The 268,860-nt window shown below is 42.7% G+C and overlaps 11 protein-coding genes across 37 annotated transcripts in view; 6 read left to right on the top strand and 5 right to left on the bottom strand.

Annotated features, from left to right (window-relative positions):
* The first annotated feature begins 30,968 nt into the window (after positions 1-30,968).
* opn3 (opsin 3) lies at positions 30,969-37,844 on the top strand. The gene is made up of 4 exons (XM_035606944.2): positions 30,969-31,439; positions 33,313-33,632; positions 36,352-36,603; positions 37,127-37,844. The coding sequence occupies exons 1-4, from the start codon at positions 31,121-31,123 to the stop codon at positions 37,397-37,399; spliced, it is 1,164 nt and encodes a 387-aa protein (XP_035462837.2). The 5' UTR covers positions 30,969-31,120; the 3' UTR covers positions 37,400-37,844.
* Positions 37,845-39,159: 1,315 nt separating this feature from the next.
* LOC118284117 (kynurenine 3-monooxygenase) lies at positions 39,160-50,057 on the bottom strand. 3 transcript variants are annotated; one of them, XM_035606777.2, is made up of 17 exons: positions 49,922-50,052; positions 49,248-49,351; positions 49,008-49,106; positions 48,654-48,723; positions 48,393-48,490; positions 47,729-47,818; positions 47,054-47,102; positions 45,894-45,981; positions 44,655-44,820; positions 44,463-44,534; positions 43,372-43,493; positions 42,757-42,904; positions 42,624-42,681; positions 42,003-42,085; positions 41,042-41,143; positions 40,898-40,957; positions 39,160-39,656 (listed from the first exon to the last, which is right to left on the bottom strand). In XM_035606777.2, the coding sequence occupies exons 3-17, from the start codon at positions 49,068-49,070 to the stop codon at positions 39,510-39,512; spliced, it is 1,416 nt and encodes a 471-aa protein (XP_035462670.2). In that variant the 5' UTR covers positions 49,071-49,106; positions 49,248-49,351; positions 49,922-50,052; the 3' UTR covers positions 39,160-39,509. The 3 variants fall into 3 exon arrangements, with proteins under 3 accessions (XP_035462670.2, XP_035462668.2, XP_035462671.2); XM_035606775.2 differs by lacking the exon at positions 49,248-49,351 and having other exon boundaries at positions 49,922-50,057; XM_035606778.2 differs by lacking the exon at positions 49,248-49,351 and having other exon boundaries at positions 49,008-49,218; positions 49,922-50,051.
* ide (insulin-degrading enzyme) lies at positions 50,040-74,369 on the top strand. Of its 4 annotated transcripts, none has more exons than XM_047334867.1 (25): positions 50,040-50,155; positions 51,781-51,965; positions 52,480-52,687; positions 54,885-55,054; positions 56,102-56,224; positions 56,876-56,988; positions 57,106-57,268; positions 57,592-57,684; positions 57,826-57,917; positions 58,234-58,314; positions 58,877-58,980; positions 60,107-60,209; positions 60,326-60,448; positions 60,837-60,919; positions 61,915-62,059; positions 64,437-64,547; positions 64,738-64,858; positions 65,672-65,763; positions 66,381-66,492; positions 68,470-68,637; positions 69,211-69,483; positions 70,685-70,746; positions 72,700-72,772; positions 72,864-72,931; positions 73,249-74,369. In XM_047334867.1, exons 2-25 carry the CDS (start codon positions 51,806-51,808, stop codon positions 73,342-73,344), a joined length of 2,937 nt encoding a protein of 978 aa, XP_047190823.1. In that variant the 5' UTR covers positions 50,040-50,155; positions 51,781-51,805; the 3' UTR covers positions 73,345-74,369. The 4 variants fall into 4 exon arrangements, with proteins under 4 accessions (XP_047190823.1, XP_047190825.1, XP_035462659.1 ...); XM_047334869.1 differs by lacking the exons at positions 50,040-50,155; positions 61,915-62,059 and adding exons at positions 50,162-50,422; positions 62,719-62,863; XM_035606766.2 differs by lacking the exon at positions 50,040-50,155 and adding an exon at positions 50,163-50,422.
* A 1,396-nt stretch (positions 74,370-75,765) lies between these two features.
* Positions 75,766-96,949, bottom strand: march5 (membrane-associated ring finger (C3HC4) 5). 4 transcript variants are annotated; one of them, XM_035606780.2, is made up of 7 exons: positions 96,823-96,949; positions 96,346-96,453; positions 87,958-88,160; positions 79,087-79,217; positions 78,683-78,887; positions 78,334-78,500; positions 75,766-77,590 (listed from the first exon to the last, which is right to left on the bottom strand). In XM_035606780.2, the coding sequence occupies exons 2-7, from the start codon at positions 96,387-96,389 to the stop codon at positions 77,474-77,476; spliced, it is 867 nt and encodes a 288-aa protein (XP_035462673.2). In that variant the 5' UTR covers positions 96,390-96,453; positions 96,823-96,949; the 3' UTR covers positions 75,766-77,473. The 4 variants fall into 4 exon arrangements, with proteins under 4 accessions (XP_035462673.2, XP_035462675.1, XP_047190799.1 ...); XM_035606782.2 differs by having other exon boundaries at positions 96,346-96,930; XM_047334843.1 differs by having other exon boundaries at positions 78,704-78,887; positions 96,346-96,928.
* A 77-nt stretch (positions 96,950-97,026) lies between these two features.
* cpeb3 (cytoplasmic polyadenylation element binding protein 3) lies at positions 97,027-130,708 on the top strand. 7 transcript variants are annotated; one of them, XM_035606772.2, is made up of 13 exons: positions 97,027-97,134; positions 97,461-97,691; positions 99,076-99,123; positions 99,398-100,353; positions 107,246-107,399; positions 114,484-114,540; positions 117,671-117,694; positions 119,250-119,417; positions 120,725-120,814; positions 127,528-127,646; positions 127,756-127,870; positions 128,371-128,552; positions 129,941-130,708. In XM_035606772.2, exons 4-13 carry the CDS (start codon positions 99,409-99,411, stop codon positions 130,166-130,168), a joined length of 2,082 nt encoding a protein of 693 aa, XP_035462665.2. In that variant the 5' UTR covers positions 97,027-97,134; positions 97,461-97,691; positions 99,076-99,123; positions 99,398-99,408; the 3' UTR covers positions 130,169-130,708. The 7 variants fall into 7 exon arrangements, with proteins under 7 accessions (XP_035462665.2, XP_035462663.2, XP_035462661.2 ...); XM_035606770.2 differs by lacking the exon at positions 99,076-99,123; XM_035606768.2 differs by lacking the exons at positions 97,461-97,691; positions 99,076-99,123 and having other exon boundaries at positions 97,032-97,134.
* Positions 130,709-136,857: 6,149 nt separating this feature from the next.
* On the bottom strand, positions 136,858-155,455 carry btaf1 (BTAF1 RNA polymerase II, B-TFIID transcription factor-associated). The gene is made up of 38 exons (XM_035605694.2): positions 155,015-155,455; positions 153,925-154,048; positions 153,656-153,770; positions 152,967-153,110; positions 152,414-152,613; positions 151,735-151,868; positions 151,297-151,426; positions 150,647-150,715; positions 150,355-150,444; positions 150,174-150,269; positions 149,497-149,673; positions 149,159-149,299; positions 148,907-149,031; positions 148,455-148,575; positions 148,141-148,245; positions 147,862-148,011; positions 147,219-147,361; positions 146,896-147,070; positions 146,582-146,785; positions 145,706-146,126; positions 145,391-145,575; positions 145,132-145,288; positions 144,136-144,245; positions 143,812-144,013; positions 143,468-143,616; positions 143,215-143,367; positions 142,599-142,720; positions 141,825-141,992; positions 141,581-141,658; positions 141,347-141,476; positions 141,100-141,241; positions 140,836-140,966; positions 140,445-140,567; positions 139,726-139,878; positions 139,418-139,629; positions 139,148-139,307; positions 138,443-138,613; positions 136,858-138,089 (listed from the first exon to the last, which is right to left on the bottom strand). The coding sequence occupies exons 1-38, from the start codon at positions 155,026-155,028 to the stop codon at positions 137,949-137,951; spliced, it is 5,565 nt and encodes a 1,854-aa protein (XP_035461587.1). The 5' UTR covers positions 155,029-155,455; the 3' UTR covers positions 136,858-137,948.
* A 5,292-nt stretch (positions 155,456-160,747) lies between these two features.
* ccnj (cyclin J) lies at positions 160,748-164,272 on the bottom strand. Its single transcript, XM_035606014.2, has 6 exons — positions 164,072-164,272; positions 163,702-163,793; positions 162,875-163,085; positions 162,493-162,792; positions 162,024-162,183; positions 160,748-161,740 (listed from the first exon to the last, which is right to left on the bottom strand). The coding sequence occupies exons 2-6, from the start codon at positions 163,768-163,770 to the stop codon at positions 161,428-161,430; spliced, it is 1,053 nt and encodes a 350-aa protein (XP_035461907.2). The 5' UTR covers positions 163,771-163,793; positions 164,072-164,272; the 3' UTR covers positions 160,748-161,427.
* Positions 164,273-168,298: 4,026 nt separating this feature from the next.
* On the top strand, positions 168,299-174,098 carry LOC118283464 (zinc finger protein 518A). Of its 3 annotated transcripts, none has more exons than XM_035605451.2 (3): positions 168,299-168,508; positions 169,424-171,660; positions 171,824-174,098. In XM_035605451.2, the coding sequence occupies exons 1-3, from the start codon at positions 168,453-168,455 to the stop codon at positions 172,540-172,542; spliced, it is 3,012 nt and encodes a 1,003-aa protein (XP_035461344.2). In that variant the 5' UTR covers positions 168,299-168,452; the 3' UTR covers positions 172,543-174,098. The 3 variants fall into 3 exon arrangements, with proteins under 3 accessions (XP_035461344.2, XP_035461345.2, XP_035461346.2); XM_035605452.2 differs by having other exon boundaries at positions 168,448-168,570; XM_035605453.2 differs by lacking the exon at positions 168,299-168,508 and adding an exon at positions 168,596-169,114.
* blnk (B cell linker) lies at positions 173,901-192,227 on the bottom strand. 6 transcript variants are annotated; one of them, XM_035605454.2, is made up of 24 exons: positions 191,982-192,224; positions 191,675-191,737; positions 184,422-184,468; positions 180,729-180,794; positions 180,092-180,138; positions 179,084-179,112; positions 178,873-178,990; positions 178,400-178,503; positions 178,149-178,221; positions 177,897-177,980; positions 177,404-177,429; positions 177,277-177,305; positions 177,116-177,172; positions 176,890-176,917; positions 176,749-176,800; positions 176,497-176,557; positions 176,358-176,382; positions 176,201-176,231; positions 175,939-176,014; positions 175,776-175,804; positions 175,514-175,569; positions 175,330-175,413; positions 175,055-175,210; positions 173,901-174,407 (listed from the first exon to the last, which is right to left on the bottom strand). In XM_035605454.2, exons 1-24 carry the CDS (start codon positions 192,048-192,050, stop codon positions 174,291-174,293), a joined length of 1,527 nt encoding a protein of 508 aa, XP_035461347.1. In that variant the 5' UTR covers positions 192,051-192,224; the 3' UTR covers positions 173,901-174,290. The 6 variants fall into 6 exon arrangements, with proteins under 6 accessions (XP_035461347.1, XP_035461348.1, XP_035461349.1 ...); XM_035605455.2 differs by lacking the exon at positions 191,675-191,737 and having other exon boundaries at positions 191,982-192,223; XM_035605456.2 differs by lacking the exons at positions 178,873-178,990; positions 179,084-179,112 and having other exon boundaries at positions 191,982-192,227.
* Positions 192,228-195,888: 3,661 nt separating this feature from the next.
* dntt (deoxynucleotidyltransferase, terminal) lies at positions 195,889-255,490 on the top strand. Of its 6 annotated transcripts, none has more exons than XM_035606078.2 (12): positions 195,889-196,254; positions 200,102-200,276; positions 204,029-204,139; positions 211,393-211,563; positions 214,689-214,760; positions 214,961-215,084; positions 217,269-217,401; positions 224,252-224,354; positions 229,108-229,137; positions 230,635-230,883; positions 231,249-231,329; positions 253,948-255,490. In XM_035606078.2, exons 1-12 carry the CDS (start codon positions 196,067-196,069, stop codon positions 254,032-254,034), a joined length of 1,524 nt encoding a protein of 507 aa, XP_035461971.1. In that variant the 5' UTR covers positions 195,889-196,066; the 3' UTR covers positions 254,035-255,490. The 6 variants fall into 6 exon arrangements, with proteins under 6 accessions (XP_035461971.1, XP_035461970.1, XP_035461974.1 ...); XM_035606077.2 differs by having other exon boundaries at positions 195,890-196,254; positions 231,246-231,329; XM_035606081.2 differs by lacking the exon at positions 211,393-211,563 and having other exon boundaries at positions 195,890-196,254; positions 231,246-231,329.
* Positions 255,491-266,266: 10,776 nt separating this feature from the next.
* LOC118284052 (heparan sulfate glucosamine 3-O-sulfotransferase 1-like) overlaps positions 266,267-268,860 on the top strand; it is a 51,843-nt gene continuing 49,249 nt past the window's right edge. Inside the window, exons 1-2 of the mRNA XM_035606649.2 lie at positions 266,267-266,618; positions 266,721-266,824. The gene's annotated coding sequence lies outside the window, so the exon portion shown is untranslated. The remainder of the gene's footprint in view (positions 266,619-266,720; positions 266,825-268,860) is intronic.

Genomic DNA, 268,860 nt, shown 5'->3' with positions numbered 1-268,860 from the left:
GAAGTATCTGAGGCATGAGCACTGCTTTTCTCAGAAATGCGGAGAGTTATCATTCATTGTCGATACACACTGTACATGCTCCAAAATTGAGTGCCATGACTACGATAATTTGGGCCTCAGTAGTGGAAGTTTCTTTGGGATGACAAGCATTGGAGCTTGGAATCAAGTGTTCTGCATATCTGCTGATTTAGCACAGTAGAGCTGCAGCTCCCTTTCAAAAGACAACAAGAGAGGGGGCTTATTCCCGGGGGTGAACAAAATGGGCCTGAGCAAACGGGTTGATGCAGTGCAGATACGAGCGAACGCAGCTCGGTCTGGCGGCCAATGGAACGGATACCTCAGGTTCGTCGCTCTGTTGACCGTTGTTTGGCTGACGGTAACCATAGCAAGTTGAGTTTGTATCCTCAGCACGTGTGGGCTGAGCTGCAAAGAGCAATGTCACCTCGGAGGCACCAGAGCACCACCATGACAAAACACAGGCACCGTCAATTGTGGTTCCGCACTATGTAGAGCAAAACAAGAGCTACTGTGCGCTTAATTATGTGCTTCATTTATCTCAGATGTGCCGTCATCATTTTGCATTTATATGCACTCGGTAGTTACCAGCGTTACTTACGTTATTAAGGTGGCCGAGAAGGGTCAACATGAATGCAAAGCCACAACGCACCGACGTGAGCAGGGGTCCGACTATATTATTGTCCCGGGTTCCCGGGGACTTTTATTGCCCGAAAAGTGTGAAGAAGATAGGAGATCAAGGACTTTGACAAGTAGGGTAAGTGAAACTTTGATTGCTGTGATTCATCTCGCTATGTGACTGTCACAAATGAGCAATGTTGTTCAATGTTTATATATTTTCATATTTCTGCACTAACATCTGATGCTGATTATTTTTAATTTGTATATTCCAAGAATCAGTGTAATTTGACATTAACGTTAATGCACAGACCAATTTATTTTTTGGAACATTGCCCATTTAGTTCAAGTTAAATGAAAGATTTAAACATTTGAAAGTAGAAATAACTCGCTATTAAGTGAACCCTAAGTTAAAAAAAACAAACAGCCCTAAGTGATTTAAAACATCCCCTGGCTTTTCTACTAATGACTTCCTTAATCTGGTTGGACCAGTAGTTCATGGTAATGTGTTGTCAAAGTTAAGATAAGCACTGCTGTGTAAGGGACAATAATGAGTTATATGTAGACATTTTTTTGCTTCTGTAACTACATGCTTTGGCATTTCACACCATTTAGGATTGCAGCCTCAGCAGGAACTATTTGGCAATGTTGACATAGTCTTGCTTAATGTACTCATTAAACAGGCAAATAGTTAATGGTGGAATGGAAAAAATTATGTCTCATTTGATCTTTTTTACATCTTTTCTTTTAAATATTAACACTAAATTAATGAAAAAAATATTGAGAATAAATTTGTTACAGCTGTATTTTGAGTTACTTTTTTGGGTCCTGCAATTTAAAGCCCATTGCCAGGTGCCACAGTGCAGAGATGTTTTCCAGATAGACACGAGATACTGTATATCACTCAATTAGTTTCAGCCTTCAGTCAGCGACATTCACTGTCCTCCTGTCAGCTTTATGGTAAATACTGCAAGGGAGCTCTGAGACATCGGGCTTTGCACAAAGTCTGTGCTCGCTCATTTAATCGGCTTAATTTACAAAAAAAAACCTACACAGCAAACAAGCCATGAATTATTCATATTTATTCATATTCCATCCTTGGAAGAATGGGACAGTGACTGGTTCTGTAATGTATGCTGTGTGTATCCGAGCTCTCCTTCTAAGGCAGCACAAGGGAATGGAACCAAATTCAGAGATCATGTGAGTGTTTCTAAAAAACCCTTGTCTATATTTTGTCCCTTTTCAAATGGCATGCCCCCAACCCGGGGCAGCAGCTGCCCGTTCCTACGGGGTGCTCTCCTTCGTCCAGCCATCTATATTCACCCACGGGAGGTATTTATATAGTTGCTCTTTGCTGCATTTCCTCCAGACAACCCTCTGAGGATTCCTTCAATGCCACGCTGGGGGGAAGGGTGTGAAAGGGGAATGGGCTTGGGGGAGGTCTCTCCTTATAGACGTGGGTGACATCACTTACCAAGTCTTTCGTCTCGCGGGTCAACAACATCTCTGTCACCCTGGTGAGGTGACTACTGCACTCAGTCACCTTCTGGGATCCAGTCATGAGGACAGGTCACTGAGTTGCCCTCGGGTGTGGTGTTTATTGTTTGACACACACGACACCTAAGAATACTTTCAAGATTGTTCATGAGCAAATTTTATATTTTCTGCAGCGTTGTTTGATTTACAGTCTTTTAGAGTACAGACGGATTTTGTTTTGACATTAAATAGAAGGTTAACACAGATGTTTCTAATCACATAAGACTTGGTACCTAAATCGAACAGGGTCTTTGTTAATGTGATTAGTAAAACCTGTGTCTCCTATTTCATGTCAAAATGGCTGATCATGTCAAAAAGGTCTATAAATAGTGTGTTCATAAGCTCCTAATTGAATTGAACAACAATATGTTATCTATAGTTTATCACCGCCGCTTCAGATGGGATTGTGTTTACCGTGTTCATGAGGAGAGTCCCAGAATGCGCCCGCCCTCAGACCTCAGAATGGTCTGAAAGCTCTTAAGTTCATGAGTTGTGACATGTTTGCTGACTTTTCAGAAATTGTGGAGGCCACGATTGGTCAGTTTTCCTTGCAAGGTAAGTTCATCAATTGTAATTGCAGTTAGAATTTTATAATACACACTACAACCATAAAATACTGAGGAAAATCTTCATCAACATTATGCCCTTGCATTTCCTCCAACCTGCAGTGTTGTTTTCACCTCTTGAACATCAACCGTTTACTGTTGACTTCCTGTGTTGTAACCACGAGTTCATGACATCACCTCCTTTGTGTTCAGCAATTTAAACCATTTGTCAATTAGTTTTTCCTGCCAAGAGTGAGATGAGAAAATCCAAATGGGACATTTAATATTTGGCAAAAAGAGTGGCATTTATCTTCTCTGTGAAACACAGTACGCATATTTTTCAGGATGTTACACTTTAAAAGTGCAACCCTTCAGCTGCTCAGCTGACAATGGAAAGGGAACAAGTGACTGTGATGATTCGTAGACTGATGAGTATTATTTAGTGCTCTAAGCTCTCCGAAAGGCTCTGTAAGTATTACGGCTCAAAACTATTCACAATACTTGGCTCAAAAAAGGTCGCCCCCTGTTCATTTTCAGACTTCGACTGAATTCCTGACTAGGATATCTGCAAGGGGGATATGACTCAATGCTGAATTGTCCAAGGATACAGTGGTAGCTACAGTAAAATGTTACCTCCGCCAAGGAGGTTTGTGATTGGTTTGATTTGACTGTTTGTTTGTTGGCGGGATTCCTCAAAAAGTTATGGATTTGCAAGAAGATTTCATCAAAGATGTGTCCCCGCCATGGTAATAGGTTATAGAATTGGAGAGATTCGTCTCTGGATGATGGAATTTTTGAAGGATTCTTCCCCTTTGCATTGAGTCACGTCTTCACAAATACTTAACATTTCAAAAATGTCAGTCAGATGGAGATGGGAATGCAAGTTTATTTTGGTAATCAGCTCTAATTGTTAAACATAGAATGTGACTTGTACCTGTCTAGGTTGACACAGTTATAGAAAGTGCAGTCCATGAAACCAGCAAGTGTTCAGATCAGAGGACTACATTCCTGCCATTATGGCTGACAGCCTTCAGGATTCTGCCTTTTAAGGTAAGACCCCTCTCTGTTTCTCCTTATCCCCTATGCAGGCCTGATCCCTCTGTCTCCCAGGGGCTCACTGGGTGCCCCAGAGTCTCCTTTTATAAGTTGTCACCAGCTAGTCATGCGATCACATCTGCAGGAAATTTCCGAGCGAGTTCTTTTTCCTACGACCCTAAAAAGACACAGCAGCCGGCGGCCATTCATTTTACACTTTGTTTGGAGGAGCTTTTACACTTCAGGTTGCACTGTTGATTTACGGCCCGGCAGTAAAGCGGAACAACACGCAGCATGGAGAGAGAAAGAGAGCAAAACAAGGATCTCCAAACTTCCAATTTTAGGAAAAATATGGGGAGGGGGTTGTATGTTATGAAAGAGTGTTGATGACATTTTCAAAGTGCTGTGACCTCTGTCCGGATCTGAAGAGCTGCATTGTGCCTCCACCTGAAACGCACCACGCCACGTCTGCAAAATTCATTTCATTTCCATTTGACACCGTGGGGAGTAAAGCAATATAACAGCTTATACTTCAGCCTCTTTCACTGGACTGTCAATCATCTGTGAGGACCGAGGAGCCCTGGCTTTTCTTCATAACCCCATCAACATTGGGAATGTTTTGGACAGTTTGCAACAGGATCATCAGTAAATGACGAGCAAGAGTTTAAACACTGAACAATGTGAGTCTGGATGTGGATACATCAGGGAAAGTCTCAATGACTCAAATCCGAGTGTCACATATCTCTTCTCTATAGCTCTGTGATTCGGGCTTTCAGTTCTCCACTGAGCTGACTCGGAGAAAAACACTTTTGGGCAAGTTGTGCCATGACCTCAAGTTTCCGTTGCTGGTGGCATGACTTCTTCTACGTTTTTGCACAACAGCCTCATTAATCCCTCTCATCAACTCTTACATAATTGACCTTTCCCAGGTATCACAGGTCAAAGGGTCTTCTTTTTCTTGCGTGAGGGGAAAACACCAAGTCTCCCAGACGCAAGGTGGACTTTTTTGGGGGGCTGTCAGTGGGTTTGAAGAACATAAACATTTTGTTGAGAATATTCCGAAAAGATCACTCAGGGCAAAGTTAATGACCTCTTGCTCTTGGCCTTTGGCTGCTGCGCTGCTGTCTAGTTTTTGAAAAATATCCATTTGTCAAATTGATGAATTATTGACACTTAATCAGATAAGAAGCCCTCAAACATAAAATGATTATTACAATTTATTATTTATTTATTTATAATTACTGCTTAACAGTTAACACAATATTTTGAATCAGGTCGGAACAATCCGGACACTATCAACACAAAGACAATGCGATTTAATGATAGGGGTGTAATGAACTCACAATATGTAGTTTAAAGGATAATAGCTTGAGAGCCTGAGAAGGAGTGATTTAATACTTTTCTACTGTACAGCATGAACATTTTACTAATGTTTGGAAAACACCATTTTCTAATCAATTTTAATGAGTAGATTAAATCTGTTGTTTCAAAGCAGAACTTTGAAATGCTGTCATTTAGGGTGAATTCATGAACGTTATTTGAAATCGCAAAAATGATGAATGACACATGTATTTGAAAATTTGAATAGTTGATAGTGCTTTTTTCTTTTGTGTGGTTGTGTCCTTTTATTTTATTGGTTAGTATTAAATAAAGAAATAAATACAAATATGAAACCTTGATATTACCAGATATTATCTTGGAAAAAACAAATTTAGAAAATCAAGCAAATGTTTGGACTAATTTGTGTAAAAATGATATCAAACTCATGAGACCTGCAGAAAAGCTCACGCTGGTTATGGACAGTGAGCAGCGCCCTCTGCTGGTGTAGTAGACGGCGTCCGCCTGCTGCCCTGAGGCTCCAGCCCATCTACCCTGGGTCATTAACAATCTGAGGGCAGACTCATTTAACAAAAGGGCTTTAACAATCATAGATTTAATTTCATTAAGAGGATTTTTTCCTTTGTTGGCATGAAGCCGATGTCCAGACCACCCAGATTTGTCTTGACCAGAACATTCCTCGCTTGTGAGTGTCAAGCACAATTAGGGATGAATGCGTCCTCAGTTGTCCCAGGACCGAGATCTCCTTTGTGTGGAGAGATTAATAAGTCCTGCTAATTAAAATGTATTATAGAATCTGTCTATTCTATACAGGGATCGAGTTTACATGTTCTTGGGTGTTTGTTCTGTCATAACTTAACCATAGATTGACAAGCTGTTGTGACGAGTGAATGGAAGTGATGACAATGCAGATCAACATTTTTGTGCTTTTACCCCACAAATCAGAGGGGGCCTTGAGCTGAACTACCATCCTTCATTGCAGGGTCGGGTCAGAGGTGATTCTATAGGAGCCAAACAGTCAAAGCACAAATCTGTTTGGATTGCAATGTGGCTGATGAAACCGGAAGATAAGGCCGAGGTGCATCACATGGTGTAAGAAAGTAAAGAGAATAATACATTCAAATTTTTTCCAGAAATACTGTTCGTAGGCCTGTGCCGTGCAGATTGACTGACCAAATGCCCAGTCCAGCGTTACTCCAAAGCTTTTCTACAAAAGTAATGTTTTACTAATGACATTATCTGGTTGGCACTTCCCTCTCAGGGCATGCAAAGAAAGAATGAAAGTGACTCAACTATTTTGTGGGCTGGCCTGATCCCAAGATCCCAGGTCCTTAGCATGCAACCTGCTTATTCGTCCGGCTGGCTAATGACGTGTTTGCGTGCCAGTCGGTCATTAGCGACCCGTCAGAAGCGGTAGCCAAACCTGTCACATGCCCCCCGGTCACTTTATCTGGACTGGGGCTGCTGGGGGCCACGCATGTGCAAGGGGGGCCATGACACACACACACACAGCCAAGGAAAAGTAAATAAATGAGCAGTGACAAGGTGCTAATAAAAAGCAACAGACTAATGTTTACAGGGTTTCTGTATGTTTTTTACTAAAATTTGATTCTAGATTTAGAGCATCTGGTGGTGGGTTGTTTACAGAATATCTTAGATGGTCAGAATGGAGCCTATCAGAGATTAAAATAACAAATAAATTCTGAATATCTAATTTTTCCCAGAGAGAAGGTTGTGATTGAATAGATCAAAATGTGTATATCCACCGTATGATCTCATGGATCATGATCATGACAAAACAATGCATACAATTTTACAGCTAAGGAAAATAGAGCAAAAAAAATTATCTCAGACTTGTGCTGATAACCTAGTATGTTGGTAAAAATAGTTATCTTTAATACATTTAATAATTGACTAATAAAAAACAAATTTTGGTTTGCCAGGTTGTGGAAAAACCTTGTCCAGAGAAAAACATATTTTCCATATTTTGTCTTTTGTCACATTAATTCATTAATCTGAAACATGATTGTGGTCAGAAATCATTGGTTTGTGATACTGAGCTCAACGGATCCAGGACAATCAAGTGTCAGATCATCCACTGTGCTGTGTTTTCTTGTTATGTGTGGAGCCACCCGGTGTCACTCTGCCTTCACCGCCCGTCATCCGCTGATCGTTTGCCTGTTCTGACATGAAATCACTGTGGACTTTGTCACAGGACACAGAACTCCAACACACTCAAGAGTTAATAAGTGTCTCAGCACTGGACTGTATGGACTTTCTCTCTGGGCTTGTGGTTTTATTATTACCCAGATCTTCACAATTGTTGAAAAAAAATGAAGGCAACACTCCCTCACTGTTGTTATGAAGAGGTGCCAGAAAGTCTGTTTCCTATTCATGACAGAGATATAAATATGTGTTTGGTCATCAACATATGTGATGTTGTTTACTTAAAATAAATTAAAAAGTATACTAAATGACACTGCATTTTTTTCCTACTTAAAAAAGGAATTATTTTGGAATTGGTGCTAAGAGTCTCCTGTTCATTTTGTGCTTTGTGAAACTGCTATCAACTTTCAATTAGCAGAATACTGTCGTCAGTGAGCAAGATTGTGCGCAGTGCTAAAATATTGTCTCCGCAGCGCTTCTAGTGATGAAAAACTCAGTGGAGCACCCACTTGTGACCTTTCACCACAGGCGAATGAGTGTTGAGCATTTCAACAAGAGTGACTCTTTCTAATTCTTAAAATTGTTAATTATCTGAGGTATTTCACATGGCACAATAGGAAAAGTAGCTACCAGCTGCCAAAGAAAAGAAAGACCCCTCCTGAGATATTTAGATACTTTTAGAATCAAAATACTTTTACATACATACATCAGACATACCAGTCATTTAAATGTTTAAATGTAAGTGAACATATCATTTTGAACAAAACTCACCACTGAGTTATTATGACCTCCCTCCCTGTGTTATATTAAGAAGGGCCCCTAGCTGGCACTAGTACAGCAAAATTGTGAGGGAATATTCCAGCAGCTTAATCCTTGCATGCTAACTGATCCGTTAAAACCCCTGAAATGATCCGATCCAAGTCAGCTTTTCCAAATTACATAAACCTTATTAGAAGTGTTTAACAACTCAGAAAGTGGAGCAGTCACAATACCGCTGCCATATGACTGAAATCTCGGCGATGGACGCAGCGAAATTATGCTGTCTTTGAAATGTCTTTAATCTCACACGAAAATCTTTTGTTTTGCGTTTAACCAATTGCACTGACTTCACAAGCCATGCGGAAAGTTTTCGTTTGGTCTTAAGTGGTCAGAGTTCACAGTTTGGGCCTAGTGCGTTTTGTATGCCTTCCCCGTGCACGTGTACAACATTTACATGTGTCTATTTGAACATCTGTACTATTTGAGCACCGTACGTAGTGCTCAAATAGACGAGCCGAAGTGGAGTCACTGGACGAGCATTTGACGTACACTTCTAGGACGGCAATGAGCCCATAATGTGTTTCCTGTCAGACAAATTGTCTCCAAAGAACAAACAAGTCGAGCTGCTCGTTTTCAGGTGGTGAGATAAAAGCTCTTTGGCGTCGACTGAACAGTCAAACAGACGGTTCTGTGTTTAGTGTTGGTTGCCGTCAGCATTTAGATTTATACGCATTTCAAAAGGTGAGGTAATGTGTCACTGTAGGAAAAATCTTCTCGGGGAATAGTCATATTTTTAAATTCTTGACTGCAAGATGGTGTTGATTATTTAACCTCATGTGCCATCTAGTGTTCAAATCAATATGGTGCAACACCAACTGCTCAAGCCATATGAAGTATGTCCTTAATAAATACAAAAAGTTAAGCCAATTTTAACTGCACACTTTATTATGATGCCTTTATCATGCTTTTCACAAGCATACATGAGTTATAGGAAGTCATTTATTTGACATAATGTGCTTGTGGTTGGAAATACGCTCATGTAACACAATTACACATCAGTGGAAGACAACACACAACAGAGAGTTAATGCAATTTAAATTCCTTTACATTCACAAATTCTGATAATGTCACTGATATTGACATCAGTTGACAACTTTCATTCTCTTTGCCTTTGCACTGCTCTTTCCTCATCAAGGTCCTGACATCTTGGTTGCGGTTGAATCCGCTGATTGATTCGTGAATCAGCAATAAAGCCTAAACTCACTAACATGTGCAGCAGAGGAATTTTCGAGGAGTGTATGTGCTGTGCGGTACAGTTTGCCATCCTTTTTGCAACTTTTCACGACACCAGCAACTTGCCATGCTGTCACACTGATTTGGATTTAAGTCATGTGCTTACTGTCTGCGGCTGCCTTGCATACAGATAGCCATTGATCAATAATGACACAGCAAAGGTTACATGGGCAGAAAAATTGAGACACGAGGCAATGTTGGATGAAATCATGGGACTTGTTTGGACAGCAGCGCGTGTGTATAGTTACGATGATTACAGATATTACTGTATGATTATGTACCGTTGTACTAGTAGTCACATACTGCATCGTTGTTTCTGCCCCTTTAAAGATATTATAAAAACAAAAGTGTCGTAAAATATATAGTTTGAATACTTTCCATATAACATACGAGTGTATATATGCAATAGTACAACACAGGTGTTTGTGTTGTACTATTCTTTTATTCTTCTACACACATGCGCTTATCATTGTTACTGCAGCAAATGAAGTAAAGCACCATGCAAGAGCTAGTTCATCATATGCTGATACAATCGAGAGAGAGAAATGGTCAAGGACAACAGAACTGATATGAACGAAATGCTGGATTACCGCAGTATTCTTCAGTACGCTGCAGAGATGAGAAAACAGTCGATATCTAAACCATTCCAAAACTTTTTTCTCTTGATTATATTTTCCCCCTCTTGTTTCATCAGACTTTGCAATCCAACATTTATCATTCTGTGGTACTTTTGAGTTCACTGACGTTGTGCTCATTTTGTTTTTTTGTGTTATTCTGCCAAGACGCTACTGATCTTTCTTCTTCAAAGGGGAATCATTTTTTCTCAACATCTTGTAATCTCAATTCTAACATTCAGAGAGAAAAAAAAAATCAATGGACGTACAATTAAATGGAAAAAAATTGTAAAATACTCAATATTACTCAAGAAGTTGAACTTCAGTCAAGAATAGCGCTGACCATTCGTGAGCGATGGGTGATTATAAATGGCTTCACCCTATCTCCGGCAGCTGCGTCTGTAGGAGGTCATCATGAATTCCCTCTGCACTGCTTTATTAAAGGTCATTAGACTATACGATGGGAGGTAATGGGATGAACCGCACGGCTACAATTAAATGCTTTTTTAAAAAGCTGGCAGGAGCAGGAAGAGAGCATGCTGAAACCCAATCACTGCAGGGCCATCCATCACACTGTGTATCCATGGCAACGCTGAAACGGTGGTAAAAGGTTACACCCTCCATTTGGGCGACAGTAAAGGACTCCCATTTCCCACCCCTCAGCTTTCCCATGATGACTCTGCTGTCATTAATCACCGGGCTTCAGAAATCATTAATTATAATGTATCGTGACCCGTCTTGGATTCCTTGATTGATGATTTAATAAGTGAGAATTATTTCCCTTTTTAAGGGACATTCTGATATATTTAAAAGCGTTCTGAATGTGGGTCAGGCTAATTTTGCACACACCATCAATGATGTAGACATTCGGCAACCTCAATTCTAGCAAAGCATTGCGTATCGGGATGACGAGCCGCAGCCTCTTCAACCATTAATAAACTTCAATTCAACCAGAAGAAAATACCAAAACTGCCTGGACCAAACAGTTAGCTCTCCATATGGCAACAGCAATCAAAGACTTTCAGGACATGTCTGAATACCTGTTTACCTCTGCCGAAGTAGAATCCTGCTGTATTTAAACTATAGGTCATAACTGTTTGTAGTTACCAAAGATGACATGGCAGTTAGTTAGCTGGATAAACATCTAGCTGTTTTGTGAAATTCCAAAATTATATGACCCAAGCTGAAAAGTACTGGAATTTAACTTCAAGTATATGTGTAACTATTTCATATCCCTTCTGGATTTCCGCCAAAGCTGTAGAAAAAGTCGAGAATCATCCAGCTCTGCCCGCCGGCTGAGATTTTCATGGGGCGACAGGTGGGAGCGGGAATGTGGGCGGAATTACACATATTTGTCTGCACCAGAGAATATCTGCTCTTACGTATGGTCGCCAACTGCTGCCCCGGGAATAAAAGCAATCAAAGCGACTTCCACAGCGCTGGGGCACTGCCACTCTGCGGGGTTGAGCGGCTGAGATTCTGTAAAGCCGCGACAGCCAGTGAAACAGAATAAAAGGGGCAAATGAGGCGACAGCTGTTTGAAGTATGGTGTGTATGAAAAACTGTCAACCTGAGTCCTTGGGAAGCAACTGAGTATGTTGGAGAAAGAGTTTGACTGACGGCGATCAGGACCCTGTTTTTTCACACACACACATCATTCCAACTATCCCAATACGCTGAAGTGACCCGGCACCCTGAGATGACCTGAAAGTCTAGTGGAGGATTAATTCAGTCTTAAGCCTGAGACATGTAAACAGAGATTCAGCTTATCATCATGACGTCTGTTTAAGCACCTCTGGTGAACCTCTGTCTCCTGTTAGGATAATACCAATGAATGTTAATTTAGATGCTTTCATTCTTCATGTAGGGTCCCCTTGAGGAGCAAGATTTGTATGTTTTACCATTCTCGAGGCGGTTTTCATTTGACATTTCATTAGCTGTGTTTTAGCTCGCCTTTTCCACGGTGAAAAGACTGCAAACAGGTGCATCTGGAGGGTTTCCTCCTCTCTTATTCCGGTAAGATACTCGTCATGTCCTCTGTCAGAGGCAAAATATGACAACAAGCACTTTCAAAGTGTCCTCCTATCTTTGGGAGAGCGGTCGGGGATTTGAGAGAGACGTTGCTCCTGAGGGATGTGATGACAATCGTTCATCTGGACAGCTTATCAAAAAGCCACTTTTGAATGACCACAACAAATCCCCATCTGTCTACTCCAGCTTTGTGGCAGTAGGACAAATGAGACATGACAGTCTCTGTGATGGTGTACACAAGGGGAGGCAAGTGAGATAAATCCCCCTGACCAGGCTTCACCCCTCTCCCAAACGAGGGTACATCGTCGTACTGCGGCCCCAATGACACATGTAAGAGATGACCTCCTCGACAGTTTGGTCCTGGGCTGCACAACCCGAATGACTTGGGCACTTTGGGACGGCACCAGACACACCTCTGATAAATGACTGGTCAGCAACAAGTCTGTTGCCACACGCATCATCATCAGCCTGTCAACCAAGTGCTAAATAAAGCTCAGTGGACAGGAGCTTACCAAGAAGTCAGCAGGAAATTTGTATTGTCAGAACACTTCAACAGTCAGTTGTCTACTGACCTAACACCATGTCTACACATGAGGCGCAGCGCGATCCGCAGCCGCTTTCTGTCCTACATCAGAAAACAGGATGTGTTCAGGAACAAGGAAACAAAAGAACATTGACCTGAAGCGTGAATAAGCATGACTGAAACACGACGAGACAATGGTGGAGAACAGGACTGCAAAATAAAAAAGGACTGGAAAAGCACATACAGTAGGAAACATACATGCATTATGAATACATAGGCTATTTGGCCAAGACTCCAACAACGCTGATATTATTTAGCCACATGCAAATGGGCCTCTCTTTACAGTCATCAAAGTACATTACAGCCCAACAATGGAAACCTACGCAGCAACACCAACTGTGAGTATGGCATAAACTTTAGCCGAATTTCAAGAAAATCTGTAAGAGAAATTAGTAAATTTGTCTCATGTGCATCTCCGTACATCCAGCACGGTTTTGCGAATGTTAAAGCTGGTGGTGCTAAATCTTCGGTCGGGTGCCAATAAAGCGCTGCACAGGATGAGAACACCACAACATGAAAATGCAATTAAAAGACCTTCAGTCAGATTCCAATGGGGAAAAAAACTGCCTAAAACATGTTGGAGACATGGGATTTATGTTTTTTTCACGTGTAAGGAATATTGCAATCTCCTCATCAGTCCTCACAAATCAGATTTTTGTTGCTGTTCACTGTTTCCAATGCATATGACTTAGCGGGAAAAAATTACAAATAATGATTGAAAGTAAATGATATATTTCAAATTTAAATTTCTGCCGCACATCATCAGTATTTACTCTCATCATGTGACTGTCATAAAAGCCTCCAACTGTCAAGGTCAAGCACTGATGAAACACAAACACAATTCAACTCAGCAGTTCAAATTACAAACCCTCGTCGCATCACGCCTTCGGGAAAAATGAAATTTGTCCTCAAAGGAAAAAAGAAAATTCTGAATTCCTGTCCCGTCTTGACTTTGCTGTGATTGTCACACACCTTCATTTAACTGCAACACGAGCAACTGCCGAGCATGTAGCTTCCAAAAGGCGTCGGTGAAGACAGACCTCAGATATGAGGTCCCTCTGTCCCTGCTTTTATCGCACTTGGCTTTTTTAAAAAATTGTCAGGTTGTTTACGAAGCTGAGTTGAAGATGGCAATCAATCTTTTCTTTTTTTAACTCACGACTCTCACAGCAGGAATAAAAAAGAGAAAAGACTCAAAAGTGGAACACAAACAAATTAAAGTTCCGCCTCCCATGGTGACCACCACTCTAATTCTTTTGGGGGGGGGGGGGGTTATAAATGTATTCAAATGTGGTCCATTATAGTTATTGATTGAATGTTAAACTGATCTTAAAATAATAACTTTTCTCTCTAAGTTTCTTAAAGATCCCAATAGATTTCTATTTTGAACACGCCATGAGGGCAGCTCGTAATAACTCTTCAAGCTTTGCTGGGGAAACATGACACATAATATCTTTTATGCCAATAGAAATGAAATTACTTCCCTGACATACAGCTGGCTGGTCCGAGTTATCATAGCCTGTCATTTCCTTTCATTTCACCTCATTTTCTGCCAATCTCCCACTCCCACGCATCCTCTGCAGACGTCCGCTTGAGTATTAACAAGAAAGCAAATAATTGTTTTCCCAATTACATTCAAGTCAAACATCTTGTTTTTGAACTACGTCAACACTGTGAGAAATCACTCATCGACATTTATGATGGAATTGTGTTTTTGAGAATTACAGCCTTTCAAACATCAACAGGGAAATAGATTATTAAATATTGCAGCATTTGAAAGTGTTTTCTCCAGCGGAGCAGAATTTTATAGATCAATGTTTTCGACAGGCACATAACATCCTTACATTCAATGAGCTTCTTTTTATCTTTTCATATATCATCCTTGTGTCAGCGGACGTTCTGTTGTGGGGAAAAAATGGGTGAGAGTGGGTAAAGGTGCTTGAAACGAGAGGGAAATGTCCGAGTCTGCAATAAAGACTGAAACAACCGTTCTACGGTCTGTCAGGTGAAGTGCAACAGGAGATCGGATCATTTAATCACAGCCGGGCGGATTCCTCTCCACTGGGGACTCAGCTGAACGGGGGTCATTCAGGCGTGATGGGTTCGGCAGCACGGGGGTTAAAAGGTTCACAAAGAGTTTTGAGACAGTTGGTGGAAGTGATGGACAGTTCAAGGGGAAACGGAATAAGGCCTTAAAGCTGCTCTGGACCTCCCTGTGGAGCATAGATAAAGTGTCGCACACTTCCCTGAAATTAGGGAAAGATAACAACCAGGGCTTAATTTGTGCCAGAGCTGGCCGGAGCTTAGCTCTGGATTCTCTCCTGGCGGGTGCTCTGTCAACTCCAAATCCACCTACAAAACCATCTTTTTTCCAACCTTTAATTTCCCCCCACTCCATGTCCCTGCCTTGGCTCTGAGACAAAGAAAGGCGCCAAGAAGAAAAGCCCTAATGTTGTCTTCGTCATTTGAGAGAAAAAAGAGAAATAGAAAATCACAAAATGTCCAAGTCTCATTTTAAATTTAAACCTGATTCGTACAAATAAACTCCCTCTCATTTTTGTATGAATTGAATTATCAATGTCTGCAATGAGAACTCATGTCACTGTGGGGACAAAAAAGGTTTCCACAGGTAGAGACGTCTTGGTTTTCTTTAAGGGGTAGATTTCTTCCAGGGGTAGATAATTCATATTCAATGTCATTGAGTGTCCATCATAGGGATAGTGAAATTAGTTTCTGTGTGTGTGTGTGTGTGTGTGTGTGTTTGTGTGTGTGTGTCACACACACACACACACACGCAGAAACTAATTTCACACACACAGAAACTAAGATATCATAAATCTTATGTTATGTCCTATGTGCATGTACAATGGAAGAGTAGAATAAAAAAAACGCTTATGCAACACAATCTCTGAACCTGATATGTATTTATACACATCAATGAAATGAACGAACACCAGCGGTGAAAACCAGCAGGAAAACACACACAGGTGGCTCGTGGCCGAGGGGTCAGCAGTGTGAGCAACAATTTTCAAATGTGCTACAGCAGAGAGGCACAACATCCTCCGGGTTAAAAAGAAACCGAGCTGCGGCTGGTCGGCTCAACACCTCTCAAGGAAGGCTGCCGGTGGAGGGGCAGTCTGTATTGATCTGCAGGCACCGCTGGGCTTCAGCTGCCAGTGACCCGCCGTGCAAACACGCTCTGTTTACTGCCCATTTTCTGCCTCGCTCTCAGTCGCTTCCTCCCCACAAACTTACTCTCAGATCTGATTGATCATCCTGAGGTTATATTTTGTAGTCCTTCAGGCTTCAGTGCAGTTCAGAATCCCACAAAGATGTGATACGGAGCCGTGGTTTGAACGCTTCAAAAATAACTTCCACTTAACTCACCGCGGTTTCGAGATTGAGTCTGTGCAGAGCGGGCGAAGGGGGAGCACCGTAAACAATTCTCTTCACACAGGTACACCGTGTGTCTGTGCTTGTAGGACGTGCGAGGCAAATTTGTCTCAGCAGTGCCTTTCTCCGCTGGTGCCGGTTATCAGCTCCACTGGAGTGTGATGAGGGAGGAAGACGAGACGAGCGAATAGACTGCAATTCAAAGACTGAGCAAAGGAAAGCAACGAATGAATGCAGATGAAAAATCAATCCTGTCTCTGACCATAGTTACCCTCCCACACTGTCAACAAGAACAATAAAAACAGGACATTTGAGCCTACAAGACTCTGATGACTTTGACCCTAATACATTCAGATCAACTTTTCACTATATGCTACATGAAGACCCGGATTTCTTTTAAGTTCTTTTGAGTTCTGCGGAACCCAAAAGTGTTTTATCACAAGCCGCCACTGCAGCAGATACTGTATTCTGTATGTTTTATGTCTACATCTAACACTTGTCAATTTGTTTCTATACTATGCTCTCTCTCCCTCTCTTCCTGCTCTGTTTCGTGACTGGATACCATTCCTGAGGCTTTAATGTAGCACCAGCCATAACAGCACTATGGTTTATCCTCAGATTACAATAGACAGTAAATGTTTTGCAGTCAGCCATTGGGGGAAAGGACGGGCTCCAATCAATATCCTGTCTGCTGAGAACAAACCCCAAGAGAGGAGACAGAAAAAACGACTCTTGTTGATCATATTATAAAGCAATGATACGACATTACCAAAGGAATCATGCAACAAACATCCGTCATCTGAAAATCATTGATTATATTGCTTAAATGATGAGGCATGGTGGCTGATACTGACTGTTTGGTATGAAGCAATTATATGCTAAGCAAATTGGAATGTGTAGCATCACCTCACAAACAGATTATGTTTGCACTTTTTGTTCTCCCCTCAGTTAAGCGTATTTCTTAAGTCCCCCAATTGCTTAAAACCGAGCGAATCTTTTTTTTCAGTTGTGCCAAAGCCCATGGGATTGTTTTGACGTGTTAAATGAGGGTATTGATGTGTAGATGTTTTGACATTTTCAGATTTAAATATGGACCATCCCACACACAAGACACTCAGCTAGTCATCAGCAGACAGAGATGCAATCGTTCTCCCACGCATGTCATCAGAAACGAGTTTACTGACAATGATATGTGATCACATCTGGGGGGTCAGACGTGGCTTTTGTGAGAGTAATTAAAGATAACATATCCATGGATGGCCTCTGTCTGCAGCTGCAGCAGTGACTTCAAATGATATGTGGCATTTTGTAATTGCATCTCACGGTAATGATTCATGGATTTGACATATATAGAGACAGTGTACAATGACATACCAAGTACCCTTTAATTGATGAAATCATCAATATGGCACTGTTGTTTAAACCTTGAGCGATACCTTCTATGTGTGCAAGTTTGTTGGCAGGTAAGAAAATCAAAAGTCTAAGTGTGACATCCGTAACAGAAAGAGTGTCAAATAGGTCATAAATAAACAGGTTGCTGTCGAAAATTCATCATTCGCACTTGAGGTGTTGTTGGTTATTTATGCCACATGCAGCCACCACTGCTGTCTCTTCTCATTCCGCTGTGCTTTTCTGTGTGCAGGCATACTTTTGTGCATGTTATTCAAGTGAATATTTTAATATTGAAAGGGCTCCTTTCTTCTGTGTGGCTGGGTGCATGTGAGATTCAAGTTATTTCATCTTGTTGGGCTTCCTGATGCTTAAGTGGTGGTAGTCATGGTAGCCTAGTCCACCATGATGGTGCATACAGGACTGCCACCAAGCGCTGTTTAAAAGTTGAGGACTGAGGAAATGGGCTGCCGCACAGCTGACCTTGTTCTTCGCCTATGCTTTGTAGTAGGACAATGACTGACCCCCTCCTTTTGATAATTCAGGACGATATTCCCCTTTTTTTTAAGTTGAAGACTATTGCCACAAGCCATCCCCTGGTTAATGTTGTAAGCCAAACTATTGGTTAAAATAACTGAAACCTGAACCAGATGATGGTGCTAAATGAAACATCAGAGACTATTGCAATTCATCCCAAGGAGACTAAATGTCGCGATGGCCCATCTAGTGGTTAAAGAGCGATTTTACTGACGAGCAAAAATGTCAGCCACATGGTGGGGCTTGTGGATAAGTCAGTGGACCGCCGAGGCCCGTGGTGTTCATCCTCTTGGGAACATGAATGTCTGTACAGAATTCAAAAGCAAGCCACGACATATTTACTGAGATACGAAGTGGTGGACAGAAACGCAGATTGATGCCAGAGAGGCGAAAAAGTCTTCCACCAATGTTAAACCCCACATATTTTCTTTCAAAATGTAAGCCATAGAGAACGGCTGAACACCTCACACAGAGGAACATAAATCTCAGTATTTCACTCAAGCACATGTCCAGTGTTACCTTTGAAGATGACATTTACTGCACCTCTACTTGAGTATGGCACAAGAGGGGACAGAGGTGTTCAAAAGTTGGCCACTAATGGTCTCTCAGATGAAAATGAAAAGGTCAAAACTAGTATGCGAACTTGAAGGAAGGTTGTGATGTTTCAACAAGTTTATTAAGTGCTTTCACATATCCGTCGCTCCATTGCTTCTGTTTCCAGTGTCAGTGAACTCAGAGGCAGAACAAAGACTCAACACTTCAGAAGGTGTCTGACTTCACTTGTTCTGAATAGAATTTCCTATTAAAGCTGGTTTAAGTTTTGTATATTTAATCAATATGCGTATCCACTTTTGTTTTTTTCATATAAAAATCTACAGCAAGCCCACTGATACAAAATATCCCTCTCTCCTCGGTGGCAAGACTTCATAGACGTCTTGCTAATTTGTAACCCTCCAGGACACATTGCTCTCACCGCTGCAGAGGGAAATAATCTGAGGAAATGCATGTATTCTATCTGAGGAAAAGGGCGCTTTCTCGATGTAACCGTGTCGTGAAATGAATCCAGGTGGATGGATGGTGGAGTTTATGAATGGATGCATGTTAAAATGTCAGCAGTTGAGTGGAGCATTAAGGCTTCGCTTGCATCGCTTCAGAGGGCTTGAGGCCTGCAGTCAGAACATGACCGATTGATTCCGTGCCCAGATTATCAGCTCAGACGTTTCAAATTGATTCTGAATGGCAATGGAGCTCTGCAACATTTGCTGTGGTATTTAGGCTACAGTGAAGACAGTCATCCTTCCTTCAGAAACTAAGACTCAATTTGAAATGACAGTCAGGCAGTTAGTGTGAGGCGAATATGAGATGAAAAGAACTTGGAGGGATTATTGTCAGTGTCATTTTATTAATACGCAGGAACAAGGAAGCAACGCAAGAAACCGAGCAAGGACGAGCTAAAGTCAACACCATGCTGCCTTGAAGAATTGAATGCATTTCTAAGGACGAAGAAAACGCTGGCTGTCATTCGTCTTCGTCGCTCCATGATCAATTCTGTGACCCTCAACATCTCTCTAACATATAACAGCACCGCACGAGAATGCAATTTCCTGTGCAAACAGCTATTCTTTGTCTGAACACAAAGAGAATATATTATCCCTTTCAAGATTTTCCCTTGGACCGCTGAGAAGTTGACAGTAAGCAAGGGATGAATTCTATCCAGCACAGCCCTGGACCCAGCAAAATGGGTGTGTTTTTGGAGCAGTGTAAAACGCTTCTGTTTCCTTTACGGTTATTAAAAATCAGACACTTTCACGAGGCCATGGCAGGCATCTTCCTTCTACCTGCCAAGAAATTGGTTGTCAAATTGGCTGAAATGTCAGACGGCCAGCAGCAGACTTTCATAAGTTGTAATCACATGGGTCAAAAAACATCCCACCTGGAAAAAAAAATCACACAGTGGGAGTAGTGTCTGGAGAGCCACCATCAAACAAAAAGACTGTCCCTGATTTGAAGTATTATCTGTTTCACGAAAGAGTCTTTACTTCAAGATATCAAACGTAATGCGCATGTGTTTGTGTGAATGAGTGCAGGTGGAGATGGTTTCCAATCACAATGGACGCTTCTGCCGGCAAGAGGCACACATACCCTCAATGAAAACATCAAAGAAGCATCCAATCCCCTTCCTTCAGGGTCTTAGTCCTCGCAGATGTGCAGAAGACGAGACCTGATTCCCCATCAGAGAACCGATTCCTAATGAGGTTGGGAGACTTCAAACAAGGCTCTGACTCAGCCCTGCCACCACATAGACGACAGGTAATGCATTAAAGATGAGAGGAGCTAATCTTCCTATACCTCCATGCCCCCGTCTTCCACTTCTTATTTCCAGACACATTCAGCTCCAGATTCGGCCCTTTGACCCAGCTATTTGCCTCATTCATAAGATTTTTCCTGAGAGCAGGTGATTCAAATACCTCCAGCCGCCTCTGTTTGCCTGTTTTTTTTCCAGAAGTACATTAGCAGAGGGACCAGAGAGACAAACTTGGACGAAATCAACGCCGGACAGACCGAGGCTGTCGCTAAATTGATCTCTTGGTTACCTCACTGCTCATTACATGTCTAGAGCCACACGGCTAGCACGACTAAAAGTTTTGAAGGTGACGAAGGCCTGAGCGCCAGCAAAGTGTTAAAGAACTTTATCAAAATAAAAAGCATTTATCAAAATTAAACAAACAATGTTACAGTTTTCGAACTCTGATCTCCAGGTGACAAAAGAGCCAAACGCACGATAACTGGAAAGTAAGTGTTAGATTTTCCTTTTACAGATGTTAAATGACACGTGACACGTTTAGTGCGGAGGCTTCGTCCATTTACACGGTCAGGTCTGGTGACTGCTCTACTTAGCACCAATTTTCTCATTCAAGGACATTCTGACAGAACACATGTAAATCGAATTAAATAAAAACACAATTTACATCCTCAACCATTGAGTATTACGATTATGATGACACATTTTGGAAGTCCACTGATACAGAAATTGTCTGATTGGACTTTAGTGTCAGATATTACATGTAAATTGGTGTCATTTTAATATAGGGCTTCAAGCTGTGACTCATTCCCATATCCGACTAAGTAACACTGAGCCACTTATGTAAAGAGAATTGTGTCACGCTATCTGGTGTTCAAAAAGGAAACTCTATCAGATGCAAAATGGGATTCCGCATGTGGAGATCTGTTGCTGTTTCCCTCACGCTGTATGGCACACTGATCTACTGTACTGCCACCCTGCATCATCAAAACCCGCTATCGGTTACTGTAGATCTGTCGACTACTGGGCCACTCTGGGCCGTCATATTAAGAGCAGGCTTCCTTGAAAGAACTCAAATAAACACTTTGAAAACTTAATTCCATATCTGTCCCCCATGTCCCCCTGGCTCACCATGAAATAAAGTGCGCTGCTGAATTATTCACCGGCAGCTGGAGTTATTGAGTCGTGGAGGGAATATCATTTTTCTCAGGCCAATACCCAGACAGTTTGAGGAAACACAGGATTCCTTCCTGTAAAATGAATATTCATAAAGACTGGGCCATATTGGTATTTGAGTAATCTGTATTTGTCGAGTGAACCAACTGAAGTGATGGCTCACACAGTACACACACACACACACAAACACACATACAAACTCAACACACAAGGATCAAGGTTACTGGAGCAGGAGTAGTTATTCATATGTTCCAGTGAGAAAAAGGGAGAAGTACATTTCACTTAGCTTTTTCTTCTTAAAGTCAATTGTTAGTTTAACCCTCCCGTGACCTCGGCCCACCTCAAACCTGGTCAGGACAGAGCTGCGGGTCTGTTGTCACTATGAGGAGATTAGATAGACAGTGATGATGACTCGGACAGGATCAAGTGGCCTCAAAATTGTCCCCAACCTGTAAACATGTTATCTGGTTTCACCCCCCACCTGTCTATAAGTTTTCAGGCCCTGCAGGGGTCGGATGAATGGGGATGGAAGTCCGAAGCCGCAGTTCTTTTCATCATCTATCACCAGGGGTAAGACAGTCGTATCGAATGGCAGACTGGTGCCCATTCTAGCTGTTGTAGAAGACTTAGATGAATTGGGCCAGTGGCAACGGCGACCTCCCCATTCAGTCTTTTGTTTCCCAGGTAGAGATTTTGTTTGTATCGTTTTTTTACCTGCATCAAAGTTGAAGAAAATCATTGAGCAAGCTTATTGTCTTTTGCACAGTAAGTTTTAGGGCAGCCCCATAAAAGTCGAAGATTCCAATCATTGAAAATGTTGCTCCAGACATTTTGCACAACTACTCCTGCCAGCCCCCTAGTGACATTTCTGGAAAATGTCCAATTGAGCCCATGAGAGTGGGACAATCTCCTCCTGCATACATCATATGTGAAAGGCAAATTCTGCTAATTGTCCGGATACAGGTACAGCTCCAGCAATTTAATTGCATCAATCCCCAAACAGGACAATGTGTCACCATAATCAACCTCCGCTACCACATAACAACATAAAGTGTACATTTACACCACCGTCTATAGAAGTAAAGCGATATTCTATGAGCGGCATCTGCGTCAAGTAAATGTGACCCGAATCCACTTTCACTATAATTTCCCATCGCCTGCTTCATTCTCCCTCTGGATTCCCAGGTGAAAAGAAAATTCGGGGTTATTATATTGTCTCACACTCAAGCACTCTAATCCAGGATTTTGTTGTCCCAGTGCTCTGCTGTCTCCCATCTCGTCTGCCATGACATTTTGTCAATGTCGTACACTCCTTGTGAGAACAGCAGCGACTAGAAAACAAGCAGCCAAATACCATCTAGGAGCATAAGTTTATCATTAGGCCTTCCTCTAAAACAGTTGAGACAAACAGCCACCTGCAATAATAGTAAGACTCCTTAATATTGCTTATTCAGTTGAATAATTCATCACAGATATGTGTATTCTGTCTTTTTACTCTCTTTTTATAAGCAATGCTTTGTTCAGTACACATTTGTGAATGGTTAATACATGTGGTGTGAAGTATGTTTTTTTTAATATCATGCTTGGACAATGCTGGTGTTAGAGCGGTTAGGAATTACAATTTGAAAATCCGGAAATAGCCGCAGCGATGGTCTTTTATTCAAACAATTCAAGCGTCAGCTTGTTTGGAGTCTTACCAGGAGCCTGATGGAGGGCTGACATCACTTTGGTCGCTCAGGTCTCTGGTGCTCCGTGGGGGAAAAAAGCAGGAGGAATATGACCACTGGCACCTACTCGTGTGTATCGAAGACATTGTCTTATTTAAATAAATAATTGCTTGCCACAGATAAGCGCCTGGTTTTGTTCAGCAGCTTCACTGCGATATTTCCTATTCCTACATGTGTTTCATATGTACAGTACCTCTCTGTAATATATCTGCACGGAGTCACGGAGGTGACGACAAGCAATTTTGCTGTTCTGCCCATTAAATAGTAAAGGAGCGTCATCACTGTTTTGACGGAGAGCAACACACTGAAAAGCTGATGACTTAATTCAAAAAAAAAAATGGCTCAACACTGCCAACAAAAATGGGCAACCAGCAACTCCAGACATTATGCAGTTAATGCACTGCAGCTTTCAACATCATGGCAACGCTTTCCCAGAAGTAGTTGCGTTGACTTAAATTTTGAACAACAGGGAGCCGAGTGAATAACATGCATTTGGCAGCTACAGTACAGGGTAATTAAGCGTAAAAGTTGAAAAGCAAACACCCTCTCAGTTGTCCGTAAGTGAGTAGATGAAACTGCTACTGCGGGGGTGTAAATACAGGTCGTGGTTTCACGTCCTCAAGGGGAAAGTGCTCTCAAACCTCAGGACCCCACTGTGCAGAAACAGAAGCACATAACGGACCGGGAACATTGACCTTTAATAGTTTTGCGCTCGACTACGAAAAGGAATTGTCTCTGTAACGAAAGGTCATTTGTTCGTACTATACATGACCTTCATCTTTGTCTGTGACTGCAATGAGTCGTTTGAGTTGACAAAAATAGAACAAAGTACCTGACCCCTGAGGAAGATGTGAAGCCGACGTGGCATCTGTAGGAATGTGCGTGCGTGCGTGCGTGCGTGCGTGCGTGTGTGCGTGCGTGTGTGTTTGTGTGTGTGTTTGTGTGTGTGTCCTCACCCTAATGAGACTTGTCACACAACCAGCAGCAGAGGCCGACCCCTTTCTAATGGTAGAATCAAGCAACAGTTAGCTGCCAACTTATGGCAGTATTAATGCAACACAACAATTCAGTAATTTATCGAGCTTGTCTGATAAACAGCTTGAGCTGAAATTATTTCAGAACACACACTGCAAGCGAGATGTAGGACTTCTACAACTTACAACGCAAAAAGCTCAAAGGAATAATTCAATACTTTTGGAAAAAAAGATGCTGTTTTGCTCCCTGCTGCAAATTTAGTGACAACATCACACTTGAAAGCTAGTTATGGAGCGAAAGCTTAGAGGTGATTGGCTTTGCATAAAGCTTGGAAGCAGGGAAAACAGGAAGCCTGACTCAGTGTCTGGGAATTTGCCAATGACTTTTTGTAAATTGAGTCGTGAAGAGAGGCTCATTATAATAATGTGCACGCGCCTGTGTGTGGTGGGGACGCCAGCGCAGTGGATGTGACGAAGAGGACCACCAGTTGTTTTCTCACTGTGACAGCGAAGGACACTGAAGCTGACGCTGAGGCTTGCTCGCAGTGCATGTTCCAGAGTGAGGTGTGGCGACATCATCCGCAGAGCTGTTACAGTTACAAAATGATGAGCGCTGCAAAGAAGTTAGTCTGAGATCAATATAAACCCTGTAATTCTTAAGGCAGATCTAGAAAGCGACACTAGACTGGCATGAAATCATCTGCCAAAACAACTAAAATAAGACATAGAACTTAAACTGTGACACTTGCATTTTAGCAATGTGAGATGGTGGAGGAAGAGGAGGTGTGTGTTGTATTCTGTATTGACTATTCTGCAGTATCACTCTAAAGGAAAAAAAAAACAAAACCTCCTGACATGTCAGTTACATCAGAGAGAAGGGAGAGAGAAAACATTTGCGTGGAGGGAGAAATGTCAGTGCTCAAAAGAAAGTTCAACTAAAGAGACAGACAGGCACAAAAGCAAGTGCCGCGGTGACATTACAGCTTCGAATCACTGTATGTCTGTGAAGAGAGATGTAGGTCAGGAGCGGTGTAGCACTTTGAAAAACACAAAAGTATCTCAAGGCCACTGACAAGAACATGAATACTGAGAAATAAAGCTGGGTATGTGTGTGCACAGATAATGTGTCAGCTACATTTGTGAACCTTTAGCACTATAGTGACATTTGTGTGTATTGGAATATAGAACACCTCCCTGGTTGGGCTTCAACTCAGGTTATATATTTAATCCAACAAATAACTTTATAGATTCTTTTAAAGAGTATGAAGTTAACAGTACAAACCGACTGCATATGTGTGAATATACGTGTCTATGTGTATATTGTACACGACTGTGTTAACATTGAAATCTGTCATAATGCATGTGTGTGATTTCAAGTATGAGTATGTAGGTATAACATTTTGTGAATATGCCAATACGAATAAATGTTGTTGTTGTCCATAAAGCTGAGAACATATTTCGGCACATTAAGGTAATAATTCTCTGTGGGTTCTTCATTGTGAGCGGCATTTATCAAATTGCAGATTTCCGTGCAGCTCTAAATATATAGCGTTTAGGGAATTACCTCTGCGTCCCCCTGCCTGGCTGGGAAACACTGGCTGCAATACAAGACACCAGCCCGTCGATACAACCGTCATGCTTTCACGGATCCATGCGGTTCCACTGAGGAGAGAAACCTCCAGGGGTGGGGAAATGGATCCAAAGCTTCCCGGAATACCTCCACCGCTCCTCTGTAGCTCTGAGAACAACGGTCAATGATAACCTTTTTATATGACTCTCACTATAGCATGTTAACACGCACACAAACACACACCCACAAACTTGTTTCACTATCCCTTTGAGGGACACTCAATGACATTATGAACGATCTAGCCCCTAGCCTTAATCAAAGTCCAATTCTACACCGCAAACCCAAGACATCTCTACCTGTGGAAACCTTTTTTTAGTCCCCACAGTGACATGAGCTCTCACTGGTTAGTGTGCGTTCAGGAGGAAGTCCCCACAGGGCTACGAAAATAAACCTAATAGAAACTCCATAATTGGGTAATAATTGTCTGTCATTTTGATCCCATTATTCTTGAGATCAAGATATGATTTACTGTAATGAATTACTCATCAATCAATAAAGATGCACCACAAAGGTTAGTGCGCTAATCTCAAGACTGTTCCCCCTAAATCCCTTTAAAAGATTATTTCTTGAATTCGGCTGACGTCATTGCCCAACATAATGAAGTTGCTTTTTTGCGGGGGGCAGATTTGGGCCACCAGTCTGTGACTCGCTGTGATTAGAGTTTAAATCTGGCTGCCCTCATGGCTGCACATGGAATTTCAATTAGGTCTTGTGAAACATAAAAACAAAGAGATTAAACGTTCTTTCCTGGTCAATCAAGCAACCCCCATTCATTTGTTGTTGTTGTTGTTGTTGTTAGTTGGTGTGCATCTCTATTGTTGTCTTTTAAATGTGAAAGACAAAGATGCTGCATTACTGAAAGACAGAAAAGCTCATCTTTGCAGTGAGGGTGAACAGGAAGGATTAAAAGGGACTGGCCATTGAACACTACTGTAAGTGTGATGGTGACAATGACAGTCACTATCCTGAGAGAGAAATGTCCTCCTGCATTTATAGAAAAAAACTATGTCACAATCGTTCACGAATGAGTTAAAACCATGGATGTGCAAAGCTTTTTGTTAATGCGTTAGAGGCAACCCCATCCCCCGTCCTCAACTTCCAAGTCCACGTTGTCCTCTCTGTTAATCCCTCTGAGAGAGCAGGGATGATATGACACCGCCACTTAAGAGAGAAGCTGGTTTTTGGGCACATGCATTATTTCTACTTAACATTACTGAGCTGTTATAGGGATGAATGCAGGTCAGGAGGGACAGCGCTCTGTGGAGGAAATCTGTTTGGGATGTTTCAAGGACTTTATCGGGATCATCACTACTAGCAACTCTTGCCAGGGTTATTATTTGGGTTATTTGATGAGTCAAGCCAGAGCCATAGTTGTAAAATGAAACGTAGAGAAAAATAAAATTTTAAAATGATTCAATCTGAATTTAAACAATGAAGATCAGTTCAGTTCTGTTACATGTAGTCTTTTAAGCATAAAAACTTAATTAAAGCAAAATGGGGACTACATTCATTTCCTTTACTGCTAAAAGTTGTACGAGAAGACGTGAAGCTAGAACTTGAGGGCAATAAGCTAAGTTCAACAATGAAGATTCAAAGATTTAAAATTAACTAACTACACATTGTGGTCAAAACGCCTTCAGAACACTTTCAAATAAAAAAAAATTAGAAAATTATCTGGATACAAATCTGTAAAAACGTTTCTCTGTAAGAAAGTGAATAAACTAAACATTTTTTCCTCTAATGTTGATCCATTTCTGTAAACCTCACTCCGCTAGTCTGTGTATCAAAAGCTGCTCTGATCTCTTTGACAGCATGGAAATGATTTACTCCCTTGTTCTGTTGTTTTTTCCAAGTGCGGTGTGTTGACTTTTCCATCTGACATAATGATTGTGCTTTTAATTTTCGATGAAGAATAAACCTGTATGACTAGAGCTGCATTTCCAGCTAAGTATGATAGTGAAAGAGTCCCCACCTTTCTGTTTGCCTTCAGCTGTGTGGCCATGTATATTTCTGTCTGTGATGATTGGATCCGCCTCTGTTCTCGAGCTGCACACCCGCTTGTCCACAAGGGACGGAAAGATGTTCTCTCAGTGAACCACTGCAACCTGAACAGAGAGAATCGGTAACGGCAGAAAATTATTGAATGATGCGTGGACATGTGAGTGGTCATGATAGAACTTGTACGGAGCTTTGACTTGTCTGAAATGCTGATGGTTGTGATACTAAAAAATTCATTATGGAATTCTATAGTAATTGCATCTCGGGGGGGGGGGGGAATCAGGAGATCCTTTTATACTCATCGCCTCTTTTTAAAATGTGAGACCGACAAACAAGATGGGAGGAATGATGGTCTGATAGAGGACTGTGAGAAACGCTCTGATTGGAGGATTGACCTTGTTTCAGAAACTCGGGCCAGAGATTAAAAGCATACGTGGAAACTCATATGTTAGCAACAATGGCTAGACAAATTGTTTGCAGAAACATGGAAGAGCGAGGCCTACTAGACCTAGGTTTGGAGGATCCCGTGTCAATGAAGCCCGTTCAGTTTCTGGCATTTACCGCACATTATGGACGAGAGGATATTCCTGAGGATATCTGAATACCATCGAGCTATCTAGTAATTGGATTTCACCATTTATATTGGAAGTGTAGCCCAGGCCCTAAACCAAGCATGAATCTGCCATTTGGAATTCATTCTTAGTCTCTTTTTCCCTGACATTTCCACATATTATGAGGAACCTATCCAAGGGCATTCATTCAATCAACTAGCAATTTTGTCTGTCTAATTTCAAGACTTTGACTATGTTGAAAAAGGTTTTTAGTTGTACAGCGGATCCATGGCGTGTGCTTTTTGGTGAAACAGGGAATACTTTATTACTGGCCTGTGCATGGTCAAACTTCATAAGTCTGATAAGAGTCTCCGCCTGAACACTTCTACATGGAAATATTCAGTCACAGGGCAATTTGGTGGAAACAGGAAATAACTTCACGCTTTGAAGTCGTCCTCCGAGCAGGTTCACCAAATCCACTTTAAATTGTGGTCAGAATAGCCTTGAGACCTTGATGATACTTCATCAAAAATATTGGGTGTTCACCTAAAGGTGTTGCTACGACGATTTGGCAAATTTCACATCCTTCACCGTGAACATTTTAAGTATTGCAATTAAATTTCCACAGAGTCAGACCTTTCCGAAATTTCATGCTGTGTTCACACCAAACGTGAATATAATTTTCATGTTGCGTTACTCGCGTGGTTTTGGCCGCAGGATCATTTGTGCTTATTGCTGAATAATGCGAATAAACTCATCACACGCTTCTTCCACTTCTCCAAACTCTGTAAAATGACATCGCTGATCAGCATCTCCATAAGGTAACATATTAACTATACTTCAGAATCTGAACTGAACTATCCCTTTACTGCTGCTTGCTGCTTAAATTACACCGCTGTTGTTCTCAAGCAATCATTATATTGAGAGGTCAATATCTATCATCAGAAAACAATGTGATGTGTTACAACATAATTCGGGAAATGAACCATTGACCCTCAGCGCTTACAGTGCCCTTTTACAATGGCCATGTGGTATAAAGCAAAACAAATTGTATTACAGTGCCAGGCTATGGCATAAATCATGGTAACTACATCAAGTTGAGTGTAAAGCATCATCGATTAACTTGATTGAAACACCCCTAAACTGTGTAAGAGCAGCACAGGTGTTTCAGTGGAGGAGATGCAGCATATGATAAAACATTATAGACGTGTCTGTGTGTGTGTTTTTGTGTGTCGTGCGCATCCTCAATGCACACTCTCATCTCCTCTGTTATTCGAGAGAGATCCGCTGTTTGGAATCAACCTATCGGCACAGAGAAATGAGGTCAGTCAAAAAAACAGCTTCGCAGCGGGGGGTTCAACGTTTCGACGCCGTGACATTTCTCTGTGGACAAAACGGGAACAACTATTGAAAGGACAGCACCTCCAAATGTCACCGTACCAGTGGTTCTCAAAATTTATCTGGCAGGCCCCTCCCTTCCAAGTCAGAAATTGTTCATTCCTCACACACGTGGCTTAAATACAAATGTCCTCAATATTAAATTTTTATCTGAGCGAACAACAACAAAACACACACACACACATACACCTGACAGTTTTTTATCAATCTTGGTGAAATTAACTAGTAAAAGAATAAATAAAGCTCACCAAAACAGCATCATTATCTGATTGTTCTGGTCATCCATGCCCTCACAGTGGCTCCACGTCCTGCTGAGTGAGCACACGACATAGTCCACACAGTTGCCGTGTTCGTTTTCATTTGGTGCCTGGTGTTTGTGAAAGTATTATAGTCTGATAAGTGACCTGACCACTGCTGGGGCTTCACACTGACGCTCCCCATGCTAAAAATGTGTGCACTTATGACCCTTGGATCATGGATGTGCACTTTTTACTTTATTGCGGTGCCTCCCGCTCTTTTATTCACACACTCTCCTATCATTCTTTGAAAAAAAAAAAGGTTTACCACTCCAATAAAAACAGCTATAGATCACAAGTCTTTCATATAGACAGGCGCATTATTAGATTTATCTGTAAAGTTTTAGTGAGTTGCTGTGATGTAAATAAACTATGGGTTATGTCACCTGGGTTCAGGTTTGAAAACACACACACACACACACACACACACACATTCTCACATATACACACACACACACACACATTCTCACATACACACACACACACACACACACACACACACACACACATATCTGCGAAAGATTTCATTTCTGGAGCCTGGACAATTTACTTGTATTTGTAATAGAATTAGTTAATTGTCTAATGTGCGTGATAATGATGGAAAATCATAAATGCATTTAAACATTCAAAAACACTATGTGCAAACATCCTTGTAAGAGTAATATATGTATAAAAATATAAAAATATATACAAAAAAATGAAAAATAAAAAAAATCATATCAATACATGACGGTCTCGGTTGTTGAGCAGCCTAATGTATAGGGGGGAATTTTCCCTCACTGTTAAGTCATAATAAAACGAGAAATTAGTTGGAGACTGTGTTTTCAAAATAAAGTTTGGAATATTATGGTATGTGTGCATCAAGAAATACGAGTGGAAAACTGCACATGTTGTAAAGTTATTGATATTATACAGCAGAGGGTACTTTATATGCTCCCTCAAACGTAACTTTAAACGCACCGAGGTCTTTTTCGTCATCAAAGTTGTGCAGGGCAAAAACAAACAAAAAACTTTACTTTGAAAGAACAGCCGGAAGTAGGACGTCGACGATCCGTCTGTCTTGACGGCGATTCACTGACCCGGTTCCAGCGAGCAGCGGCGTCAGGGTGGTTTGAACCAGCGGCGCGGGGAGCGCGCGGAGCGGACAGTCCTCTGGTGTCCGGGACCGACGCGCAGCGCGCAGCGCAATGCTGGAAACCAAGTGGCCCTGCGCGCAATGAATCCTTCCAACGGAACCAGAGCCGAGAGGAGCGCGGAGCAGTCCGTGTTTGCCGCTGGCACCTACAAACTTCTCGCCTTCGCCATCGGGACCATCGGGGTGTTCGGCTTCTGCAACAACGTCGTCGTCATCGTGCTGTACTGCAAGTTCAAGAGGCTGCGCACGCCCACCAACCTGCTGCTGCTCAACATCAGTGTGAGCGACCTGCTGGTGTCCGTCACCGGGATAAACTTCACGTTTGTCGCGTGCGTCAAGGGCGGATGGGTCTGGAGCCAGGCGACGTGCGTCTGGGACGGCTTCAGCAACAGCCTATTCGGTGAGAGGAATAAAAACGACCGAAGTGTTTATTTACACTGGCACGTGTTTCACATAATCACCAATAAGGTTGAATCCACTTTTTATTTAAAATAGTATATGTATTTAAATTGATGCTGTCTCAAAATCTGACATAACTGAGCCTGTAATGTAATTCTATAAAAAAAAAAAACTACAGAGGAGCTCATTCCCAATACAAACTTCTACATAGGCATGAAGGATTACACTTGGAAATAATTTATATAAAAAGCATTGCACTGTAAGATGTGGTGACATATTTTCTGTTTCCCCTTGGGTGCACTTACTTATAGAATATGAATATGATTCAAATTCAGACAAAGGTCAAAAAGTAGTTTGCTGACCCTCATCGCTCCCCTGATGAGCTGCAGAAAGAAAATCTGATGACCTTGAGGTGCTTCCAATACTTCAGGCACTACAATTTATTTCTTTGATGTTAAATGTTTAATAACAGTCAGCATATTCTGCAGGTCATTGCTTCATGCAGGGGAACGTTTTTTCTCACCTCCACACTGTGTCCACCACAGCTTCCACTTGACTGTGACACTGTCCATTTATCATCAGCATAACTGTGTTGGGCGGTGAGGTGTGAATGAACGCAGGGGGGTCGCTCTGCGGGTCCCACCATGAAGGAAGTACAGCTCGGGAGGATGGATATGTGATAATAAGCTCATTAGTGCAAACCTGCAAGTCTGTCGCTGCTCCATCAGCAAAAAAGTGGACTTTTTTCTTCTTCCATCTCTCTGTCCTTTAATTGACATTCTCTTCTTTGCAACATGATCTGAAGAACACGTTTACCTGCCTCTACCGTAGTCGGCAACTCTGCAATACCGTTTATCCAAAGTGTACGAATGTCTGTTTTAATCATCCGGGTGACATTGAACGGAGAGGACGTGGTGTCCTGCAGCTTTGGCCCACACTCCGGTGGACAAAAGAAACCTGGCGAATTATGGAGATTTTGGCCACAGTGGCAACTTATGCTGAGCACTCACCTGCCTCTTTGTCATATACGGTACAGCATCACAGCAAAAAACCAAGGTCGTACAATTAGCAATGGCTTGATTTGGTACAAACATCACAATGCTGGAGCGCATTGCTCCCAGCACCTGCTGATAAAATTAGAGTTATCTTATGTATTACTAGGAGGAGATTGGTGTCAGTGCGACTGACACACACTCACTCACACACACCCACACACGGGCCACAGGGCTGCAGCAATAAACCCTGGCAGTTCTCTCAGTGCACCTCTACTGAAACCCTAGCTGTGTGGCTGTGGCCCTAGCTGTGTGACAGTGCAGTGTGCAGTGTGTTCTTTTTGTGTGTGTGTTCATTTACTGACACTGTTGCCATGCTCTCATGAATACAGGGATTAATAACTTACAGGGGTTGAAAATGGTACTGGAGTATGTAATTGGATAGATATATAGGTTGTGTGTGTGTGTGTGTGTGTGTGTGTGATGTGTATTGCTAAAAAAAAAAAAAGGTGGCGGAATCAATTTTGCACCGTGACTCTGGCTTGCAGATGTGCTCTTCTGCCTACATGCCATGTGAAAACTGAGACCAAATTGATGCACAAGATGATAACATAAGAGCTGCACAGATCTGAATATATGACCATTTGGAAAAAGCACGCTGTACTTGTGTGGTCAGAGTGTGTGGGTGTGTGTGTGGGAGTAAAGAGTCTTTTGTGAGTTTTCAAAGATTCACCTTGAATGTGATGTTTAGTACTAAGATGTTCAGAATGTCGTTTATACTCATTTAGTCTACAGAGACACTGAGTAGCCACTGATCCAGATCGTGCCAGCGAGCGGCCTGCGTTATTCAGCGTGGCTGTCTCTCTCTCCCTCCACTGCCAGGCATTGTTTCCATCATGACGTTGGCTGCCCTGGCCTATGAGCGCTACATCCGGGTGGTCCATGCCCAGGTGGTGGACTTCCGCTGGGCATGGCGGGCCATTGCCCACATCTGGCTGTACTCCCTGGCCTGGACGGGGGCCCCTCTGCTGGGTTGGAACCGCTACACTCTGGAGATCCACCAGCTGGGCTGTTCTCTGGACTGGGCATCTAAGGACCCGAATGATGCCTCCTTCATCCTCTTATTCCTCCTTGCCTGTTTCTTTGTCCCCGTGGGTATCATGATCTACTGCTATGGGAACATCCTCTATACAGTGCAAATGGTAAGACACACAGTTGTACTTTTTTCTGTTCATTGTTAGCACATTTAATATATTCAGCTGGTCAAAATCTGGGAAGGTAACCTGAATCATTACTGGAACAGAATTCATGGTTGTGCTCTTATCCCACAAAAAAAGGTATGACTTGACGGAATCTTGCCCCATTGTAGCTGCTTATTATTACAGACATAAAATAAAAAGTTATATGTTATTATTAGGGCTTCAACTAATGATTATTTTATTTAATGATTAATCTTTAGCTAGTTTTCCCATTCATCAATTAATCCTTTGGTGTTTGAAACATCAACAAAGAGAGAAAAAATATCCGTCACAGCTTCCTCATGCCCAAAGTGAGGTCATCAAATGTCTTCTTTTGTCCAACCAACTGTACGAAACCCAGAGATCATCCATTTACCGATAATCAGCTAATTCTCAAATATAAGAATCTAAAATACATCAAATACATTGATTACCAAAATAATAGCTGATTAATAATTCAACTAGTCTTTGCAGCTTTATTTTTTCTACTATATGTCGACAACTGATTTGTACTCACCATCAACCCTTCAGAAATTATACATCAGCTGACATTTCATCTCTTTATCTACTATCTATTTCGAGTATCAATCGAGCTGCTTTAGGCACATACAGTTTGAGTGTCACTTCAAACCCTTTAAGATCTAGGATCTTCACCTTTGAACAAAGACAGCCAAATTCAATTCTAATCAACACTGTTTAAACACACTCCAACTGCCTTCAGTCAGTGCTTGCACTTGAGCTGACACTCAAACTGGCAGACTGTGTTTCAGTTTGTACATGTGCTGGGACTCATTCATTTTCAGAGGTTCCACATCAACAGACTGCACTTCCAGGTCGATTTATGATTTAAACTCCTTTCAGCACTTTTTTGCTTTTTGTGCTACAACTACACTCAGGTTACACTTAAATTTCATTAATTGCTTAGACTCAAACCTAAAAAAGATAAAAGCTGTTTCATCTGCCCACCTCCTCTGGAACTATTAAATGTATGCTGGGTATTAACATTTTCAGGCTATTGTTGCATTCGGCTGTACAGATAGACTTTTTCTTGGTTTTCATTATAAGAAACTCCTTGACCTTCACTAGCTGAGTGCTGCCTTTCACTCCATTTTCATGACAGACTCCATTATGTTATATGTGTGTCCCTATAGGGCTTGTTCTGTACTATGGAAATCATTGGGAAGCCTTCTGTTTGCTGAGCCTTAGAATTGCAGCATTGATGTTGTACGTCGTAGGAGATAGCCTGGTTAATAATAGACAGGTGATCCGCCTGCGAGGATGAGAGTTAAGCATTTGTGTTCACATTAATGGTTCCTGCAAAAAATTCTGTAACACTAGACTAGATATAAATTAGTAGAGCCTGACCAATATATCAGATGGCCGATGATATTGGCCGTTATAAGCAATTCACAGACACATTGGTATCAGCTTTTATGTTTGCCGATATGAAAGGGGTTATTTAACGGAATAAACAATGCAGAAAAGAAAGAAGATGTGCATTCATATTTAGATTTTATGGTAAATAATGTCTTAATTTATTCAAGCTCTAAATATTGGCATGTTTTTGAGTTTTGTTTTAATTTACAGTTAATTATAATAAAGTTTATGGTCAAACTATAATTGCCCCATAAATCCATATTGGTCGGCCTCTAGAAATTAGATTTTTTTTTATCTGTGTCACCTTCATTTGTTTGTACTATCAAGCAGATGGCCACTGAAATGTTTAAACAGGACAGAATGTACGCACACGTTGTAAATGAGAAAAACACACTGAAATTCTATTCAAACGAGATGTCTGTCTGCGTTCGCAACCTTGTAGGAAGAGTGAGCTGCCACTCTTGCTCACAGCATCGAGGCTGAGCACCTCAGCACCTCAGCCCCTCTGCGACTCCCAGAACACTTCAGATGCCTGGGAGCTCTCGTTGCATGTCACAGCATTTAGGGAGGTGCAATGAAAATCCTCAAAGAGAAGTGCTGTGAACCCGAAAGTCTTTCGGCTTGCTAGAAAAGAGAAGCACTCGGTTGACGTCAGAAAACCTATGAAGAACAGCAAAACATTGACACGGAAATGTATCACGCCTTCATGAGATATGTAGAACAGACTTTGTGAATTCATTAATAAAATTATAAGCTTGCGGTGATCCAGTCAGCTGCCGTCGACTGTCCTCAGGGAGTCTGTAATATAGCCATATGCTTTATCATCTCATCTCTTTTGCTGAAGGGTATAATCTGTGCCGGTCACCCACTCTATTTTGAGTTATTGCAATGTTTTATCTTTTGCTAAGCTTATGGAATAACACTGTATGATAAACACACACAAATGACACTTGTTTGGTCTTGAAAGGCTATATAATCAATATTAGGTAACCTTAGAAAGAAATACTTGAGCTTTCTCCTCTTAATAACAAAAACTTAAATTCATCAGCAATAAAAAGAAACGGTCTAGAGTCTTCCTTGGTCTGGTATGACCAGTGTCTTGGTGGCAAATGTTAACAAACTGTGATTAAGGTATTTATTGAACTTTCGTCCCACCCTTCTCCCTACATATGTATTTTTTCAAAGATCAAATCTGCCAAGGGACCGCACATAAAAAACAACAAACTTTGATCCGAACCAGCAACAGCGTTGGTAGCAACGATATCTCCTTCCCGATAGCATCTTCACTCTCACCTGTTTCTTGCAGCTGCGCTCCATCCAGGACCTCCAGACGGTTCAGATCATCAGGATCTTGCGCTACGAGAAGAAGGTCGCTGCCATGTTTCTCCTGATGATTTCCTGCTTCCTGGTGTGTTGGACACCCTACGCTGCCGTGTCCATGATCGAGGCCTTTGGCAGGAAGAGCATGGTGTCTCCCACAGTGGCCATCATCCCCTCTTTCTTTGCCAAGTCCAGCACAGCCTACAACCCCCTCATCTACGTGTTCATGAACAGAAAGGTTTGCAGGCCCTATCTTTTGCAATTGTTTGTATTCGTAGGGAGGTACATTCAATTCCCGTTCAACTTTAGCGCCTATACATTCAATGTATCATCACTAAATTGTTTACCTCTTCAGCACTAACATTTTGCTTAGGGGGCTGATGAGGGTTAACTTGAAGTTGAAAATTGAATACGGACAATTAGGGAAAATCAATGTCATTTCAAAAAGGGGTGATGGTTTTTTTTTCAGAGAGACAACTATTTTTAGATACGCAGAATTAGATTTGTTTATACAGAGGTCCAATTCTGCAAAAATGTGTGATAACTATATTTCAAAATGTGCATAAAATCTGCCTCGTATTTTTCTTTCATCTTAATGTACTGGAAGCATTCATTGTGTGTAGGAGTAAAATTGTCACTTGCAGAAATCTTTACTGGCATCCTTTAGCAAAAATGAGGAAAGGGGTGCTATTTAATCTCTAGGTTAAATACCATGCTTCCATCTCCTCACTCTGCCTCTCCTCCTACTCACCCTCTCGCAGTTCCGCCGCTGTTTGCTGCAGCTCCTCTGTTCGCGGCTCTCCTGGCTGCAGCGTAGCCTCAAGGAGCGCCCCCTGGCTCCGGTCGAGCGCCCCATCCGGCCGATCGTTGTGTCCAACGCTTGCGGAAGCAGGGTCCGACCCAAAAAGAGGGTGACGTTTAGCACCTCCTCCATCGTCTTCATCATCACCAGCGATGACTTCCACCACCTGGGCGTGACCTCCAAGTCTGGAGGATCCTCAGAGGTCAATGTCATTCAAGTGAGGCCACTGTGATCCACGACGACCCCGACTCCCGACCCCACCACTCAGAATGCCTTAGGATGTCTCGTGCAAACCCAAACCAAAATTATCCGGACTGACCTCTCTACATCTACTCACTGTTACGGACTTGTTAACAGTTACTGAAAGTGTGACATCTTCATTTGGTATCATCAGCTGTACATAATGTTGTAGTTCATTTCTCTCAGAAAAAGAATCACACTTATTTGTTAGATATGCCACACGGTGTATGTGACAACTGGAAGACTGTGTTGAGCATATAGCTGCCAGCTGTGTTATGGACCTGAGTTTTGATGATCCATGTGCGATTGCAGATTGTTTTAGTTGGTACCCAACTCCAAGTGTGTAAAATGGAAAATAAGCCTTAGCTCCTGAAACCTTAGTACACAAACTGACATTACTATGTATGGATTCAATAAAGAGATCATATTTTAAGCTACCAAGCTTGTTTACCTTATCTTATTTAACCTCCTGTGTGATGAGTACAATCGCTGTGAGATGACACTTTGTAGAATACCTATGAGGAGGCCTATGATTGAGGACGAAAGTGTAAGAGAGTGTAAAAGATAAGAGGACAGGAGACTTGGACCGCCGATGCCCCAGTGAGATGCTCCATTCATAATCTCCTGGGCTGTCGGCTATGAATGAACTTGATTAATAGTTTTCCATTGCTCATATCTCGGTGAGGAAATGTGACTGAGTCAGCGAGTGGTCTTTGTTTTTATACTGTTTCATTCAAAAAAATAGCGTGGCATTCTGGGAAACAATTATTATTATTATTTGCTTATTTGCCATGAGTTATATGATAAGACTAATTCCATTTTCATATCTGCATCTGAGATATGAAGCTATGGAAGGGAGACAGTTAAACTGGATTAGCACAGACCACAAAAATGGGGAAACTGTCAGTCTGGCTCTGTCTAAATATTAAAGTATAAGCCACCCATGTTTTATCTCGCATGTTTATCCGTGCAACAACCTGAGAGTTAAACGAAAAAATTCCGGAGGTGTGTCTGTGCCATCGCAATATAATACAGCAAAAAAACCTGAGGATAAATAACTTAATTCATAAAATTCATTATAATGTGTTAATTAAATAGCTTAATAGATGGTTGCGAAAAAGATTTGATCAACTTTGGATAGTCATGCTTTCTGTTTCTTCCATGTGCCAAATTTATGCGAAACTAAGAAAGCAACAGGCTAGAAGTTTGCAGATGATTAGCATCATCTAATCTTGCCAAGGACGTTCAAAAGGACACTTCCCAAGGAAATGACAGTGCGAGAAGAGGGGTTTGCCTGATGAACCCAGATAGAAATTATCATCAGAACCTGCAGCTTCCCTCTCCCCTCAGCTTCATGGATCTCTATAGGGAGTTTTGGCTCATTGTTTAACTGTTCTGACTGCTCTCATATACTGTATGCAGCTGACAAATTTTGCAAACCCACTGTGCACATACCAGCTCAGAAGTTTAGCATTTAGCAGCTAGATAAATGGTAAACTTCCTTAAACTTTCATGAGGAGTGGATGGAGAGTGAATATTAGATTCACCAATTGCTAACCACCAAGTCCACCCCATGAAATCAGAGGTGGTCACAACTTGCTCCTGCTGACCCCATGTGGCTAAAAAATCTCTTAAAGACGCTGTTGATACAGAGTTGCTATTAGATAATAAAAATTTAAAAAACATTTTGGGTAAATTAGATGTTGTTAAGAAGAATTACGGGAACGAAGAGGAGCAAAGAAAACCCAAATGTGCCAAGGGAACATTTATTTGCATTTCTTTTCTAAACATTGATATAAACATTGATATGAACTGTTCCATTTGCACATTGAAAGTTGTCCAAGTACTGATGATTTATTCAGGTTTAAAGACTGAAAAGATCCAACGTCGGAGTCCTTCAGTCAAACACAGATAAACTCATATTAAATCAAACAATCGATCATTATGACAAGTTACACCAACCATTATTACAGGAAATGAATTTTCCTTCATTTGAAATTAGAGGACTCGATCAAACTAATTAAAATGTAGACCCCCTTGGTTCCTTCTGGAGGTAATCAGTCCAGTCTTAACACCGCTGTCAGATCAGAGTCTGTCAGTCATCAAGAGGTCCTGAGGGCCACGATCCTGTTCCACATTTTCTCAGCGGGAACGATCAGCTTGTCGATATCGGGAGGATTTTTAATGAGCAGGTAGGAGCCTCCAAAGACAGCTCCTGTAGCACTGAACAGCAGGCCACGGTTTATCATCTGTGAAATGAATTAAAATCATCTTGTCAGCTTTAAGCGTGAAGACCTATCGGTTCTACACACCCTCACATAAGGTGTTGTAAATGAATTCCCTTCCTGACGTACAAGAGTCAGTGAGAACGTCGCCCCTAAAATCATTTCCTTTGTCGTTTGTAACACTTCAATATTTGAGTCCCGTAGTTTTAAGTTATAAAATATGAAGAAAAAAAAGTTTTCAGTTAATTTAACAAAAAAATGACTTGGGTTTGACAGATCTGTGGTTATATGTTTTTAGCAGCTTTTTCAAGTAAATACTTCGGGAAATCAACAACGGCCTATTGATGCAGTACAACTGAATACTCCCAGAAGAAAACTGATATGAGAATGTATGGACAATTTTAAACTAAATTCCTATGTAGTGCATAAATTGTGCAGATGATTGACAGGTATATTTTACCATGTCCACCATATTGGGTAAGTGCGTTCGCATGCTAATCAGCAGTAAATACAAGAATGGGAGTGTTATTAGTTATTATCAATTCAAAACAATTACATGACGTGTAATAATGTGACTCTAGGGTATTTTAACATATTTAATCACATCTGTATTGTTAATAACTGTGAACTAAGCTTAATGCCTTGTACTTTTCCCCATAGAATATAGGCTTCAGTTTGATCTTTCAACTCCACTTGTTCAATTCCAGATCCTCCCTGCACTCAGCTCAGACACAGACAGTGCCCTCTCTGCAGCTGTCCTCTATGCGTCAATCTTCAGTATTGCATTATTTTGTAACCAATCATGCTTGTACAACTGTATGTGATGCTCAGGCGGTGTTTTTCCTCCCCTCGTAGAAGTCATTTGCCCTTTGCCCAGAAATCCCAACAGGGTTTAAACAATTTACAAGGAAGGCTGCGAGAAATCCCTGCTGCCAATCTGACAGTGGACCATTAGCCATCAGCACAGGTCACGCCACACTGTTCAACACAGTGCCAAGGACTGAATAAATCACAACAGCCAAGTGGGAGGACTCAGACATTTCCCTCAGTTCGTGGTACAAATCAATAAATCAAATCAAACATTTCTAAAAGGGAAAGTATTCACCCAGGGAGAGCTTCATCCACTTTTCACGCTTGCTGAGGCGATTTCAAAAGAGTCTCGAATTCCAACACTAATCTGTTTAAAGGTATTAAACACCTCCCTCAAATATAGGGTAATACGGAAGGAACTAAATTGTGTAAAGGAAGATACAAAAGTTCCTTACTTTGTCTTGCCACTTCCAACGCTCCAGAGCTTGATGGTATCTTGTCCTTGTGAAGGTGACCTGGAGAAAGTAAAGGACAGAATGAGATTCATTTTGTAGACAGAGCGATGTGACAGTTATCATTTTGTTCATTAGGATACTTACCATCGTGTAAAGTGGCACTAATGTCTTTGGCATGAGGAAGTGGAGGAAGTTATCAACATGTTTTCTGAAAAGGAACCATTTGGAGTTGACATGTGCTCGCATCTACAAAACAAAACAGTGCATGTGTTAGTGAAGTTGAACCATCTGTGATGCGATGTCGTTGAATAAATCTTACAGCTACATCAGACATGCCACATGGTCTCCTCTGCTCTCTTTAGCATGGCTGTAATAAAGGGGGATAAAGTTAACACTAAGGGCTGCGGTTAACTTTAAGCTCTGGAAGAATAATGACAGTGCTGAGACCAATTACTGGCTTTTTGGGTGCATGAATGTTAATGGGCAGATGGTTGGTAAGCTGTCCAGCTGTCGGATGGAGCGGAAAGTGAAAATATCTACTGATAATTGGAGTCGGCTCACCCAGACCCCCGAGATGACCTTCTTGTGACTGTGAATGGCCTTTCTATACATCTCATACACAAAAGGTAATTCAAAGATTAATTAAAGTGGAGATCACTGTAATGAACAGTGTTAAATTAAAAAAAAAAGTAAGGTGAGCTTTTTAGGTCTCAACCAACTCTATAGCTACTAAACTACTGTCACCAGCTAGTCGCTGACTTTGTCCGTCTGCTGTTTGTTGCTGAGCAGGAAGGTTACAGTGGGTCTTTAATTGCTCTGTTGTGGTTGAAAGCGACGCTATGACGCTGAGACAAACCGAGGTACAGAAAACGGAGAGGAGCAGGAAAGAGGAAATTGCTCAGTGGCAACATTCACACAGAGATGTGGGTTAATATCAAAAAATAATAATATGATGTCGTGATTCAATAATAATTGCAGCTGCGGGTGTTCAGCAGGAACATGGAGGCAATAGGAAGCTTAGAATTTTGTATGTCATTCAAAGCATTTTAAATTCTGATGCAACCTGGATATGAGGTTGAATTAAACATAGTAAATTATGCATTACCTCAACGTAGTTGTACATAGCCAGATCAGCAATTGCATGATCGTCTGGAACGCGCACTCTCGTATACTCAGGCAGTACAACACCTGTATGAATACATTAGGGAAAACAGAATTAAGAATTGTCAGCTCATCAAGTGTGCCTGTTAATCATTGTTCATTTAAAGTCCCCACGAACCAGATGTCAGAGCTTCTATCTGATTCCACATATGTATGTTTGTGGTAAAAACACAAAGCTATTAATGGCAATTGTCATGGATATTGATTGATGTCATAGCTGGCAGCTATGGCAATACATAACAGCAAAACATGGAAAGCCATGAGATTAGCTGTTTCTGGTGTAGAGGGCTTCTTGCCACCACCTTTGGCCTACGCCTGTAAAATTATTTTTATTATTATTATTATTTTTTATATCTATGAGCCCATATATGATTAAGCCAAGATATGAAGCCAGCAGTGCATTTTTATGGGACACAAAAAAAAATTGAGTCATTGAGTCAACATTTGGAAACATTTTATAGAAAGAGAAAAGACATGGCTTTTAAATTAAAAACACTTGGATATTTATAAATGAACAATTGGCACAGGATTAAAACAGGGAAAATGTCCTTTAAAAAGTACTTACTGAAATCATCATTGAACTGATCCAATATTTCGTCAAAGACAATGCAGTCCTCAAAGCCCTGTAAAGCACAAATGGATGGATGAGTCTCCATTTTATTCTTTCCATGCCTTTTCTTCAGGTAGCTGTTACTCACGGCGTTCATCCCCTGCCCATAGAAAGGCACCACTGCGTGGGCTGCATCGCCCATAAGGACACATGTGTCTCCAATGTGGTACGGGGAGCACTTGACCGACACCATGGCCTGCGCAGGCAAATGGAAATAGTCCCTCTTGAGAGCATCACTGCCAGGCACAAATAGAAACAACACAGTTACAAAACTCACTTTGATGGCCGCATTTTTCTAAATAACATAATTGGGGTTTTGTTTACAAAAGCATCGGTCACATTTTAAATGAACCATAACAACCATACTCTGTTAAACAGCCAAACAGAAGGAGCAAAGCATGCATTCAGTTTATGCTTGAGCGGTCCAAATAAAGTAAGCCCAGAGAGGAAGTAAATGAATGCAAGCCTGCAGCGTTTTCTGCAGCCTCTATTATCTGACAATCCCCATCAACATGCAGTTCGCCCCTAATTAAGAACTTCACTGAACAAAAAGCCATGTCACTTTGAGTCTGCAATTTCACACTTCAGCGATCATGGCCTCGGATGTGGCTGGAGACAACGCCATGATGGGAAATTAAAGTATGTTTTTGAAATAGCTTGTTGGATGAAGAGATAAAGGCGAGGTTGGGGAGGGTTCACTTACACTCCTATTAGTGGTATGGTGTCAGGGAAGTATTTCTGGAAAAACTCAATGACTTCATCTCCTGTGGTGATCTTCTCAAATTCGTCAAAGGGCATGAAGAGGGTACAGGTAAATGTCTTGTCCTAAATTGAAGAAAAAGAAAAAGTAAATAAAAGTGTTGCAGGCTCTACAAGAGTGGCTCACAGTGGCGCATAAATTAATTATGTTCATGAGAGAGGTTCATCTCGTCACAATGCCAGTCAGGCCAACATTCAGTCACAAATTCCCTGACGCATGTACAATATACTTTCAGAATTTTACATGTTGATACAGAATCCCTCTGCTTTCATGTGTCTGCAAAATCCTCCCTGCAGAATTCATTATAGATTCTTCGAGAAGTGCAAATGTAACGGCCAAACTCCACCCACTGCATGTGATGGATGGAAGTGCACTGAGTTTGTATGTTTGTCATTATCTGCCCATCTGAGCGGTTGCCATCTATCAACATCCCAAAGTCCTCCCCAAGGACCTTTTAGCACTCTCTCCGTTACCATGGTATCCACAGCAGCAAGGTGTTTTTTTGCTTCTTCGGCCCTGGGACCAGGGGCATTGAGTGACAGTGTGAATGCTCTCCAAAGTCAGTGGCTTTTACCTATCAAGGTCTGGCTGAAGAGAGCAAAAGCTGTTGTGCTGAGTCAGCCAGGCATGAAAAATCATCGTGGGATTAAGAAGGACAGGCGAGACGGAGAGAAGTCAGACAGAGACACAAGAGGAAGACACAACTGCTGTGTTAAATGTAGGTTGAACCTCAGGAGCCAAGACATTTCACAGACCATAATTTCTGATGAGCAAGCCTCTAGTGGCTATGAAGTGTCTTGTAAATAAGGCTAATTAACTCTAGGAGGACGTCCCAGAGGTCAATCATGCTTTGTGCCTTTGAACTGATTATCCTGTGGTCGGTCTGCTGCAGCTAGAGGTTGCCAAATTATGTGACGTAATACCCTCACAAACTAAAACATCTCTCGTCGATCAACTCGCTGGTTTAGTTTGGAAAACACAGCGCAGCCACAAAACATTGGAAAAAAAGAAGAAAAAGGGGAATTCACACTCACCGTGTTGGGCAGGGCAATCATCATAAATGTGTTTCGTGGCCAGATGTGCAGATAATTAGGCTTCATGGAAAACTGGGGACGACAGTGGGTCAAAGATAAAAGAAATGAAGACATGCGCGCCCACACATTGTGAGTCCAGCATCTTGCCACCTCCAGTACACAAAGTGAAGAGAGACTGAACAGGGGACTGACCTCTCCGTTAATGGGCGGGATGGTGAGCTCCATGTAGCCGTGAGGGATGTACGTCTGGCTGTAGTTGAAGCGGCTGCGGCGCAGAAACTGCTTGCGGATGGCAGAGAAAGCTCCATCGCAGCCCACAATTAGGTCTGCCTTGATCTGCTCCTCGGATCCATCTGACCTGAGGACCGTCGTAGTGAAATGTAAAATTCCTGTATACTGACATCATCTATTTGGATATATAACTTTACACGACTCTCACTTAATTCAACAAGTTCATTATTTTCTGATCTGGTGCGTCTGACAGTTGCTGGTTTCCTAATTACAGTGCTGTGAGGCTAGGCGACAATGCTTTTGTTATAGGCACATGCCTGCACCACGGGGTGCTGTTTTCACACTGTGTTTGCCCACCACTGTACTACAGCTCTCACAAACAGAATCTGATGACAATATCGAATAGTGTTCAGCGATATCCCCAGACTTCATTAACATGTTATTAGATTTACAGCGATAGGGTATATGATTATATGCCAGACGAAGAACAAAGGAGGCCACGTTCATCTCTTTCATGCTGATGGCTATCTTAGAACATGTCGTGGCTACTATGGAAGGAAACTGGCTATTGCCGTAGCATCGGGCTCTCCGTGAACATTTAATTAAACGAGCTGGAGAGAACAAATATTAGCTGGCACCTTTTTACTACAGGGGAGGAGTGGGGGATGTATCCTGGATGTGTATGGTGCACGTCCGGGTAACATTTGGATTCAAGGCACACTCCCAGAAAAACCTGCTCCAATTAAAGTACACTGAAGTGTTTGTTCACTGCATGGAAGGCTGACTTAAATTAAAAATCGTGATAAAAATGACTTGGAGTTTTTGCTCCGGCATTACTGTGCTGAAAATTCACTACACCAATTCTCATGAGTAAAGGGACCTGGGGGTGTTTCAGTGTTAATTGGGTTGTAAATTGTGTCACATTCACCTCAAGGACAACCAAACATGGCTTCAAAGGCTCCATTTATTAACAATCCCAGGCCTCTGGCAGTTCACATTCACAAGGACACGTGTGTTTACGTGCAGGAGCACAGAGGAAACATGATCAATAAAGTTAACTCAAAAAATCTAAGAATCTAAGTAAGCAGACCCTCCTCCAGGATTACTCTCCCTATAAATTATTTACACATTTGTGTGTGTTTTTGATTGTGTGTGCTGCGAGTGCATGGGTGCACAGTTGTAAGATCGGTAACTATTTACCTGACAAAGGTCATTAGCCCCGTTTCAGCACGCCAGTCCTGCAGTTTGTGGTCGAAGTTCAGCTTCGTGTTTGGATATGTCTCGGCCGCTGCGGGAGTAGAATGTTACAAAAGGAGCTTAAATCACCGATGCAGGCGTGACATAACACCAGCAGTTTAATGTGACAGGAATAAAATACAGAAGACTCGCAATTCTAATTTAACGGAGCAAGGACACAGACTGTCAAGCAAATAATTAAATCAACCATCCTCCACTAAGAAGGGATTGATCATGTGCTGATGAGCACAAATCTCCTGGACAACATAACACTGCAGTCTGCTGTCACACTTTCCAAAATCTCTTCATCTCAGTGTTCACTCCAGGAAGCTGTATCTGCCCTGATAAGAGCGACAGCTTTACAATCAGCCTCTCTGTCGGCACACTCAGACAATCTAATTAAAGACAGACCAATGCCGTCACACATTATCTCCAAGCATATAGCCTACGGAAGCCCTCCATTAAATATTAGGCAAAACGTGCTATATAGATAGCATTTTTCCAAGGAGGTCGAGCAACCGTTATGAATGAAAAATATAAATACAGGAAGGCATTTTTTGGCCCTCGTATGTAAAATAGTTTTTAGAGCCTGATCGACTTCATGATCTCTCTTCTCAGAAGCTTAAAACTGGGCTTTTTTCCATCATGGTTCTTAGCTAAGTAAACTACATTTATTTTCTCTACAAAACAGATGAAGATTGGGGTAATACATTTATCACAGTCCCGTTCGAAGGAGGTGACATCACAAGATCTCTCTCATTCTCTTTGTACGTGTTTCACCTTGTGCTGCTGCAGCCTTTCTGTTCATTTGATTGGCCTCCAAGTCATCCTTGTGCCATGTTCAGAGTGTTATAGAAATTTGACTAGGTCCAACCTAGTTAGATCACTGTTACATTCACAGAAGTTTTTATATGGCTCGGGTGCTTGGTCGTACATGAGGCCGACATCAGATTAACATACTGGGGTGCGTAACTGAGAGCGGCTACAACTCTTTATGAGTCAGATTTAGTTTTCTTGTAAGAAAATACATAATAATGCAGTACACATTCTGTTACGTAGCTACCATGGTAAATGGTCCAAGGCTAGTTGGTTTATGAATTATAATTCACTGTTAATATTCTTACCTGTGAGCAGCTCTTTGTTCAAATTGGATCGGTCTACTGACAGGATGTACTGAAAGGAGAACAATCTATTAAAGGGCAGCTAGTACTGCAGCTTCAAGCTGTTCATTTAAAATGGGAACAGGAAGCCTCTTGGATTTATTCTCTCTCTCTCTTTCTCTCTCCACACATCTCCCAATCCGTGACTTTCACTTTCTGCTTTGCATATTTTTGTTTTACTCCACCTTGAAATTCCATGTCAGGTTAAAAATATCTGACAAACTGGAGCAGTGTAATTTCAGACAAGCTAAATACAAATAAAGGGGATCAACAACACTATTCAAGTTGGACTACTGTTGTTATGTGACCATGACTAAGTTGTCACTTGTACTCATCATCAGTTGGTGCATCCCTGAGTCACTTCACATGCACAGCCCATCTCTGTGTGTGTGTGCATGCATACTGTAGCTTCTATGTGTTTCTGCTTGTGTGCTCACGAACACACCACTGCTGGTGTATGTGAAGTCTAGCAATCCGTAAAATGAATATTTCATCTGCAGACTGAATTAGTAGACATGAGGCAATTCTTACAGTTTCTTTACTAACAACCAAACAGTTGTATCACTGATGGAGTGGAATACTTTCAGCAATTTATATAGTGTTACATATATTTGTCAAATTACACCAGTAGCAGCTTACCTGGCCTTTCTTCCCATAAGTGATCGGGGACTGTTTCCCACTCAGTGAATGGATCATTCTTGCATGCATGGGAATTCCCTGGGAGACAATCTGAGGAAAAAAACGATTATTGCAGGAAATCAAAACTGACATTTATTAACAATAAGAATAAATCCCAAGTGGAAAAGAAATGATATCATGCCATGGACAGTCCGGCTAATCCATTTGGCCAGTGTATTTGAAAACCTTGTAAACCGTGAAAACTTAATTTTCTCATGCTGAGAAGTCACATAAGTGTAAAAAAAAAAAAAAGGGATCTGATGCACAGTTCTCAGGCATGCATAACACGCACAGTGCAGCAAATGTAGACCGACAAAAAAGATGGAGAAAAAAAGACATTTTGAAGTAACTGGAAAAAACCCCCAGGGTGGACAGATTCCAGGGGCATGGCCAAACGTTTAATATTCCATTCATAGAAATCCAGCAAAACAAAAAAATTAAGGGTTTCCACCTGTCTGCCTTTACTTCAGACTATTTATGTGTGGTTTAAGAGGACATGTATATGGCAGGACTAATGGATGACCTATATAATGATATGCTACCTATTTTTTTGCTCGCTTTTTGCATGCAGTCCTGAGAAACCCCTCAACTCATTTGCACTACTATATCATACTTATCCACATACCTTATCCTCCATTCCAACATGATTCAGTGCTTGTCTGCCTCTGTGAGACAAAGCCAGGTTGATGCTTCTCCCCTTCACAATTTTGGCTTGTCGAATATCTGACCAAAAAGGCACACAACATATACATTTTGAAAAGCAAATTTACCTGTGTCAAGAATGTTGTACTTTCTATATGTGTGGGTGTATTAACCAGAGAGAGGGTTGGTGTGACAATGTGATTCACTTGGAAAGTAGACAAAAAAAAAAAACTTTGAATACTACCTTCCCTAGTTTCAAATACTTTCACATCAAAGCCTCTTTTGGCAAAGAAGCAGGCGTTCAGTGCCCCAACCTGAAGGGTGAAGGGGAATACAGACAATTGTTTGAAAATGTTGCCAAAAAACACTGTGTTTTACCTCTCATACATACATAATTATCTCCCAACCCTTTTGTGCCCTTATATTCTTAACTCCACATGTCCACATGCAAATACACATTTTCAAAAGAAATAAAGTCTTACTTTAGCAAACATTTTTAGGAACGTTCCCCTTTATAAGAGGCCACTTGTCATAGTAAAGGTCATAATACAGACTAACTCTACAGTGATTTAATAATTTACTTTAATTTTTGTCTTACCAAACCACCGCCCACCACTGCTACAACTTTTTTCTTGGTTGGTCTGTCGGTTGATTCCTCCATTGTGCTCAAAGCCTCTCTGGTGGTCCGATCCTCTCACTGTCCAGTTCAATGTGATTTACAGATGTCGCATGTGTAGGGATTTTAAAGAGGAGGAGCAGAGTGAATGTCAATGTCACTCTCGAAACCAGTTCCCCTTTAAAAGCAAACACTGGAGACAAATAACACCTTCTTACATACCTGGTTTCAGGAGGCCTAAACCAGGTACCTTATGTACAACAAGCAACTTATTTGGGGGGAATAAGCTGATTCACTGTTATGTTCTCAGGATTCTGAGCCTGAAACTGCAAAACCACACATTAAACTGCAAAAACTTGTCAGGAGACATATGTCCCAAAGGTATTGGTAAAATGACTTATTATTATATATTTATATTATTATAATGAAGTGTAATTTTCCGGGGGCCACGTGTAACTGTAAAGTACTGAGGTGACTTTTGTAATGGATTGCTGCTGCAAGTGTCTCTCGTGACAGGTAACGCTCGTCATTGTGATGTACAGGTAAAGGCATCTGTCGCCATCTAGTGGTTGTAAGATGTCAGCAATTTCAGCCGCTGCACAGCTTCAGCTGATGCAGCAAGCATATTCAACTAATACTTGTAGTTTAATTCACTGCTTCCCTAATGCCAATGGAATTATCTAATCACCAGTTAAAAGTGAATCAATCTTGTGGAATTATTGAAATATAGAATTTATACCTGTATAAATAATTTACAGCTCAATAAGACAACACAAATAACTATACTCAACTCAAGGGTTAAAAAACATGTAGGGCAAAAAAACATTAAACACTTCCAGAAACATATGTGTCCGGTTCGAAATGACAGACCTCAAGCTTTAAACTTCTCACAGTACCTTAGGAACACCGCCTTGCCACAAAAAGTCGCCGCTGAAGTCACAGGTCGGTGTCTGCTGCGGCTGCCACCGGCACAGTCACAATTCCCGAAAAAAAAATTAAAAAAAGAGGCTCTGACCGGATATGACGCACTCAACGTAAGCTCTTGCCTACCCAGCCTACTTAATCAATATCAGAATCAATGACACGACGTATTTTTTTTCGACAAAGCCTTGAAAATTTGCCGCGTGCCGGTGAGTTAAACGTTAAGTCTGTAACTAATCAATAATATTTGTCGCGAATGCACGCTCCGGTCACATAATTTATTGAAGAATTGGTCCATGTTCGGTAACGCTCGGCTCCGCGTTCGATTGCTTGAGTCTATTCCAAGATGGCGCTGTGAAAGCCGAGGTTTGTTTTCCATGGGTGTAAAGTATGTTTAAGTGCATTAACCGAACGGCCCAGTGTACCAGATACCTCCAGGCAGCACGAACCGGTTTCTGTACCAACCAAGATTTTAGGTAAACGTTGTCAGGCAAATGTCGTAACATTTTGTTAGTAATGACGCAATTGTTTTTCGGCTGCTAGGTTGCTAGCTGCCGAACTAACGTTAGCGGCTCGTTAAAGCCGGTTTGTTGACCAGCTAGCCGGGCTGAAACGGTTAGCTTCGTTAGCTAGAACGGTTTGCATGCGTAGTGCCATTACAAATACTTTGAACAATGTGTAATGAAATCTTAACGCCCAACTAAAGAAGCCAGTCCGACTGTCACTTGGATGCTTGCTAACTTGGAGCTTTTGCTGCTGATAAATTTAAGCTGACGCCAGTGTCTCTTCATGTGAGTGGGATTAATTGATGTCCTCTAGCTAGCGAGGGACGATGGCTAATCTCCACGGAACTCGACGAGAAGCACTTGTATTCGAGTTTTTATCCAAATACCTGACTTTTCTGACTTTTTGTTAATTACACACATCTCTTCCGGCACAACGTTCTAAAGCCCGTGTTGCCCGACCAACTGTTTCCTACGCAGAAGTAGCGCTTCAAAGCAGATACGACAACTCGTAGTTGAAACGTGTGTGTTAGCTGCATTTCTAAACCTGTGTTTTCATCACTACGTCAGTTTTCAGATCTTAATAAACGACGTGACGTCATTCCTTCAAAGCTGGGCAACATGAAACACGAGTTCGCTCTTGTAGTGATGCTACCAGCTGCATTTCATTGTTGTCGGTAGGGTTTCGTTAAGTTCCCAAAGGTCACTGTAAACCTCAGCTCCGGCCAGGAAGTAGTGTGTGTATATATATATATATATATATATATATATATATATATATATATATATATATATATATATATATGTATGTTTCTAATTTAGAAGTCCTGTAATACTGGACAGCCAAGGAGGATGTCGTTTGTGGTGCTGTTTTGCATTTGCCACCAAGGCGTTTTTGTTTTTCAGCCTACAAACACTGATATACAGTTGCATGCAAACGTTTGCCAGCCCCTTGGATCCAGGGGGAATATTACAACAAAATCTGCTTTTATCTTTTATGGCAAGATCACAAGTTTGAGTAAATCTGTGGATGATTGACTTTTGATTTGAATATGTAAAAAGAAAAACATTGTGGGCAGCACATATTGCTTGATGAGTGACACCAGGTGTGTTTCAAGCAGTTGAGAGCAACGAAAACCATGGGATCAGCTGTCAGAGGACCCTCAAATGGTTAATATAAAAGATCCATGAGAGACGCACAGAGATCTCCTCGTCAGAGCTTATCAAAGTTACGGGCTTTCACAATTTAGCCCCGGGGCCCGTTTAACAACAACATGTACATGGCTAACTTCGCTGAACTTTGACTGTACATTTGGTTCCCTCCCCTGCAGGCTGGTGTCATCCTTGCAACTCAGAATGACCGACCCGGCTGTGAAGAGGGTTGTTGGTGACATAATTCGCTCTCCCGAGGACAAGCGGGTTTACAGGGCCCTGGAGTTTACCAATGGCCTGAAGGCCATGCTCGTCAGTGACCCAACAACAGACAAATCCTCAGCTGCTTTGGATGTCCACATAGGTACGGGTCTTTCATCACTATTGTCCTGCCAGGCAGTCATGTTTCTTTTCTTTTTTTTGTGTGTTGCTTTCTTCCTCTTTGGGACACTTATTACAAACTTTTAGAACACAACAGGCAAATACAGTGTAGTCACTGTATTCTTGCCTGTATATTTTTGCCCCAAAGACTTTTGTAATAGTCCACATTATAAATAAATATGCAGGAAAAAAATGTAATATGCAGATTTCCATATTCACATCCATAAAGTATCCTCAATGTTGGCCACATTCTTGTCATGTGCTTAGGATAAGCATCTTTGTTGTCTGCTAGCCATTATTCCTGTTGTCATCAAGGAACCTGTAAAAATAACATGGCTGTCTCGACGTAGACTGTGTCATTTAGAGTTAGTCAACTCTGACTAGGCAACTTGTCAAACTCCGAAAATGTTGTAACTGTATCAGTGAATGTTAATAAGCGAAGAGATACTTTGATAGACTGAATTTTTATGGCCTTTTTCTTTTTCTTTAATTCACAGGTTCATTATCGGACCCAGGGAATATCGCGGGCATTGCACACTTTTGTGAGCACATGCTCTTCCTGGGAACGAAGAAGTATCCCAAGGAAAACGAGTACAGCCAGTTCCTCAGTGAGCATGCAGGCAGCTCCAATGCCTTTACCAGTGGAGAGCACACCAACTATTACTTTGATGTGTCCCATGAGCACTTGGAAGGAGCACTAGATAGGTACTTTCCTGTTCATTTAATGCCCTATACTTCCTGCAAATATCAGTTATAATCAGCAAACCTGAAAGTAACTACTAGACAGCTAATAGGTCTCAACTTGTCTCCAATATTTTGTCTGCTACATATACAGCATGTAGAGGACGCCTTTGTCCATTTAAGGTAGATTGCAACATTTTGCCCAAGTCAAAGTGGGTTACCTGTCAAGGGCCATTTCAGTTTTTACAACATCTTACGAGGGACATACTAAATTATTACACATATCAAACTAACGATGCGATGGGTGGAACTGCTTCTCTTTGTCGAGTTGTCTGATGTCAAATGGTAGTGGTTATGATGCTATTTGCAGGTGGTTTTCCGGGTTTGGGTCAGTTGGTTCCTCCCTCACATCAAACTCAGGGAGTGATCCCGTGCACAAAATGGGGAGTTTAATGGTATTTGTTGTCTGTTTTTTCTTCGCAGACCAGACAGAAAATATTTTTATTTGTAAGTCACTGTATGGTTAGGTCTAGGCAACAAAACTACTTGGTAATGTTTCCATAAAAGCTTTCAGAATAGTTCATGTCTGAAATTGTTTTTTATCTGGGTTGCTTTTTTATTTGTTTTTATGTATTTCAGCGTGGGCTGGAAGAAAACAGTCATGGACCACATAAGGCCTGGATGTCATGCACCTTTGGCCTGTGGTTGTTTATTTATCAGTATACAATTCCTCCTGTGGGAGCGCAGGTGTTAATCCAAGAGAGCTGCCAGGTCATTGTCTGTCCGTCTTTGGTTACCAGACACAGTTTCATTATGCCCTATTTTGTGACCACCAGCATAGTTCCAACCCCCCTCAAGCTAGAAACCCCAGGCACAGGGTGAAACGGATGTTGTCCACCTTGCAGGGGGCCCTGCTCACGTGTCAGGTGTGGTGTTTTGGAGAGGACAGTCAGGTGCTGTCAGAATTCAACCCATATGGATAAACTTACCTACTTATAAATTAATGATAGTCTAGCAAGCACCTGTTTCTGCAGCACAGACTAATTGTTCCCCTGTGCCAGTGAATTGTGAAGGCCATCTGGTGTTTTGGTGGTAATGAACAGTGCTGAAATATTTATGATGTTGCCTCTTTGAAAATAGAACAGCATTATGTCTGAAAGGATCATATGTGTGATTAGCTGGACCAATTATTTTAACCATTACCCTACGATAATAATTAGTCAATGTTGACATTGTGTGTAATTATTTTCTCGATGCACCATTTTATGGTAGGCCAATGGCTGTGAGTTTGTGAGTGCCTCCATCGTTTCACTTCTAAGAACAAGGGTCGTGGTTTGATTTTCTTGCAAGGACTGTTGAAGGGGCAATTAGCGATTTTGGAGAAAGCTTGCCCCTCTCTTTGTTGTTGTTGATAATTTAAGTGCACTGACCAGGCCGCGAACCCGCAGCCTCAGGTATGGGAGGTTTAGGCGACCTGCAAACCACGAGGCCAAAACCCCTGAGTCGTGGCGTCTGCTAGCACGTCTCTTGAGGTGTCAGGGAGAAATGTTTACAAACGCATTTCGCACCATATTTTAAAATGAATTTACAGAGCCAGGGCTGTGACGATTTTTATTTCAGCACACAGAGCCAACAGCTCACGGACTGTGGGCAAATATTCACAGATTTTTACAAAACGTGTATCGGTTCAAAATCACTTACTGCCGCTTTAATTGATTTAAGCAACCAGCAGTTACATCCAACAAGGATTTTAGACATGACTTTGTAAAATATGCCTCCTGTTCCTTAAACCTTCAAATCCACTGCACCAGACCTGTGGCCTGCTTTTAAAACATTCAAATGTGGTGTTCTTATCAGTTCCTCATTTGCATGGCAGTTGCCCACACTATACTCATGCAAATGTTTTTTTCTCATCACTGCGGATTTAAACTGAAACGGATCTAAAACGCTCATCTAGACGGAGATTGTTTGTGTTTTAGAACGCCATTTTAAAATGAAAACATAATAGTATACACACAGGCAACTGTCAATTAACCCTGAACAACAAATTACTTCCTCTCAGAAATATTTAATTGATCTACGAGGGTAGAAGTTCATCTTAAGATGTTTGAAATTACAAAGCACCAAGTGTCATTATTTTAAATCTAAAAGGTGCCTCTACTCTACATACTTAGCTATAACGTGCAATGTCAAATTGATCGACCTTTTGCAATCTCTGTAGGTTTGCCCAGTTCTTCCTGTGCCCGCTGTTTGATGAGAGCTGCAAGGACCGAGAGGTGAACGCTGTGGACTCGGAGCACGAGAAGAACCTCATGAATGATGCATGGAGGCTGTTTCAGTTGGAGAAGGCCACTGGCAACCCTAACCATCCCTTCAGTAAATTTGGAACAGGTAGAAGAAACCCTCCAGAGTTACCACCAATGTACACTTGAACTACATGATTATATTGTTTATATTGACTTCCTGCCTATTATATCTTATCAATATTATGTTATGTTGGATAATCATGTCTGTCTGTAAAATTCAATAGCTGTGTAACATCATGCATATATGGAATTTCTATTAATACACTTATGTATTGTTTGAAGACAGGTATTTTGATGCAGAGAGATTTATGATTTTGGCTATTGATTAATTATGATGAATATTGAACATATTGGGCACCATTAATACCTTGAATTTGTGAAGGACATGATTTTGTAAATCAATATGGGCAATAAATATTTTTTTCTTCACGATATCTATTCAGACTCTCATAGCCTGCTATGAGCTTACTTCATATAAGTAACAAGGAGTAGCTCTGTGCTTAAAATAGCCACCCGATGGCAGTCTTGAATTATATAGTCTTTATTCCAGTTAAAAATAGAAAAGGATCAGACAGGCCTGATAGTCACGTGCTCCTGCAGACCAACATAATCTTCTCCAGATTGATCTGTACTCTGTATCAGAAAGAGGTCTGAGGTCCTGCATATCAGCTGCAGCTGTATTTGAAATTAGGTTAATTCACAGATGAGGAAGCAGCTTTTCCTTGTGCTTGACAGACTCATTTCACTATGACGTTATGAAGTCTGGTCATAAAAATGTTCCTCAGCCTGTCGGGTTCTCTGATCGAAAGACTCACAAGTGTGTTGATGTTTTTATGTGGCTGATTCCTTCGTTTTCTAAAAGGAGGATCAGTCATTGTTTCGCCCTGCGATCATACGCTGTCTAATGATCTGTCAATATATACTTTTTTAATTTATGTAATAAAACTACATTAATAATTGCCATTGAACAATGAAGAGGAAGCCAAATGAATTGGATTTAAAAAAACAAAAAAATATTTTAAAGATTGATTATTACATTTGTTCCACGAAGTCATGGAATGTTTTAAACCAAACAACAAAAAAATATTGACACATCGATGTATCCGTTGGACTGATTTTATGTCTCCTACAGGTAACAAGTTGACCCTTGAGACCAGACCATCCAAGGATGGAATTGACATCCGTCAAGAGCTCCTGCAGTTTCACTCCACATATTACTCCTCTAACCTCATGGGGCTGTGTGTGTTGGGGAGAGGTAAGATTGCATATCTCACAGATGTTTCAATGTTCAAAAACCTCCCCATCAAACCAAGTTTTAGCTTGGTCTCATAACCAAAGCTTTCGACCTAATGGCTTCTACCTAATGCTGGTTATAGCGTTTCGTAAACCTTTGTCCATGAACAGTGTGCCCCTCACCTCCTCTCTTTCATACTGTATCTGCCTGTTTATACTGTTTGCCTCCTGTTAAGCTTTGCTGAATATGGTGGGAATGATCTCTTCCGACTGGCCTTTCACCCCTTCTTACCCTTTTTATCATTTGTCATTTAGAGAAAACCTTGAGAAACTCTGAAAATACAAAGTACAACACCCTCTTCCTGTTATGCAATCTAAACTACTACTGATATTACACAGCCTTGAATGAAAGAAAGATGGTCTCAATTGTATATGATAATTACACGCATCTCAGAATGATTGGTTATGATATGCTAATGTGTGGATAGATGCCATCTTAAATAGTTTTTCCTCAGCCCACTTGTGTACGGCGCTGAATTTTTAAAAATGTTTCTAATTCTTCAAATTCATAGCTGGATCTCCTTTGCACTAATATGACCTACCTGTTGTATTTTAACTTTAATGTAAATCTTAGCTAAATAACAAATGAGTCCAAACATTTTTACACCTACAGAATCATTAGATGATTTGACCTCCATGGTGGTTAAGCTGTTTGGAGAAGTGGAGAACAAGAGCGTCCCTCTGCCTGAATTCCCAGAGCATCCCTTCCAGGAGGAGCACCTCAGAGTGAGCTGCACACGTATCTGTCTTATGTAGTTTGCAATACATTCTAGAGCAGTTAACATAATGTTTAAGATGACATATGCTGATGATATATGTAATGCTCTTTGTTGTCTGTAACAGCAATTCTACAAAGTGGTGCCAATCAAGGACATCAGGAACCTCTATGTGACTTTCCCGATCTCGGACCTCCAGAAGTACTACAAGTCTAACCCAGGACATTATCTAGGGCATCTGATTGGACACGAAGGACCTGGAAGTTTGCTGTCCGAGCTGAAATCTAAAGGTAAGACATAAAGTAGGGCTGCGGGAGAGTGACAAACATATTTATAGCATCTGGGGTATGTAATATGTAGATTTTTTTTTATAGAACAGTAGATGATTACAAATAATAGAAACAAAAATAAAATGTGTAAAATGTTCTCAACCCAAAGGTTTAAGTAATTTCCCACCACAGCAGACTTTCCTAATTCAGTATTTACCAGTACGCCGAGTATACTTTTAAGGTTTTGTAGAGGTTTTAATTTTCAATCATAAAAAAAGGAAAAAAATCAATTCACAACTAAACAACAATAAAAATGTTGTAAATCGTTACCAAATTGTTTTCAGGCTGGGTGAACACACTTGTTGGAGGGCAAAAAGAAGGAGCCAGAGGATTCATGTTCTTCATCATCAATGTGGACTTGACTGAAGAGGGCCTTTGTAAGTGTTTACCCTACATGTTGTTCACTGACTTTTTGCAAATGTTTTATTTTTGCATGTGGCTATGCATTATTTGAGTATAGTTACATGCATGTCTGGGTGAAGATCATTAATTCAGGCGTGATCTGTGTGTCATTGCAGTACACGTTGAGGACATCATCTTCCACATGTTCCAATACATCCAGAAACTGCGTACTGAGGGACCTCAGGAGTGGGTGTTCGAGGAGTGCAAGGTAATTAATGTTGTCTATCGAGCGACAGTATTTTAGGCGGAGGGGCAGGACAAACTTGACCTCTTCATTTCTGGTTAGTGGAGACATTGACAGCAGAGGCTGAAGACCTGTCAGCTACATTCTGCATCTTCTCTGCTATGTCACGCTATGCCATGTCAAATAAGGCTGGATAGTATTAAAAACAAATTTATACAGCAGTGTAAAAAGTTTATCTTTCTGTGTAATTCTCCCTTTCTAGAATCGGTTTCAAAATTTCACTTTTCTTTGTGTCGTGACTTCACCTGTTACAGCCTCAATCTCCATCTTCTCTCCGTAGGATTTAAACAAAGTGGCCTTCAGGTTCAAGGACAAGGAGCGACCCCGTGGCTACACCTCTAAAGTGGCTGGTTTACTACATGTAGGTCCCCTCTCCATCTACAAAATGTTGTTTCCATGGAGACCCGATGCAGCTCATAACGTCAGTACCTGCTGTCTTCATCGGGTTGCGTGGTGCTCCTGTTGGCTCTGCATTGAGAAAATGGAGATTTTGCAGAGTCACAGTCAGAATTAGTCTGGGCTTTTATTTATTTCTGTCTTTTATTTCAATTTCTCTTTGATTGTCATGACAAGGCTCATTGACTTAAGTATCTAGAGGTCACATATGCACAGTACAAGTACAGGAATTTTCTTTCAGCAGGTTTGACTATACAAACGTTTGTTTTTTCTTTCACACACACACACACACACACACACACACACACAGTGAAGTGTCACAAGTATTTCTTCTAACCTTCATTGTCTAGACAGTTAGCAGGCTTCTTTTCAGTTATTCCATTTTTATTTTGTAAAAGCTACAACAGCCTAAATTTTCAGTAAATAAATGAAGGACTTGATTTCTCTGTCTTTTCCACAAATGTTTGACTGTAAACCGCCACACCTCGAGCTGCACAACGGTAACGACTCTCTGCTCTGTGTTTCAGTACTACCCTCTTGAAGAGGTGCTAGCAGCAGAGTACCTTCTGGAGGACTTCAGACCAGATCTGATTGAGATGGTGCTGGACAAGCTTAGACCAGAACACGTCAGGTCAGTTAGATGTATAATGTGTATATAATGAATACAGAAATGTGGACATGGCTAATATCACAGCAGACTTATACCAGCTAAGTTGTTTTATCAGGAGTTTTGCATAGTTTGGTTTTGAATTAGTTATTCAATGCAATGAAAAGTGGTTTAGACATCATGATTGACAGCTGACATTAACTCTCAATTGAATGGTGGGTGTATTGGTGGGACCTCGACACCCTAACACCACTCCCTGATCACAACTGCACAGAAACCCAACTCTAAATGACGTCACCAGCAAAAGATAACAGTATAGCTGTATCTGGGATATCTTGACTTTACTTTTTGTGCAGTGGGAGGAAGTGAAGACGTGCCATACATCTTTTATACAGTCATTGCTCAGATCACAACTCACACAAAGGGAGTGCGACTTCATTCTCTTCTACTCCACTGTAACTTTACATAGAAAATATTCACTGGCCCCTATATTTATATCTAATTTCTCGTATATGTAACCTTTGACAGTTAATAATGTTATGGGATGCTGTTGACCGTTGAGTCAAGCGAAGTTGCAGATGTGTGATGATGCTATTCCTAAATGCTTACCTTGGAGGAGATTGCGTGCGCTCACTGGCTGACCCTGATAGTTTTCATGCCAGTCTCTTCCTTTACCAATGTGGCTGTTTTTAACCTTGGGCTTTCACCAGCGTTGCTTTGAATTCAGAACAGTGTTCCCTTATGTGTCTCATTTAGGCAGCTGTAAGTGAAGTCACAGCACGTCGTCACGCTTGGTGATAATATACACTTTGCTTTTGCTTTGTTTTGAGCCCTCCTTGTTTTGTTGTTTAACAATTGAGGATCTACTACTGCTATTTTTGATGGCATTAATGCTTTTTTGGTTCCAGTGAAGCACAACCACATAATTGCAGCACACAGAGGGCTGCTGCAGCTCTACTGGCATATATTCTTAACTTGCCTCATCAGTTAGAGGCAAAACATGTTGGTGGATCTCCACTACCTCAAATAGAATACTAATACTAAGTATCTCATATTGTGGAGTGGTTATATAAAGACAGTATGTAATCATCTCTGACAGAGATGTATTTGTATCCATACAATGTGACCCAGTTTTTTCTAATTTTTCCAGAGTTGCAGTTGTGTCAAAGTCATTTGAAGGTCAAACTGACAAGACAGAAGAATGGTATGGCACACAGTACAAACAGGAGGCCATCTCCGAAGAGACCATCAAGGTAAATGACTGAAGTCACAGTGCCTTAATCAAACCAGAGAGTCATACTGGGAGTCACATTTTCTGCTTTGTTGTGAGGGTGAGACGCTGTTTGCTGAATGTTTTCCTGTCTTTCAGAAATGGGGAAATGCAGACCTCAACGGGAAGTTCAAGTTGCCCATGAAAAACGAGTTCATCCCAACCAACTTCGAGATCTACCCTCTTGAGAAAGATTCTCCGTCAGTCCCCACTTTGATCAAGGCAAGAATTTTTGCTGTGCTGGTCATGAAAGTCCTGTCACTCTTCATTATCTAAGTCCCTGCTTAACTGCATATTGTAACATATCTCCTACGCTTTCATATGGTAATAAAAGATTGTTGTCTTGTGAGACGTTAAACGCAGTACTGTTGTTTCCATCACGAGAGATCACGGTACATCTTCCATTCTCTGTAGGAAAGAGAAGATGAGAACCACTGTTTTCTTTTTTTCTTTTAATGCTAACGTACAATATATTTAATCTTTCATCAAAGTAACTTAATGTCCACTGTCTGATTATGATGTGTAGCTGAAGTGAGCTTTGTTGGCCCAGAGGGAATGTTGAATGAATATGAAAATCATAACTGCCTTTGCGTTTTTTTATTTCTTCCAGGACACTGCCATGAGCAAAGTGTGGTTCAAGCAGGACGACAAGTTCTTCCTGCCCAAGGCATGCCTGAACTTTGAGTTCTTCAGGTGTGTAAATAACCGTGCACCCTGGCACCAGGTACTACCTAGTAAATCAACCTCTTACTCCGGTAGAACTTTACTCATTTCCAAACTTGTTTAGACAAGGAGCTCTTATTCCTTTCCAATAACTAAAAGTACCGTTACAAACACAGTACCAAACCATCCATATTAAATAATATTTAAACATAATTAGTCCACAAAAAGTGCAGTTTTCAGAAAAGTATCAAGATATAGATGTTTTTTGTTGTAATCAATTGTAAGAGGTTGGGTCAACAACTCCTGTAGCCTTTCAAAAAACAAATATAGGTTTGATTGCCTTAAAGAAGCTGATAGGAAGTATTCATTTTGTATTAATAGTAGCTTAACTTTACAACTCCAGTTGCATATTAAATGAGACCAGATCAGAAAGGATAGATGCTCTCACAAATTAAGACAGGAACAGGAAAGTAGCAGCAAAGCAAATCTACAACCTGTAGCTCCTCAGTTGGGTTTAATTAAGGCAGGTTAATGCCAATACTCTACAGGATTCACTGTATAAAAGGAATAGTTGCACCTGCTTCCTTGTCCAGTTTTGCTATAATTCACTAATGTTGCCATAATGCTTCCAAACACATTATTCTAACTTATAGGTTTCTTCCAGTGTTGGCACGTTACTGCTGGGATTGGCTGGATTAGCTTGGTTTAGCCGTAGCCGACAACTGAAATACGGCAAAACCCTTCTGGGTGTGACTGTAATTAGACAGTGTTAGTCTATTAGACTGTAATTATTGGTTTTATACCAATCTGTAATAAGTTGGTTCCAAACTAGACGTCCTTCCATGGTGAATGCTGTACAGGATGGTTACATACTGTAATTATTACACCCTAAATAAGTGCAGTTAATAACAGCACTCGTGTGCTGTGCTTGTTGTGTCTTCATCCCCTACCATGAGTAAAATATATAGGCTTATGTCTACGCTTTGTGTCTATGCTTTGTTTAACCGCTGCCATTTCCTCTACAGCCCGTTTGCATATGTGGACCCATTGCATTGTAACATGGCATATTTATACCTGGAGCTCCTCAAGGACTCCCTCAACGAGTATGCATATGCAGCCGAGCTAGCTGGTTTGAACTATGACCTCCAAAATACCGTCTATGGGATGTATGTAAGTATTCTTTCCCATTGCCCACACGCAGCATCCCAGACCTGATTCAAGGTTTTATCACATTATGAATAATGAAAAATACCTGCATATCTATTACAGAAATACTTTGTTCTAATACAAATCATTATTTGTATCATCAAAGTAATTGAAAATTTGAGACTTAACCTATGTGACTTGAGAACATTTTTACTTTCTCTTCCCAAAAATGTTGTGACCTCGACCTAGTTGGTCTCAGCTCAGGCTGTTTTCAGTCTGCATCCTGCTTTTCATTCTCCATCGATCCTTATTCTCATCTCACCCATCTTCCATGAAACCCTTGACCACTGTGGAGGTGTTACTTTATTGTCTCACATTTTTCGACAAACCAAATTGTTGTCCGTGTCAGATGTATTGGGCGTGATTGCACACCTGTAGTGAACACCAGGCAATGTTCAACCAGTGAAATTGGATTGAATTGCGGGTTGATCTGAATTGGTGGTTGTATTGGTAGAAAGAGTTTTTGCCAGTCTTGCTGGACAAAGAGCTGGTCACCAGGCTGCATATACATACTCTCACTATCATTCTTCTCATACTTTTATTGTACTGGATTTTGGGTTTTTTGAGAACCCCTCTTGCAAACATTTAATTTTTTTGTTGTTGTTCTTTTTCCCTCCCATTAGTCGCTACCTATACACTGATCCCCTGCACTGCAACATGACCTACTTGTTACTCAGGTTACTGAAGGATGATTTGAAAGAGTATACATATGCAGCCAGCCTGGCCGGGCTGGTGTATGGCGTAGCCTCAGGGATGAATGCCATCCTCGTAAGTAAGCTGTGTGAATTGTGGAGGGAGGTGAGGCGCCAGTGAGTGGTCCACTCTGAGGCTTTGACGGTGTGGAAATGTCTTGGTGTTCTGCACTCGGTGTGATGGTGTGAAGTCGTTTGTGTGACCCACAAATACCAACTTTTAGATTAATCGATATAATGGCTTTTTGTTTTTTATTGGACACTGAGAATTTTCAACGATATCTGTACAAGTGGCTACTATTACAGATCCACTTCCAAAATTCATTCAGGGTGATATATTCAGTCTGTGAACATCAATGCAGAAGAAAGGAGAAATAATTAATGGCACAATTTGACCTACTCTGTATTATTATTATTATTTTTTGCCTGCCATTCTCTCACTTCTACCAGTGTCATACAGGTAGTAGAGGCACAAAGAGAAAAGAAGCTGGAAGTGAATCTGTAACCAGGAGGTTTGAGGGACGTAGTTATGAGTGCTGCTTTATGAATACAGTTGTGTGTCAGGGATTTAATGTTGCACAGCAAAGTAACAACCTGCCCATGAGTGACAATTAATTGAGGTGGTGTTTTGTTTTTAACTTTTCTAAATTCCCAACTAACCCTCTGCACCTTTTTGTCATCTGACCCAGTAACCTGCATTTATTATAAGTCTCCCAGTAGATTTATGATTATGGTGCGTCCTTTTACACTACTGTCCAACACACTGGCTGTGTGGCTGTGTGATGGACTGCATGATTTCGAGTCAGCAGTATTGGTGTTGCTGGCTGGGGTTTTTGTCAAGGTTAATGATGTTAGGAGAGATTACTTTTAACAGGTGTCAGCGCAGGGACTTAGCGACGCAGAGGCGAGCGATGAGATGAGTCTGAGGGCGTAGCCATGTAGCAGGAGCTTTTTGCTGAATCATGAAGGGCCACAAGGTGTGGATCACATCGCAAAGTAGAGGCTTTAAATAACCACAACTGTTTCCTTCCATTTTTATGATACCAATTTGCATCGGAAAACCTCATCATCATCTAATTAAGTCTATTCCGTCTTCCTGCGAGACGACAATGAAATATGTTTGCGCTGATGGAGGAGAAGTGATGCTTCCTTATGAAGATCAATCTACTCAACAGACCCATATCTGATGAGGATTTTCTACCTTTTTATCGTTTCTGTCCAAATACATTAAATTGTCTTTTTTTGTTTTATATTATAAAGTGTTTTACATATGTAGATTTACATTTATACATTTACACATTGTATTGAACTGGAATATCAGCATTTATCAACACTTTTTGTATGTATGTACACTCCTACACATTTTTAGTCAAAGTTTATTGGAATATTTTTGGCAACTAACTGCAGTGACATTTTGTGAAATGAATTGTTGTGAGGGTGACACATCATAAGATGGGCAGTGATGGGATTTTCTTCACAATCATTTGGTCAGCCAGAAATTATTAGCACATTACAGATAAATCCTTCAAAACTGTAACTTTATAAATAAGACTACATTATGGTCTCTCAGACACTGACCCCCGTATCTGTGCTAAGCTGGTGTTTCTGTTGATAATATACCACATGTCCTCTGTCACTATCTGCTGCAGCTGTCTGTCAAAGGTTACAATGACAAACAGCACATCCTGCTGAAGAAGATCATTGAGAAAATGGCCACATTTGAGGTCGACGAGAAGCGATTTGACATCATCAAGGAAGCGGTAAGCCCCGACTGCAACGCCGCCACCATCATACAAGATTGTGATGAAGTCATGGTCATCAAAAATAGTTTGATCATTCCATTAAACGGCTGACTTTAAACCCTTTTAGCTGGGGGGAAGTGTCATCAGAAGTATTTTTTGACTCTTTTAGTCCATGATGTTGAACTGACTTCTCTCTCTCCCCCCGCAGTACATGAGGTCTTTGATTAACTTCAGAGCCGAGCAGCCTCACCAGCACGCCATGTACTACCTCCGTCTACTAATGACTGAGGTTGCTTGGACCAAAGATGAGCTCAGAGAGGCTCTGGATGGTGAGGCGCTGCTCCTAATATCTCTCTCTCTTTGCTTTTGTCTCAACAGTCCCAGCCCTTGTTCCAACTTCTTTTCATTTTGTGCTTATTAGCTCCTTTTCTTTTGTGGGCCAAACTGGCTTTAGTGAAATCTGCAGCGTTAAAAAGTAGCCTTGAGTGAAGATAAAGTTTAAGGTGTTTGGCATACAGTCAGATTATTTTGCCACTCCTCTGTTCTCCAGGCTGTTGTCTCCTTCAGTCTTCCTCCCTAAATCCTCATTTGAATGCCGAGTATGTTCTCCAGCAGATGCCTCCCTCGCTGCAGTCTTTCTTCTTTGCAGTGGCAGTCTGGATCCTGAAGGGGATGTTATGTTTTTACCACAGAGCTTAATAAAGACTCCTTGGATTCACACGAAACTCAATTAACCTGCCGGGTCGAGGCCTGTAACCCAGACACCAGGGCCTCCAATTACCACTGCTTTTTCCCTTATCAGTGTCCTTACACTCTACATTCTTTGAGATCTTCTTTTCTTTTTTGTGTGTTGTTGCTGTTTGTTCCCAACAAACGATAATGTCCATGTGTGTGTCCCTGTTGGTACCCATACTTCAATGTGGGTCAGATGTTGCTTGAATTCAGATTGGCCTGCCCATATTGAGACAGACTTTTGTGTATTTGTCTTGCATGATAATAAGGTTAAGGTTTTTCTTTTCTGTGACGGAAGTGCTGTACAGTGAACTGTAAATTGCCACTCGCAGCAGTTATTCTGTTTTTACTGATTCAGCATGTGAAATTGCTCTTTGATTGATTGCTCCTGTCTGTGATCTGTTTTCCAGATGTAACTCTTCTGCGCCTCAAGGCCTTCCTACCTCAGCTATTGTCACGGTTACATATTGAAACCCTTCTCCATGGAAACATCACCAAGGAGGTTTGTTTGGAGTCATTGTATTTTTATTAGCAGCTCAGGTAATTTTTCCTCTTTTCCTTCGAATATCTGAATTCGAAACTTTCTCTTCATATCAAGGCTCTGGTGTTTGTAACATACCAAGAAAATAGGGAGTTAACCCTTTTTGGAATTACCTGCGCCAATGTATAAAATTGTCTTAAAATATGCTCACATCTTTATCTAAGTTACAGCTATGAAGAATAGAAATAATCCTACAGGTTCAGGGTGGCTATCTCAATTTGGGTGATGCAGCATGACTCTACACATAAAAGTAAATCTACCACAGAATGACATCAAACATGGAAAATTCCACTTTTTGGAGTGGAGTCCAGTCAGAGCCAAGACCTGCATTCAAAGATGCTTTGGAATGAGCCATTAACACATATATATATTCGAAGGATATAACTGAGCTGAAGCAGTTATGTAGAAAAAACAGTTCAAAGTTCCACCTGAACACTGTGCAGGGTCTGATCCACAGCTACAGAAAACACTTGATTAAGGTTATTGGCGCTATTACTTCTTATTTTTCTTAAAAATACTGTTACTCAAGTTTTTTGTGGACTAAAATGCATTTTGTCCATCGCTCTAATCAATCGCAGTCGGCTCTTGGCATGATGCAAATGGTGGAGGACACGCTCATTGAGCACGCTCACACGAAGCCCCTCCTCCCGAGCCAACTGATTCGCTACAGAGAGGTGCAGGTTCCAGACGGTAGGTCCTTTACACACACACACACACACACACACACACACACACACACACACACACACACACACACACACACACACACACACACACACACACACACACAGGTTATGCGCTTTGATTCACCATCGGTCAGCCATGCCTGTCTCCATGGCAACCATGCAGAAGGGTTCTCACTCAGTGCTCCTACCCTCGTCATTGGTGATGCCGGCTTGCGTTTGTAAGGACTTGATTAAATTCGGTATCCGTCGTTTCCCCCAGAGGATCATAACTGAGTGGAAATGAACGTCATTGGGCAAAGTGAGTCCACACCCTCCTCTCAGCAGTTCAACGATGAACGCGGACCTGCAGAGCAAAGCACCTGTGCTGCCTGTCGGATTACATTAGGAAACTCAAGTGATGTGGAACGGAAAACCAGAGCTGCACAGGGGCCACCTGGAGACGTCCTGTGTTTCCCCGAGTGATTTTCCAGGCTCTGCTCCAGGCTGCCAGTCAGACGCAGAGCAGGGGTACAAGAGAAGGACGTGAAGGATGTAAACACAAAATTGGCTTATAAAAAGACTGACTGGCTGAAAGTTTGTCCAAGAGACACATTACTGCTCTCAGAGGTGAAAGCTTCTGAGCAGGAAGTTCATATAAATCTGTGGCCAAATGTAATCACTCTAGGACTATCGCTAGAAAACAATCTAATCTACAGCTTAACTTCTTAATGTTTTCTGTGGCATCTCTGCAATTGAAATATAAGAAAATGTTTTTTATGTTTATGCCACACTGACACCATGGTGTTTACTCTATCGTCCTTTGACGAACCAAATTTCAAAAAGATACACAAGCTCATTTCTATACTTTTTACATTTTCCAAACGTCTGAAGTTTAGTGAAACTTTTGACGTGCTCAGGAGAGTGCAAGGTGAGTGTTTGAGGACTGTGCGCGCAACGCTCCCTCCGGAGTGTGCTCAGTCAGCATGTGCATAAAGGTACCTGCATTACCCAGCCTTAACTGGTCTTCCATTCAAAGTGAGCTTGATCACACTGGACTCAAACAAACTGAAGCCGAGCGTAAAAAAAGGAGCCCGGTTCTCCCCTCGGATGAATGGACGACTCTGACAGCATATTTCAAGTACAGATAAAAGGCTAGAGGAGACCAATTTGGAGCCACTCAGCAAAAAAAGGACAATGTTGTTATTCAGCAGAATGTCTCCGCCTTTCTGGGGAGTGTCACCACTGTCCTCCATCTGAACATTTTTTTGTAGTGTATTACACTCAATCGGCGCCTCAAGCAAAGTGCCCAGGCTTAACTCCATATCTGCAAATGAAACAGCTCATCACTTATGCAAGTTAGACTTTATCATATTTTCGACACACCCAACTATGCACACACGCGAATAAGTGGATAATATACACGCATGTATCTAAGGTCCATGACCCAGCGCTTTGGGTCCATGAAAAGCGCTTTATAAATCAAATATATTATTATTATTATTATTAAGGTGGTGAAATTAATTTCCATGCTTCTCTCCGTTCATGGATCACTGTGGATTTTGGTTTTGTGAAAAAATTATTCTACCTCAAAACCACTCGTTCTCCACATATCTCAGCGAGGCACGTTTGTGATAGAATCTTTTATAACTTTTACAGGCTTTATAATCTAAATTAAATCTGCACACACTTAGCAGGAAGGAATTAAAGTGCTTATGTTATCTTATTCTGTCTTCATTACCTGTTCCATTATCTGTTTGTTTGTTTGATTTTTAAACTGGAGCATTAGAAAAAGGGGGAATTCAAATTACTACATTTAGTTGTGGATGACTTGAACCTTTTCTTTACCATCTCAGTATCTGTATCAAATACATACAGACCGCTCATTCAGTTGAATTGAGGAACCTCAACTCAATAGTTATTAATTTCCTGGTGAATACATTTGCGTTGTATGATCTACAACACTGAATAAAATAATAAAACCATATTTTGTTGTTACTCTCAGGTGGCTGGTATGTTTATCAGCAAAGGAACGAGGTGCACAACAACTGCGGCATTGAGATCTACTACCAGACGGACATGCAGACGACCCACGACAACATGCTGCTGGAGCTGTTCTGTCAGATCATCTCGGAGCCCTGCTTCAACACCCTGAGAACCAAAGAACAGCTGGGTAATCCAACATGTCCAACATGACAGCTATAGCATTTTCACACCTAGTTTGCAAGTCCTGTAAAAACAAACAAAAAATGACACTAAAGTTTGGCACTTCGAAATTTGAGCTTTTTTTTTTTCAGACTAATGCAGTTTTAATATGGATTTAGTATTTACATTTGACTCTATAACCTTATACATTCTCGTATCTTTGTAAAGTTTTTTGTTTTAGAACCTAATTTCAATTGAAGCAGATCTGAATTAATAGTACCAGTACCTAATAATATTATCTAGATGAATTATATTGTCTTTTATCTCCAGGGGGGGATTATTTTGTTTAAAAAAAAAAAAAGGTAAATGTATAAAGTACAAAATTCAACAACAGGTAAGCACCAACAACAGGTAACAGCCCTGAATTAGTTTTTTTAAAAAATGGGCAGTATAAAAACAAAGTCTGACTAAAAAAAAAATATAAAAATACGGAACAAGTTGTGTAATAGACCTATGTGCAAAGTGCCGCGTGTGTGTGAGAGATTGTGTAATTAGTAATATTAGCTCCCGCTGAACTCTTGCATATCTTCCTCCCTCGCAGGCTATATTGTGTTCAGCGGGCCCCGGCGGGCCAACGGTGTCCAGGGGCTGCGTTTCATCATCCAGTCGGAGAAGGCACCCCACTACCTGGAGAGCCGCGTGGAGGCGTTCCTCTGCACCATGGAGAAGGCTGTGGAAGAGATGAACGATGAAGCCTTCCAGAAACACATCCAGGCCCTGGCCATCCGCCGCCTGGACAAGCCCAAGAAGCTGTCTGCCGAGTGCGCCAAGTACTGGGGAGAGATCATCTCTCAGCAGTATAATTTCGACAGAGGTGAGGAGGTTTCCCAACGGTCCTCTGCGCCTCACTGCTAACTACAGAAATGCCCCATTTTTAATGAATTAAATTTAAAACTCTCATCCGATCTACCAGCTATTATGAAGAGCTTATGTTACATACAAAGTCAAATATAAGTTGTAAGAGGTTTATCAGTGTTTTGGTCCCAGGGGTGAGCAAGGATCTTGCTTAGAGCTGTGCAAATTAGGATCGATTAAAGCCCGTAATAATCTGCAGCAGTAGCACACCTCACTGTAGCAGCGCTCTCCTGAGTGCCGTAATGGATCGTAATGGGCCTGATTCACGGGTAATCTGCCTAAAGCTCTGAGTGATGGCAACATTGAAAAGGCTGCCAAGGGAGTGGTGGTGATTACTGATACTAGCAGTGGTGGAGGAGGGGGAGTGAAGGCAGCTGATGTGCAACGCCAAGGGCACAGAAAACACACAACATCATCAGTCAGGGGCAAATTGGAAAGCTCACTTGCTATTCATTCTCTGGAGAGTCTCCTGCTGTGTTCTCACACAGGCTCACTCCGTCATTCTCCAGAGATTATACCAGGGGGACCGGCAGGAAATGTCTGGAGAATGTCCGGAGCAACATTTGCGGACATTCGCGTTCTCACATGCAGCCCCACCTCTGGAGAAATTCAGGACAATGTCTGTACTTCAGTGCACGTGTGAAAGCAGCTTGGGATTAGCTGTTCGCTAAATGTGTCGCTTTGCTTGATTCAGGACACGTTTTTATTTGGTGATAAACCAAATCTTTAAAATAACAATCGAACCAGCTAAATTATTACAAAATGAAAATCAAGACGAACAATAAAACTGAATGGAATATCTTAAAAATGACATTTGGCAAACCTCAGATGTCAGCTGAGCAGAGAAACGGAATAGAATGTGAATCTCCCAGTTGTTTCAGTTTCATCATTATGCAGCAATAAAAAAGCTTTCACCTAAATGAAGTTGATTGTATTTCACTCTGAATAAGTTCTATAGAGACTAGTGATCCATCAAAGATAAAAGTACAGTTTGAACAAAAAAAATTAGTAATTTAAAGTTTGCACAAGCCATATTATCCATCCTTCCATCATCTATACCACTAATGTGGGTTCAGATGTACCTTGTGTTCGCTCTCGTCAGGGATGGATGTGCCTAAAACTGATTCTGTTAACACTTCTTTTATTTTTGTGTGTTGCAGATAACATTGAAGTGGGATATCTGAAGACTCTGACAAAAGAAAACGTGATACAGTTCTATACAGTAAGTAGCGCCAACCCTGTGTTGTATGATGAAGGTCAGCGGTGGGAGACGCGTCCTCAGGCCAGATCTCAAACAGACATTTTATTTGGTTTAAACCATTATTGGCTTTTTGTTCGACGACGACTAGTCCATTTTTTATTTTAAAAAACACCATGATATTATGGGCCATTCAGGCATTTCTGAGACTTGGGATGAAAAAAGTGTTTTGTGAGATTCAATTTTGTTAAACCTCCTCTTAACTCGGGTGGAGGGGGGGGGGGGGGGGGGGTGTCAGTCATTAATTCTAATCCTCACATTTTAACGAGTGGACATTAAAACCAGAAATCAACATTACAAATCTGAGAATGTTAGCATGTTATTTCTTATCGAAACACCAACATGATTTTACAGCAGAACAAAGATGAAATGACTATTCCCCAGACTGCCACAGATTTTTATTTGAGGAGTGATAATTTGTGACGCTCGTCGGACTTTGATTGTGTTGCTTTGTGGCTTCCGTTAACGCTGCACCGAGGGCAGAGGCAGCAACATAAATTACAATGATAACTCTGCGTTTAATGACACGGACGGGTCATGAAATGTTTCAGAGGTCTATCAATCATAATTAATTGTACCGTCCTAATGAGAAATCCACTGATAATATGTGGTGCATGAAACTAAACCTAAACTAATAAAACGTACGGAACTTTTGTTTGAGAAATTCTTCACCGAATTGGCGTTACATAGACGGACAACTTCATAATATGAACTGGAAAGAAGTCGTTTTATTTATTAAAGGTAACTGATGCAGCTTGAAGTTCAACCTGACCTTGAAAACAACACAAACATCTGTTTAAGTATCTGTGGTGGAGCTTTTGATCATTTATCTCTATCATTTAAGTTTCTTTTTTCCTCGCACATTTGCTTAAATGTCCAAACACACAAAAAAATCGGAACATGAACATAGACATTTATAACTTATTTACAATGGGGCAAATCCATCTGCTGCAGAAGACTTAGTAATATGACTGAAAGCTTCAGAATACAATCAACTAACCCTCTGAGTCTCTCTTCATCTCAGCGTACAACATATATATATATATATCTATATATCTTTATCCCTTGTTCAAGCGTTTTCATAATAAGCTTCTTGACAGATAATAGAAGAATTGGCAGTTGTACCGTCTGCACACGACTGCCTGATGCTGCTGCTGCTGCTGCTGTTGCTGTGTGTGTGTGTGTGTGTGTGTGTGTGTGTGTGTGTGTGTGTGTGTGTGTGTGTGTGTGTGTGTGTGTGTGTGTGTGTGTGTGTGTGTGTGTGTGTGTGTGTGTGTGTGTGTGTGTGTGTGTGTGTGTGTGTGTGTGTGTGTGTGTGTGGACAGACACACATGGTTTTACTGGATCCCCCCCAGTCTCCTGCTTCTATTCATAGCCGTGGAGGTGACACTGACACGGGGCGCTCACAGCATATCAGCTGCTGTAATGACAGCCAGCCCGCCTGTTTCAAGGGGGATAAAGGGCCAGAGACACACGGCGGCTCAAAGAATTGGCATTATCTCGGCCCGGCAGAAACCATTTCAGTCCCCATGCAGAATAAACCTAATGCATTTCTAATATCATATCAACTGCAATCACTTTTTCCTTTTTTCGGTCACCAACGCTGGCGCTGGCCGACTGCAGATGAGCCAAATCTTCACTCTAATATAATCCATAACCCAGAGACGGTCATGGGGCTTTCGCAACTGATCCCAGACCAATGAGAGAAAAGCACGGCCATGTGGGCCCACGCTTTACCAAAAGAGAGCTGAACACTCCAAGTCACTCCCCCAACTGATTCTGATGGATTCACTGTGTTCGGGTTTTTGTAAAACATCATGTAGGGATTTATATAATTAATTCAAAAAACTCAAAAAGGTTGGTAATAGCGATGATGTTGTCAGGCGTGCATAAACCCACTTGTCTGTGTCTCTGCAGGATCGTCTGACAGTCGGCGCCCAGAAGAGACACAAGGTGTCTGTGCACGTCCTGTCCAGAGAGATGGACTCCTGTGAGTATCTGTGGACGTGCGTCGCTCACATAGGCTTCACTCGGTGTCAGGTTTACCGTTTAAAGTGACTGTGTGTGTTTGTGTTCACCAGGTCCAATCGTGGGAGAGTTCCCCGCTCAGAACGATGTCAACCTGGCCCCTGCTCCTTCCCTGCCTCAGGTAACGGCTGGGTTTAACTTAACTTAACTTTCCCAACTTGTGTGACTAGTACATTGGCTGTTATTGAGGTCAATAAAAATGATGGAGTTCATATTCATGTATCATCAATAAGTCGATAATGTAAAACTCTTTCATTGGTTCCACAAAGCAAAGTGAAAGTACTGGAGGTGTTACCATGAAGACATTGTGCATGTACCTCTTTTAGCAATCACACAGTTTTTTTTGACAAAGCAGAATAATGTGTGGAGGTGTTTCAGTGGGAATGTCAGTCTGACCTGCGGTTGTGTGTGTTTGATTGTTTGTGTGTTTTCTTCCAGCCCACGTTGGTTCAGGACATGACGGAGTTCAAGAGGAGTCTGCCTCTGTTCCCGCTGGTCAAGCCTCACATCAACTTCATGGCTGCTAAACTGTGAGCGAAGGCCCGCAGGTGGAGGCGCAGCAGCACGGGGGCACCCCACCACCACCACTGTCCCGTCAGGAAGACTCCAATCTGACTGAACCTGCATGAGTATGAGTGTGTGTGTGTGTGTGTGTGTGTGTGTGTGTGTGTGTGTGTGTGTGTGTGTGTGTGTGTGTGTGTGTGTGTGTGTGTGTGTGTGTGTGTGTGTGTGTGTGTGTGTGTGTGTGTGTGTGTGTGTGTGTGTGTGTGTGTGTGTGTGTGTGTGTGTGTGTGTTTTAATCGCAGCGTTAGCTGTGAGGCGTCGACGTAGCTGTGACTAACAGTCGAGAGTCACGTCCGACTCGCCTCATGTTCAAGCCTCCTGACGGAAAAGCGACACTCACCTGCGTCACGGAAACCATGTAGGTTGTTGTAGAGGAAAATAGAAACAACCTTAAAAAAGAAAAAAATAAAGACGAGGGTCAGATCCCTTTTTTTTTTTTTGGAAAAGGAAGTTGTTCTGCAGAAGCTTCACATTAGGAGACGTTTTATTTGGATTATTCAGAGACGTGCTGCTGTGAGAGTGGAGAGCTGGTGTGTTGTGATTAACTGCATAGACGTTTGATGACGGTGGCTCCATGAAGGTGTTTTTCTTTTATTCGTCGGACTGCTAATGTTTATGCCACGTGGCTGTTGGAGGCGCGGCGACTCTCCCGAAAAATTCGGTCCAGCGTAACATTTTATTCAAATTTCTGCAGAGCGTTGGTGCGGATTTAATCCTTTCACTATTTGACTCTTTTTTTTTGTTTGTTTTTAGTTTTTTGGGAAACTGGTAAAATGTTGGGAGCCGTTGAGGAGCAGTTTTTAACAGAATCAGACCTGTGAGAATGGATTTTTATTGCATTTTACAGTAGTGTGTAATTCAGACATCTCAGGGGAACCTCCATGCTGTTTTGTTTTTTCCCCCATTGAATTTTATTTCGTAAAATCATTAAAATACAAAACAACTATCAGTCTGTCATCTATGTTGGTTCTATTCACTAAATGTGATCAAATCCTTATCTTTCTTCAAGTTTTCTTTTTTATTCAAGGAAAATAAATGCTGCATAGATTATTTTAATTCTTACCGACTCCCCCTTCGCGCTCTCACTCGGTCTGCATGTGAGACTTTGTGCAGCTTTTGCCTTTCCAGGGAGGCATCAGTCATGTTCTATCTGGCTGCACTGAACTGCCCCTGGTCTGATCCCGGGGGCAGAATCCTGGAGGATCTTTTTGTGCCCCTATAATCCCACCAAAAACTGCTGGATTGTGCACTGGCTCTTAACATAGATGTTAAAAAATAAAGAAAACGAAAGCAGCTGAAGAGAATCGTCACATGTTGATGTCTACATGGTGAGAGAGCATCTCTGGTGTGGATTTTCCATCTGATAAATATGCACTTCTCTCTCTATCTCTCCCAAAGCAATAAAACTGATGATGTGGACAGTGTGGGGCAGAGTGAGGTGTGGCCCAGATTAGCTACAGCAGCGTGTGTGTGTGTGTGTGTGTGTGTGTGTGTGTGTGTGTGTGTGTGTGTGTGTGTGTGTGTGTGTGTGTGTGTGTGTGTGTGTGTGTGTGTGTGTGTGTGTGTGTGTGTGTGTGTGTGTGTGTGTGTGTGTGTGTGTGTGTGTGTGTGTGTGTGTGTGTGTGTGTGTGTGTGTGTGTGTGTGTGTGTGTGTGTGTGTGTGTGTGTGTGTGCGTGCGTGCGTGCGTGTGTGTGCGTGTGTGCGTGTGTGTGTGCGCGCGTGTGTGTGTGTGTCACTGCTGCGCTCCTCAGGTGCTAACCACGTTCTCCCTGGTCTCCCTCCACCACACCTGCTCTCAGGTCCAGTTCATCGCTCGCTCACATTCAAAGAGATTTTTTTAAGATTAGAAAGTTGCAAGGTTGGAGAACCTATATACACGACTGTGATGTTATCAAAAGCTTCTGCAATGTTCTCCAGCATTTTACTATGTCCAATCAAAACGTTTCAATGATTTTAAATTTAACCATAGAGACCCCCCCCCCCATCTCTACATACTACTGTGTTTAACTGCACTATTCCTTAGTCCGAACCCAAAGACGACCAGCAGCAGCAGACTCAGACAGTCCGTCACTCACAGGCCTCTGAAGAAGAAACAAGCAACATTACATATCAGGCCTGGACGGGCCATGCACTGTTTTACCTTGTGAAGTATCTAGTAATCGTTTTATGTATAGAAAATCAGGTTGTTTTCTTTTAATTTCTGGACGTCTTTGGCAACACAGGACTGTGATTGGCCGGTTGGGTTCATGGGCCCAAGAGCGCTGACGTTTTTACTTTTTCTTTTTCTTTCATTGTCTCCTGTTTCTAATTAATAAAAATTAAATGGAACCGCGTGTGTTTCTCTTATGTAAGAGTTTCCCTTCAACACATTCACACTCACACACTTCAGCTTTATTTGGAAAAATACATTTATTCACAGAACTGATACCATTAAACTTGAGTCTGAAGCAACATCCGTACAAACACAGTTCACACTTTGTTTTGGCAGAGCGGTGACTGCACTGGGGGGTGGGGGGGGGGCTGTGATTCGCAGGTTGGGAGAGGGGGCATTTGTAAAGCAGGCACAGTTTAACGTGCAAATTAAATAATCCCAAATGGTCGGCTACACGCCAAGCCTCTTCACAGGAAGTCACATACGACAGGTTCTCGTGTCCAGAGTCCTGATAGTTGCCACGTGAAAAAAAACAACAAAAGAACTTATCTGATAGTCACATTTAGCTCCCAATGATAAAACATATGTATTTAGTATCATGTAGTGTTTCGCTAAAGGCTCATTTCACTTGAGATTACACAAAGCCCCATTGTCACTATTTCCTCATGCAGATCCAGTACGTTCTGTTAGGGTCTGTACCAAAGACACACTTCATTTAATAGTCAATTTTTCATCTCCTGTGTCTGGGTGGAAATGCAAATCAAAAACTCTGCATGTCTTTATAGCACTGGAGGAAATATGGTTTGTCATTTGGGTGGACTGGGCCTTTAAGTTCCACAAGAGCCCCGTCCAAAGTGTCAGCTGCTTCAATGACTCACTTTTAAAATTGCCACTGTCCCAAGTTTCCCTCACTGCCGGCCCCAAACCACAGTTCACACACTCGGGCAACGACAGTCCGACTGTCACACGATGAGCGAAGAGGAAATAAAAACAAAAGATTCATGCAAAATAACAACCAGGATGGGGAAAAACAGATCGTCCAAGCAGAAAATGTTCAGGGTACTTTTTAGAAAAAATCTCAAGTCCTGCAAACGAATGTCATCCGGAGCTTCCCTCGTCCCGTCACAAACGTTCACACAGCTGGCGCCGCGGAGTAGTGTCATGGCAACAGGCCGCAGGGACTCGAACGAACCCGAAATGAGAAGAATGCACATCTCTACTTTCAGGGCTGATCTGTGGTCAGTGCGTTAGGTTTTCATACCTCACTTCTCCTGGCCGTGGTGAACGCACTGCATCGTGATTCGCAACTGTTAGACACATTTTTTATTGTTTCATAATTAATACATTCCGTACACTAAACGTATTCCTCATTCATTATAAACCCTCCAAGATTGGCAAATGGGGACTTTTTTTAAATCAGCAAAATAAACATTATAAAACAAGTCATTTATTAATATTATAAAACTTTATAATTACACATGCCCCGCATTTTTTTTTGTCCTTTAAAATACAGTTAAGTTTACAATAGTTGTTAGTTATGTGACACACCCTCCCTGCAAGAGTTCTTGGGAATGTGTGTGTGTGTGTGTGTGTGTGTGTGTGTGTGTGTGTGTGTGTGTGTGTGTGTGTGTGTGTGTGTGTGTGTGTGTGTGTGTGTGTGTGTGTGTGTGTGTGTGTGTGTGTTGCAAACATCCTCTGGTCTGGGTCCACAAGTCTTTCCTGTCTTCACCTCACTTAAGCGTTGGAAGATTAAAAACAACATGTGGCGGCGGCGGTGAGGAGGCTCCATTAGCTCCAGGAGAAGGTTTCACCAGCACTTTCCTGCTCAGGGTCTGACTGACACGTTCATCGTCCTCCTCCACCCCGAACCCCTTCAGCAGAGGTGTGTGCGAGTGTGTGTGTGTTCGTTTGTGTGTACGTGTGTTTTGTCCCGTCGTCCTCCCTCCTCAGGCTTCTTCCTGCTCTGAGAAGTTGAGGATCTTGCGGTGAGCTTGCCTCAGGTACTGCTGCTGTTTGAAATAAACCTTGAACGCTCCCTTGATGGCCACAAAGGCAATTCCTCCCTGTAGAGGAAAAAAGAGAGCATTTAATGACACATTAAAATTTGTAGGAAGTAGGGAACATACATTCACCTGTATGAAAATTCCTCTTTACAGAACTCATTCTGCAGTTGATTGTTCCCTCTCTGTGTCACTTTCTAAACATTCTAAACTAAAAATATCTCAGCACTTGAAGTACTGATGGTGTCTACATGTTAGCACAATTACCCTTGAATGTTTTTCTATTTTTTAAGTTATGAGTTCAAAAGTAACAAGTTTATTAACATTTCAAGAAAAGTTCATTTTAATGTCGGTTTGCTGCAGTGGGTTGTATCGACTTCTTACCTGAGTGAATGTAGTCAAACGTGTATTTAGAAACTGTTTAAAAAAGCTGTACATCTAAAATACTCAAAATCAAATAGACTAATTTTGAAAGTTGCTCTTCAGTTCAAATATCGATCGCTTGTAGAACGCAATTCTAAGAAGAATTTGCCTTTGGTCAATGAGTCGACTCGTCTTTCTTCCTGCACATGTGACTGAGTCAGCGGCAGCCCGTCTGTCTGTCACTCAGATCTCAGTGGACGAGGACAGAGTGTTCAGTGGTGTCGGTGCAGCCTGGATCACGAGCCACTCCGGTTACCTCTGTTCTCAGCAGCAGGTGAGTGACTGTTGCTCAGTTCTCTTCGAGCAGGCTCGACTGTACTGACTGTAAATGTGAGACCCCCCCACCCCGCTGTGGGAGAGAGCTGTGTGTTGGGTTTACCCACCAGGATGGTCCTCTGCAGGTTGGAGTTGACACTGCTGAACATGAGCTTCCCCACGATGGTGGCGATGGTGGGGAAGACCAAGGCGCCGCACAGGATCCGCGTGGCCGACACGTGGTCCGCCAGGGGGCTGGCCTCCGCAGGGATCCGAGGAACTGGGCAACCGATCCCTGCAGAGATGACAGCAGAAGTGAGCCACTTTCAACAGCGTCCACAAAGAGTCTGAAGAGGATCCTTTTAAAATGTTAGTTAGATTTGGTTGAGTTTGGAAATCCCCCCCCCCCCCCAAAAAAAATTGAGAATAAACTGAGACACATTTCCTGGTTTCAGGTCATAAACGCTACACACACACCGTGTGCGTGTGCATCCCGACCTGGGAAGATGCTGTTGAGGATCTGCAGCTTGTTGGAATACTTCCTCCAAAGGCGCAGGACGTAGTCCTCCCAGCGGATCATCTTGCCGAGGATCAGCATGACGGGGATGGTGGGCAGGCCGATGAGCAGGAACAATGGGTCGGCCCGCTCCATGACGTCCAGGCCCTCCTTGTGGCCAACCACCTGGACAACAGGGAGCACAACGTCAACGGAAAAACTACAGCAAAGAAGTGAAACTGACTGACGTTTATCTAAATTTTAGAATGGAGCACAAAAAAAGGCAATTGTTACATGACCACTACATCTCATTTCATTTTCCAGCTCACAGGTAGAGACCAGAGAGAAAAGGCCTATGATGTAGCTATGACGTCACCCGTCCCACCTGCATGACGGTGACGGCTCCGTAGGTGACGGCGGTCCAGTAGATCGAGCCCACCATGATGCCTGCCGCTGCAAAGGGTCCGGCCTTCGAGATGAGCCGGTCGGCCAGGTCCAGCACGTAGACCACCGGACCTAGGAAGAGAGAAAAATAAGCACTGGGGGTAAGACCTGTTCATGTACAATTTGTTGAACATCTCGACACCCTAAGGTTGCAACCGTCATGAATAAAAACAGTTTTGTGGAGGAGAGCAAATACTTCCTATAAAAATGCAGATCCTCGTATGAGACGATATTGACAGAGTGAGGTACTGTGGGAAATACACGGACGGGAAAATCGGCCAATGAACATAAAGCGTTTGTACAGCAGGGGTCATGAGACTCCTGCTGCTAAATCTACCACTTTGAACAAGAAACAAACTAAACACATATCACTCATCCAGCTAGAAAAGGAAGGGCAACCAGCTGTCATCCTTTGTCTGACTTGCTTGTTAACTAAAACTTCTGGGTCAAGTGAGGCAGGAACTAATCCAGTACTGTGACCTGCAACCACAAACTTCCTTTTTTTGCCAACAGGCTGATAAAAACAATAATCAAAGAACAGAAGACACGAAGAAGTGCACACAGTATTTACATGGAGCGATCGGGGGGTTTTACCAAATGTTTAAAGCACGTCAGGTATGGAGCACACCTTGTGTTGCATTGACAGGCCGGGAGGAGTCTCTCTCTCTCAGACGGGTCCCACCCAGATTAAAAATAACCGGACGGATTCTCAACAGGCACGTAATGAGGATTAATCTTCTGATAGATAGATAGATAGATAGATAGATAGATAGATGGATAGATAGATAGATAGATAGATAGATAGATAGATAGATAGATAGATAGATAGATAGATAGATAGATAGATAGATAGATAGATAGATAGATAGATAGATAGATAGATAGATAGATAGATAGATAGATAGATAGATAGATAGATAGATAGATAGATAGATAGATAGATAGATAGATAGATAGATAGATAGATAGATAGATAGATAGATAGATAGATAGATAGATAGATAGATAGATAGATAGATAGATAGATAGATAGATAGATAGATAGATAGATAGATAGATAGATAGATAAATATTCTGGGCCGCATCCTCCTCTCTGGCGTTCCAGGCGGACCCCGAGGGAGATCATGCAATATTTACAGGAAGACAACCTGATTGCCTCCCTCACTCAGACAGACCTGTCCACATCCTATTAATAACTAACCCAGGAGTCAGTGGGAGGAGAGCAGGGTGGGGGATGCTACCAGAGGGACCGTGCACACAACACCTGGATGTGTTGCAGTGAGTGAGATCCACCGCCCGAAAGTCCCCGAAATCCTATTTTCTGTTCCACATTATTCCTCATCCTACATATACACAACATGTTCTGCCACAGTGGGAACAGTTTGGGGTATTTCACGTGCCCATATAGTTACCGTTTATACACGTGTCAAGCGCTCCATTACTTTCCATTCTCACATGGCAGATTTGTTGTTTACGGTGAGAACACTGGCAGGTCTGCCACTCTGAATTCGTTGCAATCTTTTAAATAATTCCGTCCTTCATTTCAGTGAAAACAAGCTGAAACTGGTCGATTTAGTCGGTTGAATTGACAACTGTCCCTAGCACGATGGATGAGCTACTCGTGAAAATGACTTATTTAGAAACTTAACAAAAAGCTGTTAGTTAATGTTAGTTAATGAAATGCTTCTTGGCCTTGGAAGGGTGGAAGTCTTTTGTGCACTGCAGGTACAGCAGGTAGCAGCAGTAAGATAAGTTTGTTTATCTGTATTTCAAATTTACAGAAAAACCCTACACACAAATTTGAAAACGGGATTTATTGTGCTCTAAAATAACTTAAAAAGATAACCAAAAAAATATAAAATAGACACTAAGTCCTTCCCAACTTCGAAGTAACTACTAGCATAGTGAAGACTTAATGTGTGTGTTACACACTGTCACAAGCTATAGTGATAGTGTATGTAAGTATTATTGTATTGATAGTTTAGAATGCGTTGTAGCTTCTGATGCAAACCTGGCTGGTGTTATTTACACATTTAGTCAAGTTTAATTAACCTTGTAAATAAGGTGTTATTCATATCACATAAACATAATTGTTAAACAGCATAAACTTTATCAGAAGTGGTTTGTGTGGTGAAACCTGTTCCATGTTATTCCCTATGCTAGAACGAGGAAGTTTGAATTTATGAGCAGCCGGTGCATGTGGATCGTAATTCAAATGTTGCCTGCGACAATAAATATAATCTGACAGTATGGGTTCACATTGTCCCTTCATGAATTTGATGGATTATTTTTTCAGAAAGGCATGTAACATTTCTCAAAGCGGTCCAAAGGTCAGCCAGCTCCCTGACAAACATGCTCGTCGTCTCTCGAGAAGGGCAAAATTTATGATCACATTTCTTTCAATGTCGTGAATTTGACACATCTTGTCGATGTTGAGTAATAAAAGCTGTGGAGTGGCATTAGAACAATGCTGAGTCACTGGTCATTGTGAAAGCAGGACTAGGTTCAGGAACACTTTCCCCTCTGGCCATGTCGGCAGTGGAGTGATAAATAATTATCCTTATTCATTTGCACTACGATCAAGTCAAACACTGATCAACATCGTAGTACAGAATGTTTTTATCACAAAAAGTTTTTAAAAAGTTTAAATCGGATGACTGGCAGAGGTGCAGACTCATTACCAAGTCATCATGTACGGCAAAATGTTTTTTGGAGTTAATGCCTCGACACCTCAACGGGTACATTTTCATAAGGAAACCAACGCAGTGAGAACAAACTGTAACAACCTATGGCTACAAAATTAACCTACACATCAAGTGTAAAAAAAGAAAAAAAGAGCAGCTTTCCAAAAAATTATTCTGAGGCTCCTTGGTAACTTTGAGGTTTGAGGTTTTTACAGCTTGAACATAAGACAGACTTTATTAAGATGTTTGTACAGTCGGCCTGTTAACCCATAAGTACCTGCCACGACTTGTGTACAATCCAGCCACTGTTAGCTGTACTCCTATTTCTACAGCTGAGTACATTCACTCTAGAAAAACTAGTGTCGTGTTCAGGGCACCGCTCTGTGTAGTATTTTAAGCAGCTCGTGCTAAAGGGGCTCTCTCTTTTTTAGACAGCAGGGCTCTGGCCCACTTGTTGAGGAAAGGAACCCAGAGCAAAGCCAGAATCATTTGGCAATTTTAAAGCTACTTGACTCACGACGGAAATATCACACTTTCATTTCTAAAGTAGTCATACACGGGGGGCGCGCTCTCTCTCGTCTCCTGCCAGCCTGTTTGAAGTCCTCCAGAGCTTCCTTCTGCTGCACCTGTGTTTACCGACCAGGTTGATCCTCGCAATGCTTGAGCGCATTAATGTGGCATATTTTGATGGCAGCGTTGGAATCTCTTCCGCTTTCTCCCTGCCCAGTCATTACGACATCGCGGCTGGAGAGAACTGGGTCGCCCTCAGTGGCCACTGGCAAAACGGAGAGCTGAGCAATTCATCGCAGCCACTGGCAGTGGATTCCATAATTAAGATAATTAAACAGGAGGGAGGGGGGGGAAGTAAAGGAAAGAGGGGAAACTGGAGTTCTTCGGCTGTCTGCACGCAGGCCGGCACAGTGCTCCAGCTGGCTTGTATATTCTCTCTAGGCAGAGAGTTGGTAAAGAAGGAGCAGAAAGGACACGCCGTCCTCGGAGGTATACTGCCGGACAAATTTGCATGATAGGCTGGCTTCAGCTCTGCAGCAGGTGCTAATGGGAATGCGTCCAGAACAACGTACAGCCACCCTGCTCTTCGTAGGCTGCGGCATATAGCCAGCCTCTCTCCTACACCATAAGTCAGTGAAAACAATCAAAGCCTGGGTTAATAGAAAGGCTGATCTGTGGCTCCAGATCAACCCCGCATCTAATCTGGTGGCAGGCAGGGGTCCCGGCCTGAGAGCAGAACCTGAGTAATGCCCGTCAAGCCTGTAGAAATGAGCCGGCCTCGGAAGCAACCCTCAGAAAATAACTAGTGTGGCAGATTCCCAACACGAGGCTCCCTGCCTCTACCTGTCCACAGCTTCGTCACTGTCACCCACATCGAGAGCTGTCATCAAAGTGCTGTCAGTAAGCTGCGAAATTGCTATTATTCTGAGGGCTGATTAAAGCTGAAGTGCAAAAATACCATGGCTTGTGAAGCCAAGTCTGGGAAATTACAGTACATATACAAAAAGGGAAATACATATTTGTGCTTCCAAATAAAAATGGTACAGCCACTGGCTGTCTGAAAAACATGCAAATAGTAAATATGAGGTATCGCTGAGTGTGTAGAGCCATAATAAATAAGGCACAGCTTGAACAAAAAAAAAAACAGGAACACTGCAGCAATGATGCAGCAATGATGCAGCAAAACAGACAAGGCTGTAATCCTTGTTCTCACTCTGAAGCACACTAATCCTGCAGCTGGAGACTAAACTCCGACGGTACAAATGTAATCTCAGCTAAAATGTGGAGAAACTTGTGCTTTTTTATTTGAAATGGTCATAATATTTATTACGTATGAAACAGGATACGGACAGTAAAAAAAAAGTGCTCATCTGTTTCCTGTGTAACCGCTGATGTGGGATAATCAGTGTCTAGATTTTTGGTCCAGCAAACAATTACAGCAAATAAATTGAAAATTTTATCAGAACCTACCAAATCAATCATGAAGGGGTAAAAGCTTAATGGCAGTCGCAAGCTCCAAGTAACAAATGCAAAACACTTTGAAATGCCTTTTGACCTCTGACATCATGCAGTGCCAAAGATGCAAAATTAGCAAATCTGCCCGTAACGTTTGCATGGAGTGCTATGCAGGAAAGGATCACTTCTCGAGGCACGTCCTGTTTATAAATCTAGAGGCGTCACTGTCACGGAGCAAGAGTTCTAACGATGTGTGAAGGTGACGTTGGAGTCGCCGGAGGAAACACTGGAGGACAGCTGTGATTTTCCGAGATTCATCAGCAGAGCAGCGGCGTCACTCATCTCCTCTCAGCCTTTGATGAGCTCGGTCGGCTCTTCCCCTGACCCACTTTCACTCCCCCTCTCCCAGACACGTTGAGCATCCCTGCCCGGCCCCCCCACCAACTCTGTCTGACACTTGCTACAGGGATTAGGGGAAAAAGACACGTTTCCCTTTGGTGGAAGTTCCTCTCAAGTAAAACCAACCAGCTCCGTGCATGACACCAACCACTGGTCCACTTCCTTCTCAGACACTTCCTCACACTCACCTAAACTTGCTTTTATAAAAGCCTAAATAAATTATGAGTGATTGGTGGCAGAAGCCTGCAGCATTATTGCCAGCACCCAGTGGCTCGAAGAGGAAAGAGGAAGTTCCCTTTCAAAATAAACCACAGGCCAATCCATCAAAATGATCTATCGCTGTTGGCCAAACCACTCGAGCATTCGCACATACGGCAGAGGAACTTTGGAGTGGGGAGCGGGAGCTGATGAGCTCTGGGCAACAAGTCATTTTTTCTTTTTTAATAAACAGCTGTTATTAAGAGCTGGCCAAGAATAACTAACCACAAAGGTATCATTGCGATGTGTCACACTGAGGCAATGTGTCTGAATCACGACTTAAAGGGCTGCTGTGTTTAATTCATAATGCGTCACGCAGCCAAAGTTTGTGCATCAGACTAACATTAGATGAGACACGTTTGTTCATCCCCTGTGAAGTCAGACGAGTTCTCCTGGGCTCAAATTTATCAAGTTAAAATCACGTTATCTTGAGTTTGAATATTATTTTGGAAAAAAATATATTTTACTAAATAATTAATACATAAATGATTACATTTATACATTCAAATTAAATTTGCGAATACACCAGACAGATTAGTTTGGTCTACTTGTAAAATCTCTTTAATTTCAGCAATATATATATATTTTTTAATAAGTAATCCATTAGGATTAATACAACCTCAAAAGCAGTAAAGAGATCATCCAGTGTAGTTTGCTCCAATTTAATCTATGGTACATATTTCATTTTATCATGTTGCTTGGCAACCAGTCAGACACGACTTCACTGCAATTTCACTAAAACCCGACACATCATCTCTGGTATTCCGAATATTTAAGCAGCAGTTATTCACAAACACTCAGGAACCAACTCATTCCTACAAAAAAAGAGTAAATGTTATTTCTCTAACATCAATTTAAGATCAAAATACATTTCTTAAACTGAAAGAAGCAGGGTGTTTCAAATGTAGCAAATCGTCAACTGGTATACCAACATTTTTGCAGACTTTCTGAGATTGTGTTCCACACTGAGATGTCGTTCACATACATTTTCTGGAACTGAATTTTTCTGATTATTGCGAGACCACGTACAAAACCTTCCCAACAATAGTTGGATGCAGATTTTTATTAATACAACTATGATATAATTTCTAATTTATTTAGCAAATAACTGATATTTTAATGACTCGTTAATTATCATTTGCCACATTTAAATGGGTCTGTTGGGCTGTTTAATTTGATGTCGTGTTTTTTCTGCCTGTAACGGTTGATATAGCATTAATTAACGGGCCTATTGGGACCGACGAGCCCATCAACCTGACCTTAAAACACAAAAAAAGGGGGGAAAAGCCAGACAGACACATTTGCAAACACCGAGAAAGCAGCCAAGTGCCACTGATCAGCTCTCAGAGGGAGATGCAGACACACACAGGGCTATTTACTGAGGAGGAGGAAGTGTCTAAAGAAGATGTGCCGCTTATAGCAGCAGAGTGAGTGACAGTGCAGCCGCGGTCACTATAAATAAACATGAAACTATTTACCAGCCAGGCCTTGCCTCCTGCACACCAACATTGTCTTAAGGCCAGCTACTGTCTCAAATTGCAACTTCTCTTTCTTTGAGGTTAAAATGCCAGTGGCCCAGTGGCTGATGGGTGACAAGTGTGAACTATTCAACTTAAATGTGTCCAAGTCTTTGTATTTAACAGTAAAAATATAACAACAGGATTAAACAAACATTATTTTGCATTTTAGCTTTATGTGCATTACATTTTTCTTTCATTGCAATATTCTGTGCAACAAAGGATGAGGGAGTCATGGGATATCTCGAGCAGTATCTGGCCAAATAAACGTGGCAGTGTATGGTGTGTTTTCATTAGATGTGTCATAGCTGGTGTTTGTGAACAACCGAAGCCCTCGTCACTCTGACGTGTTGGGATAATTGAGGCCCGGCCGCTTCTCTAAACTGCTGCAAGTCAATCAACCAAGGAGCTGGGCCGCGTAACAAGTGACTGCCCTTTTGCTCCTCGACAGGCTGAGGGGAAATATTTACGCAGATCAGCACAGAACCTGTGCTGGCTCTAGAACAAACAAACATGCACTCGGGCGAGATGAGCTGAATATCTCTCACAGCTTTGGGTACAGTTACAGCCAGCACCCATTAAGAGTGCCCTCAAATGGAGCTTCAGCTGTTTATTTACAAGAAAATTTGCTCGAAACTGCTGCGTCAGTGTTGACAGCTGGTGGAAAATGAGAGTAGTCATAACATTTTGACAGCGTAGTGAATTAAATTCACATTTGCTTGGTTTATATCTGGCATTACATGCATTACGGACCTGGCATCAGGTGTCCCCACACGAGTGACCAATCAATGGTATCCATTTGACATTGTAAAAGAAATTGAAAATCATTATGTGGCCATCAATATTAATATTGTGGCAGTGATGACGAATAAATCAATACTGAGAAGTGTAAAGTATTCTTCGTCTCATTATGAAACTATAGCGAGCCCAAGGATGTTTAGCTGAGTTGACAGTCCTTGAGGATAACATCTGCGTTAACACTGCTTAAAAAAAAGAGTGCTGTTTGAGCTCAGGTCGGGTCGTGGGGGTTAATTATATATAATCACTGCTGCGCCCAACTTGTGCATAATTGTAGAAAGTAAATGCATGTTAACTGTCCAGTGAGTGAGCCCAGACTCTGGAATACAAACACAGCATGATTTGATTTGGTCTCACAAGGTCAATCCACCAGAGGAAATATAGGTTATCTTTCACAGAAACGTTGTACAACCACGGTGTTTGTCACACCCCGACCCTTTCACTTACTATGACCCAGGCTCGGTCCTTCTAGCTGACTTTTCCAAAAATGTCTCACCTCTAAACTCTGTGTTCACATTTTGTACAAACAAAATTAGCATAAGCACCTGCAGGGGTGACACTGACACTGGAAGACACGAGCAGAGTCCATGTTCTAAACACAATGAACAGATGAGAAGTGTAACTTCTAAGCAAACAACAAGAGGAGGGTAAGTTGACACTTTGTCACTGATCCCAGGTTTGTGTAAGTTAAATTAAACACTCAACTAAAGCACACAGCAGATTGTCCCTCATTGAATTCAAACAAAATGTACATATTTTAAAAACTGAAAAGCCTTCTGGCTAACTAACCAAGGCTAAGGAAATCCAGTACATAGACGGCCCCATTAAAAACCCAATTTACTGTAACATCATTATCAGACTGCAACTATAAAGTCAAAGTGGTTTCAGAAAGGTTCAATATTATTACTAACCAAGAAACAGTTGGACGGAGCGGCACATGAACGTAGCAGCTCGTTTTTATTCTGCAGTAATTTGCCAGAATGGCCCCGCACAAGCTACCGTGGACGCCTGCCTTGGGTTTTATCTTAGAAAGTTAAGATATCTTTTAATCTGAACTGATCTCATGCTTGGCCTCTCTGGAACTTAATTGACAGAAATGTGATGTTCATCAGAGAACTTTTATTCCAGGCAACTCTACGAGGTCATCTGTTGAGATAAGATCAGTTTTATCCCTTGTGAATTGCAACCCACCCAGTTTGGGAAAGACGATGCGGTATTCTGCATTGCACTGTGGGCAGGCCACGCGCGCCGTGCTGTTGCCCCGCTGCTTTTCGTCCACCCAGCGCTGCAGGCAGGCCTGGTGAACCCACTTGGTGGAGCCGCGGCAGTGACACGGACGCACCCACTCTGCCGTGCGGTCGTCCTCGTCTGTGGCGAAGCACACCCAGCAGCTCCTGAAGACAAACACACACACACACACCCACAGGTGGGATGAAGACGGGGAAACACATATTGAACACACACACCCTGATAACTGGAGACAAAGGTTGTGAGATTAATAAATTAATATGACATTCTTTAGTTATGTTACATGAATTTCACACTTCAGGTGTGAGTGACATAAACTACAGACCAGCTGTGATACGGCAGAGGACATCAAATACTGTGATTTATGAAAACAAAAACAGATTTGACAGAGCCTCTGCACTTATGAATCAAAGTGGCATGATTAATAGCTTTGGCTGTGGTAAAAAAACATTTTTTTTTTTTTAAAACCTAAGCAAAGCGCACACTGGCTCTTACAAAAAGGCAGAAGCCAACCAGATGGCAAAAAAGCTGCCTACCACTTATGTAAAACTTGGTTCTACGAGGGTCCATGAGTGTCAAGATGAAGGTGAAATCCCTGTACATCACAAGATCTTAAAAAGTCATTGACGTATGTGTGTGAGAGCATCTTTGGGTTCGGTAGGCGAGAGGAGAGAGTGAAACAAAACAAGCAAGATTAACGCTAATCTCTGTATGCCCCCTTTGAGTTAAAAACAGGCCTGTCAGCAGCACAGAGTCACTTCAAAAATGAATACAATCTGATCTTAGTGAGAAAAGTGTTGGTGAGGCCACGTTTTCCCTTTTTGAGAACAAAGACAGAGGCGTTGATCGAAGTGTCTGAAATGACTCTGGGCTAACTGCTCTAGATGAAACACACACAGACACATACTCACAAAATATTACTCCGGGCCACTTACTGTGCATGAAATCATCAAAGATCAATACATAAACCCTATAGGCAAACAAGCTAAAATGCTGACTGCTTGTCAAGCAAATCTGACAACGCCGCAGGAAGTTTTTAACACACACACACACACTTCATCCTGCCATCTGGATACAACTAATCCAAGGTTCCGGTCCGGATCACATCACTATGACAGATTCCATTTGTTATTAAAAATCAATAATTTGCGCTGACCAATATAGAGTATGCTCAAAGTGAAAAGGATGCAGACATTTTCTTTTTGGTGACATTCAGACATGCCTTGTCCTGGCCTCATGCCAAACCACATTAACACCCTCCTCCTGCCCACAGAGAGTCCAAACATCCTCCTCCCATATTATATCTGCAAATGCCACAAAGATCTACCAATCACAGAGAGGTATGCGGCAGGAGAAGTCCACTCCCTTCAACTTTTGTCTCAACACTTGCAAGAAACAAAGTCATTTTGAATATTTGGCCCGTTTGCTGAGCTCTCTGCCAATTAATTTGGACTCCTTCCGTGAACAATACACCCCCCACTCCATCCTCCTCTGTGAATTTGGAAGGTAATTAGATATGCAAGATCCCTGACCTTACCACAGAGCATCTCCAACTGTGACATTATATTGCTTTTCCATAACTAATCAGCAGAGTTCAACTGGCTGGTGGGTTCACCCTGTGTCTCGCTGCATGTGGCCAATTCAAGAATGTAGACCAGTTACTGTCTTGTTTCAGCTGCTATCAACCTATCCCAAAAAAATTGAAATAGATTTCTAGAAAAAAATCAGCAATACCAGACTGTTAAAAACACAGCCAAGCTCTCATCCTATTAAGGAGTTTAGTTGGTTCTAATACAGTTGTGAACAAATGTATAAATAATGTAAATAATAATTTAAAAGGAAAACCAACTTAAATCAAAAAGATTTTCCCCCAACATCTACTTCACACTTCAAGATTATTCGCCCAATTTTCCACTCACGAACAAACTTTAGAGCCTCGCCCACAAAAGACCCAGATCAAAGTCAAAGCAGCATTCAATCGGCTGTCGCCAAATGTGTAAACTCTTCAAAGACACATTGCCACCTCCGACAAAATTTCTAGCAGGCTAAATATCTAGACAAATCGGGAACAACTACAGCCAATCAGAACACAGGACTACTCGGTGTAGACTTTCAGACATGCACTGAAGTCTGAACATTTTCCTGACATTCACTTAGGCCTGGGATTAGCCTATCGCTGGGAGATCTGCTGGTTCACAAGCAGACTGCTGCCTCTGACAAAGTCGAAGCCCAACATGTGTGACATTTACGTTCTCACTTTCATTATATGTACAATTGGCATTTCACTGGATAAATGAAACAATGATTTATTGCATACACCTGCCAAAAAATCTGTAAATAATTAAACAAGGAAGACAGACTGTAATAGAGCAGTTTGTTTTTTCCCCCCTCAAGCTTCAACTATGTACATTGTGTGTATTAATCCGATTAAGACATTTGTTCTAATAAAATCTGTGGCAGAACATTTTTCAGAGTCAGGGTGCAGTAAGAACCACCTTCACAAACAATACATATAGCGGAAGAAGATTATCTCTATGGTGAAATCAACATTATTAAGACTCATGTAAAGTGGTTTTAAAAGTGGAATGAGAATTACCAGACAGGGCAGTATTTCTTCTCTGTCAGAGGTAAACTAACTGCCTGTGTCTGACCTGATAGAACACATCTACAGTTTGCTGTTCTATTTCTTGTTTTTAACAAGAAACAGGTATGCCTGGAATGGAGGAAACCTGCTGCGTTTTTACTCTCACTACAAAGTGGGAAATGTTTCTAACCACCGTGTAAGGAATATTAGAAATAACTGTGGTATGAAGTACAGCTTTAATTAAAGACCTCAATGTGTCTTTGTGTCTGTTACATCAGCCTCATGTTTCTGAAGAAATGGTTGAAATCTAGTTTTACTCCTCTGTAGCTTGTTGGCAATTAATTTGAGTTAGGACAATAACCATGACTCACTGTGGCAGGGACATTTGTCATTGAGGGAGAACATGCTCCCAAATTGTCTCTTGTGGAGGCGAAAATAAATAAAAATCACCAGAATGCTTTTAGAAAGGTTGATGAGTTTTCTAGTCTTGTAGGTGCAGCTCTTCTATGTTGGCTTCAATATTTATTCAGAAGCTGACTCACCATTGTACGCCGTGTACATTTCAACCCAACTGCTCCCACAGCTGAATAATGGATATCAAATCTGTGGCCTTCTGTCATCATCGTACTGAGGTCTAGGCTGTTACTGCGACCACAGGGGAGTAGAGGGGGGTCCTCTGTGAAAGACTGTGGATGGCTAACTTGGATTATTTACTCAGGTTGCTGCCCGGCTGCAATGGAAGATTTTCCAATACTATCCTGATGCTGAATAAAACATGACGATGCAGGAGAGCGGCGCTCGGGTCGAGGCGCTCAAGTATCACAGCCGGGCAAAAGAGCCGGGGCGGGCACACATGGCGAATCAGAGTCTGACGGAAACATTTAGCCTCTATTCACACTTCTGTCTACTGTCCTCACAAAACTCACCCTGTAACTAACCCTTTTTTGCACTGCAAAGCTGGCAGAGGCTGATAAGCAAAATATATATATATATATATATATATATATATATATATACATACAAATCTTGTGGCCATTTCCAAAGTCCTACTCCCAAAAGACAGGACACAGACGGCAACTGAGGCAGAAGTGCAAAGTGCGAATGAGCAGTTGAGTTGAACACTGGGCAGATGTCTCCAGAGGAGCACGACAGCGGAGAACAAAAACCCACCGCTCCCTTAGATTCACCGGCTCCCATTCCTGTAACCCAGCCCCACAGCATGACAGCACCGAACAAAACAGCACCAACGGAACTTTAATGTCTAGCATGATGTCACTTCAACCCTGTTTAACAGAGCAGATAAGCCTGTGCTGCACATGTTCAAAATGGTTTCCTGCATAAAGATAAGGCCTGCAATTGGACATGGAAACAGGCTTGTAAACGTACAGATTTACCTAAAATATTTTCTAAAATGGAAGCTTAGCAGGTGTACTGAACGTGATTGCTGGTGATTCTGCCATGTGATTACACTTTACAAAAGTCCAAACTTACGGACACAAGACAGAGATGCTACCAAACCTGGCACAGCCAGGGACACAGCCTGTGTTTTTTTTCCTGTGTGGTACATAGGGATGGGTAGTTTCGACAAGTCAATTAAATTGTACAAAACATGGGTTAATAGCACATATAATAACAACCATTAGTCACACAAACTGAATCAATCAATCAATCAATCTGTGGACCGCTCATCAACAATGGATGATTGCTGATTGCTGTTATTGCTGATGACCATTATTGAAGGTAAACTCAGTAGCAGCACCACAGCAGACGCACTGGTAGACACACACCTGCACACACACCTGCAAGCAAGCCACACAATTAAGCGAGGTAGCCGTCACACAATGCAGGCTACCCGGGCGTAAAAAGGTCTGGAAGAGTTCCATCAAAATCTCCTCCAAGAACATGAGATCTCATGATGGCGATTTGCCTGAACTGACGCAAGGTGACATGCTGTCTCAACCGCTCTATTTACATGTTCGACAAGCAAATTCAATTGGGGCTTTGCATTTTTCACATTGAGCTTTAATCCACCTAATGCCAACCAGCGGGTTTGAAACTTCAAGGGCAGCCAAACACCAGTGTGCATTATCCTTTTTTACTTTCCCTGTTATTTTGTAAGTCTTTAAATCCTTCCAATAAAGCCAGGACAACATCATGTGCTCCATTTCAGCTCCCGAATGGGATTTTGACAATCCATAAAGTGCAGAACTGTATCATTAAAGTCACACAGAAGAGGGAGGGAGTCTGACATAGCTACTTTCTCATCCTCTCAAGGAGTTCTTTAAGAAGTGCATAAGCCACTCCACAAAGACGACTTTCACTCAGCAAAGGTCACGTGACAGTGGGAAAACTGGAGGCTCCTCAGCACAAGCACAGGAGGTCTACAAGATCTTATAGGAAGGTTAGGGCCTTGGGCGCTGCATCTGACTGCCTTCAATCACAAACTAGTCTTGTCCATTGTCTGTTGAACAACAACCCCCAGTGTTTGCCAATCTGGAACAGTATAGTAGCAAACTACACAATAATGTAAGATTAGTAACTTTCGTGAGTCAGAGTTTGCTTAAATTAGTCTTTGGTAGATACATTGTTGAGCTTCAGTTGCTATACAGACTCTGAAAAGGTCTCACAGTTATATATTGTCTTGCGCATTTTCCACAAGACAGACAAATTAACAGGGTGTCCTTACAAAAATTGTGCAACTGAATACAGCAACTTGAACACTCAAGCTTCTAAAATTACCAGATTTTAATCCAAACCTCACTGAGAGCCACGATACGACCCAAAAAACAGCATGTGAAAAGTGTGACTTATGAAAATAATTGACTTATAACGACAGGATGGTGAATATGTAAAAAATTGAACATTTGACATAACTGTTTCTACTTCATTGTGATCTTACAAAGGCTTACCTCCTTACTTGATCATATTATGAAAAGCACAAACCCCAGCTTGATAAATATATATATTATAGAGCTCTAATATTTGGGTTTTGTATTAAAAAAAGAAAATGACTGTGACTTTCTCAGGATTAAAGAGAGCCTGTAAACACTAACACCACCCTGTACCAAAATCATACCAAATCTACAGAGGTGAATCAAGGGAGGGGATTAAGAACATACACTTTTACTTCAAGCAGACAACATATTATCTGATTGATACTATACAAACCTTTTCAAAACTATCAGGTAATGCTACTAATTGGAATAAATCTGAAGCAACTTTTGTCTCCCTTCCATGGTAGAAAGGTTAATCTTTTATGTGGGTTCACAAGGGAATTAAATACTTTGTTTCAGGATACAGGGAAAAGGCACTGCTAAATTTCAGCCCTTTAGTACAAAACATAAAATTACATTTTGTAAAGAGGGACATGATTAAACTGACATTATGGGGAAAATTAGCATCATAAAAATGGCAGTGGCTCCTCAATTTATTTGTACTACAATGATGCTCCCAATCAAACCTACAGAGCTTCACCATGACCATGTACAGCACATGCCTATTTACCCATCCATGCAACAGCAACAGGGTTAGTGATCTGGACAACAGAAGCAGACAGGAACAGAATAAAACAAGGAGGTGGTGTGAGAGCCTATAAAAAAGGTCAGGCTGGATTGAAATGTGTATCCTACATCTATTTGTGAAACACTGCATTGCAGGGGCAGCTGGCTGCTTGTGGCAGACCAGATAAGAGGCTGTGGAGCCTTATGTTTGTCAGTGATAGAGGCTGGGTACACAAACGTGGGCAAGGGGACATGACATACATCTTCCTGCTATCAGCTCCTCAAACACTGTCCAGGTTATTGCCTCTGCCACACACCCACAGCACGCAGCTCAAGCACATTTCACAAGCTTCTGACGCCCTTCCTTTCTCTCTGCTCCCCTACAGTATGCTTGGGAAATGATTTAAAAGTTCAATATTGACAAAGTGCTGTGTCAAATTCCTACAAATGCCCCTTAGTACAAACTACACGAGCTATCAAATACCCGGTGACTATTTTGAGGGAAATGGCACACCAATGTGCTTGGACCTAATGCTGCAGCATTACTGCAGAAGATGTACAGAAGATGGAAAAATTCTGTGTGGCATGATGATGCGCGGAAAGCAGCCAGCGTGGTTCAACCCCACACATAAAAACTAAACCCAGTTTTACTACAACCTACGGAGTAAAAGTGGGAAGACATTAGCCTGGAAAACTTATGAGAAATTTTGGAGAATTAGTTAAAAAGAAAAGTCCTTTGCTCACTTTGGCGGGAGACAACTAGATTTTAAATGACATTTTATCTTATTCTGTAGTACTTGTGTAGCCAAGTTTGCACTAAAACAGGAAGTATAGTAAGTCAAAGCACTAAACCTATTATGCATCACTGGCCAATTCTGTGTTATTTCACTGAATTCATTGTATGAACCTCAATCACAAATTATCACAACTTGGAAGAGAGCTTTTGAATTACTTTTACTTTATTTTATTAGCAGACACTCGCTTTCAAAATAAAGGCATGATAAAAATGTAAAACTTGTGAGACTTTTGATGTCATACAACATGTTCGAGCTTCTTATGTTAGCTGTAAAACGTACCGCTTCAATACTTTCCGGTGGGTTTAAAAGGAATTCACTAACCTGTGTGTACAGGCTTTGGACAGCCATGACATTCTAGTGGTATGAAGCGAACCTAAACATGTCAGATTATGTGTCAAACCCAAAAATGGGTTGGTCCTTAAGCATACGTTTCCCCAATCACAGCCTTGTCTCGTTTCGTCCTCCTTGATGAATTTCACTTGTACATCTTCATGTACAAGTAAAATTCATTAATTCCAATGATACTCCAAAGTTTTTTTCCCCCCCAACTTAGGCTTGTGATGAAGTTTCAAACGTGGATGTTGCCCCTCAATACAAACAACTGGCATTATATTTATTTATTTTGATTCCTTGATTGATGTAAAATATCTCCACATTCCTTAATAGTGACAGATGATGGCTGCTAGTACGTCCTCTCCACTTCAACTCGTCCCTACAGGTGTCTGCAGGCACACTCGTGCTTTGTTTCTAAATGTGAGGTCAATATGACTTTGTCTCCTTTACGACGACCTTTGTTCTTGCACACGATTCAGACATCTTATCATGTGACCGGGGGGTTACTTCATCTTTGGCCAGTCCATGAATGAGTGTGTTTAAATAGTCTGTGTCCAGGGGAATGGAAGTAAACTTCGCACAGAAATGGTATTCAGTGTCTTTTCTTCTTCGCAGAAGATAAGCAGATATGTCAGACTGTATGCAATGAACGTGACAATTTCAGAAATTGAAATTTCCTCATCTCAGGGTCAATAGTTAACAGGCCTTAATGTTTTGGGAGAAGTGCAGCTCACACAACTTCTCATTTCAGTTACATTCTCAAATTAAACGCAAGAGAAGTACACACAAAACGTTAAGGTGAATACGTTCACTGTGATGTGGGACTATCAAGATCACTTCCAGTGTTCATTTGATGGACAGTCAGTGGTGGAGGACGTCCTGTACCAGCAGTGCAAATACACCCAACAGGTTAATGTTCATAATCCTCAAAACAAAGTTTTAAGTCAGAAGTTGACATGAAATCATAACCATATGTTGAAGTCCATGTGTTTCTGAGTATATCTTGACGAGGAGGGTAATGTCCTTCCCCACCCACTCCTCCTGTCAACCACGGTGACTTCACGTCAAGCTACGTAGCTGCTATTAGCATGCTAGCCCCTTAAAACTTGGAACTCACCTGTCCAAATTCTGCTGCATTACCACCGCACCCTGGTCCGCCATCGTCGTGGGGAGGCGAGGCAGCGCTCGGATGCCGTCTTCTCGGTAGAGGAGGAGGGGGGGGAAACTGTGTCACGGATAAAACATTAAAAAACGACACGAGTTAATTCGCAGCAGCAGCGGTTGGCGTTCAACCACTCGCTAGTTGGTTAGCTAGCTAGCTAGCTGAGGAGCGGACGCTAAGCTAGCTGACGAGCGGACGCTAAGCTAGCTGAGGAGCTGACGCTAAGCTAGCTGAGGATCGGACGCTAAGCTAACTGAGGATCGGACGCTAAGCTAGCTGCTTAGGCCTTTGTGTTGACACGGGCGCGTCGGCTGCGAACGAGCCGGTTGTTGAGCACAAAACAGCGGCGCCGCGGTCGTGACAGGTCTAACGTCCAGCGTGTGTCTGCGACGGGTGCAGACTTTCAAAGAGAAAAAGACTCTTCACACAGACCAGGGCCTTGTTTGTCACTAATATCGTCGCATTGGCGTGACCGCTTGTCCCGGCCGTCCCCGAGGTAACGCACGGCCCTGCGTTTGTGCGTCATCAAAACAAGGACGCTACGTCCCCCCGACCTGGGAAATGTAGTCTCGCAGCGCCTACCCTCCCTCTCATGGCTAAGAAGCATCAACTTAACTGTCCTGAGTCCACCCCCCCCCCCCCCCCCAACAGATGTGCCAAAGGGGGGTGGGGGGGACCGCGGCGTCTCGGAAATACAAGCCACCATGAAGATGCGCGTATGGCTGCAGAACACTTCCAATGGTGGTAAGACGTTTTGAATCAGGCTGCACTGTGTTTTAACAAATCATATATACTCCACATCTTCCCTGATTGGCTTTGGGTTACTTCTATAACTGCACATAAAAGTAGTTTGTACACTTCATGTGTGTTTATGTCTATATGAAACCAGAGAGAGGGGGGTAGAGATAAAGAGAGGTGTCACTGTCAATCATCGCTATTTTGAATTCTTCTTTATCCTGCAACTTCACCTCTGGGTCATCTATTTATAGCATAACTCGTCTACGTGTGTGTGTGTGTGTGTGTGTGTGTGTGTGTGTGTATATATATACTTTTACTTTACTTTGCCGCAGCAGCCAAGACGGAACATAAGGCTCACGTTTTGTCGCCCAAGCCACTGCAGCGTGAGGAACTACAACTCCCGGCAGCCTCCTCGGCATCGTCCATGCACCGCAGTCAATCAGCTGTTGAGGCAACTGCTGACTATCTCGGCACAAGGGTAGCTCCGTTTGTCACATCTGAACCCAGGCGAGGCAAACAGAAATAACTTTATTCACAGAGTCTCAAAAAGGTGAACGATAAAGGTAATTCAAACCTCCACGCCAGGCAGACAAGAGACAACGCCGTGTGTGTGTGTGCGCATGATGTTTTTGTCGTTTTTCTTCGTGTGTGGGACACATGGATTAAAGGGAGATTTCGATCGACTGACAGCTCCGTGTGATGTGTCGTTTTGCCTCGATCGCCGCGATAATTTGGCTTTCTCAAGGGGGCCAGGTTGCGGCGGTGTGTCTGTGGCGACGGGGCCGCAGAGGCGAGCCACTGTCGGCCGGTGGTGCTGCTGCTTTGATGACCTTGGAAGCGCAGCTCCGGGAGGAGAAAACGCGGATTAACCGTGCCGGCTGTGTGCAATATGCAGTCTATGGCGATTGACTTGAAAAGTCCCAATTTGTACAGCTGCCATCATCACGCTGATGGAATGATCCCGTATGTCATCTGACGGTGTCATTCTCAAAGTCTACAGACTGTGGCAGAAAGGCCTCGGGTGAGCTGCGCGTTAGCTCTACGTCCTGCAGCCAGGTTCCGACAAACTGTCCCGAGGAGCCTCGCCAATGTTGTCATGTGTATTTAATTCAGTATATTTGTAACCTTTGATGCCTGATCTGATACTGTGCCACAGCTGACACTGTGCCTTGCGTGCGCTCCTTGTAGCCTTCGAGCACATTGTGCTCTATTTACATTCATGTTAATAATCATTTGGCAACTTTGGGACTTTCTGAATACAACAGCCTGATAACATTTGGATGTGCGCTTGTTTTATTTGCCTTTGCAGAACGCTGTCTCTGCAGAGCAAAGGGTCAGTTTGCATGACAGCTTCGGTGTTTCAGTGTTCTCTTTTTTAAACAGAGGAGCTTTGAGTGATATTCCACCTTTTGCCTTTTAATGCAGAAGTATATTACTGCCCTTAAAGTGCGAGTTGCATCCTGCGTAATGTGGATGAAAACCCGTAGCTGATGTGTCAATGCGGACCTCAGGCAGTGTCCCTCTTTGCGCAATAATAAAATCTCCCACTATATTATTCCCCTATAGGGACTGTTTTGCAAACTCATTTCGCCTTTATCTTCTTTATTCAATTGTCGTCGTCTTGTCACTGTCGCTGCTGAAATATAACAGGCTGACGGGTTTTTTTTATTTTAAACGAAAATCACAGATGTTTGCGGTATAATAAAGTGGTCCAGGTGAGTCATTCTTTACTGCGTAAATATCGACGATGTGCGCCTTTTTGAAAGTCATTTTTTAATATCTTATAAAAAAAATAAGCTGACGTGCGCGGGAGTGCGGAAGAGCCATGGGTCAAGATAGAGCTGTATTTTAACCTTGTTGAAGGGCAGTTGTATTTACTGACGTATGCAAATGAATGTAGGGGAGGTCCTTGGGCAAAAAACACACTGAATCAGTTTCACGTTGCAGCTCCGGAGTTCCTGCGTGGAAGGGAAAAACGAGACGTGGCGAGATCTGGTGAATATCTGACTGCAGCCCTATGTGCTTCGTGTATAATTTGTGGGATTTCTGAAACATTCTGGTGTAGTCCTGGGAAGTGTTTGTTGGTTTCACCCTCTTCTTGTCGGCCAAATGGGTGATCACGCATTCGCCTTGCAGTTACCTGGTCCCTCTAACATCATATCCTTGTCGGAGTTGTCCCAGTTCATCAGACACTACAGCAGCGCGGCGAGCGACCTGCTGAATGACAATATTCATAATAACTCCTCGCCTCTGTTTCCCCCCGTTTCAGCTCAGCAAACCATGCAGGATGATCTACTGATGGACAAAAACAAAGCCCGGCCTCACCATCAGCAAGATCCGACGCAAGTAGACCCTCCTCCCTCCACCCCGACCCCGTCGTCGGAGCCCACTTCTTCTCCATCGGCGCTGGAGAGCCCGTCGACCGGGAGCAACCAAGCGGCTTCAGCGCTGAGCGTCAGCAGCAGCAGCAGCAGCAGCAGCAGCAGGGACAAAGTGCCGATGGAATCGCCGATCCTGCCCGGGTTGAGCTTCCACCACCAGCCGCAGGAGACCGGCGGGCCCCTGTCCTCCCCGTCCTCCTCTTTCGGGAGCACTTGGTCCACGGGAACCACAAGCGCCGTGGACGATAGCTTTTTCCAGGGAGTACCCTCGGTGAACGGGACGATGCTTTTCCAGAACTTCCCCCACCATGTCAACCCGGTCTTCGGTGGTAATTTCTCCCCGCAGATCGGCCTGGCTCCCCAGTCTCAGCAGCATCAACAGCAAGCCCCGCCGCCGCCGCAGCAGCAGCAGCAGCAGCAGCCGCAGCAGCAGCAGCAGCAGCAGCAGCAGCAGCAGCCCCAGCACAGGAGGTCCCCTGTCAGCCCCAGCCAAGGCCCCTTCCCCCAGAGAAACGCATATCAGACTATCATGAATAACAGCAAGGGGTCGTCTTCACCTGCCTCATCGTCCGCTTGGAATAATCAGCAAAACGCCGCCTGGAGCACAGCCTCCAACCCCTGGAGCGGGCTGCAGGCGGGCAGGGACCCGCGCAGAGCGGTGGGCGTCGGGGTCGGAGTCGGGATGCCGTCACCCTTGAACCCCATCTCCCCCATGAAAAAGCCCTACAGCAGCAACGTTATAGCACCCCCCAAATTCCCGAGACCTGGTCCCCTCAACCCCAAACCCTGGATGGAGGACAGCGCCTTCAGGACTGACAACAGCAACAACATACTCCCTTTCCAGGTAAATACATTCCCATGTTATAGAGCAGGCAAAGGCCTCGCTCCGTTGCCCCAGCGTGTGTTTAAAAACGCTGACAGTTTTAATGGGAAAAAAAATATTCTCGGCGTATTATATATGAATATTCATGAGTCTGAGATGATACGCACAAAGTGTCTCGACTGAGGTCACCCTGAACTCATCAGTTCATTATGGGTCCATATATTATGGGGATTCATATTAAATTGGTCTCATGTTAAAAATACAATGAATCACTGTATGGCATAAATCACACAAAATGTTAATGTTTATTCTATAACCTTATATTCTACACTGTTTTCGCCATGTTGCCATGAGCACAGGCAAATATATATATATGTTTTTAATTGACTGAGGTAAAGACCTTTATTTCAAATGTGACTTCTATGGCTTATAGTTGACTTGACAAATGATCACCGGGTTTTGTCGGTAGCTGTCAACATTTTTGTCACATGCATGACGTGTGTAGGCGTCACTTTTTGCAGGTCAACCATAGCCTGCATCGAATGAGACAGTGCGTCCTCGGTTTATTAACCACCGATCGTGGCTATTGTTGACTGAAAGAGTCGCTGTGCACAGTCTATCGCTCTAAATGGTCCAAGTTTTCTCCGCCGGGTTTACTGTCCGTGGGATTTAAAAGGACACATGACGCATTCAGGTGCTCCTCGTAACCTTCTAAAATCAAGACGGCCACGGCCTGTACTTCCATATCTCAATACCTGATCGCCCAGAATCATTATGAATGATCTAGTTTTCACTGATTCATGTCGTAACCGAGTTATAAGACAGAGTGAGCTGCTGAGAGATTAGGCTGCATTGTGAGAGAAATTATGCATCCGTCTTAAGCCTGACTCTATAGACTGAATATTGAGGCGTACATTTCGGCTCATTATTGAATTGTAGCAAAGTGGTGCTATAATAACCCTTATAGCAATGATAATAATACGAATTTGTGTAATAATAATGCATTTTTGATTATGCGTCCGTATACCCGGGCCGTATTTACAAGATTTCCGACAGACACTAAAGGCAACAACCGCTCTCACATGTTGATTGGCCGAGTGACAGGATAGTGGGCGGCGTTTGAACCCAGGAAGCAAACGGAGCGCAAGTGCAACCCGGTAGGTGATGGGTGGGTTTATGGCACATTTCAGGAACAAAAGAAACCGATATTAATCTTTTATTATGAGTTTCGACAAAGATAATCAACACAATACAAACTGTGACACAGATGTGTGTGTGTGTATTTCTGGTGTGAAGAAACCGTACGACCATTTATCAGCGTCACGGTATGCTAAGAGGTCATTAATTAGCTTAAAAGTCGTTCTTCTCTGTAAACATCGTTGTAGCACTGAGTTTCTTAGCTCTACAAAAATATATGTTTGTCTATAGGTGCATATAACCACAAGTGGCAAACGTTTCAGCAACATACGATGGAAAAGGGGCCTTGATTCACTACAGAGTTCTGTAGGACAAAGGAAATGTGCACACTGATATTCCCTGGGGACATTGTTTTCGGGATTTTTCCTGTCTAATTCCACATTTTTATTCATACATGAAACATCTATAAATTCCCCAAAGACTGATCTGTCTTGACCAGCACTGTCCATTACTTTAACACACGTATTTCAGCAGGCAGTGAAACAAACCGATACTGTATGATTTTGTCACCAGGCTTATTTAAGCCCAGAGCCCCTGAAAAAAAACAACAAAAAAAACAAGTCAACACTGACGAAAGAAAAAGAAAAATGAGACAGATGAATACAACCCCCCTTAAGTCACCGGCTTACTTTAAAAGGAGCACTTGTTCACTCGATCAAAGCAAAGCAAAGCAAAGCGAGGACCCGGGAGAGCGGAGCACAAGCCAAATGACTGCAGAGAGGACAACATGTGCAGAGGAAGCTCGGCCCGGCGCAGGCTGAAATTCCAACCGGCTTGCAATGTATAGCCTTTTGTGGAGATAGTGATTGTGTGTGTGTGTGTTCGGCCTCCCTAGGCTTTATCACTCCGTTTCCTCTGTCGAGAGCCTCTATCTGTGTTTTCTTCACTTGACCAGCTCACAGCTCCAGTTATCACCAGGACATGAGGTCAAGGGTCCACATGCTGTCATACTGTGTAGCATGTGGTCTGGTTACTGACATGAAACTCTGGAAAATAGATTTTATAATGCAGGACACGGGAGAAAACTCCAGGGTGAGATTAGGGCTGAGGCTAGCAATTATTTTCATTATTGTGTTAATCCGCTTACTACTTTTTTTGATTGACTCGTTAGCCTATGAAACATCGAAACATTTCCAGAAATGTGGCGTCTTCAGATGTATCGTTTTGTTTGGATAACTGTCCAAAAAAACACAAATGCCACCAAATGCGCTCTAATTGGCTATTCAAATTAACCTCATTAATCTAAATACGTTGTCGGGTTGTTTCTTCCTACAAAGCCAAAGAGCACGCTGTATAATGATTTTCACAAGCCGAGTAACCTGTTTAAGTGCTCCTCCAAGATCAAACGTATGGACTAAATATTTATGTAGCGTTTTTCTAGTTTTATCAACAACAAGAAGAACTTTACAGCTCAAGTCACGTTCCCCTATCAACACATTCATGCAGCACTGCTATTTACCACCATATTGCCCATACAAATACTTGTATTAGTGCTTGTAATACATTTTTAGCTAATGAACACTAGGCTAATGGGTGCCTCAGTGGTGTGATACTGGCTCTAGCTCACACTTGCTGCCTAACAGTTACACCCATAATTGGAGAGGCGTTATCACCAGGATGCAAGGTCATGGTGCCACATGTCAACTGGCCTGTTTGCTGAAGTGAAACCCGCAGGCAAATTTCTGATTCGAGGAGCAGGCGGGCCACGCACACACACACACACACACACACACACACACACACACACACACACACACACACACACACACACACACACACACACACACACACACACACACACACACAAACGGGTTCCGCGGTGTCATGTTGACAGCTGGTGACAGGTGTACTTGTTGTCATCCTGTAGATTCTCCTCAGTATATTCTTCAGACGCTGCAGAAGAGGCGCATGTGGTGAAACGTAGAGCCCCGCGTGCTCCGATATGTGCTCCTACTCGCCTGCTGCTGGCTGCTGCTTGAAGGCCGAGGAATGTGCGGAATGCAACTTAACATGTCAGTGTGGAGACTTATAACGTCACATGAGCTTCTCAGGAAGAAACCCCGATTTGAAGCGATTGGTAGTGGCGATTATTTTGCGGTCCTCTGTTTTCATAATCACTTCGTATCAGATGAAGAAGTTGGGGGTTAGGAGGCAGACAGGTTGGGTCTCGCAGTCAAATGCTGTCTGATGGCCATGCAAAGCTGCAGGCGTTGCGACAGGTTGGAGGGGGTAACCACTGTGATTTGCATGAGGAACTTTTTGTGGTTTATTATGTAGGTTTTCACTTTATTTTTCACTTAAATGTGCAGCTCTGTCTGCCAGTGTATTTCTTTTATCTGTAGCTTTCCGACAGCCTTTCTATAACCTTGTATACATTTAAATAAACTCTACAATATATTTTAGGGTTGAAACTGTGCCTTTCAGTCATCAGTTGTGCCGTGGAATTGTTCGCTACATTCTAAACATAATCCAATTAATAAAAATGAATAATATTGCCTGATTAACTGTTAATGAAAACTATAATTTGACATATCTCCATCTTGGACAGGTTGTATGTCTTTTTTTTTCAAGAGTCAGTGAATTATTTAGCAAAAATATCAGCCTTTTTCTTTGGCCTTTTCCTATTGGTTGATTGATGGTGTGGTGGTGACAGTGCACATTAATGTTTAGCATACAAATATTTTCACTGCTGCTTGCACTTTTTTTTTATAAAATCCAACATATGATAAATTCAGCAACTGTTTCTGAACCTCACAGACTTTGAGTAAAGTCGATCCTCGGCCATCTCTTAAGTGCTCAGTCTGCTTCCCATAATCAAGCTCTTATATCTTGTTCATGGGTCATGAGGAAAGCCAATCTCCAGTGTAGTCGGGACAGGTCAGCTTGAACCTGAATTCCTCACACTGGACTTTTATGTGATCTGTTTAACCGTGAAGTCTGTTTGGGACTTTGCTATCTCTTTAGGTCATTTGACTACTGTGAGCTCTGCGATCACTGTGCCCATCCACATGTGTCAGAGAGGAGGGGAGGAGGGGGGAGGAAACTGAAAGCTCAGCGTTTTAAGTGTTGACCATTTGCACCAAGTGAGCAGATTTTTATCTACGCGGTGCTGTCGAGTCCAAAGTTGGGGGAATAACACTTTTGAATGCTCAGCCGAATGGGCGACAATAGCCGTTGGCGTGCAAACAATGTGGCCCCCGGCTCCGCCGGCGGACACAGGACACAGCTGCCAAAGCTGCAGCCTCCAGTTTCCAGCTAGGCGCGCTCACAACCTTTACCTTTGGCACACATGTCATTCTAATACATTCATTCGCACCCAGTGGGTGCCGTAAGCATTTCATCAGCAGTGAGCACTTCAACCTTGAGGTGTGTGATGCAGTATTGACTCGAGAGGGTCGATCTGCTTCGTAGGATCAGGAAATGAGTTTGGAGAGCTTTTGTAAATCACCAGGGTAAAATACTAATGACGGTGTTACTGCTGCAGCGCAAGCAGAGGTTTAGGGCCCCGTCACAGCCACAGTACCCAACTTCAACATTAACTCAGAGGGCATTTTTTTAACACCAGCTCCTCTCAGATGGAGCTGAGCTATAGTTATAGTTGTTTGTTAAATACCTCAGCTGCCTGTAACTCAGATATTAACCTGTGAAAATGCATGGCAGGTGTTTCCCTCATCTGCTGAAATTTCGCAAGTTCACAAATATTCATGGTGAAACATAACCGGGGGTTTCCTACTGCAGATAACTGGGGCTACTGTGACACAAAGGGAACCCTATCGCACGCACGCAAAGTGACATCACCGTTTAGCAGTTCAACAAATGTTGTCCGGTTTGTACGCAGTATATCGCAAAACTCACTCAGGAGCGGCAGCGCACAGCAAAAAAGTCAACCTTCCTTTTTGTACTGGAAAGTTTTTTAAAGTCTTAGCTGAGTCCATAATTGAGTGACACAAAGTGAACTTTGCGGTATGTCCATGGAAAGTCTTTTAAAGCTGCACATTCTGCACACTATTGTTAAAACCGCACATTTTACATGAATTACTCAGGCTGGGTGTCTAATTTAACAGACGGTGTATTGAATCACTGAATGATGTCTGTTGGGAAAACTACCAAACCTTGTGTAAAACATTTCAACTCTGCGAGGTAGGCACCCCCCTGCAATTAAGAATGATAGTGTTTCAATTTGTTTCTGAAAAATAAATAGAAATTGTGCTCAAACACATTTTTGAGAAATGAATATCAGAATTTTAGGCGTAGGCCTCTATTATGGCAACACCTCATTAATGCCCAAATTACTCCTAAGTGTTCTAATTTGTTTGTGCACATTTGTGCAAGCAAAGCAAACATCTGTGCTTCATTATTTCTCAAGTTAACAGTTTATTTGTCTGAAGTGAAAGGCTCATAACTTGAGAATTAATGAAGGAACAATGTACGTTCTTTCGAGTCATCTGGATGTTAATGGGGTGCTGAGGTCTGTCATTAGAAATCAATAGTTCGTGAAAAAGTTTTACTATGCATGCTCATTTTTATTAATATCCTGATCATATGTGGTGCAAATGTCAAAGCGTTACAATTAAACCAGCGCAAATTTGTCCTGTGCACTCAGTTTGGTAGTTAAACTATATTTGAATTTCCTCCTTTGAGACTTTTCATTCTTCTACATTTCATACCACAGTTTTCTGGGCCCCACCTGTCAAAAGCTCCTAGTAAATGATCACACACACGACAAGGTGAACATGATTAAAACTCCATCTATAATGATTCAAAGGTTGTTTTAAGCTCTTCCTTTTCCGGTTCTCACAGCAGCTTAAAACACCATCATCATATAATATCGTAGACTAGATCTGTCATGCTTGAGAAGCTGAAACTTTCGAAAATGTTAGTTATCTTTGCACAAGAATAACTTCCACTTGTCCCTTACCTATAGAGTCTATATATAGTCTTGGTGGTTAAAAAACATCCCTGTTAAATCATATAGATCAAGACGGACCTAAGGGCAGAATCCCATCTGTTCTTTAACTGTAGCTCTTGGGGGGCCTGGGAACAGGATTCAGGCCTGAATGACACATACCATATATTTTACTTCCTTTTTACCTGTAGACTTATCATCTTTTAATTCAAATTAGCCCAAATTAGCTCGGAAAAAAAATCTCAGCCTTTCTCGCTGTTGGGACAGAAGAAGGATCTGCTTGTACATGCAAGCTCTTACTAGTTATCTGCCCTTGGGCAAGGCAACCAACAAATGACAATTTCAACTGCAAGGCTTAATGTGCAAGTTCAAGTCGATGATCATTTCAGAACATTTTTATTTTGCATTATTTAACATTTATGTACAATTTAAATCATAGTTTATTTAATTCACAGTATTTACACGACTTTGAAAGCTGTAAAATGTACACATATATGTATATAATGCTGTGTATGTTTTGCCTCCATCATGATTGTGGCACATTTGGCCTCATATATAGGCCAGAATCACAAATCATCAATTTGCCCCCAGGGGCTTTACAATCTCTGCAGCATTCCACAGCCTCAGCAATACCCCTACCCCCGTAGAGAAAAATAAATAATGGAACAAACCTCAGGAAGAGCAACTGAGGAGGGATCCCTGTCCAAGACAAACACGCGATAGATGTTGTGTGTACAGAATCCTGATTGTCCAATCGATGTCCTTCCCCGACTCTAACCCTAACCCTCTTCCTGTTTTGCTTTGTTGCAGGACCGGAATCGGCCCTTTGATGCTTTTAGCTTGCACTCTTTGGAGAATTCCTTAATGGATATGATAAGGACTGACCATGACAAAGGTAAACCACACCCTGCCGGTGGCCCACCAATGACTATCGCTGATATTATATGGAGGAATCATTTTGCAGGTTAGGAATATTCATACGTCCACGCTTACAGTATTTGGGCTGGGTTTTTTTTTGTGCTTCATGGGCATTCATATATGTCATCACTGAGTACATTCTTTTTGTTTTTCTTTTCCTCTATTTGCCAATCTGTCAACCAATCCAGCATGGGTCACCATGTTCTGTTTTAAAATTTAAATGATTAATTAACATTGGGAGCCTTACCTGCAAAATCTTTATTTCGTTATTTCTCACCCTGTGTGTGTGTATGTGTGTGTTTCTCTTTTCCTCCGCCTTTTGACTTTCTGCTGATTTGAATCAATGTGCTCAACCAAGTGATCTGTGTCACGTCTTGTGCTTTTGCTGACTGAATATATTTTGAGCAGATGTGTGAATTGTGTATTTGTGGTTCATATTGTTACTGTTATTTTGCCCAAGTGATGTGATGTGATACCATGAGGCAGAGTTTGAAGATCATACTTAGGGAGTTTTATTTTGTGTGTGATTACGGGCTTAGCCATGTCATGACTGAGTCAAAGCCTTAAGATAAGATCAGTACCAACAGTCTCTTACCAACCGGTTTACAGTACCTTTTACAGGCCATCCAATGTATGTCAGACCTTCTTCTAAGCCAATATTTTTATAGCAGAGGTCACGTGTCTATTGTAAAAACTCCCATCTCCCAGATGGGGCCCTGTCAGGTTGGGTGTTGGGTTTTCACAAATCCCCCACCCTCCTATCTTAACAATGGAACGATTGGTGGGGGGAGTATATAATGAGCAGAGCATGTCGCTTTCTCTTGCTTAGAGAAGTCTGTTTCCCCCAACCCTGTGGCTGATTGTTACAGTAAAATAGTTCTCCTGGCCCAACCTTACCGGAAAAGGTGTCGCAATGTCCGGTTAGGGCTCCCCTTGTAATTGTTCACCAAAGCTCAGCAGAGACAGCGGAGATGCAAAGAAAGGAGTGGGAGCGTGATACATAAACATGGGCGTGCATTCCTGCATCTCTCTCCACTTGTTTATCCCTCTTGTCGTCATGCAGACATTGTGGGGCTGCAGTAAGCTACTGTGCCAACCACAGAGCAGCTCCACCCTGCGAGCATATACCTACCCACTGTCTGAGAAGGGCCGCGTGCCTCAGCCGCGTCCACCGTCTGCTGAATAATCAACAGCGAAAAAAGCTGCTTGTGCCTTTTCCAGCTGAGGAGGTTGTTTGGTTAAGAACTATTGAACTCTTGAACACTGTAGTATTGATTGTGCCTGGGGCCCAGACCTTGAGGGTCAAGTTAGGTTCCGATTTAGTCAGTTGTTTAGGAAAATCTAAACTTTTTTTCTCAAACTGTACCAGTTGTCTGCATCATTGTGTGTCATTTGTGAAAATGTGGAAATGTTATGCCCGGTGGGACCAGGGAAAGCGCAGTGTGTTCACAAGCAGAATATTAGTTATTGAAAAAAGCAGTTGGGTTTAGGGTCTATAAAGGCCTGAGGCGGATTCAGGTTAGCCTGATCAGCTGACTTTATTTGTTTTGACTTGATTCAATCATCCTGTGTTCATGTCGAGTTATCTCCTGACATCTCATCAATGCTTGTCGCCATGTTATTGAATGAAATTTGGTAACAAGAATTGCTGAACAAATCAGATATGTGGCTGCAGATTCAGTGGCCTGGAGCCGGGCTAGCTTTAGGTGTTGACAACTGGGTCAGCTGGGCTCACGTGCTCCAGAGAGAATATCATTCGACTGACCAGGGCTTCATTTCATCGTCTTTGTTTTCCATCCAAGTTGCTTCTGAAGCCAACTGCTGCTGCTGTGAGTCTGGCATTCCACTTTTTAGATACTACCCCCACCAGCTGAGAACCACAAGTCAAAAGTAATTAACCCAGCAGACCCAGTGTTGCATCCCCATTTCAATGGGTCCCACCCACATCCATCCAATCACAGACATTTCTTGCGTACTTCTCATTGTGACCACAATAGTTGTTTTTCCACAAGTGTTTTATGAGTCCCTCCTCGCAAAGGGGAAGTAGTTCCACAGGGACGTCTGAACAATCTCCATTTCTTCACTTTTTGCTTCACACACACAAACACACACTGGTCTGCACGAAGTTCCTGAACTGGGTCAGCTGGGCTCACGTGTGGAAATCGCTAGGCGCCCCCATGCTAACACACACATAAGAGATTCTCCCCTCGGCCTGGAAAAACACCACCAGGTTGACAAGAGCCACCACCACTGCTGCTGCTGCCAGCCGTATAGTCACACACACACACACACACACACACACACACACACACACACACACACACACACACACACACACACACACACACACACACACACACACACACACACACACACACACACAAATGGTTTCTGACATGTAAATCAACTGTGACATTCCATGCTAAGCATTCTCACCTCACACACTGTTTTGGGCTGTCACTCATTGTTGGCCATGACAAAGACGACGCAACAGACATGACACTGTTTCTGCAGCGTGCATCCACACATACAAACACAAAAACATTGATTGATACCTTCATTTGAGATAGTCATAAGTGTTATTAAGTCCCTGTGAAAGCTGCATTGTTGACCCCACCCCTACCACCGTGTCTCTCTGAAAACACACATGCACATCAGCTGCTCTGACTCACATGATCTTGCTCATTTTCAATTTGCATTGTGTCCTTGTGTGTGAGGGATCAGCTTTTACAGGACTGACCTACAATACGTTTCTTCAAACCCTAAAGAAGAGCTGCAACTTGTGATTATTCTCTTTATCAGCCAGCATTTCGCTTAATTAAGTAAAGGAGTAGTCCAGCATTTTTAGAATCACATTATATAGCTTTCTTGCTGTGAGTTAGATGCAAGTTAGAAGCAACGGAGACACAGTACAATAAATATAAAGCTTAGCCTAGCATGAAGAAAAAGTTAGTTTGGCTTGGTCTGGAAGAAAAAGAAAATCCGTCTATCATTTCTTTATACCCTGTTTTTTTAATCCATATCAAATAAATAATTCAAAATTGCTTATACAATTGTCAACAAGAAAGCAAATAAGAATATTTCCCAAAATGTCAAGATTTACAAAAAAACTGAGGGAAACTCCCCCTGCAGAGCCTGCATCTGAAAAAAATATCCCAAATGCATTTGAGGAAATTGCGTGAAATATTTAACTCATGAACAATCAATACATTTTTTTTTTAGCACAATGCTAACCAGTTAAACTTTACACAAGCAGTTTCACATTGATTTTACAGTCTGTGTTGTGTTTTGTTGCAGCCCGTCATGTGTTGGTTCATAGTCTGTATGAAGTATGATATTGTTGTCAAAGATAGTAGCGGCCAGCTGTAACTGCGGTCAGTAGTAGAGAAAGAGAGAGAGAGCAAACACCGGTGCTGTTTGACTTTGTGTGTTTGTTGACAAGAGCATTGGTCAGTGGATAAGAGATGACACAGGTTTTTATCAGCAGGAAAACAAGAGTAGCACGCGCAGTACAGGTCAGATGAGTAACAGTGTGATTAGGCAAGGTGCCTCTATGATTATGAATTAACCCTAACCCACTTTTCTAGAAAACTCTGCAAAACTACAGCCCACACTTTGCACTGTGTCTCTCTAATTAAGGTAAAGCTGTGGTTTAAAGTTGGGGAAAAAGGTTTAAAGATTAAGGATTCAGAAAAAAAAACCTCCATATTAACTTCATCCTTTAAAGGTTTCATTGTTTCGAAAAGAGGACGTCTCCGTGAACTGTGAAGTTTAGTCTTTAGGTGCAGAGAGGGTTGAACTTGAGGTAAAAGGTCAGTATTTGGTTGAGCTGAAGTTTGTCTGACAAGCTGGACTTGACCCCTTTACTTTTCAAACTCTGTAGCTGACAACACTTGAGGTTATCTCAGCCACTGAGGGATGCCTCTGTACTTTAAACAGCTTCTAATGACTGTATAGAGTACTGTGTACACTGTGTGTGTTTGTAGGCTGTGTTCAAGGTTGAATTGCACCTTCCTTCCAATAAACTACACTGTCAGAGTGTTGTGTTTTGTTTTGGTATGGTGGAAAATTCATGACTCCTGCAAAGATTGACTGACCTAATCAAGTCCGGGCTTGTTTTGTCTATTAAAATCATGTTTTGTCCAGATCTCACAAACCATTAAAGCATTACTATCTCTGCCAAGTTGTGCATCAGACTGAATTGTGGAAATCCTCTCTTATTTCATGAAAAGGTATTTAGTAGTTTTATGATTATTACTTTTATGAAACATAAAATGACAGTGTGAGGTTGACATATCTGGGGATCTGCTTCTAGAAACGTGACTTAACCCCTACGCGTTATGACTTGATAGCTAAAGGAAACCTTGCCCCGTTGTAATCATCTTGTCAAGGGGTTGTTGGGTTCAGCTCGAACTGGTAAAAAATAATGTAGGAAGTAGGGCATTCTGGCAGAAATGCTCAAACACCGGGATTTCTCACAGAAGTCTCCATCCCCATCTTTGCAGTCATCTGCTGGAGGTGTGCAGAACACATGCATACATCATGTCTTGATTCTCATCCGTCTCTGCTGATGTTGTGTTGGTGATTAAAGGTTTCTTTGGCGTAGTCAGCAGGAGTGCAGCTTTTGGACACCCTGTTGCTGAGGTGTTTATTTCCATCACAGCAGACATTTCCACATGTTGCTGTGGGTACACCCACTCTCCTCTCATAACATTTGCAGGAGCTTTCCAGTAGCGGTGTTATTGGGGGCTTAAGTATGTGTTATAATGTGGACCAGAGGGAGCAAAACATGACCAAAGCCGTTGAGACGAGCTCCAGGTGGGATGCAGTCAGAGTTGATCAGCCACTTGGATTCAAGTGAAAATTGAACCACCTTGGAACTTGAGGCTCAGCACTCTTGTACCCTTCAGTAACCTATTTTCTTTCCCATTTTCCTCAAAAACCTGTGCACCCTAGAAGGGACCACATAGGCTACATCCACATTACTACATTTTCATTTTAAAACAGATCACTGCTGTTACGTTTACACCTGGTGGCCACACTACTCTGGAGTTTCTGAGCGCCTAAGATGGAGAACTGTGAAAAAAACTGCTCTCCCTGTTTTAGTTTGAAAACTCTGGGGCTGCGTTGTAGTTAAGACGAAAAGCCAAAACTTTTGGTTTTAAAATGAAATCATTGTACTATGGATGTAGCCATAGTGTGTGCAGCACGATGACCATGATAAATCTGAGATGATGGATAGGTTTGTTGATCAGTGCCAGTGACTCAGCAGCCACTTCCTTAGTTGATGCGATTCTTTCCAGTCTTTAGTTTCTAAGGTGAGTGAAGGGAAGATGCTGTTGGATTCTATCCTAAGAAAGATGATGATGTGCTTCCCGAGTGGCCGTGCTTCTGTGCAACCATCATGGGGAGGTTGAGAATAGCTCAGGCCCTCGATGAGGAAATGTCACCAGAACGGCAGCAGCAGCAACTCGGGGGCCCCTCAGGCCCTGCCACTCAACTCCTGGGGGAAGCAGATGGCACATGCCCAGAGCTATTTTAAGGCTTCAGGAGGACAACTGACCCCCTATGTCACCCCAAATGACTAATGTAGATGAAAAGGAAAGCGCAGACCACAGTGTTTGTTGCAACTTTTGCCCTCCTATCAACAGTCACGGCTTTGATTTTCAATGTGTTCAATGGTTTGTACTACTCCCTAGAGTCCTTTTCTATTTCCTCAACCGAATGCAATTGGACTAGGTCAAAGTGCAGAGTCTGCTTTAGAGCTGTAAGGGATCCTCTCAAGGACACTTACTGTGATATTGTTGGAGGACTAATAAATAGACAACCAACATGTCAACCAATCCATGACTCCATGCATCTGTCCCTTGGTTCTATTGACAAACTATCAAAAGTAAGACTGGTGAAATATAAAAAGCGGTGGATGATTGGAGATTAGACACAGGATTTTCCCTTCGGATCAAACCAGCAAAAGTGTGCATTGCCTCGTGATAATAAGATTTAAAGAGAATGTGACACTAGCCCACATATCCATATGTCACACAACCCACATGTTCATACAAATATGTGCACGAATGTCTGGGCTTTTTACACATCATTTGCCCCCTATTGTTGTCTAGGTTCTGATTGGCTGAGAGGAGTGTGGAAATCCACATCTGTGGCGCTGCAGTGTGGCCGCCCCCTCGTCCTCCCCCTACATTACCTCTGTGACTGCTGGTTCCACTCTTGTTTGCGAGCCAAGAAGAGGCCCTGCTGGTGTCCCCGCTATCTGTCTTCTGTGGCTAAATTTTGAAACGTTAGACATGTCCTCATCATTTGCGCCATAGCAGCTTGCAACACGCAGCCGGTTGGTCTATCAAAGTCCGTGTTGCATATGGGGAAGCCTATATTTGCCGTAGATCCCTTGTAGTTGTCTTCGCTAACCTTTACCCCCACCACCAAGTGATGCTCTGAAAAAGTGGAAGTTTAAGCACATTTAAGCTTCACCGTCGAGCTTAAATGACTTTCCGTTGGTTGTTTTTCCTGCTCTACTTGAATAAAATGCTGGTGTGGGTGGATTTTGACTGAGGGACCTAAGGGATAAAGGGTGTGCCTCTGCGGCTACCACTGCAAATTATGTTGACATTGAGTTGGCAATATTTAGACGTCAACCAGGTAGGATATTTTTGCTTCAGCTTAGGTGTATCTTTCTTGTTGTCGTCTGTGCAAGTAGAATGATGAAGACAGAGATAACCACGACTTCCATGTAGATGTCCCACATCACCCCTCTCCCCATGAAAGCACCCGCAGATGTCACAAAAGCAGAAAGCACGCTCTGTTGAATAACTGGCCTTATAGCTGCCATTGTGTGTGCGTGCGTGCAAGCTTGCGTGTGTGAAATATGTAATGATAAAGGAATGAATGTTTACCCCTCGTTTTTAACATCTGTAGTTATGCTTTCTGCCATTGTATCATGTTTTTTTATATTTATGTTGTGTTAAACATTTCAGCATGACTGGCATTTGCGCTCTGCTGATAGTAGAATGGATAGTTAAATGAATGTCTGTCAACAGGCTGGCTTTTATCTCTGATGTCCACATTTTCCCGCTTTTGTAAAATCTTTTTTTTCTTTCTTTCTTTCTCTTTTACAGGACGTATGGGCCTCAACTTCCATCATCCTGGAGCAGACCACATAATGCCGTTGAACAGTAAGTCCCATTTCAATGGAATACTATTCGTCTTCTTAGAATTCTTTGCAACCGTTTCCGTTTTGCTGATACATGTGTTGCTGCTGTTTTTGTCCTCTTTGTTTCGAAAGAATTAAGAATGGGAAGTATTTTTTGCCCCCTTACCACACGGCCTGATGTCAATATGCATGGAGTACACCTGCCTACCCTTTTCCTAAGGCCTGGATTCCCTGACACCATAAACCTAGGGCAGTCCTCTTAGTGCCGGCAGTTGACCTGTGAATAGCACTTCCAAAAATACCTCAACATGTAAGACTATATTCCCCCCGGTGTCCCACCAGCCAGCAGGTGACCAACAGTGACAGGAGAGGAGCCAGAGAGAAATCAGCTCTTTATATGCTGCTACACAGATGCCACAAAGTTTTCCAGACTCGGCTCTGCCCTTCTCAATGATCTTAATCTGTCTTTGGATGGGGTCAGGGATATAATTTCTTCGAGTCTTGATTTCGTCTAGTTATGTTAGAGGAGATCATGTTTACCACGTCCAAACCTCAGCGAAATATCAAAGATGTCTGTACCCACTGGTGATCATATCATTTCAACGAAGCCCTAGTTTCCTCGCTAGACATGTTCAGTTGGCCTACAGGGTATTCAAACGGGTGAAGGCAAAGCATGTCTAATAGGGGGAAAAAAGCTTCCTTGGTGAAGCAGTTTCCTAATGTCACATCTTGACAACACTGGTGCGCCCTTCTGGTTCTGTTCTTTTCATCGTTTGTATCCTCGGAGAATGTGTCTCGGATTGATGTTTAACTGTTGTGTCATGGCATTACGCTCAGGCAAGCACAGATCTGCCCAGATCTTCCAAGTCTGTCAGAACTCGCACGCCCTATTGTAGCCTGTGATATGTGTAGACGGGTAAGCTTTGGTTTCCACTTCAACAAAGTATTTTATTCTGTGTTTCTCCTTCATTTTCAACCCATTAGCTCTAAGGCTTCACACTCTACTGTCCTCGGAGGGTGTTATCACTTGAAGTGAAGAGTAATCAGCATAGGTCTTCTTTCCAAATTTATTGGTGGTGTTCACTTGACAGTTTAGTAGAAGTATCTGAGGCTTTGAAGCTGCGTAGAAAAGAAGACAGCAAACTCATCATGCCCAGAGGATTCGCCCAATTTCCATTAAAAACATTTTCGGTACTTATTCTTAACCCTCACTTTCCTCCTTCCTCCTCTCCCTCGTGACTTGTGTTCTCTCTCACTGAGAGATCTGACAATTTCCCAGCAAAACGTTTCCTTCATTTTGCCCCGGTTGCTAGGTGACTTTGTTTCTGCCAAGACCAGACGGCGAGAGTGCAAAGCAGCAGAGAGACTGCCCAGGTTTTTTGGATTGGAGCACCAGATCTTTTTAATGAAAACATAGCAAGGGAGAAGAGGTTCAGAGAGACAATATATTCCCAGAGAGAAGCCAGAGGGCCAAGTCACACAATGGGGGCTCTCGCAACGCAAAGGCCCATATTGGTATTTGAGGCCATGGGTCTGCGCTGTGACTTATGAGTTTAGAGCTGCAGGAGGATCTGTTTAGTACTCTGTTACCCCTCCTGCTGTTTGTTGGAATTTGCACCGTTTTAAACCACATTTTGCCTCCTCTGTGGTTTACATTCACTGCGCAGCCAGATTTAAATTGAGCTTGTTTGTGAGAACATTGCAGAGATTAGGGAAACACTCACACAATCCTGAAACAAGATGTGGTGTTTTTTGCACATACAACTTGAGCTAAAGTTAGTGTGGAAGATCAATTTTGAACTCGGATGTGTCATGTGGTTACAAGTAGTTGTGCAGGTGGAATGATCATTCGATGCAGTTTTCTTTAAGAAAAGCTACTAACTTGACATTGACTTACTGAAAAGAATGAGGAAAACTCAACTTAGCTTTAAGCTTTTTACCAGCTTTTTACAGAAGTTTTGGATCACATGACCCAAGACCGGAAAATTCTGTCACATGATAACAGGTGAGGGGATGTAGCAGGAAGACTGAGAGATGCTGCCGGAAAACTTGACCTTGACTAGATGGAAATAACACGTACCGATCAACGAAGTCTCCATCAGCTGATGCCGTTTGCTCTTATGACTTAGAAATAAGTTGTCATCAAGTGACATTAGTATGGACTTAGTATTGTCACGTATTAATAGTTGGTCTTATATGTGGCAAAGACAGTGGAATCAGTTGAAAGCTCTGGAAAAAGTTACTAACTGACCAAAGCATCAGAGGGTACACCTATTAAATAGTTGGTCATGTATGGCAGTGAAGACTATGAGATGTGAAAAACCTCAAGAAAAAAGCTAGTTAGTAACACAAACCAGGTTTTCTAGAACTGTTATCTTAAGTTTTTTTTACATTTCAAATTCGTCACGGCATTGAAATGAGCATTAAAAATCCCGAAAAGATAAGACAGAAACCTGTGACCAGCTGATTAGATATAGGTGTTGATCGCAGTGCTTTAATTTTGCCTTTGCCGTGGATTTGGATCAGTGCGGCCCAGACGTTATAGCCTGCTCTCTGCACGTTGTCTTCCCCTCTCAGAGCCCCGAGGCTGCCAGCCACCTCCAAACTCTCTCCTTATCCTGTGGGAAGTTTCCACTCGCAGCTGGCCTGCCGAACCTGACCCGAGAGCAACTTTTAATATTTCACCAAGGCCTTGATAATGACTAACCTGCTATACATGGGGTCCCGTGTGCAATCGGCTTTATGGCCTCATTTGTGAATATTCACAGAAGATTGGCACGAACGCGAACCGTTGATGGTTCATTAAGCCGAGATGACAATCTCCGGCTATGGGCCGTTGCATTATGCTGCTAAATATCTCGGCCATTTCCGTGGCTAAACTGCCCCCCCTTCCCCCATGCAGCATCTGCTTGCGTCTGTTGCCAAGGTAGGTGCTGCAGGTTTACTGTGGGGTGGCGTAATAATCACCCTCCTCCTGTTGCCGAAGCTTTGGTGCGGCCATCTGTGGTTTCACTGTTGCCTTAGAGATGTTCCTGGTTTGGGTTTATTTTCACAAAACCCATGTCTCTGTATCTCGTCCCTCCCTTATTCCTACCCCAACCCCTCTGTCTCCCCTTGTGTCTCTCTCCCTCCCCCACTATGCTGACGAGCAGCCCGGAGCTATGGCCGCAGAAGAGGTAACGTGTGGCACTTTCTCTGGGGTTCTGCTCACCGTGTCTCTAGCTCCAAAGCTTTGCGGTGTCACTATCGGCTTTTCATCTGTGCTTGTGATTGAATGAAATCATATTAATTTCGACACACTGTTTTCCACGTTGTGCATTTTAATCAAGATGGGGCAAGGGTCCATCAAATCAGTCTGTATGAATCTTGTTTTGCTTGATGGTGAGAGGAAGAAGAAAAAAATCAGTCTGCCAAATTTCTTTTCTTTCCATTCTGAGTCAGTGTTCTACCTGTAGCACTTACATGAACAATGGTGTGAATGAGGGAGGTTGTTTCTTCTCAAAATCCAAGAGATGCAAAGAGTCAAATACAGACTGATTCAGAATCTGACGCCAAATCAAACACTAAATCTACCGAAATGTTATAGCATGTTTGGTTGGAGAGCTTCAAAATTTAACTTTGAGGGTTAAGGGGTACGCTGACTCAGAAGTGAATCATCACCTGGATGGCAAAAATCGTCGCTTTCAACACGACTCATCTCTGATTTGATGTGCTGCTTAAATAATCCTGTTTCTCTTCAGCGAGGAGGAAGCCTAGAGTGTGACATTTGGAAGGTCACTGCAATATCGGGCCGGGGTTATATGTTAGTTTATGAATAATTGTGGTGTGTCAGAGCTGGCAAAGTGCAGTGAGTAATATCTGAATCAAATTGTGTGAATGAGGTGCTGACATGAACACGCAGGAGGGAAAAAAGAGCAGAAAGTTCAGCATTCCTTACTGTTTTAAATTCTAATTTCTGCAAATACCGACCCCACTAAGGAAAAAGAGGCAAACTTGGTTGTAGTGAATAGACAAGCAACACAATTGGTAAATACATTAAAATAATGCCAAGACAATGCTCCACCAGTGGAATCCTTTGACTGGGAGTGTCCGACTGAGAGAGAAAAAAAACATAACCATCGTCATTAATAGCTCATCGACTGTCTCTCCATCCTCATTAATTGCTGCATGTGCAGGTCAGGACGCCTGTTAATGTTATGATGATTAGGAGCATGAGTCACCAGCAAGTTTGCCTAGATGGCATTTAGATATCATGGTTCTAATATAATCTTATATGTGCTTTGGTCAAAAGCATGTGCACACCCAGACATCACACACAAATGTGATTCAACAATTTATTCCAAAAACATGGGCTTTGATATGCTGCTTTAACAACACCACCTGCTGTTTTGGATAGATTTCCAACAAATATGTGTACATTTAAAAAATTATAATGGATATGTCGAAAAAAAATTTTATTTCTTTAAAAGTATTAAATTGACATAACATTGTTGAGATATTTTTATGATATAATCTGGTCATAGTTGTTGGAATGGATGTGTCGACGTTGAAGAAAGGCAGACAAAAATTGTAACCTCATAATCCAAACTGATCCTGCCACAGAGAAGGATTCCAGATGTACATCTCACTCTTGCACCTCTCTGTCCTCCCCTGTTAATCCCTCTCTATCTCCTCCCCGGTGTCCCTCTCTCTCTCTCTCTCTCTCTCTCTTTCTTTTTCCACCCCAACCAGGTCGTTCCTGCCTTTTCCCCTTTGAAGACGGTTTCCTCGACGACGGCCATGGCGACCCCTCCTTGACCTCGGGCCTGAACTCACCTACTCGCTGTCAGAACGGAGAGAGGATGGAGCGCTACTCCAGGAAGGTCTTTGTTGGAGGCCTTCCGCCTGACATAGATGAAGGTAAACAAAATGATTAATGCATCGAGGAAGGATTTCGCTCTTATTTTTCTGCACACCACCATGCCGCAGATTTAAACTGAAACGTACTGTACTGTACGGTTAAGAGCCTCTCAGCACAATCTTTGTCTTCGGCTGTTTGCCCCGACAGTTACAGAGAAGTGTTTGGGGCAGGCTTAAGGGCACCTTGACACTCCTTGTAAAGGATAGCACATTTAAACACAATTTAGTCACGGTGAACATTTGTTGAAAAGCCTGGGTTTGATGAAAATTTTACAGAAGTGTCTCCGAACCAAAGAACAGCAGCTTATTTGCTTTCTTGTTGAGAGTTAGCCGAGAATAGTATCTAACAAAGACAGGAAACAAGAGGAAACGGCTCCCAGCAGCACATCAACCCCCTATAAAGCCACAACATGTTGTTTCTATGATATTGTGGTTTTTGTGTGGATTCAAACGGGACATAATGTTGCAATTTTCAAACACATTTCCCCCGGTCTCCAGTCTTTGTGCTACGCTAAGCAGCACACGGTTATTTACCATACAGACATGAGAGGTTATGTTTTAATCAAAGTCTCAGCAAGAAAGCTAATAAGCCTGTATCCGCCCCCAAAAAAGTTTAGCCACTGTACATTTGTATGAAATGTACGTTTCTATATTTGCTGTACAGTTTCAAGCTTTTACACCAATGAGTTTTTTTAATCAATAACCATATTTTTTGCAAATTTAGCCCAAGTCAAAGGTAAAACATGTCATTCGTTGACCAGACCCAGAGCCAAAGTTTCATAGTAAATTTCTTCTTTTACTTTTATAGGCCTGAGAGGAATGCCAATAAAACCCCCAAAACATATTTAAAAGGATTAATACAATCTTTAGATTTTCAAGTCGCTTGCGATGGTTTACTTTTCTGTGACCAGTGACTTTTATAGACCTGTAATGGCTTCCAGAAGCTCTGGAGCATGTCAGAGAGTTTAACACTAAAATGGGATGTTTACTTTCATGTGTGCCTACAGCTTTGAACAAACACATGTGATACTGAATGGATGCACAGCATGTACCCTGAGCCGGTTGAAGAATTCATGAGTTTCCACTGCACGAGTCAGTCCGGAAAAGAACGGATGTAATTGGCCCTTGTTCCTGTTTAATGCAGTGGCTACTACTGCGGCATAAACACGGCAAAAATAGAAACCAGTCTCCGCATTAACTGTGGCTCTGAATAGAGTCCCCCGCATGCATAATGCATGAACGGTATCTTATCGTGTCATGAAAGTAACATTCAACCCGTTTTTCTTCTACTTTCTTCATTTTTACAGATGAAATCACCAACAGTTTCCGTCGCTACGGGCACTTGGTGGTGGACTGGCCCCACAAAGCTGAGAGCAAATCCTACTTCCCACCCAAAGGTAAGAACACTTTCTCAGGGCATAATCTGTGTTTTCACATCAGATCAAAGTCTACACCAATAAATATCACCTCGGGTGTGTCGCCGGCTCAGAGTTTTATAAAGAATCATATATCCAAGAATTCGTCGCTCATGCTGGGCAAGCACGGAGGGGGGGGGGTGTTTATCGGAGTGGCCCCCTGCAGTCTTCTCGCAAAAATACGCATATCATGTACAATGACTCTATAACTAGCCTGCAAGAGTTTTGACATGAGAAGTGTTTGCTTGAATGATTACCTGAGGAGTGTGAAAGTCCTTCACTTTCTTTTTTTTTTCTTTTTTTGTGCGGCCTCTCGTGTGTCATTTTCGGGCAGGTGATCAGAGTAGCACCACACTTTTCCAAGCCCCAACATCCCTCCCTCTGGCCCAGGAGCTGCCGTGTGTCAAATTAGGGAAGCTATTAAAGACGTTCTGGAAATAACTGACATTCCATTGGCAAATGGTAATACTCTGCATCTGGAGGACCTGCGAAAAATCCCTGCCAGTTTCTCCTCCATTCTCATTTTTCAACATCCCCCTTTTTTATAGCTTGGGAGGATTATTTTGAATAGACTTGGCTCTACTAGTATCCAAAACCAGGAGGAAAAATGCAGCATCCTTTTAGGGGAATGAATGAGCTTACGGCAGCGGGAGGATGCCGCCGTGTAAGGGGTGGGAGACGTGGGACTAAAGATTTGTGTATAATTCATCTCTCATTCTTATTTAAAACTCCCCACTCAAAAACTACAAGGGGAAACTGCTAAAATATTCTGTTAATATCACACTCCATATTAATCTGCAACAAAGCGTGGGCAGATGCCCAGAAAATGTTCAGGGTTGGGAACGAGGGCACATCTGCATGTGTATGGGAACGTGTCCTCCTGTTGTGTGGACTGTGTGACGGGTGTTTCACAAAAAAGGGGATTCGCAGGTCAATGGCCTCACTTCACGTTAAACGTTCTTCCAAGCTTGACCGAATGGAAGATAGTTGTCACTTTCCGTCCTGCTTCACATTTAACTGCAGGCAATGTGCGTCTGGGCAGTTATGAATGTGCTCTGGTACAGGGATGACTCACATTGTGGCTCAGTCTAACTTCAGGGACAGGGGAAGACTCATTTGGTTTCTTGAAATGGACTCGCAGCTCGGAGAGGAAGCAGGAAATCGCTGTGTTCTTTGTCAGTGGATAGACCAATTAATCGCTCGACAGATTAATCAGGCCGATATGGCATTTTTGAGATAATAGGCATCGGCTGATGCCTGCGCTTATGAGTTCAATAGGCGAACAATTTCTGCAAACACATCTGTAGACATTTAAGTTTTTTATTTTTTTATTTAGAACAATAAGTATAGTGCAGAGCGCAGATCTACTGAAGCACACAATATGTTTCTGTGTTGTTTGTTACTAGCACTACTTTTATCAGATGCAACAAAAACAGCATAACAACAACAACATAATATAGGCATTATACAGTATGTCACTGTACGCACGGTGTGCTCTTTTTTTCTTATTTTCTTGTCACTTTAATGTCATTTTGAGAAAAATCCTTTTTTTTGTCCATTTCAGGTTGTGTTACCTATTTACCATTTTCTTGGCGCATGTCTTTGATGCAAGAGGTTAGCACTGTTTTCTTAGGGTTACAAATGTCATGATATTGCAATAATAACATTAATGCAATAAAATAAGGGGCCATATGAAATTACTTTCAACACTTTTCAGCTGTTTTCAACAACCACTGTACACTATGTACCCAAGTTAGTGAATGCATTTCTCAGAAGCAGAGAATATTGTCCTTTCATTTGTCAGATGGCCAGAGCCCCTTCTCCTAATGAATACTAGTAGATCTTGTGTAATGGTTTGCTAACACGTTCATCATATCGCCCGAAGAGATAATATGTTAAAGTTACCTAACCCACAAAATGTACATTCAAAACATTCAAAATTTTTTCTACGTTTTCCATCGAATACGAATTCAGAAGGTCACTAAGAGTGGTTGCAGAGACCTGCCGCAGTGGCAACAATAAGTTTGACGTCCCTCTGCATTTCTCAGGTCTCAATTGATCTCTTCGCCCTCTCGTCGGGATTATATCCAGTGAGTGACTTCAGAATGAGTTGATTAGCGATGCTCGGTTTCACAACCTCCCCTACTCTATCACGGTCTACTCTCCAATTGCTCCAAAGCCTCAGGGTCCTTATTTGTTTTTGGGAGAGCAGATGTTTGTGTCTCCCTCCCCAACCATCCTGCCAAGCCCTCGTCTTCTTCCCCCTCATTGTGTAAGCTGCTATCAGCAGTTGGTCTGTTCACATTTTGTGGCAGAGTTACAGCCCTCTGCAGATTGCATTCCCTCTCCTGCTCTCACGGGATAAACATGGAGGCTTGGCTTTCGCTTTTTACGGAAAACTGCCTCAATAATTTTGGAGTGGACCTATGTCTGTGCGCTTTAGTGCTTTCTCACTTCCACTGCAGCCCTGAACCCTTTGTAGACATTAGCCGTAGGAGGTGTATTTGTGAACACAAATGTCTGAATCAGTCGGACCAAACATTAACTGGACTTAAGCCTGCCAGCTCCCTAGTACACTCTGTGCAGAGCAGATCATGGTTCTGTCCAAAGAGCAAAATCTGGCTACCACCTACTAAGCTCATTAATTAACATGTTATATCTCATTTAATCTGCACAAAAAACCTGTCGTTTGAAAGAAGATTATGTCAGTACACTCAAATACTAAGATAAAGCCAGGAGACCAGTAAGGTTTGCTTAATTTGGCACTAGCCCTCAGCCAAGAAAGAGTCCAGCAAATAAAACCTCCTGGTAAAACCACAAATTTAGTTTTTTTCCATCTTTCGTTTTTCTACATGTTCAATTTACTAGTGGACTTGTAAGTGAACTTACAAGTGTTCATTCGTGATCTGCCTTCAGAGGTGCTGGTTGGCAGATTTTCAAAAAAGGCTAGCACCCAACCCTGTCTTTGTGAATGCACAGGCATGAGAATGGTCTGTAATTATTCCATTAATACCCGACGCCGTAGTAAAGCTGAACCTAATGCTATTTGTTTTGCAGTTAAGTGGTAGCAGTTAGTGAGTTAATGTCTGTTTTTACAGTAATTGTCATTAGGTTGCTTGTTGAGGTAACCACTTCACTCCTCATGAGTCAAGCCGCTGGCCTCCCGTACAGGAAAGACTCTTGTCCTGCATGAGGTCATTGGTTTGTCCAGTTTGTCTTCTGCGTTTGTCTGTTAACGCTGTACGTCATGACGGAAAATCGCGCAGCCGTACGTTTCCCCTCCATCCCAGCGGACAGTGCTGGGAGCTCGGCAGCAAGGCCCTATAAATCTCAGACACGAGCCACTGCAGGTCTGCGCTCTCCTCCCGTGGCGTAAGCCTCTGCACTGCGCAAGGCTGACGGAAAAAGAGACAGATCCCTCAGCAATATTCAGGCTAAATATCAGAGCATTAAAGTGGCATAGTGCCCTGTGAAGTCTGGCACCGTCTGCTTTAATCTGAGGTTCCTGGCACTGGACCGTTTTCATGAAGAGCCTTGCCGTGTTGCTTAGGCTATTGATCATAAGTACAAAAAAACCCCAGAAGAAGTTGAGATTCACATTAGAGCTGCAACAGTTAATCGATGAATCGATTAGCAATCGATAATGATTAATCGGTTCACGTAGTTTTTCATGAAAAAAAGTCAAAATGCTCTGATTTCAGCTTCTTAAATGTGAATATTTTTTGGGGTTCTTTGCTCCTATATGATGGTGAACGAAATGTGTTTGGTGTGTGGACGAAACAAAGCATCATCTTGGGACACACGATCGAGAAGAGAATGAAAAAACAACAACGAAAATAATCGTTAGTTGCAGCCCTAATTGCCATATTAGGTGACAGATTAAACGTAACTATTATACCTTGGATCTGTGGTGGTGCAGAATGTTTTTAAGGACATTTTAAAATGTGGAGTTCGCCAGGAAGTGTCGTGACGGCCGCGTGTCTGTGTGGAGGTTGCATGATCCCTCCCATGCCATGCGTGGAGGTTTCTCTCCGTCTTCCTCCCACAGTCCAAAGACGGGTGTGAATGTGAGTGGACGGTTGTTTGCGACCCTCCCTGGTTATACCCTGCATCTCGGCCAAAGACAAATGTCAAACCCCCCCCCCAGCCTGTTTCATCAGTTTTGCAGCTTTGTGACTTTGGTTGCGTCTGTCTCAGCCTTTATATCCCCTCCTCCTCTCTCCTCCTGCTCCCCATCCCCTTCCATGCATTTTCAAACTCTCTGTCTGTATAGCGTTCATTCACGCTCTCCTCCCCTTCCGATCTTTTCTCAAATTTTTTTTATACCTCACTTTCAATGTGTCTCTCTTTTCTCCTCCCTTCCGTATTTCTCTCTCTCTCTCTCTCTCTCTCTCTCTCCTGCCCTGGGTCATAGAACACGTTGTTCCCTTCTTCAGACTGTATGAGCTGCTGGCTAGCTCTGCCTTTTCATGCTGTGTGTGTGTGTGTGTGTGTGTGTGTGTGTGTGTGTGTGTGTGTGTGTGTGTGTGTGTGTGTGTGTGTGTGTGTGTGTGTGTGTGTGCGTGTGCGTGCGCGTTTTGTCTTAGGGGCGATGTCAGTGCTAAACCACATGATTTTCTCCCAATGACAATCCCTCTTTATGTAACCCGGCAACAGAGAGACGGGGGTTTTTTCATGTCGGTCGATGACGAGGCACACGGAGAAAGATGACGGTGGCTCTGTCGGCTCTTGTGTCAACCAATTACCAAAAAGGACAGAGATTACAATGGTCACTTAAAGCAGCAGATTGCAATTAGTGTTGTATTGTGAACATTATGTTTTCCCCACGATGGTAAAGCCCCACAGAGGTCACTCTCCTGTTACTTGACCATACAGAGCTCAAAATAAGAACCGTTAGGTGTTTTTAAATTGGTAAGAGCCTCTGTGATTACTTTGCATAACACGAGACGCGTCGAGTCACTTTGCACTGTGTCTGCGAATGTGTTAACTATGATACTGATCCAGAACCACAGACAGACAGAAGCAAATGCCTCTGTGTGTGTACTTTACAATGAAATGAGATGTTACTCATTTGACACAGTAAAAAATTGAAATGACATATTTTTCATTTCATTATGAAACTGTGGCACACATTTACGTACGCACTTGCCTAAAGGACGTAGTCGTACGCGTCCTGGACCACCTCAGACTGTGGTCTTGAGTGAACAGATCTCAAATGCATCTTATGGGTGCGTTCCTCTTGTGATCGGATCGCCGTGGATACGTTTCAACATCAGGTCTGAGCGGGGCCGTTCTGACAGACGGCGTCACACACTGTACGTGTGTGACGCCGTCTGTCAGGGCAGCAGCTGGTTGAACACTAACGTGGACGCACACGCCCGCTTACGCACCTGCTTTTTTTCCACCTTCAATGCTCGCTGCATTTTCTTTCTCGTCCTGTTTGTATTCCCTCCCTTAACAGCACCGTATGCACGCACCCTTCCTCCCTCCTTAACCTGACACACACATACACACACACACAGTCCGACGTATCCACATACCACAGTTGACTGGGTCTGCCGAGTCAGGGTTTTTTCCCCCCTTCCTTTCCCCTTCACTCAGCTCCTCTCAGGAATCTTGAAAGTGGAACATGACAGTTGAACATTCCTCTTTGCCATTTCCACTCATGCATTTATTGAAATAAGTGTGTGTGTCTGAGGTTATGTGTGTGTACTGACTGAGCGACAGTTTCTAAAAGTGGGCTTCTCAAGAAACACCGGAACACACAGCTTTTGTAGCCGTCCCAAGGGACAGTTCAGACGGCGCGATCATAAGTTAGAGCCTCGGGTAGAAACAATTCAGTCCATGTATATGAGTATATATGAATATATGTGCGTATGAATGTGATCGTGTGCACTTGCGCTGCTCAGACTGCGGCTCATATTCCCCTGACTCATGGGTGCAACAGGCGGCGTTGCAGGGCTTCTGCTAACGTAATCAGATGACTCATTCAAAAGATGACTGTGTCTACTGCGTTTTGACAGTATTAGAGATAGGTACAGTATTCACGCAGATCTCTTGGCTGTCAAAAAGGGGATTTAGGCTCTCAACCTTTTTTTTTTCCTTCAGGTCTCTTATAGACCCTCGTAGCATTGTTTGATGGATGGACCCTATTGAGTTGGTTCTCTGTCCCTCCCAGAACGCCTTAATAGCTCTGACCTTGGATAAGGTCTCTGCTCTCGATGATAAATAATGCAATAGTACAGAGTGACTGTCGGAATTTCTCCTTCTTTTCCCCCCCCCAAACTATCTCTATGTGACCCACGTTTTCTGAAAAAGAATCTGCAGTGTGTGGCGATGATCAATTTTACATGGTTTCCTTTAGGAGCGGCGGCGCTCTTAGCCATTTAATCTGTGGCAGCGCAAGCAGCAAGGGGAAGCGGGTGTAGAGCAGCTTATGGAGGCGGGCGTAGCAAAAGAGGACAGAAGAAGAACGGGCCGCAAGGTCTTACGCCTGCGTCGGGACTTAGTCGTACGAAAGTATGAATTACTTGGAAAAGAGTATGAGGCTTAGTCATCGTATTGTGAATTGTACAATGTGGACAGTGTCAATTCTTGTCCAGAGGACAGACTCATAGTCACAAGGTTATGACTATTAATACAAAGTTTTGTTTCTGTTGGTGAATATCTGCTTTTTTTCTTATAATCGGTCTCAGGCTATGCTTTCCTGCTGTTCCAAGAGGAGACCTCTGTTCAGGCCTTAATTGACGCCTGCATCGAGGAGGATGGCAAGCTCTACCTGTGTGTGTCCAGTCCTACCATCAAAGACAAACCGGTGAGTGGCAGACCTTGAAATCTGAGTAGGTTAATGATGCGACATCTGTCCTAAAATGCATTTGTTTTGTAGTAGCCAAAATCTTTTGTCCCTTGTCTCTCATGTGCAGGTCCAGATCCGTCCCTGGAACCTGAGCGACAGCGACTTTGTCATGGACGGCTCACAGCCACTGGACCCCCGTAAGACCATCTTTGTAGGAGGAGTGCCGCGGCCCCTGCGTGCAGGTAATCGACTAACGTACCCCCAAAAAGCCTCTGAATGGGATTCACAACATTGGCTGGCATGGTGCACAGAGGCCGGAGGCTGCAATGAAAAGTTCTCCCCAAGAGAGAAAGCAATCCTCTTCTTGGGTTTCCAGGACGCGGGCCAAATGGATGTCATGTTAAGAATTCATGGTGTAATGGAAGGCTCAGTCTTTCTGTTCGCAGGATAAACATCGCTGGCTTGTCTGCAATGTGACCCCCTACTAATTATACCAGCCAACTGAGACCGCTGCTCTGATGAATAGTGCAATAGGGTAGCTTTTTTTTTACATGAGTTAATAACGGCGTCAATCCCAAAAGTTTAACTTTTTCTCTAGTTTTTGCAAAGAGACACTGAAGGCTTTTAATTTGACAACAAAGGGAAGTGCGAAAAAACTGTCTTTAACTCGCAAAAAACTCCTGAGAGGTCCTGCGGACGGGCAGCAGCACTAATCCTCCCTCCCCCTCTCGTCCTTTCTCAGTGGAGCTGGCTATGATCATGGACCGGCTGTACGGGGGCGTCTGCTACGCCGGCATCGACACCGACCCTGAGCTCAAGTACCCGAAGGGAGCCGGCCGCGTCGCCTTCTCCAATCAGCAGAGCTACATCGCTGCCATCAGTGCTCGCTTCGTTCAGCTGCAGCACAATGACATCGACAAGAGGGTGAGCGAGTTTGCGCGCCTCCATTCACAACATCCTCCCCGCTGACAGAAAGCAGCATCCCCACCACAGCTGAGGTTTTCACAGTCACTCCTATGGCATGCACCAGGGCTGAACTCTGCCTGAGCCCTCTCCCATGTATCAGAGCTTTCATTATAGCAGGGGTTTTCAGCCAACTGCTCAGCACAGCCTACAATAACGGAAGGCCCGGGCCCGGCTGTGTAATCACGACGGCCTTTGGCCGCGGGAGTCCCGACAGATGTTTCAAGTCGCAGACACATAGGGTCGGTTTAATTATAGTAGTTCCCTATACATGTATAGCCACTCGGGGCTGAGCTGCAGCCCGGTTATTTTAGGCTCGCCGGGGCCAATTGCAGTGGGATAGATCGTGACCAAGAGAGACTGGTTGTCGGCCAGGAAGTCAAGCCTCTTAAGGGCGGGGCAGTCCGCCGTGCCTACCTCAGCTAATCCCCGTCCGTCTTCAATGGGGGGATCTTGGTGTGGGTGGATTTATTATGACTGGAGCTGTGTGGAATACGATTCATGTTCAAAACAAGGCGAAGAAAATATCACTTTCAAAACTGGTGTGAACAAAAGAGCATGTAAACAAGTCATCGTGGTCGGCAACAAAAATCACATCATTAAAAATCACACCGACTTTCCTTTCTAATTTTCTTTTTCTCAGCATTAACAAGTTCATTAACTGCACACAGCTCTTGATGATAGCACATACTGTAGCTATGCACATATATAAAAAAGAATTGAATACTGTAGAGACCCCCCTCCCCCGCTCAGCGTCATGCCCACTGAGTTGATGTCGGTATTAAATATCATGGCAACGTTGCCATTCCTGCCCTGTGCTTCTTCTCAGTTCCCCCCTGTAAGGTCACAGCAGTTTGCAGTGCATTTGTTGTTTCAGAGTTGAGCCGAGACGAGACGGAACCTCCTCCTACTGTAAGGATTCGATAACCTTTCATTTCGTGGCCACACTATAACAAGGTTAGCGTCCTGTCCAGCCCCGCCCACTCGTGCACAGAGACGTCGCCATGGAGACTGAGCATCTAATTTCTCGTCTCCTTCCTTGCTTAGTGGTCAAACTCATTTTCACTGGAGGACAGGAGGATACCTGACTTTGTTTTATTTTAGAGATTCCCAGGGCATGGGGGTTTGTGGGTAATTGCTTAAAAGCAGCCAACGCACCTGGGTCGGCATTACACGCTGTCCAGAGGACTCATCTGGTTGCATGGGGCAACAGAAGATGATAATAATCTGGCACATTTTTTGCAGTTGTTTAGAGAAAAGTATACCAAGATACTTAAATTGATTTTTGTTTGGATCTGTGTTTGTGGGAGACAATAAACTAAACTCTTGCCTCTCATTCTCCTTCCCAGGTGGAGGTGAAGCCATACGTCCTGGACGACCAGATGTGCGACGAGTGCCAGGGGGCACGCTGTGGGGGGAAGTTCGCCCCCTTCTTCTGTGCCAACGTCACCTGCCTGCAGTACTACTGTGAGTACTGCTGGGCCAGCATCCACTCGCGAGCCGGCCGCGAATTTCACAAGCCACTGGTGAAGGAAGGGGGCGACCGCCCTCGACACGTGTCCTTCCGCTGGAGCTGAGGGGGGGTCATGAGTTGGCCCTGCCCCCAGTGAACCCACACCTGACCCCTGCTATCCCACAGCCCAGGAGAGTACTGCAACCTCCCCCCGACACACACACACACGCGCACACACACACACACACACACACACACACACACACACACACACACACACACACACAGCCCCAAGTACTCCACCCTGCTCCGTACTAACACCTCATGAAAAAAAAGGATACCATCAAACACACCGGACTGTCTTCACGCCGCACGGCTCTGAACTCATGTGTTCGTCTAGTGTTCCCCTCTGATGAAGCATTGTGGGGAAATGAAATGCAAAAATTTATCAGCTTATCAGAATTTGCACTTTGGCTCAATTTCTCACCAAACACACACACAGACACACAAACAAACAGGATGGTATGATAGACCCCCGTCAACTCTCAGTCCCCTGTTCTGTTGCCTGGGTGGTGCGGTACGTCCTTTTGGACCCCCCCTTACCGAGACAGAGGTGGGGCCATACAAATATATTTTTTTTAAGTAAACACTTTTTGTTTTGTATCTATCTATCTATATCTATCTATATAGATATATAGAGAGAGATAATTAAAATTGGATGTGAACGGAGCATGCACTTCTATTGCCCCTAGTAAACCGTAATAATTACCAAAGGCAAGTGAAATTAATGCACAGAGAAAAGTAAAAATAAGTGGCAAAAGATGTAGCAAGATTCAACAACTATCCAGTAGTGTGGGCCCGTATCGCCCGGAGTAAAAACATAACACGGCTATATTCGCTTTCAATTTTGACTCTGAAAATATTAATACCTCATGTGCGCAGATCTGATTAGTTCGTTTTTTTTTTCAACTTCTAGGTCTTTATTTTTATAATAACATTATTTTTTAGTGTTATGCAAAATGTAATGCTGCAATAGCTTTGCTGCTAAATCCACGGTGTAAACGGATACCACAAGTACTTTATTCAGGCTGGGGATGTAACATAATAAATAACAGGTCCAGAGAAGAACCTGGCGTTTGAGGATTGCGAGCTGTCGCAGGGGGCAGGGGGGCGCCCCTTAGACAACGATGGCTACCTTTGTGGGGGTCGGGGTGGGTCGCCCCGAACTGCATGTTTATTTCAGTCAGGTTGCTGCATGCAATACACTTTTCAGTATCATGTCTACTATTCAAATTCTGTCCATTTTTGCACAATACACTATAGGCGAACATTCGACTCGCACGGAAACTGGACAGACACGGGGAGAACTGGTCAAAGGAATCATGGGGGGCTTAGTTTTAATAATCACAAATCTAAAATAAATGTAGGATTACCGTTTAAAAACTGTCTACGATAGGTGAAGTACTTTTTTGCAGTGATTGTTGATATAATTGTGCAATTTTTTTATACCGTATGTAGTTAGGTCTGAGTATGCCTAGAACTGTGATTCGCTTTAACTGTCGTTAACGTCCGACATAGAAGTCCTGTGAAACTTCATAACTAGTGTACGCACACGTGCAGTATATATGTTCTCTTGTACACACACACACACACACACACACACACACAGACACACAAGGACGGCTATCTCTTACGCACACACACACAGGCCTACAAACACCGAGTCGGATCTGAAGAGAAAACGCAACAATGTGAGCTTAAAACTGAGAACTGGGAGGGGGGGGGGGGGGTTGTTTTTTTGTTTGTTTGTTTGTTTGTTCCTCCGCACGTTTACGTCCCACAATGCAACCAAAGAGCTCACATGTTCGAATTTTTACAGACCAGCCTAACACACACGGGGCGGACGGCCGCCTGCTCGCTGACGGTGCAGTCGATTAGATATGAGGAAAATGGGCAGATGGGGTTTGGGGGGGTTAGAAAATAAAACATTGAAGCTACTGGAGACTTGAGGTTGATATACTGAGCTCTGCACATGCTCTCACTACATGACAGGGGTGGGTGGGTGGGCTCGGGGTGGGGGGTAACATCGCAAGAATGTGCAGATGTGCGAGCTGGGGTGGGGGGGGGGGCGGGTGTTACCATATTAATCCAGATTTTTTTTTTTCCTGCAAAGCTTGAAGTAATGGACCTGCTTAAAAATGATGGACATATATAAATATATATATATATATATTTTTTTGTTTTTATTAAAGGGGTTATGGTGCGCAGTTCAAAAAGGCGCGGGTGGGTCGGATGTGTAGAAACTTAAGTACTGGCTGCTGAAGACGAGGCCGCTCTGGTTTGGGGTCGCGGGGGCAAGTTACACTGGTTTTAGCAGTTTTGTGGACAATCTGAACAGGATCCTACATCATTGCAAGTTAATCTGTGTCGTCGTCCCCCTCCCCTCATTTCTTTTTTTTTTTTTTTTTTCGTGAGTTGTGATTGTCCCATGCTGGCGCCCCCGCAGTCCCTCTCCCCATTTTCTCGTTTTAGTCGCAAACTGTTTCTTTTGTTTAGGATAGATGTTTTTTTTCTGTTTGTTTCTTGTCCAAGTAAAAAAAAAATATTGAAACTTAGCAGAAGATCCTTTTTTTTTTTTTTTACCGATAGAAAAAAAAAAGAAAAGAGGCTAACCATGAATAATAATAAGTATCCCTTTGAAAGTGAATTCTGGGTGTTTTCGTGACATTTCTTTCCCCACCCAGACAGGGTTTCTATGTTTGTTCCTTCTCTATGATAGATATTTGTTATGCACTACTCTTTGTATCAGAACAGTTTTCGACAGTCAGCCGTTCTTTTTGTTAAAAGACGAAAAAAAAAAAAGAAGAAGATGATACAGCGTGCTTTCTGACTGACAAGATCTTTTGCAATACCTCAATTTTGAACTATATTAGGAGAGAAACTGATATTTTCTAAGTAAGTTTATTCAGATGAAAAAAAAATATATATTAATTTAATTCTTCGAGAGAAATGATTTAACAGATGGTTGATTTTTTTTATCATGCTTATTTGCTTTTATTTTAAGAATTTATTTTTTTGAAAAAGACAACAACTGAAGGAGCTAGAGCTTTATTACCTAATATAATGACGTAGTTAGCGAGAGTACAGTCGACTTTATGACAGCGGAGTTGACGGCGAGTGTCCCATTGGTCGAATTGGACTAAAACACCAGACGAGCTCTTTAGAGAGAAAAAAAAAAAACCAACAACAACATTATCAGGTGTCACAGAGAAAACTGAACATATATCCCACGTTTTTTGTATATTTATAATCAATCATTTACTATGCTGACCAGAGTTGTGAAAGAGATCTTCTGTTCATTATTTTTTTAAGAGAAGTTTTTTATGTTTCCTATAAGTATGTGCTCCTTTTTGTTTTGTAAAAAAAAAAGAGAAAAAAAAGCGACGTGACCCTGATTTGTTAGCCTGACAAAAAAAAAAATTGACAAAAAGAGAGAGACTTGTGAGAGTCAGTGAACAGCTGGAGGTAAAAGGAGAAGAGAATGTTATTTTTAACACAAAACAGACACGAGTCTGTTCACCTGTAACTTGACCGGAAGCCCCCGAGGTGCATCAATTGACTGGTGGCCTTCTATTCACGCAAGACTTGAATTAGTCCCAATTTTTTTAAGGCTAAGAACCTTGACTCTTTGTTGTAATGTGCAATACTGTTTGTACTGTTTGTAGAAAAGAAGAAAACAAGAAAAAAAAAAGAGGCATAAATCTTTATTGCAAAATTATTTTCATTGCAAGCATTGTGATTCACTAAAATCATTTTCTACTGTGTATTTACCTACTCTACCTGCTAGTACCTTCCAGTAGTAATGTAGCCTTTGTACTGAGAAATTTTCATTATTTTTTAGAAAGTTTTTTGCTAAAAAAGAAAAGAATTTAAACATATTTACATATTTTCATTTTTATTTCATTTTTTTTTTCTCTACAGACTTATTTCTCAACCATTGATAGTTGTTGTTTCTGGGGGAGACTTTCATATCTGGTCAATGTCATCAATATTATTTTGTATTTTTACTTGGAATAAATTAATTTTATGATGCTGATTTCTTTCAAAGTTTATTTTTCTCATTTGTTCACTTTTCTGCATTTCTTTTTTTGAAGCTGAAAAAAACAACAACAACAACAACAACTTTGTAATATTGTTACTTAAGTGTTGCAATTCTTGAAATGCTACAAGCTTTATGTGTTAACTGGCAGATGTTGCTTACATTAGTGTGAAAATGATCTATAGAGGAAAAAAACGACTCACAAGCAACAGGTTGCTGGTTGGTGATGTTTAAGTGATCCGCAATGTAAACAGATGAATGGGCACTTAAAATAAAACTGGCAGAATGGAGCCTATATGTAGTATGTTGTGATGTAATTGTAGAAGATGGAAAACACCCCTGACAATTTACATTGCTTCTGCTACTCCGATACTTATACTACTACTACTACTGCTGTTACCTACTTACTGTACAATAACTCATTGTCACTTTGGGCAGTGGAGAGCAACACTTCCTCACACGTGACATATTCAAGAACACCTCCGAAAGAAAAACCGCAGACAGACATGTCACGTGTTCCTCCTCTCTCGACTCCATTCACCAGTGTGATTGTATTCAGGTATGAATGTCAAACATAGAAATGCACCGCATCATATACAGTAGACAATGGGACGAGTTCAGTTCTTTTATTCAGAAATCCTACATTTCTTCCTTTTACATCTTTCGCCTCAAAAGGATCATTTTGGGAAATGTGCTTATTGACCGCTGCTCTCGTTGCACTTCCTCTCGTGGATCACAAACACAAGCCGGCACACAGTGGAAACAGGGGCGGGGCAGCTGGGAAGTAACAAAATCTGAAATCAAATGTGTCAATCGAATTTCACACTCGCGAATGTGGTCTCCTGGACGATATACAATTTTTGGTCAAGGGGAAGTGACTTCCGGGAGTTTTAATTGTCGCAAGAAAAATTGCAACATATAATGTGAAATGTGTTGTTTTACACAGCAAAGACGTAAAATGTTGTCTGCGGGTTTTGTAAAAATTCTAACGGAGCCTGGCTACAAGTTTTCAGTCTTAATGCTAAGCTTTACTAACCCAGCTTCAGACTCAAGCTTGAGAGAGAGGGGAGCGGGGCGTCGATATTCTCATTTAACTTCGCAAATAATCACATTTCCCAAAAATAACAAGAATTTTTCTTTAATTCCCGTCTTGAAATGTATTTTTGTTTTATTTGACGTCCCTTCCTCTGACAGTCTTTATCTAAAAGTGAGAATGTTATTTGTGGCTGACCTTTTCTAACCAGTTTTACAGCGGATGCTATAAAACTAACCACCGCTCATGTCACTCCTTTCTCTCCTAAGACTCTGTATTATTCACCACCAAGTGTTGATCCGTCTCCTGGCCTTCTTTTGTTTTTCCCTCTCGCATATCAAAATCATTTATACCTGAACTTGTAAGAAACAAAAAGTGTATGTGCAAATGGAAAAAAAAAAAAAAAGATTTGGATGATGGCAACCATTTTCTATATTCCTCTCTATAGATATACGTATGTAATTTCATGTAACTAGACTTGGGTAGTGTAACTGTATATTCACGTATGCTTCATGGGCGTTCTCTGGGTAGGTAAACACTGTAGGTCTCATCATGTTGTGACCTCAAAATAGATGAAAAAAAGACTGGTGCTTTTTCTTTCTTTTTTTTTAAACCAACATCCCACTACTTGTAATTGTAATTTTCTGTTGTTAATGAAGGCTTCTGTGCGTTTTATTTCCTCATTTTTGATTTCCTGACTTGAACATACTGGTTCTATCTTGGCGAGGCCTTTGAGACTGTTGACCTGGACGTCTGGTTGTCTGAACTTCTTGCAGTAATAACTGTGATTTGGAAACATGCGAGCTCGACGCTGCTAACGCTTACCACTGCTTCAGAGATTGTGGTTCCCATCTTAATTTTTTCCTTTTTCTGTACTAATAAGCAAATCTTATTAAACGTAGTTGTATGACGCTGTGAAACCCTGTGGTCTTTTGCATGGCTTCATTCCCCCCATCTGTCCTTTTACGAACCAGGGCGCTGACCTCTACTATTTCTGCATTATGCCTTTGGCAATTTACTGTCGTTATATTCATTCCTTAGATTCAGATAGAGGCAATAATATGACGAAACATCACCATATCCGACAACTTCATCACAAGTAGACGCTCTGTAGCTTTCGACCAAATCACGAGCTAAATGTTGAGCAATAAATTCTGACCTAAAGAACTAAGTTTCAAAATTGTTTTCAATTTATTAAAATTTTATCCAGAAAAATTCAGACGCCAACAACAAACTTGTACATATGAACCAACTAGCGCATATAGTGAAAGCAGGATTTGTTCTTCTGGTCACATGACTTGATTTAATTTTCTGGAAACTTGATTATTGATGGTTTTTGAAGCTATACATTTATCTGTATTTAAATGTCAACAATATGTAGGCGCAATTACACAATGTGGTATTTGGATTCTCTATATAATTCCACTCATCTTGACCCTGATGCAGACAAAGTAAACTCACCACAAAGTCCCCTGTTGTAGCAAGAATGAATTATGAAAACTCAAACTTCAAGGCCAACATAAATAATTAATATATATATTTTATATAATCCTGGTGACACCTGCTGCAGTGCCTGCATTTTTTTCTTAACTTAACATCTAATCAATATTAATATTTCTGGGTGTATAACCCACACCATCTACTGGCCATTACCATGAACATGCAAAGAAAAGATCTGGCGTTCAAAGGTCTGCAGAATTTATTACAATTCCACGCTCATAAACAAAGAGCAGCAATTACAGACATATGTACAAGTCTATCATTATTTTAAAACACTTGTGACAAGTTTCAGGTACCAGTTTCAGCGTCTCTATAATGCTGCTTCAAGTGCAGTGCTGTCCCAAGTTGTTGTTTTTTTTTTCTCTCCCCACACTAGAAAACATTGATTATTTCTCCACCAGAGCCTCTTGATGGCCACAGGTCGTGTGAAAGGATTCTCCCGACGAGGGTAAAAAAAAAAGAAAAAAAAAAAAAGTAGTGCAACCTGGAGGAGTCATCTTGTTGAGCACAATCGTCACTGATGTGCTATAAAAAGCCAGAACACGATGCCATTCTGTGGTTCCTCCAGCGAGCTTGGCACTCACCCCCCCGTTTCCTTTTTGTCGTACAAAAACATGTTTGTATCCCGGGGTTTTACAGAGAGGTATTGGAAGGCGTGCGTGGGTACAGCAGTGCTTCTTAAGACTTTGTGATGGCAGATGAGAGAGGGTTGGTGCGACTGGGTAACGGTGTCTGAAGCGGTTAACACTGTTTACTCTGGCAATCCGACATAAGAGGAGGGCGGCGGGCTGTGAGAGCAGCACCTGGTGCCATTTACTGTAAAGCATAATTATGACACACCGGAGGCCTCGAGAGCAGTGACATCACTGTACACAGCAGTGACACTGCCGTTAGCTAAACTAACACTGGAGACGTCTGTTACCAACAGTACGTTGTCGGCGCGCCTTATGTTCTGTTTGCAGATTTGTTGAAAACCTGCGTGGAGGTCATGATGTCTGATAATGCTCAGAAACATTAAAAGAAAATGTTTCAACGCTGGTGCGGCATACGTGTCATTTTTTGGAGCAGTAACGTGTGGATTTAGTTCTTGTTTTGGCTGTTAGTTATTGCTTAACCATTAGCCATCAGTGATTCCTTACAGTAACCTTTGAGAAAGTGACGTGGACTTCGGAATGGGGCAGATAACTGCAGCGGTGTGTGTGTGGGGGGGGGGTCCTCCTCGGGCTCTGACCAGGTCCTGCTTGGCCGGCACATGGAGGCTTGCGTGGGCTGCTACTGCAGCGAGTGCATGAAGCTGTCCAGGTTGTACTCTGTGTCGTACTGCTGCTGGTCCCATAACTCTCCCAAGCCGTCCAGCACCGACTTCATGGAGTCCTTACCCGAGGTCGACGCCGTCTGCTCACCCTTCTCATCCTGAAACACATTTACACACAATGATAAAGTTCAGCAAAGTGGTGTTTGTGTGTCAGGCATGCACAGGACTGAGCAAACAGGAATTCTATCAGATGCTTTTTTTCCTATTTAGACTGATCTGCAGAAAACTACAAACACTCTATCAAGCCCTCTTCAGACATGAACTCTGGAAAAGGTCCGGATTAAGCTGTAGTTTGCTGTTCACAAATGAATATTAATAATGAAATAGTTCTAAAGTTCCTTTAGTTGTGCGTCGACTGTGTTGACAGCAGATAAGATCCACAATGTAAAAAAAAAAAATCTTGACAAGAATTTACTGAATTGGGCTCCCTGAAACACGTGTGAGGCGTCACCTTGTCAAGACTGAAGAGGTTGAGGAGCTGGTCGGTGCCCATACTCTGCAGGCTGGCGTTGTCTTGGCTGATGACCGTGTTGGCGATGCTCATCTTGAATTTCTGCAGACCCATTATCTTCTCCTCCAGCGTGCCCCGTGTGATCAGCCTGTACACGTTCACGACCCGTTTCTGCACGAGACAAAACAAACATGTACGGCGTGAATGTGAACACGCCGTACCGAGACGTTGTTGGACAGTCTGCCTCCCGGTCATTGTCATTTGGTTCATTTTGCATCGCTGGTTTCAGACAAAGAGCAGCAATGTCACACAATCCAAGGCTGTCTAAAGGCCAAGTTTAATAATGCAACGAGGAAACGCTGATGAACAAGTCGCTTCCTACTGTGCAGCTGCAGAAGCGTCTTGGATTCGGTATCACCTTTGTGCATTTTAAATCTATGAAATAATTTCCATGTGCTGTAGAGAAACACAGCCCAAACCGTTTACGTCCAACAATAGTGGTCAATGACGTTGTTAACATGTAGCCGAGTGTGTGTGTGTGTGTGTGTGTGTGTGTGTGTGTGTGTGTGTGTGTGTGTGTGTGTGTGTGTGTGTGTGTGTGTGTGTGTGTGTGTGTGTGTGTGTGTGTGTGTGTGTGTGTGTGTGTGTGTGTGTGTCTCTCTCCTGTATTTTGTTGCATGTTAGAAGTGTATCCGTCTACAGTACCTGTCCTATCCTATGAGCACGGTCCATGGCTTGCAGGTCCCTCATGGGGTTCCAGTCATGTTCAACAAACACCACAGTGTCAGCTCCCGTCAGGTTCAGACCAAGCCCACCGACGTGGGTGGTGAGCAGCAGCACGTCGATGGAAGGGTCATTGTTAAACCTGAGTGACAGAGAGAGGAAATGAGTTCACACTCACAACAACCAGCAGCAGCAGCAGCTTGTTATCATCAACATGTACAACTGTAAAAAAAAAAAAATCAATCCACCGACCTGGAGACGATGGCGTGGCGATGGCCAGCCGGCACGCTGCCGTCCAGCCTCAGGTAGGTGACGTTGGGCAGTTTGGGTTTCAGCAGGTCGTGCTCCACAATGTCCAGCATGCTCTTCAGCTGACAGAATATGAGCACGCGATGCTGGGCCACCACGGCCTCAGGACCTCCCTCCGATCCCCCGCCACCACCAAGACCACAGTCCAGCAACAACTGGGGAACAGAGTTGATCATCAGGATACCAACAATCTGATCAGAAATGTGTCCCGATGGGTTTCACTTATGATTCTGTCATGATCCCCTCATTACTTGTTTGAGAGCGGAGAGTTTGGGCGCGTGCTGAATGTCCCGCAGGTTGGAGTTCTGACACGCCAGCTGCTCGGTGATGCGTTTGTACTCTGGATGCTGCAGGGTCAAGACCAAGCTGGGGTGGTTACAAAGCTTCCGCAGGTACTGCAGGGCCTGAAAACCAGGAGAGAGGAAGGAGTCAGAATGAAGAAAGAAAAATAACTAATTTAATTACTACACATCTACTCAATAAAACTAAAATCATATGAAAAATTAAAATAAAGGTAACCTGTGGAGTTTTTGACCTCTAACACTATAGCTGCTTTCAGGTGAGCAAATAGTCCAGTGTTCTGGATTTTCCTGAAAGTTTCCTGCCAGCCCCCCTTGTAAAATGTCTGAGTGAGCCCATGTGAGTGGAATGTTTAGTGTAAATCATCCTGCTGTTGTTAACACGTCGGACTGGAACTCTCTTGCTGTGTTCTTAATATGGGAAAGGCAAACTCCGTAAAATCCGCAGAATCAATTTTCCAGACATTTTCCGGAGCTCATGTCTGAAATTAGCTTAGGAAGCAGTTTTCCACGAGTGGCTCGGTTTTATTCATCTTGTGCACAAAGGAGGAGGGAAATAAATTCAACACATCTGTCCTCAAGGAGACACTCAGTACAAACACACGCACCTTTACTCTCAGGTTTACATTTACTTCTCCAAAGAGATAAATATTGAGAATGAAACTTAGCACCTGGAAGACGTGGCCCGTGGCCTTCAGCTTGGGCTTCTCCTCCTCTTCTGTGGAAGACACAGAGATGCTGTCCTCCACACTGGCCTTGGCTCGAGACTTGGCAAAGTCTTCGTACAGCTGAACCTGCAGGTGGTGAGGAAACATACCAGGTTGTTACACCGAGACTGTACCATCATTCAGCCGTGGTTACTGTGGAAAAATCAGTCACCTTACTTCCAAAGTAGAATTATCCACGCATTTTTTTTCCCTTTATGATGAATTAAACTTACATGGGATGCCTTTAGTCACAATAACTACAACCAAGTGCAAGAAATAAAAGCAGTAGTTTCTGTGTCGATAGTGGCGGACCAAATGTTTGCCCGTGAGCACTGTCCATTAGGACGACAAGTACCTGTAAAGAGCTCAAGTTGCAGTAATAATCCTGTATGATTTTAGGAGGAAGGTCCTGGAGGACGTCCTCCTTCATCCTCCTCAGAAGGAAGGGGAGCACCTGGCGATGTAGGGCCTCCATCGCCAGGACACCTAGAGGGAGAAACCGAGATTAACCACAGTTAATAATCCTAATTGTATTATTAGAAAAGACATTAATGAGAAAGCAAAAAAAAAACAACAACACTGTAAGCATTGTTTTGACAAGGACGGAGAGCTGACACACCTGCCTCCTGTTCCCGCGAGGAACTTTTGGCGTCGCGGCTGGCCAAGATGGGTTTACCGTAGCGCGCAGCAAACTGCCGCTCTGTTCCGAGGAACCCCGGCATGAGGAAGTCAAACAACGACCAGAGCTCGAGTACGTTGTTCTGGGAATAGAAAACGGCGGGGAAATTATTTGCCTGGACAACATGCAAGTAAAGAGCTACAGTTTCATAAGGCCAATACGCTTGAGGTGTAAGATGGCATCTCACCTGAATGGGTGTTCCTGACAAGATGACCCGGAAGTTGGCCGCCAACTGCTTAATGGCTTTGGAAAGTTTGGTTTTCCCGTTCTTGATGACATGACCCTCGTCAAGAATACAGTAATTGAATTTGATATTTCTGAAAAAAATTTAAAAGATATTTTTAACACAAAACACAAAACCAGATTTTAATCAATAATGATATGGATTGATTAATATTATCATAAGCGGGAAAGTACTCACCTAAAAAAGTCGATGTCATTACGTACAACATCATAAGAGGCTACAACTAGATTGTGTTTCTTCACAAGGTGTTGCAACCTAAAAGAAGACGACGTTAATTTGTTAGATTAGCTTTACACAAATGTCACGAAAATATTTATCATATAATCATGGACCCAATCTTTATTACACAAGCCTTGATCTGTTGCAAGAGAATATGGTTAATGTGCCCATTTAAGTTTTCTAAAAACAGAATGGTTCTTACCGCATCCGTTCTGTAGGAGGCCCTGTGTAGTGCAGTGGGTTGAGGTATTCTCTGCTGCAGAACTTGCCCACTTCATCCACCCAGTGGCCAGTGAGTGTGGGAGGACAGACCACCAGGGAGGGCAGGGGGCTGCAGTCTGCGGCCTTTGTCTTGGCATATTCTTGTGCCCTGAATAGAACATCAAACATACAGGAGACTGAGTCAAGTTCACTAACATAGGACTTCAAAACATAAAAAGGACAAAGAGGAAAACCAGACCAGACCAGTGCATTAGAACTGGGACAAATCTGTTGATTTTGAAATTGTCACACGCTGCTTTGTGAATTGGTTGAAAGCACTGGACACAACACTTTAATAGTTTTAATAGTTTAGTTAACATTTTACATTGATAAGCTTTTTCAGCAGCAGGTCACTGCACTCCAGCTCCTTCATTCTCACTGACGTCAGAATCTATAGCTAGGGATTTTTCTGTATTACCAATTGTTATGATCAAGTTAAAAATTATAAGGAAAGAAAGCAAGTCTTAATTTATATTATGATAAAGTAATCAGTAAGCTTTTACATATAAAAGCTTCTCAGATGAATAGGATATTTAAATACACATTGCACTTAAACTATGAATGTTCTTAAGATATACAGATGTGCTGTAGATTGAACGTCACACGAGTGATGGTTCAATGTGTCATCTGACAGAGGAGCTGGGTCAGTGCGCTGACACTGAACCAATGGAAGTCAAACATTACTAATGGTGATGGTGCCGCTGGGACTGTTTACCTGAGGCAGTGATCTCCTGCCAGAATGCAGATGGACTGCAGCGTCTTCCCGAGACCCATGTCATCACACAGGATCCCGTGCAGCTTGTATTTGTTCAGGAAGGAGAGCCAGTTCACGCCGTCCTGCAAGAGGAGACACATCAACACCGAGCGGACAGGAAAAAACACCCGTTCCATTTCAGAGTGACATTTTCTCCTAAGTCAGTTAAGGTTGAAATGTCAGGGACCTGGCAGCAGCAGGTTGCCCAACGGCAGTAGAATTTAAACTGGATTTCTGCTCCGCTCCATTAAAGAGATGGATGGCTGCTCTCGGCAGAGCTACCAGAAACCAACATTTATAGACACACCCCATCTCCATTTGACTGCTTTAAATTTACTCGGCCAAAAAATAAAATAAACATTTCTTGTCAGCATCTCTGTTGTCGCCAGCCTGCAGCATATAAAGCAATGCCTGAATCTGGCAGAAAATTGTTCATGCTCGAGGTGTAGAGGCAGGACAAACAACTCCAGTAACATTTAGTGTTTTGTGTCTGAGTGTGATAAAACACAGGGTGTGAATCTTTTATCGAATGCCTGAGGAGGTATCGGAGTGTGAACCCAGAAAACACAACACACACCTGCTGGTACTTCCTGAGCTCAGCCTTAATGGGCACAGGGATCTTATAGTTCTCCAACTTTCTGCTATCCAACAGTTGCTCCAGGAAGTGGCGTTCTCTGGCTTTCTGGCGGATAAGATCTGCAGACATGGCTGGAGGGTCTGGTATACCCGCCTGTAGACAATAGGAAAAAAACAAAACATTTCCTTCAGACACTTAACTATGATATCAGTCCGTTTTGTTTGTTTAAAAGCTTTGGCTCGAGTGATCTTACCTCTAGCGGAAGAAGCCGGATGAGTGTGGCAAAGCACTGCGTGGCCATAAAACGAATGCTGTCACTGGGGTCGCTCATACGGCCCAGAACTGGTACAACCAGCAGCACAATGTACGGTACGATGTCCACATCCAGCTGCTCCATGACACCTGGTTGGGACGTTGGTCAAGGAAAGTATTGTACAGAAATGACACAGCAGCAACCTCAAAATCCCGACTAACCCTCCTTCACACTCACGATTAGTTTTAAAACAGCATTACTTCTAATCTGCAATGGAGTGCATTTCTATCATACTACATCTAAAATTATGAAAATGGAATCTCAAGATTTTATGTGAAGGATACAGGCTAAAGCCTCGATGGCTCCCTCCTGTTTGGTGCAGTCTTCAATGGCAGCTAACCATGGGAGGACGCGCTCAAGGAAACTGTTCATGGTCTCCAGCATTGCCAGCTTACTGAGCACGCCCACACAGCGCGCGGCCATGTGACGCACCGCTGTGTATGGGTGCTGCAGGCAGGTGAACAGATGCGGTAGGTGCTCCAGTAACTGCAGTACACCATAAAGACACTTGATCAATCATCTAGTCGTTTTACATGCTGTTGCCATACTGAATGCTGTTCAACTACTCTTGCAAGTATGATGGAGCAGTCTTGGAGAGTCAATCATACCAACGGTTTCAGTTCAGGAGCCATGGCCCCAGCGATGACCTCCAGAACTTGCAGAGAGTTGACCAAATCCTGGGCTGCAGCGTCTCCCCTCTCCAGCTGGACCTGTCTGTCTAGAACACACAAGAGACACACAGTGATTCAATGGGACATGGTCACTCAGAGTACATCAAGTACATGGACAGTTACATATTACTGTTCTTCACAATTTGAACAGATATTTCACTCCAGTAGGTTTAAGTCAGTTTAGAAAGAAGTGTATATGAGACAGCCGTTCCGAAATTGCAGGAGTTAAAACGTAATTGGACAATTCTTTTAAGTGTTTCTTGAGCAGCTGGGTGTTGACTCAAAGTTACACAAAAGAGATTACAACAAAGCATTGATCTATCAGAAAGAAATCCAGGTAGTTTGTTTTACCAAAATCAACAGTTAAGCATATTACCAAATGTAAACGCAAAGTTTTGTGGAGGACCAGAAAATGATTGCTTCACAGCAAGTCAATAATTATATCAAGTATTGTAGGCGGTTCTTTCCTTGTCAACGATTAAGAGACGACTTCTTAACCAAAAACCCCAGAGGTTTCACCACGAGATCCAAACCTCTGGTAAACCTCAAACACAGACAGGCCAGGCTGCAGTTCACAAAAAGAAACCGCTAGGGAACTGGAACATAGCTTCACAGAATGATGAAACAAAACTTAACCTTTATCAAAATGACCTCATGTGTCAAACTTCGTATGGCTCCTGTTATAGATTTCAAATTGTATGTGCTGAAACACAGAGACTAAACAGCAAAATGTAATTGTCCAAATTACAATATTTTGAACCCAACATGCTACAGTTAGCTGCACGCAAGTCCATTAAAGGACTAAAAGTCTACAAGCCAATGATAATGCTTGCTAGAAGACTATTTGACCTCGTTAGTTTATAAGAGTTTATAAGTTTCGTCGCAGAAGTCTATCGAAGACTTAAAATCTAATAATCCATCCAATCAACACACCGATGCATTGATTTTCCGTCACCGCTGTCCTCAACGGTCCCACGGTGTTCTCCCAGAGGTAAGGAAGAGACTTGGTGAGGTCTTCACTGAAGTGCCTGGCAACAGTTGTAAGGGAGAACTCTGCCCCTCTTCTCTGAATAAGAAATGGCTTCCTGCTCTATAAGGAACAAAGCATAGAAGGAAAAAAGGGGTCAACACAAACTGCGGTCAAGATGAGCCAAGTGGGAGAAATGTTCTTGTTCCGTTAAACCCTCTGTACCTCATCATTATCGGTGCTGATGGTGCTGCCAGGAGGAAGCTCTGTTGAGGGGGGCTTCGGGGCTTTAGGAGCGGGCCCCCTCTTACTAGTGACAGCAAATGCTGCTCTTTGGTGACGATATAGTGTGATGATGCCGCGGGTTTTGTTGACCATGTGATGCATGCAGTCTTTTTCCAACCCACCACCTGAGGAACATGGTCAGCAGCAGTTTAAAGTCACTCTTAAAAAACATCAGTGAAACAGTTTCAATCACGTTGGTAGCTGATGGGTCTGGTAAAATTGCTGAAAATATGCCAAAGCTTCAACTGCTCTTACCTTTGGCATTTTCCTGTGTGGGGGGCACGGGGCAGGCGGACGATGGTGTGACTGACGAGTCCACGCAGGCCGAGGCACAGAGGTTTTTGATGATCTTGGGGTTGGGGCAAGGCGAGCGTCCAGCACACTGCTGCAACAGCTTGGATATAAAAGCAGCTGTGTAACCCTGAATCAGGGTGTTTTCCTCCCGCTTGATTGCCTCCATCAAAGGCCGGACCAGTGGGTTAAGCTTGTCAGGAAGCACTTGCAGGTTGATGACAGCGCATGCTGTGAACATGTGGACGCGCAGATGCAGCTGCTGCCATTCCGCGTTGGTCTCCACCACTGTCGCCTGAGCCTGCTGCCGCTTACTGTCCAGCGCCTGCCACGGCTTAGACGTCACGCTCAGACCTGCTGTTGACTCTGTAAAGACGGTGGTAACCTAGGAAAAAATTGAGAGGAGAAAGTGAGTGACTGGAATAAGAGCAACCTGTTAAAGAGTGCAATATCCATTAACCTTTGGAGCTGAGAATCACCTGGGTACCAAATCATTAATACCAGAGCTGTCGGTCCAGGGACTGAAAACAAATTACAGTTGGACATGATGATAGCAGCGAAATACTATGACAGCTCAATGTGATAATTACGATACAAACGTTTGCTATATTTAATGTTGCTGGTCCTCCCGTGATTCATTTTTAGTTCGCTTTCAATTTATTATTTATAAAACCAAAATAAAACATTTAACACTAAATGATAAGTCTCCCCTGTTTGATGAAGAGCTAAAGTCGTTTCACACTCTACGCACTAGACAGGTAGTTACTGACATTGGGGTGAAGTTTATGGATTCACATGCCTGTTCAAAAATCATTTATAGTTTTTGAGTTATTGCCTCACCAGTTCACTAGCTTGGTCAATGGTGAAAACGCTACAGTTGAGGCGGTCTTGAAGATCTATTTGAGAATCGGCCAGCAAAGCGGTGAGCTGCTTGCACTCATTTTGCATGCGTGTGAAGGGGATGGCGATTTCATCGTAGTACAACTGCTCAGACAGAATGGCCAGAAGACGAGGTTGCACCATGGATGACACCACCTGGCAATCCTGAGAGAGAGAAATTGGAAAGGTTGTTATTCTCACACCACATCTAAAAAAAGAGTGTTCCATTTTGTAATGATTCCTACAGTAAACAACTCAGAGCCCCAGCTTTTCACCTTCTGCAGTGCAGCCCACTCGCAAAGCACCAGAGCCACAGCTATGCGCTGCAGGGCAGACTTGGAGTTGAGGTGGAAGAGCAACAGCTGGCCCAAAGACTCGGCTGGTCGGATCTCCTGAGATGAAGCATTGAGCTGAGGGTGACAGATACACCTACACAGAGCCCCCAGCAATCTGGAGATACAAAGAGAGCAGGGAAACACCATCAGGACTATTAGCATTTTAAAGAACTATATCTGGCATTCAAACAGTTTTTTTTTTTCTTGAGAGAAAGTCAGTTTTAAGTGAATATTCTCTTTCTAGTGCAACAGTCAAAACTTACTTGGCAGCCATGAGGCGAGCTCGAACCACGACGTAGTCCCTCGTCACAGAGTCGTCCGTCACAGTCTCAGCCCCTGCGATATACTCCTGGACCGTTTCCTTCACCTGATTGGACCCCAGTCGAGCCTTTGCACCAGCCTTGTCCTGTTGCATCAGCACAACGTTCATTATTACAAGTAAATTAACTGGAACTATACATCATTTGCATGTGGCATTATGAATGTTCCTTGGAAAAACAAAAAGGCAGCTTGTTGCCATCATTGCTGACACCTTTTTAATATACAAACATGTTAAATCAATTGGGTATCAAGTTACTTGTTGGGTTGAATGTGACTTTTCTGCCGTATTTTTGTGTCCTCAAGACTGTTCACTTTTCCAAAGCTCTTTTGGCTGAAAAATCACACAAACCATAGCTGTAAGATTCTCCTGTGGCCTTCACACTGTCTGCTAGTCTGCCGCCCAGAAACCTCCCTGAGCTGCACTCATTTTGTGTGGCGTCACAAAGCCCCCTACCATCCTGAGCTGTATTATACTGACATAACCACTGTACGCCCTTACACACTGTAAACACAAAAGTCCAGCTGAAAACAGAAGAATATGAGAATTAAGTCCATGTCTGATTTAGCCGTGAAGAAATGTACAACCTTGGATCGAGCTTTCACTTCCAGCAGCATGTTCAGGTCTATAGGAATCTGTGAGGCCTGCATCATGAGACAGAGCCAGGCACCCATCCACGGACAGCTGGCTGCAACCACATACTGCTGGGGGGCCTGAGACAGCAGCTCCATCCACACCTGCACCAAGGGACACAACAAGAAAGAAGAAAAAAAATGATTAAAACTTGTAATTGGAAGAAAACACTTATGGTCATCTAGTTAGTTTTACTGCTCAGATCAAGTTATAATGTCGGGGACGCAGCAAACCTTTTGGATCAGTTCAAGGATTTCTTCATTGCTCTCCAGTATGCAGGACTGGAAGATGTGCCGGAGCATATCTTGTAGGATGGGGTTGATCCACATTGCACAGCTCTGAATAACAAAATACATAAACCACCACTTTGTCAGATAAAGAAATATTAGCTAGCATTAAAGATGAGAACCAAAAAAAACAAAACCTTTTTGTGAATATAAAAGAGCAAATAGAAAACATTATATTGTTTTAACAATATTTTGATACATCTGTTATTCTGTGAAAAAAAAGAGTCAAGAGTTTTCCTTTTGTTCTTAGTCAACTTTACCTGGTCAGCTTTATACAACAGAGTGTAAAGAGTTTCCAGTGCTGCACGTCTCACTGATGATATAGTGTGTCTCAAGAACGGCCAAACACGAGGAACCAGGACAGTTAATGACTGCTGCATGCTAGAGTGGACAAGAAGGTGCATAGAGAAAAAAAGTAAACACACATTAAGAAGATTTTATAAAAAACATTTTATAATGCATCACAAAAGCCAGTGCTAATCTATTTTTAACATGTTTACTGGGTGCCTTTATGTAAATTGAGTTTTGCAAATCTCCCAGTACCAACACATCACATAATATAGAGGACACAATTTGCCTACATTCACCATAATGACCAAAAAGATAGATTTAGATTTGCAATGTTAGTAATTTGTGTCTGTTGTGAACGCACCATTAGGGCAATACAGATATTACAACATGAATTATTGTTGCTCTCAGTTATGATACAAACCTGCACTGTCGGACTTGTGGGTAGGTGAGCAGTGAGGACAGCAATGTCATGATGCTGTTGGTGGAAGCAGTGAGGTCGTCCAGGTCTAGAAGTGCATCCCATAGTGTGTTCACTATATAGGGCACCTGAGAGACAGGATTTTACAACTGAATTAGGGCCGAAAACGAGGACAGCATGAAAAATAACTGAGCCGAGAGAGTCGACAGAGACTGACAACTCGATGGTTAAGGGCACTTGTTTTGCCTCTCTGACCTTACTGGGCAGTAGCTGTACCAAGCCTTCCACCACAGGGATGAGGGATGAAGCCGCCACAGCTCTGACATCATCGTCAAGGTCCTGTAGGCCGACAGTGATGGCAGGGAGCACCCGGGGCAGTAACACAGAGATCAAGTCCTGAATAACACACATGGGAAGAGACGGATGAAGATCATATATACCCCCCAGACCAGAGAAAAAGCTTTTTTTGTGCATACACATATCAGGCTCCCCCAGTCTGAATTCATGACCATATGGCGCTCAAATCAAATACACTGAAGAACCCTGCCGCGCTTATTTAACACCTCATCATTTACACAAAAAGCAGGTGGTACCTGCCGGACAGCCAGGGCATACTTGATGCCGAGCAGGCCTCCATGACGGACCTCCCACTGGTCTTCTTTAAGCAGCTTCAGCAGAACGTCCACCGTCATGGAAACACCAGTTTCATTCATGTGGCGAAGGGCCACACCAAGAGTCTGGGCACATGTCTCCCTGACAGGAGCCACCACCTGGAAAGGGAGACAGACATAAGATGAACAAGCCACATAAACAAAAATAATTTAGCTAGATAACTAGTTAGACTCTTTGTCAATATATTTTGGTGACATAGGTCTCAAGTCTTTATAATATTTTGTGATATTACTTTAAATCGACAAATCTTTTTTACATCCATAGGTTTTTACACCTTGAAACCAAAACTATACAAAGTCCATACACTGATTTAAGTTTTTTTTGCTGAATTAAGTATTTATTTAGAGGATTTCCCACTCTGCTAAAAATGAACATTACTACTGAAATATGGGACAAAGTCAAAACACAACATGACTACATAAAATATCAACTACAATGACGCTTAATCCGCACAACTCCAACAGATGTTCATTGTTAAAGCTATATGTTGCATTGTTGTTTACATTAGACAAATTTATATTTTGTCACAACTAACATGAAGAATGTAGTAGAGCAAATGGTACACAAATGTCAATTAGAAGATCGTAAAAACACCGACCTCATCTGATACAAAATCACCAAAGCGGTCCAGAGCGAAGACGCAGAGTAAGCGGATGACCAGGTCCTCTATCCACTCCTGATGCTGTCGCAACATCTAAAAGAAAATGTCAAGACAGTTCTTGACACGTTTGATCATCACCAAAATGTTTGAACTTCCTAAGAACAAGAATAAGAAATACCTGTTCTGCAGTGCTTCCCACCAACTTTCCACCCCCAGCGCCTTGGGACTTGAGGATTTCTCTAAGACCTGTACCAGCACCGTGACGAATCTGCAAACAACCACACAGTTCAATTTATTTATTATTTATTTATTTATCATACAAAAAAGGTGTTAAAATTTGTGTTCTGGGTCAGTGTTTTTTTATTATACATTTTGTGGGCTCAATGAAGTCAATCATATATAGAAAAACACATACATACAATGTATGTGTATACAGTTAATACTATTGTGTAAAAATGCTCTGTTTTTACCTCCCACGAAGGATTGAAGACATCATTGCAGAGCTCTTCACAGAAGCTCTCCAGAGGCCACTCATGTGTCTGAAGAAAAAAACGGTGAAACATCAGCTGCAACTCTACAAAACATGTTTTATATTGTCTTTTATACCAGTTCAGGGCTCAACGGTGAACATTTCTCTCAGGAAGCTTGTTTTTTTTGTTTTGTTTCTAATTACATGCATTCCAAAATTTAGCCAAAGCAGAGTATATTTTTTTTCTTTGTGGAAAAAAAAAGATGTACCAATGTTGAAGATTCTGTGGCATTGGGGCCAAGAACTAATACTTTATAGAGGGAATCACACTCTACAGTGCAGTATCATGCTGCATTGGCTCATGAAAATAGGCTTGTAAATGTGAAATATTGATTTGGTTGGTGACGTGAGAGTTCAGAAACTGAGGATGGAAAGATACAGAAGTTCCCCAAGCTCTAACGATAACAATCGTTAGCAAATCAGTGAGAAAACTTTCAGCAGCAGCTTCCTAAGTTTGAGCCGGTTTTGATCATCGCTGCCGTCAATTAAAACCACAACACAGACCGTTTCTTCGACATCTATATATTGTATCACCAGATAGCCACTATTAAAAAGGACTGAAATCGGGATGAAAAAAATGTATCTTGATACCTCTTCTGAAAGACTGGAGTTGTCTGGAACGTTGTCGATTAAGACTTTATTCTCTGTTGCCGGTTGATCAATAATGACATTGGTGGTTTTCCTTCGCTTTTCTTCAGGTTCACCCTCAAAACTGTCATTACTAAAAAGATAAAGAGATCACAGAGTAAAGAATTTCACCCAACTGTGGGTCTTTTAACTTTACAGATAAAAAGACCCACATCTGTCATGATCAAATGAGCCCACACCTTGCCAACTGCTGGAAAACTGATGCTAAGAAAAACATATTTGTCTGGATATGAAGAATCAAATATCCATCAGTTTGTATAATTAAACCCAGTATAAATCATTCTACGTCCAGGGTACGTCTTTTAGGAAATATACATGATATGCTGAAAACTCTCCAGCCATAGTCAAACATGTAGGTCTAATAAGAGTCTGCATAATCACCTCTTTTCATTTGGATCCACGTCTCTGGATCGTTGTTTTGCCACTAGTTTAGCCATCCTCTTAGCCTTATTCCTCTGACGATTGCTCATGCCTGGACAGAACTCTGAGTCAATCAACTCAGCAGCATGAATGGGCTGAAAACCAAAAAACAGTGGAGCTGATTATACACTTTGAATCATTTCTGAACAAACACACACAAGTTTTAGCCCATCCATATAAACGATTCCCCCCCAGTTCTCAAACTAAAATGTGGCCAACAGTGTTCATCTGTTCGCAACAGGAAAGGCACACAAGCCTCGTAGAAAATCAGACACATGACACAAAACCAACCCACCCAGGTTGACTCATGACAGGCTGAGAGAAAAAATTATCCAAAGACCCATCAGGCCATAGAGAAGATGACACAATCGGCATGATGGCCTGTTAAGACAAGCCTTGGTGCTGCAATGCAAAGTGTTAACATAACAACACATTCAGAGTCACATCTGTAACCAGGCACATCACAGCAACATTCTGTCATAGCGATAGAGGCTTATATCCTGCCCGTCTTATCTTTACTTAATTCAAATAGGTCAGAAGATGATAATCAGCAGCACCCAACTACTGACAGAGCAAAAACGGCACCAACTTCCTCCCTAAAACTTCTGATTATAAGCTCAACTGCTAAAACGGGACTTACAACGTGGTTGCGGGAGCTGGATCCAGCTGTGACTTTGCTTCCATGGGCTCTAAGTCCACTTAGTTGACAGTTATCGTCAAGGTCCTCGTCATTGAATAGCTCCTCTGTGTCCATTCCGATAGTGGCACCAATGTCCAGACCCAACTTCTTCTGAAGAAGCTTCCTCTGGCGAGCAAGTCTTTCCTTAGGGTCCATCTCTCCTGAGAACAAATGAGGTGCGGAAAAGGGATGGAGGTGTAAAATGTAGTTGTGGGGTGAATAATGGTTTATCTGAGCAACAAAGTGTCCCTCTGGAAAAATGCAGCCAAGGACAAAATGTTAAGAATCAGCTCAAAATATTAGCAGTGATGAATAATGATATTTCTCCATGTACGCCTATTTAGTGATGAGGAGTAAATCTGGTGTACAAAGTCTATTTAGTTTGTTAAGCTGTGCAGTGAGTGTACTAAAAAGAAGAGCCGATGACCAACCTACTCTTTTATTTCTCAGTAGTGCAACAGTGTGGAAGTTACTTCAGCTGAAAACGCATAAACAAAAAATAATTATTACAAACCAGCTTTGTCATCCTGCAGCTCAAACTCCGCCCCAGCAGATCCCAGCAGAGAGGCCCCATGTTTGAGTAGACGAGAGATGTCGAAGTTGTAGAAACTCAACCGGTCACAAGAGGAGTCCTCTGGAGACAAGTCTTCGCAAGACTCTACAGGAAACAAACACCAGAGTCACTGCTACACATTTGTCCCTGTAACTACTTAATGAATCTGTGCACATTTGTACTGATGTAGAAAAGCTTCAAATGGCCTCTTTTCACCCCATTGTGCCTTTCCATTTAGAGCAATCTAACTGTAAAACCTTTTTAAACCTATTAAAGAAATAATGATTTGATATTTATTTTGATAATTATGGATATCAACTGATATGAAATTTTTTACTGTGATAACGTTTTTGGCTGTATCACCCAGCCCTACAATAGTCTTTTACAGTGTTGCATCATGGGTTGTTTATTATGTTGCTATGTTAGTGTTTTCAAGTCCATTTATAGTGATTTTTTTCATGCGATCACTCAGAATAATGTCAGGACATAACGCTCACTTCATCAGTGAGGAAATTGGTTTCTTCTTCTTGCTAATGTCAGTGTGTTATGAAAAACAATCTCACCTGTGTTTTTATATTCTTATATAATGTTGTAATGATAATGGTCCAAAATGATGTGACACTGCATAATGAACATGCCTAAGAGCTCACCTTCTTTGGGTTTGGGGGACGGGTCCCACTCAGGAATATTCTTCACAATGGCCTCAACAGCTTGGCCTGCTGCTATTCGAGTGTCCCAGTTGGGACTCCTTAGGTATGTCAAGACCTTACAATTGACAGAAAAATACATCTAATTTACCATACATACAACTGAAACTGTCTGGCCTATAAAGAGAAGGAAACAGAATACAAAACAAGCAACACATAGCACAACATTCCATGGTTGATGGTGGTCTTATAGAACACATTAAAATACACACTTTTGAAAGAAGGTTGTTGAGTTCATGCGGGTGGAGTTTGACCACTTCTCCAAGCTGCTGGGCTGCCGCCTTTCTGGTTACCGGTGTTGTTCCGGTGTCGAGCAGGATGAACAAACGATCAAGTCTAATGACAGGTTGGAAAGAAAAAAGAAATGTCAACAGAAACCTTGCAGACAAGACACAATGCACAGCACTGAACCAACATCCTGGTTCCTCCAACCCAAGTTCCATTTGCTCTATTGCCAAGCTTTGAAACTAATCGGAAAAACTGAATGTAACAAACCTTTGTTTGTGCACATTAATATGACATGTATCTTTCATTTTAGCCATGCATGCATTCTGTCACTGATGATGCATGGTGTTAAACCACCATGTACTATTAATGGTTTGACTTTGCACCAAGGTAAACTGTTTAGTGATCCTGGTCTGGCACTGAGGTCATTAGCAGTCTATTAATAAAGTGGAGTAGATTAGAGGTGTACAGGGCGTGACCCCCAGGTACCACTAATACTTGAGCTTAACTGCAGATGGGTCTACTTATTTGTGCAAAACAAGACCCCCTGACACCACGTGGAATGATCACAACAATCACATCACTTGCAAAGAGCACTGCAAAAACTTAACTGGTCGAAGATGACCACTTCCAAACTTGCGACTTGCCCGGCTTTGGCACTTGCCAGATATGATGCCGCTGACTTGGAGTCTCATAACTACACAGGTAACCAATGGTGGCGTCTCGTGTTTTCACACATGCTTCTTTTGCTAGCCCATCCCAGTAGGTTGACGTTGGTTAGCAAGTCTACAACAAGGTAGAGCATTAGCGTAAAACGCTACATTTTAAGATGAATGTCGCAGCTGCAGTTGAGCACGAGTCCGAACTGAAGTGTGAGCCCCTGTCCGTCCCGGGCCTGCTAACCCGAGCCACGAGTAGTGACCAGGTTACACCACAACGCTCCGGTCGGTTAGCTTAGAAGCTATCGTTAGTCGGCCGTCGCCAAATCAAGAGATAGCGGGTATTAGCAGGTTAGCTAGCCAATTGTTAAGGGAAGCCAGACAGATAGGAAATAGTCAGTATAAGCGTCACATTTACCTCGATACAGCCATGGTCACGAGTGTTAAGGCCCTTCAAGTCCCGCATTCAAATGGCGAGCGGGCATTCGAGGATGTTCCCTCTCTGCTGTTTCACGTTTCCAATGCGACCGACAACAGTAGCCGAAGTCATTAGCCACTTAGCAGCTACCGCTAGCTAGCCGAGGGCCCAGGCTGCTGCCTGGGACCACACCGACTGTCTGCCGGAGAGAGCGCGACTTCACCACCAATTCGTGGCTTCAAAGTTGTCCCTCTTGTCTCTTCGGTATCTTCTGCACCAAAATGTCGCCAAGCACCACACGCATATCAATCTATAGCACGCGCTACCCCTCAGCACTCCTGGTAGATAAGTATTTCAACCTAACACGGTGTAAAGAGTTATTTAGTTGCCCGTTGAGAGCTACCCAGAAGACTGTTTTTATACGAGGAGCCATCTTGCATTTATTCCTTCCTCCGGAGCAGGCGGGGGCTGATTGGCTAGAAGCGTTGGGGAGAACCAATCAGAGAGGACGTTAAACGGGGAAACGGATGGAAAGGGGAAGATAGAAAAAAAAGTCGGATGCCATAGTTTACATTTCTCACATATTGTTTACATATTTTCCAAATAATTGTAAAACAAAATAAATTATTTAGGGTTCGTGTGCTTTATATATCTACCTATCTATCTATCTATTATTTGCTGTTTTTTTTATTAAAAAAACGATACGTGTGCTTCTTGTCTTTGATGCTTTTTAAATTTGTTTTAAATTGAGTTTGTGTGGAGTACTTTTTAATGGCTGATTTGAAAGGCGCTATATAAATAAAGATATAATTATATTTACATTAATCGGTAGGATTAACCAGCTGAGCAAAAACGCAGTCAGTGGATGTATTTGTAGCATACAAATATGTATTATATAAATAGATATACATAGCATTTTAACAAAGTGACTGTTTTAAACCTATCAGATACTATCATACACACACACACACACACACACACACACACCATATGACTGTATTTTAATAGTTTATGAGATTATATTTTCTTAATTTATTACCTATAACTTTTTCTGTATGGCATTCATATCCTAACAGTAACTGTCTCCATATGACTGCAGAAGGCGAATTCTACAGTACACAACTACAATGTTGGTACTTGAAAACATTTAAAAAACAATTTAAACCAACATACATCACACAACCTTCTCAACTGAGAATTAAACACTCACCAGGCATATTCATTTTTCTGACAGCTGTTATTCTAATTTTTTTTTAACCAAATGTTAACTGAGACTTCCAGACAAACGTGTCATTAAACCACTTGGATCACATCAGTATAATACAATGTGAAACTCTGCAGGGGTTTGGAGCTCAAACTTTATTGAGTAGCTGTGTATGTGAGGAGTTTTACTTATAGTGCAAGAGAGACCAGGAAATGAAGGCCTGACTTTATGGGTGACCTTTCTCATTCTGTGCTCGTAATATTTCATGGTCTTTTAAATTGGGAGACATTCATATTAAAGATTTACATTTTTTTTCTCTGAACTTTAAGTATCCCGAAGGAGGAGTCCTATTTTTCCGCCATAAATGTGACGATTAAATATCACAAGTGCAGTCTGACCTCTATCGTTTGAAGGTTTTTCCTTTTCTACCTGCAGGTGTTCGTTTTGTAGGCCATGGTTGAGAACACTATAGCTGCAGTATTTAGTTCAGCAAAATATCCAAAATACATAATGTTATTGGTAATTATTAAACACAAATAAAACCAAATAAACAATCTGAAACTGCTTTATTCATGTGAAAAATATTAATATTACATAGTGAATGAACACCAGAGGAGAATCAACTTATACAAGAGTGCAGGTTTTAGTTAATGGAGTTGCATCTAACATCTTACATCAACATGTGAAAGCGTCACCGTAGAGAACAGTTGCATAGAATTTGCATTTGATAAGATATAATCACATAATAGGCACCCTTTCTGTCTGCCGAATTTCGGTTATGAAACATTCTTATGCACTATCTAAAATAAGCACATGGGCTCTGCAGTTTTGAAGTACTCCGTGTCCTCACATTTAGATAACAGTACACTCTGATTTAGTATTTCATCTCTTTGGGACAGTACAAAGTATAGAAGCTATATGGACCATGAAAGTCACTTTGAACAACTATTATGAAATCATCAACATGCTTTTCTATATCTCAACCAATATGATTGCCATGTTTTGATGGTTTTATCTATTTATTTTTTTTATTTTGCTTATATGTAAGTAAGACTGAAATGTGAATTGTTTGTATAATTTAAAGTGGAGTTTATTAGGAGCAGGTTGCATCACAGCTGCTCAGTGAGTATAAAAATGTATCTATTTCCACCTACCACCCTCCTTTCAACATGTTGCTTCTGCTCAGTACAGCATCAGAGCACAAGAGAAAATGAGCAAAGTTGTCACATATCGGGTGCAACTGTAATGGATTGCAGCACAAGCTACAACATGTGTTACACTGAACACGTTTATTTTTAGAACCGATAATGATGTACATTCTGTTACAAAATGAACCAACACAGTTTCACCTACTGATGTCGGGGCAATTGGCCTGCAGGACCCAGACAAAGCTAAACACATGTTTGAAAAAAAAAAAAGACAAAGCATCAGAATCAAAATGTGTACAAACGAAGGCGAGGGATGTCTGTTTGACATCCCTGGCCTCTACCTTATTTGCATGTACTCCTGACATTTTCATGCTGGCTCACAAAGGCACCATCTGCCTTCTGAAGGCAAATAGATAACCAAACCTGAATGGAAAAAAAATTGACAATGTTATTGTAATGTAAAAATAGAAAATATATTTTCAAAACTTTGAATACAATATATCACCTGAATTTACGTAATTAGCTTATTAATCCTCCTTCAGCGGGTGATATGATTTTCATGAGGCACTTGGTGTGTAATGTGCTCATGAGTCTGGAGGAGGAGGATGCATCACTCCCTGCAGCATAAAAATCTGACAGAAATTGCCCCCCCCCCCCCCCTTTCCTCTATGTGCAATTTCCTGATGTGATCCCTGCTTAATCTGAGTGTCACTCGCAGACTAAGCCGCCCCATGTAACACTATTACATCAAAATCAGGCCAGTGAACTCTGCAGCATAATACTTCCTTATGGTATTACCACATGACTCTTCTGTGCCTGACCCGGAGACAATGAAGTTCATCTGAAGACACCTTGTCTGAACTTGACTTGAAGGCATCAGGAGCAACAAGTAAATGCTTGGCTTTTGAGAACTGTGAGGTGCCGCCTGTCAAATAGCGGTAGGATTAGGTTATCTTGACCTTGGCACAAACATATACACACACACACACACACACACACACACACACACACTTATACGCACACAAGAAGAGTATGCATATTATATATGTATTTTATTGTCCTAGCACCACTATAACAACGTAGACAAGCTTCAAGCTCCTATCAGTATGACAATTATTTTTACTCTTCATCTTTGACTGGATGATTCATTAGTAGTGACACACCCGTTGTGTTGTGAGCTGACCACATGGCACCAAGACATAAAGTTCTCTTCAAGGTCACTTTTCTTTATCAGGGAGTTACATCACACGTGTACACATATGTACATTTTGAATGTGGAAGATACAGTTTGCCAAATTGCGCTCGTGGTTGATTTAGTGTGGATGGACTAACAGATGGAGCGGTGGGTGGTTTGGTTTTTCACATAAAACGTTTTAGCAACTACAGAAGAGCATGAGAAAGTCGTTGAACTTATTTCTTTTACATCTTTTTCCTCAACGACTTTATATGGAAATGTAAAAAAAACCTAAAAAACAACCCATATGGTATTGACATTTGAAGTTTCCTATGTTGCCTGGTGGGATGAGTTTACTTTTGACTTTAATATATTCCTTCCTTGCTCAGTGGGGTTTGCTTGCATCACCCTGACCACACACTTGACTCTGTTGACTGACAAAAGGATTAACACAGAGCCAATATGTATTTTTGAAAGGTATGAGAATTAAAAGCTACTCTATGGGAGGACTTGGTGAATAAATAGGCGGTTGAGACCAAGCAGAGTGGTAAAGCTGCCTGGATTGCTTCATAAATCTTGGTCCACCCACTGGTTTGGCTGCTGATTTGATATCCACAGTGTTTGGGAGGGGGAGGTAGCGAATCATGACCGGCGAGAAGACTGTGGTCCTCGTCACCATGTTCATCAGCCCGCTCTCTCCTCCACAGGAAGTCCTGCAGCGAATACTCCCTGAACGGAAATGCTATTTTCGTAGGTCTGCCACTTAATGACATGTACTGTTGGGATCAGGAGTGCAATAGAGGTTTATTTGTAAGGGTCGCTTCAATCAGGTTTGACCACATCAAGTGTGGAAGTGACTTAAATTAGAATCTGTCAAGACCCTAACCCAAAGTATAACCATGATGTTTAACTAAGGAACAGCTTTGTGTACTTCATTTTGAAGTTGAATGTCCAGGAGTGTGGGGGCATATGGTTCACAATACAAGAAAATAAATATTTAGCCATAATTTAGCCTTAATGTTTAGATGTGCTACTTTTTCCACATCACTTGAGAACAAAGGCTTATTTTGATGATTTTTTTAGAGGCAATATCATTTTGCATGCTGACATGTCTTATGAAACTACTAAGTTCAATATCTGAAGGTGAAATCTCTGCTAAAGCTCATTTTGTCAGCCCACATAAGAATACCTGAGCTATGGCGCCAGAGAGATAAAAGCATAAAGAGAAATGTGCCACATACTGCCCTCTGCAGACCGCGGATTGCATGGGCACAAGCTGTTAATGACATTATACAGTATACTGCATGAATCCCACACAGCCCTGACTGACCAGTTGTTCAGATGTGGTGGTCCAGTATCCACTAAAAAATAGAGCAAAAAAGATTCCTCAAGTCACATCTGTATTACAGTCATGCATTATTTAGCCTGTTTACACTCAACTTAGAGTAAATCCCCAGCGCTCTCCACCGCGATAATTAAAAATGAGGAATTATCTTTTGTTGGAGTGGTTCTCCATCCCACCAGTAAGAGTTCCACACAACTGAAGCTATTCTGGAGCTACAGAGCACACCTTTGACTTGTCATCCCTGATGCATCACTGGTTTTCTACATTTCCTACTTATATTGGATAGCCGGCAGTAGAAGGACGACAGACAATGCGGGGGAGAGAGAAACGGGGAAGGACATGCAGTAAAGATGCGCACTGAGAATGCAGACGTTAAAGGTCACGGTCAGCACCTGGGCCTCGAGGGCATTCTTACTTATATTATTTATGTAGCATAAAACTGGTCAGGAAATTACAGTTTTTATTAACTGTCTGCTCTTGAGGCTGGATGGAGTACAACCATCACAGCCCTCCCATGTTTAAATACATGAGGACACATCTTAAAACTCTGAAAAAAAATATAGTACAACACCAAAAGCAGCTATGACCTCAATACTAAAAATATGATATGCTAACAACTATGACAGTCAAAAAGGTAATATAATTAGTCTATACAAAAGTAGACTTTGGGGAAGAAGAGTTATAATGGCTTGCATTAGATTGTACACATGTACTAAATAAAGTGGCCACTGAGTGAAGTTGGTTAGTTAAATGTCATTGGGTGACAAGTCGACCATGTCCAAGGTTTCCGATACAATAACTGTAAGATGCCATTTCAAACCAGAACCTAATACTCTGCATTATAATGTGACATATCAAAGAAACCAACAGGGACAATAATCTCAGTTCAACAAACACAGTTTTGTATTTTATTTAAAACTATCATCATAGTAGTGCACAGCACTGACTGAAATCCTCTGTGTACAGAAGAGCAACAATTTTCTCTGCAAATAAATTGTGACATCTAGAGGAGTATATTCTTTCCTACTTACACAAATGACACTCGTGAAAACAAAAACAAATTTCAAGGCACCGACGTAAATCCCTTTGGTTTCTGTCCTTTTAACTATATAGTAATGACCCTAAATACTACAGGCACAGGGAAAATACATTCAATACTTCTGAGGTACTTTGGCTTAATTAAATACAAGACTTTTGGTCTGTAGCTAAATTATACAGTAACACTAGTCAGTACAGTGGTGCAAACTCTGCCTCCAGTAACCTCGCAACGGCATTCATTCCAGATGTCTCAAATGTCTTGAAAAATAAAAGAAAAAAAAAATCCTCACGCAAGCTCTCCACAGAAAATTACAGCAGAGAATGCATATTGCACATTGCGTACACCTTATGGTTTAAAGTGCTGCATCAATCACATCAAGTCTCTTCAAATTAAAAACACGCGTTTATCCCCCCGTCGAGTGTATTCCTTTCTGTTGAAGAGAAACAGATCACCACCTCATTTCTCTTCCTCCTCAAAAAAAAAGCCTAAATCCTTGAGATCCATCATCTGTCAAAGCACGGAGCAGCGCAGGTGTAGTGCATGCTGACTTGGTAAGCCCTGTTGCCAATGTTGGACTTTGGATCCAGCGAGGCAGTGATGGCCTGGGTGTTGCCGTGCTGGGGGCCGTTCGGAGCCTGCAGGCCGGTGGTGGAGTGGCTGAGGTAGGAGGCAGGCCTGTGGTTCGCCTGCTGATACTGCATGCTTGGCCGGTGCAGGTACTGGGCCACAGTGGCTGTCTGGCCTGAACTGTGGTACACCATCTGCTGCTGCTGGCACTTCTGCTTGTTGGCCTCTCTGACGTCACTGTCATGTGCACTGAGTAAAAAAACAAAAGGGAAGAGTTTGCACTGTTGATTAGTGAAGAAGCTATTGGATATGAATTGACACGTGTCTCTTGTTGACTGTGTAGTGTGAAATGTTTAGGCGAATGTCTGTTCTTAATGCTTGTGAGAATTCTTCATCGTGTGCCAGCGAATACTGGTCAGTATCCATCTGCATCAATGTCACCAAGACACATTCCTGTATTAAATTGTCTTTGTTTACTACTTAAATCAACTGTCGAGCATGTACAGAATTTAGCGTTTTCTGAGGTACACACATGAGTAGTTTCTCGGCACATGGGACCAGGTTCTCCCATGTGTAGCCTGTGAGGCGCTGCAGTTGTGGTGGCCATGTCGGGGACAGGTGCAGGACGAGGCGGGAGGCGGCCACACACGCGGCGGCCAATAGAGAGGGGGCAAAACACAAAAACACATGATCTGAGGAGAAGAAAGAAAACAGCAATCCATCAACACATGCAGCAGGAAAACTGCACTGTGAAAAAAATTGGCAGGAACTTCTAATTTTGTCAAAATTGAGTAGCGATGTGATTTTATTACAGTAGATTAGGGAGATACTTTAGGGTGATAATTCAACCTATAGAAAACCAAAATCATTTATTTAGATTTAAACTTAAACTTTCTCCATTTTTGGGGAAAACCTTTTTAAATGACTACTATAGGTCTTTGGATCACACACACTGTGGTACACTGACAAAACCTGAAATACCTTACAAATTACAAATTTACCTTGCAAGGAAACTTCCAGGAAATAATCAGCATACTTGGCTATGTATAATCGAGACTTCTCCAGGCAGGTCAAAGGCCAGCCATCATGGAGGTCTCCCTCGTGGATGGCAATAGACAGGCAGTATTCTATGAAATGAGCGGCTGTGGGCAGGTACAGGTTCCACTGGAAGGTTTCGAGCAGGAGCAGCTCCATGTGCAGTAAACCCTGCTTGGTCAGGACCAGGTTCATGGAGCTGATGCAGCCCAGGCTGTTCAACAACTCCAGCTTTGGCACCCGGTCTTCCCTTTCCTCAAACTTACCTGAAGAGAGGAATATTTGGAGGGTAAACCAAACACAACATCACTACAGAGGCTGAGAGTGTGAGGTCGGTGACACGCTTACTGGCCAACAGGAGACACGAGAGCGAGACAACGGCAAGCTGCGGCTCCGTGACATCATAGCGGTCCATGAAGAGGTCCAGCAAGTAGACGCCCAGGTGTCTGGCCGTGGGACACAGCCTGAAGTGGTTGCTGATGACGGCTATGAGGTCCGCATAGTATCGCCTCAAATTCAGCTGAGGGGACTGGCCCTTGTAGGACGGCAACTTGAGCTCCTGTTAGAGCACATATTGAGTTTGAGATCTCAGAGCATAAAAATATTGACAGTCATTCAATTTTTTGTATGTTTCTTTTTTGTTATAATACTGTGTATACACAAAACCACACTAGAGATGGACTGATGAATGGGTCAGGGCCGATGTAGGTTCATCACAGATATACTGATATCCGATGAATGGGTCTGGGCCGATATACGATCATCGATATACTAATATTGGCATGTGTCGGCTGGTCACAAGACACTAGACTTTGACATCTTTCTCATATCCTATTGTTATATATTGTATCTAATAAAGTATTGTACAATACTACAGTGACATAGTTGGTGTAAACTGTGATTTGTGTTAAGTGGCATGTGTCCGTTTCATCATGCCAAATTAAATTAAATTCGCTGAAAAAGAGTTCCCCTATTTTTCGTCTGTCTTAAAAATATATCGTATCGATATGCCAAAAATCCAGATACACTCACAGAACCCCGATTTAACACGAAATAGTGTGTGTGTGTGTGTGTGTGTGTGTGTGTGTGTGTGTACATGAAGGCAGTTAATGCAAACAAATGAATGACACATGAAAGTTGGCAGCCATCACACGAAGTTATTGTGGCCCACTCACTTTGTACCGCAGCGCCTGGTATATGTCTGTGGCCAGTTGTCCTATCCACCATTGGTCCTCCAGCTCCATTTAATCCAGTGCTTTGGACAAACCTGCGGAAAGGCAAAAAACGGGCCGATACTCTGCTGTACAATACTTTCCAGTGAAAGATGCTGTGCACACGGAAAAACGACGCCTGCCAGACAACAGCCTCATCACTGTTCACGGTAGCGGGTCAGCAGTGGGCACCGGGATCGATCGCCTGTCGTTCATTGTGTGCGTGTGTGTGTGTGTGTGTGGGGGTGGGTGTGTGTTTGTAAACTAGAGGAACCCCCCCCCCCCCCAAAAAAAAAAAGATGAGGCTGTTGTCGTTCTGTCAGTGGGAACTCACCCAATGACTGGATGTTACGGCCAGTTTTTACACTGAAGTAAACTTCAATTCAAACCAGCCGGACGTGCCTGCGCACACTCGCTTGTTGTAGTCAGGTCCGCTCAGCACGCGTTCAGCAAACGCTGCTGCCGCCTTCAAGTGCCGCCCGGAAACTGCCCCTTCTTCACGTTGAGAGCGCACGAACGAGCAACGGAAATTAATCGTACAAAGTCGAATGTCTGCGTGAAAGTCGTCATGGAAAGAGTGGCGAAAAAAAGCACAACACCAATAAAACACATTTAAACACCACATTTTTTGATTCAAGACAAGGCTACATTATATCTCGAATTGTATATTCGATTCCACTAAAGTAGGCTAAACACACCTGCATACAGCTTGATTCATTTAAAAAAAAAATGGAAATAAGTACATTCATAAAAAATCTTTGGTAATACGTCACTTCAGCCAGAAAAAAAATGGTTAATGGGCAACTTCTGAGAGGAGTGAGAATTGTCCGATTAGCACGTGAAAGCATCACTCCATTGTTTGGGACCGAGAGTGCTACACAAGACGCAGCCAATTACGAGTAAGTATGGCAAATGCCAACATCCAATCGCTGCATGGACTGCTGGCAGCCAGACGCAGCCAATGCCCAATAAGGTAAAGTTATCATTTATATACAGTCTATGATTAAGACCCAATATTCCTGAACAACATGACGCTACAATGTGTGAACTCACTGATGTCTGGGGTTTTATTTTGCACTAGAATGCAGTATTTACTGAAAGCTTGATCAGATATACTGATATTGATCAGGTTGATTTGACCTGGCACACATATTAAGCAATTTAAGACAATTTATATAAAGACTATATGGAAAAGCGCTTGAGATGTCTCTTTAATTTAATTTCAAGTAACGTTTTTTTTATTTAACTTTCATGATAGTCATGTGCCCAAGCTATACACAAATACAAAAACCCTGCCAGTGAATCATTAGGTGTTGTGCCATGAATGTGTGAATGTATGAAATATGGTGCAGATATCATTTTTTGGGTGACATTTACTATAATCAATGTGGTGTCACCTACATCTTAGCATCTTTCTTATCTACCAGGTCAGCGTAGCACAACCTAAAAACTCCATTCGATCAATATTACAATATTTCAAATATATTCCCAAACCACCTTCCTCTCAGAGAAGCAGCCATTCATGTTGAGTTTAATGTTGACAAAATCTGCAGTCTCATTTATGTTGCGCAAAGTCAAAAAGGGGCCAGTGTGCCCCAGCAGCATAGCACAATTCAATCTGACCTGAATAGGTTAAATCAACATCAGTGTTATACAATAGCTTCCCTGTCTTTTGAGAGAGAAAAAAAGGAATTTCATCTAATGTATTGTCCCATGTTACCTGAATAACTCATAAAAAGCATTGTTTGTATGTGGCATTAAAGGGCTCGGCTGATTATAAACAATCCTTTTTACAGACATGCAATGTCCAGTAGTGAAGCAGTCTGGCAGATTTTAGTGGGAGCTATAGGAGAATATGTCTTGTTTTGATTTGTAGTATAGTTGTTTATTGTGTCTATAAGGAAACTTCACTGAAGGCCTCCATGTTGCTCCATGTTGTGCTTAAATTAAAAAAAAAAGAGCAGTCCAGGGGTGGTAGCTGCATGCAAGCGGCGAGTCGGTCTTAAGAGGATTGGTAATGCTATCCACTCTGTGGTAGAAGCTGTTGAGACGGTGGGTAGTTTCGTTCTTAATGGATTGGAAATGTCTCCCAGAGGAAACAAAGGGTGTCCCGCGTAGAGGGAGCTGGTGGCCGTCCTTTTCTGTGCTTTTCTTCCCCCTGGTGTCACGCAGCTCCTTGGTGGAGGGCAGCTGACAGCCATTGACCTACTCAGAAGTGTGAACAGCCCCACATGCTGATCTCTCTAAGGACAGACGTAGAAAAAACAGACAGAAAAATACAAAAGCGCAGGGTGTAAGTGCTCTCTCAGTTATTGACTTTTCATTGGACCAGCGAGTGTAATGATTCCATTTGCAGAAAGAACTTTACCTTTCAGGATTGTGGGGCTGGTGATTCCAAAGATCTTGAATGACTCGTCTGGTTTCTAGATTTAAACCATCCATCTTCTACTTCTTGACAATGATATATTTTCCTAATCTTAGTCAGAAATGCCTGTATGGACTTGACCTTAGTTCTGTTCCAGCTTGTTGGTGCAGCACAAAGTTTATTCTGCCCATATAGGCTCATGCATTTGATTTAATAGCAAAGCTACTTGCAGGTTAAATATACAGGATACCTTAAGGTCATAATAGCAGTATAATCGAAAAAGAAAGTTGGTCCAACACATGAACATCAGTAAATACCAGAGTACATGCTTATTTTTTTAAACTACATTTAGTTAAATATTAAAATGAATTCTAAATGTGTATAAAACAACAGTTAACTAAATCATTCACCAAAAAAGGTCACTTCTGTGAATTAGTCTCCACCACAGAAGCTGGATGCAGCGAAGTGTCTCACACTCACTGAGCTCAGGCCCAGCGGGGTTTTTTTTTTATGGCTGTTATTGAACTGTGGGTAGTAGCACTTCATTGTGCATTAATGTGATTTACGAACTACTGGACAGACCCAAAGGGCATCCTGCTTCTCTCGGTCATATAACTAAAGCTTCAGTCCACACGTGTTTCACAGGATAGTGGTTTGACATTGTGCACTTAACACATACCCAAGTGAACATAAAAAAAGACAAAATATTCGTAATATTTAAACAAAAATGATTGAAAACCCATTGAAAAATGATCTTGTGTATTTTTTATCATATTCTTATTGCTCCCTGTTGAGCCAACCAAACCAAACACACTGTCTCTTTTGGGTTTTCTGTTAATTATTGTCAGAAAGTTAGTAGATAAGAATTAAATAAACAATACAGCTTTTTACTTAAATTCCACATTAGCTGTATACTGATGAGATATTATTGAAGTTTCACAAAAATGCATGCATGTTTTTCTTTTTCTTTCAATCATCATCACATGGGTCATCAGTTTTAAGGAGCCTTTTAACCCTTTACCCACCAAAGTATTTGCATTCAGAGGCCAATGTTTCACTCCACACTTGCACAGTGCATGCTCTATGTTGAACATCTTTATGAAAATTATTATTATTATTTAATACTTCACTCGTGTGTTGAGGTAGTCCTGGCATCACTGCAGGGGGCTTTTCCTTTTTCTTTACACAGAAACAATGAATGTAGTTGACAATGACAAGTCATGAATATTACCACCCTTTGCTGGGTGATTTGAAGGCTGTAGCTCTACTGGCGGGGGGGTTTGGGGGTGTGGGGGGATACAGAGTATTTACAGTGACCACTGATCATCTGTTTTTCCAATGTCTGTACTCTTCAACATTTTGGGAGGATTTGCAGGACTGGTTGTCGACCAAGATTCTTCTGTCCACTCCTCTCACAAGAGAGAACATTGTCTTTGGTGTCAACATAACGGACATTGAGACTGACATTATATTGAACAATCTGATTCTACAAGCAAATTCTATATCCACAAATCCAAATGGATGAAAATGAAACCACTTTTCTCTGTTTTCCTTTGTTCCTTAAAGCCTCATGAGAAGGAACCGGCCAAATCGCTCCTCAGAGCTTATGATTCTTTGAAAATATTTGAAGACTGACCTCTATGACCTCTTATGCTCTCAGGGAATCTACTTTTCAGTATTATTCATGTTATTATTATTTTGCATATTATTTATTTGTTATTTGTTGACACTTGTTTAATGTATCCTTGTGTGCCTTGAATGTTTTGTAAGGGTTAATATTAACATCTTAATGCCAAATATTCTATTTACCATCTTTGTTAAATAAAAATAAATAAACAAACAGTCTACATTGGTTTTTTGTTAAAGGCTCGCCTGAAATTGGGGTGTTGCTTCATCCACATTATGAATGAATGCCTGTATTATTTTATTTTATCATTATTCTTTTTGCATATTATTTATTTGTTGTTGTTTTTTTACACTTGTGTAATGTATCCTTGTGTGCCTTGAATGTTTGGTAAGGGTTCATATTAAGATCTTTATGCCAAATATTCTGTTTATGATAAAAGAAGTTAAATAAATAAATAAATAAATAAATAAATAAATAAATAAATAAATAACAATCTTCATAGTGTTTTTTTTTTATTTTAAGGCTTGCCTGGAATCGGGGTGTTGCTCCATCCACACTATGAATGGATGCCGGTAACAACGCAGCGGGCAGCGTAACGTTTGCACAACAACGGCGGCTCGGAGGAGTCAGTGCGCGAGGGGCCGTGGGCCCGGGACGGGACGCGGCGGAGGAACCGGGCTAAAGGCTAAAGGCTAAAGAAGCTCAGAGGGCTGTAATCCCCGGATGAAGCCATCATGGCTGCCACTCGCTGAGCTGTCAAGCTCTCCACAAAGGAAAAGGTAAAAAAAAAGAGAGAGAGAGAGAGAGAGAGAGAAAACCCCCGAGACGACTGCATTAATAGGTACACTTGAATTGTTCACCCGCACCGCTCCGGTGTGTTCCGGTGGTGTTAACTCGACGCGAGGTTGAATTTAAAAAGCGGTCGCGGCGTAACTTTGTCGCCACGCTTTTTTTTTTGTGCTTTTTTTTTTTTTTAATTCTCCCAAGTTATCTGGTCTTTGTAAGCTCTCGTGCGTCACGCGCGCTATTTTCGGAAAACGTTACCGCGGTTTTGCGCCGTTACTAAACAACAACGTGTGTATTTATGTTATTTACGCGAAGGGAGGAGGAGGGAGGCTCCGGTGGGTTTATCTCAACTTCACTATTCCCCGGGGCTTCTTCTTTTTCTACAAAGCCAGACTCGTCACTTTGTTGTGGTCGCGTCAAACTGCACGATGGCCGCACGATTCGACGATTGATCTGCAGCTCAAAAAAGTCTTTTTACTCGTGCATTCGCTCGTTTCGACTCGTTTTTTTCAAAATTGCACCACCTCCTCCTCACCAAAGCGGATTCCGTTGTTGTTGTCCCCCCCCCAGTATGAAATTCATAACTTCTGTGTGAGCAGGTGAGTTTATGTGCAGTCGTCTGCTCCTGGTGGCTGATGAAGCATCAAGCTCCTCGTTTTAAATACCTGATCCCAGTGTGATGATTTAATAATGTCCATGCAGAGACACAATGACCAGCAACAGGTGGACTTATAGTTAAAAAAGAAGAAGCATGCAGAGTATGTGCACCCTCTGCTTATGGATTTATCCCGAACCTGCAGTCGAACACAGCAGGAAACATTTCATAACAACAGTGCACGAATCGAGCACTCATTCATGTGTTGCATTCATCTTGGAGTTGTTTCTTTCTTCTTCTCCTGCTCTTTCAGAAAGCTGAAGAAACCCATGGACCCGATGGACACTTCCGCAGCCACCGCCGCAGCGGTTAAAAAGCGGCGCTGCGGCAAGAGGCGCGGGAACTGGCGCAAAAGGCTCCACCTCAGGAAGAATGCTGCCGCTCAGCCCCCGACTATGCAAAGCCAAGATAAATGCGGACCAAAGGAGATAGCAGATGAGTGGGGGCAGAGCAAAGTGTGGCCCTCATCAAAGGAGACCCCCCGGGAAGCGCCACAGAGCCAGCGCAGGACAAGCGACAGTGAGAACACACTCAGGTTCACGTGCACCCAGTGTGGCGACAACTTGGAATACGTTCCCAGGGACTTGGTGAGACACTTTGAGGATAAACACAGAGGGAAGCCACCCGTTTTCCCCTGTCACGCGTGTACTTTTAATACACACGAGTTCTCCTGCCTACAGATTCATCTGTTGGGCCACAAGGACACCTTTTCTGGCTGCGGCATTTGTAATGACGACGTTCAACGCACGTGGCCGGAATTCAGCGCACACCTGACTATGTGTCACTGCGAAAGTGGCAAATATTTGTGTCAAATGTGTCAGAGATTCTCCACAGGCGACGTGAGAGTGTTTTTAGAGCACATGTACGCACATCATTCGGGCCTGGAAAGAGCTAATGACGATCTGTCGCCGCACACAAAGGACAAGAATCCGTTTGGGCCCAAACCAACCGCTTTACGTTGTCAACACTGTGACTATGTGGCATCGCAGAAATGGTTGATTACCAAGCACGTTAAAGCTGTCCACGTTTGCAAGAATGGTGACCAGAGGCGGAAGAAGAAGAAGGAGGTTCATTCCATAGCAATGAAAACAAATGACCCAATCCCAAAAGTGAAGCCTAGATTAACAAGAAGTGCAGTTAAGGAAATGTGCTGGCTGACACAGGACTGCCTGTCTCTGCCAGGGAGAGAATTCCTGGATAAATACTGCCATATGTCCGATCCACAAACAACACTAGAAGAGACGCAACAGTTTTTGATGAAATCTGTCGCCGGTGAAACTGGGGGCCAGAAATGGACCAAGGCTCTTCAGACCGTTTTGTCCAATGTCCCGCAAGATGTGAATCTTCACCCAAAGTCAGAGAACGGCATCATGTCGAACTCGTCGGACCTCACTGTCCTCACGGTCAAGAACAAGATCACCGTAGCGCAGAACGGTGCCACATATGCCAAAAGGTTGAGAAGGATGACGACGTCTGACAAAGAAGCCGTGTTCCCCGAGAGTACTGCCGATGATGCTCGGTGTATAGTCGACCAAAAGGGATGTCAGTCAAATTTGAGTGATTGTTTCCCTGGTCCGCAGACTGAAACCAAACCCCACAACGATGTCTCATCGTCAGCCCAGAGCGAGGGATCCGAGTGCAGTCAAATGCAGGAAAACAGGGAGAATCGGGAATTTAAGACTGATCAGGAAACCGAAGAACGTGGTATAAAAAACCCGGAGCCTACGCGTGAGGATGTGATCGATATCTCCAGTGAGCTAAAGTTGACGAATGAGAGCGCGGAGCAGACCCCCATTCATAAAGTTCGACGGAAATATAAGAGACGAATTCGCCGACGGAAAGGAAAGGCCACGTCTAAAAAGGGGAATAAAAATTCCCCAGAACTGCCCCTGAAAATAGTGCTGAAGAAGAATCCTGTGAAGGACGAGCAGTGGGTGTCGCAAACCTCTTCGTCTCCATCGGAAGGTGATCCCGTGGACGACCATCGTGAGCTGCAAAGTCCTCCTACAACAACGATGGTGACGGCACAGATTCTTCAAAATGTGCCGCTAGTAGACGATCACCAGAAGAAATGGGCCGGAGCTTCAAAGACTGATATGCGTGACCCCGCCGAAGCCATCAATCCATCTCATCCACAATCGAGGCCGAGGGAAGAACTCGTCCCCAGCTGCGCTGCACAGTCCGTGGGGTCTAAAAATATGGACGGAGATGATCCTGGCGCGTTCGAAGGCTCGCCGTCGACCCATCAAGAAATGCGAGATGACGCGGAGGAGTCACTGCCGTTCTCCGAAGCAGGAGTCGATGAAAGAGGTTCGGCTGCTAAGGCGGGAGCTGTAGCAGAGACTGACGTGGAGATGTGCCCCGAAAACGTACCGCTCCAAGCATCAGCCAGTGGCGTGGACGATGAGAGTTCAGCAGCTGATGGAGTGACTCCTACAAGAAGTTACACCAAGTCTTCCCCTGTTTCCCAACCTGTTATCACACCAAAGGGTAAGAAATTACAGTACACAGACACAATGGTTAAAGATTTAATAACGTAATGGCATTTTCTCAACATGCATTTTAACGTTGAGTACATATTTTACGTCCAAGTGCACAAGCAAAACCTGTTTCTCTGGTTTTAAAATAGTATTTTCCCCTTTTTCTCTTACAGGGGCGGTAAACCTGGAAGATTTGAGCCTTGCTCTTCCTTTGGAGCAGAGTAACCATGGTGTTGACAGGATGAAAGACGGAGAAGTGCCTGCAGACTCCCGCTCAGATCTCATGAGCAGCAGTCACTCGCCTGCGGTGAAAGCCATCCAACAAGAGCCCTCACCAGCCTCTTGGCACCGGTGGCAGCCGGTCCCGAAACACCAGGAGAGGGGCCTGAAGTTAGTAGCCATAAATCCATCTCAGTTGGTGAAGCGTCCGGCGGGAGACCAGCCTGTTGTGGTGCTAAATCACCCGGACGCCGACATCCCCGAGGTGGCCAGGATCATGGAGGTCGTCAACAGGTACAGAGGAGAGGTGCAGAAGGTCGTGTTGTCCCGCAGGACTCTGAGTGCTCTCTCAGCCATGAGCAGTGAGGCCCCGGAGACGTACGACCCGTCGGACGTCCAGCCGGACTCTGCGGGGCCTGTGAAGAACTCCGTACAGGAGAGGTTTATTTTGAAGTTGAAACTTCGGAGGTTGAGCAGGAAAAAGTATGAAGTAGTGGGCGCAGTCTCTCCCGGCAGGGATGTCGCGACAAAGTTCCGCTGCTGGTTCTGCGGCAGGTCCTTTGCGAGTCAGGAGACGTGGATGGACCATCGGCAGCGACACCTGATGGAGTGGAAGAGGCCAAACTGTGAAAACTCTAGAATGTCACACACACTGGATGAAAAACAAAACTAGCCTGGAAAAAATAGATGACTTTGCAATACGACAAAACAGTAATGGAAACTGTGCTAGCGTGTTTCCTCATTTTTTTTTTTTTTTTTAAGGTCTTAATGAGTGGTTGTTTTTGAATCATCGTCACGCTTCCTGGAGGGTTCATGTTCTCAGGGTAATGGAAACAACTTTTGTCTTTCTCCCAATATGAGTCGCTCGATGCAAACTCTTTGTAAATTAGTAATTATTTGTACATCCACTGGAACGTGGTGTTCACAACGTAGGTCTTTGTATTATTATTTTTTTTTTTTCATTTTTGTCTACGCAATAGCTTTATTTAAGGTGATTTAAGTACACTGTCGTATGGAATCTTTTATAGAACACTGTAAATGTATATTTGCCATACTATCTGAGTTTTATGGATCAGTTAATGTACGGGTAGGCTATACAGTGTGGTAGCTATAATATTTATGTTTTTTGGACGCAGAGACCCACAGGTTACTCAGATATACCAAAACTTTGTGTTTAAAAAAACTAAACAAAAAGACAATAAGCTGTTGTTATTCAACTTTTATTTATGACTTAGGTTTAGTCTTTATATGCTTTTCTCTATGCTTTTTGGGCCCTGGAATCAGTATATTTGTACAATTTTTGTATAAACTCCCAATCATGGTCAAATACGGTATTATGTTTTAAGAGGTATATATTTCATTCACTAATTCAGTTGGAGCAAATACTCCTTAAAACGGGATTAATTAAAAAAAGGAAACATTTTTCTTTGACACAGATGAAATACTAAGAAAATTATTTCTTTTGAAATCTAGATTTTTCAAGATTAAGAGACCTGGATGATTTGGTCATGTGTGTGTGTTTTCTCAACAGGTTTCCTCTGTTTTGACTTGAAATGATGATCTTATCTTTTAATTGCACTATGAAAGGAGGATTTATATTTCCCGTTACCTCACCTTATCAGGCCTAAGCCTTTGACAATCTCAAACCAGCGTCCTACTGTGGCTAAACATTTCCTTATGCAGCCCTGATCACTTGGAAGGAGAACTATGGCTCCTGTTTATGAGTGTGTGTGTGTGTCACTTGAGGAAAATTAGACAGAACCTTCATTGTTAAAGTACTTCATCAGTAACTCGACGCACAATTTTTTTTTCCAATTTAAAAATGTATAAATGTATATAATCCAGCTCGAGGTACTGTAAAATATTACCAGAAAAAATTTCACCAAGTGCCTTGGAGGTTTCGTTATGCAAACAACGTGCACGAGTATGACAAATTTATTTGTTTGAACAGAGAATAAATTGAACTGTTGTCAGTTCCCAGTGGTATTTTCTGATTGCCGAAGGTGTGAGGCGAGTCATGCGACACAAGAATAATAAGAATAACTTTATTAAAACAAAAATATACAACCCTGCGCTTTTTTGTAAGTACTGCTGTCATAACCCTAATTATTTGTCTGCCTGCTTCCCTCTTGCTACAGCAACACTATCTCATTCCTTGCATTCATTTTGATACACTGTTTACTGACTGAGCATTAAAAAAATATGAATAAAACATGAGTTTAAAAAGTCTTCGGAGTCTGTGCTACTTTCAACTGCATGGCCAGCAATGCAGAAATGTCCAGCGTGCAGTCCTGTTGGCAGCGCCTCGAACTATTAACGGAGGAGAAAGGCGTCACATGATCAGTTCTGTAAACAATCTGACAGTTATCATGGCAGGTGGGGATGGAGAAGCCCCGGCGGCTCGGCTGTCGGTCGGGTCGTCTACGGCTTCACTGGGTAGCTCAGCTTGGTGGCGTCCTTGCTGTTACTCTGGCTGTCAATCAGCACCAGAGGATTCCTCTGATGGCTCTCGATGATGTGGCAGACGCTACTGAAATGCTGAAAAAAACAAAAAAGGAGGATGATGAGGACGGTTAGGGGAACTAAAACTTCTTTCTTTAGACCAAATTGATCACATTAAAGGTGCATTCAGACATGCTCTGACACGTTTTCCTGGTGTCCCACTCGCACATTCTCCTTTAGCTTTTTTCCGTATGTGAACGGCGAACTGTGGAGAACATCTGGACCCAGTTTTCACATATTTTCATATCTGAAAACAGCTTAATTTAATAAGCCAAAACTTAACATTTTTCAATGATCTTAGAGGGATTGATTCATGAGATGTTCTGAGATCATATCCAGAAATAGTGGAGGTGATTAATGACTGTGTTTGATGCTATTGTTTCCCAATTTTAGATTAACTATTTTGCTCAAGTATAATTAAGTATACAACTCTTTTTTTTGGATACCGTGAGTTCTATAAATTTAGTTCCTTTTTTTAAAAAAGAATCTTCAATTTCAAACACAATCATTTCCCAAAGTCAGTGTTTCGGCATTATCCACTCTGAATAAAAGGGTCTGCAGTGACAAAAGGGCGACTGCACAATGATGCATGTGATGTCATGAAGCATAATGGGCAAACTGCATCACTTGAAGCCTTTTACAAACAAGTCGAAGTGCGAGAAAGGAAATGTTGGGCACTGTACCTCCTCTCCTTTCTTCTCTCTCCCCAGTGCGTACTGCTGAGTGTTTGCTATGAAGCGGATCGGTATGTTGTACACCCTGTCCTTGTAAAACACCACCAGTGTGTAGGGCTGCTGTGCGTCCTGACCGGAGCTCTTTCTCACCATGAACGCCCCGTCCTGAAACAGAACGCGCCCACGGTCAAACCCGCCCGGCGTGCAGGGCATCATGGGAGGAGAATCACCACGCCGCTCGGTTGGATTAACAACAGTGCTTTGCTAAAACAAGCGACTCTCACTTTATTTGAGCGAAGCAAAACATCGTCAGCAGTCTTGCGGTCACATGCGCTGGCATACCAGGGTTTCTCATAGACATCTGCATCCTGAGAATAAGTCAGTGGGAAACGGAAGAATTTGAATCTTTGTGTGTTGAAACATTTGATACATTTCTTTTTTTACAATGCCATGTTTCATGTGGATCACCTTATCTTCATCTGTCGACCTGTTATCAGCGGGAACACTTCCTCTGTCTGTTGGTTCTGACACGTCACAGGCACAAACATTAGGATTATGGTGTTTTGTTACAGTGATGCCTTCAGAGTCAAATCTTTTCTTTTTTTTTAAACAAAAGGCACCAAAACTATTAATATAGCACCATTTTGTGTCTACATTTTATGTCGCTTCATGGTGATGTAGAAACTCCTGTGCATACATGGTCATAAACATGAGGCGGAGCTGTACTTACTGGGGAAGGTCAACTGCGGAAGAGGAATTCTGCAATAGGGACCACAGATTGAGCAATAAAGTACAATGCTGTGGTTAAAGGCATTTTTTCCCAATACAACCAGCGTTAAAAAAATATTTGCACCACCGCATTATGGCGTAACACTGCACGTTGCAGTTCTTACTTTGGTCGTTTCAAGTCCAGTGTAAAAGCTTTTGGTGGAGCTTTGTGGTCAGTTTTCATCACAGGCAGCGTTTGGCCTGTGGAAATCCAGACATACAGTAATTAATCCATGTTTTATTATTTGGTAAAACGTAAAATGTGGGTTTCTGGGAAATACATTAACTACAGAAATAGACACGGGCTGATTGACAGTTAGTTCCGTCCATCTTCAGTGTTTGCTAAAAGCTCAGTTTGCAATAATACCAAAGAATGTTAATACTCACTCTCAAATGCCCTTGGCTTTAAATCCAGCCTCTGCAGCAGAAAATGATACTTAATGGTTTTCAACACCAAACAACACCACTTCATCGTATGAAAAAGTAAAATACAGAAACTGTTTTGACATGTTGCCCTTGATTTTTCATTAGAAAATATTCCTACCAGCCTTATAGGGGGTTTTGGTGACCTAAGGAAAACATGAGATGATCAGACAATCAATTATTATTTTACTAAAATGTAAACAGGTCACACTGCTTTTTTAAATATCTAATTGGAAAAATGTTAGATAAATGATCCTTACACTCTGGGCAAAGGTTTCGGTAGAAGTGGAGGAGGACGCTCTGTAGTTTTATCACAGGATCCTAGAGGAAAACATCATACAAATATACGTGATCTACCAGTTTTTATCATTATGTCATGCTACTCAACACAGGGGAATTTATTATTCCTGTTCTACTGGCATCTACATGGTGCACAATGCTGAAATGATTCACGGTAGAGTTCTTTGACACAAATCAGAGAAAAAAAATCAGTTACTTGATTTAGAACTCACTATCATCTTTGTCGCAAACTTCATATTCATCTTCACCTTCAGCCTCCTGCACCTACAAAATCACGAAACCAGCGGGTGAGCGTCCTCCTGAATATGCAGCGTGCATTTCAAATGAAATCGTGCACATTTCTTTTCACTTACAGTAGGGGGAGATCTCTGCATATTCTGTCTGGAATAATAAAGAACAAAACATTGTTAGTGTAGTAGCAGTAGGAGGAGTCTTGTAATAACAAAGCACTGTTGTAACGTTAACACTTTGACCTTTGATATTGGGACCTTTCTATCACAGACCAAAAAACAGCTATCAAATTTCTCTTTGCAATTGATGACGTATCTCTCAGGCCTTTCAATTAAATGTCAGTCGTACCTGGGGCTGTGTTTTGGCGGTAAAGCAAGTAACTGTGGTGTAGAGACTGGACACAGTCTGTAAAGTAGATTCGCAAGGAAATGATAAGTCTCAGATTCCATTTTACAATATTTCCATAGTCAATACAACTGAATGAATGAAACAGATAGTGTAAAACTGACCTCCTGGCTGGAGTTGATAGTGAGCTCTCCTGTAAAGATTCCATAAAAAATGCTCTCTTCTAAATCCACATATAAAAAGCACCTTAAAAAATGTCTGTAAAGTCTGCTACTGTCATATATATTTTACCTCTGTGTCCGGCACTTCATAAAAATCTGAAAAATAACCAAAGACAAAATTAGGCAGGTAGTAAAAATGTTGTCATTACTGTAACCAAGTCAAAGGAATTAAAAGAGGAGTTTACACAACATGACTCCACAGAATAAAAAACAGATGCATAATCATTTGTGTTGGAAATACAGAAAGGAAGGGGACACGATATGTGAATGTACGATAGTGGTACATTTCTAGGTGAAATATATGAAAGTCTAGGGTGATTGTTGCTGTTTGAAGTTTATTAGGGGACAGATGTAGAGTATCAGAAACAGAATATGAACAGTGTGCATTTACATTCTCTGATAAATAAGAACAAAATAAACCTCTTGGGACCTTTTTAGGCCTATTCAAAAATTTGGTGGAGCATCTTTTAAGAAAGTTTAGATTGTGACATGTTTTAATTTTACACCACTTTGGTTTGTTTGAATTCAAACTTTGGCGATGTTACGTTCATTGTTGTACCTACCAGGACAGGGTGGATGCTCTTGTGACGGTGTAGGCAACATGGGTCGGTCCCTTCCTGCTCTGCTCCTACAATTCACTACAGGTTCTGAGGAGAGGCATGGAGATTATTATTAGTCATTATTATTAATCATTATAATCTCCATTTTGTAGTTGTTGTCGTAGTTCTCAAAGCAGTAGTATCCTTATCACAGACCCCCCCCCCCCCCTCCCACCACATATTTTATTACCCAAGTCTTTTCCCTTTATATCTTACTGGCTGGTTGATTCTCATCAGGTTCTATGTAGTTGTCATCATCATTACTGCCGTCTGGACTGATGTAGTCTTCCTAAAAAACAACAAATTGTGAAAAAGCGGTTAAGTCAGCCGTCGACACTCAATAGAAGGTATTTACCGATACACAGAGTAGGGCAAATTTCTCCAGGAGCAATGTGTGTGGAAGCATCACTAAGACACGGGCCTGCGGTTCAAAATCTATGAGAGCCTGAGTTTAAGTTGGTTTTTACTTCATCGCTCCCCTTGTGGGTGGGTTCAGGGGGCAGTTGTTTGGAGGCTTTGCCTGGGCGGAGGGGCTTCCTGGGTTGCCGGCTGGGCTGGTTACGGCAGCTGTCTGGAAAGGAGAAGCAGAAGTATAAACAGGACATCTGCATTTGCATGAAGCCCCGAAGCATCTGAAGCCCACCAGTGCTGTGGCTTTAGATGAACGCCGTGTCCACTGAAGGGGCTCAACGAACCAAATACACTCTGCAGGAGGGGAGTGATGACCGCAAGGGAGAAACTATAAAACACATAGAGACTGTGTGTAAAAAGGCCTCGGCTAATTTTGAATAGCATCGTTAGAAGAACTAGTGCAAAAAGAAGAAAAAAAATTCCCCCCAAAATCGACGGATTCATATTGACAGAAAAAGTTTCAGTTTAAAGAAGCGGGGGAATAACGTGCAGATATCAGCAGCGCTTCGTGTGAAATGGCTGCACTGACCAAGGTAGTCCCCCCTTGGGAAGGAAGCAGAAGGAGTGGTGGGGAATGCTCTGTGGCTGGGAGGAGGCTCATAGCTGTCGTCCGGCTCCTCACGTGGATCCTCATACATGCCATTATCCTGGGAACAACATGCTTGCAAGGTTTTCAACCTGACATCTCATACAAATTTCTTTTTACATTTTTTTTTAATTACTTTTAATTTCCAACTCACATAATCAGGTTCAGACAGCTGGTCATCATCTGTACACAGACATTAAAAGGGATTTCATTACAAAGGGGAAAACACGAGCCAGAGATGGCTCCCAAATATGCAAAAGGCAAAACATCTGAATTGTGGATTTCACTGAACCCAGCTGCCTGCAAGATATCAAGTGCCAGCATTGGATTAATCCGAGCAGGTGTACATTTTTCTACTTTGAGACCAAAGCCTCATCTCCAAGTCAGCGTCTCAGTTGAGGAGGCAGCCGAGCGCGTCTCCTCACCTCTCCAGCGATGAATAATCTCTAAACAAGTGACTTCAATTTGCATGAGGCAATTTGAACTGAAGCTTCACCTAATTAAGCACGGCGTGCTTCTCAAAACAACATCTGAGGGGATATATATCGTGTGTGTATATATATATATATATATATATATACATATATGTATGTCATTACAGAGTTGAGTTGAACCGGGTCACGTAAAGCAACAGTTCCAAGTACAACCTTCCGTGTAAACTAAAACAGCAGCTAACTATTTGCTCTGATGCAGTGGAGAAGGAAAATCAAAAAAAAAAAAAGACATCAATGTTTGCAAAGAGACTGAAGAAAAAAAAAAATTCTAAGGTCACTGGAATCGTTCCACTGATGATGACGATTCCCTTCCTACGGAAACACGATTCCGTGTGAAAGACGTGGCAAAATCCACAGTCCTTGTTTGTGGGAAAAAAAGTACACTCCGGGATCGCATGAAGATGATCCGAGGCTTCACTGTAACGTTGAAAGATACACATCCAGCAAGGGCGGGTAGAATGTTCACAGTGGTCAGTAACTCTTTCAATAAGGGCATTCGAGCGTTGTTGTTGTTGCGAGACATACTCGAATACAGATGTTCTGTTTGTAGTACGATAAAAAGTAAGGTGTCACTGTGGAATCAACAGATGGTGTTATACTTGCTGCTTCATGAACAGTAGCAAAAGAGCCGAATCGTGCGGAAGCAGTGCTAAAGACACGGGCCTTACCTCTGTAATCTCGCGCCGGAACCTTTGGACTCGGTTTGTTTTTCAGTCTGCCAAGGAGAGAGATATTGACAGCGGGGATTTGAGTGAGAACGCATCCCGTCACCACAAATGCAAGATGGTAATTAGAACACCATTGTGTCAAGATTTGATATATTGAGGTGGAATTGACAAGTGATACTTTGTCTCGGTACAGGGCACATTTCCTTCACATATATCGGAGCAGGCACCTGGGCTGTAAAACCGAAAGGTCTATTTCTATTCAAGCCCACATAGCTGGCTGATGTGCATATTTTCCACCGCCAGCTTTGGAACTGCTTGCCCCTCATTAAAGCACCTATCCTTATGCGTCTATGGAGAACTCGTTTCAGGAAAGGAAAGTGAGAGAAGAGACATCTGTTGAAGTTATTTTTGGTTCGTGGGTTTTCTCTTTTTTCATTCCAACGGCTGTGAAAGAGGAATTGACATCCTCCACTGATACATGTGTGTAAACACACATGGCCATTGAGAATTTTAAGATCAGAAAACCAAGACGTCTGACTCCCACGTAACAATGAATTTGAATTTAGACTGGGACATTTCCACTGTCTTTCCCACCCCATATTATTAGCATGAAGATCTGGAAGGTTTAGACACCGACCTTCTTAGTTTATCCAGAAAGCTGTCATCTGTTTTCTTGATGTCTTGGACGATCTTTTGTAACTGCCTAGAAAACAAATAATTTGCCACTGTCATCCACAAATAGGTGTTTTTATGAGTGTTATGCGCAAATGTTTAATGTGTCTCACTGATATTTTTTTTTCAGTCTACAAAGTAAAAATCAATCAACAATCGCCATTCATTCTATAATCCTCTATAATATCACTTTTCTATTTAGGAAAGTTAGGAGTTATCGCAAAAACATCTCGGCTATGTTATACCCTAAACCAGCGGATGATCTTCAGAGCATTTCACACGGCAACAGGCAGTGAACTTTAAAGAAAGTCAGAGACTCTCTGACTTTTGAGACACATCTAACCCAATATTACCATCACCGAAATCAACGGTACGTCGTGTTCTACGTTTGTGCATCAGAAAATACGCTGTTCTAAACTGAAATCAAATATTAGAAAAAGGACTACAACTATGTTATTCTCAAAATGTTAGATAATGATATGAAATTCAATTTTCTATTAATTATTTAGTCAACTTTAGTTAACTTGTTTCGCCCTTTACTTGGTTCGTTCTTGCCAGTAAGCGGGCTGCAGCAGCAAACTCAGTACCCCTACATCCAGCGCTCTTGCTTCTCCTTCTGCGCCCTGTTTGCGAAGACAAGGTCGCAGCGATGGAAAGGGCCAATCTCCAGCGTCATTACAGCTGGAAACATGCAGCTAAACTGGATGACTCGCAAGGACAAATGCTATTGGCAAAAAAAGTGAGCCAATTGCGAAAATTATCTAATGGCTAAGAAACCGAAAGAATGTGTGAAGCAAGCCTGGTTGCTGCTGTGGAGGAAAAATTGTTCTTCAGTTCGTCTCAACGCAATGAACAACAAGAAATTTCTGGTTTCCCCTCTCTGGCTTGTGATGAAACAAAGGCAGAACTAATATGGAATATGGAAGTCATTTTTTTGTCTGTGGAGTCACGGCAGAGTTTGATACGAGGGAGGAATTACTGTCTACAAACCATGACCGACAGTCAACATCATCATCATTCTCATCTGACATCAGATTCCTCACCAAAGAGAAGCACTTCCAAGGTTATTGTGACATATTTGTTCAATAAATTCATATTATGGCTAGATAATACCCTTTCCACAGCAGCCATTTTGACATGAAGTAAGTTGGTGAACACGGATGTTACGAATGACATGAATGAATGTTGTGCTCTGTTTAAGTGCAGAGTCTTAATAAATGTGATCAGTTATACCTGTGTTTACCTGCTAATGTAACTTTGAAAATGGCTGCTGTGGAAAAAGGTCTGTGACATTTTTCTTCAACAGTTTCAATGTCGTCTCTTACACTATACCGCGAAAAAAACAACCATTTTAAGACTTAAATCCATAAACATCCATTTTTGACCAAGGCGCCAAATAGAGCAACAGTTTAGCAGATATTAGGAACGAGGACCTTGGTGCCATCGTGCACATACAGTAGATTCATGCTCAAATAAAACTGGAGCTCTTACCGAAATTTTGCCGTGGCAGGAGCAGTGAGTTTACCTAGCCTCTCCATACTCATGTTAAACCCGCCATTCGACATGTTTGGCTCTCATTCCTCTCATGTGATAAGTCTGTGCTGCCAGGTCGTGTGCCGCAGTGTAAATGAATGCGACTTGGCTACAGGTCACGTCTTTGTCACAGAGAGGAGGGAATGTGTTCATACCCGCATCTGTAAGAAAAATCACTTCTCTTTTCCGCCCCCCCCGTCACACACACACACACACACACACGCACACACACACACGCACACACACACACACACACACGCACGCACGCACACACACACACACACACACACACACACGCACACACACACACGCGCACACACACACACACACGCACACACGCACACACACACACGCACACACACACACACACAAACGCTCAAAAAACTGATTCAGTGACCACACTTTGAACAAACATCTTGCATGACGTTTCTCTAGACACTCTTCAATTCCACTTTCGCCTAGACGCTGACATTTTAACTGCTGCTTATAACTATACAGCCGGATCCAACGTCTCAGACTTTTGGACCCCACTGTTAATTCTGTACATCACCTGAGTCACATCACTAGAGTAGGCCTTTCAGTTTTTTTTTTACCAACGTCATTCATGCACTCCACACCATTGATCTCCACATCCAACTATATTTTTAGAGCTTCCTCCTCACGACACATCATCATTACTGATTGTCACTGCTGGCTGTTTTAGTTCAGGTCTGTGGAACAGGTCATGCATGATTTGGCTCGGAAAGTACCGTGTTGTCATCCTGAGAATGTTCTATATATGGAAGGGAGAATAAAAGAGAGCCTTCCTGTTGAATTGGTTAGGAGGATGATCTACTAATGCGTGCACTACCACAGCAGAAAAGGAGAAACAAAGAAGCTGCCTGTGGTGAGACATGTCCATACTGTTAAAGATTTAAAGAAATACCGCTGGATGTTTTAGGAACCAACTGTGGATGATTCACTAGAACCCCCCCCCCCCCTTCAAAAAACCCCTGAGTCAATAAGTCTGGAGATGCTCAGTGTGAAATGCATGAGAAATGACTTGGGAAACCTACGATAAGTGTTTTCCACATCATTCTTTATACTTTTGCATGAACAGAACCCTTCAATTTAAATACACTTCTGTACCATTAGATAAGATGAGCTCAAAGACAGAGTGAGAACAGGTCTGAATAAAATAAAATTGCAATGATATAACATGGAATGAAATAGAACTATATAGAACAATTAGACACAGAATATAAACAATGATGGAAATAAATCTCAGTGGACTTGAATATACAATCTTGCTCACTCATTAAATTAATTTGAATAGGAAATGCATTAAAATGTTTACACTATAAAAATTGAAAAACATCAGCGTTTGCATTTAAATACAGTGATCATTTTGATATGAATCAAACCATAAATAGACACTGACTCTTGACACTGACATTTTTTATTTTCTATTATATTTTGTAATATATAGAAGTAATTATGTATTTTTCAAACACAAGTAGCCTTACAAATTAAGCTGTATAGTAGTTATAAATATGAATTCAAAAAAAGTAAAATGGATACACCGATGACATGACTAATGTCTATTTAGTAGTCTCTGTCAGTTTGTGTGAGACACACGTACAAAACATCCAAACGAACCCTCATACACATGGGGATAAGTGAACAGGAACGTATCTCACAAACATGAACAAACACGTGCTGACAAAAAACCTGCATACGCAGCTGTGTGTGTGTGTGTGTGTGTGTGTGTGTGTGTGTACAGGCACAAACTAACAGTATGCATGTACATACACCTGCAAACATATAAATTGTAATCTAATTTCGAATTTTGAGAAATCATCTTGTTTTCAAGTAAGCATAAGGATTTTATCCATCATATTCAGGCATGTACCACATTACATTTGGTCACTTCCTGTCAGTTTTAACTGTTCACTTAAAAAAAAAGGAAAATAATAACACTAATGACAGCGACAGCAGATGATACAATACGTGGTAAGCTGGGAGACAAGCACTTGAAGATAAGAAAAAAGAAAATGATTGACGGAAGGAGACAGCGTGAGATGAAGAAGAAGAAGGGGGTATCATTGAGGTGTGTGATGACAACGGTATTTAAAGTGTTACTCACGGTTGGTGGATGAGACTAAACTTGCTCATGTCACTGTCAGACAGGTTCTATGAAAGCGCCAGAGAAATGAACAGTAAACATGCGGAATAATTGGGGGGCCACAGAGTTCACCGAAGACTGTGACCCCTCGGAACAGAGATGATACTGCAACTGGGTCGCCTTCACTAAATGCACACATTTCAACTGTACTGTTGGAAGGCGGAGCAGTGCATTACATCTTGGCCAACAGGAGATGGCAGCAACTTACAGAGGGCCATTTTTCTAATGTAAGCCTCGTTTTATTTCCCAGAGAGCTGACACTGTGTGTGCAGGGTCAGAGATCGATTCATTCTTTACATCCATGCATATATCATAATAATAACTCGCTGCACTTCAGTTTCACACTTCATTATTCATGGACTCATATTGCAGCTCCTCCACAGAGATGTTGAAGGTCGGGAGGTCGGGTGCCTTGCTCAAGGGCTTATTGATGAAATATATAAATTATATTTATAAAATCCTTCACAATAGGAATAGTATGACCGTGTGTAATAAGTCAAAGTCTTTTTATTAACGGGCTGTTTGCAGCTCATTTAATGCAACACTGAAACCAGAATATACAGACACATATACAGACATCTTCTGCTTTGTGTTCGCCACGATATTGACTCCCAGAGTCAATATCGTGGCGAACACAAAGCAGAAGATGCAACTTCTGGAAAAAGCACAGACAAAAAGATTAATGATTTATTGTTGTTGATGTTTTATTTCCTGGTTTCCCTTTGGTAAATAAAAACTGCCGACTGTCGGGTGAAGAGCTTTTTGTTCAAACCAAACAACCTCAGCACACAGAATGTTTTTTCCTGACTACTGGCTGCATTGTAAAATATTTTGTGTTGTTTTTTAATATCTGTGTTACAGTAAGACGATTGAGATCCATAAATGAAAGGAAAAATGATTACCATAAAATATGCAACAAATCCCACTAAATTATGTATTCTCCCCTTCATTCATAATTCATTGCTTCAGGTCGTCACTAGCTCCGTCGCTCCCCTGTTTTTAAATTTGTTGTAATGAAATGAAGATCCATGACAACAAATGTGTGTGAAAATTGGTGTATTGTTCTTCTGCGTCTGTGAGATATCAAATGAGCAAATGGTTAGAAGCTTGTTATAAGAGTTTAATGTTTGAGGTATGGGTCCATCATGGCTAATTAATTTACACATGAGTAATGCATGGATGACTCTTTATCTGTCTCCAGTGAAACATGTGTAGTGGTGGGCCGTTAATACGCCCTCAGTTGATTGTGTGCTAGTTTTTCAAAGCTGTGCGTGATTTATATGAGACATTCTGCAGGGAGGGGCTCCATAATGCAACTCACGATACATCAGCATGTGTGAAAATGGCCACTTTGGCGAAACAGACGCATGCAAAACCTCTTTAAGCATAGCTTGTGATTTAATCATTTGTAAATCCGAGAGGGAGATCACTTAATATGAAAGGCTTTACCTCCTTCAAAGAACTGAACCTTGGCCTCACAGATACACACTTGATCATCCCACTGGCTTACAGGTGGGGAAAAAAAACTATCTGTATAAAATCAGACTTAGCCTTTTGACACTGAATAAAATATCAAATAGTCCACCCCAGTGGATACTCAGGCATTGCTCCCACATTGAATTATTTATAGGATTGTCTGTGCTTCTTCGAAGGAGACAACAGTTTTACAAGCTGCAGCTTCTCCTTGGCACTATAGGATTCCTCACCCATAGTGTAAAACACTCATGTTTCTCTATAACTCACATGGTTCAGTCTTTTGCCTGAATTCTTGCTGGCAATAATGTGATCTGTGTAAATATTGGCGTGTGCCAAATTTGACCTGTAAATCGTTTTGTATATGCGCACGTATATTTTTTCCTGCTTCCTTTTGAAACCACCTTGTGTAGGATTTTAACATTTCTGACTGAAGCACTATATGAAATTCCTAGCAACAAGACTATTTATTGCTTTATTATTATTGGCAGATGGGGTCATCGATATATAGGCCCATTAGGACTAAGTATCACACCCACCTCAGTGTTAGTAACAGCCGTAATTAACTTGTTTTTTTGAAAACTTGCTGGTCCTCTTTTAATTCAAATCTCGCCCAGAGAAACATCTTTGTCTTTTGAACTGGATATTTGATTTGCATCCGAAGTGGAGTTTTTTTCCCGCATAAGGGTAGTGCTGCTTTCCCATTTTTTTTCCTTTTATAATTAGCTCTGTGTAAGAAAATTCTGATAGACAGAAATGTGTCTTCCTGTTCGAGAACTAGCACGATGACAGAGAAAACAGAAGCCTTCGAGAAATGAACTCGGAGTGTGTCTACTCCGATCAGACACGTTTGCCTTCGGATGTGGTGAAACAACGTGTGGTACAAACTATCTCTTACAGACCAAAAATGGTCTCTATGGCTACTGGAAATGGTTTTTGCAGAATGACTGTATTTCAAAACTAAAGTTTTGGACAAATGTGCAATTCCATAGCAATCATTCCAATGGCTTTTGCAATATCTCACTCGGGATCAAAGTTGTGGACCAACCAAGCACACTAGCAACAATACAACGATAACAATATATACAAAATTACAGCATGAGATAAATTTAGAAGATGGCATAATCATATAAAACCCCTACATTTGGCAGCTTTAAATCATAGTTTACATCATAATACACCTGTGCCCACCTGAGCAAGTGAGTGCCTCATTTTAAGAATGCGTGTGTTTTTTTTAAAAGCGCATTCACTTTGCCTCCTCTGCAGAGAAGTATTCCTCTCTTACTACGTGGCAAGTCTGCCATTGTAATGGTAATCCGTCAAGGTGCAAGCACATCTGGTTTGTAAATTGAATGGGAGATGACACGATACACTCAAAGCACACCCATGATTCATGAAGAGACCAAGTACAACCCTTTTGATCCGTCTCTAATCTCTGCTGAAAATCCCATTCCTTCTGTCTATAGCTATACCCTATACACAGTACATTTTAAACAACATTATCCTTCGTGTAAGCACTTGTCATTTGTATTTCAGTAATCCACAGCAGATGTTTGATACCTACAACAAAGCAATCATCTGATACATATCGCCGCAGATGTGTGCGCCGGCTCTCCTTTACGAGTGGCCTCTGTTTGTAGCGTTGATGTCCTACACTGAAGCTGAAAGTGACTTCCTCAACCAGCCCACGGTGAGATGGAGGCTGACTGTTCGTTTGATCTACTACGCACCTCTTCTAATCTGTCTACCTGTGTGATCGAACAGGCTTCAAAAAGATGGAGATTACCTTTATCTACGCTTAGCTGGCTGACTGACTGTCATCCCCGTCCACACCGTAGAACACTGTGCTACATTTCCACCCACTACTCAACCAGAATTAGATTGTTTCTTTTCCCCATCTCATTTTTACCAACTGACGAGGAGACAATGTAGGTGTGCGGGGAAGAAGATGTATTAGAGGCTGAGCCTGATGATGTCTTATGAAAGCAGTTTAGAGCCGTGTCTGCTACCTACTTGTATCTACTTACATCATATAATAATGCAATGTAAGACTCAGCAGTGGCACAGCGGCTGGATGACACTCAGGTCCGCTTTGCGTTTAGACACAGGCTGAACTGAGCTCCTGATGAGTCAATCACAACTCATCCTAAACAATTCTTCCACCTTTTACTGCATGTGAGCAGCCATAGGTTTAAAAAAAAATGTACATGCATGCATATTAAACTCACAGGAATGTGCAGAAAAATACAGTATTATAAACATGTGCACTGGAGATTTCAACATCAGACGTAGTGTAAATATCATACAGGGTAGTGTACACGTCTTAAACTCTGATTTAAGAAAAACAGTCACCCCCCTCAGATAATATAAAAAACAGCCTTCGAGAAGCACAGTCTGCCTCATTCGTAGTGTAAATATCTAAGACAGTTGCAAGGAAATCAGATGTTTTTGGGTGGAGGCTGACTTTCAGTTTTCGGAAAAGAACTAAACCAACCTGTGTATTGAAATGCAGACATAACGACATTTGTTTGATTTTGCCCATTTTCTTTTTCCTTTTATAATTAGCTCTGTGTGAAATCCTTTTTTTTTTGTAAGAAAACTCTGATAGACAGAAATGTGTCTTCCTGTTCGAGAAATAGCACGATCACAGAGAAAATGCAAGCCATCGAGAGATTTGTCTGCTCCAACCAAAAATGGTCTCTGTGGCTACTGGAAATAGTTTTTGCAGAATGACTGTATTTCAAAACTAAAGTTTTGGACAAATTGGCAATTCCATAGCAATCAGTCCAATGGCTTTTGCAATATCTCACTCGGGATCAAAGTCTCATAGCATGAGATCAATTTAAAAGATGATACAACCATATAAAACCCCTACATTTGGCAGCTTTAAATCGTAGTTTACATCATAATTGACTTGCAGCAGTGTGAGACATTCAACGCATCACTCTACACCGATGCTTCAACAGTCGCTCTTGTGAAATCTTGCTGCAACAGAAAGTTACATTTCAACGCCAGGGGCAACTGTAAAAAACCCCATAAAAACAACTTCTGTTTTTCTGTCAAGAGGAAGTGGATAATTACTAAGAGAAATGACACTCAATCCATCAACAGAAAAGCAGAGGTAACATTTGAAAAACTACAGCGAAAAATGTTAAAACAAAAAAACCCCAGAAAATTATGGAATATTGAAACAATTTCGTCTTATACATGAGTGAGGAAGTGGACACACAAGGACTTGACAAACCACTATTTAAGTGTTTTCTCTGTATATTCCCAGTATGGTAATCCATCAACTAACCAACTGTATGTTTCCATGTGTTAATGTTTACGTTCCCCTGATCTGTGCTGTAACAACCCATCTAATACCAGGGCATTTTCCATCTTTTTTTGTGGTTTTTATGATACTTTAATATAGAGGACCACTTCATTAATTAATAACTAATTGTGCATAAAAATAACATAAAATAGATTAATACATTAGTAGACGAAATTAATTAATAATTTGCTATTTTAATGGAGGAATAAAAAGAGGCCTATTAATCCTTTTATTAATGTTAATCAATAAAAAAAAAAGTGAAGTCACGTGGCGACACCCTGCCGAGGTGAGAGGGAGAGAGACAGGGAGAGACAAATGAAGAGAAGAGAGAGACAGGTAGACAAGCGTACTATGCGGAGGGACCACCCAGGTGCTTGAAATGGCCATTAGGCATAACCGCGGCAAATCCTGGCGTGTGAGTGTTCCAGGACTGGGCTCACGTTACCTATCGCCACCGACCCTGCCTCTGAATTGGGTGGCGTGAAGGGGGACGTGCCAGAAAAGGTTTAAGAACCACTGATCTTCTAGACAAAAGGCACGCCGACTAGGACCACGTTGGGGTTAACAAACAGATCCAAAACACAAACGTCCATACAACTACATGTGGGAATTTAAACTGACAGTGTATGACTGTGAATGTTTGCCAGACAGGTTTCGACTCTGGTTAGAGAGGTTGAAGGTGTGTGTAGCAGCCGTGTGGCCATGATGGATTATACTTGTTCGATACGAGTCTGTGTGTACCTGAGCTTAATAGAGCTCTGCTGTACTGGTTAGCTCTGTAGCTATGGGATCTATTAGTCATTACACATACTGTATGTATGCATTTTTCAGATCTGCACCGGTAACCTGCACATAAAAAGTTTCTGCTCTGATAAAATTAACAAGTTTGACTTGAAAAATCCACAGTGAGTATACTTCGGAGGGAGAATAGTCTCCGTGATGCAACATCCCCGCTGAAATGGAATAACTTCAGGGTCAGTGAATAATGAATAGAAGAGCAGATTGTTGCTCTGAAGAAGTGGCCACTTAAAAGATGCATATGAATGAATGCATGGTTAGAGAGGCTTGCCACTGCACAGGACGTACCCGGGTATTATTAGGATCCTCGAAATATGAAATATTAGGAAGTTATAAACCCATGCTTAAGTTATTTCACTGCATAAAATCCTCTTCCCCCTCATGACTGAAGCAGATTAAATGATACTTAACTTGAATAAGTAGGGATCACAGCTTTAATAGCCCTGTGACTCATTTCACAGTTCTTACTTTCTCCCAGAACGAGACAGAGACAGTTTCCCCCGGCTCTCAGTGTGTCAGTGTGCTGCTCAGAAACATCCCAGGGCCCTCGGAGATTGGCCCCCCATACACCTATGATGTGTGCACGTTTGTGCGTGGACACATTTAAAATGTGGCTCGGTACGTACATTATCTAACTACTGTTCCAATGGTGGAACGTTTAGGTACATTATATGTAACTGAACACATAATTAAACATTAGACTTTTATCACATTGAGAAATGTTCATGGCAGACAGCCCAGCATCCAGCCAAGATCATTATCAAAACCTTATTACAAAAGAAACGTAATTGAGGCTTGATATTTTACAGTTCAACCATTGACTTAACAAGAAAAAAATAGACAAAAAGAAAACAGAATACCACCCAATGAATAGAACTTGAATCAAGAAATGTTTTGAAACAAAATGAACATAATGAACATAAATAATAATAATATTTTTTGCATTGTTTATTCTGTCAAATAAAAGTTTTTTGGGTGTACACACACCCGCATGCGCGCACACACACACACACACACACACACACACACCCTCGCAGCGCTACACCGATGGTGACAGAACAATAAAGAGTGATATCAAAGCAGAAGTTGAAACTGACTCACTTGTTAGAAGGGCCCCTCATTACTGTGTGGGAAGTAATGCAAGTAAGTTTACATAGTAACGTTTCATATCCTCTAAACTCTCCTGGGAATTTTTTAGTATTGCTCAAGATTTATACCTTCATTCCTCAATTCATTCAAGAAACAGCAATTTCAAGGTTAAGGATTCAGATATTCATGTATCTAAACAAGACAGTAAAAAAGTCCAAACTCCTGCGAATTGACTTTAAAATAAGAGTGAAAAATGTTTGGCACTTTCCGTTTGATGGTATTTGTTTTCATTTTTTGCAAAACGGGCACAAATAAATTAAGTGTAATTTCCCTGCTGTTTTTAATTCCACAATCATCATCATAATAATAAGGATGATTGCTTGGAAGGATTTGCCCATTTTGATGCAATTAGAAAAACAAATTAAACGCAACCACGACCCTGATATGCTCTGGAGTGGATCAGTAGAACTGCCAGGGGGACAGAGAGTATTTTCTGGGAGAACAGGTGAAACGAGGAAAATGTGAGGGAATAACTCACCAGAAGTCTGTGTCCATTAATTCTCAGCTTTTTTACCATGGTGGCACATTCTGGCATTTTGTTCTGAGGGCAGTAAACAAAGTGATTTAACCTCTGAATTGACATTTACATGTTGAACAGTGATCAATTCCAAAATACTCGTCTTCCTGGCACCTACTGATGCAATTTCCCCACGCTGAGCCTGAGACGGGTAAGGTTTTTGTCAAACACGATATTGAACTTTTGAATGATGAGAAAACAGGTCAACAAGCCTCCTTCAGTAGCCACTGGTTTTCTGCTGTTCATGCCTCTTTTTTCGCCTACTCACCTGGCACATAAAGAGGGCTACTCGTGCCTGGTCCCAGCCCTCACATTCCTCTCTGGACGGCAGGTTCATTTCTGTCTCAACAGGGAACTTCTGTGCTGGAGTGCCTCCTTTGGAAGTACAGTAACAGACTGACCCGTCACGCTCCGCGGCACGAACACACCGGCCAGCTTCAGCAGCGCGAAGCACACAAGGAGAGGTCACCTCATTAGAGCCCGAATATATTCTCCGTCTCCGTCGTGATGTGGCAATTCGTGTTATTTTCCAAAAGAAAAATCTAACTTCTGCTAAGATTGCATTGAGGTATCCACAAAAGGGAAGATAGGACTTCCCCAAAATCATTCAATATAGCAGTGTCATGAAGTGTGACTTGATTTCACCTCCCAGCTCAGTTTCATCGTCAGTCATTGTTGTGCATTTATTATTTTTGAACTCTAATAGAAGCCATACATTTTGAGATATCATCTCATATACAAGAAATATGACTGGTCAGGTTTGTCAAAAGCCAATACACCAGGAAAATCTAAACGATGTTGAAATACTCAAGTAGAAATACTCAAGCAGTCATGGAGTATTGGACGTAAAAAAACGGCTCTAGTACAAAATGTGTGGATCATTATCATTTTTGATATTTTTGGATTCGCCAGTCAGAATTCGAAATATGAGCAAGTCGGACTGAGTCTGTCTCAAACATGTGAATTAATATGGATATCACTGGAATAGTTTTTGGGAAATGCAGTTATTAGCTTTCTTACCGAGAGTGAAATGGGAAAAAAAAAGATACCAAAAAGTTGCCCATTGACACATCCAACGGGTCTGTTGCCACTTTAGAATTAATTCATCATGGTTCTGTAAAACCATGATATTTGTAGATAGAATTTTACAATTACCATTAGTGTCTGTCCCTAAATTTCCCAGTTATTTTTTAAGTGTATTTACTCCTCTGATAAACCAACACCATTCTGAAAACTATGTTGATAATGAATACAACCATAAAAGACAGTTAATTACAAACTAATGAAGACAGATATCCAATAAAACAAAACGGAACCTTTGATCCATTTTTTTGTAAGACTTTCTTCAGTGCTGCCTTTTTACGATGTTATGAAGCATCCGCAGCCTTAAATATTGATGACTAAAAGCAATAACTCTTCAACAAGAAAACTGGATAATATGACTCACCTCCAGGCTGTGTTGTTTTCTCCTTTGATGGTCTGTTGGCTATTGATTTCAAAATGTTTAATGCAAGAAGCCTTCTGGAGCTGGCAGGTTTTGACACCATATGGGAACAGACAACCGGACTAGCTATCTATCCACCCAACGCATGTCTGAAAAGGGCTGTGGTTTCTTGATTAATCATGGGTGTGTCTTGGGCATGTAGCCTGCAATAAACCAAACCATTCCCTTTAGAAGACAGGGGCAATTGCTACCTGGTAAATCTGCCACGAGTGTAAAGATGTGGCAACAATGTGCCTGACCATACCTTACTTTAAAACAGAAATAGACAACTTTTTGGCCTTAACTTATCTTAAAATTATCGCACAGTGTAACGGTGATAGAAAATTGCAAACAATTGTTATTCTATTCACGGCACAAAGGAACTGAGTCACCCATGGTGTGACCAAGAGAGTGGTATTCTCCCAGTACCCGGTTCTCCCTTTACTCACCACTTGTCCCTTTCTACAGGTAAGTTAAGGCAAACACACAGCCATTAGTCAGTTTCAGTTGTCTTTATTATGTTGCAGGTTTGGAAACTGTTTGATTTTGCTTGTTTCTTCGATCATACTTACCATTGTTCGTTCCTTTGTTCAGAGGCACCATGCAGGAGTATTGTTTGATTTTCCCGGTTTTTATGGTGTTGCTGATGTCATCGCTGACATCATGGGTTAAACCAACTAAAGGGGGGTTTCTTTTTAGTGGGAGTGTTTAGTTTGGTGGTTTATTGTTAGTTAATATAATGTGGTGAGATACTTAACTTTGATATAGGGAATTAGTGATGTAATGAGCTTGGGAAAAGGAGTTTAATAACAAGTAATGTTTCCTGGTAATGAGGGCACTGCATGTGTCAACCCTCAGTGAATAGTGGTATGGGCTGAAGTAGTGTAGGTGTTAATTGAACACACTATATATTCAGTTTGCTTGTTGCTCCTTGAGGAGGGACAACAAGGTGAGGCCATGCTGTGTGAAAATGTTATTTTCGCTGTATTTTCTATAATTTAGGCCCGAGCTACACGTGTTATGGAGAGCATTGAGCAGCTCTCCATTACACAGGTGTCGTTGGGCGAGAAACTTAATTTTCAGCAGTGTATGAATTGGTGTGAATTAGTGAAGGTGAACCTTCGTCTTCACCGGCGTCTTTCCGACAGCGACCAGACAATAATGCCACCTGGTAGGCCCGGGGGTCAGATGAGCCAGGCTCCCACTACGTCCCAGTGGCCCAGAAATACTTTGGCTTTCAGGTGATTAAAAATCATCTTATTCCACACTACTTGACCTCACAGTATGTGTATGTCGCAGCTTGTTCCAAACTTTCATTAAAGGCATCTTGCTCTGATGCTTCATATGCTACCTAGCTAGTTGCTAACTGAATATCTGTGAAAAAAAGCATTTTAATGTCACAGCTGATTAACAGGGAGCTAATTCTAGCCACTCTTTCGTGGAGTAGAAGCTATGCTATTTGTCTCTTACTGTAAAGTAGTGGAGTGTTGGAGAACATTAAGTTGCAATATTATACAATATCTCAAAATTGCAGCCAACCACGATGTCTGTAGCATAATTTTTTTTTAAACACAAAATTCATCCTGACATTTTTAGTATCTAACATAATTTTAACAAAAAAAAAAAAATATACACTCAGTGGTTTTAACTCAAATCAAAGTTAAGCTGAGTTTGGTTCACAGATAATTATAAGGTAATTTTATCGTGCACTCAGAGCTACTGAAAGCCGGATGAGGAATTGGGTTCATTGCGACGATTTCTCCTGGCAGCGTTAGAGCCATTTGTCTCGGTGATGTTAGGATTTCATCAGTCTCTGTTTGGATGGGGGCCAGCACCCTCGTATACAGTTGAGCGATCGGAGGTTAAATCGTCAAACAATTAGTCGCGTCTGCCCGGTGACACCTCTTAACCCCCCGAACTCTGTGTTAATGAGAGCTGTGTAATATTTTTTGTGTGTAGCAGACAGAAGAAAGGTGTGCTTAGTTACCCGAAGAAATTAGATGTAGTGCAATCAAGGCCTGTAATGATGTTCTCTCTCAACAAATCATTACTTATTTGGTCTACTGGAACAAATGAATCATGTTGTACTTATATCCCTCTAAACCAAAGGAATGGCTGAGTCAAACTCCATTTACCTGACCTCTGCATATGCCGTTCTTTTCCTTTTGGTCATCAGTGGCTTACATATACAGTAAACTGTATCTGCGCAAAGGCCGTGAATGAATTCGTGGGTCCCCGGGGGAATTGCCCACATAGGCTCTCACTTTAAGGCATGCAGCTAATTAAAGTGGTGGAGCAGATGGCGCAGACTTGGTCCAGACATAATGAGACGGTGAGTGGCGAGACGAACTGGACATGGCAGGACAGCTGTGAGGGGTTTTCGCGAGGTGACCAGAATTAAGGCATCTCCCAGAAGTGAGGCTTCACTCCAGCCTAGAGAGTGGAGTTGAAACTGCATGGAAAGTTTTGAGTGTCTTTTCAAGAAGCAACTGGAGAAGGCCGTGTTTCCTTCCTCTAAATGTGTGTATGCAGCACAAATGTTACTCGAAGTGAATATTGCCGTGCCAGCAGGGTGTTTTTTTCTTCTTCTCTTCACATCTATCATTCGATCTTGGCAGGTGGTATTTGGTAAACACCAAATCCACAACACCTGTTGCCAGAAGCTTTTCCTGTCAACTCTTACCAAGCCTGCACACTCAGTCCCACTATGGGCAAACAAAGCTACAACTGTCAAATAAAAAAATGTGGCCTTATTCAAGTGGGAGTATTTCTTAGGTGGAAGTTGAGTGCCATACATTAACAAAAAAGGCTCACGACACCAGAAATCCCTGGTAGTTCAACAATACTTTGGATAGCTTACTTCAAAAGAGATGTTCCACACTCCCATTGTACCTCGGAAGAGGCCGAGGCCAGTGGAAGCCGGTGTTCCCAGGCGTGAGCAGGTGAAGTTTGAGAATGTCAGACTGTACCTTGTGGAGAGGAAAATGGGACACAGCAGGAGAAGCTTTCTGACCCAACTGGCCAGGTCAAAGGGCTTTATGGTGGAGGACGTCCTCAGGTTGGAAAAGCTTTCCATTTTGTTGTTCACTGACTGTGCAGGGCTTTGCTCCTAAACGCTTTCGAATGTGAAGCCAATGTAGAGTTTAGTGGGATGCAGGGGAAGTTGTACTATTTTTCGGACTTTGTGTTTTTTGCTACCATGCAGCCAGAATGGTTTGATCTTGACCTTTATTGTAACCCTAGTGACATGGAAGGTCACACTACCATTTGAGGCAAATGCACAATGTAGACAGCTTAAATAAACATTGTTTTTGTGTTGTGCAGAAGGAGTCAAAATAACATTGATATTGTAATGAATCAATAATTTAAGCTATGAAAGTCAAAACCTGTGCATGAGACATTTGTAGAAAAGCCGTACGGTTTTTCTGAGGAAATGGTCTGGACATTATTAAAACGACCATTTCTCCAGTCAGATATTCAGTGTTAATTTGTGACATTTTCTGAAAACCGTTTAGCTTTTTTATGAAGTTAAGGTTCAATTAGCTAATAAAAGAGCCACGTTGTCTCATGAATACTTGATTAAGAGGGGATAAGGCATCTATCCTGACTCTGCTACACCTTAGTGGATTTTCGCCCTGAGCTATAAATTCAACTCCTACATAGATACGTTTAGGTAGGCAGGAAATGGGCTGAACCATCTACAGCTTGTTGGCAGTGAGAAAACGAAAAACAGTGGAAGAAAGGCAACAGAGCCCACACAAACTTTTTAAATGACTTTGGTGAAAGTTTTCTGTTAAGTTGCACTTAAGAACAGATATTTTGGGAGGTTGTATCTTGCCATGATGAATCATCTATTGTGAAGCTAATTATGGAAGCAGCGTGTCTTTTTTTTTTGCTGTTGTCATTTTTTCTGTCTCTAATGAAAGCGTCTCTTGAAACCCAAAGTGTGAACGCAGCAGAAGTCCTCTGCTTGATGTCCACAACGCTTCAGAGGGAGGGGGGGCCCTTTGTGGCTAAACTATCGAGTCCACTGGGCAGTTTATATTCAGACTTTAAAGGTCTTCTGGCGAGCGGGATGTCTGTGTATACATTTGTATTTGTTCCTCTTTTTCGCTTTTGACAACTAATTTGACTTTCACATTTGCAGTGGGGTCAATTTTTCCAAACTGAATTTACCTTTAGATGAAATAAATGAATTAAGGGTTTTTATGTAGTCAAGAAAGGGTCCTCTTGAGTATACTATACCCAACAGGTGTGTGTGTGTGAGTCTTTAAATGCATGTCTAAGTGTTCCTGCCAGCCGTGCGCCAGCTTGGCCATGGCAGCATTCCCAGAAACACAGCTTGAGCGCTCCTATGGTTACACTTGGCTTGATACAATTGTTTGAAACCAACGACAGGAAGTAGAGCGTGCCAGCCTCAAACTGACATGAATTGTGCAAGCTGACAAAACTGATATCAGCTGCAGTTTGATAACAACACCTCCCCTATCTAGCCTTACACAAATTATAGGCACAATGCCTCGGGCATATGGTCTGATACACTGTGCATGAAGGAATGTGCTCAAGCACATGCACACGCCAGCCCCCCCCCCCGGTCCTAATTTCAAGTCTGATGCACATGAACTTGGATCCAGATATCGACATGTTTGTCCTGGCTGATTGATGAGCTGCAATAAATGCTCCCCCCCCCCCTCTCCTTCACACACACACACACACACACACACACACACACACACACACACACACACACACACACACACACACACACACACACACACACACACACACACACACACACACACACACACAGGCATTCAACATCATAGCACAGTTGTGAGGACACACATTGACATGATGCCTTCCCTAGCCCCTTACCCTAACCCCCCAAAACCAAGTCTTAAAGGGGCAGTAAGCGAATCTAAAGCAATACAATTTTTGTAAAAATCTGTGAATATTTCCTCAGGGTCCACAAGCTGTTGGTTCTGTGTGACCGCCGAAAAAATTTAATCCGGTTTTCGGCTCAGCCCAGGCACTGTAAATCAAAAAGAAATCTTTTAAAAAATGGTGATGGTGTCAGAGATGTTGTCTCATAGGAGCGGCTGTTGAAGACAAACCTTGACATGGTGTAAAAATCTGTCATGGACATACTCAGGTCTTTGATTTGATTGTTGTTTTTCACCTCTGGACAGGATGGGAGGGTAGCTGCTGACGGGAACAGGGCAGAGAGATGAGCTTCAGGGAGTTCTCCATATCAAAGCCCATTGACTTTAGCCTGCCCTTGTATCTGGGCCCAGAGCCCCACTGATTCAATCTGGTGCTGGGCTTGCATTGTAGCTCATTTGCATGTCAATCTGCCGTTTTACATTCTGTGTGGCTACGCATTAAGATAAGGATCCAAATTTTTTATATCTTGGTAAACATGGCTAGAGGAGAGTGTGCCTTTCTCCCTGTTATATCTTCAATCTTGTTCCAGAGTAGAAATTCAACCCCTCCACGGTTTAAGAGGAAAATCAAACTACGCCAAATCTCTATTACTGTTATCAGACAACTGTTAACAGAAACTGAATTTAGACTTTCCTGTCCCTTTCGATTCCTCGCATTCGTCTGTTTTAGAGGTCCATGTTTTTGTCAATTTCTTTGGACTGGGAATTTTATGTGTTTGTTTTAAAATATGGACCGTGAGTGGCCTGAGTAATAAGCTAAGCAGATAGAGGATTAGTTTTGACAGTGATTTGGTCAATTAGGCCTCAGCCTGAGCTCTGCTGGGACCTCCCTTATGAAGTCTTTCCACCGATTTACTCACGCCAGTAGAGAGATAGAGGAGGAGGGTGCTGTGGGTAATTATGCATGGCTGGGCGTTCTGATTGGGTACGGTACTTAGGCACCGTTGCAGGAAGCGGAGGGGAGGAGACCATGATAAAAAGTCTGTTGAAAGTCTCTGCGGAGCTGTTGAAGGCACTGGTTGAATGAGTTCAGCTATCAAACAGTGGAGGGAGGCACTGAGGGTCTGTGCTGATTGTTGTTCACCCAGTGTTGATCCCCAAACAGCACGAGTCAGACCATGATACTGAGATCTGAGCTGCATTTCAAAAGCGCCAATTGAACTTTTTCCCTCTTTTAAAGGCTGCTGAGGCCAAGGCAGGAAAGTCCTACTTTGATAAATCAAACAGTGAAGCCAATGTTGCAGTCAAACAATTCAAGGTATCCTGAGAATAACATAATCAGTTGATATGGTATAATTTGCTTTGTGCATTTGCTGTTTTGCATCAAGAGAAATATAATTACTCAGTGCCTTGAAAACATATTTTCTCAATCAGAAATTAGGTTTGAGTGTCTTTCAGCTCCTTGGTTTGATTTTCTGGTCCTCAACTTGTAGTTTAGGTTCACACTCACCATATCACCATATCTTTGTCTTTTTTTGCCACTACAGGCAGCTGGAATATCTCACTCAGTGTCACATAGAGTAAGATATTTTCTCTCAGTAGGTGGCGACCCAAACAGAGCTAAACGGAGATTCAATATTAGAGTTGCATTGAATGTTACAGAACCAAATAAATATTATTGTTGCTCCGTGTCTGCTCCATGTCAGTTTTCTAATAAAATATACTATGTTGCTGTCGCAGCCTTTTTCCTGCTGCTGCCAACAAGCAAACAAATCAATTATTTTAGGTTTAAAGGTGATAATCTGTATATTTCATAATTTTAATTAAAGTTTCATCGAGTGGTTTTGTGTGTTCTAAACTGAGTGGCTTAGTGAAAGAACTACACAAAAGGCACTGAACTTTAACTTGACCTTTTGTTTAAGACTAAATAATGTTCACCACTAGCCTGGAGCTTTGACAGAACTGAACAGAACCACAAACTGAACTGTGAACCTTCTGACAGACCTTGTCTCCTCTCCTCAGCGACACTGTCACTCACGTTGTGTCAGAGGACAGCCAGGCTTCGGCACTGTGGACATGGCTGAAGGGATGCGATCTGAAGAATCTACCCAGCATGCACGTGTTGGACATCAGCTGGTTCACTGACAGCATGAGAGAGGGGAGACCTGTTGCTGTGGAGACCAGACATCTTGTTCAGGTTTGTGTGCGTCACAAACTAGGCACAAGTATCCGGGCAGATATAGGGTAAACACTAGATGGCACTATGAACCATACAGGAAGTTTTTTGTAGGAAATGTTAAATAGCCATGCAATATTTCGTTATTGCAGGAAATGCACATTGTGGTAGATAGATAGATAGATAAATACTTTATTCATCCCAAGCTGGGAAATTCTGGTGTAGCAGCAGCACGTTTCACACAGCACACATCACACATTAAAAAATATATACAATATTTATGCAATAAATTTAAAATATATGAATTGCCCCCCAAAAAATAGAAATGAAGAATAATAAATTCACAGAATTTACATGAAGGCATGAAGGTGGGGATATTCTACGTCTATTAATGTAATAAGTTTGTTATCTTCACCCTGCATAACTAATATGTGATGTCAATCCCCTGACAGGGAGGACAAATCTAGGTTCCCTCTGTCTCTGTTCATTGTACTACATTTCACCTTGCTGATAGCAACGGAAACTCCCCCCACATTGCATGGGAGTGTCAAATAAGCCCATGAGCTGGATGTCAGGGCTCCGAGCAGCCAACTAACTGAAACACATAGACACACACGATTTTCCCCTGTGGATGGCGCTATGAAAGCCTTGCAGCATATGGATCCAAAATAAAGAAATATGTTGTCTCCTTTTCCTCCCACAGTGCAAAGGGAAAAACACTCTACTCCTGTAGTCGCGCTTGCCAGGTTCCATCTATGTTTTTTTTCCCAACAGCCTGTGACGGCATTAACGGTCATAACGACATTCACTGTGTGTATGCCTTCATTTGAAATAGCCCACAGATGCTTTTGTCTTGCACTGGCATTGTTTCCACACAAGCACGTGAGTGTGGCACTTCAGTGCTTCATTAAGTGACAAGGCTAATGATGCCATGCTGGCATTTTTTGACCCATCTCCCCAGGTAACAACAAGCCCGCCTATCTCTGCTTGTTTTGTGATGCCTTTTTCTTCTCCGAAGCCAACAAGGTAATGCTCGATGGCATTTATCTGCATGGCGCTTCTAAGAGATTGTTTTCTATGGGGGATAAATCCATTTAAGGAGCTACCATGTAGAGATAAAAATGTTCCCCAAACAGGCGACTTCTGGGCCTCAATTGCCTGCAGCGCCTTTTGACAGTCTGGAAATGCAATGTGTTTCACTATCATAAATATTCTACGGGAAGTCCGTGAGGAATTCTGAGCATCACATGTATTGAAATGTAGCGTGCGCCATAACTTCATGGCTTGCAGAGAGGCTGCTGAGCCTGCTTGAGTGGAGAGGTGGGCAGATGGATGAACATGCTGCTCAAAGGGAACAAAAGAAAGGGAAATGATTGCCAGGCATTTTGAGTTTGCATCTGGTTTGTGTACATGTGTCTGCCTTCACCCATTGGATAAATGACATAAAAAGGCAACTACATTAACCAAATGCCTGCCTAAATAAGTAGGGCTTCAGTGAATGAAAATAAAAATGCCAAGAGAGCTTGCATGTCTGATGTAACTGGGCAGGATGTTCCACAGTCTTAGAGCATATTTGCTAAAAATATGCGTGGGGAAATCTTAGTATCCAAAGTATACTGTAAGAATGTGCTATATCACAAAGAGCTATGTATGTGAGTAAAAGGATCTTAAATTCAATTATATTATTAAATTCAATACCAAAGAAATTGGGAGCCAGCCAGTACATGGCAGCTACTACCGCAAAGAGTAATGTGCTCTCTTTTCTTAGTCTTTGTTTCAAATCTGCGTGTTTTCTTATCAGCTGTTTTGGCAGGCTGGCGGAGAGGGTATCGCATCATTTGCAGGTGGTGAAAGAATGTTGTTGTGATCTCTCCGCTAATACGGGTCCAAAACGTCGCCCAGGCTCTGTTCAGACCTGGCATCAACATCCGTCTCGCGTGTACAGGTGAACCCAGCCACAATGCATTGAGGATGCATTTGAGGCTACTTTTCACCATTGTTGTTCCGCATTCATAGTATTTTTCTGTAAGTAAGCAACCAGCTGCAGAGAAGATGATCTGCTCCCATTTCATACACTAACACACGCATGCCCAGTGTATGTGAATGGTCACATGATGAGGTGTGTTTTCAGGTCTGTTTGTAAGGACGGGGATTACCTCTGATCCGCAGCTAAAACGCTTGTCTACATGCAGATGGTTTGAGATAAAAAGGGGTCCAATCACCCGGACCACATTGGTCTAATGTGGCCGCATTGAAGGTCCGCCTACTCAGCTGACGGCCTCTGGTCTGCTACAGTTTAATGATGAACTAAAATAATTTTTACGTTTCTCAGAGTTTTCCATGCATCGATTTAATTTGTGGCATCCCGCCAAAACATCAACAACATGTAGATTTTTCGAATTGTTTTCCTCCCATTTCAAATCAGTTAAATCTTATTCTGCTGCAGCACATTCATTTGTTCAGTCCCTCCCTGCCCTGACCTCAGGCACCCAGAGCCAATCAACAGAAAAGCAGTCTCTCTTAAAAGGTGGAGCCACTGTGACCTTTGACCTGCCCAGGAGAATTGCATCTACCCACCTGAGTGCACTCTGCGTGACAGGCATTCTCATGACGGGAAGAGCAAGCCTGGAGTGCCTCTACAGTTGAGAGGAGGGTGCTTACCGTCTCATCTCAGCAGATGGTATGTGGAGAAATGAAGCTGCGTCATGTGGATGGCAGATATTAGTTATATCTAAGTCATACAGCAGAGGTGGAGAGGACACTGGAGGTTTGGGCCAGGAGGGGATACGCTGCCTCTGAGATCTGTCTGAGAGCTTTAGCTTCCAAAGAGTTACAGGCCTGTATAATAACCGAGCCCAGATGGGAGACAGCAACTTTCCGCATGCTGATGCTCAGACGTTTGTCTCCGTGGACCCACAATCCCACATTGGATTAAACAAACTGCAGCTGAGGTGGGAAAGTGAGGGAGAACCTCCTGTTGTATTTACAAGCAGCGCACTTAGGGAGTTTCTGAGGCAGTTTTTACTTTTGATTGGCAGAAAAATTGTGGCGTGAAATATATTCAAAGTTATTCAGTTTTTTTTTTTTTTTGTGGCAAACAGGAAGGGCTCCTGGCAGAGATAAATGATGAACAATTTTTTGAATCCCTTACTGATTGATTCAGCCCAGCACTGCGAGTGGTACTCGCTCTTTTCATTATGTTTTTGAGACACCCCTGTTCTGTTCCGCAGCGCCGATGCCAGTCAACGCGATGCGGTGACAATCGCTTCATCTTCCTCTTCCTCCTCTTTTTCTATCACTCCCATCCATTCCATGGGTAATTTTATGGACACAATATTCCCTTTTGTGATGTCTAATTGTCTGCGAGAATATTAATATTACATTGGTAATCCTTTTGACACATATATTACAAATGGGGAGCCGTTTCTTCATAGAATGAAAAGGCAATTTACAGGAGGCAAATTGGATGATGGCAAGCAGATTTGTAATGCCACGGGTTAGGTAGTGTAATGGATTTGGATGCCACCAGACTGTGAGATGAGTGTCATTAGCCTGTTGCCCTGGAGACACGAAGTCATAAAAATAACTTCTCCGAGGCAAATGGCTACATTTTTATGTAATTCAATTTGAATGCTCGGCACTGTGCGAGTCAGGAATCACCTACACACATTTACACATTTCGCCTGTCAACAATTGGCAATGGCTAAGAATTTAGGACAATATGTGACTGTGTATGTTAGTATTCATGAGTCTGTGGTTATTTTTGTACTCAGGACACCGTGCCCACTTTCCCAGAAGGTGCTACACCCACTCCCGTGGCCACGGTCTCTCAGTACGCCTGCCAGAGGCGGACCAGCACAGAAAACTACAACAAGATTTTCACAGTAAGAAAACTGTTTCCTAACCTCACTCTGGACACAACTGCATTATCTGTATGTTCGCCCACCAGAGGCTGCAGCTCCAACTGCGCAATGTAAAAAGCCCCCTAATCTGTTCTGCTCTAATTGGATGGCTGGCTTGCTTGAGTCACCAGCACGCTGAAACAACCCCCCCCCCCCAAAATACATTAACCTGCAAATGAGTAGCATCTGCAGCTGTGGCCATCGGGGATGCAACAGCTGACATGCCCACGATCCCTGGCACTGGGGGGCTGGCATGGACACGCCCTGAGGCGCTGCGCGCTACGCCAAGATGGCTGACAGTCGTGACACTCCTCACAAGCAATGATGGATCTGTCCCTCTGCCATCTGGTGTTCAACATTGGGAGGGAGGGGTCGGTTGAGCTGGGCGGCTGAGGAAGAGACGCTCGGGTTCACGCTGGGGAATGGGGAAGTGGTTAATTTGCTGATTGGCTTAGATGTTGATGAGCATGAAAGAACATGGAAATGATGGCAATGTAGCCGTCTTGGGGGTTTTTTGCGCTGAAAAAAAAAAAGGCAAGCGATTTGAAGAAAGAAACATGATTTTTTTTTCCCTTTTATTTTCTGACATTTTATAAACTATACAGTTAATAAAAAAAGATTAATGCTAAAATAATTGACGGATGAATCTATAATGAAAACAGTAATTACTACTAACAGTAATCACCAGCTCTGCTGTGACCACACAGAACATTCACAATCTTGATAAGAGAAGAAATAGAGAATGTATTCATAAATACATCAATACTACTCTTTGCATTCAATTCACTTACTTTCAGGTTTTTGTGATTTACCTTGGAAAGACTGCCTCGACGTCATATCGGATTCATAATATGCATGTGTGCGAAGTACAATATTACAGGGCAATGTTTGTGTGGGAGTGTGGATACCTGCTGATGAGCTTCTGTAAGACCTATTATACACAGCTCACCACTGGTTTGTTCATAATGACATGCTACTTCCCAGTGATGGTTCAAACATACACAATAGGCACAAACACATGTATGGATATTCACCCACGTGCATGTGCATGCATGTTCTTTAATTCTCACACATGCACACACCGATGTGAGACTCACAGATGTGCAAACCCACACATTAATTATGGAACGTAAGTCAGGAGGTTATTTACCGTTAACATTTCAAATTGATTCCATTGCTTGTTTTTGTTCTCCAAACAAGGAGAACATGCAATTTTCACCACATTCAAAACCCTGTTTATGAGATCAACCAGTCCAATTTATTTTACAAAGATACATTGTGGTGAGGCTAATGACCAATGCCTATAGGGGCTTTAAATGACGTGTGTGTGTGTATTAGTGTGTGCTGCTGAGGAAACGACCTGCGATTGTTTCAGGATATAGGGGAGCAAAGGAGCATCCGGGGCCAGCAGGGCGTGCTGGAGGAGGAGGAGGAAGTAGGTGGCGTAGTGAGGTGTCAGGATCAGGAAGAGAAGATGAGCATCATCTCAGAAACAGCACCCCAGTGAGGTGTCAATCACACACTGACAGCAAACCGCCCTTCACTCCACGGCCGTGCACTATTGATTTATTCCTCCCCGCTTCCTCTTTATCCCTCATCCCTCACCACCGCTGCCTCCCACTCCTTCACTCCTTTACCACTTCTCCCTGCCATTCATACTGTGCGCTCTCTCACTTTTGTTGTCTCTTGCTCTCGCTGTGACTGGAAAATCCACACAATCTTTGCGCGAGTACACACAGAAGTCAAACTTACGCCCTCTCAATTATTTTTTTTATTTTTTTCATCCGCTTAGCCTTGAGACTTGTGCTGTCATAATTTTACCATAAGCTTGGTGCACGTCGACGCACATATTGACGTTTGTGTCTTGGCTGATTGACATGCAGCATCGAATGTCTGTTCTCTGATGGCAATACCCACGCACGCACGCACACAAACAGAGAAACATACAAGTGTGCCAGAAAGACACAACACACAGTGTGCCAGACTAATGAGGGGAGGAAAAGAACGAGTTAGTGGGGGAGAGAGGTGCAGAGAGAAGGGGCTAAACATCCTGAATTTGCTGCCCTGCAGAACTCGGCCTCCAACGCAGTGATAGCAGACATGCCACAGATGAAGGAAATGAGTGGAGGGGGATATTGGAGCACCGAACCGTAAAGGCACCAGATTGATTCCCTCCACCCCCCAGTGGCGTTAACATTCACAACTCAAAGAACCAACAACAAACAAAAAGATACAAGGATCAGACATTGGTCACACATTGCTGCTTTTTTTTTTTGTTGTTTTTGTTAGTTTGAACTATTTTTGGAAAAATGTACGGAGGTTTCAATACTTACCACATCCATATTACAATATCAATACTGTAACTTTTCTTTTAAGGCTGAAAATAAGTTAGACACCCCGTGTTTTTTTTGTCTGAGAAAAATCCTCAAATTACCAGGAGGAAAGAAAAAAACAGATTCATGTCCTCTCATTCATTAGATATACGTGACAGATAAAATCCATCTCTTAGTTGTTAATCGTGTTAAAGCTCTTCTCAGTGGGTTCTCCGACCTCCTTTCATGGTTCCGTTTTGCACGTGCAGCGAGACGGGCTGCTGTGCGAACACGACTCGAAGGCATTGGCCGTGATGTCCAATGGCGGGGGGTAAATCGGCGTGCTATATCAACGTCCCTGCGCACCAAGTCCCCCTAACAGGCTTAACTCCTCATTAATTAGATAAATGCATATATAGGGTGGGTTATCTGGGCCTGCAGCACTGAATTCCTGCAGTTGCTACGACAACATGACAAACTGGCTGCAGACTGGCTGCAGACTGGCTGCGTATGTGTGTGTGTGCGTGTGTGTTGGTTTGTTTTTAACAGATGAGATAGTTTTATTGGATGTATCGCTTATTTCCAGTAATATTTTAGCTTTTTTCTTGACAAATATCCAAAGGCAATCAAATCCCTCTCTTAATTTCAATGAAATAACACAAAGAAATTCAAATATAAAACTAAATTTTTACATGTTAAACTTTATACAGTAGGCTGATTGTATAAGCAAATGGTTGCCAACACAATTTGTAGTAAGCAAAGGCTGAAAATACATTTTGAAGTGATTTAGTTCATTTGACCCCACAGGGAACCTTGAATTGGTTGCAAAAGACATTCCTATACTACTGCATTGTGTACTACACATTATCTATTTGTGATAATCTAGATTTACCCCGTGGTTATTATTAGTGTGGCTTCCAGACATTTTTTTTTGCAACACACCCTGCACACTACACACAAGCATGCCCTATCACCTATCCAGTCATAAGCTTGCTTCTCATTTTGTCTCGTGCTGTGACGAGAAACCAGCTGTGTGCTTGTGTGTGCGTGTGGATGTAAAGGGTCGTTCTCTTTCCATGTGCTGCTGTAAACGGGTCAGTGCGTCTCCTGGGTGAGCTGGACGCGAGTCTGCTGCTCACTGACCTGAGGCTGCATGTCTGCACAGGACTGCTGCTGGTGCAGTGACCTCAGATTGTGGCTCGCCTGCAGGAGAGGAAACGAAGCCATGAATATGGCTGAGTTTGTCCTGAGCTCTGGTCACGCTGGGCTGCACCAAGTCCAGGTCATGGAGTTAGAAATTCCTCAGTTTCAGTCCCTGTGGTGGCTTTCAGTATTCGTCCTCCAGGCACTCTGCCATGGCACGCTGGTTGTCAACTGCCTGGTAATTCACTGATAGGAATTTCTATTTCTACTGTTACTGTTCTTAAACATAACTAATTCATGCACCGCATAAAGGGCAGAGTAGCCAAATGTCATGAGCGATTAGACTGTCGTAGCTCTTTGTGGTATGCACAGTTTTAGAGAGGATACTACATACTCGGCTGCCTGCAATGCAATGGTTTTGTTATTAAAGTTGAATTAAATGAACCCCTGTGATGTGAAAGGTACTCCTCTGGCGTTTACTTCAGTTCAGTTCCTTATTGTCCCACTAGTGTAAATTCAGCAGAGTTAAACGATGACTGTAAGCACATACGTTACCACAGTAACACAACAACAAGATCAATAAAAGAGATAGATTTCAGACAAAGACAGCTGCTGCCAGCCCATGATCTTGCTGGCCACATTGACAATATGATCCAGTCTTCTTTTGTTTTGGACGTCCAGGTTGCCGTACCAGGGTCCAAAGGTCAGGATTGACTCAATTGTCGTCCCCCGCTGAGAATCAAACAGAGTCTCCTTTGGCTGCCTGGCGACAACAGGGCCTCAACAGCACCTGCAGGCTTCCATTACTGCATATTATCATAGCCTTGGCCTTGAAGGGAGGAAGTCGATGTAAATATAGGAGAAAATAAAAAAAAAGGCTCAGCAGTATTGCAAAATATAAGTGATGTGATTATTGAGCGCAAGTAAAAAAACAGTAGGATGGCTGTTTTAATGTTGCTGTAGGCCATGACCTTTATGGACTATAATACTACAGTATATTATATTATTATTATAATAGTAGTTTAAGGCAAAGCCCCTAGTATACAGTTCATATATTTAACGTTGCTGCAATACTGTCAGTATTATTAGGATCATGTGCTTTTCAGACTGTGACCAGTCAAAATTTCTGCTGTGACTAAGGACTATTGTACAATGCCTCACCCGCCTGCAGACGTGGTCAGATAACGTAGGCGAAGGGCTCCAAGGGAATCGAGCATCATTGCCCTGTGTAATTTCTCATGAGTTGGTGGACCAAACTGGACCTGAAAGGTAAATCGAACTTCATCCCTTGTACACATCAAAGTCTGTTTATCAAAGTCTGTGACCTCACTTGTCCATCTCTGCTGGAGGCTGAGCATGGAATAATGGAAATTATATCTCTGACACTATCAGTAAGCCATCATTCAAGAGCAAAGATGAAACATCTCTCTCTCTCTCTAGTTGAAACTGTTTTTGTCACTTCTTGTGCACATACAAATGTGCAACACTTTCAGGAGAGACTGAAAGTGTGCACCTCAAGTGTGCATTTTCATATTTATCTCATTTATTTTATTTTATTGATGATTGTGTCTCATCTCTCTCTGATGGCCCACATTTAAACCCCCTAGGCCTAGAGGTTTGCGCGTCCGTCTACCGTACCCGAGGTCCCGGGTTTCGCGGCCCGGCCAGAGCAGTAAAATCACAACGAAAACAAAGAGATAAGCTTTCTCCAAAACCGCCCACCGCCCCTTTAATTCAGCTCTTCGTCTGACCCTTGGTCGTGGCCCTTGGTCGTGGCCCTGTTGCCTCCCCCTGAGCACGTGGAAAAGTATTTGCTACACAAAAAACGTCATTATAAAAGGAAGCAGCTTTGCACAGTTTCAGGCATTCTTCATCATTACAGTTGATGCATGGTAATGAACTTAACAGACGAAATATAACATCTATATACAGCATTTGAATAAATAAGGTAGGAAGCAGGAATAAATTTGATTCGGCATAATGCTTTTCAAAAAGACCGGTGGCAGTTAATAAGAAAACTCCCGGGTTGCGGAAGAATCTTTGGCGTTCAAGTGAAAAAACTGAATAAAAAAACCCAGCAAATTAAAACAACACGGTGTGGTAGCACACCCATTTCTAGTTTAGTTATCACATTTCTCTCATTCAGAGCAGCATGTAAAACTAAATGCTTTGGGGTTTTGGCAAGGAGAATACATTCCTTCAATTCATGCAGTGACACAAGCATTTTGTGTTATGTGCTTTTATAAATGAGGAGAATGTGATAATCATGGATTTTAGATGATTTTCTTTCTTTCTTTTTTTAAAGTCTGAGTAAATGTAACAGGTTTTTTTACGGGCCATTTTTGTTAATGCCTTTTACTGTTAATGTCGAATCCTTTTAAACTGGTGGCTGAATAGGAAAAACTATACCTGGCACTGAATTTTCGGGGAGGATTCCATCTTCTTGCTTCAATAAAAAAGTAAAGTGCTATTAGAAATGATGAAGGTTCTCATCATAATACAGGCACAATATCCACCTGCAGCTCTTCACTTCTCCCGCTCCGAGACACAACAGCAACCTCATTTGAGATGTTTTGTCATAACCCACATAAAAATATTACCTGGCTAATGAACAGCAATGCTAATGATACAACTCTCCTGCGGTGACATGTTTTCCTCCACTCGGTTCCGCAACAGTAGCTCATCACTTCAGCAGCAGCAAACCGTGAAGCGGTCGAGCTGAACCACGCAGCCACGCGTCCCGCTGCATTCCAATATCATATCGGTGTGTGAGGGTGAAGTTGAATAACAATCCACTGCTTGGAAATTGAATATAAATGATGTTGAATGGTCCTTGGTAGTGATAGAATCCAATTGTCTATTTCTCTAAATTTATATGGCGTATCCACTAAGAGCAACACCACAAAACTGGATGGTGCTTAACACCATAACTTGGCAGCACATGATAAATCATGATAAATTAAAATTTCCATGTTTCATGGACTGAGTTTTCAGCCAAATTTGGGACACAAGTAAACTATAAACACAATGTGGACATAGTATCTCCTTATTTATTTTCCTTGATCAATCTATAAATTATTTTGATTAGGTTATTCATACTTCAGATTTTTCATAATCAGCAAATTAGCACATTTTGAGATGCTGGAAGCAGAGTTCTTTTTTTAATCAAAATAATTGGCGATCAATATTCCGTCAATCAACTAAGGTAAGCGCTGCAAACTCCAAATTTCATACGGCAAACATTTTCGAAACACGTTTGTGCTTGTAAAGGGGAAGTCAGCTGCGGCTCCTCCTGGGGGGGCGGGCGGGGGCGGGGGGGGGGGGGGGGGGGGGGGGGATCCTGTTGTGAACAAGTGGAAAATTACAGGTTCCAGTTTGGTGTTCACCAGCCTCCAATGTCTCTGTCCGGTCATCCGGAAGAAAACAACATGCAGCAGGTCTGTACAGTGACAGCAACAGGGCCGGGAACAGAGATGGAGGAGGGCGATAGAGGAGGGAGGAAGGAACTGGTGGGAGCTCTGTTCATGTCTGGTTTCCTGTCCGGGTCAGTGCACCTCACATGTGAATGCACACCTGACACAATTTTTGCTTGGTCTCTCTTTAGTTGCTTGGTTTTCTCTTCCTCTCCTTTGTGTAAATACTCAAAAGAATTGGTGATTCATAAAGTAAGTCTGCCTCATATTACTTCCTTACCAATGGAAGTGTATTTTCACCATCTTAGCTATTCTCTCTTACATTATTCTCCTCCCCTTACCTGTCCTTGCCTGCCTCTGCCCATAGGATGCATTCGAAGTTTTGGCGGAGAGCTATGAATTAAGCGAGTTCGAGGGTCAGTGTCTGGCCTTCAGGAAAGCTGCATCCGTCCTGAAGTGTCTGCCCGGTGTGGTGCGGTGTCTGGGGGATATCCGGGGTCTGCCCTGCCTGGGGGAACATACTAAGTCCATCATGGAGGTAAGACCCAGCGTGCACTGAATGACGATCCATCCGAGTTATGTGTTGACAGTAATGTTGCGGTGAAACAGCAGTGTTTGGTTTGGATAGCCACACTAAATGGAGCGATCAACAAACTTTTTTCTAATGCATGAAAGTGCTAAATTCTTGTCATCCTCTCACAACATTCTACGGATGCTATTTTTTTTTTTTCATCTGTGTTTGATTTTATGTGTTTTTTTTAATGAGTCCCTGCTCGGAAACTGTAACCGATGCAGTGTTTACTGTAATGGATTAACATTCTGGTCTCTTGAACTAGACTTCATCCTGTTGTGAAATGGTCTAAAACCAGAGCCTTGGCCTTGAAGGGAGGAAGTCGATGTAAATATAGGAGAAAATAAAAAAAAAAGGCTCAGCAGTATTGCAAAATATAAGTGATGTGATTATTGAGCGCAAGTAAAAAAAGAGTAGGATGGCTGTTTTAATGTTGCTGTAGGCCATGACCTTTATGGACTATAATATTACAGTATATTATATTATTATTATAATAGTAGTTTAAGGCAAAGCCCCTAGTATACAGTTCATATATTTAACGTTGCTGCAATATGGTTGAACGTCGTGGTAACGTCGTATATCAACACACGTGATTAAATTCCGGTTGTGGTTGGTTCTAAATAGCATGCAAGACAGCTAGTCTTCACACGTTGGTTACGAGAGTATTAGAACACATCCAGCCTGTGGCTATATGTATAACACTCCACATTAATATATTTCCATACTGACATATATTTGTGACTTCAGAGTCAGAAAGTATTGAGCTCTTACTTGTTGACAGTAAAAGAAACCATGACTATGGCCTTCAGAGCCATATATCTATGTGTTACGTTCGCAGGATCTTGTTTAGGACCCAGAGACCGCTGGTGAATAAGAAGAGGGCTTTTATTAATAATTGTGGATGGGCGGTTGTAGGCAGGCGGGCCTGAGCTTGACTGGTGGTGTGGGGAATGATTAAGGTTGGAGTGAGCACAGCGGGAGGCAGGCAGATGTGGCTTGAAGTGACGAGGACTTGGTCCGTGGTTCAGGATCTCTGACAACGAGGAAACATCGATGTAATGTATCTTATCTAAGTCTTATCTGAATGTAACTCGGGCTAGCTGGGGAGATTTTTTGGGGGGGCGGGGGGTGTAATCAACATATAGGCACAGTTTTTTAATATTTTTTTCCAACTAATTTTTATGCTAGAGAAGCATGAACTATTTTTTTCCTTAAAGAAATGTTATTGGTGCAGTATTCTTTAAGTTTTAGTTTTTTTTGTTAACATCCATCAAGAAGAGTGTCGCTGAATCTTCTTCCAACATTACCAATCGGCACAGATGTGCTCTCTGGACATCGAAGTGGAATTTCATCTCGCAGAACACATTTGCCATGAGGTATTGAAGGTTTAAAAAAAATATAATAAAGAAATAACATTGAGTTCAATCTTTCAAAAAGATATCAAGAATAGTTTTGAAATTCCAAGTCCCAGGCAGACGCGCCAACAAAACTTGCCACACAGATGCTCAACCGTGAGCACACGCACTTGACAGGCATCACACAAATTTACCTCGTCTGTTGAGAGAGAAAAAGGGAGTCTTATTGGGTCGCTGGGCAATCATCCCATCACCTATGTCGAGCTCAGGGCAGAAATCGTGGCAGGTTGTCAGGGGAAGTGTCGAGAAATGTTTGCTTGGAGAGAAAGCTGAATCCCTGTCGGAGAACAAGGTGAGCCCTGCAGTCCAACTCGCTGACACATTAAGCCTAATGTGTCAGCGGACTTCAGTGCAGGCTTCAAAATCTGTCACATCTCTCACCGCTGAGGCTGAGTTATTAAACCAAATAACTTAAATGTACCAGAGAGGCCAATTTGGACTGCCTGTGAATGACCTCTCTCCCTGTTGTCGTTCCTACGTGACTCATACGTTCGCCCAGCAGCGAGGGTTGGTTTTTTTTGTGGGTGTTTTTGGGCTAGGTTGTCTCTTTGAGCGGATCGCGGCTCAAGACAAGGAGATGACACGACACGAAACACAAAATGAAACCGAACAGAGTAAAAACAAAACGCCTGATGTGCCTTTGAACATCGGAGTGACACTGTCAACGGCGACCGAGCCGCTCGCCGTTGACTGAACATCCAAAGTGAGGAGAAGATACAAACCTACTGGTGTGTGTGTGTGTGTGTGTGTGTGTGTGTGTGTGTGTGTGTGTGTGTGTGTGTGTGTGTGTGTGTGTGTGTGTGTGTGTGTGTGTGTGTGTGTGTGTGTGTGTGTGTGTGTGTGTGTGTGTGTGTGTGTGTGTGTGTGTGTGTGTGTGTGTGTGTGTGTGTGTGTGTGTGTGTGTGTGTGTGTGTGTGTGTGTGTGTGTGTGTGTGTGTGTGTGTGTGTGTGTGTGTGTGTGTGTGTGTGTGTGTGTGTGTGTCATCTTCCCCCGAGCAGGGAGTGTGTTGAAGAATTATCCTTGCGTTTGAGGTTGGCCTCAGCCTGAGGGTTGAAAAGCCGAGGTGGACGGGTGGATGCATCATTGAGCAGTGAAGGCTGCTTTAATCTGCACTGTACTGACAGTCTGGATCTTAGGTGCGCTGGTTCATTGAAACGAGATCGTCATCGCCTCATACGCTGGCCCGAGAAAATGCACACGGATACACAGTGTGAAACACAAACATGCAGGCTCATCTTCAACGCCACTTTCCCCACGGATCATGGCCTGTGTTAACACGCTAACTGCTGTCTGATTTTACGTCTTCACATAATGAGGACAGTTAAGATGTGACCGGCAAATTGCCGGTGCTCTGCTGAGAAAGGCAGACAATTAAACGTTGAACAAAGTTGTTTCAGATCAAACAATAAAGAACTGGGGGAAAACATTACCCTGGGCTTTTTTTATGAATGCCATAAAATCAGCATTAATCCCGAGCTTCACAACAACAAAGTCATTATTCCTTGAAAAGAAATGGAAATGAGGACACCTGATTTAAGTGGAAACCGTTTTAAAAGGCGCAGCAATTTGGACCATTTGTTAATGGCTGAGGGAACAGGAGCCGAGTGGGAAACACGCAGATGCTGACATCAACAGTGGGTTTTTTTGTTTAATCGTCTGCTTTTTATGTTTTGCAGGATATCCTTCAATGTGGCCGTTCGTTTGAAGTTGAGAAAATACTCTCCGATGAAAGGTATCAAACACTGAAGGTCAGTAGGAGAACAACACCTCCGTTTCTTCGCTCTCTCCATTGTGGCGCTTTGAAATGGCTGTGGGACTGATCGGCATTCGGTATCTCTTCAGCACACGAAGCTATTTTTCAAAACTTTAAACGCTAACCCCTTCGGAGAAGAGCCTGTCATTCCGGAGCATGTCTTCTTGATTATGTCCTTACCTCGTTTCCTGCCAGCTGTTCACAAGTGTGTTTGGGGTTGGACCTAAGACGGCGGAGAAGTGGTACCGCGCAGGGCTGCGCTCATTCAGCGACATTCTGACGGAGCCCAGCATTCATCTCAACCGGATGCAACAAACTGGTACATCGACACGTCGCCCTTCTCCACCCTGCCACTCCACAAATGATAGACTTAGAAATACAACTCAAGTACTCTTCCTTAAAAAAATGTCTCCGGGGAGGCCTGCGTATCATCTGAAGTTTGTTTTTTTGGTCCCAAAAGAGTTTTTTTTGGGTTTTTTTGAGGGTATAGCTGTAATGTGTTTTCTCTAAAGGGAGATGAGACGTGACCAGCAGGGAGTTTACAGCGAGAAAACTTAATGCAAAAAGGAGCAGGGGTATTTTTCAATAAGGATCAATGGATAGTGACTGTGAATGGTACCGCTCTCTGTGGAATTGGCGCTCATCAATCAGCTGGGCAGAGCGGACCATGAAAGCAAAAGGCTATGCGAGGCTGCCAACGGAATTTCAAAGGTTTTACTCATCCCGGTAAATATCTAGTTGGCGGATTTGCACAATACTTCAGACATTCACGATCACCCGAGGATGCATTCTGCTGACCTCCTGGCCTGTCCTCCAGCGTCACCATGCAGTGGACATTTATGGCTGTCAGTGAATTTTGGTCAACAGCTATTACAATCCCCCGCCCCAGGAGGGATTGTAATAAGTTTGGGGATCCCTTCAATTTTTAATCTACCATCTATCATTAGGCCAGAATTTAAATTTGTCCAGTAATTTGGTTTATGACCAAATACCATAAAAAAACTTATGACATTGCCATCAGCCTCAGTTGTACTTTGTAAAAAGTGCTGTTAGTTTGCATTTAGCTCAAAGCACTGCTGTGCTGTGCACTCCAGCCGTCCATCACCGGCAGCTCAGCTCTCATGGCTGTTGACTCTTAGTGTTACTGACATTTAAGCACATTATAATGGCACTTGCTGTCCTTTCTGTACAGTACCAACGGTTTTTGCATCATCCTTTACCACCGCTACAGGCCACATTCCGTGTTGAACAGGCTAGCGTTCCGTAACTAGCACTGAGGTGGATGACAAATGTCGTTCATTTTGGTGTTGGTTGCTTGAAATTACGACCCGTCGATGGCACTGGATGAAAAGTGGCTGGTGAGACAAATTCAGTCTGGACCACAAACTTCAAGCTGCTGCTGTCACAGGAGGGGAAGTCACCAGAGTCTCTGTGCTTCATCTTCTGTTAACCTGCGAATGTGTGTACAGAATCTTATTGTAAATCTGGAGCAAAGTGGTGGACACGCCATACGTTGCCATCCCTAGAGCCATGCCACTAGCATTGCTAAGGACAAACATGTAATGGATTTGTTAAAAAAAACCAAAAACGGATGGAAACTAAAGTTCTAGTTAAGAGTATATGTGCAGTGATTATTCTCTGCGGGGATGCAATGCTCAAACCTGAAAGGAACAGCTGAGTGAACAAAAATACAGCGACACAGGCGCAGCAAGACTTGCAGAAAAGAAATCGGCTTCAATTGTTGTCAGCGATGCGGATCCCACAGGGCGTTTAACAAACAAACGGTATGTGGTTAACACTGATGTGCAGCTTTTCATTTGTCGGCATCGTTTCTCTACCTCTTCTGCTGCTGAGGATGCTACCATATGCAAATACTGTACTGTGGCAAAACATTATATCACTCTTCTCATGGGTTCCCATTCAGTTTGAAACTCCATCGGATAATGTGTTATGCTGACAGACATCTTCATCAAACTGGTCATAATCCATCACAGGGAACGGTGCGGTCCCCGCTCCGTGCTGAGAAATAATCAGATTATTTTTTATTTTTTTTTGACATGGAAAATGTGTTTGTCCCCCGATCTCGCCACTGTATCGTGTAAATCTTAAAAGAGCAAAAACATGAATCATCCCATTTGTTTTACTGCTGCACAGACAGAAATATCATGGTTGTGTAGCTGTGTCTGTTCTAAGGGAGAGACAAGGAAATTGATGCTTTTTATATAGCACAGAAAAATGAGAAAACACAAAGTGAGATGCATGAAATCAACAAGATACCATCAATCCATAAATCAGAGTTCAGCTCTGTCGCTACAGTGGCTGCAATCCCCCTGTGTCTGCAGCAGGCGTGCACCGAGGAGCCCCCCCCCCCCGCCCCGTCCTCCAGCACATCACACGTTACCTTACTTTTAATTCACCATGACTCCTCGCTTCCCTAGAGCAAACGTGCAATGATTGATGGCTGACTGCCAGACTAATAACCACATGATCTTTTTCCCTGCAGGTTTTCTGCATTATAAAGACATCTCCAGGGCTGTCAGCAAGGCAGAGGCCCGGGCCCTTGGGAACATTATTGACGAAGCTGTCCATGCGATCACACCGGACGCCGTACTGGCACTGACGGGTGGCTTTCGAAGGTACAAAATGTGTCGCCTCCTTTCAGCGTTGACGTGGTGGTTGAAACAGAACAGCACTTCCTTTTTCCACTATTGTTAACCTCATATTGGTTATGCACAGGGGAATGCAAAGATATTAGAGGAGGCTCTGCGTGAACCCCTTTTGTGGCAATTTCTTACTAACTGCAGTCACACCGTGGATGTCACTGAGCGCGTGCGTGCATGGTTAGATGCCTGAGTATAGCTGCACCTAAATGCATCCTCCTGTTGTTAATGATTAGTAAATAAAGTGGATTCATTTGACATTTAACACTGCATGTTATCATGGGCTCTTTGCGCTCAGTCATAAAAGTTGGAAACACGAGTGCGCAGCTCGTTCACGTTTTGCATTAAGACGCTGGGATGCATTACATTGTCAATCTCGGCGCCCACGGTGAGTGCTCTTGTAAAGCTACCTACTGAGTGTGACTGTTTGTTCACAGCCGCTGCCTCTCTCCGTTGCCAGCTCTTTGTGCTGCTCGTTTTTTTTTCCTTCCAAATGTGCGGCGCTTTGAGTCTGAGTGAGTGTGGGGCACTCTGCTGTCTGGTGTCGTAGAGATCCAGCCATGACCAGTGGCGTGTGCGGTAAATAATTCAAAAGCAGCCTGGCAGTAAGGACAGGCGCTTGCCTCCCAGCAGGGGTGACGGAGCTGCCTCGGCTTAAGCTCATGGTCTTTAATAGTGCCTGAGCTCCAAGCCTTACATGTGAGTGAAATATCTATTTTTATTTTATGAAACTTTCACTTTTCTGTGTTTGTTGCGTTCTGACATATTCTAGTTTGTCCGGTACAAAATGATCATAGACAGACCTTTCACAGTAAGTAGGTTAAATAAACAGCACTGTGGATATATGAGACTTTTTTGCAATTTAAGTTCTGTCCCAATTATTTCTCTGAAGTATTGAATAGCACATGTGTCGTTAGCCACAAGGACAATTACTACAGTAATCTGTAGTGGACACTGGGGAGTGGAGTGCAGTCACCGAAGGTGGTGAGCAGCCTCACTACACACCAGCACCAGACACGCACTTGCAACCCAAACACAAAATATAAATGCTGGGAAAACCCAAAGAAGTGCCGATTAAAGGTTACCACCGAAGACACGCAGGTAGGACGGTGGCAGGCGCCAGCGAGGGGAGCTCGTCTCCGGGCGCTCCCAGAGGAGCAGGTCGCTCTCTGCTGCGCCTGTGGTGTTCAAAAGGAAAGAGGGAAAACTCATTTCAGGGAACTGAGCAGCTACACAACGTCATACAGGGATAATCCTGGAAACTTAACCCACTAACCAGTGGGTAATGTGAGCAAGAACATCTCCTCTCAACAGCTACATCATCTAACTTCAGTGTCTGGATCATGGTCTATATTTAATTCGTCCACAAAGTAATGATGGCATCAAACAAGACATGGAGAAAAAAAAACAATAAAAAAATCCAATATCTCTAATCTTTGAAAGGATACACATGACAGCTGGAATGATGGCTCATTATGTAAATAACCGCTTCTCAAGAGGAAAATGAGTTGAAAGAGACGAGGAAAGAGATTGGAGCATCGTGGATAGTTAACATCAAGAACTGAAGGGGAGGAACAGCGCGGGATTTATGGGACAGGAGTCTGCTGCAAAGTCTAAAGGGCCTGTGAGAGAATGTTTATGGCGAACTCAGACATTTACAATGGCTCGTGATTGGTGCAGACTCTGGGAATATTATGTGAGACCTAGCTGGATTCATGCAGGGCTGCAATTGAAGAAAGGATGACTTGTACATCATCATTCAGTAAGTAAGTAATTTAATAATTTTACCTTTGTCGTGTTGAGAAAGCTGATTCTCCAGACAACTGTTTCAAACACTGTGGGAGGCGATATAATGTCTATTACACATGAATAGCGCGTTTGCTCTCCGAGATGCCAGCAGCACCACTAATAACCCACTAATTCTCTTCAGTGTGACATATTTGAAAATGTTCACTTCTAAAGTCCCGTCAAAGCTCCATTTAATTACCTATAATTTCCAGCCTGATGCAGAGTCTCTCATTAGCTTCATCTTTCCAGCCGATAGCCCTTGTCAAAAACACACACTGTATATACTCTGTACCTCTTTAAATAGATGTACCGGGCTCTGGCTGATCACAAAAAAAAACCCAGAACTCGTCTCCCCAAAGTTTCATGAAATAAGCGGCGTTCTCCAGTAAAACTCGAGCCGTCATCCACTTTGGAGGGAGCAACATGGCGAGGATTTGTTGATGCCACTGACATGATCCTCATTGAAAGGACAGCTGTGGAAGGCGGGTGACGAGTCTTAAAGCGGTTTTGTCGGGGAGGGCGGGGGATTAAAAATAGATTAGTCTTTAAAAACTGCACCTTCTATCACCACCGTTTGTGAAAGGCTCACGCGGTGTCAGACGAGCGCGGTTTCTTTCATTTCGAGTGTGAAGTCCCCGCTGTGGATCTTATTTAACATCAGATTGTCTGGAACACGACTCAAAGTGACACTGATGAGGGGCCCGATGGTGTCAGCTTTCCAATCCTCAGACTGGGGCCGAGTCCCGCTGCATTGTTTCCCCCTGAACGGCAATTGAGAGAAGTAATCCCTGTCAGTTTGGTTCAGGGTGTCGTGCTTTTTAAGCCAACTCCATTATCAGCTTGCAGGCGAGAGAGAGCAAAGCATGCCGTCTGACAGTGGGCCACAGCCCGCGCGTGTAGTTTTTTTTGCGCCCATTGCTTATCCCCGAATATCACCTGCTGGTTCTGCATTGGCAGAACTTTGACGTCAACCGAGATAGACGGCGAACAGACCAGTTACTTTTATCTGCCGTTGCACTCCGTCCCTCCTGCAGATGAAGGCATACCGTGAAATTTCCACTCGCAGCAACACTCCCCTGATCTGTATTATTCATACATGTCGCACTGTCGTCCACACAAATTTGTAAATAAAATGTATATTTTAGAGGCTTTGTGCAGAAGCATTTAATAATGAAACTTTTTTTTTTCTCGCACAATGAAAGAGTCGACGGCTTCAATTCACACCAGGCATTTATAGATCTACTGCCCTGTGTTGCACTTGACGGGAAAAAAAACAACAACTTACAAACGCGGGCGGCGTTGCTGTGTGCACGCTCCATCAAAGCTAATATTTTCCGCTGAGTCTTCTCAGCCATATCACCCGCTGACAGGAGTGGGAGGCCTAATGCTAAATAAAAACAGTGTCTTGAGGGTGCACCATTAGAGGCACAGAGGAAGAAGAAAAAACACCCTCTTTGCCGGAGAGAATGTGCCTGACATGGTGTCGTCTAATTTCCGCTGAAGGGGGTTGAATCAGAGGAGGCACGGGGCCGACACGTACTCGCGCTCGGCGAGGTGCCGGGAAAAAGTGCAAATCCACGGCGTCTTCTCCTCAAAGAATCATTGATTCCCGCGTAAGCCTCTCACGCGCAACCACACTGGTTTGTTTTACTGCTGATTGAAGGTAAACTGAATTTATGCTGATGCTCTCCCCTTCTCTCTCCCGCTGTGGGTCCCCCCCCTATTCATAGCACACGCGTACATGCGGCGCACTCGAGTGGGTTTTGCCAGCGCAGCAGAGGCCAGCGGGCGAGATTCACTCAGCGGCTCGAGTGGCCCCGCAGAAGCTGGAAGTGTTGTCGGAATCTCGGGCCCTGCCAGTCAGTCGCGCTGGAGGAAAGCTGCTCGTTCAGCAGATGGGATCCTGCGATGCATTCTCAAATAGCTGTGTCAACCAGCCAACTGATTAAAGTGTAAACTTTTCACACAAAGGCCCACAAAACCCCCCCCCCCACCCCTCTGAGTATTAATGCAAGTGTAAAAAGTGAGCCCTCCTACCTATTAATTCAGAAAGAGAATAAATGACACCCAGTCAGAGCGCAAATGAAATAACTGTGACTAAAGCACCATCTGCCGAGTGAACCTGGAAGCCAGGCACAGGCCGTTAGTGCCACAGGGGTACACGCTCTTTGCCACTATCGCTAACCGTTAACATTATCATGCCTGGTGGAGCTCTAATGGCTGTTCTTTCTAATACTTCCTTGCTCCCAGAATTAGCCACGGTGACCTTTGAAGCTTTCCCACAAGCCATTCACGCCTCCCTCCGTTCCTCTAATGTTCCCCCCTCTCTCTCTCTCTCTCTCTCTCTCTCTCGCTACCGTCTCTCGTTTGTTGGAGGCGGCAAGGAAAAAGCGATCAAACACGGAGCTTCGCGGCTGCCGAGGCGTCTCCGGAGCCACATCACCCACAGCATTCGCTGTCATTTTTCGCTTTGTGGTCAGTCGCATGACTTTGCCATCGCTTATCAAATGGTGAGCGAGTGGGTGCCGGGTCAGTTTGAAATGATGCCCGACCTTTTGGCCGGTAGTGCCGGCGTAGGCCTTTCACTGTTTCTGCGTTGTGTCACCAACGAATACTAAGATATTCTAGTTTGTCAAAGTTGGGAACAAAGGGATTATAGGCCGACGCCTCAAAGTAACTCTTGTCAAGTAAGGAGCATAATGGATGTATCAGATGATGCTAAATGATGATGTCCATTTTTAAATTCAGTCTATGGTACGAGGCTAGCAGACACCACCAGGGGAGTCTCGTCTTTCTCCGACAAGAGTGGACTGCACTCGCCGCTGGACCTTTTGGAATTCGATAAGAGAAAAAACACAAATAAATTACAAACACCTATCACACACAAAGGCTTTGAGCTTCTGTCATTTGAGGGAGCGACTTCAGCTCTGGTTGTTTGTTTGCTGCAAACCTGCCATATGAGGCTGTGTTAGTGGGTTACTATCATCACAGGGACCCACTGTTACTTTTCATCATTCCATCTGACTGCTGTTTGAGTCATCCTGGAGCCTGTATGCCACGAGTGAAAGACAGGTGGCCAGTCTATCACAGGGCTCAAACACAGACGTATTCACTGTCGCATTTACTCTTTGGAAAAGTTACGTGCGTTTGTCACCGCTTATTTTTTTACGCCATCATTTTCCTGATGTCTTGCTCAAATGCCAACACGCACATAGTACCAAACCTCAAAGAAAACAGAAAAAGAAAAAGGAGCGTTTTCTTTGGTCGTCTAAATTATTGAGACTTCACAGAAAAAATTCCACAAAACTTTATGATATTTTCAAGAATGTGACCGTCAGCAGAAATGCACAGGAGCTCAGCTGTGTGGTAACGGGAGGGTGTCACCAACTGCTGTTTTGCAAGTGTGCTGACCGGAGATGCATGTGCAATCTTGGCACAGCACGGTCCGATCTGGAAGTGGCTGGATTTATCAGTAGTGGGAGGAATTCATTATCAGCAGGTGGAGTCAAAGTGGGCTTCAGTGACAGCCAATCAAATCAGCTGCTCTTATGACCTTCAAAGCACAATTTTTTTAATGGTATATATTTTGAGACCAAACATTCCTTTGTGAAAACGACTTCTGGCGTGTAGAATCTGGACATTGTGCCGTCAGAGGTTACAGATCGTGATGGAGCAATACATTGCATCCAGAGAGTCAGCATCTCCTTGCTTCCACCTTTTGAGGGATCAGCCGTATGTATAGCAGAGAACTGTCCCGAGTTTCTGCGAATGGCGTGCGATTACCATCCTGTGACTTTCTATTCTTCAAAGCTGCCTCCTGCAGTGCAGGGGATGCCAGTGTGCTGGCAAGCTGTTGCTGCTACAGTAGCTCCCAACTCCCGGTGTCTTTTAGTGTAACCGCAGATGCGGGTGTTATGGAGGTGCTCGTGCGGCCTCCTGGAACAGCTGCTCGACAAGCTGAGCTGTGTGTGCAGACATGTGCCTACATTTTGCAGTCAGCCATCATGCAGATGGGATAAACAAATTCATTTATACCGATTCGTGTGCTCAAATTTAGTGCACCGCTGTCGTAAACTAATTTATTCATGGCAAATCCGTTCTCTTGTCCTCTCAGTCGCCGGTTGTAGGAAATAGGCTGCTCACAGAGGCGATATTGATTTTGGCACTGTGTTAGTGGACAGTGCTGCGCCACAAGCTATGCTTAGCCCATCCTCTGTGGCACTACAGTGTTTTTCTTTGCAACCTCAATGATGGTGTAGTTTTCTGCTCTGATGGTTGTGAGAAAACACTTCATGACCGGACAGTCTGGCGTCAAACTTCACAACAAATCCAAATTTTCAAAAGGTGGTTTGACAGAGATGCAGCAAGTATTCATGTACACTTCAATGAATTCTATCACTGTTACAGTAAAAAAAAAAGAAATCTAACCTCAAGCCTGAAATGATGAAGCGGCTTTAACCAAGTCATATTTCTAACCCATTGTGTGTGAAGAGATTAATCCAGGAGCTGAACCTTCAGGAAGAGACAAAGTCCTGACGAACTGGAATGTTTTTGAAAAAACTGTGCGTTGTAACGGATTCAGAAGGATGAATCCAGACAAAAGCTTTGATATGCCCGTTGTGTACGACTCCTCGGCACATGCAGCAGTTCCCTGCTGAGCTTTTCATTGTATCTGTTCTTGCCTGATAATCACCTGATAACCGCTTACAGCCCCCCCCCCCCCCCCCCCCCTTGCCCGCAGTTGTGCTGACAGAGAAAAATGCACTGTAGAAGACCGGTCGGGTCCCACATTGGTCTGCTTTGTGACACTGATAAAGGTTAAAAAAAATTAAATAATCATGATTGTCATAAAAGATGCAGTGAGCTCTGACATCTGAGGCACTCAAGAACTTGTTTGAATAATGACGATGCTAGCGTCATTAGCTCATGCTTTTAATAGCTCCGTCTTCATCACTTAATGACTGTGAGTGAACAATGATTCTTTCCTTTCCCCCCCTGGACGTGTGAGTGTGTAACAGCGATATGTCTCTATCTCCAGGGGGAAGGAGTTTGGTCACGATGTCGACTTTTTGGTGACCACACCAGAGCTGGGGAGGGAGAAGAGTCTACTACCTGATATTATCGATCGACTGAAACAAGACGTAAGTGTGCTCCTTTTTTTTTTCTACTCGAAGAAAGTAATGAGGATGATCTGTAGAGTGTTTTCCATTTTATTTATGAAATGTTTATGGAAATTGGTTTATTGAATTATAGTTTGGGAAAAACAACTTGTGGATGAATCTATTGTATTGTATTGTGTGGATGAGTGAGGTGACTACAAAGTCCCAATTGGACGGAGGAAATAACAGAGTACATGTTTCATTACACTGTGTACAGTTAAATTGTTGGGCCCTTTCTGTTTTTTCATATCCCATCCTATCAGTCCCCCCAAGAAAACCTGGTCCGCCTAAGACATAATACCGGTCTTCTTTTAACAAGAAACTCAACACTACATCCAGTTTTTCTGTTCGTAAAATACATGGACAGTCAATTTATTACACTATTGATCATGAGGTTAAAGGTGGGTTTATAATGGCTTCCCCAACATTTTATTTTTTATTTTTGTTTCCATCTTTAAAGTTAATAAAAAGACACAATCTTCATTAACATTTTCCCAGAGCAGCCTTGTTCCTTTTGTAGAGCTGTTGTTCTCATGTGTCAGTGATGAGACGGACTGAGGGTGTTTATTAATCAACAACCCGTCCCCTTTTGTACTTTTCACTGCTGCACCCAGGAGATCGATTTTGACTGAGCATCTTTGCATTTGCCTAAACCCAAAACCAGTACGTAACTACTACTGAAAACCCTGAAGTGGAAGCCAGAGACATCCATGCTTTGCTGTCATTTTTTTGACATAAATGACAAAAGATGGAAACCATCCTGGAGATCATTGTGTATGATGTGATTTGGAATTGAAAGCACCATAAAAGCCTCATAAACCTGAAAGTCAATCTTCCATTCACTGTCACTGTAGGATACTGGAAGATTTTTTAGATGCAAATATGAAGAAGCTACGATACCTTTTGCCCGAAGGACATACTGTGTTACTGACTGCAGTATATTTGTCATGTTTGGCTGATCCAAGGCATCAAATGGAGTTTGACACTTTTCCGTCATTCAGAACCGAGTCCTTGGAAACTTAGAGCATTCTTTTCATAAAACTTGCGGTCGCGATTCTACTGATTTAATTGAAAGAGATTGGGAAAAGGTGAGCAAATCAAGTGAGAATGATAAAGGAAAAATGTGGGACGTTAATTAAAAAACTTTTACCTGGGCTTTCAAGGACCATGGTCAGCACTGGAGACCCCTTAATGGAAAATGGATCCTTTAATGGAACATGTGTGAAACAGACTGATGGGACAGGGGAGAGAAAAGGGAGAAGATAAATGTGGATGAGAGACAGAAGAGAGACAGATTAGCAGCTGGTCGAAGCAGAGTGAGAACCATAAGAAATGTGTGAGCGAGGGATAAAACAGGCAATGTTAATGACAGGTTTACACACAGCTAATGGTTTAATTATTTGCTGCTTATATCACAGTGATGTGACAAATGCCAATGTGCTGCAGAAGTGTCCAATTAAAACGCAGTGCTTGTAGACACGTTTATCTAATTACATCAAACTGAGGTCTTGATCACGAGGGTCCAGTGGGTTCAGATTTATACATGCTGTCGCACTTTTACCTCGCTCGGGATTTTAGTGTCACAAGTGGAAATGTCAGATCTGAAAAGAGTCTTTTCACCTCGTGTCACTCCACATTATAATGTGCTAACCGGTGCCATTTTTCACCAACACATTGTTTTCACAAGACACGCAAGAGTCGTGGGTCCCTGTAATCATTCCTCCTCTGCGCTGTACAAGATGGCCTGAATCCATAATTTTGTAAAAAAAAAAAAATGTATTGTCAAATTTGGCTAAAAATAGTATGAAGCCTGAGCAGTGTGAAGAAGCCAAATAGGGCAGCGAAACACTGACCATAGAAATACAAACCAGCAATACTGTTCTAAAAAGGCAGTCATTTTGTAAGAGACCCACTTCATAGACATAACGCAGACTGCTGAAGCCCCATTTCCACTTAAGTTGAAGCTTACTGTTCATTTAGTAAAAAAAAACAAGGGCCTATTGTGGATTCTGCATGTACTGTGAAGGTAAACCAATAAAGAGGAATATCCATGCTGTCAAAATTGAAGTTACACATTTCTGTATCAGTTTTACAGATTTCTGCCTCAAAAGCCAAATCAGATAAGACTTTGATGATGTAGCTCATTTAAACTGTGATAAATTGTCGGGTAAGAGGACAAAACTCATTTTCGTCTCTTCATTCCTAATGAAATACAGACAATGCCACATTTTTCTTTGAAATAGAGCCTGTCAGACCTACAGCCAACGAGGTCCGTGTGACAACACTGATATTTGGTTGCACAGCCTTGCAGTTCACGGTGGTCTCCTGAGAGTCTGTGCAGCGCGGGTCAGGGATTGTACACACACTTGTTTGTGCAAATGAAATATCTTGTATCATGCAGACAGCTCAGTTTCCACTGAGCATAATGACACGGCATCTTACAGCAAAACTGGATCTCCGAAGCCAAATGGAAATACATTATGGACAATATCACTTACAGAAAATGTGCTGGACAAGTGCATGTGGGAGGACACTCCTCTGTCAACACACTCTTCTCCATCAGATTAATGCCTAGCTGGAGATGGTCATGAGAGGAGACGGGGGTTTGCTGAAGAGCAGGACCACGCTGTCTCGTCTAGCTGCCGGCTTGTTTTTTTGGTTTTTTTTGTCATCGCTGGGTTTAAAAATAAAAACCTCTGTCCTCAGCCCCTCCTCCGTCTGCACCTCCACTCCCGCTTCCGCTCCTTCAGAGGTCCAAACCCTGATAATAATTACCTCCTACGATATCGCGGGAAGCTCTCACCTCTTGCAGCCACTTTCAATTCACAATGGGTAGAGGGAACGAGGTGACGGTGTGAAAGTGTGTGTGAACGTGCGGGGACGAGGGGGTGGAATGGACGTGAGACAGTGAATTAGGCGGATAGGGCAGGTGTTAAAAAGGCTTTGGGAGCCGAAGGAGGGAGAGCGTGATGCGACCGGACACTTTCCTCTCTGCCGGCTGGGTAGAATGGAGAGGGGACTGGTCTGCGGGGATGAGGACACAAGAGACGATGATTAAGTGGAGGTAGCAGAGGTTGCCTCTTAAGTCGTGTAACCTTGTCATCTGCAATCGAGGCCCTCGGGCGCCCCCCCCCCCCCCCCCCCCCCCCACGTCTTCACACAGGCCTAATATCATGGGTACCCCTGCCATCCCCCACCTACCCTTTCAGCACCCCTCTTCCGCCTGCAGGGAGTTAAAAATACATCCATCTAGAAACGTCCTTGTGAAATCGGGTTCATCATTTTTCCTCCCCCCGCCTCCCTTTCCTCCTGCTGATATACTGAAAGCATAACTCGGGGGCAAAGGCAAGGTCAGTCCCCAGCTTCTGTGGCAGACTGATGAGATTCAGCTTGGCCCTGGTAATAGCAACGGAAAGACAGAGAGAGCCACGTTTCATCCTGCACCATCCGTCATCTCCGTCTCTAAATACTGCATCCGCTCTTTCCAAAGGCCGAGTCGTGAATGCGTTGCTGCCAGCACGATGGCATTCAGCTCCGGCTTGATTGTTCTGCAATTGGTCAATGTGGTTTCCCTTTTGGTTGAATCAGTGATTCAGACGGCGCTGCCCATACAGCTCAGCTACTCTGACTGACAGTGAGAACATGCACAAACAGACGCACAAACCGCTGCACTTTAATTGCAGCGATCTCGCTCGTTTATTCCCGCGAAGCCGCGAATCAAAGCCAAAGCGCAGTTCAAATGGTCCTGGCTAACACATGCTAATCTGCGCCTCGAAGGGCAGGTTTTGAAGTCTCTCTCCCTGTGAGTCAAAGAGAATGCCAGATGAGATCGAAGTGCCTCGCGCTTATCCTCCGCCGATGCAGGTGGCTGCGTTGGCCACTGTGACCACTCGTCGCGCTCTCTCTCTCAAGAGAAGACCCCAGGTAAATATTCAAAGAGGGGGAAAAAAAAGGCCCGGCCTTCAGATCACAATTTCAAAAGTCGTGTTCACTTGACTTTTTTTTCTTCTTTTCTTTCAGCACGCAGAGGCAAAGCTTCGGGGGGAAAGATTATCTTCTCGCCGTCCTCCTCTGTAATTCCCTCTGTAAACAGTTTTGGTGGAATCAGCTTACTCTCAGATGCTTGCTGACATTACCTGCTGTGTGCGAGATGATTACAGAGCGCCATTGGGCTAAACAGCCCCGGGTGATGCTGTGACGGGGAACTTCATGACGTCCCGGTTTTTTTTATTTTCCCCCGCGTGTCAGACAGTGCGGGGGAAAGAGTAAGAGAAAGCAGCGCGATACAGCATGCATACGGGCAGGAGGGCTGCAAATCGAATCGAAAGAAGGGCATCCATATTCGGGCACTTAATGGTCTGTGCAACTGTCACCTTAGCGCATTCATACTTTTCTCTGAAGGCATCAATAAGATTCAAGGATGGAAGAAACTGCCGGGAGGGGACAAAACACGGTATCTGCTGAAATATTAGAATGTGAAGTGACCTACATCTGCAGCCTAATGCACGAGATGGGTTGCAGACCTTCTCCCACAACTTGTCTGAAGTGTGGCTCGGGGGGATTTTCATTTCAGATTAGTCAGTGTTTAAGTGCTTCTACGCTGTCATTCTGGCCTCATTATCTAAGTGGGAGCTGTCACTGCCTTTAGCTGAGCGATTACAGGATGTAAAGGGAACTTAAAGAATCCCTCTCCCTGCCCATTATTGAAAGGTTGAATGGTTATCTGTAATTGCAGACGGAGAGCGGTCCACGGGTGCAGCGGGAGGTGAGACATTTTTTCCGCCCTGCAATTGCACGACGAACGGGTCCACCCCTGAAGATAATTAGATGAGGAAAGAGTGAGGAGGTGGCGGGAGATTTCTTTGAGATCTGCTCCTTCTGTGTGTCACTCCCCCGTCCTTCCCCGTCACCAACGTGGATTTCTCTCCATCTCCTTCTGTCGGTGCCCTCTGGGAAACGCCGTCCTCGTCTGGTATCGTGCGCGGTGCGGCGGGCAGGCCGGACGGCTTGGTGGCGGCCACTCGGGCCATGCTGACAATGTGTTTGATGTTTCATGATTAACCTAAGTCATCAGCCCGGACGGGCAGAGCGGCTGCTCACTGCACTCGCTTCTCCAATTATTGCTCTTTAAGGATTGCGGGGCAGATTTATGGGCGACGAGGTGGGGGGGGGGGGGTCGTTTGCCAACAATTATGCTGGGCCCTGGGATTAGATTGACAATTTGTAATCTTAATCATTTTAACACTGCTGCAGCCGGGGAGAAGCATAATCAACCAGGGCGAGGCCTGGAGGAAATCAATTCACAAACACTGTATTTTCTCCTCCCTCCTTTTTCCGTCTTTCCCGCTGTCTACTCGTCCACCTATTTCTTACTTTCCCTTACAGGTTGAATGCTTCATTCTCTAACTCTCTTACACACACTCCATTTCACCTCTTTCCTCACTGACGGCTTTGTTTCTCATCAGTGGCCCTCTCTACCTCTCTCTCGCACACACACTGACATCTCACTTGGCAGAGATTTCCCTTATCCAAGGAGTGGACCCATTTACCAGGGAATGGGCTTCAGCCATCTACTATGGCTGACTGAAGGCTCATCTCTCTATTGGATCTAACACACGAAACTGGCTATTTTTTTTCACCACTCCAGGCTCAAATTAGACTGCTGACAAGTCTCAGCAGATGTTCACACAGTAGTCACAGTCCTTACCAAATTTCATAGCATGGTAGTCAGTCTGGGCATATGATTGTCTGATTGATTGATATTCTTCCACTCACTATTTTAAGATGGCAAGTATCCAACCTTACTTACGGAAACATAACCTGGACTGAACCATTTTCATTGCCCCCCAGGCCTGTAATTAAGACGCCTTTTTATCTCCAAGACTTTAAAGAAAGCTGCAGTGCTCGTGGAAAGCAAGAAAACTATTGCAAGACTTGCAGTTCTCCATCACAGCACTGAAACTGTGTGGGTGAATATGAATGATCGCATAATGAATCACGGAAGAGGGAGCTGCTCTGTGACAGGGCTCTTGCAGTTAAGTACAGCTTTTGGCCACAAATCATACAGGAGTTTCAACACGGTTTCAAAGAAACTGTACCAAAATGAAAATGACATCACATTTGAACAGATGCATAACACTGGATGTGAACATACTTAGTACGTCCATGTCCATGTCCAATTGTTACAGAGTATGTCTTGTAGACTGGCGTGTGTCTTGTCTTGTCTTATAATACTTTTTTTTTTTTTTGTTCCCTTTCCTAGGGCATTTTGCTGTATTGTGATTATCAGGCTTCCACTTTTGATATATCCAAGCTTCCCAGCCTCAGATTTGAGGCTATGGATCTTTTTGCAAAGTGCTTCCTGATCCTGCGGCTGAAGGGAAGCAAGGTGGAGGGAGGTCTCAACAGTGCCGCGGAAGACCACAGGGGCTGGAGGGCGGTGCGCGTGGACCTGGTGTCGCCACCTATGGATCGCTACGCTTACGCTCTACTGGGCTGGACAGGCTCCCGGGTATGAAGGATTATAGAGACTGAATGAGAGTGAGGTAGTGGCAGGTGCAGTCCATGAGTAGAAAAAAAAGAAGCTACAAGTTACTGTGGTGATTAATAATTCATTGTGTGGCCAACTGTGATAAAATGTTACATGGGCACAAGAACAACATCGAAGTCAGAGAACTATATCACCTCGACAGAAATTGGATACATATACAAAAATGTAATTGTATTACATGAAAATAATAGTTATAATAAAATTATAAAGAAAATAATGCATGCACTTTCCAAATACCTCTTTCTGGTGATATAAAAAGAGTCATGTCCAGTGACATGAAAACAGATCTTTGATTTCAGACTGTCGATCTTTCTCCTCCACAGCAGTTCGAGAGAGACCTGAGGAGGTTTGCGCGGTTTGAACGGCAGATGCGTTTGGACAACCACATCCTGTACGACAAAACCAAGGTACTCGGTGCATCATTAGATGCAGAGCAAGGAACTCTTTGCTCAGTCACTCGATAACCTGCAAAAACAGGATTTATTCTACTAGTATGAAATATGTACAATAGTGGCGTGGCTTACACAAAAATGTACCACAGTGCTGTAAGTCAATACTGGATTAATTATTTGGTCTAGAGAGAAATACCTAAACACACATTGATGAAATGTGATGCAGATATTAATACATATGACTTACCTTTTTAATCCTGGCACAGTGCTTAGTGGGAGGTGGGCAGGGTTTCGCTGGCCAAATGCACACATACACCACAAATCAAAGTTGAGTGAAAAAAACCCCACCTCTTAATGTTCCTTTATGTGAAAGCACAAGCATATAGATGTAAGGAGAATTGCAACGGCGAGTTAACTTGCACATTTCCAAATGAAATAAACCACATTTTACCTTACACAGTTGTATAAATTCACACCCTAAAGGCTGGTAAATGTATTTGCAGCATAACTTGTGCAATTTAAGAACCAATTTACACTTTGCTTGCCTACAATGCTAGAGCTAATGAGGTTTTGTCTGGGCGCACCTCACCTTTGTTGGAATCATCTACGTAATTGGCTTTAGGAGGGATGGAGCCGCGGTTAGGTGTGTCTTCATCTAGTGGATGAAAGCCTCATGCAGTGGTGGTAATAGTGCAATGTTAAATATGGGCTGTCATAAACGGTAACCTATGACAAAGTCAGGCCTTCAGTCATGGCACACAATGTATTTTTAGCCACGCGGAGAAGTCATTTTTCCGTGTGTGACAAATCTGTTTTGAAAACAGGTGTGATGAGCTCGGAGGCAGGGGTGACAGATGGCTGTGATTTTTTTTTAGTTTACATGCACAGAACAAGTAAGGGAGTCTGAGCTGAATGCGATACAACTTAATGCAAATTAACTGCAGACATTGGTTTGAGACGTTTTCCTAATCAAAATTGTCACTTACAATCGTGGAATTAGATCCCAAGTCATCTGTAGATCAGATGGAATTGAACAACCTCACTCTTCTTTTATACTCATGACTGATTGACACCTATGAGACAGTGAGACAAACATCAAACCCTTGGCCCCATTTCCTCGAAACAGGCCCTCAGACCCCAAACTCAGAAATTCAAGTCTCTTTTGGCCATTATGTGTTTGTTTCCGCAACATCTGCAGAAACATGAAAATGAGGCAAATTAGAGCGATAAAACATTAAATAGTGACAGCTTTGTTTGAGAGGCAATGTTTACTTAGACATCGTTTTTTTTGTTGTCAATTGATGTGCCATTGTGAGAGCGAAAACATTAGAATTTTGGAAAAAAAAGGATTTCTTTTCTTTTCAGTAAGCCAGTAAACATTAAACACTATGTCTATAGATCACGGAGCTAATTAGTTCATTGACAGATCATGAATTGCCAGCAATTTTGACAATCAATTAACCTTTTAAGTAATTTGCTGAGCAAAAGTCTACATTCTTACTTTTCAAATGTAATTCTCTGATTAGATTCCATCTAATTTTGTGTATTTCACAATTTTCTGGCATTTCATAGTGTAAGTGACGAATTCATATTTTTAACCATGCGGAGAAGTCGTTTCCTTGTCATCAGTTTTGACAACAGGTGTGATGAGCGAGGAGGCAGGGGTGACAGATGGCTGTGATTTTTACAGTTTCCATGCAGAGAGCAAGAAGTAAGGGGAGTTGAATCTGATGCGACATAATTGGAATATAGCGAACTGTAGACCAAACAAAATTGCAAGTTTATTTGTCATGTTTTGATCAATTAAGCCTTTGTATTGTATCTATTGTATCTTTGTATTGTTTATACATCATACATCCGCTTGAATCGCACAACCTCAGCTTTCTTTCATCCTCAAGATTCTGACAGTGAGCAGTTGTGAGATACACTCCTGAAAGTGCCTGAGTGTAAACTTAAAAAAGACTGACATGACTCTCCGCCTGAAGAACTCAATTATTCAGCAGGGGGAATTTTTTTATAGTACTGGCAAGACAACAACAAATTCCAGGGAACCATCAATCTCTGTGACAGGCATCTCCGAACCGCGTGTTCATCCCATCCCTGTGACTAGTCATTGCATCCTGTGAGGCAGCCCCATCTCATTTCCAATGCATAGGGCAGAGTGGCAAGCCGTTTGAGTTGCGAGCGGACCGGGACAAGGGAGTAAGGCGTATCATTGCACGGATCGACAGGAGAAGACACCCTGTCTCCGTGATGTCCCATCACTGGCTCCCCGGGGCCAGAGGTCAGAGTCCTTGGGATCACTGGGTGGCAGCTTCCTGACAGTTGTTATACACAAGCAGCCAACTCAGATGGTGTTTATTAAAATGCACGGGCAGAGCGAGGCTTGCTGACAGCGCACGCATCCACAAACTGAAGTGGACAGGGGGAAATCACACACAAACACAAACACACTCAACATTCTTGCAGACATGTTGCAGGTGTTTGCTGTAGTTTGACGCGGTGAGAAAGTACGTCGAGCGGTGGATTCTATCATTAGCGAAGAGATGAAATGTGAGAACAACAGGAGAGTGAAGCGGATAACCGTCAACTTTTGTCAGGATGCTGAGAGTTTCAAAGTGCAGTCAAACAGCCCAAACAGTTTATGCACGCACATCCGCTCAATTCAGCTTATCATCTCTTCCTCGGCTAGTCTCAAGGTCGGCAGACAGCTTAACATGGTGCATTCAGACAGAGTCGCACAACAGTGTGAACCGTTTTACTTTCCTCGCTCCACATCACCGCTGTACTTAACATAATGAAGATCAATTAACGGTCCCAGTGTCTGCCCTGTCACCGCCTTCACACGGAGCTGACTGTTCGCCCCCGTTTTGGCTGCACCCGTCGCCATTAAAGGGTTCGATGTATGGCTCAGTGTAGTAATCATGTGATAATTGCGCTTTTAAACTTTTTCCGTGTCCTGTCTAATTGCCCGGTGGTTTCGGAGAGATTCCGTGCGGCTTGTGTTACTGGTGTCAGAGAGAAACGGGAATGGTGAAGACTGATGTGTGCTCGAAGGGAACTCATCTCAGTTAAGGACCAAAGGCGGTCATTTAGAGGACTTTAATCTTGTGGGCTTCAGACAGGCTCTCAGCGGAAACAAGCTGCTCTCTTTCTTATTATAACATTCTTAAAAAAAGATCAGAGGGCCACACTCACACTAATGATCTCTCCTCCCAATTAAGAACAGACCCAGGAGGAATCCTTGAGTCGTTGAGGGAGGGGGCTGTCACACAACTGTCACACGGCAACAGTGACTCAAGGTTCATGCACAACAGAGATTTTTTTCCACTTAAAAGCATTTGCTGTCAGCCAGTTTAGCTACTCTGGTGAAAAATAATGTCGTTTGAACACCAAAAAAAAAAAGGAGAAAGAAAAGATAACGGTAACGAAACGGCTGAAGGTGCAGGTTCTGGTCCATAGTGGGCACATACTGTATAATACAAACCAATTACTGGGAATGGCCCCGCAACACGAGGCTTTATGGGTGTCAGGAGAAGGGTGATGGCAGCTGGAGTTCCTCGTGCTCATAAAGCCTCGCATAGCAAAATGAAGACACTATAACCTCAGTTGAGACAATGGGCTGAGGAGCACTGTCGCCAGCTCTTTGAAAGTAAACACAGCTATGATCTGATGCTCAGCTTCGAAAACCCTCTGCTTGGGATATTGAAAATATGCTACAAATGTTTCACTAGTGCCCCCCCCTTTTTTTTTTAGCCCAAACAATTATTCAAATGAACCCAAAAAATGTGAAATTATTAAATAACTTAATTTGGAATATTAATTTATTTTGGCCACTTGGGCCCAGCGGAATAAAGTTGAATGAGGCCGAACTGAACATTGGCATATCATCACCGAAACTTTTTAGCCAACGGTTGTTTGCTTCTGCTATTGCAGAACAATGGTGGATGGGGTCTCCAGTATCCAAGGTCTTTTCGTGCTCCACCATGTTCACCAGCTAGTCGCTAACTCTGTCAGAAGCGTTTTATTCAATTCAAAAATAAATAAATAAATCAAGCCAGGAGACCAGTGAGAGTGGAGGAAGTCTAGACAGCTAAACAATGAGCCAAGGGGAGACGCTGCAGATCCAGGTTATGATTATCTAATATCAGTGTGCCCTTTTATTGTAAAGATATTGATTGCAGATGCTTCTTATATATATATTTTTAATGGATAATGAAAAATGTTTTTAGTTGTGACCAGATTGTATTGACAGCTTGTGATTGCCCACCGTGTGAAGGAATGCTGTGTGCAAGTGAGACATTGATCGATGGGCCTTTTTAACAGCAGATATTTTTGCTTCTGAAAGAAGGAAAAGCTCAGGTCCGACTGAAAGCATTCACACTGGGTCTCTTCTATTCAGTTGTCCCAGTGAGGCGGTGTGGCAGTGAGCATGCACAATGACCTGAAACCCCAGCAGCTAGAAGGAAATCAGCAATGATTAACGTTTTTCTTCACACCTTTTGCTTTTCCCGCTGTGAAATGTGTCGAAATGTCTCCTGTCCAAATGGCCTTCACCTTTACAATTCAAGGCTAATGAAAAGGCACCAACCCTGAGACTTTCTTTTATAATGGCCAGATCTAGTTTAATAGTTTGCACTTTCATTTGAATTTAGAATAATGGTGTCACCATTCAATTCTTAGCGGTGAGTGGCAACTCTTGCTGAGTGCAACGATTGAAATTGTTCCGCAGCGTCATGTCGGACTGTGCAGCTGACGGCCTCCAGCTGCAGCTGGATACGTTCAGTCCTCAAGTGTTTGCTACTTGTCCTAATATTGTTACATGCATAATGGAAAATGTTTGGGGAGGCCAAAGTCGAACACAGGCACGGCTGCGGAAACCAAGGTAAATCGCGGAGACAACGGTGACATCTCCACAAGCACCGTAGACTTCATATCAAGATGGAAGAGACGTTCCTGCGTCCTTCCATTGTACAAAATTGACGCTAAAATATCCCAGATGCATTTTTCACATCATTTGGAGTGTTCATGGAGTAAATCCGTAGAATCGAGGTCCTGCTGAAAAATACGCTCGACAAATCCCAAGGTCAATCCGCTCACATAACTAAGTAAAACCAAACTGGACCTGCTTTTTGTGGCCCAGGAGCCAACCAAATTCAGATCCGTATTCCTCTGGTTTCAAGTTCTTGCTGTAGAAAAGGCTTCTTGAAAAATTCTCAGAAATGCAACGCAGGGAAGCTTTTTCTTTGCACCCTGGTGTGATTGATGACTGAACCTCCAAAGTCAAGTTTGGGTTGGGACGCCCTGCTGGCAATGGCTGACATCTAGGCGTCCTCTGAAACTCCTCTGCTGACCAGCGTCAGTATCAGTATCCGACCACCACAGTTGAATTTCAACCCATGTGCAGATCTGACGGAGTGGTGTTGGCAAGGGAGAGAGCCGGGGTGGGAGGGTCCGTGTGTCCTCTGCTGTAAGTCTGAGGGTCTGTAATAATTAATATGTGTAGAGAGCTTGATGAATGAGGACAGATGGAGAATTTCATCATGCCTAGACAGACTGACTCCCTCCCCAGGCATGAGGCATCCATGACCTGCCCAACACCTTGAAAAAACACCCCCCCTCTACTGTGGCAGTATCTACCCTTTAAACTCTCTCTCTCTCTCTCTCTCTCTCGCTCTCGCTCGCTCTCTCTCTCTCTCTCTCTCTCTCTCTCTCTCTCTCTCTCTGTGTGTACAGTGGTGCGGCTCAGGCTGCAAAACAAAGTAAACCGGTTTAAAATGTGTTCATTTAGATTCAATTCACTGTTGTTTATTTCTGCATATGTTCATATACCATGTGTATGAAATGCGTTTTATATTGCAAGTGTACGCTTCAGTGTGTGTGTGTGTGTGTGTGTCTCTCTCGGAGGGTAATTACTCTGCGTCATGTTGTAGGAGTGTGATTAATGAGGTCCTGGTCAAAAGGCTTTGAGCAGAGATGCCCTGGCTTTAGTCCTGAAGCTGATACTGATATGAGAGGACCTCTTGTATTCTCTCTCTACCTGACACCTCTCCAGCTCTACGGCACACTTCAGTGTGGCTTTCAACTAAACCCAGTGTTAACCAAAATACAGCCCTGTCTATATGTAATATAGTAATAATCCACTGCACTGTAAAGAACTGTAAAAGAATTATGGGCACTTGTAAAATCTACTGTAGGTTTCAAAAGAAATTATCTTTTTTTTTTCTTCCCGTTCTTTTATTGCAATTAAAAAATTAGAACCATTATACTATATATACTGTATATATAGAACCAAAGAAGACACAGCTGGTCTTTACCGAATAAAAAAACATTATCAAGCTTACAAAAACCGCTAGGAGCAGTGATCACATAATTAACCACATGCATGCTCACAGCAGGAATAGCTGCCAGTCAGAGACGAGGGTTTACCACACATCTGGTCCGTTATTCAAAAATATAAACAAAACAAATGCAGATATGAAAAGAAAAACAATAAATAAAACAATTGGATTAAATTCTCCTGCAGTAGTTCACCTTTGCTCTCTAGTGGCGCAATGGGCCAGAGCGTGGTACTAATAAGACAGGAAACTGTAAAGTAATTCCAAGGTTGTGAGTTTGATTCTCACGTGGCGCAGATGTTTGATAATTTATCTCATGGCATCCACACATTATATCTGTCTGAAATTTCCCAGTTTGGAATCAATAAAGCACATCTATTTTTACAATATGGTTTTAATTTTGAAAACAATTTTGATAGAAATCCTCAATATCTCCAGTTGCAATAAAATGGAAAATAACTCAAATGGCAATGAAAAAATAGGAAATCGGCTTAAAATTACAAAAATATAAAATCCAACAAACCTTCTTGCTCCCACAGGTCAAAGACATACAGGTTGAGTCGATTGGCTACTCAAATTTGCCTCTAGGTTTTTGCCTCTAAAATTTATCGAGGGATTTATTGACATTTGTATCAATTAAAGCCACTATACAGTGTATGAAGAGTATCTGACCACAAAATACACAGAATAATAATTTAAATTAAAGACGTGTTAAACTTATTCCGGGCAGCTATTTAGTTGGGACCTTTTGGAAAGCCTTCATTCTTAAAAATTCAAGTGTTTTTTTTTCTTCATCGTGCCAATTTTTGATTTCCTCTCTTCAGGCGATACGTAAAAATGAGGTTTGATCTGTGAGAGGATTTGTCCATGAATTTGAGACAAACTTTTCTAAATGATTTTCCAAAAAACTAAGCATTCTGCAAATTGTTCTCCTGATTTTCCCTGAAATATTCAACGTGCAAATTAAACATGTTTTTTTTTAATCTACAATGTTTTCCACCACTCGTTCCTCTCTCCACCTGGCCACGGGGTGAAACAGCAGAATTCAAAACGACGCTCACTGTCCAATTACAATAATTTGGATGTAGAGCGCTCACAGCTCTTTCGGCCCCCCACCCTCCTTCAGCCTCTGAGCACTGGATGAGTGGACAATAAAAGGGCAATTGCACTGGGCTTTTGGGGAGAGGCGGTCTCGAACGCTCCCCCGGCTGGCGCTCACACGGGCAGTGTTTGTACTGAAGATAGGAGCCGCCTGGAAGGAGGCCTGCTCTCAGCGAGCACAGGAAGGGGCGGAGAAGTTTAATTTAGCGGATGGTGGCACAGGGACCCTCAGGGCGTCGCATACTGTAACACACACACACCTGAGTGTACGCTGTGACAGACAAGCGAGCCAAGGAAGGTGTGGCCTCTGGCCTCCAAACATTCTGGTGGTGGGCTGGTAGGATTGAAAAATGTAGCGTTTTTTTTAGATGGAGCAATGTGAGGTGTGTGTGTGTGTGTGTGTGTGTGTGTGTGTGTGTGTGTGTGTGTGTGTGTGTGTGTGTGTGTGTGTGTGTGTGTGTGTGTGTGTGTGTGTGTGTGTGTGTGTGTGTGTGTGTGTGTGTGTGTGTGTGTGTGTGTGTGTGTGTGTGTGTGTGTGTGTGTGTGTGTGTGTGTGTGCTCAATAAGCATGCACATTTGCAAATGTTTCTTCTCGACCTTGGTGGTACGTCTGCTCTTATGGATTTTAATTAACAGAGGTAGATAAATAGACCGGGCTTGGCTGCGCATGTAGCTGCCTTTGAGAGAGGAGGGATGCATTGTGATGTTTTCCCTTTTCCAAGGTCAGAAGTTGATCCAGTTCGTTCGGAGCTCAGTGGGAGACGACTAGCTTTCAACTGGAGTTAATTAGTATTGGGTGCCACAGCGAGAATACATTTTTTTTCCACAACCACGGACTCATACGTGCATTTCTACACTTCCGCAGTTTTATTTTCTCAGCTTGTAAAGGTAACATCCCCACCTACCCCTCTGCCTGTGATTATGAAAGAGAAAATATGTTCCCATACCAATTAAAAGCATGCAACAGTCGCGTGCTATACTTCATCATCATTTCTGTTTCCATTATAGTCCTCGGCTGACAGTTTTGATCCAATGCTTCTCATAAAAAGCAATGAATTGTATTATATTATTCCAGTTCATTACCCACATTCTGAGTAACCCAATTCTGTTCTGTGTCCTCATGATATTAATATAAAATAGAAGTGAGGAAAGAGCTAGAAGCTAGAGGGAAAGTTTTTCTGTTTCCTTTGTCTTACACAGATACAAACAATATGTAACATTTGATTAAGCGCACTAAGTGGATTACAAGTTGAACCATCATCAATGTGTTACTATTCCGGACGTCGAGTATTCCGGGAACATTACCCCAGTAATTGCTGCACTGGGTTTTCTATTTTCGGGAACAGAAATTGAATTAAAGTTGTTTTTTGCTTATCTAATCTTCCTCCTCATTTGTGGATTGTCCGTTTCACTGTTGGCTCCGTTTGGTTTGTCAGTGGTTGATTTGTCAGTATTGGATTGTTCTCCCTTTTGACCCATACTCAGCCCTGACCCTGACCCGTACTGTACTCAGCATGTGGGCGCCATAGCTTCAATGTCATTTACACCCTGTGAGGAATTTAAATTACCTGGATGAGAAATAGCATGTTCAAGGTGTGAATGCACACAGTGATGGAATATGTGAATATGTTTAAGTTATTAGTGGTGATTAGTATAAAATCTTGTGTTGGCAGATTTGAGTTTTTTATTAATGCATTTGCTGTCAACTACATGTAGCTCCTGTGGGCACCCATACATGGAGGCTGTCGTAAAAACATTATAAAACGTTTTCATAGTATTGTTGAAAAACACAGTACATTAATACACACGTACAAAGTCCTTACAGTGCTGAATTCTAGAAGTTTACGTTATGTAAAGTGTTAAGAGTTTGGTACACGGACGTTCAAGCTCCCGACATCTCCCAGTCAGCATCAGTTGCATACTTTCCATTTATTCTGAAAAAAAGAATAACATCTCAATACCCACACTACCACAAAACATGATGGTTACAATCAAATGAATCATAAAGATAAATTATAAAGTGCAAAGTAATTCCTATCACATTAGCTGAATATCATTTTTGCATAATTTGGCATTAGTTAACTTTTTTTCTGTATCATATTCAAAAATCATTCAGCTCCAGGCGTTATGATTGATGAACCTAGAAGACGATTACAAGCACTTGAAAACTTGCACACATGCTGCCTGAGAAAGGCAGCATCATGAATAATATCCCAAATAGTAATGTATAGATATTTGTTTTTATAGTTTATGACCTTTCTTTGGATAGTTTTCATTAGATCATTCTTAAGAATTACTTATCAGCATACCATTACATGGTAGCATTGGGGAACAGCATCAAATCATTGCATTGCCAGGGGAATGTAATGCAGATATGTTGAAACTGCAACAGGAAACCTCCTCGCTCTGGGTAGAAAAGTTACCACTGTGGGCGCAAATGCTATGGGTATCAATGTCATCACTGCAGGTAGAAACGTCATCTAATCGTCTCAGGTGATAACATACTCATTATGTCCTCTACTACTGGTCACATATCGTAAATGGTCTATTATCATCCCCGAAGCCGACAGGAAACTAACAAAAAAACATCACCCTGTGATGTGACAGCACTGTCCAGGGAAAACTGAGCAGTTGTAAAAATAGACCCATATACTGCATGAAGACATCCGGGAGCGGAGCAGAGCTGGATGTGGAGTAGTCTCTTAAGCTGGGATCAGGCTGCAGGATTTAAAGAATCTCAACATATCTCATATTTACAGGCTGTCCGCTCTAGGTTTGTCTCGTAAAACCTTGTCTTACGTCTCAGGAGAAGCTCCCACCAAGTCGTGAGATAAGGACGGGGAATTACAGATTACAAGATTCATTTGGATTTGTAAATGGGATTTGTAAAATTGGACCATTTCAAATGTTGCAAGCATGTGCATTCGAGGAATGTGTGGTGACGAACCCAAAACAAGCAGGGAGCTTTGCCGGCAGTAAAACTCCTGCTGCAGTCATAATTTGTGGATTAGAGTAAAGTGGGGGAACATGTGGATGGACAGAAGGGCTCTGTAGGTGACAACCAGGAGGTCTTGGTTTTATAGCAAGAGCTGGAAGCATTCTTAGTTTTTACTGCTGAGACAATCAGCTTTTCGTGCTGGCTATTGTTGCTGTGATTTTTCGTCTTTGATTTGTTTTGTTGCTTCATGATGCTTGTACTTTTCTTGAGGCAATAGTGTATGTTTGAGACCAAGGCTGGTACATCCATGTATGATCTGACCTGTGAAGTTGAATTTAAAAATTGGTACGTAAAAATATTAACATTCATTCAGGTCGTGGATGCATGCATAAGTAAAAATGTGTTCAAATTGCATGGGGTTTGTGTCTGAATTGGATCAAGAATTTGTGAGTACCAGAATATGCATAAATTGTTGCAAACATTTGTAAATGTGACCCTTCACTAACACATGGAACAACGTGTGCCACTTCCACACACTAGTTAAAAAAAAACAAAAAACAGATCACTGTAGCTTAATGGGCGGATCGAGCAGATGAAGACATGTGTGTCAGAAAGGTGAGTCTGAATGTCACAAGACTGTGGAGCAGCAGCTTGGCTGTTGGAAAGTAGCAATCTCTAAATGTTGGTTATAAGGGGTTGCTGCCACTGGAAGGTGAACATGATAGAGGTCTTAAGAAGTAAGATAACATCACAGTTGTGGGATTTAACAGCCAATTTGCCTCAAACACCACAATCTCCTGAAGTCAGTCCCTACGGTGTTCACACTCCCCAACCCTCCATGGAAGTAGCATCCACCCATCAACTCTGATGTCTGCATGATATGATGGGTTTAAACAAGGGGTCACTGCAGTTCCCTCTCTAGGTTGCTACCGTTATGTATGGCAGTGTAAAGGCTACTTTATGCTCAATGGTTGGAGTGTCCTGTTTGCACCTTGCGGTTATCTCGACTGTATTTGTGCACGTCTTCAGAAAGCTTACGGATTGGGCGAAACAGAGTAGTACCAACAGATACCATGGGGGGCAGTGTTGCCAATAGCTCAAGCGAGAGGACCACAGGACACGAGGAACAGTGGCGGAACTTTTTGAGGAGAGATTTTGCAAGTCGAAAGAAACTACCAACATCTTTATGGTGTTACTTTGGTCGGGCACAGAGACAAGCAGTTGCTGCTGAACAGCTGGGAGGAGGTTGGAAGGGAACGAAATGTGAGTTGGACAGTGGCGAAGGAAAAGTGGTGGAGCGTACATGCCTCTTTGTGTGCTGTCCTCTAGTTGATGCATTGCTTAACAACTGTGCCACTGTAAAGGACCTGTAAAGGTACGTGGACAGTGGCGGTCACATCGTTTGAAACTGATGTAACCCTTTTTGTACGTGAAGGCAGAAGTTACGAGCCTTAAGTCAGGACCAAGTGTTTCTGCTCACAAATTGTCATTTGAATCTTCCACACGTGAATGAACAGATACTTTACAACAAGTCTCTGCTCAGTGTATATATCTGCTCAGGACCTCCTCCCCTTTTCACCTGCATTGCGTGTGGACCCGTGTGGTCCTAAAACACATCGGATACCTTACTGGTTCGTTCATTGATCGCTGCACTTTCTCCAGCATGCTATCTTTGATTGATGTTCACTTGCTTCCAGTCTGTGGGCAGCTGCTTTAATTGGAATCTCCTCTACACCACTGCAATGTCTCCGTCAGTTCTCTGTCCATGTTAATGCCATAGTCACGCAACAGGTCTTAGTGTCTTCTTGCATTTGTTCTGATTTAAAAACCCTGGTCTCTTCTGAGGGAGCTGCCACTCAGCATTACAAAGACAGGAGTTTGCTCATTCGCCATAACAACCTGCACATATTTGCCATCTTTTTTCTACTTCTTCTGCCAGTCAAAAAAAGCTTTAAGGAATTTTCAATTTCAGGGATTTGCTTTGATCACGCCCGTTTGGACGTTTCCTGTGCTCTGTCCCCGAGTTGGTCTTGAAAGGCTCCGACTCTAAGATGGAAGCAGTGTGGAATGCTTGCGGACAGGTAAATCAGCGTGGATGCATGATGGATTATATAGTGACAGCCCTCATTGAGTGTAAACTGTGAAGGCGTTTGCTGCAGTGACGCCTAATTTCACTCCAGAGGTTTCCTGTCCAATCCCTGTCACAACTTGTGCTCTACTGTTGCTTTGAGAAAATACCACGCTTTCATCGAGGCCAGATGCTGGCATTTATTTATCCTTGCCTATTCTTGTACATATGCACATACTGTACAGTAAAATATAGAGTATATATGAGAGTTTTCAGAATTGTACTTCTACGCTAGAACAGCTGTATCTTTAAAATGATGTCCATGTGATGCCATAGTCATTGAAAAATCAAGCTATCTATGTGCACAAATGTTTGCGAACCCTTCTTTCTCCCCCTCCCCTCCCTGGAGCAAGACGCCTGTTCGCTCCAACCACCCAAGTAATGACGACCCCCGTGACAGTTGAATGCTGCAAATATGCACATCATTTCAAAGATACAGTTGCCATATGACTGGGTCATTCCACATAGAGGTCAGAGAAGCAGTTAAGGGACTTAAATGAGAATAATTGGGGAGTGTGAAGTGGGAGGGCTGCTGCAATAATGGTGCACAGTGCTGGGGTAAGCCTCGTTTCACAGAGCCAGTCAATAAATGGTCCACTAGGTTTAGTATGGAAGTAAAAATTTCCATTTAATTGGAGATATTTCAGAAACCTTGCTTTCCATCAGACTTCTCGGCCATGCAGTTCACAACCATTGCACATGTTATGCAGCATACAGAGATTGGCTAGTAAAGGGAGAAGATGCGTCTACAGTGGTGCTGTGAGGATGAGCAGCCACAGCCGCTGCTTTGAGCTTATGTCAGAATGCTAACACGTTCACAGTGATAATGCGTTTAGCAGGCAACATGTTTAGCATGTACCAGCAGAGCTAATCTACTGTGCAAGATGGTATCAAACTGACGCTGCTTGAGTTTCACGTAAAAGCATCAGTGAACTGGTCGCATGTGGCACTTCATATACCGAATGATGGCAATGGGATGAAACAGGCAAAAGCAAAGGGCACTGACTATCACTTTCTGTGGATGGAGTGCTTCTCACTACTGTTTGTGCTTCGGTCTAATGTTTTAATTCATCACCCTCTGTAGGTGGAGAGGATTCTGTTCCTGGCTGACACCGCAGTTTCTCTGGGGCAAATGGGGCAATTCTATAGCATCACGGGGAAGGGGACACGTTTAAAAAAAATTGGCAGCAAATTGTCATTTATGTTGACGGCACAAGTTTATTTTCCCATGAAATAGCTGCCTAGTGAAGCTTTAAGAGCCTGGCATGGGTATTGGAACGTGCTAAGGGGAAGGCAATCGGTAATGACGATAAATCAAGAGAGAGACAAAGACAGACAGAGCGACACTGTAACGAGAAAGAAAGAGACAGGGGGGCTCTGTCGCCTTTCCCTCCGACTGTTATCCCCGATGAGGCTTTGTCAGCAGGATGGTCATCTAATCAGCCTTCACAGTGGGACAACTACATCAGTTAGCATCAATGATAAATCATATTGACAGCTATCCCCCGACAGAAAGGGGGTAATGCTAGAGGACAGAATGTGGAACTGCTGAAAACCTGAAATTAAAGGGGAGAGAAGAGCGGTGGACACACTGAGGGAAAGGATTTTTTTAAAAAAGAAAAGCACATTCAAAAGAATTGCATGAATGCTATCTGTTCACTTTATGTCTTCGAATTCTACTATCCTCCTTTCCCCCCCCCCCCATTACCGATTTTACCACTGCCATCACACTCACTTTGCCTTGGCCCCCACTTCTCCAGCCTCCCATCCACCCACACAGGGCCTGTAACCAGCACTTAATCGGTAGGTGGGGGGAGTATTCATAGATTCTATTGAGCCTGTGGTTTCCATGACTAAGAAAATGGAATTCAATAGCCCGCATCTCTCCTGAGTCCTTCAACCTGCAATGTATTTTTCTGGAAATACAGTGTAAAGAGAAGAAATGAGTCAACTCTGTGAACCTGTGAGATCGAAGGAGGGGCCAAAGGAGCGGTGAGGCGAGTTATGGGGTGGGGGGCTTGGGATTGGGCAGAACCGGGGTGTCGGCTCACTCGCGAGATGGATCCTGCGCCATCACTGATGAAAGTGAATAGAAGGTTTCAGGAAGGTCCAGTTTTGGGCCATGTCTGCTTGTCTTCCAACATTAATTGACACGGCCCTTGCGGTGGCACGAGCCGAGGCTCCCGTTTCAGTTTGCCCCAATGATTTATTTACGGGGACACTCGACTGAACACTCATTGGGCTGATTCAGGCTTATCTTGTGGTCTCTTTGCTGTTGTGCCCCCTGAAAGGTATGGGTGGTTTCACTACACAATACCAGTTAAGATAAGGTAAAAGGTTAGTCACATTGTAATTGGAGGTGTCTAGTACGTATTTGAACTAATCTTCATAATATAGACTTATAATAGACTTTATTTGTCCATGCTGATCCACTTACTGACCATCTATTGGCAGTGCCAAACTGGTTTGATTAGGTTCATGCTCAAGAATGACGTGTAGGTTTAGGGGAAGATTGTGGTTGGAGTTCAAATAAGTCCTTTATAAATGTTATGGGACATTTTTCATCGTGGCTACTATAATTTGTGATTCACACCTCATGGTCGATGTAGATGTGTGAATAAGAATTATACAGTCGTGTACAAAACACCTCTCATTTGACCACGACTGATTACCGGAGAGCATATGAAGGGCTGCACCAAACAACCAATATATGCTGTTGTCAGTTGATGTCTGTAGAGAGATGATTCAGCCTGTACCCAGTTCATGAAAGGTTGTACACGAGCTATTCTGAACACTGTTTACTAATCAGAGGCTCTCTGTGCAGAGGTGATATATTATCTGTTTGCAGAACCAACAACTGTTCGCTCATTTGGTCTAAATATGAGAATGCATAGGAAAGACAAGAAGCTGCAGTTCCTGCCAGGTTCTATTTTTGTAATGATGCCGGCGCGCAGGATGTGGCAACTTATTTTTTTTGTCACCTTGTGGCCACAGTGACTTGGAACGAGGGTGGGATTAGGCGGAATGCATTAATCAGCCACTGTAGGCTCTGACATGAGTCATGACAAATTGGATCACTTCTTTTTATCTGCTGCTCTGAGCCACCGCGCTCTGACTATACTGTGATGGAGAGAACAGTTCAGAGCAAAACCCCCCCACAACAAGTCCCCATGGGACTCTGAAGTGTATGTATGGTGCCTCAAATTAAATTGGTGTGGGAGGAAATATCACATTTGGCAACGTGTTCCCAGAACCATTTCGCAATGTAGGGAACTGTTCAGTGATATTGAGGAAGAGTAGCATTTCCGTCTTATAACTCACGACACGTATTGGCACTTCTGTGTTGGATGATAATCATTAAATGCACAGCCAGCCAGGATAAAGTGGTTAGAAAGAAAAATGTTGTTTATTTTTAGGAATCTCTTGATATGCTCAGTAAAGCCACGGAAATAACACAGATAATCGCTGCTTCCTTCCTTCCTACTATTACACTCTGACCGAGTCTCTCTGTTATACATTCTAGAGCCCGCGGCAAACAAAATTACCCTGCGCTGCTTGATTATTACTGGCAAACACTATATTGTACCTTCGACTCCCCACTGGTACATTCGCCAGCACAGTGAGTTACCAAAATACAAAATGAGTGCCATCAAGGAACAAAAACTACAGTATGTGCATCTCGCAAAATGCCTCTGCAAAGCCCGCTAGTGCTGTCATGGAAATGGAACCCTGAGTGCTCTTGCAGACAAATCTGCGGGTTGATGTATACGCTGTGCTCTCAGCAATACTGTGGATGCAGAATCGAAATGGAACAAATTCAGTGGACGGTGGAAGCGCAGATATATGGGTTGATCACTTCGCCCATGTAAAAGTGGAAGTTTTACCTCCAGAAGCCTGAAGTGAAAGTTTTGTGATTAAACCTTAGGTGACCCGATTAGAAACCTGCGATGCAATGAGTTCATGCATTGTAACTTTACTCTATGTATATATGTGGGTATACGAATGTGTGTATATTAATGTTTGAGCGTGTATGTATACCCATTATAGATAGATATACGGACATCTTTTTCGCTTTAGATTTCTTTTGTATTTTGGGGTTCAAAAAGATGATAGATAATCAATTTTCATCTGCAGCGCTTTAGGCTGCAAAAAGCTTAAACCACTTCACCAAGCACTTGCTGCACACTCTGCTCACTGCTCATTAAACTCATTGCTCTGAGCACAAGATAACTTGGGCAACTTTCCCACCCTTACATCCCTGTTATTCAACGTCTGTCCTTTGTTATCAGGATTTTTTGCTGCTGGACAGTAACAGACAATGTTCAAAGGGATGCAATTGTCCAGGAAATATACAAAATCTACCTCATCCCGCCCTAGCGAGCAACACCCGGGGCACACTCAGGGTCTGAAAACTTCATAAAAGTTTCTGGCCCTATAGTTTTATAAGCTTGATTTCAATCATGGAACAGGTTCTGCAAGATGTTACAGTCGTATCTATTGCCAAAAGCAGCTAAAAGGTGAAATCCTTTATTTCCGCCTCATCCCATAATTTGCTGCCTCTCCAACGATGTGACTCAAAAGGACTCTGAGGGCCCTGGCTCATGTCAGTAAGAAGTCATGATGTGAATATTCCCGAACAAAGCTCATATTTTGCAAATGTGCCTTTTTAATTGAGCGAAATGGAGGCGATGCTGAGGCAGCAGCATCCGATCACACTGTCTGGTTCAGGAAACCCATCGGTCGTGCAAAACCAGCTCCTCTTTAACAAACCAATTAATTATTTATGGGCTCCAGTGGAGCAGAGAAAGTTAATTTATTGTTATCATTAGAAGAGCGTTTTGTTTGGGTCCATATGAGGAAGAGTCAAAGTACAATTACAGGCTTTGCAGATGAGAGAGCGCTTCGCACAGCCTGCCTGTCACTTCACAAGTCCACGAGATGCCTGCGGACTTCAGTGGTGAACTTGAGGAAGATGAGGCTAAAAAATAAAGGCCCACAAACCCCACATATGCAAAATCAATATAAACCAACAATTTAAAAGCTAAGATATAAAAGAGGTCAACAACATATAACTATACTAAAGAAACCAATTAAATGAATAGGACCACCCACAGGACATATGAGGGAACATATATACTGGTTTGGTCAAACGAAATAATAAACGAGGCGCAGACAAGTTGGATGCCAACTACAACTAAATACAAAGCAAAACCAACCAGTCCCAACTTTCCTCATGATATGGCAGCATATGGTTTAGCCCAATCAGCTGGTTCCAGCATTTAATTGTCCACTGCCCGCAGCCACACCTTTTGCAGAACCAGGAAGAGGTAAGGTAACTCAGAGACAAAGAGACCAACCGATTAATATAATAGACGAAGACAAATAAAAAGTAAATAAAAATGTTAATTCATTGAGTAAGGCAGACTGCGAATGAAATCAAACCGAGTGGCAAACTGCGGACATAAGAATGGAATGAAAACAGTTTTGTGGGCAGCAAACTAGTCAGGTGAGTGTTTGAGCAACATTACCAACACACACAGACACACACACTCACACACACACACACACACACACACACACACACGTAACAGTGATGTCAGGGTGTACTCAACACACCCTGGAGCACATGTCCACATTATTGCACCAAGGTGAGATGTTCAGCCAATTGAGGTCAGCAGTAAAAAGTAACTTTCTTTGCATTTCGCGGTGGGCAAGAAACAGTAGCACCAAAACCTATTGCACTGTTCACAAATGTAACATTACTCTGATTGTCAAGTTAAACCTAGACCCTGGAAGAAATGTCAATTTTATTTGTTTAAGTTTTAGGTACCTGGAAAAAGATAGAGTTAATATTACACTTCCCTCAGACTCGTCGCTGTGCCTTAGTGGCAGACTAATCAACTAAATAACTTTGATTTGCAAATGTTTACTCCTCCACGGGAGCAAAGAGCCATAACACCGGGGACGTCAGGTGAGGAGCCCATTGCTTCTGATTAGGAATTCATTATTTTGCGACCCGATTTACCTCTCTGCCCAAAGTACGGGCTGATTAGCAAGCCGAGGAAGGATAGGTAATGAGGATAACACTAAACTCAATAGCTGTTTTATAGGCAGCGGTGCTTTATGATGCTCGCACTAATTGCTGGTGTGATTAGTGAGGTGTCTGTGCCCTCTCTGGTAACTCTGGGTGTCCTCTGAACAGAGCTCCTGCGGACCGGAGCACAGGGGAAGCGTGGGTGTGCGGGGGATCATTACAGCAGGAAGACACGCGGGCATAATCGATTTCCCACTTTTTTTTTTCTGCCCCTGTCAGCCCTTTAGTGTGCGCTGCAATAAAGACAAATTAACTTAGAGGCAATCAGATGATTTTATTCTTAATCTCCAGGCAGTAAAGTAATCTATTTCTAACTGTCAGCGAAAGAGAGTCCAAATGAAAAAAAGAAAGAAAAGGAAACTGAGAACATTAGCTGATTTGATAACCTGAAATTTATCTGCCTTTCAGTGTCCCTTCTCAGATGGAAGTGGGCTTCGGGCTCCTTATGTAAGGGTGGATGTTCTCAGACATGAAATACTTTAGTCTGAATGTGTCAGACCAGCGGGACGGGAAAAAAAACCCCATTCACTTCAGCAGCATGTTGAAACCCATGCTTTTGAGAGCTTTTTGTGCGTCTGCCATTCAGTTTGACCTCCGCACTCGAGTTCTTGATACAAGATAATTGGTTGATGTGGCTGAGCAGACAGTCGGAGCTGAAAGTGAGATGGCAGCACACTTACAGAGGTTTTTGTCCAGACACATTTTCCTACCGGTGAGTTTGTATGAGGGAATTTGCATGGATTTCAGGTTGTTTGCATACTTCCCTCTGCGTGACCTCTCCTATTGTGTGTTTCAAAATACATCTCTCGCTGCAGTGCATGATTATTAAAGTCGCAGTTTTCATTTAAGATTGTTCAATATATATATTTCCTTACCTTCATCTTAACTTAACTTTTGTTAACTGTCATGACTGTTATGAGTGAAACACTCATCTGTGTTTTTTATTTATGATCCACACTTTAACATTTTTGCAAGCATCTCATTCTGGACCACTTGTATCTAGCAAGCTTCAAAGAATATGTATGTGTGTATATATATATATATATATATATATATATATATATATATATATATATATATATATATATATATATAATTCCATAATGTATTAATATCCAATTTAACTTAAAACCGGTTCCTATGCTGCTGAACTGATCTTATTTGTTAGATGTATACAGCGTCAGTTTAAAAAAAAATGTTTTGCCTCATTGCGAATTTATAATGACAACGTGACCACTCCTGAGCTTGCCAGTCATTAAAGATCAGTCTAGAGTTGTAAGGAAGGAGAAATGATTTTGGACGTCCACGGTGCTCTCCGCCGACAATGACAAGTGACTGGCAGCGGGAGCATTTTAATGGCCTTGGATGGCTATGAGACCAACTGTTGTATTAAGGCTCATTAATGCTCCAAGTTCTATCCGTACTCTGTGTTTACCGCAGGGGGGCAGTGTAGAAATTAAATTCAGGATTTTACTAAATCGAGACTTATATCTGCTTTAGTTTCAGTCATCTACCCCACTCATGAAAAATAAAAAAAAATATGCTTATTTCGGTGAATAGTGAGCTTCCTCCACGTTTCCTTCACACGCTTGCCGGCAGGTTTCGGCCGGTGGGGGTTGCACAGCTTCCCAGGTTGTCCCTCCATCTCGTCGTCTCTCTCTCTCTCTCTCTGTTTGATGTGTCAGTTGAGTCGGGTTGGAGTCGGGCAGGCAGCCATGTCCATCAGCGCCATCCATCAAGCAGTGGGCCGGGTGGCAGGGAGAGGATGACGGGCAGCAGAGAAGGGGCAGATGTTTTGCGGGAGCTGATGTGTTCACGTCCACGAGGGATGTCATTACGCGGCGGACAGAGAAACATGCAGCTGATTAGCGGCTTATTAAGTCAAGGACACTGGCTCGCAGTAACGCACACCTACCTCCTCCATCCTGGCACCGTGGCTGCTGATGGCTTGCCAGTCACCGAGAGCGTGGGTCTCGGATAGAAAACCTCTGTTTCTAATTAACTGCCGCTCTGTTCCTACACTCTAAGCTCCTTTTGATAAACCAAAAAGCGGCAGGATAAGAGCTGCACTTGTCATTTCAACTGCGGTTTCCCCGCGAATGCCTAAAGGGGAAGAACTCAAAGGCACATTGAGAGCCCACACTGTGTTGTGCTAAGTAAATAAAGCAGCATCTCCCCGAGGGCATGTACGGGTTGTAGGAATTGAGAGAAGCGGACAGTGCGGCGGAGGGAGGGCTTTAGCCCTGATCCAGGACAATGGCTAAAATGGTAATGTTGAGAATCTCATCTGTACCCTGTGTACTCCCCTTTAGTGGGATCTCCTGAGTTTTCTCTGAGCAGTAAGCTCTGCCAAGTGTTGTTAGGAATGTGGATTTACTACAAATCGCATCAGCCTCGTCCAGCGCTCTCCTTTCTTCCCTGTTTTCTTCCGTCTTTCCTCCACCCCTGCCTCTACTTTTTAACCGAACCATAAATTGTGGCTATGTATGTCTGCGTTTCATGTGTTTTGAGTGGTAAGAGCAATAAATGGGCTCCGTGTTATGAGAACATTGAAAATAAAAAACACAGGCAGGTGGACCACTGAATGGGCCTTTGGATAGTTTCACTCGAAAACAATGTGCTTCACCAAAAATACACTGTTATACACAATGTTTCCCAAGACGGCCCTGGTAAACATTTTTACGTGCAAGAGAAAAATGAGTGATGCTAACAGATCCACAGGTGTTCAGAGGCAGAACAACTCGGGTCTTATTTTTGTAGTTTTGTCTATAATTTTTCTGACATCCCTAAGGTCTTACAACTGGAGCCGGCTGATGCCGACACCGCTGTTGGCTAGTAAATATCTCCTGATACTCATATATTGTCCAATGTGCGTAGAAAAACCCCCAGATGTCATCAAACCCTTAGGACAAAGACATTGAGGCTCCAGGTTAATCCTAAACTTTAGTGAAAATAACTCTAGATGAAAAGCAAATACAAATACAGCCAAATACATGATAGATCGTATATGTAATTCTCATATCGGCAAACAAAGGCAGATACCGATGTGTCTGTGCAAGGCTTATGGCGGCCAATATATGACGAATAAATCGGTCGAGCTCTGATTGCAACATCAAGTCTGGAAGTACGAGAAAACCCACGCTGTCAGATGATGACACAAGCTCTTCCCTTTCAACCTGACCTGGTACTCTTACCTTTCATAACCAAGTCAAATCTATCTATCATAATAAACGCCCATTATTCCACTTAAAACTCCCCCAAAAAAGACACTCCTGATGACTCTACATGTTGTCTAATAAGCATCATCTTTACACCTTTTCCTAAGGTGATCAGCGCTTCATGCATGGTGAACCTAAACCTCGCCAGCACATGACCAACCTGTCATTTGCATTATGAAAAAACACGGCAACATAGAGGGAGACGAGCCTTGTAGCCCCCCCCCCCCTGCTGCCGACTAGTAGCTCTGGGTTATCTTTACTGTCGGCCCGGCGGCGGCGGGTGCCGGCGTGTTTTTCCTGCCTGCTCTTTGCAACGCGTCAGGTCCAGTTTAACACTTGAAGGCAGGATGTGTCAGAATCCCGGCCCTCGCTCCCTCTCTCTCCCCGGGCTGTCTCTCTCCCAAGGTGAGTCAGGCCTCATCATCACTCCGATAGAGGAATAAACCATCACATGGCGCTGGTCGACGGCCAGCCGTTAATAGCCCTGTCATGATTTGTCAGGGAAAATACTCATCTGCTGAAGAGTGCGATCACTTAGAGCAAGGTTAGAGTGTTTATGGATTGGAAGCGAGGTGGACGGTCAAATGTAAATCTGCACGGTCACGGCATGTGTAGGCCTTGGCACAGAGTCGGTGAATAAAGTGGAAATGTACAGTGTGCGGCAGATAGGGTTACGGGTAGTCACTCCAACTACGATCACAGTTATGGCTGCGGGTACAAAACAATTTTTAGGAATGGAGAAGCCTGACGTTGAGAATCTGTGGATCAGCTCTGGAAAAGTCTGTGACGCTCTGTTTGTTTGTGCTCTCACTCCAGAACGAGTTCCTGGCTGCCACGACTGAAAAGGACATCTTTGACCATCTGGGTCTCGAGTACATCGAGCCTTGGCAGAGAAACGCGTAGGCCTCTGCTCCTCCCTGGCTGGACCTGGTGTCCTCCGTGAAAACGTCAGTGTGCATCCCGTCTGCTTGCTGTTCTGCTGCTCTGCTGGGGTTCATTTTCAAAGCGCTGTTGATTTCTATACACTTTTGTGCTGTTGTTGCTGTAATTTTTGTTGTTTTTGTTTTTTGGTGTGTGGATTACATGCTGCAATACAGTATGATTCATAATTCTTCCTATTCACTATTTTCTGTTGGCGAGTAAACACTTTCCTTTACCGCCTTGCCGCCTGTCTGTCAGAGTTGTAATCATGGGCAGGACACAAAGACAAATCAGTCCGAGTATGCATTGCCCGGGGAGCCTGCGAGATGCAGGAGAGAGAGTCTGAAAGAAACGCAGAGGGAAGCAAACGAGGGAAGAGGGTGACCACAGCGAGAAAGGGAGCGCGAGAGAGAGAAGACAGGAAGCTTTGAACGAAGTGCGAGGGAGGGGGAGCTTTTGTTGAGCAAAATGTTGTAATCACCCTCCCCCTGGCAGGAAAGTGCTCAGCGTGAAGCTGAGCCAGGTCTCCGGGGAATTGAGAGGCGGGTAATGGGCTTCAGATAGGGGAGCGTTTGGCGTCGCCATTTAGCCTCCATTTAAACCTACGTCCACTGGAGATCATTTAGCTGGCATTCTGCTATCCAAGGACCCATAGCCTCCGCTCTTGCTCCACAATGAGTCTCCTTCCCCAGATGCTCGGCCGAAATTAGAGGCACTCGGCTGCACCGGGAAATTATGACGAATTCAGACGGAAGGTGAATTAGTCCACTAACCACACGGAGGGATTTTGGCATTCAAAGCGACTCCGGCTCCGGTGCATAAAAACATCCATTATCTTATTGCTTCGGCTCATATTTTATGCATGAAGGTTGTTTATCAAGATTCGCGTCCTTATTTTTCAAATGTACTGCGGCTCTGTAGGACACGCGTCCACAAGCGAAGAAACGTCATTGATCCCTGTTTGCAATGTGGGTGAGTCGGACTGCTTTCGTGGCGACACGGGCTGTCTTGCTGTCCACACGCCCAAACCACTTTCCCACGGCGCTCAGCCTCTGGTTTATCGCGTGGTTCCTCAATGAGAGCAGAGACAGATGAGCGCGAGGCGTTCTAGTGGAATACCCTATTTAAAGATCTTTAAGTAGAACAGTCCAGCACTATGAGGACTTGACCCGGGGCCTCCTCCCTGTATCCTCTCAACTTTCCCCCCTCTTGCTCTCTGTGTCATTTTTCTCTCCTGCTACGCTGCTCTCTCAACCTCCCGACACAAAACAAACTTTAAAGGTTCTGGGTCACTGTGTTAACCAGATGGAGCACCCTCTGAAAACCATCTCTCCCGGGTTATCTAATGTTTGTACTATAAAAACCGGGATAAACACTTTTTGTACCCCAAAAAATTGATTTCTCCAGAGTAAAATAAAATCAAGCTGACCTACATAAATTTACATTTGTCATGCTCTCTTTTTTTCCTAATTGTTTTTCAAGTGCAAATGGGATTTCTTTTTACTTTCACATTAAATATTCACTAGTGTGAGGGGATTTAAAGGCTGTAGCACTCAATTTAAGAATTCACACATTGTTGTTTTGGTCTCAGAGAGCCTTAAACTGTTGGTAAAGCTGAAAAGCAAATACGAAAGTGCAGAATGGCGGAGCTATCTGCTCCACAGTGCTCCATTGCACTCCCCATGCTATTCATTTGCGAGGTATGCGACCATTCTTTTCTCTTAGTTGCTCTTTATGGCTACACTATAGGACATTGCTGTGAATGCCTGACAACCTAGTTGATTATACCGGAGTACTTCTACACTTAACCCCAGTGAACTGTGTTAATTATTCATTGTAATACAGAAAATTAATTTGGGAAATGAGGAAACTTTAGACATTTTAGTCTTATCACACACTTTTGGTGTTGTCTAATAAACATTTTGGTATGGATGGAAAGAACATGTTGCTCTTAATGCTGGGGTGTTGCCACATTGTGCCAATATTAATGAACTTGTCATCGTAACTCTTCTTAATATTACTAAATGTTAAGGTGTGTGCAGAGTTGCCGGGTTTGTGCGTTTTCTGCAACACCAAAAAAACAAAGCTATTTTGATTGGGATGAACATGACTCCGTTCACATCTCCCCAGTAGACAAGTTTGTGCAGACCAATTAGATTAGATCCATCGTGTCTCATCCAGTTGGTGCTCTTATCAGTGTTGGGGCCACTGTGTGAGACACTTTAAAACTACATTTTAGTTTTAAAACGCATTAGTGTTGTGTTGTCCTGCCATCCACACTACTACGGCGTTTGCGGGCGCCTAAAATGGAGACGTTTTGAAACTCTGGGGATGTGTTGTAGAATGGACCGGCAAAAACTGAGACCTTTGGAAATGATGACGCGGTCACCTGATTTCACTTCCAGATTAGTTATTAGTCACGACTCGACTCGTGGTGAAAACAAAACAACCTCCTACTCTGTAAGAGGGTACACTCCAAAAGTGAATCATCTGGGGATTCCCTCCCCAGTAATATTCACTTGTTGAAAAATCATTCCATGCATTGTTGTTATATTGCACAAACACACACACACACACACACACAGGCACACAAAGTGAATATTTGGTGGATAAATTATGTAACAAATTATATTCATTCTTTCAATCATTTCTGCCCAAATTTCAGTTTCACCCAGAGATCAAGTTTTAGGTGAGGTCCAACTCCAAACCCTCAGATCTAACTCATTTGTTTATTCAGCAATTTCAGCCAATCACATGTGGCCATATTCTATGCAAGTCGTTGCCTCTAGCTCCTTGCAGTCTGGCAAGCACTCCTGTTTTTAAGGTGTGCTTGATGTCTGGGGTCTGACTGAGATGACAGATGTGTGAATATATGAAAAATTGCTCGTAGGAATTTGCATAAAAGTGCTCGATTTGCTGACAAAAAAAAAACTATTCTGCCATCCAATCGGTTTTCATTTATACCTATGCAATCATTTCCAATCCCCAGTTTTCTCTCATTGACATTCCAGTGCCAAAATCCTTCAATCATCGCCGCCTGACACCCATTCCTTTAGCTCCCCCAGATCCATCATGGCACAGGGGCTTTATATTGACGGCTCAATGGTATATACCAGCCAGGTCTCACTCAATCTGTCTGCAGCATCACTGCCGAACTCCTGACCTTTTAACAAGCATGTGCACTGGGATGCAGCTATGGATGGATTACTGAATAGGCCTGCCATGCACAGGCTCAGCGGCCCCCTGACACCCCAGGCCTCGGGGCCAGTGCCCAACAGACCTATTCAGTAATCCAACCATGAAAGTATGTAGAGCCTCTGTTTGCAATGACTGTTTCTATGCTGTGTTTGAAAGTCAACAAAACGACTGCATTGAGACTCAAAACGACCACACAGAGACGCAAATGGAGACAGTGAACGGCCACAAAGAGATGCTAAATGACCACAGAGAGACGTAAAAACGACCACAAAGCGATGTGGCCGTTTTGCAACAAAATGACTACGAAGAGACCCAGGCGAGACTCAAAATGACGAGAGCGCATTTTTGTCGTCACTTCGAGTCTCTTTCACACCTGGCATTCCAATGTGTCTTGAAATGCGTCTCCCGTGACCACTTGTGATCAGACGAAAAACTTCCCCCGCTCTCGATGCAAATAAACACGTTCCTCATTTCTCTTTGCAAAGAGCAAATGGTGTTGTTTTTCGCCAGTCTGACCATACGGGTGTGTCCGTTGTCATGCAGGTGCTTGCGAGTCATTATGAGATGGAGAGAGGGTGAGAGCACAGCGAGGAGCGGCTGCGCAAATGAACGTCAGTAGCTTTTTAATGAAATAAGATTGTTGGTATAGTGGCGGCCACTAATAGATCAATGTATGTGAAACACCAAGAAAATAACTTTCTGGTCATTGTGAATCTGCAGCAGGTCAGCAGACGCTGGCTGAGTAGACGGTCCTTTGACGTGGCCCGGGGCACACTGCAGAAAGAATGTGTCCCAGACCACCTCTGAACGTGGATTGGAGCTCAGATGCTTTCTCAACGCATCTCAGGTTGCTTTCCTTCCTACAACTGGAGCTGTCCACTTGTGATCTCCCAGGACCGATGGTGATACCGGGTCTGAACAAGGTCTTTCAGTCTGGGTGTCTCGCTCCTTTGACAAATGGCGTGAGGTCATTCTGCAGCTCTGACAATTTGTCACTGCAGATATTTTGAGGAGGATTGAGGCAGCTGATGATACTTGAGAGGGTTTGCATTGATAGGAGGTGCTCAAAGATTAATGGGGGACTCTTTGAGGAGGACACGTGTACCTGGGGGAACACGCGTCAGCCATAAAGCTTCCCCGGAGACGGTCTGAAGATAGAATATGAAGTGTCACTTTTCCCCCCCCCCTCTCAAAATGATGTGACATGGGGACACGACGAGCGGTGAGTGAATGAATGTGTAATGTGAACCATTGTGTGAACACATGCCTCAGAGGTGAGAGCAAGCGTCTGTGAATGAAATGCTGAAAAGGAGCGGAGCAGACTACATCAGTTTGATTACTATCCAAACCATGAGGGCAGCAAAGAACATCAGAGTTTTCATCAGAGTTTGAGCCGATGGCACATCTCTCCTTTCATGTCAGACTTCTAGCGCCTGAGAAGGAGAGGACGAAAATAGATCGGGACCAAACACTGATAATGTCTGAGCCGAGCTCCACGGGCAAACTTTTTCTTGTATTGTATCAGAAGACAGTGATTTATTGGCTGTGCTGTTGGGGCTTGAACGCGTGTGTTGGGGCCACTCAGAGCCAACGGGGGAAGGTGACAGAATAGGGACGCTGCGCATCCTTGCCTCTCAAGGCCTGTCACAACGTCAACTCAGACGGAGAGAAGTGGAGCCGATGCATGGCTTCTGTTGCTGACTTTCCACTGAGCTCCTCCAACATTTCTTCCTTTTAATTTGCCTGGGAGAAACAAAATAAATAGAGGATTTGTGTGATCAGTAGAGATGTTCAATATGTACTGTATGTTGGAGAGATGATTCGTGGGACACACTCCCATTCCATCAGCGTCATTGGGACCTTCAGACTCATTCAGTCTGACGAGAGTGCAGCATCCGAAAGAAAATACACACACACACACACACACACACACTCGCACAACAAACTTAAATTCGAGGTGACCTGCTCCCTTCATGATAAATGACCTGCATCCTTGATTTCGGGGAGGGCGGACGGTTTCGGAGAGCGCGTGTCCTCCTCCACAGGTGGCCGAGGGATGAGAAGAAGGAGGAGATGAGCCATCTGCTGCAACATGTCACCACACTCCACTCCTCCCCTCCGCGTTCTGCTTTGTGGCACGCAGGCAGACTGAAGAGAATCTGATCTGTTTGTCTTTGTGCGTGTGCAGAGCTTCCCCCCGTCGAGTGTGTGGATGTTCGCATGTGTTTGTGCATGCGCATGTGCTGCATGAGTCTGCATCAAATGGTTAGTTATGAATTAACTATGAAAAAAAAAAATTGGAAAACTATTTCTACGCTGATTTACATAATCAAATCTGGAGTCCATGCGTCTCTCACAGGACCCTGCCGGCATTGATGCAGTTTGTGATACCACACAACTGTATTTCTAATTTTTTTCTAATCACAATGTGCAAGTTTGTGAGTTTTACAGTTTCAGAGAGCAGCTGTGTGTTCTTCTCTATATCACACTGTGCGTGCGTGCGTCTTACCTTGTGCTGGGTCCCAGTCTCTCCAGTTGCTCTGCCTGTTATTCCAGATGGACTCACTTCCATATCAGGCTGCTAATGAGGCAGCACTGTTCATTCTGTGCCTGTATGAATGAGGGGCCAACCATTTAACCCCACCCAGCAACGCCCCAACCCCCCCAACCCCCCCAACCCCCATGTATTTTTAGCCTTCGCTTCATTTAAAGCTGATTGAACACTTACGTCTGGCCACCCTCATGGGCCAATCCGATGGCTCGATTTGGGGGAAAAGAAAAAAAAAAAATTACTGGACTGTTATTGTTCTGCAGACCTAAAAAGCTTTGGACCTAGCAGCTGGATTCAGACATGGAAACAGTCGGGAAAAAATATATATAAGATGCTGAGGCCTGGATGACTGGGCTGGTGCAGGGGAGGTGGGCCAGAGGGCTTGGTTCCAAAAACAAGGCAAACATTTCTGAAGCAAGAAATAGTCTGTAGAGTATTCAGTGTTGGATGCAGTGTTGGATGCAGTGGGTTACCTGACAATGAGCCAGACTTTATGGACTGCAGAGTCTAGGTGAGTTCATGTGCTGATCTGGGACAGGTGTGCAGCGGGAAGGAGACGGAATGTCTCACCTGCAGAAACAAAGACACAGAAACACACAGAGAGAAGAACCGAGGACAAACAACACACACACAGGGGAGGGGGAGCACACAGTAGAAACACAAGGACAAGGCTGGAGATAAAAAACACTTGTCAGTTTTCTCAGTTTTTTGCTGCATCTCCTACAGTTAAAGGTGGCGCCATGGAGTAGCGTCAGTTAAATCACAATGTTCAGGGTCGTAACTGTGAACTGGGACCATAGTCAAGATACCAGGCCGCCTCTCTGCAGTTCATTTAAACTTTTGCTCCGTGGAGGGAGAGTAGATGTGAAATCTACTGGATTTACTTTAGTGCATAAAATGGCAACAGCTTTGGTCTGATTAATGTAAAACTCTGTTTCATTTCCACTGTCATCATTGCATCATTTCGACTAAAAATTGCTTGTTGATCATTCTGGACTCCTCTGTCCTCTCCATACCTAAGAGAGAGACTGAGACGGTCCTCGCCAGGAAAACTGCAGCAGTGGTTGTTTGGGTGTCAAACTTTTCAACAGCCCATATTTACTTGAAGGTTCATTCTTGATCTTTGTAACAGGAGTTTAGCAAAGTTTCTTAACCCAAGGTCTGCTGCTTACTGGAGCTTTTTAGCAACAGCTGTGGATGGACAGTAGATCGTACGCTGCCTGTGAACACCAGAGCAAAACCGGTTACAGTACAGTGTTGCCTGGCTCAGTGTTAACGGCCAACCACCAGGTTGAGGTGTGTGTGTGTGTGTGTGTGTGTGTGTGTGTGTGTGTGTGTGTGTGTGTGTGTGTGTGTGTGTGTGTGTGTGTGTGTGTGTGTGTGTGTGTGTGTGTGTGTGTGTGTGTGTGTGTGTGTGTGTGTGTGTGTGTGTGTGTGTGTGTGAGATCCTGATGCCAAAGGACCAGGCTTAACAAAGTTCACAAGGCCTATATGTGGCTGAAAGCTTTGGGAGAGAAGGTTTTCATTTTATCTGTTCATTGGATGCAAAGCTGGAAGTATAGTGTGATGTTATAATGGGAAGGAAGGGAGGAAGTGGTTCAAAGTAACACGTGTTACAGCTGACTGAGACCAGCTAAATGACTGAAAGGTTAATGGAACATGGACCTTAACTGTATATATGAGCTGTGTGCGCTGTGGCACGTGAGAAACCGACTTGTCTACATTGAATCCCTGTGTGAAACTGCGGTGTTAGTTTGACTTCTTGAACTGTGAGTAGTTCCTTTTTCCCTGTTGGGTGTTAGATGTTCTCACAGTGCGAGGATTCAGCCAGCAGGGGGGCTACTGTAGCGGAGCACTGCACAAAGACCTCAAATCGAAGCCAGGTTTGCTTTCTCTCCCTTACGGTACCTGAAGGCGGTGGTGATGACAGGACTGCAGGAAGTCACTGCTCCCCGTCTGTGTCCTCTGTTTCCTCTCTTGATGTTCAAATGAGCTAACTGACTGCTGGGTTGCCGCTTCCTATGCAATGTACTCTCAGCAACGTGAGGGAATAAGCACATTTCTGGAAATGTCAAACATTCCTTTAAAGAGAGAGAAAGAGAGAGAGAGAAATCTAAATTATTGAACATTGTTGAGGTTTTTACCGAAGCAGACGTGGCATGCGATCTCCTTTATTTTTTACCCTTTTTTTCCACAAGCACTCATTGTGTCAATCTGGATGATTGCTCCTGTTAAATGGATTTAAAAGAGGACTCGGATGTTATCACTGGGTGAATCCCAAGGCAGCTTTAATTGTCAGTCTGGCACAAAATGAGTCCCTGTCCTCATTTATTTGGCTTAATTTATCAACACGCAGTCTTTTCCATTCGCCCGAGAGACCACTGCAGTAATAGTCGTTATATTGGTTTCTGCCTACACACACTTTTTTTTTTTTCAATGCTAACGCCTCCTGATGTTTGACGAGACGACTCTACCTGCTACGTTTCCCACATTTAAACACAGATCACGGGGGGACCCATCATGTTGTCCATCAACTGCACAACACAAAAAGCGGGTGTAAGGCACGATGACAAGGCTGCAATCAAACGGGGAGCCTGAAAGGGCTCAGACACGCGGCTGCAATCAGTCTCCTCGCCCTTTATTCTTCTCATCCCTTCCTCCTCATTTCCTTTCTTCTTGCGCAAAGTCTCTTCTCGTGTAATCGCTGCCACTGACTGCGGCGCAGCAGCCGCAACCGATGTTACTTTGTTTCGACAACCTAATGTTGTCTCTGAAGACTTGCAGAAGTGCTCGGAGACTTTACGTTTTGTAATGACAGTGTTTATAACTCAGCTCTCTGCCCGCGATATTTTTCACGCCACCCAAACACGGTGCAGCCTCGAAACGGGGAAGGGAACTGGGGAGGGACGGGACGAACGGTAAATGGCAGTGACTCAGTGTGTCCTCTCATATTGCGGGCTTTTCTTACCCATATGGAATTCAACGGCTCAACACACCACAGGACATGCACAGTGTGATGACAGGGATTTTAATTTACACGTCGCTGCGCACCACCTCACCGTCGCGTTGTTAACCCCCCGATCGGTGACAGCAAACGGAGAGAAAACCATCCTGTCATATTACAGCACTGGATTGTTTAAGAATGTATTTGTTTGAAAAGGGCCTTCACATGCGGCAATGACAAAGCTCCCGGACATGTGAGGAGCTGTACATGGATGAAAATGGCCATTTGCAAATAATAGAAAAATAGATAGAATTAAACAAAGTGGTATCTAGTCATAACTTTGGTTTTATTTGTTGCTGTCAACATGGTCAGACACCATTAGAGGAAGAAAAAAAAAAAGTAACCTCTGATCTTAATACTCTGGACCTCGTCCCATTATACACCAGAGAAAATCATCCAATATTGTACTGTAAACTCATTTTGGTATTTGCATTACTATTTGATTTTATTTGAAGGTTGTTTGAATGCAAATTATATTTCATTATTGATTTAATTCAGGTACCCTATTACAAAATGATCAAAATCATTTTGTTGAAAAGAACATGGAGAAAACCGTCTTCTGGAATCGTACAAATGCAAATATTGACAAGCAGATGCAGCCTTGCGCAATATCTTGGCTTTTTTTGCACTGCAAAATAGGTTTTGTCTATTTCGTCAACACATCTGCACACTGCACAGTAACAATAAAAAGCTTTTATGTCATATCCTCTGTGGCGAAAAACTTTTCACCACCATAACCTAAACTGTGTTTCCTTTACAAAGGCCCAATGTGCTTCTCTTGACTTCTCTCTGTCGTTTAAAAGTGTCAACAATGCTTGGAACATTGCAGGCCCTCGAGTCTGGGTCGGCAGGCTACACGGTGACAGCTGGAGGTAATTCACTTTGCTTCATTTTGCTCACTGTTAACGGCTCATGGGAGGATAACAGCAGCCCAAAGAGCTTTAATCATATTCCTCTGCCTTCAACAGAGATATTGCTTTTCCTCCCAGTTTATTGAGCGGCCAGGGGAGGGGCGACTGTGTCTCCGTACGTGACGGGCTAAAAAGGAAGGAAGGAGGTGTGTGTGTGTGTGTGTGTGTGTGTGTGTGTGTGTGTGTGTGTGTGTGTGTGTGTGTGTGTGTGTGGCTGGTAGGTGTCATGGGTGGCTGGAGGACATGTATCATCAATTTGCTTGTTGGAGCTTCCTGTACATGAGGTGGCATTAAAATGATCCATGGCCTCTTTCCTGGGCTAATACTAATGATATTGAGATGTCAGCCTTTTTTTTTTTTGTTCCATGGATTTAAAGGACACACACACACACACACACACACACACACACACACACACACACACACACCCCTGCAGAGCCTAAACAGACAAGACAGGAGGAGAGAATTCTTCCACGGGGGCTGAGGTGATAATCTAATAGGGACATTTGTTTTTGTTTCCTGCTCGTGCCTCACTCCTCACTTCCTCCCTCCTTCCGAGCGCACTGAAACAAAAGCCGCCGTCGAGGGGCCCCCGCTGCTGCTGCCGCCGCCGCCGCCTCTGTGGCGTATAAATAACAGTCGCACGGCAGCAAAAACAAGTGTAACACACACCATCTGGCCCTCCACCAGTGTCTGCCTCCGTCACACAGGCAGGAGCGGTGTAAAGAAGGGGGAGATCAGATGAACAGAATCACACACCTCAGGAGCGATGTCGCGCGGAAGCCAAAATCTTATAGTTGCAGTCACTTAGAAAAATAACTATTTCATAATGAATAGCAATTTCTTATTTTAAAGGCAGCAAAATGTGCCTCACTTGGCTGAATTGAATGTGGGGCAGAAGGTTTATCTGAAGGTGCAGCAGGCATTATCTGCTATATGTACAATCACTTCTGGCTACAAATCAAATGCGTCATATAATAAATCTGTCAACAAGCAGGATGATGGGCCGGAGGCAAAGCTGTCCACATGCAGTCGAATTTTTGCCCATCGAGCTCTATAGAAAACTCTTGTTGTGTCGATTTTCTTGCAGAAAATACCAATCGGTAACACGTGACCCGCTGTTTGTCTCGTATCTGTCCTGTCATCTCTGTTTGTGCTCCGTCACGTTAAGATGGCATTTCCCGCCCCCGTGATTGTTCTCTAATTCTTTTCTCTGATATCGGCCAGATGGTTTTTTTTATCACTTCCATGAACCCTGATTGATTCTTTGGGCAAAGCATGTTCCATTACCGAGAATTACTCACCCGTCGATGGGCACGGGAGAGCAGGATATTAATCAGTGTAACCTTTGTAACTAACAACCTTGTTATTCGTTCAAAGCCAAACAAACTGTGAATTTGGCTTTGTTTGAGGCTCATTATTAAGAGCGGCGGAGAGCAGGCATTTTACATTGCTATTGATCATGTGTGAAGACAGGCCTACACAGTCGATACCCACAGCCAATGAAAAATGGTGTGATCTTTTTTTCTTTTCTTTTCCTTTTTTAATGACTGCATCCTGCAGAGAAAAACAGAGAGCTGCAGCTCCGTGAACAGCCTTTTATCAGATGTGCACAATACTGGGAACGTTTGGTCAGAGGTGGAGAGAAAGCAACAGGAAAATTGCTGTATTCTAACGCACAGTTTGAGGTGCACTTTACAGATTTGGGAAACTTTTCTCCTTATAGTCTCATCTGACACTTAGCTGTATCTGATGCTTCAACGTGCTGATGGGATGAGCCGGGGATGTGACCATCGAGCCTGTGATCAGTGGACAACTTGCTCCACTGCCTGGGCTTCAGCCACCCCCGCTGCTCACCATATACTATGAAAAATATGACGCATTACATTTAAGGGTCGTTGTCTTCACTGGATTGTTTTTAACTTTAACTTTTTTTCTTCTTCAGTTTTCACAATTTGATGTTGAGAATATTTCACCATGAAAACTGTTGCTTGTGGAGCAGACACAGAGAAAAGAAACAGTCAACAGATATGTGTGCAGACAGATTCTGAGGATCCGGCCCCCTCCTGTCAGTCTCTGCGCAACACTCCTGACAGCTCCATTTCAGAAATAAAAAACAGATCTTCCAAGACGATTGCAGACCTATCGACGGACAGTCATCCAGTCTTGTAACCAAATCGGGTGCAGTGCTACATTCCACCTTGTTGCGCCCCCCCCCATCGTCTACCGCTTCATCCATTTAAGGGTCACGGGGGGGCTGGAGCCAATCCCAGCTAACATTGGGCGAGAGGCGGGGTACACCCTGGACAGGTCGCAAGCCTATCGCAGGACGGACAACCATTCACTCTCACATTCACTTTAGGTCAATTTAGAGTCTCCGATGAACCTAACCCCATTCTGCATGATTTTGGACTGTGGGAGGAAGCCGGAGAACCCGGAGAGAACCCACGCATACACGAGGAGAACATGCAAACTCCACACAGAAAGGCCCTGGTTGGTTTGAACCGGGATTCGAACCCAGAACCTTCTTGCTGTGAGGAGAAAGTGCTAACCACTACACCACCGTGCAGCCCTGCATGTGCTTTGTGTTGCAAAACCATTGTTTTTCAAGTAAAGTCCACCAGTAGGAATACCAGGAGGCTTTTCCTGTTGAAAAAAATTGCAGATGTCACAGTGTCCAGTGGTAACTGGTGTGTCTTCAGCATCATGTGAGAGTTCCTCCATGCAGTCATAAGTCTTATTGTGCATTCATTCCGTGTATGAATAATCAGAAAAATTGGTTCCTGACTTGAAAATTCACGTGACTAAAGCCGGAACAAGAACAGCCAAAATCTCGAGTTGCCTAGTTGCTGACGTCATACACACAGGACCATGGCAGAAGAAAGGGAGCGGTTGGTTGATGGTAAGACATTTTTTGATTTTTTTTGCTAACATTAAAACAAGTGCCTAACACCATACTTTTTAGGCAAACATTTTTATGATTATTATTATTTATTTTTTACAGTGTCGAGGTTTTCCAAATTCCGAAATTCACAACTCGGGACAGATGGGACCTTCCAAGGAGCACGTGAATGCACAATGAACTCCCATCATCACCAGCATGTTATGGTAAGGAACGAAAAATTTGGTGAGTTTGGCCCATGATAAATTTAGAGAAAGATATAGAGACTTGTGGGTGAATGGGTGGTAACGATTAACTTCCTGATGGAATTTATGCATGATTCATTTCTACCTTATTGGAGAACGACTCATTATCAGTGGCCAGAATTGACAGTAGAAAGTTTAAAATCCAACAATTGACAACGTCATGAGTGATGAACAAGGCACAAGGTACATGAGGAAACCAATCACATTGCAAACTCTATGCATACCAGATAAGTTCTGTACAGTTAACACTTTCTCGTCCCGGAACACGGCCACAACCGTAGCTCCCAAATGGATGCGATATGTGATATGGTGATGTGACCCTTTAAGAGGTCATCCTGCTTGGCAGTTGGGTTTTTAAAATTTCATGAAATAAATTACGTTTAATGACCTTGGAGCAGGGTCAGAAGTTAATGAGCAGTGAGGAAAAGTTCACAAAATGCCCATGAAATTAAAGTGATGCAAGAAATGCTTCAGCAATTAGGAGTAACTATTTCAGCCCGGTTGAGTTTTTGGGATTTAATTTTTTTTGTAAATTGAGTAGTCAAATATTCACACATGAATGTGACTCCTGACCTCTTTGGGCCACTTAAGTGAATTGTTGCAGCTTTTGATTTAGGCTTATGAGTTTTGACTTGAGAGTTGAACCTGCAAATAAGAAGTAAAAGTAACTGCTTGTATGTAGATATTATGGAATTATCATGAACATTAACACAAAAATATAAACCCTAGCAGTGAAAATTTAATATTTATTTGCAAAAACACAAATAAATTTTTATAAGTATTTTATAAGTCATGTATATATATATATATATATATATATATATATATATATATATATATATATATATATATATATATATATATATATATATATATATATATATATCCATAACACAAGAATATGGAAACACTTGAAAGGAGAGCAAAGGTATAAAAAAAGACTTACTTAACTTGGAGTTGTAACACATCTTTTTACCTGACTCCGTCACTTTGGCTGTGAGGGATCTTTGACACATGGGGGTAAAAAATGCTCGGATTTTTTTTTCATCAGTGTGTAAATAAAATCACCTTCAATCAGCTGCAGCCCTCTGATTTTTTGGGGGTTTGCTTGTATCCAATTAATACCGCTCTAGTGTCTCTGCTAATAAACAACATCTCTGCTCCTGAAGTGTTAATCCAACCCCTCACACATCACTGTGTCCACACACACACACACACACACACGCACACACACGCACACACACACACACACGAACGAACGCCCCTGCAGACGCACACTGTGAAACTACAACAAAGTCAACAGAGAGAAAATGAAAACTCAGGAAAGCAGAGGTGTGTTTACACTGTTGTATTTGTAGGATAGGTGAGCCCACTGAGAGTCAGACGGATGAACTGGCAGGACATGGGGCCGATCAGGAGCCTCATTAATAACCTATGCTTACTCACGAAACAGGGCCAGACAGGCGTACTGTATACGGAACGTCCCAGGCAAAAGTTTGAACCTTTACAAACAAACTTCTCGGGATAATGTTTGAACCAGTATGGAAAATCTCATTGTGATTGTAACGCCGCCTTGATTCATTCTCCACAGGAACAATATATACATCAGTATTCATGAGGGATTTGCTTTGAGCGTTTATGGCCAATCGCGGGACAGTTTGGGGCAAAGCACAAGTGCTCATATTCTCACGTTGATTTTCAGCTTTTGTGCGCATGTATGCTTTTATTGTAGATCCCACGCTCCAGGTCCCTGGATGGTGGAAGAAGCCAAGACCTCGTCCATGGAGTGTTTGGTGTACCAAAACTCATAATCTTCAGCAAACAGTGCCAACACACAGTCAAATATTAATCCCCAACACCTCCCACACCTCGGCTCCATCTGGTGTGCACACTGCTAGAGTCTAATGACATGAAGGCCAGTTCATAACTGGATCTAATTATAATCCACCACCCCTGGATATCTCAGGATATCTATGATAGTCCTGCCGTTGCATGGC

This window comes from Scophthalmus maximus, chromosome 10, assembly GCF_022379125.1.
Source record: "Scophthalmus maximus strain ysfricsl-2021 chromosome 10, ASM2237912v1, whole genome shotgun sequence".
Classification (NCBI taxonomy): Eukaryota; Metazoa; Chordata; class Actinopteri; order Pleuronectiformes; family Scophthalmidae; genus Scophthalmus; species Scophthalmus maximus.
Note: the sequence above shows the minus strand (reverse complement) of the source record. Positions and strands in the feature narration are given on the sequence as shown.

Excerpts from the sequence above, each read along its gene's own strand:
- march5 (XM_035606780.2), bottom strand. The coding sequence starts at position 96,389 with ATGGCGGACCAGGGTGCGGTGGTAATGCAGCAGAATTTGGACAG. Across the intron at positions 88,161-96,345 it reads ATGCAGCAGAATTTGGACAG|GAGCTGCTGGGTGTGCTTCG; the intron begins GTGAGTTCCAAG and ends GTTTGTCTTCAG. Across the intron at positions 79,218-87,957 it reads CATCGTCTTTCCCAAACTGG|GTCCGGTGGTCTACGTGCTG; the intron begins GTGGGTTGCAAT and ends CTCTCTTCCTAG.
- LOC118283464 (XM_035605451.2), top strand. The coding sequence starts at position 168,453 with ATGAAGCCATCATGGCTGCCACTCGCTGAGCTGTCAAGCTCTCCACAA. Across the intron at positions 168,509-169,423 it reads AGCTCTCCACAAAGGAAAAG|AAAGCTGAAGAAACCCATGG; the intron begins GTAAAAAAAAAG and ends CTGCTCTTTCAG. Across the intron at positions 171,661-171,823 it reads ACCTGTTATCACACCAAAGG|GGGCGGTAAACCTGGAAGAT; the intron begins GTAAGAAATTAC and ends TTTCTCTTACAG.
- blnk (XM_035605454.2), bottom strand. The coding sequence starts at position 192,050 with ATGAACCTGCCGTCCAGAGAGGAATGTGAGGGCTGGGACCAGGCACGA. Across the intron at positions 179,113-180,091 it reads TCCGGCGCGAGATTACAGAG|ATGATGACCAGCTGTCTGAA; the intron begins GTAAGGCCCGTG and ends GTCTGTGTACAG. Across the intron at positions 177,430-177,896 it reads AGAGCATCCACCCTGTCCTG|ATTTTTATGAAGTGCCGGAC; the intron begins GTAGGTACAACA and ends GTTATTTTTCAG.
- opn3 (XM_035606944.2), top strand. The coding sequence starts at position 31,121 with ATGAATCCTTCCAACGGAACCAGAGCCGAGAGGAGCGCGGAGCAGTCC. Across the intron at positions 31,440-33,312 it reads CTTCAGCAACAGCCTATTCG|GCATTGTTTCCATCATGACG; the intron begins GTGAGAGGAATA and ends CTCCACTGCCAG. Across the intron at positions 33,633-36,351 it reads TCCTCTATACAGTGCAAATG|CTGCGCTCCATCCAGGACCT; the intron begins GTAAGACACACA and ends TGTTTCTTGCAG.
- ccnj (XM_035606014.2), bottom strand. The coding sequence starts at position 163,770 with ATGGAGCTGGAGGACCAATGGTGGATAGGACAACTGGCCACAGACATA. Across the intron at positions 163,086-163,701 it reads ACCAGGCGCTGCGGTACAAA|GAGCTCAAGTTGCCGTCCTA; the intron begins GTGAGTGGGCCA and ends GTGCTCTAACAG. Across the intron at positions 162,184-162,492 it reads CCTGGAAGTTTCCTTGCAAG|ATCATGTGTTTTTGTGTTTT; the intron begins GTAAATTTGTAA and ends TCTTCTCCTCAG.
- btaf1 (XM_035605694.2), bottom strand. Across the intron at positions 148,012-148,140 it reads TCCTTGAACTGATCCAAAAG|GTGTGGATGGAGCTGCTGTC; the intron begins GTTTGCTGCGTC and ends CCCTTGGTGCAG. Across the intron at positions 140,568-140,835 it reads GCAACTTGAGCTCTTTACAG|GTTCAGCTGTACGAAGACTT; the intron begins GTACTTGTCGTC and ends CACCACCTGCAG.
- LOC118284117 (XM_035606775.2), bottom strand. The coding sequence starts at position 49,070 with ATGGAGGAATCAACCGACAGACCAACCAAGAAAAAAGTTGTAGCAGTG. Across the intron at positions 44,535-44,654 it reads TCCCGCCCATTAACGGAGAG|TTTTCCATGAAGCCTAATTA; the intron begins GTCAGTCCCCTG and ends TGTCGTCCCCAG. Across the intron at positions 43,494-44,462 it reads TGATTGCCCTGCCCAACACG|GACAAGACATTTACCTGTAC; the intron begins GTGAGTGTGAAT and ends TCTTCAATTTAG.
- dntt (XM_035606077.2), top strand. The coding sequence starts at position 196,067 with ATGTTCCACACTCCCATTGTACCTCGGAAGAGGCCGAGGCCAGTGGAA. Across the intron at positions 211,564-214,688 it reads ATACTAAGTCCATCATGGAG|GATATCCTTCAATGTGGCCG; the intron begins GTAAGACCCAGC and ends TATGTTTTGCAG. Across the intron at positions 215,085-217,268 it reads CAACCGGATGCAACAAACTG|GTTTTCTGCATTATAAAGAC; the intron begins GTACATCGACAC and ends TTTTCCCTGCAG.
- cpeb3 (XM_035606767.2), top strand. The coding sequence starts at position 99,238 with ATGGGTGATCACGCATTCGCCTTGCAGTTACCTGGTCCCTCTAACATC. Across the intron at positions 100,354-107,245 it reads ACAACATACTCCCTTTCCAG|GACCGGAATCGGCCCTTTGA; the intron begins GTAAATACATTC and ends GCTTTGTTGCAG. Across the intron at positions 119,418-120,724 it reads TCCGCCTGACATAGATGAAG|ATGAAATCACCAACAGTTTC; the intron begins GTAAACAAAATG and ends TCATTTTTACAG.
- ide (XM_047334869.1), top strand. The coding sequence starts at position 50,337 with ATGTTTAAGTGCATTAACCGAACGGCCCAGTGTACCAGATACCTCCAG. Across the intron at positions 60,449-60,836 it reads CAGTCCCCACTTTGATCAAG|GACACTGCCATGAGCAAAGT; the intron begins GCAAGAATTTTT and ends TATTTCTTCCAG. Across the intron at positions 72,932-73,248 it reads CTGCTCCTTCCCTGCCTCAG|CCCACGTTGGTTCAGGACAT; the intron begins GTAACGGCTGGG and ends GTTTTCTTCCAG.